Source organism: Pleurodeles waltl, chromosome 5, assembly GCF_031143425.1.
Source record: "Pleurodeles waltl isolate 20211129_DDA chromosome 5, aPleWal1.hap1.20221129, whole genome shotgun sequence".
Taxonomy (NCBI): Eukaryota; Metazoa; Chordata; class Amphibia; order Caudata; family Salamandridae; genus Pleurodeles; species Pleurodeles waltl.
Genome location: NC_090444.1, coordinates 1,812,623,947 through 1,812,912,304, shown reverse-complemented (window position 1 = coordinate 1,812,912,304; position 288,358 = coordinate 1,812,623,947). Strand labels below are relative to the sequence as shown.

Here is a 288,358-nt window from a genome sequence, read left to right as displayed (position 1 = left end):
TGAGCGTCCCCATGGCAACATGGGGACGCGGAAATGACGTATCGGGTTCGCCCGATACAGCGTCTCCTGCTGCTGCCGGCGCCAGGATCGGGGTTGCCCGATCACATACCCCTTCCCAAGGACGGTCCTGTTCGAGGACCGGAGTAGGGCAAGGAAACCTGGATAAGTAATCCGCAGGACCCTGTTGTACTCCAGGGACATGACAAACCTGGAATGAAAAAGGCTGAAGTTTAAGAAACCATCGCAGAATTCTAGAGTTGGAATCCTTATGTGAAGCAAGCCAGGTAAGGGGAGCATGATCAGTATACAGTACAAAAGGTCGACCCAGGAGGTAATATTGCAAGATCTCTACTGCCCATTTAATGGCCAAACACTCTTTCTCAATGGTGGGGTAATGGCACTCCAGGGAAAGCAGCTTTCGGCTGATAAACACAATCGGGTGATCTCTACCATCTGAGTCCGGTTGTGCGAGCACTGCACCAATGCCCACATTAGAAGCATCCGTGTACAGATGAAAAGGTTTAGAGAAATCAGGACATTGCAAAACCGGTTCTGAGGTAAGGGAGGATTTTAACTGATCAAAACTATCTCTTTGACTGTTAGACAAAGGAGCCAATTTGTTGGGGTGTTTTTTGGATAATAGATCTGTAAGGGGGGCCGCCACAGTGGAGTAACCCGGGATAAATCTACGGTAGTATCCCACTAGCCCAAGAAAAGAACGCAAATCTTTCTTCGTTTTTGGGGTTGGTGCGTTTTGAATTGCTTCCACTTTAGTCATTTGCGGTTGTAACGTACCACTGCCTATTTTATAGCCGAGATATGATATGTCAGTCTTCCCTAAGATGCATTTCTTAGGATTAGCCGTCAACCCTGCTTCTGCGAGAGTAGTCAAAATTTGGTGTAGATGGCACAGATGGTCTAGCCAAGTATTGCTAAAGATGACGACATCATCAAGATAAGCGGCAGAGAATGAATGGAAGGGTTTTAACAATCTATCCATCAACCTCTGAAAGGTTGCCGGCGCTCCATGAAGACCAAACAGTAACACGGTGAACTGATATAAACCAGATTGAGTAGAGAAGGCTGTTTTTTCTTTGTCTTCGGGGAAAAGAGGTATCTGCCAATATCCTTTAGTGAGGTCCAAGGTAGACATATACTTAGCTGTTCCTAGCTTCTCGAGAACATCATCCACCCGGGGAATAGGATAAGAGTCAAACACAGAGATTGCATTGAGTTGGCGGAAGTCAATACAAAAACGAACTGTTCCGTCCGGTTTGGGGACCAGAACTACCGGTGAGCACCAGGGACTGACCGAAGGCTCAATTACCCCTAAGTGTATCATCTTTTCTATTTCGTCTTCTATGATATGTTTCCTAGCCTCGGGAATACGATAGGGCCGTAATCGAATAGTCTGTCCTGTTGGTGTTCTTATTCTGTGATAGATCAGGGACGTTCTGCCAGGTGTGTCCGAAAACACCCCTGGGTACTGGGTTAATAGGGCGTATAACTGATCCTTCTGGGACCTTGTCAATGAAGTGTTGACACCGGGCATTTTTGCCTCTTGTTGATTCCCAGAGGGAAACAACTCTATCTCTACTTCCTTAACGGGAGATAAAAGACAACTCATTGCTTCTCTCTCGCTAACCTCCTCTTCTGCTTCCCATTTCTTGAGGAGATTCACATGATAAATTTGTTTTTTTTTGGGGTTGACACTTATCTCGATGAGATAGGTGACAGGGGAGATTGCTCGAATAACCCTATATGGCCCCTGCCATCTGGCTAATAACTTTTGATCAGATGTGGGTCTCATGATCAACACTTGGTCATTAGGAAGGAATGTACGCAGTTTACTTCCCCTATCATAATATTGTTTCTGCGACTCTTGGGCCTTTTCCATATGTTGTCGTACATTCTCCCATAAGTCTTGTAAATGTGATTTGAGCTTCTGAACGTATTCTAACACTGGTCGCCCTTCCTCTTCTTCTTCTTCCTCCCATGTTTCGACAGCCATATCTAAAAGGGAACGGGGTTGCCTCCCGAAAACCAGTTCGAACGGACTATGTCCTGTTGAGGACTGTTCGTGTGTTCGAATGGCATATAACACTAAGGGCCGTTTCTGGTCCCAATCCCTCCCTGTCTCGTCTACTATTTTCTTCAATAGTGTTTTAATAGTCCGATTGTATCGTTCTACGAGTCTGTCTGTCTGGGGATGATAAACTGAAGTTTTAATCTGGTTTATGCCGAGTACTTTGCAGATCTGTTTCATGAGGTTGGACATGAAGGGTGTACCCTGGTCAGTAAGAATCTCTCGGGGAAACCCTGTCCGAGTGAATACCGTTATTATTGCCTGTGCTACTGTTTTAGTCGTCATGCTGGCAAGAGGAATGGCTTCGGGATACCGGGTCGCATAGTCTACTATCACTAGTATATAAGTATGTCCCTTAGTTGAGGGAAGCAAGGGTCCAATTAGATCCATCCCCACCCTACTAAACGGGATCTCGATGATAGGAAGAAGTAGGAGAGGTGCTTTCCGGGGCCGGCCTGGTTCGGTGAGTTGACACCTAGGGCATTGCGAGCAATATTTCCTAATGTGGGCAAAAACTCCTGGCCAGTAGAATCTTCGGAGGAGATATTCCTCGGTTTTGTCCCTGCCAAAATGGCCCCCACCCGGTTGATTGTGGGCTAGGAAAAGTACTTGGGCCCTCATTCTGACCTTGGCGGTCGGCGGAGAGGCGGCGGTCGGACCGCGAACAGACCGGCGGTATTAAAAATGGCATTCTGACCGCGGCGGTCACCGCCGCGACCGACCGCCACTTCCCCACTCCGACAGCCACGGCGGTCATGACCGAGGGGCTGGAGTCTGCGCACTCCGGTCCGGCGGTCGACCCAAGACCGCCAACGGTATCATGACCCTGCTTACCGCCGCGGTTTCTGGCGTTCGGGAACCGCCATGCGAACCATGGCGGTAGGCACTATCGGGGCCAGGGAATTCCTTCCCTGGCACTGATAGGGGTCTCCCCCACCCCCCACTGCCCCCCCGAGTCCTCCCCCCACACCCTCCACCCCCCTGCCACCCCCCAGAGGTGGTACGAACCCCCTCCCCACCCCACCCCGACATGCACATACACGCACCCCGACATGCACACACCCCCAACATGCACATATACACACCCCCTACACACACACATACACAACGGGGACACATACCCGCACACATACATGCCGACATGCGCACCCGCCGAACTACACACATTGCCCATAGGCACAGCAGCACTCCCCGCCCGCATGCACGCACTCACACACCCCCTCTACACACTCACACGCACACCCCCATGCACGCACACATCACACAACACCCCCCCACCCCCTCCCCTCACGGACGATCAACTTACCTTGTGCGTTGGTCCTCCGGGAGGTGACAGGAGCCATGGGGAGGTGACCGCCAACAGAAGACCGCCAACAGAAGACCGCCACACAGAAATGTGGGTCGTAATTCTGTGGGCGGTGTTCTGCTGGCGTGGCGGTGGAGGTTGACCAGTCTCCACTTTCCCGCCGACCGCCAGTGTGGCTGCTGGCGGTTTTCCGGCGGAACGCTCCCAGCGGTCAGAATGCGCACAGCGGCATACCGCCGCGGTCGGCGGTCTTCACCGCGGCGGTAACTCGGCGGTCTCGCGAAAAGACCGCCAAGGTCAGAATGAGGGCCTTGGTCTCTATATGTCTCTGGGACCACTAATTGGAATTTGCGTTCCCCTGCCCTGGTGGTGGTCACCCTATACAAAAGGTTGCGTTGTATAAGGAAATAGGGACCCACCTCGTCAGTTTCTTCCGTTTTTTCTGTTCTCCAAGCATGAGTGAGAGTAAGGTCCTCCCTCTGATGATGGCGGAAACTGATAGGTGCTCTATAATTCTCGGCTATAACTCTTATAGGTTGATGTTGTTCTTTAACCTCTCGAAACTGGGCCTTGCCTTCTCTTTTTTCCCGACGGGAAAGTTTTCTACGGTATGGGGGACAGTCAATTTCGCTATAAGAAAAAGGAGCCTCGGTCCACCATTCGAAGTTCTCCTTTTGGGTACCATTTAGGAGTTGCTGGAAGTGTACGTAGTCTGTGCCCACAATACATTCTTCAATTAGTTGCTCCATAACACCCATGGGAAGAAAGTCTCTATAATTCCCCCACTCTAACTTTACTGTGGAAAGGGGGTATTGTGCCTTATCGCCGTGTATACAGCAAATAGTTACTCTTTGGCAGGTGTTTTCATCCACCGGGTCTATCATATCTTGACGTATGACCGACTGACTGCAACCCGAGTCTATGAGGGCAGAGAGGCGATGACCATTGATTCTTAAAGTCTGTTTAAATTTGGTGTCCCCTTTTCCTGTACATAAGACCCTGCGCCGAGTTACTCCTTTTTCCATAGGTTCCGCCCCCTCTGTTTTCCTGGGACACATGCGAGCTATATGTCCCCACTCTCCACAGTTAAAACATTGGGGTCCGGGTATTGGATGAGCCTCTCCTGGTTTACGTGGAAATGGGTCTTCTACGGGATATCTCTGTGTGGGCCTTGCTGGAGGTGTAATGGGTTTGGGATTGGGCCGGGGTGATATTGATCTTACGTCCGTGGATCTGTGATATGCACAAGCCAGGTCTATAGCCATGTCCGTATCCACATTGGGATGTTGTCTTATCCAGTTTTTTGTACCTGTGGGTAAGGAGTCCAAGTATTGTTCGAGGATGATTGTTTTGGTAACATCCTCTCGGTTAGTTCCTATAGGACCCAGCCATTTGAGCGCCAAGTCCTTAACCCTAAAATAAAAGGTTCGGGGGTCCTCATTTTGTCCCCATTTGACTTTACGGAACCTTACTCTATAATACTCGGTGTCGTGACCCACCCGTTCTAAAATGCTCTTTTTAATGTCTTTATAGGGTGTAGTTCCGTCAGGATTGGCCGCCTGATAAGCTGCCTGTATAAGTCTGGTGAGTAAAGGCGCGATGTATTGTCCCCATCTCTCTTCGGGCCACTGAGCTGAAGAGGCGACCCGCTCAAAGTTAGTAAAGAACGAATCTGGATCTTCCCCTTCCTGATATCGTTGGAGAACTGAACTGGGGACATTAGGGTGCACTTTACTAGCAGCTATGGTCTCAGTTAACTTTTTCATGGCCGTCTCATGAACCAGCTGATTATTTGCCAATATGGTGGCTTGGCTTTTTAGGGCGGACTGTAAAGCTTCCCTATCCTCTTTGGCCTCGCGCTGGTGAGCTTCCCAAACCAGCTGTAAATGACGCTGGCCTTCCGCCAGCTGTTTAATCATGTCCTCTAGGCTAGGTTGTTCACTCATGGTTATACCGTTCCTCAGCCGCCGGTGGGGTACTTATCCCACTTCTGACACCACTGTGGCAGGCTGACCGGTATAAACCAGACGGAGATCTGATAACAGGGTAAGTAAGGGTTTATTTATAGATAGAGTTTTAATACAGTTCAATTTTTATGGCGTAACTAGGTTAAATGTCTCTTCTTTAACTCAGTCGTTCTTCTCTTTCTTTTCCTCCTCGGTCAGAGTGTTCTGGGAACTTGGAGAGGCTCCAGGGAGGTACCGGCAAGAAAACAGAAGAATGCCACGGTAAGTATAAAGGTGTTTTCTGGGGTTTTCTCTATTAAGAGGGAATAGGGAATGGGTAAGTAGGGAGATAGGAAAAGTGTGCGTTCACCCGTGTACTGTTTAAATCCAAACACTGTCTGTGATTCACGTAAGTAACTTAGGGTGCCCGAGAGGTTAGGTTAGTCAGTCTTTAAAAAGGCTGTGCCCTTCCTTTACCCCTTTTCCCTCTCACCCCTCCCCAGTTCCCTTTCCCAGTGGGGTTTTAAGATTTCTTTCCCTTGTCCCTAGGAGGGACCGTACCTTTGTGAGCCACGACCCTCCAGGGTCGTGGCTGGGCTCCTTAGTCCTGATCTCCGGTGTTCCAGGGTCCGTGGTCTTGCTCTCCACCTCTCTGAGGCTGTTCGGTTCGTGCTTTGCTGTCTCCTGATGCTCCGCGGTATCTCCGTCGTCTGTCCTCCTCTCGCCGCCCACACACCTCTCTTCGCCGTGTCTCGGCTCTTTATGGCGTCCCGCGGTCTCGTTGTGCTCGAGCGTTTCCCCGGCAACGGGGAAACGCAGCTGTCTCGGGTTGAGCGTCCCCATGGCAACATGGGGACGCGGAAATGACGTATCGGGTTCGCCCGATACAGTGTCTCCTGCTGCTGCCGGCGCCAGGATCGGGGTTGCCCGATCACATACCCCTTCCCAAGGACGGTCCTGTTCGAGGACCGGAGTAGGGCAAGGAAACCTGGATCAGTAATCCGCAGGACCCTGTTGTACTCCAGGGACATGACAAACCTGGAATGAAAAAGGCTGAAGTTCAAGAAACCATCGCAGAATTCTAGAGTTGGAATCCTTATGTGAAGCAAGCCAGGTAAGGGGAGCATGATCAGTATACAGTACAAAAGGTCGACCCAGGAGGTAATATTGCAAGATCTCTACTGCCCATTTAATGGCCAAACACTCTTTCTCAATGGTGGGGTAATGGCACTCCAGGGAAAGCAGCTTTCAGCTGATAAACACAATCGGGTGATCTCTACCATCTGAGTCCGGTTGTGCGAGCACTGCACCAATGCCCACATTAGAAGCATCCGTGTACAGATGAAAAGGTTTAGAGAAATCAGGACATTGCAAAACCGGTTCTGAGGTAAGGGAGGATTTTAACTGACCAAAACAATGCCAACAGGGAAGATATTCATAGGATTTGGGCGCTCACAGTAAGTCCAATCCAGTAATAGTCCAATAAGTTTATGGTATGGTGCTCATGACAAGAGGATCTCCCTTAATCCTCCCATGTTTCAAGGCAAACACACAGAAAAAGAACAAGGTGTCAGAGCACTCATGATATTCCTAATTAGGAGTTATTGATGTATCCAGTCTTCTTAGTCAATCAATCACCGACTCATGTTCATCTCAGAGTCCAGATTTTATTCTCAATGTCTGGAACTCTCCATAAGTATAGTACAGAACAGCCAACACGTGTTTCATCCCATGAGAAGTTAATCTCTTAAGGACTTCATCAGGGCTGCAAATAGACAAAATAATAGCGTCTACATATGTGGTAACGAGCGTTGGTCAAAACAGAGACCATATCAGCACCCAAAGTGACAATAGTGCAATGTAACAGGGCAAGATATAATGTGACTTTTGTGATGTTCGTAAAAAATTATTAGTGGTTAAGATAAAACAGTATAGACCGACAATTTTTATATATAACCGTTCAAAAGAGGGTGAAATGTACGAATCAGTCATCTGTTATTAAAGCTTTAGTTAACTATTGATTATACATGTCATGTACCATATAGGTTTATATAATAAGAATGTGCACGTCACCAAAAAAAGACAAAATGGAGTGAGACGCCCTATGAGCAAGGCAGAAAAAAGATCCAGGTTTTATGTAGAGATTATAAAACAGAACCCAGAATAGATAGAAAACTAAACTAGAGATTATACAAGCAGAAGTAAATAAAATAAATAAATCAAGGAAAACCTAAACTAATCTGTCGTTATCCCATTAAGGCATCTCATCTGTGACATACCTTAATAAAATTAATTAGTTTAGTAGCGAAATATCCAAACAGGGCCATTGAGCAACCTGTCGAGATCCCAAAAAGAAAAAGGGGGGGAGAACAATCAGTCTTATATAAGGTCCATATCAGGTATAGAGTATAAAATCCAAGCAATTAAGTAAGACAACTCACAAATATACATACACCGACCTTAAGTTCTATGTTGCATCCAAAATAAAGTTGCACCGAGGTAAATTCCATATCAATCTACAAAAAAGAATTATAGACATGAATCTATCATGCTAAGGTAAGCGTCACCGTGTGGATTCTATGTCAAAAAAAGAAAAGAAGAAAAGAAACACAAAAACAAGAAAAAACCCCGATGCCGAACCTCGAACAAACGGAGCCAATCCAGATGTTACAAACCAATACACCACTCACCTTCTGTGATAGAATATCAAACTTATATATGGGGAACCGAAACGGAGTCAAAATGCATCCCGCTACGTCCCAGTCACAATGTGCCGCATCTCGTCTAAACGCCCGAGAAAGCCGTCCCTTTTTAAAAAAGGAATTGTATCCGCGGGAATGATTGGAATGGAAGACGGACTTTAACTAAAAACCATGGGCGCCATATTGTAATGACTAGGACTATCCGTAGAACGTTGATTATACCATATCGGGTACTTAATGTTCTAAAATTCACCCGTTATCAATCGATATGCCACATGAGAGAAGCAAAAACGGTCTATACTGCAAAGTGAAGTGTCCAAATTACGAAATGTCGATTCTTAACAATATGAGTAGCAAGCATACTGCTAATAAGGTAGATATAAAAGAAATACTGGACAAAGGTTTCTTTAACCTTGTTAACTATTCAAAATAGGGGGAAAGAAAAATGGGGGGTCTTAAAACCCAATCATAATAAATATCCCTCATCTTAATAAGGATAATAATAACTATCTATAGTCATAAAATTAGAATAAGCCAAAATCTACAATCAGAAATGGGATGGGAAATAGCAAATGATCGCACTATAACCAAAAAGGAGGATAAGAGTGAAGTACATATTCAAAACATATATACCTATTGATAAGATCTGTAATAACAACACTTTATCTATGAGAAATCATGATATAAATATGTCGGAGAAGGGATAGAAAGAAACATGTGGTCATTAATACAAAAAAGAGAAGGGGATGAAAATAAAATAACATTTACATCACATATAACATGATATGTCTGTTGCAGGGACAGCTCATAAACAGTGACGTAAGGACGTCTTTAAAAGAGAGATAACATAGTAGCCTCATCAGTTGCAATGAGTCAATAATGAAATGCAAATCACATTGAATGCATTTGGACATGCGTAAAGAGCTGAAATTGATAATAGTACCAAGTCTATTATATTGAAACAATGTATACTTCGAATCAACTATACGTACAAATTATACAGCAATATCATTGTATAAAGACCCCGTACGCTGCCTCAGTAACAATCATTGACATGGATACATATCTAATGAAATGACATACGGATACAATCATTATGGAAATCCATAAGTATCACATGAACCTACACTGTATTCCAGCCATGACTGAAGATAAGATGTTAGTCACCTAAGTAGTACTCCATCTCAAAATTGGTGTTCAGGCCATCCTCCACAGCTCTGAGTTTTAAAATCCAATAGCATTCCCTTCTTCTAAGGGCTAACTCCCTGTTACCACCCCGAGGGTCTCTTTCAATGAGATCAAACCCCAAAAATTCAAAACCACATGAGTTGTTACGTTCAGGGCATAGCCGCATGTGATTTACAATGGGATATCTCCCATCATCCTGTCTGAGGGCTCTAAAATGTTCACTTGCTCTAGTTTTTAGTGATCTAATGGTGCTGCCTATATAATACAGGCCACACTTGCATACGATCATATAAATGACAAAATTACTGTCACATGTGATATTGTAGTTAATATTAAATGAAATTCCAGTGGAGCTCATGAAGGAGGAGATGCCAGATTTTGCCCATCTACACATGCCACAGTGTCCACACTTGAAAAAACCCTTATTACGTTTACTAAGCCAATCATTGTGTCTCAGTTTAGTGCGGAAACTGGGGCATAGGATGTTCTTAAGAGTTCTACCCCTCCTAAAAGTAAAAACCGGTGTCCTAGGAATCATTTTCTTAAAGTTAGGGTCAGCTGTAAGAATATTCCAATGTCTATTCATACATTTCTTAAGAAGCATAGCTGGTTTCGTATAGTTAACTATACAACGAATGGTGTCATCTCTAGGTCTAGATTTCTGACATAATGTATCCGATCTCTTCAGACGCATTGCCCGAGTACGGGCGTTATTAATCACGTCTGAAGAATATTCACGTGCCTCAAATCTATTGCTCATATCCTTAATGCATAATTTAAAATCTTCCTCAAGGCTGCAGTTTCGTCTTGCCCTCACCATCTCACCATAAGGTATTGAATTGATCTGGTGGGTCGGATGTGCGCTCTTAGCATGTAAGATAGAGTTACAGGAAGTACTTTTTCTGTAGAGACGACTCTCTATTTTGTTGTCACGGATGAATAGTTCAACATCTAAAAATGCAATTTTAGTCACACTTTGTTCGAAAGTAAATTGTATGTTACAATCATTATTGTTCAGATATTTGATGAAAGCATTCAGTTTTTGTAGGTTACCTGTCCAAATCATCAGGCAATCATCAATATATCTACCCCAATAGAGTATGTCAGTCATCCAATCGCTACCTTCTTTACTCCAGATCTTATTTTGTTCAAAAAGACCCATGAATAGATTCGCATAGGCTGGAGAAAATTTCGACCCCATGGCGACACCTTGTCTCTGGCGAAACCAGTCATTATTAAATAGAAAAACATTGTTGTTCAAAATCAAATCAACCATATTGATTAGCATATTGGTGTGGTCATAGAGTATTGCAGGTCGCCTGTACAGGAAATATCGCAAGGCCTCCATTCCTTGTTCGTGATTAATACTGGTATAAAGAGAGGTGACATCCAATGTAACTAAGATCATACCTGGTTCCCACGTCATGTCGGATAATATACTAAGAATGTGTTTGGTATCCTTGATATATGATGGCAAATTAATTACATATGGTTGTAGGAAAATATCTACATACTCCGAAAGCCTCTCCGTAGGACCTCCTATGCCTGATACAATAGGTCTACCAGGCGGGGATGTGGGATTCTTATGTATTTTCGGTAGAGTGTAAATACAGGGATTCCTGGGTCTATGGACACGAAGGTACAAATATTCCTCTTCCTTCAAAAGAGACTGCTTCAGACACTCTTGTAGGAATTTATTGATTTTATTAGACAGTGAGGGGATGGGATCTGAGATCATCTTCTCATAGCAAACGTTGTCTCCTAATTGTCAGTAAATCTCCTGTTTATAATCTGAGGTGTTCATAATCACAATATTACCCCCTTTGTCCGCCTCCCTTATGGTAATCTCTTCATTTCTGGATAACTGTTTTAAATTAATTCTTTCTGTATGACTAAGATTGTGATGCCAGACATCCAGTCGAGTGGTATTTTGACATTCCAATTTGTTGAAGTCCCGCCAGACTACCTTAAAGAAGGTATCTATACAATTATCACCCACAAGGGTTGGAGTCCAGGTCGATTTATTCCTTAGACCACTAGGTAGTGTCTCTGATGGAATATCTAGATCAGATAAGATTTGTGTTAAGGTAGTTGGATCTTGTTCGTAGTTGGCAATAGACAGTAAGGTGGCCGTGTCCTGAATATCCCTGATGGATAGGGGATGGCCCTCATTAAGAGTATCCATTGAGGTACCGTTTCGTATATAGTCGGGTTGATTTGAGAAATGTTTTTTCAATTTAAGCCGTCTGATAAATTTGAAAAAGTCGATTTTAGTACCCTGAAAATCCCCCGTATTTCCTGGACAAAAACCTAGACCTTTACTTAAAAGAGTCAAATCGTGAGTTGTAAGTTCGAGATCAGAGAGGTTAATGACATTGATAATGTCACTAACCGAGTTACTTATTTCCCCTTGTTCCAAGAGCGTGTTTTCATTCCTTTCTTTAAGTCGGTGTGCTCCGCCTCTCCTACCCCGTCTGGTTTTCCTGGTTCTACCACACGTCGGTTTGTCTCCCACTGTCCCTGTCTTATTCTCCGGACCTCTGCTAAAAAAGAGGGAGTACCCTGTGGTGCTATTGAGTCAAGTCTGGAAGTATTGGAGCAAGCACTACTCTCGCTGTTACTGGTGGATACACTATTCAGTGAGGATGAGGAGCCCGCCTCACAATTTGGCGGGGTTTCAACCCTTTTAATCAAATGATCATATTTGCGTGAGAATGTGAAAATCCTACCATTTTTGTAATCCAATTCATCCCGTCTGAGTTTATGCGCTTTTCTTTGTGCGACCTCATTTTGATGTTGATTTATAATTACATTTAGTATGTTGAAAATTTTGGCCGTGGGTTCTTCCAAATTCATATTTCTAATTTCTGTTTCTAATTCTGAAATTTCCGTTTGGAGTCTGGTGACTTTCCTCTCTGCGTTTTCTATTAAGATATAAATGGTAGGATTTTCACATTCTCACGCAAATATGATCATTTGATTAAAAGGGTTGAAACCCCGCCAAATTGTGAGGCGGGCTCCTCATCCTCACTGAATAGTGTATCCACCAGTAACAGCGAGAGTAGTGCTTGCTCCAATACTTCCAGACTTGACTCAATAGCACCACAGGGTACTCCCTCTTTTTTAGCAGAGGTCCGGAGAATAAGACAGGGACAGTGGGAGACAAACCGACGTGTGGTAGAACCAGGAAAACCAGACGGGGTAGGAGAGGCGGAGCACACCGACTTAAAGAAAGGAATGAAAACACGCTCTTGGAACAAGGGGAAATAAGTAACTCGGTTAGTGACATTATCAATGTCATTAACCTCTCTGATCTCGAACTTACAACTCACGATTTGACTCTTTTAAGTAAAGGTCTAGGTTTTTGTCCAGGAAATACGGGGGATTTTCAGGGTACTAAAATCGACTTTTTCAAATTTATCAGACGGCTTAAATTGAAAAAACATTTCTCAAATCAACCCGACTATATACGAAACGGTACCTCAATGGATACTCTTAATGAGGGCCATCCCCTATCGATCAGGGATATTCAGGACACGGCCACCTTACTGTCTATTGCCAACTACGAACAAGATCCGACTACCTTAACACAAATCTTATCTGATCTAGATATTCCATCAGAGACACTACCTAGTGGTCTAAGGAATAAATCGACCTGGACTCCAACCCTTGTGGGTGATAATTGTATAGATACCTTCTTTAAGGTAGTCTGGCGGGACTTCAACAAATTGGAATGTCAAAATACCACTCGACTGGATGTCTGGCATCACAATCTTAGTCATACAGAAAGAATTAATTTAAAACAGTTATCCAGAAATGAAGAGATTACCATAAGGGAGGCGGACAAAGGGGGTAATATTGTGATTATGAACACCTCAGATTATAAACAGGAGATTTACAGACAATTAGGAGACAACGTTTGCTATGAGAAGATGATCTCAGATCCCATCCCCTCACTGTCTAATAAAATCAATAAATTCCTACAAGAGTGTCTGAAGCAGTCTCTTTTGAAGGAAGAGGAATATTTGTACCTTCGTGTCCATAGACCCAGGAATCCCTGTATTTACACTCTACCGAAAATACATAAGAATCCCACATCCCCGCCTGGTAGACCTATTGTATCAGGCATAGGAGGTCCTACGGAGAGGCTTTCGGAGTATGTAGATATTTTCCTACAACCATATGTAATTAATTTGCCATCATATATCAAGGATACCAAACACATTCTTAGTATATTATCCGACATGACGTGGGAACCAGGTATGATCTTAGTTACATTGGATGTCACCTCTCTTTATACCAGTATTAATCACGAACAAGGAATGGAGGCCTTGCGATATTTCCTGTACAGGCGACCTGCAATACTCTATGACCACACCAATATGCTAATCAATATGGTTGATTTGATTTTGAACAACAATGTTTTTCTATTTAATAATGACTGGTTTCGCCAGAGACAAGGTGTCGCCATGGGGTCGAAATTTTCTCCAGCCTATGCGAATCTATTCATGGGTCTTTTTGAACAAAATAAGATCTGGAGTAAAGAAGGTAGCGATTGGATGACTGACATACTCTATTGGGGTAGATATATTGATGATTGCCTGATGATTTGGACAGGTAACCTACAAAAACTGAATGCTTTCATCAAATATCTGAACAATAATGATTGTAACATACAATTTACTTTCGAACAAAGTGTGACTAAAATTGCATTTTTAGATGTTGAACTATTCATCCGTGACAACAAAATAGAGAGTCGTCTCTACAGAAAAAGTACTTCCTGTAACTCTATCTTACATGCTAAGAGCGCACATCCGACCCACCAGATCAATTCAATACCTTATGGTGAGATGGTGAGGGCAAGACGAAACTGCAGCCTTGAGGAAGATTTTAAATTATGCATTAAGGATATGAGCAATAGATTTGAGGCACGTGAATATTCTTCAGACGTGATTAATAACGCCCGTACTCGGGCAATGCGTCTGAAGAGATCGGATACATTATGTCAGAAATCTAGACCTAGAGATGACACCATTCGTTGTATAGTTAACTATACGAAACCAGCTATGCTTCTTAAGAAATGTATGAATAGACATTGGAATATTCTTACAGCTGACCCTAACTTTAAGAAAATGATTCCTAGGACCCCGGTTTTTACTTTTAGGAGGGGTAGAACTCTTAAGAACATCCTATGCCCCAGTTTCCGCACTAAACTGAGACACAATGATTGGCTTAGTAAACGTAATAAGGGTTTTTTCAAGTGTGGACACTGTGGCATGTGTAGATGGGCAAAATCTGGCATCTCCTCCTTCATGAGCTCCACTGGAATTTCATTTAATATTAACTACAATATCACATGTGACAGTAATTTTGTCATTTATATGATCGTATGCAAGTGTGGCCTGTATTATATAGGCAGCACCATTAGATCACTAAAAACTAGAGCAAGTGAACATTTTAGAGCCCTCAGACAGGATGATGGGAGATATCCCATTGTAAATCACATGCGGCTATGCCCTGAACGTAACAACTCATGTGGTTTTGAATTTTTTGGGTTTGATCTCATTGAAAGAGACCCTCGGGGTGGTAACAGGGAGTTAGCCCTTAGAAGAAGGGAATGCTATTGGATTTTAAAACTCAGAGCTGTGGAGGATGGCCTGAACACCAATTTTGAGATGGAGTACTACTTAGGTGACTAACATCTTATCTTCAATCATGGCTGGAATACAGTGTAGGTTCATGTGATACTTATGGATTTCCATAATGATTGTATCCGTATGTCATTTCATTAGATATGTATCCATGTCAATGATTGTTACTGAGGCAGCGTACGGGGTCTTTATACAATGATATTGCTGTATAATTTGTACGTATAGTTGATTCGAAGTATACATTGTTTCAATATAATAGACTTGGTACTATTATCAATTTCAGCTCTTTACGCATGTCCAAATGCATTCAATGTGATTTGCATTTCATTATTGACTCATTGCAACTGATGAGGCTACTATGTTATCTCTCTTTTAAAGACGTCCTTACGTCACTGTTTATGAGCTGTCCCTGCAACAGACATATCATGTTATATGTGATGTAAATGTTATTTTATTTTCATCCCCTTCTCTTTTTTGTATTAATGACCACATGTTTCTTTCTATCCCTTCTCCGACATATTTATATCATGATTTCTCATAGATAAAGTGTTGTTATTACAGATCTTATCAATAGGTATATATGTTTTGAATATGTACTTCACTCTTATCCTCCTTTTTGGTTATAGTGCGATCATTTGCTATTTCCCATCCCATTTCTGATTGTAGATTTTGGCTTATTCTAATTTTATGACTATAGATAGTTATTATTATCCTTATTAAGATGAGGGATATTTATTATGATTGGGTTTTAAGACCCCCCATTTTTCTTTCCCCCTATTTTGAATAGTTAACAAGGTTAAAGAAACCTTTGTCCAGTATTTCTTTTATATCTACCTTATTAGCAGTATGCTTGCTACTCATATTGTTAAGAATCGACATTTCGTAATTTGGACACTTCACTTTGCAGTATAGACCGTTTTTGCTTCTCTCATGTGGCATATCGATTGATAACGGGTGAATTTTAGAACATTAAGTACCCGATATGGTATAATCAACGTTCTACGGATAGTCCTAGTCATTACAATATGGCGCCCATGGTTTTTAGTTAAAGTCCGTCTTCCATTCCAATCATTCCCGCGGATACAATTCCTTTTTTAAAAAGGGACGGCTTTCTCGGGCGTTTAGACGAGATGCGGCACATTGTGACTGGGACGTAGCGGGATGCATTTTGACTCCGTTTCGGTTCCCCATATATAAGTTTGATATTCTATCACAGAAGGTGAGTGGTGTATTGGTTTGTAACATCTGGATTGGCTCCGTTTGTTCGAGGTTCGGCATCGGGGTTTTTTCTTGTTTTTGTGTTTCTTTTCTTCTTTTCTTTTTTTGACATAGAATCCACACGGTGACGCTTACCTTAGCATGATAGATTCATGTCTATAATTCTTTTTTGTAGATTGATATGGAATTTACCTCGGTGCAACTTTATTTTGGATGCAACATAGAACTTAAGGTTGGTGTATGTATATTTGTGAGTTGTCTTACTTAATTGCTTGGATTTTATACTCTATACCTGATATGGACCTTATATAAGACTGATTGTTCTCCCCCCCTTTTTCTTTTTGGGATCTCGACAGGTTGCTCAATGGCCCTGTTTGGATATTTCGCTACTAAACTAATTAATTTTATTAAGGTATGTCACAGATGAGATGCCTTAATGGGATAACGACAGATTAGTTTAGGTTTTCCTTGATTTATTTATTTTATTTACTTCTGCTTGTATAATCTCTAGTTTAGTTTTCTATCTATTCTGGGTTCTGTTTTATAATCTCTACATAAAACCTGGATCTTTTTTCTGCCTTGCTCATAGGGCGTCTCACTCCATTTTGTCTTTTTTTGGTGACGTGCACATTCTTATTATATAAACCTATATGGTACATGACATGTATAATCAATAGTTAACTAAAGCTTTAATAACAGATGACTGATTCGTACATTTCACCCTCTTTTGAACGGTTATATATAAAAATTGTCGGTCTATACTGTTTTATCTTAACCACTAATAATTTTTTACGAATATCACAAAAGTCACATTATATCTTGCCCTGTTACATTGCACTATTGTCACTTTGGGTGCTGATATGGTCTCTGTTTTGACCAACGCTCGTTACCACATATGTAGACGCTATTATTTTGTCTATTTGCAGCCCTGATGAAGTCCTTAAGAGATTAACTTCTCATGGGATGAAACACGTGTTGGCTGTTCTGTACTATACTTATGGAGAGTTCCAGACATAGAGAATAAAATCTGGACTCTGAGATGAACATGAGTCGGTGATTGATTGACTAAGAAGACTGGATACATCAATAACTCCTAATTAGGAATATCATGAGTGCTCTGACACCTGTTCTTTTTTTGAGGATTTTAACTGATCAAAACTATCTCTTTGACTGTTAGACAAAGGAGCCAATTTGTTGGGGTGTTTTTTGGATAATAGATCTGTAAGGGGGGCCGCCACAGTGGAGTAACCCGGGATAAATCTACGGTAGTATCCCACTAGCCCAAGAAAAGAACGCAAATCTTTCTTCGTTTTTGGGATTGGTGCGTTTTGAATTGCTTCCACTTTAGTCATTTGCGGTTATAACGTACCACTGCCTATTTTATAGCCGAGATATGATATGTCAGTCTTCCCTAAGATGCATTTCTTAGGATTAGCCGTCAACCCTGCTTCTGCGAGAGTAGTCAAAATTTGGTGTAGATGGCACAGATGGTCTAGCCAAGTATTGCTAAAGATGACGACATCATCAAGATAAGCGGCAGAGAATGAATGGAAGGGTTTTAACAATCTATCCATCAACCTCTGAAAGGTTGCCGGCGCTCCATGAAGACCAAACGGTAACACGGTGAACTGATATAAACCAGATTGAGTAGAGAAGGCTGTTTTTTCTTTGTCTTCGGGGAAAAGAGGTATCTGCCAATATCCTTTAGTGAGGTCCAAGGTAGACATAGGAGTAAGCATCTTGGTAAGATAAAATAATAAATAGCTTACTGAGATTCAGATAATGGAGGAGAGAATTGGAACTAAAGTATCATATCTATAGGTACACACATGTGAATATATATATATATATATATATATATATATATATATATATATGTTCCTCAACAGACAAGAAGGAGCGTATCCATTGAAGGGCCTTTCTGCGGAGCCTGGAGCAGAGGGTGAGGTGTGAAACGATGTTGAAGGTGGCCGATAGGTCCAGTAGAATGAGGGCTGTTGTATGGCCACGGTCGAGGACTAAGCGGATGTCATCTGTTTCTCTGTTCTGTGATTGCTCCTGAAGCCTGATTGGGAGGTGCCCAGGATGTTGTCTTCAGTGGGCTTACGGAGCTGAGCGTTGATGGCCTTTTTGATGATCTTGGCTGGGAAAGGCAGTAGAGGGATGGGGCAGTAATTCTTGAGGTCCAGGGGGTCAGCCGTGAGTTTCCTCAAGAGCAGGCGGATCTCACGTGCTCCCAGTCCTCTGGGAAAGTGGCTGTCTATGGAACAGTTGAGGGTGTGTCGGAGCTCGGGTGAGATGGATGTGTTGGCCTTTTTGAATATGCAGTGAGGACAAGGGGCTCCGGAGTGAATCCTGCTCATGACGGTGCGGGTCTCGTCTGTGGTGACGGTGGTCCAGCAGTGTAGGGTCTGCAATGGTTTGTTGGGATGAATCTGAGGGGTTGTGTGGAGGGCTCAGAGGGTCTTGGGATCCAAAACTGTTGAATATGTCTTTGATTTTCTGGTGGAAGAAGTAGGCTAGCCTGTCGCAAAGGTCTTGAGATGGAGGGATGCTTGCTGTTTCTGGTTGGGGGTTGACAAACTCCAGGGCAAAGAGCTCTTTGGTGTTGTGAGCGGTGGAGCTGATGCGGTCCTGCAAGGCAGCTTTCCTGGTGACTCCGATGAGGTGGTATTCCGAGGACTTGCAGTTCCTCCATCTTTTCTCTAGCCGTCTGCGGTGAGGGACAGGGGAGACTTGCTGAGGGTGTTGCAGAGCTGTTCCTCGGCGATCCGGTTCAGTTTTCTGCTTGGGGCTCGGAGTGTGTGGAGGTGGATGGTCGGTGAGGATATGGTGAAATGGATGCAGTGGTAGTTAGTCCAGTGAAGTGTGGAGGTGTTGTGGATGGTGATGTTGATGCTGGTGGAAAATATAGCATTGAGTGTGTGTCCTGCGATGTGTGTTGGCAAGGTGACCAGTTGTTCTAGGCCTATTGTGGCAAGGTTGTCCGGCAGGGAAGCGGGTTGGTATTGTCGCTGCTGTCAATGTGGTAGTTGAGGTCGCCGAGGAGGAAGAAGGTCGAGATGGCGCGAGCGTGAGAAAAATTTATGTTGACAGTGGAGTCGTTAAAGCTGGCCGGGTGGCCTGTCGATGAGGATGCCGTGGAAGGTTGACTTGGGTGTGGCGTGTATCTGGAAGTGGAGGTGCTCCATGAGAGGGGAGTGTTCTTCTGCATTGGTTGTCAAGCGGAGGGAGGATTTGTGTACATTGGCCAGGCCGCCGCCTGGGCGAGAAGGCCGGTCTTTGTGGAGCAGTTTGTAGTCTCTGGGGATGGCGATGGCGATGTCCGGTGCAGATGCTGTGTTTGTCCAAGTTTCAGTGAAGAAGGCGATGTCCGGGCGGGCAGAGTTGTATGACATGTTTGTGGAGGGAGCGAATGTTGAGAAGGATGCAGTTGAGACACTCTGAGTTGATGTTCGATGGTTCCACGGTGTGAGGGTCCAGTGTTCGGTGTAGGGTGAGGGTGTGGAGGCAGTGGAGGCAGGAGAATAGTCTGTGGGTGTCTCTGGGTGATGCAAGACGGCAGGCAATGGATCGTCCTGTGTGCAGTGCGTGGAGGGTATCCAAAACTCAGCTGCAGGCACTCGCAGACACACACACTGTAGGAGGCTGGCCTGGCTTGTAGTGGGTACCAGAGGTACTTACACCTTGTGCCAGGTCCAGTTATCCCTTATTAGTGTAGAAGAGGTGTTTCTAGCAGCTAAGGCTGATAGAAGGTAGCTATGGCAAAGCAGCTTAGGCTGAACTAGGAGACATGTAAAGCTCCTACTATACCACTGGTGTCATATGCACAATATCATAAGAAAACACAATACACAGATATACTAAAAATAAAGGTACTTTATTTTTATGACAATATGCCAAAAGTATCTCAGTGAGTACCCTCAGTATGAGGATGAGAAAATACACAAGATATATGTGCACAAACCAAAATTATGCAAGTAATAGCAAAAGGAAGTAATGCAAGCAATGTAAAGTTAGAGTAGATTGCAATAGGAGCACATAGGTATAGGGGCAACACAAACCATATACTCTAAAAGTGCAATGCGAACCAAGAATGGACCCCAAACCTATGTGAGCTTGTAGAGGGTCGCTGGGACTTTAAGAAAACAGTGAGGGTTAGAAAAATAGCCCACCCCAAGACCCTGTAAGGTACCTACAACCCCCAGAGAGCACAGAAGTCGTGATAGGGGGATTCTGCAAGGAAAACCAACACCAGCAATGCAACAACAGTGGATTTCCGGACCTGAGTACCTGTAAGACAAGGGGACCCAGTCCAAGAGTCGCGACAGTGTCGAGAGTGGGCAGGAGCCCAGGAAATGCCAGCTGAGGGTGCAAGGAAGCTGCCACCGGATGGAAGAAGCTTGGGGCCGTATTAGTACTTTTTGGCGCACAACTGCGCCAACGCAGTTGTGCGTCAAAAAATGTAACGCCGGCTAACGCCATTCCAAAGCACCATGCGGGCGCCTTATTTATGGAATGACGTTAGCCGGCGGAGCTGCCTGGTGTGCGTCCAAAAAAATGACTTACACCAGGCAGCGCCGGCGTAGGGGAAAATGGAGCTTGGGCGCCAAAAAATGGGGCAAGTCAGGCTGAGGCAAAATTTTCGCCTCAACCCGATTTGCGCCATTTTTTTTTACTCCCAACGCCCATTGAAATGACTCCTGTCTTAGCAAAGACAGGAGTCATGCCCCCTTGCCCAGTGGCCATGCCCAGGGGACTTATGTCCCCTGGGCATGGTCATTGGGCATAGTGGCATGTAGGGGGGCACAAATCAGGCCCCCCATGCCACAAAAAAAAAAAAAAATACTTACCTGAACTTACCTTAAGTTCCCTGGGATGGGTCCCTCCATCCTTGGGTGTCCTCCTGGGGTGGGCAAGGGTGGCAGGGGGTGTCCCTGGGGGCATGGGAGAGCACCTCTGGGCTCCTTCCGAGCCCACAGGTCCCTTAACGCCTGCCCTGACCAGGCGTTAAAAAATTACGCTAAAACGGCTGGATGTCATTGTTTTTTTACCCGCCCACTCCCGGGCGTCATTTTTGCCCGGGAGTGTAAATACGGTGCACATGCCTCGGAGTCATTTTTTAGACGGGAACGCCTACCTTGCATATCATTAACGCAAGGTAGGTGTCCACGCTAAAAAATGACGCAAACTCCAAGATCTTTGGCGCTAGACGGGTCTAACGCCAAAGTATAAATATGGAGTTAGTTTTGCGTCGGAATTGCGTAAAAAAAAACGACGCAATTCCGGCGCAAACAGAGTATAAATATGCCCCTTGGTGTTTTGGAAGAACGAAGAAGACTAGGAACTTCCCCTTTGGAGGATGGATGTCCCACGTCGTGAAGAAGCTTGCAGAGGTGTTCCCACGCAGAAAGACTGCAAACAAGACTTGCTAGCTGCAAGGGTCGCGGTTAGGGTTTTTGGATGCTGTTGTGGCCCAGGAGGGACAATGGATGTCGCCACTTGGATGAGGAGACAGAGGGGGCGCCCAGCAAGTGAGGGAGCCCTCACACAAGCAGGCAGCACCCACAGAAGTACCTGAACAGGCACTTGGAAGAAGAGTGAACCGGAGTCCACGCAAAGTCACAAAAGGGAGTCCCACGACGCCGGAGGACAACTCAGAAGGTTGTGCACTGCAGGTTAGAGTGTCGGGGACCCAGGCTTGGCTGTGCAGGAAGGAAATCCTGGAAGAGTGCACAGGAGCCGGAGCAGCTGCAAATCACACGGTACCCAGCAATGCAGTCTAGCGTGGGGAGGCAAGGACTTACCTCCACCAAACTTGGACTGAAGAGTCACTGGACTGTGGGAGTCCTTTGGACAGAGTTGCTGAGTTCCAGGGACTATGCCCGTCGTGCTGAGAGGGGACCCAGAGGACCAGTGATGCAGTCTTTTGTTGCCTGCGGTTGCAGGGGGAAGATTCCGTCGACCCACTGGAGATTTCTTCAGAGCTCCTGGTGCAAGAAGGAGGCAGGCTACCCCCAGAGCATGCACCACCTGGAAACAGTTGAGAAAGCCGGCAGGATGAAGCGATACAAGGTTGCTAGTAGTCGTCTGGCTACTTTGTTGTGGTTTTGCAGGCGTCCCGAGCAGTCAGCGGTCGATCCTTTGGCAGAAGGTGAAGAGGGAGATGCAGAGGATCTCTGGTGAGCTCTTGCATTCGTTATCTGAAGAATTCCCCAAAGCAGAGACCCTAAATAGCCAGAAAAGGAGGTTTGGCTACCTCGGAAGGAGGATTGGCTACTAAGAGAGGTAAGAGCCTATCAGAAGGAGTCTCTGACGTCACCTGCTGGCACTGGCCACTCAGAGCAGTCCAGTGTGCCAGCAACACCTCTGTTTCCAAGATGGCAGAGGTCTGGGGCACACTGGAGGAGCTCTGGGCACCTCCCCTGGGAGGTGCAGGTCAGGGGAGTGGTCACTCCCCATTCCTTTGTCCAGTTTCGCACCAGAGCAGGGCTGGGGGATCCCTGAACCGGTGTAGACTGGCTTATGCAGAGATGGGCAGCATCTGTGCCCATCAAAGCATTTCCAGAGGCTGGGGGAGGCTACTCCTCCCCAGCCTTCACACCTATTTCCAAAGGGAGAGGGTGTTACACCCTCTCTCAGAGGAAATCCTTTGTTCTGCCTTCCTGGGCCAGGGCTGCCTGGACCCCAGGAGGGCAGAAACCTGTCTGAGGGGTTGGCAGCAGCTGCAGTGGAAACCCCGGAAAGGCAGTTTGGCAGTACCCGGGTTCTGTGCTAGAGACCCGGGGGATCATGGAATTGTCTCCCCAATGCCGGAATGGAATTGGGGTGACAATTCCATGATCTTAGACATGTTACATGGCCATGTTCGGAGTTACCATTGTGACGCTATACATAGGTAGTGACCTATGTATAGTACACACGTGTAATGGTGTCCCCGCACTCACAAAGTCTGGGGAATTTGCCCTGAACTATGTGGGGGCACCTTGGCTAGTGCCAGGGCGCCCTCACACTAAGTAACTTTGCACCCAACCTTCACCAGGTGAAGGTTAGACATATAGGTGACTTATAAGTTACTTAAGTGCAGTGGTAAATGGCTGTGAAATAACGTGTACGTGTGTAAGAATTGTCAGATCTCCCTATGGGTGGCAAAAGAAATGCTGCAGCCCATAGGGATCTCCTGGAACCCCAATACCCTGGGTACCTCAGTACCATATACTAGGGAATTATATGGGTGTACCAGTATGCCAATGTGAATTGGTGAAATTGGTCACTTGCCTGTTAGTGACAATTTGGAAAGCAGAGAGAGCATAACCACTGAGGTTCTGGTTAGCAGAGCCTCAGTGAGACAGTTAGTCATCACACAGGGAACACATACAGGGCACATACTTATGAGCACTGGGGGCCTGCCTGGCAGGGTCCCAGTGACACATAGACTAAAACAACATATATACAGTGAAATATGGGGGTAACATGGCAGGCAAGATGGCACTTTCCTACACAACCCCTGCCCCCCCCCCAACGAAGGACAATAAGACTAGCCATGACCTGATGAGTCTTCATTGTCTAAGTGGAAATGTCTGGAGAGTCCATCTGTATTGGAGTGGGTACTCCCAGGTCTATGTTCCACTGTATAGTCCATCCCCTGTAGAGATATGGACCACCTTAACAATTTAGGATTTTCACCTTTCATTTGTTTTAGCCAAAGTAGAGGTTTGTGGTCTGTCTGAACAATGAAGTGAGTGCCAAACAAGTATGGCCTCAACTTCTTCAGTGCCCAGACCACAGCAAAGGCCTCCCTCTCAATGGCAGACCAACGCTTTTCTCTAGGGGTCAACCTTCTGCTGATAAAAGCTACTGGTTGATCCTGGCCCTCAGAATTAAGTTGTGATAAGACTGCCCCTACCCCTAATTCAGATGTATCAGTTTGAACAATGAATTTCTTGGAGTAACATGGGCTTTTTAGGACAGGTGCAGTGCACATGGCCTGTTTGAGCTCCTCAAAAGCTTTCTGACAGCTAGCTGTCCACAATACCCTTTTAGGCATCTTCTTGCTAGTGAGATCATTACGTGGGGCTGCAATGGAGCCATAATTTTTAATGAATCTCCTGTAATACCCAGTGAGGCCTAGGAAGGCTCTCACCTGGGTCTGAGTTGTAGGGGGAACCCAATCCATGATTGTCTGGATTTTTCCCTGAAATGGTGCAATCTGTTCTCCACCTACCAGGTGTCCCAGATAAACCACCTTTCCCTGCCCACTCTGGCACTTTGAAGCCTTGATAGTGAGGCCTGCCTTTTGCAGGGCTTCAAAAACTTTCCACAGGTGGACCAGGTGATCATCCCAGGTAGAGCTAAAGAAAGCTATATCATCTAGATATGCTGCCCTACAAGCCTCCAACCCTTGCAGGACTGTATTCACCAACCTCTGAAAAGTGGCAGGTGCATTTTTCAACCCAAAGGGCATCACTGTAAATTGGTAGTGCCCTCCTATAGTAGAAAATGCAGTTTTAGCTTTAGCATCCTCTGCCACTTTGATCCGCCAATACCCTGCAGTCAAATCAAAGGTGCTTAGATACTTGGCAGATGCCAGTGTATCTATGAGCTGGGTATAGGGTGAGCATCAGTTTTTGTCACCTGGTTGAGACCTCTGTAATCTACGCAAAACCTCATCTCCCTTTTTCCATCTTTTGAGTGAGGCTTTGGTTCAAGCACCACAGGAGAGGCCCATGGGCTTTCAGAATTTTCACCCACTCCTAGATCAAGCATTTTCTGAACTTCTTGCTTTATGCAGTCCCTGACATGGTCAGGCTGCCTATATATTTTACTTTTGACAGGCAAGCTGTCTCCAGTATCAATTGTGTGTTCACACCAAGATCTGGTGCTTGGCATAGTTCAAAAGAGTTCAGAAAACTGTCCAAGGAGATTTATGCAGTTGTCTTTCTGTTCTGCAGTAAGACAGTCTGCCAAAACTACACCTTCCACTAAAGCATCATTTTCAGTGGAAGAGAAGAGATCAGGGAGAGGGTCACTCTCTTCTTCCTGTCCTTCATCTGTTGCCATGAGCAGGGTGAAATCAGCCCTGACATAGTAGGGTTTTAGGCGGTTGACATGGATCACCCTAAGGGGACTCTTGGCAGTGCCTAGGTCAACCAAGTAGGTGACCTCGCCCTTCTTTTCAACAATGAGGTGGGGTCCACTCCATTTGTCTTGGAGTGCTCTTGGGGCCACAGGCTCCAATACCCACACCTTCTGTCCTGGTTGGTACTGAATCAGAACAGCCTTCTGGTCATGCCATTGCTTTTGGAGCTCTTGGCTGGCCTGAAGGTTTTTACTGGCCTTTTTCATGTACTCGGCCATTCTGGATATTAGGCCAAGTACATAGTCCACTATATCCTGTTTGGGAGCTTTTAAAGGTTGTTCCCAACCCTCCTTCACAAGTGTTAGTGGACCTCTTACAGGGTGCCCAAATAGGAGTTCAAAGGGACTGAAGCCCACTCCTTTCTGGGGTACCTCCCTGTAAGCAAAAAGGAGGCAAGGTAACAGGACATCCCATCTCCTCCTGAGTTTTTCAGGGAGTCCTATTATCATTCCTTTGAGAGTTTTATTAAACCTCTCTACCAGTCCATTTGTCTGTGGATGATAAGGTGTGGTGAATTTGCATGTTACACCACATTCCTTCCACTTAGCCTTCAAGTATGCAGACATAAAGTTGCTACCCCTGTCTGCTACAACCTCTTTTGGAAAACCCACCCTGGAAAAGATTCCCAGGAGGGCTTTTGCCACTGCAGGTGCTGTAGTGGTCCTTAGAGGAATTGCTTCAGGATATCTTGTGGCATGGTCCACAACCACCAAGATAAAACTATTGCCTGAAGCAGTAGGAGGGTCAAGGGGGCCAACTATGTCAACCCCTATCCTTTCAAAGGGAACCCCAACCACAGGTAGTGGAATAAGGGGAGCCTTTGGTGTGCCAACAGTCTTGCCACTGGCTTGGCAGGTCACGCAAGACTTACAAAAATCTTTTGTGTCCTCTGACATCCTAGGCCAGTGAAACAGGGGGACAAGCCTTTTCCATGTTTTGATCTGGCCCAAATGCCCAGCCAAGGGAATGTCATGTGCCAGAGTTAGGAGGAACTCTCTGTACTGCAGGGGAATGACCAATCTCCTGGCTGCTCCAGGTTTTGGGTCCCTTGCCTCTGTGTACAAGAGGTTGTCCTCCCAGTAAACTCTATGTGAGTCACTGACATCCCCATTTTGCTGCTTGACAGCTTGCTGTCTGAGACCCTCTAATGTGGGACAGGATTGCTGTGCCACACTCAGCTCTTCCCTGGCAGGCCCCCCTCCACCCAAAAGCTCAGCAGTGTCTGCTGCCAGCTCATCTGGTGAAGGTTCTGCACAGGGAGGAAATTCTTCTTCCTCAGAAGGAGAATCATCTGTAGAGGGAGGGATAGTGGGTAGGGATTTACCCTTGCTACCCCTAGCTTTAGGGAGCACTTGGGCCATTGTTCCAGGATCCAAGTCACCCTGTCCTTTTTTCTTTTTGGCCTGAGCCCTTGTCAAAGCAAAAATATGCCCAGGAATGCCCAGCATTGCTGCATGAGCCTCCGGCTCCACTTTTGCACAAGTTGATGTCTCTAAATCATTTCCTAGGAGACAGTCTACAGGTAAATCTGAAGCAACCACAACTTTCTTTGGACCAGTAACCCCCCCCCCCAGTTGAGATTCACAACAGCCATGGGGTGGCTAAGAGTGTTGTTATGAGCATCTGTCACTTGGTACTGGTGACCAAGAAGGTGTTGTTCAGGGTGTACCAGTTTCTCTATCACCATGGTAACACTGGCACCTGTGTCCCTGTAGGCCTGAACCTCAACACCATTTATTAAGGGAAGTTGCTTGTACTTATCCATATTAAGGGGACAAGCAACCAAGGTGACCAAATCAATGGCACCTTCTGAGACTAACACAGCCTCTGTGGTCTCCCTAACAAGACCAACCCCAACTAAATTACCAAAAGTGAGCCCAGCTACTCCCTTGGATTGGCTATTAGTAGGTTTGCTCCCACCACCACTGCTATTACTAGGGGCACTAGAGTTTGCAGTAGGGGTTGTGGTAGTGGGAGGTTTGGTGTTTTTCTTTGGACAGCTGCCATCAGTTGTCCAATGGCCTTTTACTTTACATAAATAACACAAAGGCTTTTTTACTTGCTTTGAAGAGGATTTGGACCCACCACCCCCACCAGAGGATTTTTGTGGGCCTGATGAAGACTCATTTTTAGATTTGTCCCCACCCTTGTCAGAAGACTTACCATCCTTCTTGCCATCCTTGTCACCCCCTGTATGAACTTTTCTGTTCACTCTTGTTCTGACCCATTTGTCTGCCTTCTTTCCCAATTCTTGGGGAGAGGTCAGATCTGAGTCCACTAGATATTGGTGTAACAAGTCAGACACACAGTTATTCAGAATATGCTCTCTCAGAATAAGATTATACAGGCTTTCATAGTCAGAAACTTTACTGCCATGTAACCACCCCTCCAAGACCTTCACTGAACAGTCAACAAAGTCTATCCAGTCTTGTGAGGACTCTTTTCTGGTGTCTCTGAACTTAATCCTGTATTGTTCAGTGGTTAAGCCAAATCCATCCAAGAGTGCATCCTTCCAGACTGCAAACTTGTTAGCATCACTTTCTCTAACAGTAAGGAGCCTATTTTCCATTGAAAGATAGCCACAATATAGCAGCCCACTGTCTTTGAGGGACCCCCCTGTACCATACAGGCCCTCTCAAGTGCAGCAAACCACTTGTTAATGTCATCCCCCTCCTTGTAAGGGGGAACTATCTTGTGCAGATTCCTGGAATCATGCTCTCGAACAGGATTACTATCAGGAATACTGCTGCTCCTACCATGGGGTCCAAACCCCAATCTCTGTCTCTCCTTCTCCAGGTCTAGGGATTCCCTGTCTAGAGCCAGCTGTTGCTGTTTAAGCTTCAGCCTGGTCTCTTCTACTCTCAACTTTTTGAGTTCCCTTTCTAACATGTTGTCTTCAGGGTGGGTGGGTTGGGAATGCTTGGACACTGAGGATAAATTGGAACCAACAGAGGGAGATCTGTTCCTAACAGCTTGGACTCTAACAACCTGGGCTCCAGGAATAAAAACATCCCTACTATGATGGGAGCTCCTATTACTACCAGCATTGCTCTGAGGTCTGCTGAGGGGCAGATTTGGAATAGAGCCCTCCACACCTCCCTCAGGGGGTTCCCCTGAGTCAGAATGTGAGCTATCTACTAACTTCTCAGTTGAAGTGCCTGCTAGGGACTTATCATTCTCAATGAGCATGTTAAATAGAAATTCTCTTGAAGGGTTCTTTCCTATCACTAAACCTCTATCAATGCAGAGACTCCTTAGGCTCTTGAAGTTTAAATTGTCATAAGTTGTATTGACCATTTTAAGAGCAGTTCCTACATCAGGCATGATAGAAGGTTTAGAGACAGTGAGAAGAGAGAAAAAGTTTCAGTACTTTTTAAAGAACAGAAAAAAAACGTTTTCAAACCTTTTGGAAACTTTTAGAAGTTTAGGAGTACTTTTCAGCACTTAGCAGAAAGTGTAAGTGAAGAAAAGCAAAACTTTTTGTTTAGGTGTACATACACTGAACTTGTTTTGTATATTATTCTCTTATGAAAAGTACACAATGACAAAGTGGTAAGTAGTTACAAGTACTTATCCCACCGCTGCCACCAATGTAGGAGGCTGGCCTGGCTTGTAGTGGGTACCAGAGGTACTTACACCTTGTGCCAGGTCCAGTTATCCCTTATTAGTGTAGAAGAGGTGTTTCTAGCAGCTAAGGCTGATAGAAGGTAGCTATGGCAAAGCAGCTTAGGCTGAACTAGGAGACATGTAAAGCTCCTACTATACCACTGGTGTCATATGCACAATATCATTAGAAAACACAATACACAGATATACTAAAAATAAAGGTACTTTGGGGCATATTTATACTCCGTTTGCGCCGAAATTGCGTTGTTTTTTTTTACGCAATTTCGACGCAAAACTAACTCCATATTTATACTTTGGCGTTAGACGCGTCTAGCGACAAAGTCCATGGAGTTAGTGTCATTTTTTAGCGTGGACACCTACTTTGCGTTAATTATATGCAAGGTAGGCGTTCCCGTCTAAAAAATCGACTCCGAGGCATGTGCGTCGGATTTATACTCCCGGGCAAAAATCACGCCCGGGAGTGGGCGGGTCCAAAAAAATGACGTATGGCCGCTTTTGCGCCGTTTTTTAGCGCCTGCAAAAGGCAGGCGTTAAGGGACCTGTGGGCTCTGAAGGAGCCCAGAGGTGCCCTCCCATGCCCCCAGGGACACCCCCTGTCACCCTTGCCCACCCCAGGAGGACACCCAAGGCTGGAGGGACCCATCCCAGGGACATTAAGGTAAGTTCAGGTAAGTATTTTTTTTTTTTTTTTTTGTGGCATAGGGGGGCCTGATTTGTGCCCCCCTACATGCCACTATGCCCAATGACCATGCCCAGGGGACTGAAGTCCCCTGGGCATGGCCATTGGGCAAGGGGGCATGACTCCTGTCTTTGCTAAGACAGGAGTCATTTCTATGGGGGTTGGGAGTCGTAAAAAATGGCGCAAATCGGGTTGAGGCGAAAAAATTGCCTCAACCTGACTTGCCCCATTTCTTGACGCCCAAGCCCCATATCCCCCTACGCCGGCGCTGCCTGGTGTACGTCGTTTTTTTTAACGCACACCAGACGGCGCCGGCGGCTAACGCCGGCTAACGTCATTCAATAAATACGGCGCCCGCATATGCCAAAAGTATCTCAGTGAGTACCCTCAGTATGAGGATGAGAAATATACACAAGATATATGTACACAAACCAAAATTATGCAAGTAATAGCAAAAGGAAGTAATGCAAGCAATGTAAAGTTAGAGTAGATTGCAATAGGATCACATAGGTATAGGGGCAACACAAACCATATACTCCAAAAGTGGAATGCGAACCACGAATGGACCCCAAACCTATGTGAGCTTGTAGAGGGTCGCTGGGACTGTAAGAAAACAGTGAGGGTTAGAAAAATAGCCCACCCCAAGACCCTGTAAGGTAGGTGTAAAGTGCACCTACAACCCCCAGAGAGCACAGAAGTCGTGATAGGGGGATTCTGCAAGGAAAACCAACACCAGCAATGCAACAACAGTGGATTTCCGGACCTGAGTACCTGTAAGACAAGGGGACCAAGTCCAAGAGTCGCGACAGTTTCGAGAGTGGGCAGGAGCCCAGGAAATGCCAGCTGAGGGTGCAAGGAAGCTGCCACCGATTGGAAGAAGCTTGGTGTTTTGGAAGAACGAAGAGGACTAGGAACTTCCCCTTTGGATGATGGATGTCCCACGTCGTGAAGAAGCTTGCAGAGGTGTTCCCACGCAGAAAGACCGCAAACAAGCCTTGCTAGCTGCAAGGGTGGTGGTTAGGGTTTTTGGATGCTGCTGTGGCCCAGGAGGGACCAGGATGTCGCCACTTGGATGAGGAGACAGAGGGGGCGCCCACCAAGTCAGGGAGCCCTCACAGAAGCAGGCAGCACCCACAGAAGTACCTGAACAGGTACTTGGAAGAAGAGTGAACCGGAGTCCAGGCGAAGTCACAAAAGAGAGTCCCACGACACCGGAGGACAACTCAGAAGGTTGTGCACTGCAGGTTAGAGTGTTGGGGACCCAGGCTTGGCTGTGCATGAAGGAAATCCTGGAAGAGTGCACAGGAGCCGGAGCAGCTGCAAATCACGCGGTACCCAGCAATGCAGTCTAGCGTGGGGAGGCAAGGACTTACCTCCACCAAACTTGGACTGAAGAGTCACTGGACTGTGGGAGTCATTTGGACAGAGTTGCTGAGTTCCAGGGACTACGCCCGTTGTGCTGAGAGGGGACCCAGAGGACCAGTGATGCAGTCTTTTGTTGCCTGCGGTTGCAGGGGGAAGTTTCCGTCGACCCACTGGAGATTTCTTCAGAGCTCCTGGTGCAAGAAGGAGGCAGGCTACCCCCAGAGCATGCACCACCTGGAAACAGTTGAGAAAGCCGGCAGGATGAAGCGATACAAGGTTGCTAGTAGTCGTCTGGCTACTTTGTTGCGGTTTTGCAGGCGTCCCGAGCAGTCAGCGGTCGATCCTTTGGCAGAAGGTGAAGAGGGAGATGCAGAGGATCTCTGGTGAGCTCTTGCATTCGTTATCTGAAGAATTCCCCAAAGCAGAGACCCTAAATAGCCAGAAAAGGAGGTTTGGCTACCTGGGAAGGAGGATTGGCTACTAAGAGAGGTAAGAGCCTATCAGAAGGAGTCTCTGACGTCACCTGCTGGCACTGGCCACTCAGTGCAGTCCAGTGTGTCAGCAACACCTCTGTTGCCAAGATGGCAGAGGTCTGGGGCACACTGGAGGAGCTCTGGGCACCTCCCCTGGGAGGTGCAGGTCAGGGGAGTGGTCACTTCCCTTTCCTTTGTCCAGTTTCGCGCCAGAGCAGGGCTGGCGGATCCCTGAACCGGTGTAGACTGGCTTATGCAGAGATGGGCAGCATCTGTGCCCATCAAAGCATTTCCAGAGGCTGGGGGAGGCTACTCCTCCCCAGCCTTCACACCTATTTCCAAAGGGAGAGGGTGTTACACCCTCTCTCAGAGGAAATCCTTTGTTTTGCCTTCCTGGGCCAGGGCTGCCTGGACCCCAGGAGGGCAGAAACCTGTCTGAGGGGTTGGCAGCAGCAGCAGCTGCAGTGGAAACCCCGGAAAGGCAGATTGGCAGTACCCGGGTTCTGTGCTAGAGACCCGGGGGATCATGGAATTGTCTCCCCAATGCCGGAATGGAATTGGGGTGACAATTCCATGATCTTAGACATGTTACATGGCCATGTTCGGAGTTACCATTGTGACGCTATACATAGGTAGTGACCTCTGTATAGTGCACGTGTGTAATGGTGTCCCTGCACTCACAAAGTCCGGGGAATTTGCCCTGAACGATGTGGGGGCACCTTGGCTAGTGCCAGGGTGCCCTCACACTAAGTAACTTTGCACCCAACCTTCACCAGGTGAAGGTTAGACATATAGGTGACGTATAAGTTACTTAAGTGCAGTGGTAAATGGCTGTGAAATAACGTGGACGTTATTTCACTCAGGCTGCACTGGCATGCCTGTGTAAGAATTGTCAGATCTCCCTATGGGTGGCAAAAGAAATGCTGCAGCCCATACGGATCTCCTGGAACCCCAATACCCTGGGTACCTCAGTACCATATACTAGGGAATTATATGGGTGTACCAGTATGCCAATATGAATTGGTGAAATTGGTCACTAGCCTGTTAGTGACAATTTGGAAAGCAGAGAGATCATAACCACTGAGGTTCTGGTTAGCAGAGCCTCAATGAGACAGTTAGTCATCACACAGGGAACACATACAGGGCACATACTTATGAGCACTGGGGCCCTGCCTGGCAGGGTCCCAGTGACACATAGACTAAAACAACATATATACAGTGAAATATGGGGGTAACATGGCAGGCAAGATGGTACTTTCCTATACACACATTGTGCAAAATTTCTTCACATAAATCAAGTCTGTGAATGTATCGCCAAACCATGTGTTACAGTGCTTTCATATCTTAATAAATAATCAAAACCATCATTTGTCTTTGTGTTTATGTCCGAGTTCCAGAAACCTCACCCATATTTTAAAAACCATAAGTAAGCCACAACAGTTGTCAATAGGTTTGAACGCTGCCATGATCCCTAAAGTGCCAGACAATGCAATGATCTTTATAAAGGGTTGTGTGTAATGTGTGCATTGCCTATTGAACAATAATGTAGTACTCAAAACACACATATGAGCCAAATATGTGTCCGAACATGATAAAATCTGACAAATTTAAATGTCAACGTTATGCTTTAGGCCCAAATGTGATGCTTTTGTATGAAAAGTGACTCCATCTCTGTAATCCTGTTGCTTGAGTAAAAAAATAATGATGCTTTGGGCACGAACGTGACACTTTTGTATGAAAATAGTAGTCATAAACCAAGACAATAGATCAGTGTGAGAGAATTAACTCATCAATGGCAAACTGACTCTTATTACTGTTGACAAATCACCACATTCATGGCATTTGGACACACATGTATGACAAATAGCACGTCTATCACAGAGGACAATACAACTGTATGTGTAGTACAGTAGCAATCAGATCTGAAATCAACTTGTTTGTATACCAAACAATGTCATAGCACGTCTCATACTGTTTGCAAAGTGTATGAGTCAATCAGGACACATACAAAATAGTATATGAATTTGGGGCCCTCATCTGTCATGTCTGTTTACTAATTTCACCCCTGCTTTCTGTGCAGCTGACCAAGGATTATGTCTTCAGCTGTGGGTAATGAATCCTCATAAACACCCCCATACGGAAGCCCAGTGGAGCTTTCATCATGCCATAAGCAGGACCCGGTCCACCATAGAGAAGACTTTCAGAGTCCTCAAGTACCGCTTCAGGAGCCAGGATATCTCTGGAGGCCGATTGCTCTACTCGCCACCAATGGTTTGCAAAATACTACTAGTGTGCTGCATAATGCATAACATTTGTGTATGTACAAATGCCCCGTGGCCCAGTGACAATGAGGAGCATGAAGTTCTGGATGATGAGGATTAGAAAGATGAGGCACAAACTCAAAATGTCCCATCAGTAGTAGCAACACAGCGGAGGAACCATATACTACGCATTTTAGTCACAAATGTGTGAATCAATTTCACAATGTCAGAAAATTAGGACTAAATAAATTGGTGTACCCAGGGAAAAGCAAATATATAAGCACTACCAGTGTGTAAGCAAGTTAACTTCATAGTCACAGTAAACATCTGAACACACATCACATCTGCTAGTAATTGCTACACAGAGGCCCATATTTATACTTTTTCAGCGACGCATTTGCGTCGTATTTTGACGCAAAATTGGCGCAAACTTACAAAATACCATTGTATTTTCTAAATTTGCGCCGATTTTGCGTAAAAAAAACGACGCAAGTACAGCGCTAAAAAAGTATAAATATGGGCCAGAAAACTTATGTAGCTATGCGTGACATATAGCGCTGTACAACATTTGGTACATCTAAAATAGTATGCATGGTAACAACCAGTACCAAATAATCCTCCATTGCCAAACACAATGAACATGGTGTGCTAAAGTAGATAGTGTGTAATTACTGTGCGTGTCTCTTGTACAGCTAGCCATCTGGACAGCCTCATAGGATAGTAGAGTTCACTCATACTATGATGACTGTGAAGTGATCCACAAAGTAAGTGCATGTAAACACAGTCCAACCCCTACAGTCTGCTTATGCAACATACAAATCTGCAACCACATATCATATCCATTAGAAGATCTCATATCGCACATACAAATGCTAAATACTAAACTTTGCTAAGGCAAGAATATTTACCTAGTAACAGTATGCCCACATTTGTCCCACTAGACCACGATGCCAATGGAAACAGCAGTGATATAGGCTACCATGTTTGTGTGTTGCACTCAGATTCAAAACAATGGCTTCACTACCACGAGTACAGCCTTAGTGCCAATGTGAAGACACAAGAGCAAGATTCTAAGGGGCACAGTTAAGAGCCCCTTGTGCCACTTTATTACCACCTTAGCATCATTTTTTTTACGCTAAGGCGGCGCTAAGGTGCCTTGTCCCCACACCATATTTACAAAGTGGCGCAATGCATGCATTGCGCCACTTTGTGACCCCTTGCTCCACGTTATGCCTGCGCCAGGCATAATGTATGCAAGGGGAGCGTTCACCCGTTAGAAGGCCCGAAAAAATGGCGCAGTGAAATTTTAAAGATTTCAGTGCACCATTGGTTCTGTCTTTTTTAACGTCTGCTTAGAGCGGGCGTTAAAATGAAGCACCTATTTAAATCAATAGGCCTCTTTGTACTTTGCTACCCTGGCGTCAAAAGTTTTGACGCTAGTGTAGCAAAGCGCCACAATAGCGTAAAAAAATTTGATGCTATTGTTCTAACTACCGCCATGGTGCGCTGTATCTTAAATATGGTTCACATGTGGTGGCGTTGGGGGAGGTGCAAGAAAAGTGGCGCTGCATTGGATGCAGCACCACTTTCCTTAAATTCGGCCCTAAGTATGAAACACTTGTACATTACAAATCACAAAAAGCAAGGTTCATCCATCCAAGGTGCCAGGCACTGAAGCATCCCAAGATATGTTGTTTTGATGTGGCTGTAAATTCGCAGCTCAACATCATGTCTGAATGCATACCCATCACCCAACTTCAAGTAATCACAAATTATAAACACATATTGTGATAGGTGTCAATGGTAAAGATATATATGATTGGACTACACCTGACTACTTGTGGTTAGACAAGCTGATTTTGTGATCCACAAATTTAAGAGTAAGCCTGTGGGTAAAGAGAAGGAGCTATTGCATTGTGAATGTGTAACAAATATGCTCCAAAACATAAAGCCATGCAGCTGATGCTGTGTGGTAAAAAAGGCTCTCTGGTGACTGTTGGTATGCATGTATCAACATGTCTCATTAATGCCTCCACACATTCATAGCAAATGTAGGGAGCCAGTTTGTCACCTGCATGCCACTTACACTGTAGAGTGGTTGAAACACACAATGTTGGTCACTCTCTGAGTGGGTATACTGCAACCATAAGGCATCCTAGGATAGCAAGTAATACAGCTATGGGCCTAGGTACCCCAGGACAGTGACGCTGGTGTCACACCACTCTCAGCCCTTTTGGTGGCACATGCCTCTCAAAAATATCCATGAGGTCTTGCAAAGTCTTCTATGGAGTAAATAAACACATCTCAAGAGACACACAAGTGTAACTCTGTGTAATGGGTGCATTGCAGGTATCTTGTTGGTGCATTATTGCTGGACAACCCCCATGGATGATTAGGATGACTCATTCAAACATATAGATGCCACCATGGGGCTGTGTAAGAGGCCCATACCTCCACCCAGTCTACTCTCAACTTGCATTACAGTTCTCTCAACATTTTCATGCACATAAACCATTCATGGAACAGTCCTACATGGCCAATGTGAGCAGTAGAATGCAGGACAAACAGAAACAGATGAGCCAAGGTCACATGATTTTCGACATCCTTGTTCAGGCTCTACTGGGGATGTCTGACAAGTTTGGGACTGTGCCAGGACCACGTGAGTCTCATTACCTGTCACAGTGTCAAACTACATGTGTATTGCATGTGAACACCCACTGCAGGTCACGCAAAGGCATGCATTGTGGTCTAGCATTGCACCTTCAGCATGAGTGAGAATCATGTGCCCCACAAATTATGTAAAATTGACTATCCAGGGCACCTTGACATGCTACTCTATCTGAAAATGGCACTTTAAGTGCCATAGTATTCACACTGAGTGCTGTTTGGTATAAGTACAGCAGGTGCACAATGGCCTGTTGCACACACTTTGTGGTCCCCAGAAATGCCTGAAGGTGCTGCACGTGCTTGTGCCTACATTCATACAAAGCTATGGGTAGGGGCATTTATACTGGCTGTGACATCAACAGAGGGTGAACCCTCTTGTGCAGGGGTCCGTGGGCCCATACTAATGTGAATATCACTCTGATTTGGACTATACGCTTTATGTAAGTTGTGCGGCTAGAGGCAAGGTCAATCTCCGGAGGTGCACTGGCAGTGCATCACCTGATGGGAGCCCCTTGGAGGGGGCAACAGAGGTATATGCCCCCATCCATACATCCCCTTCCAGGTGTGTCCAGGTAATCACAGCACTTGCATGCAAGGGAGACTTCAACCCCTCCATACTGCCGGACAGCCTGCTGCCTGCACCTTGGTACACTGCACAGATTGGCCGAAGGCTGCACTGTCTTAGATGTGGGTGAACTGACCCGATGCCAGTGCAAGTTTGCAGCATCCCTAGGGGTATCGCAAGCAATGTAATCAGGTGCCAATACATAGTTGTCACATGAGCCAACTCTTGTAAGGTGTGCCATTGCACTAACAGAAGGATTGCTCCCTATGCATAGTATGATCCCAGTAATGCATGCACTCTCACATATGTACACTAACACACACATTGCACACATGCAAAGACAGGAAGCAGGTAACCCCAACTATTCACAGGCAACACAGCAATCACTGTAACTGTTTACATGCATTGCACATCACACCATACATAATAACACACATTTGCACCATTGCGTAAAAAAAAAAAAAGCATGAACCAAATGCGTGTTTTTCACAGACATCGCGTCAGCCAAAAATGACGCATCCCACCCAACAAATCTGAATTACCGCATGGGGCTTTGTCCGGCCTTGTGTGAAATCCACGCATTAGCTTGAAGCATCAGCTTAAAACGTGACGCACCTACCCAGGAAGTGATGCAATGGATTAGCCACGCTGCAAACCAGGAACTGTGAAGTTACTCTCTTTAACTCACAGTGTATTTGTCTGGGCTTGAGAGAGGGTGTGTTTTGGTGTTGCTGGAGAGAGGAGTGGTGTTTTTGGAGTTTGTTGTGCTGTCTGCTGTCCCTGTAGTGTTCCGAACATGTACATTGTCCTTTGTATTCGATAATTGTATTGTCTGGTACTGTGTTTTGTCGGGTGTACGTCTTTGGGGTATTGTTGTTAGGAGTAGTTGGGGTTAGTTTGGGTTTTTCATTTATTTAGATTGTGTTTGGGGAGGGGCATGTCAGGGAAGGGAAGGGCGCGAACAATGAATGCCCAGGAGTTTGGTGGGTTCCTGTGGTTGATAACCCACTATCTGTCCAACATGGTAGCCATGGGAGGAAGGGTAACCCAGCGGTACAAGACAGTGGCACGGAAGCTAAGGTGGGAGAAGGTCCGCTTCCACATGCAGAGGCTGTTTGAGGTAGAGCAGACAACCTACCAACTCAAGCATCGCTGGGCGGATGTCATTATCCGGGAACGTGATCTTCCTGGATAACGTAGGGATTGAAGTTGGTGAAATTGTTGGTAAGTCCATAAGGCCTATCGTGCTATGGGGAAGAAATTTGATCGGAATAAGGCAACAGGAAAATGAGGCACCTTCCCACGGGGAGCACCAAGAGTTGATAGGTCTACCAAAACCAAGGCTGGATTAGCTGACCAGGGTAGGGCTGAAGGACTGGTCCAAGCACCTCCAGAGGAAGCCACACAGCACAACATGTTCACTAGGCTCCACCACCAGGACTCACTGCCAACTTTGAGCAGGACACGAGAAAGGAGATTTCAGACTTGAAATTTTGAGTTGCAGGCCTGGACCATAAGATGGACAATTTGCTTATTCTGTTCAAAGAGATAAAGCAGGCTGTGCAGAGACCATAACAGCCAATAAGATCCACAGTGATTCTTTATTCCCTTCTCCTTGTACATACTTGTTTTAAGCTTAGGATGTTTTTATAGCTTATTTTAGGTTAGTTATTGTGGTATAGGATAGGTATAGTAGTTTGTAAGTTTTAGTAGGGGTGGGTACATTTTTAGGGGGTTGGATTCTTTTAGGATTTTTAGTGGGTGGGTGGTTCATGTGTTATTTATGTGCTTATAAAAATAAAAAAAAAATAACATCTTCTAAACAAACATAAATATATATTTGTAGATAGTTGATGTATAGATGTAGTTTTTGTTGTCTTTGTCTGAAGATGTGTTTTAAGGGGGTGAAGAGGTTGATGTTTATCATGTGGTGTCACATGTATAGAGTAAGGTAGGTTAAGTTAAGTTAGTTGTACTTAGTATAAGGTAGTGTAGGTTAGGTTAGAATAGTTAGGTTTTGTAGGTTAGGTAGTTTTCATTACATATATTTAAGGTTTAATTAAATGTTGTTGTTTGCTACATACAAGTCTCCGTCATGATTTACTGTGAAGGAGTTAGCATATCTGCTCAGGTAATGTTAGGTACATGCCTTTGTCTTTGCTAGTAGTGTTTGGAAACATGTGTGACTAGGTGATTTCCTCATGGACAGGTACCTGTCAGGGTGGTCACATGCACAATCTACAAACATCATTGAGGAGTGAACAAGACAGTCTGGATGTGAATGGATACACAGCCCAACACAGGTATTCACCTACAGTTGCTCTGTGTAGGTAAGTCATGGGACATGAATTGGTGGGATGTTGTTGTTATAGCATTCTCCCTAATCAAAGGATGTCTAACTCACACGCTGATGCCTGCCCCTTGCACACTCACTTGCATCATTTGCTTGTCACAGCAATGTTGTTTGGTTGGGACGATTCATTGTTAGACCAGCCACCTGTGGTGTGACTTAAATCAGCGTTAACAATGACTGCATGATACGTGTTGCACTTCATGCTTGAGAGCTTCTGTTACTGTTTGCTAGTCAACATACACAACTCCAGCAGATGTTTAGAGCCAGTGGATATCTGGACAGAGTCCATGGGAGGACATAAACTGGGACATGTGTAGGAGAGGAGTGCTTCGGTGAGGAGGATGACCACATTGCCATTAGGGTAGACTGGCCACAATAACAGTCCACAAATGTGTAAGGTCAACAGAGGGAGAATGAAATTGAAGACAGTGCCAGTTGATTTTACAATGACATGTTCTTAAGCACAGGGCAAATGAGAAAGTGTGTATGTGGCACAGAGAAATGCTACTGGGCACTTTTGCAAAGAAAGATGTGCAGTCCACATCTTCTTACTCTGCTGTATAGGGTGCCTCCTGTGACAGGGGTGTTGTAGGTGTCAGAGTAGAGGGAGACACACATATCAGGGGCTGAAGATGTGGATCCCGTGTCATGGCAGCTTTCATTTGTGGCAACACGTAAGGCAGCACAACAGCAAGGAGGATCTGCGGGTTTTGCAACACAGCAGCAATGTCACAGTGGTAGGCACCCATGGTGGCAATGAAGAAGTCCTGGTTCCGTTTCATAGACTCCAAGATGTTTCTGATTGCCCACAGATGGCTGGCAACCTCGCTGGTACCACTATGACAGGCCATTTGCTCATGCCTCTGCCTCATTATTCCAGAGATGTCAGCCAGGGACTGTTGGATGCTACGGAGCAGAGATTAGGTGCCTACTATGGTGGAAGACTTGTCCTTGTTTGGATTTAGGCACCTATGGACTGCCTCTAGGGTGCCTGCCATGGTCTCCAGCCACACTCCACCTGATCTGCTAGCTCCTGCTGGACTCCTACCACAGCCTGTTGAAATGTTAGTTGTGGCTCCTGGGAGTCCAGGGCTCTGGGTGGGGTGGCAGGCGTTGTCTGTTTGATGTTAGGCGGATCATCTGGAGACCCCAAAACACTGTCAAGCCTCCCTGCAACAGGATTTGCTAGAGGGTGGCCGGGCTTATGGTTTGTAGCTTGTCATCCAAATCATCAGGGAAGTCCTGGACAGTCTGCTGGCCAGGATGTGTGAGTTCATCCTCTGCAATGAGATAGAGAAATGTTAATGGTGATCTCTGTTAGATGTTGACATGAGTAACCAGGTTGACATTCAAGGTTCAGATGTAGCACTTTCAGTTCAACAGTGATGTGTAGTAGACTTGTTTGGCATGGGTACTGATGCAAAATTTCACTGTATTTCCATTACAGATGCCAGTATCTCTGCATTGTTCTTGCAAGCGCTATGGCCCGTATTTATACTCCGTTTGCGGCGAATTAGCGTCGTTTTTTTCGACGCAAATTCGGCGCAAAACTAACGCCATATTTATACTTTGGCGTTAGACGCGTCTAGCGCCAAAGTATGGGCAAATAGCGTCATTTTTTTGCGTGAACGCCTTCCTTGCGTTAATGAGATGCAAGGAAGGCGTTCCCCTCTAAAAAAATGACGGCGACGCAAATGCGTCGTATTTATACTCCCGGGCAAAAGTCACGCCCGGGAGGTGGCGGGTCAAAAAACCCCGCATTTGCGCCACTATTTAACGCCTGGGTCAGGGTAGGCGTTAAGGGGCCTGTGGGCTCAAAATGAGCCCACAGGTGCCCTCCCCTGCCCCCAGGGACCCCCCCTGCCACCCCTGCCCACCCCAGGAGGACATCCAAGGATGGAGGGACCCACCCCAGGGACATTCAGGTAAGTTCAGGTAAGTATAATTTTTTATATTTTTTAATTTTTTTTGGGTGGCATAGGGGGGCCTTATTTGTGCCCCCCTACATGCCACTATGCCCAATGACCATGCCCAGGGGACATAAGTCCCCTGGGCATGGCCATTGGGCAAGGGGGCATGACTCCTGTCTTTACTAAGACAGGAGTCATTTAAATAGCGTCTGGGCGGCGAAAATAATGGCGCAAATCGGGTTGAGGCGATTTTTTTGCCTCAACCTGACTTGCCCCATTTTAAGACGCCCTAACGCCATTTTCCCCCTACGCCGGCGCTGCCTGGTCTACGTGGTTTTTTTCCACGCACACCAGGCAGCGCCGGTCTGCTAGCGCAGGCTAACGCCATTCCATAAATACGGCGCCCGCATGGCGCTTCAGAATGGCGTTAGACGGCGCTAAATTTTTTGACGCTAAACTGCGTTAGCGCAGTTTAGCGTCAAAAAGTATAAATATGGGCCTATGTGCCTACTCTGAAGGGATGGGCCCTGTCCTACTGGGTAGATTACGATAACTGACATTCACCTCATTTCATCATGATCAGAGTCGTTTATCTGCATAGTGTCACACTTTATGACCCATTGTATGTGTACATGTCTCCTCTGGTTACCCACTTTTGGGTCCTGGGGCACAAGTTAGTGTCACATAGTGATGCTACCCAGATCATAAATTTATTCTCACATGCCTACAACACATGGATTAGGCATGACAATATCCAATGGTGCTACATGTTGCTTTGTTATTGAAAGCTATGGGTCAGGCATCACACCACGTGGTAGTACTGCTGTAAATAGTGGCAAGTACCTACATATGATTCCCATATCACTAGGCTCACCCACGACTCCTGTCATTTGTGATGGCTTAGTGGTTCTTGGTGTCCCTTGTCGGGTCCCTGTTTGACATCTTCCAAGTTATACATGTGGCACCTTGGGACAATGTTGCATCAGGCTCCCTCTTGGCACGTGCTACATCTTTCCCAGGTCCACATGACATGTAGGTTGCCCCAATGGTAGCCCCAATGGGCTATTTTCTGCCCTCCCTCCCTAGGTGTGATGCAAGTGCGGCACAGTCAGACTCAGCAGTGCATTTGTATTTGTGAGGCTACATTGCAGTACAGATGTCCATTCTCACATCTCCAGTATGCACAGTCTACCCATTTGGACCAAATGGCAGTTTGACTTGCACAGTCAGCACATACAATGCACAGCACTAGCAGTGGCCCACCAGGCCCACACATCATCATTAGTTTGTACACACATGGTTCCATGCATCTCTTGCATCCCCTCCCACACCCAGTCCGATTTATTAGAGAGGAGCTCATGTCGTCCCTTCCATGACAGTGGACACCTGTGTGCTCTCACCCTGCACACCAGTTCATGCAGAGTACTATAGATGTGTCTCTTTGCGAGCCCCTATGTATAGATACTTCCCATGGCCCACACCTGACCCCCTTTCAGATGAGTAGTTTCTCCGGTGACAAGTGTATTCCATTCCAAGGATTTACAAACTAGATTAGTGTGCATGGGCACAAGTGACACCAAGTAGCTACATGGTGCAATGTGGCCTGCATTTTCAGTCGGGATGTGCAGGGTAGCAGTGTGCATGCACAATGTATTGTTCCAGTCCATGGGCCGTATTTATACTTTTTTAGCGCCGCATTTGCGTCATTTTTTTGACGCAAAAACGGCGCACACACTTACAAAATACAACTGTATTTTGTAAGTGTGCGCCGCTTTTGCGTCAAAAAGCGACGCAAATGCGGCGCTAAAAAAGTATAAATATGGGCCCATGTATTTTGATTTGTATTCTGGGAGTTGTAGTTTCAGTGAGTGATGTACATTCTACTGCAAGTGCCAGTATACAAAGAAATGTAAACGTGGACTGATTCTGCACTTCACACATTGAAGGGAGTAGGGTGACAGAGCTGGACTGAGCTGTACAAACTGTGACTGATCAGTGTGAATTACATGCATTTGATGTTTAAACATAGATGGGCCAGCTTACTATCCTTTGGCCTGCAGACAGTGTGATGGAGCGATGGGACATAGCTGGCCGCACCTTACATTACCTAGTTGCCACATTGCCCCTCGGACCTTACCATGTGGTTCTTGTTGTTCATCATAGGTCGCACTGTCCTGTCCCGGGACTCCTGTCACCAACTCTTCATGGATGTCCGCTGCCACCATCTCACCAACTCATCCAATTGCTCCTGGGATGCTAGACTTCCACTATCAGTCTGCAAAGCTGCCTTGAGATTGCTGGACAATTTCTCCTTTGTCCTGCACTTGCAATCAAGCCAGCGCTTTTTACAGTCGATCACTGTCCTCCTGACTTCTGCCACATTGTTGGCCTTGTCCACAATGGACTGCCATATGGTCTCTTCCTCTCTAATGGCAATTGTGAGGTGACAAATAGCGGTTGTTGGTGCTCCGTCACCTCAGTGATCAGGATGTTATTCTGCTCCTCACTAAACGTGCACTTCCTGGTCCTCTGGGAGTCTTTCTGGACATCCAGGCTGGTACTGGGGTTGATGGGGATGTCCTGGGGTCTGTGGTCTCCTCTGTCCTCCATGGCTGCTTCTGGAGTGTGTTTTGTTTTTTGGACCAATTTGGCGTTTTTTAACTATTTGTTTATGCTTTTGGCACTCAAAAGTGATGCTAGGACTGCTTGCATTGACTTATGTGCGCTACTCAGGCTAGTGTCACTTATGCAGCAGTACCGTCAGTTTTCCTTCTGATGCGGCGCACAGGTTAGCATCACTTTTTTTGACGCAGGCAGAAGTCTAACGTCATGGTGTGCCATATTGTAAATGCGGCGCAAGCATCGGGTTAGACTTTGTTGTACCGCAGCATTGAAAATTTTGACGCATTGCTGCATTGCAGCAGCGATGCATAATTTCTTGTAAATGAGGCCCAGAGTTTGTTGCTATGGTGGAGTGCATTCTCCAGGCACACAAAGCCTCTCTCCTGATAGCACAGGCACTCTGCATGGACCGCAACACTTTACCTGCCAGAGATGGATGAGCAGGTTTGGAGTTTCGCTCCCCCCACACTTGCAATCTCAAGCAGGAAGTGAGGTCTCCAGCCTTGCTTCCTGACATTGGTGATGGAAAGTCATCCTATAGTTAACACCGCTAGGTCTGCTATTTGTTGCAAAATGGTAGAGGGATTTGTCAGCAAGTGTGGAATACCTCTCCTCTAGATGGATAGATCTTACATGCTCATGGTCCTACCATGATGTGTGGGTGAATTTTCCCTTTGTTTGGGGTGCAGAGCTTCTTGAAGAGTGGATTGGACCCTATCGTATCCTCAATAAATTCTTGCCTATTGGCAGAGAACGGAGGGATTCCACTGGGATCATTCCAGGGCTGGAAATAATTCCGGAGCAGGTCTGTTTTTAGAGTCTTCCTAAAGGGGGACAGGTTAAGCAATTCTCTGCACTCACTGCCTAGAGAATCCTAAAAGGCACTGCCCTGCACATTGATGGATCTGCCCCAGTACTTATGATGGTTGAATTCAGGCCAGGAGATCCACTGATGCTGCTGGATCTGAGTGATGGGTGGGGGTGTGACTGGGTGAGCTCTCATCAGTGCTTTGGTGGCAAAGAGCTCGAATTTGTATTCTCTCTTCAACTGAGTCAGTGCAGTGATACCAGAATTTCAAGATTTTTTGTTATATGGTTAGATGTATTGCGATCCGGCTGAGTCTAGCAACCTGATTTTGGATTCTGAGCAGTTTCTATTTCTTTTTTTAGTCTCATTAGAACAGCACAATTGAGTTTGTAATTTTTACTCAGCGGTCTCTTTGGAGGAGTAACATCATCACCTGGAAGATAAAGTTCTTGATAAATGTTTTAATCACAGATGGAGGGCAGCTCCTAGCTGAACTTGATTCCTCATTTTTCACTTTTTGTGATTGGGACAGTCTCTAGCAATTCCTTAATGGCTAGATAAGAACAAATAGTATTGTATTCCTGGTTGCATCTCCGAGAAATAAGATTTCTGATTAGGAAGGTTTCGAACAGATGAATTTAGTTTTCATCCAGGCTTTGCTGTTTTCAGAAATCCATTGATCTGTCCACAATTGGCTTGTTCTTTAGCCAGTCAGTGGTGCATCTGCATATCATCCATGTACATTTGGATGGAGCGTGGTTTGGATTATCACCTCTTGCAGTGAAAAGGCTCAGTGACGATGATAAGCCTTTGCAGAATACCTCTGGTACCTCTTTTTATTGAAGGAATGGCCACTCTGGGTTTGCTGGTATCGATTAGAGAGAACAGAGAAGATCCATTCAAGCGCTTATCCTCTCACTCCCAAACATTTCTTCGGTCTATTCAGAAGTAATTTGCGATCTACTGATTTAAAGGCTCCTGACAAGTCCCTTAGTTTCAGGACAAAAGGAGTATTATTATTTAGAGTAGGGAGAAGGTCCTCTTCGGCATCTATTGTGGTAGTCTCCATGTATCTGTGACCACTTAGCAGGTAATGAACTTTAACCAATGCTTATGTTTTCAGAAGCATATTAGGATTTATATCACTAACTGGAGTGCCTCTGGGTCAGCCGTCACTTTCTGATGGTTGCATGCTCTGGGGTACTAGAAACTAAGGCCCATATTTATACTTTTTTAGAGTCGCATTTGCGTCGTTTTTTGACGCAAAATCAGCGCAAACTTACAAAATACAATTGTATTTTGTAATTTTGCGCTGCTTTTGCGTCACAAAATGACGCAAATGCGGCCCTAAAAAAAGTATAAATATGGGCCTAAGGGCATATTTATACCATGTTTGCGCTGAATTCGCGTAATTTTTTTTTAATGCTAATTCAGCGCAAACCTAACTCAATATTTATACTTTGGCACTAGACCCGTCTAGCACAAAGATATGGAGTTAGCTTCATTTTCTGGACGTGAAAACCTACCTTGCGTCAATGAGATGCACGGTAGGCGTTCCCATCCAGAAAATGACTATATGGCCTTAATGCCATATTTATCCCCCGTGCTAAATTCAAGCATGGGGTGATGGGGCCTTAAATAATGGTGCTAAGCTTGCTTAGAGACCATGGAAAGAGCCCACAGGTGCCCTTCTCTGGCCCCAGGGATAACCCTACCCACACCAGAGGGACATCACAGGATGGAGGACCCATCCCAGGTAAGTAAGTGTATATATATATATATATATATATATATATATATATATATATATATATATATATATTATTCCACTCGAGGGCCCTGACTTGGGGCCCCCTGCATAGCGCTGGCCCCAATGGCCATGCCCAGGGGACAAATGTCTTTACTAAGACAGGAGCCATGTCCATGGGGGTTGTGCGCCAGGAAATGGCGTTACACTGCTTAGAGGCATTTTCTTTTCATCAAACAGTGTAGCGCCATAATTTGGCGCACAAGCTCCGGTTTCCCCTACGCCTCCCCCATACAATGATGCTAACAGGGCATTAGTGCTGGCTAGCGCTGTTCCATAAATATGGCGGCCGGCCAGTATCCAGGAATGGCGCTAGCCGGTGCTATACGTTTACACGTAAAACTGCGCTAACGCAGTTTTGCTTGTAAAAGTATAAATATGGCCCTAAGGCCCTCATTTACAAGAATCTGACGCATCGCCATTGATTTGTCAGATTTCTTGAGCTTCCCGCACACCCTCTAACGATACCATGTATGTGCTGTATTTACGATACAGAGCTCCACGGTGCACGATTTCACAGATGTGTCAGAAATTCTGACGCATCTGTTGGCGCTAAACTCATGCATTGCTGGAGTAGCATTGTTAAACTGATGCAGTTTACTCCAGCAATGCGAGGAGTCTCCCATAGGAAAAAGCTGTGAGTCAATTTTACGCCTGCTCTGAGCAGGCAGTAAAATTCGGATGCAGTGAAGTCGCAGAATGACGTGTCGCTTTTCCGGTGGGAAAACCTACCCTGCATACATTATATCTGGTGCATGTATAATGCGATGCACGGATTTACTAACTGACAAATTGGGCAAAATGCGTCAGTTTGTAAATATGGAGCAATAGTGTTGTGCACTGCTAGCGCCACTGCTGAATCCCCCCCAAAAAATGATGCAGTGGTGGCTCAAAGGACTTGTAAATGAGGCCCTAAATTTTGCTTGGGGGAGGATTTTGAGGGTTTCGGGTGTCTGTTAGTAGTTTGATTTCTATGGACTGTGAGACGTGTCCACTGAAAATCCGAATGCTTTGATTCTGTATGCTGCTGGGAGAACTTGGTAAAGCTCTAGGGTTCAATAGTAGAGAGGAAGGTCTTAAGGAGTGAAGGGCTAACCATGGATGATTGCGCCCTAGTATAACGTATATAGCTTCTATGTGTGGGCTTTTGCCTCTTTGGTCCTCTTGCTCCAAAGTTCACCCAAAAGGAAATCAGCTGTAAGACTACAGAAAAAGACTATGAAAGAACTTTACCATTATAACTACTTGAAGCCCTGGGATCGGAAACGCAAGACCTGCACCTAAATCACATTCACTATCATTTTCTTCAGCACAGAGGGTGTGAATGATGGCTTTGGCCACCCACTTTGTTCCTCAGAGATAGCTCCTATATTGCTACATTAATTTAACTTGTAGACCTTCCCTCATCACCCAATCTTCTTCTTGTTACACCTCCCCTGGGCAGGTGTAGCATTTCAACGCATTCCGAGGTTTACCATTGTTCTTAAATCTTGGAATGCACCAAAATCCATGGGTGGATGTTGGGAACACCCACACTCTACCCATGGAACGCCTCCCTGTGCAGAGTAATGCAAGGCAACGATTTGCGCTGCCTTGCGTTACTCCAGATTAATCAAGCCACTCAGGGCCACACAGGGTGGCCTTGCGTGGCTTGATAAACCTGACTGAAATTTTCTGTCACCCTTGCAGCCCCTTGCGTGGCGCAAGGGTGACGCAAAACCATGATAAATATGCCCCTATGAGTTTTAGACTCAGCATTGTTCTCTGTGAAGTGGGTGGGATTCATTTCCACTCAAATAAAGTGCTTCTATGTCGAGCTTTGCGCCATTTTTAATGAATGTGCATATTGAAGAGTGCAACCTTTTGCGCCCGATGTTGTTCTGTTAAATTAAACTCAAACCTAATTTGTGCCGGAGATGTATTTTGAGGCAACCTGAATCAATAGATTTTGCTTTGGGTGTTTTTCAGAAAGGTGCAATATTTCATCAGAAATGCCTTTGTGCTATATGCAATGGTGGGAATAAGCTTAGCTTTTATTATTTTAAAACTGGAGTCAAAGACGAATTCCATGAGGGATTGAAATGCGAAGAGCAGGGAGGCAATTTTTGGTTTTAGTGCATTAATATGGTTCAGATGCCTCCCTTGATCATCTAACCAAACCCCCAAGTAGTTGTATTTGTTGCTTTTGGCCACACCATTTCTCCAAGTACCACACTCCTTGTTTATTTATTTTTCTCCCAAAGATTGATCTTTTTTTTTTTTTAGGTTTACCATCATTTCATTGGCTTTATAATAGCTGTCAAAAGTATCTATTTTTCTCTGTAGCCAGTGGCGTAGCGTGGGTTGTCAGCACCCGGGGCAAGGCAAGTAATTTGCGTGAGTGAGCCAGGCAGGGGCAGAGAGCTGCGAGTGCGAGCGCGCCCCCCCCAGATGTTGCGCCCGCTGCGGCCGGCCCCCCCTGCACCCCCCACGCTACGCCACTGTCTGTAGCTCAACCCCGTTTTGGTTCAGAAGTACCACATCATCGGCATAGAGTACACATGAGATGAACTGAGAGCTTAACTTCGCTGAAGTGAATTAGCTGTGTCCAGCTGATGAATTAGACCCACAATATATAGACTGAAAAGCTTTGGGGCTTGTTTAAAGCTTCACTGAATGGATATTTTTTGTCAAGATCCGTTAGTTATCGCCAAGCTTGCCTTGAACTCTGGTATCTGTTAATCACAATTGGATCGCAGGTAAAAGATTGATCGGAATATGCCAGCCCACCAGCCTTTTCCATAATAGATCTCAATTTACGTGGTCAAAAACTTTGTTGAAATCAACAAAGCAGGAGTATAGTATCTTGCCTTTGTCGATTTGTTTTTCAACTATCGATAATGCAACCAAATCATCTATAGGGCTGGCTAGTGGTTTGAAGCCAGTTTGGTTAAACGGATCAAGTTCTAGTTTCCTGCCAAGATCTTGAGATCTTCCAAGAGCAGGGATGTAAAATATTTTGATTTCACGTCCAACAAAGGTATCAACCAGTAGCTGTCCGGAGAGACCGAGGGTCCTTTTTTGTAGACTGGTTGCAGAATGGAACCACACCATGACTGTGGGGTCGTATTTGTTGCTTGGCAGCATGCGAATGAGCCCTCGAGGGTCTGTGCCCAAAATTCCACGTCGTGCTTATAGGTGGCTGCTGGAATGCTATTTGGTCCTGATGCGCTGTTTGTTCTACTTTTCCTTTTGAATCTGTTAAGCATTATAATATGGGGTAGTGATCATGTCTCCTTGTGGGTAACTTTTGTTATTGAGCTCTGGACGTATCTCCTATTCGAACACGTAATGGCTCTGAATGACTGCTTGAGGCATCATCGTAGAGCAAACTGATGTGCATTACCCAGGCTTAATGGGGCACATTGTTGTCTTGCGCCAGGTAAGTTCTTTTTTTGAGGTGGTTACTGATCAGCCAGAACTCTTTAGTTTTTATTGTGGCAAACATATTAGAGTTCCTTCATGGGTTCGTTTTGCCTCCCACACTTCCAGCAATCCTGGTTATTGCACGAACCCATGGTGCGGATTAGACCTAAAGATATGCTGAAGCTATCCATGGTAAGCTTCTGAGGAAGATGGCCACTTTCGCATCGATTATCAATGTGAACTGAATTGATTTTAATGTAAATAGTTGGAGAAGTAAAAGTGTATTAGAGTATGGCTAACCTTTAGTTCAAACTGTTCGTATGGCACAAGGGCTGATAATCAAGGAACATTCCTTTTTGTTCCATGATTCTTGGATGCAAATGATATCATGTAGTTTCAAGCTGAACATAGGTTCTGGGTCAGAGCGAATCATCTCCATACCTGCGACATCTCAAGTTAGCACGGATACTTGTCTTTTGCTTATCTCATTCCGCATTCGTTGTGGTCTCTTGCTTTACATGAGAGCTGTTTGGGCAGTATGGTGGTGGTGTTCAAAGCCACAGGAGCCGCTGATAGGGTCAGTGCCCCACTCCGTGTTCTCCGCGAGTGTGGGAGTGACTAGAAGACTCCATGCCGCTCACACGCCTGCAGATGCGTCTGGTTTGGGTGAGGAGGGAGCAGTGGTGAGGCTGGCAGTGCAAGGTGCATCCACACTCAACCTGTTAACCTGCTGGCCTGAGGCGGGCACTTTCCTGCTTTTGACACCCGTGTGAGGCCCGCACCTTTGCTTGCACTGCTGCTCATTCTGCTGCATTCACCTCCCTGTCCACGACTTCCATCGGCCCACACCGCCACATAATGAGCCCACCGCCAGGCTGCCTCCGTCAGGCAGCCTGGTGGTGGACAGCACCATTATTTGGCAGGACAGGGCAGGGCAGTGCAGCTGCCACTCGGATAATGATCCCAAATCCCCCAGCCTTTCCCTTGCGGGTATCGAATTTTACTCCAAGATTTCTGGCAACTTTGACCATAGGTGGCGGTGTTGGAGTGGAATTAGGCCACCATGGCTTAGGGTCAAAGGAGTTAGATTTCCCGTGAAGCATAATCTCAGTCTTATCGATTTTGCACTTGAGATGATGGACTTGCATCTACCGCATACCCTGTCTGGCAGTTTTTAAAGTTGAGCTCAGAGCCCAGAGAGTCTTTGTCCAACAATAACATCAATTGATTGTCATTGTCATAAGATGTAACCTCAATGCCAGGTTAGGCGATCAATTTAATAAGAGGGGCGGGGACATATAGATATTGAATAAAGCCGGGCTAAGTGAGGAGCCTTGGGGCATCCCTGAATTGACAGACCTTTCGGGTGAAAAGAAAGAACCTAACATCACAGTTTGTCTGTGGTCAGAGAGGAAGGATTTAATCCAGGCCCAAGCAAAGTGGGAAATATCGCAGTCCTTGACACGTTGCAGCTGTGTGCCGTGTGAGATGGTATCAAATGCCACGGATAAGTCCAGTAGAATCAACACTGCATTTTTTTTCTGCATCTAGCGTCATTTTCAGCATATCTGCTACCTCCAACAGTGCTGTCTCTGTAGAATGTTTTGGACAAAAACCTGATTGTTTAGGATGTAAAATATTCACCTCTCTTACAAGAACGCCATTAGTTATGAATTGACGAGCTTTTCCATGATTTTGCTTAAGCAAAACCCATGGTCTTTCTCGTGCAACCTCAACAAGTTGTTAGACCTGGCACTGTGACACAAATCTCATCAGGTATCACCATGCTACATCCTCTTCCACACATTCCTTCTTACTTTGAAGTTGTTGCAGTCAGTGCATTTCATTTCTTCATTTTTTTAATTTCAGTTTTTGAAAAATTGCTTTCATAGTACCAGGATACATCTTCCCTCCGCTCCACCACTGATAGTACCTCCTCAAACCTGCCCCCAATCCCTCTGTCCTGCTTTTCTCCAATTCATCACCATGCTGCTTCTATTATGATGCTACAGAAAAAAAGAGTACAGCAGATGCTCTTTAAAAAACTCAATTATTTAAAGCTTTTTAGGAATCATTGGATTCTTTAGGGTTTTTTGTTCAGTAACTTTCATTTTTCTCTAATCCCACAATTTGATCCTATGCCCTTTGCAGCTTTGTAAACACTTTATCAAGTTGACAACTTGACTGTTTTTACAATTCATTAGATTACCTATCATTGGGCACATTTCTTCTTATTTTTTGAGGTTTTAGTTTGCAGTTTGCATAATCTCGTAAATAATATGGTATGTCAGAATTATTGTTGTCTTTCATGATTGGTGGAGGCCAAACTTTTATTTCAATTGCTGAGCTGATTCCTTTATGGGAATGTTTATTTAAAGTAATTACTGTATGAGTTGTTGCGGAACTGAGTACGATATAAGAACTTATGATTAGCCTTTTATTTTTTGTATTATAAGAAGCACTTGGATGTGACTGGTTCCCATATCGTAACTTTATATAGGATCAACAATGGGTGAAGTAAAGGATGTCAAAGAGATGCTTAGAGAGAGAGGCCTTCTATGAAAGCAATACAGAAACATTTGTACAGATATTTTATAAGAAAACATATACAATAGAGTACAAAGAATACAACAGGAGCATTTTCGTGATCAACAGGAATTAAAGGGTGCTCGTCTTCATAATTTTCACAACATGAAAGGTAGATCAATGTTTTTCTCCCCGGTGCCGACATAGATGTAGCCATGTTGTTGGGTCATAGGAATATGGTAGAAGGTAAGTCCTATCCAAAGAAGGCTTCTCAACACAAGAACACTGTTTCCTCTCTCAAACTGGAGGCTCCACGAACCTGTAATAGAAACAGATGAGGCATGTGAGACCGATGACACTGTTTTCCTATATTGCATTGGGTGATGTCCAACATGTCACTTTAACAAGGTCTATGTGTGCTTTTAAAATACATATGCTTGTGAATGATGGAGGCTCACGTTCGGTTACACCGTGCAACATCACAAAAACAAAAAACATTGGTCCATATTTATACCTTTTGACGCAAATCAGTGCTAGGGCAGATTTGCGTAAAAAAGTTTACTGCCGGCTAACGCCATTCCAACGTGCCAGCCAGGTGCCTTATTCATGGAATAACATTAGCCGACGCTGCGGCCTGGTTAGCGTCAAAATAAATGACTCTAACCGGGCAGCGGAGGAGTAGGGAAGAATGGGGGTTGTGCGTCAAAGAATGGTGCAAGTCAGGTTGGAGTCAAAAATATTGTCTCTATCCTGACTTGCACCATTTTTTGATGCACAACCCCCATGGAAATGACTCCTGTCTTATCAAAGACAGGAGTCATGCCCCCCTGCCCAATGGCCATGCCCAGGGGACTTCTGTCCCCTGGGCATGGCCATTGGGCACAGTGGTGTGTAGGGGGTTCAAGTTAGGCCTCCCTATGACACTTAAAAAAAAAAAAAATTATGGGGGTCATTCTGACCCTGGCGGGCGGCGGGAGCCGCCCGCCTGGAGGGAACCACCAGAATACCGCTGCGCAGTCAAAAGACCGCCGCGGGTATTCTGGGTTTCCCACTGGGCTGGCGGGCGACCGCCAAAAGGCCGCCCGCCAGCCCAGTGGGAAACACCCCTCCATGAGGATGCCGGCTCCGAATGGAGCCGGCGGAGTGGAGGATGTGCGACGGGTGCAGTGGCACCCGTTGCGTATTTCAGTGTCTGCAAAGCAGACACTGAAATACAAAGTGGGGCCCTCTTACGGGGGCCCCTGCAGTGCCCATGCCATTGGGCCCCACGACACCCCTCACCGCCATCCTGTTCCTGGCGGGCGGAACCGCCAGGAACAGGATGGCGGTGAGGGGGTCCGAATCCCCCATGGCGGCGCAGCAAGCTGCGCCGCCATGGGGGATTCCCAGGGCAGCGGAAAACCGGCGGGACACCGCCGGTTTTCCTGTTCTGACCGCGGCCAAACCGCCGCGGTCAGAATGCCCTGCGGGGCACCGCCAGCCTGTTGGCGGTGCTCCCGCCGACCCCAGCCCCGGCGGTCAAGGTGTTCATTAAGTACGTATCACACCGCAGGTATTGCATAGAATTAATCTACACATTGATGAATGGTGTCCAAGTTGTCACACAGAAACAGACTTATTCTGCCACATGTGGTGGAGATGTTCAGTGGTAGCCAGACACTAGGAGAAGGAGGCCAGGGTTCAGGTTGAAATATCAGGTAGGAAATTGGTGACATCCCCTAAATTATGGCTGTTGGGACAGGTACCATTAAAGAAAAAGAGTAAATTAACTAGTAAATTTGTACAATTGGTGTTGCCGCTAGCAAAAAGAAACATTGGTGTGAGATAGGGATCGAGTATAAGACCAAGAGGAAGTCAACAGCAGTGAAACGTGCATAAATGGAAAACTCAATGAAGGTGATGTTAGAGAGTGCCCTGTACTGTAAAGGTGTGCCTAATATATGGCCTGTGGCGCTCACCATGCTGGATTACACCATCCAATGGGCTGACTCTATGATGAAGTAATTTGTGTTAAGTTGAACTTTTTTTATCTTGATTATGTTAAATAGGAGTTATTGGAGCTCAAGGTAACCCATACAAAACCAGTATGTTACATGAGCTGTTACTGTGGTTAATATGATTGATATAAGGAGTTACAGATGGGCAACGTGATTTACAGGGATGTTGTTTGCCGAGGGATTCTCACTGACATGAAATAGACTGCGAGGGCAAAGCCCAAGTTGTCTATGATGTCACTCACAACTCCAAGGCGACAAACATCCCTGTAATTTACATTTTACCCATCTATAATTTATGTTATCTGTGGTCCCCAAAAACATCTGCAGCTGCATTCAGCTGCTACTCAGGCGCAAAGGAGTACTGGAGGAGCCATACATAACATAGCCCTACTTTACTTGACATCCTTAACTGATTCTCACCCAATAGTCAGCCTTCCTTCCTCTCTGCAGCAGTGCTTCTACTTCCATTAAAAGCAAACAAGCAGCTCTGCACTGACAGACTCTCAGTCAACCCTTTCAGCTTGGGTTGGAGGCCTCTAAAAGGTAGCAACAGTGGGTAACGGGTTTTGTTACCAACTGTTGCTACGTCCCAGAAGTGAGTTACCAGGTTTAAAACGTGGTGTAGAAAACAGAGACATCCTGTGAAAGCCATGCATAACATTTGGAATTATTGATTGCAAAACTGATGTACAGGGCATATTTTTCACAGAGGGGTTTTGAGGAACATAAGATAGACAACAAGAGGGAAGCTTAAGTTGTCTATGATGTCACTCAAAAGCCAGAGTTAAAAGAAATCCCTGTAATTCATTTTTTGCCCATTTATATAATTTGATGGTATGCGTGACCCCCAAAATCATTTGCCCCTACTTTCAACTGTGATGCAGGGCCAGAGGAGTAACAGGAGAGCCACACATAGCAAGGCCTCTCACAGCTGTCCGTAATTAAAAAGAAATACATGGTCTTCTGCCACCCACACCTACCACTCTCTGTGCATTCCCTTCTCTTTCCTGCTTACTAGCACTGTTCTGACAGGCTCTCATAAAGCCAAGCAAAAGCAGCCTGGAATCCGTTTATGATGTAGCACGTTATATTACCTATCGCTGCTGCGCCACAGCAGTGAATTACTGGACTTAAAATCCAGTCATTGACGCTAAAGACTCTCTACAAGAGCCTTGCATAACAAATGCAGACACTGTTGAGACCGCAACGATGTAATAGTCTCCTGGTCAGCATGAAGGGAAGGGGGTTTCTTTTATTGTCTTACTGATAGTAATAATAAATGTCTAAAACGGCTCAGCAAGGAGGACGGTGGATAAAAATGAACAATGGTGATCACAGACTTTTTGGCCCTTACTTACGGGGAATTGGAGCAGGGCAGTGCCGCAAGTCTTCTTGCTGCGCTGCCCTACGCCAATGTGAAAGGGCACTGTATTTATGTAATACAGCACATTCCTGTCCTCCCCCCTGCACTAGCCCACAACTGGCTGCCTAGACCTAAAGGGGGCACCCTTGCACCATAGTGCAAGGGAGTAGCAAGGTGGCAGTAGTATGTGGTATAACTGGGGGGTTCCTACCATGTAATACTAACACATTACCCAAAAGTGGACCTCGGGTTCACACCAGTAAACCTTAGCTCAGTCCTGGTAGAGCAGCAAAGAGCAGTCAGGCTTCTTAGAGGAATATGTGCAAAGCATTTCACAACATCAAAATGGATGATAAGTAATTGACACGACTCGAAAGAAATCCAACACCAACTTAGAAAAATAAAGCAGATTTTTATCTTAAATTAGATCAAACAAACCTTGTATCTTACACACAACTGGAGTTGTGGATTTTTAAAGCATTTAAAAATAGATGCACTTTTAGTTGTCAAACGAATACCACTGAAGTCAATGGGTGCAATCGTTCACTTGTGGGGTGAGTTCAGTGAAACCCACCTGGAGTTCAGATCTGAGGAGCCCCTAGACCACATTTGTATAGAAAGTATCTTTTTACCTTGTCCAGGGAGTCCAGGTGCAGAGGTAGCCTTGCTGTCCTTAGAAAAGACCGGTAACAAGAGTGCTGTCAATCAAAGATGTAGCACTCTGCAAAACCACACTTGGATGTGGCGTTACACTCTACCCATGGAAAGTACGGGCTTTTGGGATCCCAGGACCTGGATTCCACAGCTGGCAGTCCGCCACCATGTCCGGCAGCTCCAGGTGCAGAGGTGGCCCTGTTTTGCCACTTAGTTGAAGTCGCCTTCTTCATGACGAAGGATCTCAGCAGTGGGGTTGTTGCTGACGTCAGGCACAATTGTTGGGAGTTGCTGACATCCGGGGACAGGTCGGTTACCGGGCTGGTGACCACCAAGCCTTGGTAGCAAAAAAAAGTAATGCATGGGTACATTGTTGGCTGGATGTGGACAGGAGTGGTGTAGCGGCTCAAAACTTGGGGTGAGCCTCACTAAAACACCCAGGGTGCAGGTCACGGATTTTCTTTGGGCTCACTCAAGAGGGGCCCAACGGGTTGTACTTCTTGTGACAAAGCACAATGATTCTTCTGCAGGTGACTGGTTCCACCAGTCAGGAGAGTCTGCTTTAGTTTTTGGCGTCCACTGGAGTCCCTCTTGCTGGGAGCAAGAAACTTTTGCCACAGGCACACATCGAACACACAGTTCCAGTATATGGTCTCCTCAGGGCACTGAAGTGCCCTCTCTTTGCACTGGGGCAGAGTCCCAAGTCCTGTTGTTACTGACGGCGTCTTCACTGTGGCTCTTCAAAGTCTGAACTGAGGTTCTGGTGCCAGGGGAGCCCCTTAAATCCTTGTTTAAGGGGCGTTAACAGTGTGATGTACAGTGGCCAATGGGCTACTGGTCCCTGTGGCTAGTCTGCCCCTGAGGAGATGATTTCCTGTGGGAGTACGTCACTTTTCTACCCAGAACCCACTAATGCAGGGTTTGCCAAGACGGATAGACCTTTCCTTGGCTGTAAAGACCTCCTAGCCCACCCTAAAGGTGGGGCTAGCCTCTTGGAGGTGTACGCCTCCTGCATAACTAGTTTTCCCACCTGTCAGCTTGGACAGGGCAGGAAGGGCTTTGTCCTCGAATTGGGGACAAGAGATTACATATCACGGGATGTGGAAGCCTTTGAGGCTCACCGCCTTCTTTTACGTGAACTCTAGCCATCCTGGAGAGCGGAGGTGTTGGAAATGGCCCTTTTTGCAGGGTTATCCCCAAAACGTTTTGCCTTCTTCCTCCTATTTTTTCAGATCTGTTTTGCTGGTTTATTGTCTCTGCGCACTTTACCACTTCGTCATCAGCCCAGAGTTCGATCTGCAATGCATGTGACTTCAAGGGCCCGATGACCCCTGCACAACCTCTGGAACCGACACCTGTGACGCCACCCTCTGGATCTCATCGCGAGGACCACAACGCCCTACATTTCCAAGGTACTGTTTGCGGGTCTTCCTGACACAGTGGCTGACCGACGACCCCACGATCAGCCTGAACCGTTAGATTTGTTGATCACAACTTAATGACAGCCCCAGGTGGAGCTGTCGACTTCAAGGAACGTTTTCTTTAAGTTAATTCTTGCAAAATTCATATCTTTATTACTGTACGTTGGATTTTTCTCATTTTGGTCTTGTTTTACACAGATAAATATTGGCTATTTATCTAAAACCCTGGTTTGGTGTCCTTTTGTAGTGTTTTCACTGTATTACTGTGTGTTATGTGCAAATGCTTTACACAGTGCTTCTGAGATAACCCTGCCTGCTCGTGCCAAGCTACCAAGGTCTGAGCAAGGGTTATCTGAGCTGGGTATCTCCCTTACCCTGATGAGAGTGAGGGTCCCTACTTGGACATGGTGTAACCTGATTGCCAACTACAGACCCCCATTTCTAACAGGAGGTGTGACCTCCTCCCTACCCAGGTCCTTTATCTCCGTCCAGGGGGAAGTGTTAGCACAATCAGCAGGAGGGCAGAGTCTTGTCTTGGTGGCAAATGGCTTGGGGGAGCCTGCCAAGGCAAGTGAAAGCTGGCAACTTGGTGGGCATCCTCTAAGGACACCACCAGGGTACATGCTAGCTAATCCTGGGCATGAGTATCGTGCCCAGGGTTAAAAAGCACAGTGTTTGACACCAAACACTGGGGACATCTGTCAGGACATCATGGAGATGGACATCTGGGGTTTGCCCAGGTGCCAGTCCATGTTACCCTATAGACCGCCAGTCACTTGTGGCAGCATTAGGTTTTAAATGCTATCACAGGGTCATATATGCTTGTGCATATATATCCTCACACAACACAGTGCACCCTGCCTCCTGGGCTATAGGAAGCCTGCCTTAAGGGTGATTGACCTGTACTATGGGCAGTGAAGGGACTCTGCATGCACTTGATGTGAGAAGAGTCAAACTCGAATAGAAAAGTTGCTGGTGCAGGCTGACATGGCAGCTCTGCAAGCTTTGCTTTTAATTGGGCCAAGCAGGGTGGCACAATCAGTGCTGCAGCCCTGGTTACCCCTTTATCGTCCATGCCATGGGTACCACTAGTACCATTTACTAGGGCCTTATAGGGGTGGTAAAGCCCTTGCCTATTGGGTTTACAAATTCACAGTACAATTTAAGGGAAAAAGCACTGTTACTGAGGTCTGATTAGCAGGTCTCAGTTCACTTTCAGATCTAAAACAACAGCATCAGTAGTCTAAATGGGGGCAAAAGTTGAGGGGGCATCTGCAATGAGCTCATTTATTTTTTTTATTTTTTATTTTTACAAAGGGTGTCTGTGTTGCTTGCACCTTCCTGTACAAAAACAATCCAGAGAGGAGTTTTCCTCTTTCCATGTGGGCTGCAGAATGCAGAAATAAAAATATTTCTCTTTGTTACGCCTGCTTTGGGGAGGTGCTGCCCCAAGTTTATGTAAGTAAGTATATCCGGGGCAGCGTCAAAATCTCTGGGTGTTGGGAGGAAAAACCCATCGCAATGTTCATGGTGCGCCTCCGCGATGCAGAATAAGGCAACACATCGACATGGACATGTGCTGCTTTGTCATACCCCATTTCTATGGGACCATTCAAAGCCATGCAAAGTAGCTTTCCCGTAGAGAGATATATATATATATATATATATATATATATATAGTTGAGAGGTTTGTGGTGCCGGAGCATTAAAAAAAACTGATCCTCTGGCTGCGCAAGCCTCTCATAAATATGACCCTTCATGTATATTTGATTCACATGCTGACCTTAGGGAATAGAATTAGTGTGTGTTTACAGGAAAGGTCATGGTGTGTGTACACACACACACACACACACACACACACACACACACACAGACACAGAGACACACACACACACACACGCACCCCCCATGCTGCCTGCTAAGCTTGCCCTAAGTTCTAAGCATCTGCAGAAGCTGCATTTTTAAACTGGGGCTTGTAAGTGGATATTAGTCAGGTTAGTCAAGTGGAGGGAACTAGCAGTGTTATAAGAGCACTCACATTCGTAAATAGCATTAGCAACCTCAAGCAATACAGGGAGTGCAGAATTATTAGGCAAGTTGTATTTTTGAGGATTAATTTTATTATTGAACAACAACCATGTTCTCAATGAACCCAAAAAACTCATTAATATCAAAGCTGAACATATTTGGAAGTAGTTTTTAGTTTGTTTTTAGTTTTAGCTATGTTAGGGGGATATCTGTGTGTGCAGGTGACTATTACTGTGCATAATTATTAGGCAACTTAACAAAAAAAAATATATACCCATTTCAATTATTTATTATTACCAGTGAAACCAATATAACATCTCAACATTCACAAATATACATTTCTGACATTCAAAAAAAAAAAAAAAAAAATCAGTGACCAATATAGCCACCTTTCTTTGCAAGGACACTCAAAAGCCTGCCATCCATGGATTCTGTCAGTGTTTTGATCTGTTCACCATCAACATTGCGTGCAGCAGCAACCACAGCCTCCCAGACACTGTTCAGAGAGGTGTACTGTTTTCCCTCCTTGTAAATCTCACATTTGATGATGGACCACAGGTTCTCAATGGGGTTCAGATCAGGTGAACAAGGAGGCCATGTCATTAGATTTCCTTCTTTTATACCCTTTCTTGCCAGCCACGCTGTGGAGTACTTGGACGCGTGTGATGGAGCATTGTCCTGCATGAAAATCATGTTTTTCTTGAAGGATGCAGACTTCTTCCTGTACCACTGCTTGAAGAAGGTGTCTTCCAGGAACTGGCAGTAGGACTGGGAGTTGAGCTTGACTCCATCCTCAACCCGAAAAGGCCCCACAAGCTCATCTTTGATGATACCAGCCCAAACCAGTACTCCACCTCCACCTTGCTGGCGTCTGAGTCGGACTGGAGCTCTCTGCCCTTTACCAATCCAGCCACGGGCCCATCCATCTGGCCCATCAAGACTCACTCTCATTTCATCAGTCCATAAAACCTTAGAAAAATCAGTCTTGAGATATTTCTTGGCCCAGTCTTGACATTTCAGCTTGTGTGTCTTGTTCAGTGGTGGTCGTCTTTCAGCCTTTCTTACCTTGGCCATGTCTCTGAGTATTGCACACCTTGTGCTTTTGGTCACTCCAGTGATGTTGCAGCTCTGAAATATGGCCAAACTGGTGGCAAGTGGCATCGTGGCAGCTGCACGCTTGACTTTTCTCAGTTCATGGGCAGTTATTTTGCGCCTTGGTTTTTCCACACGCTTCTTGCGACCCTGTTGACTATTTTGAATGAAACGCTTGATTGTTCGATGATCACGCTTCAGAAGCTTTGCAATTTTAGGAGTGCTGCATCCCTCTGCAAGATATCTCACTATTTTTGACTTTTCTGAGCCTGGCAAGTCCTTCTTTTGACCCATTTTGCCAAAGGAAAGGAAGTTGCCTAATAATTATGCACACCTGATATAGGGTGTTGATGTCATTAGACCACACCCCTTCTCATTACAGAGATGCACATCACCTAATATGCTTAATTGGTAGTAGGCTTTCGAGCCTATACAGCTTGGAGTAAGACAACATGCATAAAGAGGATGATGTGGTCAAAATACTCATTTGCCTAATAATTCTGCACTCCCTGTACAATCTGCCAACCTTCTAAACCTCCTCACCCATTTAATGAATTAACCCAATCACTGTTTCTTCCTGAGATCTAGATTATTCTTTGTAAGGCAGCTGTGAAATATTCACCTATATTTTCCATGCTCTGGCAAATGTTATGTGAATTACAACAGTAACATATTGGATCCATTGGCAGTGCTCTAGATTTATGAAATATTTATTAAAATAGTCTGGTTCTGTACTGTTCTTTTCTATTTATAATTATTCTTCATAAGCTTGTATAGACTCTCCAAATTCCTTCCAAAAACATGGTGGGGGTATCAAAGCAGAAGACGTCAGTCTTATTAATGCTCAGAGTTCATTAACATAACATGATGTATCATTATTTGGTTCCAGGTGTCAATACCTGATCAAGTCCAGTATTTTTTCCATTTGAATTGTGACAAGAATAGGCAAAGAATTGGCCTTTTATCAAGGGCATTACCCCCAATGCATACTGTAGATGCCAAGATATATTTCACATAATTAGCAGTACAGAGAGGCTAACATGGCTAAAAGTTAGCGGCATGGAGAAGAGTGGCGTGGAGTGTCGTAGAGTGGCATGGCAAAGAGTGGAGTAGAGTGTTGTAGAGTGGCGCGGCAGAGTGTGTCATGTATTGGAGTGGCTTTGTGTAAAGTTGCGTAGAATGGCATACACTGGAGTGGACTGGTGTAGAGTGCACTGGCATAGACTGCTGCAGAGTAAATTGGTGTAGAGTGCAGTGGCAATAAATGCAGTGGTGTACAATGCAGCATCGAGAGTGGAGTGGCACAGAGCAGTGTGGCGCAGATTAGAAAATAAAGGATGGCCACAGTAGACCAGGAGTCTCTGTGCTTGGATCAGTCCACATCCTGCAAGAGTGGCCAAATAGGTCAATAATGACCACCATTATGACAGATGTGGCCCACAACATGGCAGAGATGGCCACTTGGGAAGGGATCAGATGCTGTGGATGGAAATACACAACACACCAGGTGCGCACGTGCGCACAAACATACACTCTCTCTTTCTCTCTCTTACCCTCTTCCTCTCCTCATTCACTCTTTATCTCTTTCTAGCCTTGGTGTCCTTGATTGTCTCTGCATCTTGATCTGTAGTTTTCTTCTTTTTCTCTGTCACCAGTGTTACCCTTCTTTGCCTCTGCATATTCATCTCTAGCTGTGTTCTCTCACTCTCCCTAGTACTGTCCTTCTCTGCCTCTGCATCTCGATCTCTAGTTGTCTTCTATTTCCCACTTTACAGTGCTATCCTTGCTTCCTTCTGCACCTCTGCATATTTTCCAGGTAGAGAAAAAAAGTTATACATATACACTTGTCCGCTTTTCTTTCCAAGGAGTAAATATAAGGCAGATCTCCACTTTGTATAGATTTGCCTGTACACGTCTGTGGATTTTCGTGGTTGCATTAAAATGTGGTTATCTGTGCAAATGGTAGGACACCCCTGATGCCTTCATTTTTGCCTTTTTCAAACATCTCTGAGGCTTAGCACCTAAATAAATTCTCATCTTGTATTAGGCACCTACACAGGACGCCTCTGCCAGGGGACCATAACTAGGATATTGTTTTACATATTCAGCCCTTTTTCCTCAATTTGTAAATCTCATCAAAAGTGTAAACAGAGAGAGTGTATTAGATTGAAACCCACCCCAAGTCCAAGACAGCGCAAACATGCCATGGAGTAAGAAAAACACTCCTACGGTACCTCTGTGCGCCAGGCAGAAGGCACGTCACCCACCTAAGACATGCAGAAGCACTGGAGGAAGCTCTCCAGCTGCGAAGCCCGACATCCAAGCACCTCACTGAGTAAGACATTACCGCCCAAACTATACAGTGGTCAGAACATAACGCCGTAAACATGTCATCTCAGGATGGTGCGGACTTTGGTCTGCTATCGAAACATGCGGAAGGGAACCCTTCACTTCGAGGCCATACTAATGGCAGACCCTGACTATGAGACTGAAAATAACATAATCTTAGCCGTCCTATATATATATCTGTAGTATCTGGTCCATTCTTGTACATAAACTACTTGCAGGAGATTTACAAAAGGAACCACCCGATGCCAGTCCTAAGCGGAGCCTCACTGGTCAGTCCCAAGTAGTTTCCGCTTCCGACTGGTGCAGGGCCTGTGGCAGTGCCACCTTCTTACAACTGGCGAGCGAAGGTTCTGTCCTGCTTCAGGTCTGGATAGAAAGCAGAAGGCCCTTCCTGTACAGGCAGAGGATCAGAACTTCGGAAACTATTTTTTATCTCGCCAAGGAAGTCAGCCTTCAGCCTGAACTCAGCCAGGCTGGGGTTTGGAGCAGATTTATTTCCACGTGAACTGGCTCTGTGCAACATTTGCAAGCCAGCCTGAATTAAACATGTCGGAGCCGTCCCTTTGTGGTCAGGCTAGACTGCTGAGACTGATAAACTAGCCTGCGAACCTTCGTGCGGAGGAGACAGGAGTGCACTTCACATGATGTCTGGAGGTGGGAAAATCAGGGCTGGAGCGAGGCCAAAGCAGTAACGTAACCAAGGCGAGCATATTAATGGAGACTTTCGAGTCACATTCCAGGGCTAATCCGCCCTCGAGTGCAGGGCTGAAGCATCATCCATTCTCGCACACTGAGAGGACAGCTAAGTACTCCACTCGCCTCTCTCGATTAGCAAATGTGTAGAGGGAAAGCCCATAAAAGACTGAGATATGGGATTCAGCAGACACTTTCCGAGGCTGGACTAGCTTCCTTTCACAGCAGTGGATGCTCAAGTCTTATAACACATGCCAGCGTCCAATAGATTTATGGGATAAAGTAGGCCCAGTCGCACACTACAAAGGATACTGAAAGTCACCAAAGAGATCCACGACTATGCGATGCTGCAGGCCGGGCGCCTTCATCAGTTGACGGAGGCCTGAGGGTATTTTGTATTTATTAATATATAGCCCTGTGGTACCTGTCCTCTTGACCCACTACTTTCAACCTGCCATTCCATACAGCCATTGCCAACCTGACATCCCCTATCACCACTACCAACCCGACATCCCCTTACGCCACAACCAACCCGACATCTCCTATCGCCACAACCAACCCGACATCCCCTATCGCCACAACCAACCCGACATCCCATACGGTCACTGCCAACCCATACCGCCACTGCCAACCCGACATCCCATACAGCCATTACCAACCCGACATCCCATACACCCATTACCAACCCACCATTCCATACAGCCATTGCCAACCTGACATCCCCAATCACCACAACCAACCCGCCATCCCATACCGCCACTGCCAACCCGCCATCCCATACCGCCACTGCCAACCCGCCATCCCATACCGCCACTGCCAACCCGCCATCCCATACCGCCACTGCCAACCCGCCATCCCATACCGCCACTGCCAACCCGCCATCCCATACCGCCACTGCCAACCCGACATCCCATACAGCCACTGCCAACCCGACATCCCATACAGCCACTGCCAACCTGACATCCCATACCGCCACTGCCAACTCGACATCCCATACCACCACTGCCAACTCGACATCCCATACCACCACTGCCAACCCGCCATCCCATACCGCCACTGCCAACCTGACATCCCCTATCACCACAACCAACCTGACATCCCCTATCACAACCAATCTGCCATCCCATTCACCCATTACCAACCCACCATCCCATACAGCCATTGCCAACCTGACATCCCCTTACCAACCTGACATCCCCCATCACCACAACCAACCCGCCATCCCATACAGCCATTGCCAACCTGACACCCCATACCACCACTACCAACCCAACATCCCCTATCACCACTACCAACCCGACATCCCCTATCACCACTACCAACCCGACATCCCATACCACCACTACCAACCCGACATCCCCTTTCGCAACAACCAACCCGACATCCCCTTTCGCAACAACCAACCCGACATCCCCTATCGCCACAACCAACCCGACATCCCCTATCGCCACAACCAACCCGACATCCCATACGGTCACTGCCAACCCATACCGCCACTGCCAACCCGACATCCCATACAGCCATTACCAACCCAACATCCCATACACCCATTACCAACCCACCATTCCATACAGCCATTGCCAACCTGACATCCCCTATCACCACTGCCAACCCGCCATCCCATACTGCCACTGCCAACCCGCCATCCCATACCACCACTGCCAACCCGCCATCCCATACCACCACTGCCAACCCGCCATCCCATCCCACCACTGCCAACCCGCCATCCCATCCCACCACTGCCAACCCGCCATCCCATACAGCCACTGCCAACCCGACATCCCATACAGCCACTGCCAACCCGCCATCCCATACCGCCACTGCCAACCCGCCATCCCATACCGCCACTGCCAACCCGCCATCCCATACCGCCACTGCCAACCTGACATCCCCTATCACCACAACCAACCTGACATCCCCTATCACCACAACCAACCTGACATCCCCTATCACCACAACCAATCTGCCATCCCATTCACCCATTACCAACCCACCATCCCATACAGCCATTGCCAACCTGACATCCCCCATCACCACAACCAACCCGCCATCCCATACAGCCATTGCCAACCCGACATCCCCTATCATCACTACCAACCCGACATCCCCTATCACAACCAACCCGACATCCCCTATCACAACCAACCCGACATCCCCTATTACAACCAACCCGACATCCCCTATCACAACCAACCCGACATCCCCTATCACAACCAACCCGACATCCCCTATCACAACCAACCCGACATCCCCTATCACTGCCAACCTGACGTCCCATACAGCCACTGCCAACCTGACGTCCCATACAGCCACTGCCAACCTGACGTCCCATACAGCCACTGCCAACCTGACGTCCCATACAGCCACTGCCAACCTGACGTCCCCTATCACCACAACCAACCTTCCATCCCATACTGCCACTGCCAACCCGCCATCCCATACCGCCACTGCCAACCCGCCATCCCATCCCACCACTGCCAACCCGACATCCCATCCCACCACTGCCAACCCGACATCCCATACAGCCACTGCCAACCCAACATCCCATACCGCCACTGCCAACCCGCCATCCCATACCGCCACTGCCAACCCGCCATCCCATACCGCCACTGCCAACCTGACATCCCCTATCACCACAACCAACCTGACATTCCCTATCACCACAACCAATCTGCCATCCCATTCACCCATTACCAACCCACCATCCCATACAGCCATTGCCAACCTGACATCCCCTTACCAACCTGACATCCCCCTACCAACCTGACATCCCCCATCACCACAACCAACCCGCCATCCCATACAGCCATTGCCAACCCGACATCCCCTATCATCACTACCAACCCGACATCCCCTATCACAACCAACCCGACATCCCCTATCACAACCAACCCGACATCCCCTATCACCACTACCAACCCGACGTCCCCTATCACCACTGCCAACCCGACGTCCCATACAGCCACTGCCAACCTGACGTCCCATACAGCCACTGCCAACCTGACGTCCCCTATCACCACAACCAACCTTCCATCCCATACAGCCATTGCCAACCTTCCATCCCATACAGCCATTGCCAACCTTCCATCCCATACAGCCATTGCCAACCTTCCATCCCATATCACCACTACCAACCTGACATTCCACCCTGCCACTATGTCATCCTGTTACCAACCTGTCATTCTTATCCAGCTACTACAAACCTGCCATCCCATTACATTACCACCACCCTCCCATCATATCCGGCTACCACCAACCTCCCATCATATCCCGCTACCACCCACCGCCCACCATATCCCGCTACCACCAACAGCCCACCATATCCCGCTACCACCAACAGCCCACCATATCCCGCTACCACCAACCTCCCACCTTATCCCGCTACCACCAACCGCTCACCATATCCCGCTACCACCAACCGCCCACCATATCCCGCTACCACCAACCGCCCACCATATCCCGCTACCGCCCACCATATCCCGCTACCGCCCACCATATCCCGCTACCACCAACCTCCCACCTTATCCTGCTACCACCAACCTCCCACCTTATTCCGCCTACCACCAACCTTCCACCTTATTCCGCTACCACCCACCTCCCACCTTATCCCGCTACCACCCACCTCCCACCATATCCCGCTACCACCCACCGCCCACCATATCCCGCTACCACCCACCGCCCACCATATCCCGCTACCACCAACAGCCCACCATATCCCGCTACCACCAACAGCCCACCATATCCCGCTACCACCAACCTCCCACCTTATCCCGCTACCACCAACCGCTCACCATATCCCGCTACCACCAACCGCCCACCATATCCCGCTACCACCAACCGCCCACCATATCCCGCTACCGCCCACCATATCCCGCTACCGCCCACCATATCCCGCTACCACCAACCTCCCACCTTATCCTGCTACCACCAACCTCCCACCTTATTCCGCCTACCACCAACCTTCCACCTTATTCCGCTACCACCCACCTCCCACCTTATCCCGCTACCACCCACCTCCCACCATATCCCGCTACCACCCACCGCCCACCATATCCCGCTACCACCCACCGCCCACCATATCCCGCTACCACCCACCTCCCACCTTATCCCGCTACCACCAACCTCCCACCTTATCCCGCTACCACCAACCTCCCACCTTATCCCCGCTACCACCCACCTCCCACCTTATCCCCGCTACCACCCACCTCCCACCTTATCCCGCTACCACCCACCTCCCACCTTATCCCGCTACCACCAACCTCCCACCTTATACCGCTACCACCAACCTCCCACCTTATCCCCGCTACCACCAACCTCCCACCTTATCCCCGCTACCACCAACCTCCCATCCTATCCCCGCTACCACCAACCTCCCATCCTATCCCGCTACCACCAACCTCCCACCATATCCCGCTACCACCAACCTCCCATCCTATCCCAACCTCCCACCAACCTCCCATCCTATCCCAACCGCCCACCATATCCCGCTACCACCAACCGCCCACCATATCTCGCTACCACCAACCGCCCACCATATCTCGCTACCACCAACCGCCCACCATATCCCGCTACCACCAACCGCCCACCATATCCCGCTACCACCAACCGCCCACCATATCCCGCTACCACCAACCGCCCACCATATCCCGCTACCACCAACCGCCCACCATATCCCGCTACCACCAACCGCCCACCATATCCCGCTACCACCAACCGCTCACCATATCCCGCTACCACCAACCGCTCACCATATCCCGCTACCACCAACCGCTCACCATATCCCGCTACCACCAACCTCCCATCCTATCCCGCTACCACCAACCTCCCATCCTATCCCGCTACCACCAACCTCCCATCCTATCCCGCTACCACCAACCTCCCATCCTATCCCGCTACCACCAACCTCCCATCCTATCCCGCTACCACCAACCTCCCATCCTATCCCGCTACCACCAACCTCCCATCCTATCCCGCTACCACCAACCTCCCATCCTATCCCGCTACCACCAACCTCCCATCCTATCCCGCTACTACCAATCTGCCATCTTATACCTTCATTACCAACTTGCCATCCATCCCACTACCACCAATCTGCCATCGCATCTCGCCACAACCTACTAGCTAATCCATCCCACTATGACCAACAGGCCATCCCATCTGTTACACTCAACCCACTGTCTGCATGCAGCTACTAACAAATCAGAATCAACTCTGGTAGATATCAAAGAAGACCTCTTGAACTCCCAAAGGCCTGATTCTCTAGAAGCTCTCAGCAGCTTACGACACGGCCAGAAAGTTCTACTAGAGAGGCTCAAGGAACTGGTGCAGCTGATACATGTAGGATCTTCTGCATCAGCCTCCCACCAACTCAGGTGTGGAGTACCATATGTTTCTCCCCTCTTGAGCTCCCTCCCCTCTCTCACTTCAATATCTGTAGGCCCTCCTCAAGCAAATGCTCAGTATAGTCCCAATCTATATTGGCGATATCCAGATTTACATCCGTCTGGAGAATGGCAGGGAAGAGCATGTACTATGTGACTATGGTGTACACCCAAAAGCAGAGTTGGAGTTACCAATGGCAAACTACAGACACCACAGCAGTGCACCCAAAAGTGGAGATGGGATAATTAGAGGCACTGGGCAGAAGGCAGGTTCAAGGAGGAATAGACAGAATGGATGGATCTTCTGGCCCTATTTCCGGACAATAGTAGACCAACAGGAAAGTTATTCTCAATGTTTTCAATTTACCAGGACATATAGTATGGACACTCTGGGAGGAGTTAAAAACAGAACAGGCATCAATCAGAGAAGAGTGGTGGGTGGTTCGGATGGTGAGAGCCCATACTCTCCTAGCACTGGGAGGCAGGAGACTAAGACAAACAAGAACGTGAGGTGAAAACAGTCAATTATTTCAAAACTTTATTCACACACTGACATTTCATCATGAAAACTTGCAACTAATTATTCAGCTTGATGAATTAAAGTATAAATATTTTGCTATTTATGAATAATTGTTATTATGTTGTGCTTGGCTAACGTGCTATCCAAAACTTAAACTTAAAGTCTGAAAACACCACAATGTGTCAAGTCCTTGTAAAGAACTACATGCTTGTCCGTGTATTTGCTAAATATTATGGCTCATGTGTTCTAGGTCACTGACAGACTTAGCAGGTTTTTGAGCTATACAGAAGACTCAATGTATGGAAGTGCGTACCATCACATTATGCTGTAGTCTGAGAGCAGGAAAGCATATTTCTTTACAGAGCGCTACAGAGATCACGGAAGAAAGATCACAGAAGATCACCGCTTTACAGAAAAGCATAGTAAGAGTAAGAAAGCCTTTAATTGTCAAAATATTATAGCAAGGGGGTTCATAGGCAAAAACCTTAAGGTAAACTATGGAAAGACATGGGAAGGGCAGTAAAGAGCCACAATTAGGATCTAGTAATGGAGCAGGGAGCATATTTTACGGAAGGCCATAGTAAGAAAGCAGGACATCACACCACCAGAACATCAGAGCTGCCAAAAAAGCCGCCTTTCAAGCACGCTTCAACACCAGCACTTACAACAGGAAAGAACTCTTTGCCATGGTCAAAGTGTTCACAAACCTCTGGGCAGACACATCATCCCTCCCTCCCAAGACCTCTGCAACGACCTTGCCACCTTCTTTCCATATAAGATCCAGGGCATCTACGAAGGCTTCAGGAACCAAAGCCCGCCAGCACCACTCACCGCCACGGACCTAGCTCCTCACAAGCTACTGAACTCCTGGACCCCCATCACCATAGAGGACAACCAAATACTGATGAACTCCATCCACTCAGAAGCACCCCTGGATCCATGCCCTCACCACAGCCTGGCCAGTGCCACCATAGCACCGGAGCTCTGCTGACCCATCAACCTATCCTTCAAGACTGCCACATTCTCCTCAGACTGGAAACACGCTGAAATCAGCCCGCTACTCAAGAAACCCACTACCATCCCTAGGGAGCTGAAGAACTACAGACCCATCTCTCTGCTCCCTTTCCCAGCCAAGGGCTAACAGAGAAAGTTGTCAACCAGCAACTCTATGAATTCCTCAAGAGACACTGCATCCTAGACCCATCCCAGTCCGGATTCAGAAGCAACCACAGCACTGAAACCGCACTGTTAGCTGCCACCGACGACATCCGCATCATACTGGACCATGCAGGCACTGCCACACGCATCCTCCTCGACCTTTCTGCCACATTTGACACCGTCTCCCACTCCACCCTCTGTGACAGACTGCACAATGCCGGCATCCGAGACAAAGCCCTGAACTGGATCAGGTCATTCCTCACCGGAAGAACACAGAGGGTCAGACTACCACCATTCACGTCAGAACCTAAAGACGCCTGCTCTGGAGAGCCCCAAGGATCCTCACTCAGCCCGACGCTTTTCAACATCTCGCTAAGATCAACAAACAACAGGAGCTAAGCATAGTCTCCTACGCCGACAACACCCAACTAATCCTAGCCCTCTCTGATGATTCTGCTCAAGCCAAGAGGAATTTACAAAACGGGATGAGAGCAGTCGTCGCCTGGATAGAGGCCAGCTGCCTCAAACTTAACTCGTACAAGACAGAGATCCTCGTGATCGGCTCCACCCCTTCTGCCTGGATAGACTCCTGATGGTCCACCGCTCTGGGTAATGCCCCCACCCCCACTGACCATGCGCGCAACCTGGGCATCATCTTGGACACCTCTCTATCGATGACCAGCCAAGTTAACGCCATCTCTTCATCAAGCTTCCACACCCTCTGTCTCCTGCGGAAGATCTTCAAATGGTTTCCCCTGACACGAGGAAGACAGTCACCCACGCACTCATCACCAGCAAACTGGACTACAGCAACAAATTCTATGCTGGCATCACCAAGAAACTTCAATCAAGACTACAAAGAGTCCAAAATGCAGCAGCCAGACTCATCCTGGACATCCCCCGACACAGCTGAATCTCCTCCCACCTCAGAGACCTACACTGGCTCCCAGTCAACAAGCGCATCACTTACAAACTCCTGATCCACACCTTCAAGGCACTGCACAACACAGAACCGGTGTACCTCAATCACCGCCTCACCTTCTACCTACCCAACAGACGTCTCCGTTCATACCAACTCGCTGTTGCAGCCGTCCCCAAGATCCGAAAAAGCACAGCAGGAGGAAGATCCTTCTCCTACCTAGCAGCCCAGACATGGAACACACTACCCTTCAAGCTCCGGCAGACGAATCACTGAAGCAGTTCAGGAAGGACCTCAAGACCTGGCTCTTCGATTGAGCAGCACACCTACATCCAGCGCCTTGTGACCCTATGGTGATTTAGCCACGCTTCACAAATCCATGACTGATTGGTTGATTGATTGATTGATTGATTGAGGAAGACACACACCTTTACACTCTGGCATAGTATGAGAGCAGGAAAGAGCCCCAGTTAGGATCTAGTCTAGCAGGGATGCATAGTACTTTACAGAAAGCTACAGTAAGAAAGCAGGAAGATACACACCTTTACACTAGGGTATAGTATGAGAGCAGGGAAGCACAATACTTCACAGTAGTGGAGAGGGGCACGCAATACTTCAAAATACATTGTAGTATGACAACAGGGAACCAAGCTTGCCTACAGTACAGTATGAGTAGACAGCAGGGAAGCACACCATTACAGTAGGATACTAACAATAAGGTAGACTACGGTATGAGAGGATGGAAGCGCACCGTAGGATAGTAACAGGGGAGACTACAGTAAGAGGATGGAAGCACACCGTTGCAGTAGGATAGTAACAAGGGAGACTACGGTATGAGAGGATGGAAGCCCACCGTTACAGTATGGTAGTAACAACAAGAGAGACTACAGTAAGAGAGGATGGAAGCACACCGTTACAGTAGGATAGTAACAAGGGAGACTACGGTATGAGAGGATGGAAGCCCACCGTTACAGTATGGTAGTAACAACAAGAGAGACTACAGTAAGAGAGGATGGAAGCACACCGTTACAGTAGGATAGTAACAACAAGGGAGACTACGGTAAGAGAGGAAGGAAGCACACCCTTACAGTAGGATAGTAACAACAAGGGAGACTACGGTAAGAGAGGAAGGAAGCACACCTTTACAGAAAGATAGTAATAAGGGAGAGTACAGTAAGAGAGGATGGAAGCACATCTTTACAGTAGGATAGTAACAAGGGAGACTACGGTATGAGAGGATGGAAGCACACCCTTACAGTAGGATAGTAACAACAAGGGAGACTACGGTAAGAGAGGAAGGAAGCACACCTTTACAGAAAGATAGTAATAAGGGAGAGTACAGTAAGAGAGGATGGAAGCACATCTTTACAGTAGGATAGTAACAAGGGAGACTACGGTATGAGAGGATGGAAGCCCACCGTTACAGTAGGATACTAACAATAAGGTAGACTACGGTATGAGAGGATGGAAGCCCACCGTTACAGTAGGATAGTAACAAGATAGACTACGGTATGAGAGGATGGATGCACACCATTACAGTAGGATAGTAACAAGGTAGACTACGGTATGAGAGGATGAAAGCCCACCGTTACAGTAGGATACTAACAATAAGGTAGACTACGGTATGAGAGGAGCGAAGCACACCGTTACAGTATGGTAGTAACAACAAGGGAGACTACGGTATGAGAGGAGCGAAGCACACCGTTACAGTAGGATAGTAACAACAAGGGAGACTACGGTATGAGAGGATGGAAGCCCACCGTTACAGTAGGATACTAACAATAAGGTAGACTACGGTATGAGAGGATGGAAGCCCACCGTTACAGTAGGATACTAACAATAAGGTAGACTACGGTATGAGAGGATGGAAGCACACCGTTACAGTAGGATAGTAACAACAAGGGAGACTACGGTATGAGAGGATGGAAGCACACCGTTACAGTAGGTTAGTAACAACAAGGGAGACTACGGTATGAGAGGAGCGATGCACACCGTTACAGTAGGATAGTAACAACAAGGGAGACTATGGTATGAGAGGATGGAAGCACACCGTTACAGTAGGATAGTAACAACAAGGGAGACTATGGTATGAGAGGATGGAAGCACACCGTTACAGTAGGATAGTAACAACAAGGTAGACTACGGTATGAGAGGATGGAAGCACACCGTTACAGTAGGATAGTAACAACAAGGTAGACTACGGTATGAGAGGATGGAAGCACACCGTTACAGTATGGTAGTAACAACAAGGGAGACTACGGTATGAGAGGATGGAAGCACACCGTTACAGTAGGATAGTAACAACACGAGAGACTACAGTAAGGGGGGATGGAAGCACACCGTTACAGTAAGATAGTAACAACAAAGAAGACAACAGTAGGAGAGCAGGGAAGCACACCTTTACATACAATCATGGTGACAGAGCAGAAAAGTATATTGCATTATAGAAGCATATGGTCGTAGGGCAGGGAAGAACACCCCAGCGAGCTGCTGTAAAAGAGTGCAGACTCAGACTACTGAACACAAGGCTACAGTAACATCAGTGAGATGGATTATTTTACAGGAGACTATAGCAAGACAGCAGGGAGGCTCTATTTTAGCTAAGGCTATGAAGGTGTCAGGGAAGCACATTACAGCAAGCTATAGTAAAAGAGTACAGAGTCAGACTACCGTACAGAAGGCTATAGTAACAGCAGTGAGGCGGATTCTTGCACAGAAGACTATAGTAAGAGAGCCGGGGGCCTCTTTACTTAGCCACGGCTATGAAGGTGTCAGGAAGGCACACTCTAGCAAGTTGTAGTAAAAGAGTACAGACTCAGACTACTGTACACAAGGTTACAGTAACAACAGGAATTTGGATTATTTTACATAAGACTATATTAAGAGAGCAGGGAGGCTCTCTAGCAAGGTTACGAAAGTGGGCAGGGAGCCACACCAAAGTAAGATATGGTAATAGAGTACAGACTCGGACTACCGTACACAAGGCTATAGTAACAGCAGTGAGGCGGATTCTTTTACAGAAGACTATAGTAAGAGAGCCGGGAGGCTCATTACTTAGCCACGGCTATGAAGGTAAGCAGAGAAGCACACTATAGTAAGATATGGTAATAGAGTACCGAGTCAGACTACCGTACACACGGCTAAAGTATCAGCAGTGAGGTGGATTCTTTTACAGAAGACTATAGAAAGACAGCAGGGAGGCTCTATTATACCTAAGGCTATGAAGGTGTCAGGGTAGTACACTATAGCAAGCTACAGTAAGAGAGTACAGACTCAGACTACTGTAGATAAGGTTATAGTAAGCAGTGAGGCTCTATTTTAGCCAAGGCTATGAAGGTGTCAGGGATGCCCTACATTACTGCAAACTCTGTTACAATAGCAGGGAAACAGAAACCTTTTCGGAAGGCTGCAGTAAGACAGCACAGAAGCACACTACTTTATAGGAGGCTATAACAACAGAATGAGAATGCTAACTACTTTACAGTGATCCATAGTAAGAGAGAAAGGAAGCCTATTAACAGTGCACCGTAGTATGAGAACGGAGAAACACAATACTTTACAAATGGCTACGGTAACAGAAATGGGATGCATTATAGAAGAGAGCAGCGAAATGTATGCTTGTGCAACTTACTATAAGATAGCATGGGAGTAAGTTTCTTTAAGAAGGCTGCAGTAAGAGAGCAGCAACCACACTTTTGTACAGCAGAAAATGGCAAGAGGCAGACGATAGCCATATTAAGTCACAAGGTGTTGCCTAATATATAATTTGCTCGGGTTGTTGCTCGCCAGTGTCGCCATGGTGCGTTTAGCCGTGGTTGAGAGCTGGGCCCCAGGATGCCACGCCAGGCGATGAAGGAAGAGACGGACGGCCACCAAAGGTCGCCAGGACTTTTAAACTGATGACGCGGAGCCTCCGAGGTCTCCGACTCCCGGCGATACTGAAATCGATGCACAGGACGCCCTGAACTGGTAGCACCACGGCCGCGTTTGGACCACGAACCGAAACCGGGGGGAGAGGCCTTCTCCCCTCGCCCAAAGAAGCGGAGCTCGCGGCAACAAAGAGAGCCGGGCCCAAGGACACCGCGCCGGGCGATAAAGAAAGGGACGGACGGCAGCCAAAGTAAGTCTGGGCCCCAGGGGGACTCGTGAGGCACGGAGACGGCCTTTACGAGTCTGCGCTACGGGGTAGCCAAGTACAGAGAGGAGGGGAAGATGGGCGGCCATGTTGGAAGGGGGCCCCGCTGATACTTATCCCCCCATATTTCAGAAAGGACATAAGAATAGAATAAAAAAATTCAAAGATTACGAGGCACAGACCACACAGGGGGAATCTGGAAAAATATGGTCCCAGATGGGCCCCCCCTCCCAAGAGGATTAAATAAGTCTCTATTGCCGCTAAAGAAGGGGAACTGAGACCTATACCCCCCCCTACTCGTACTGTGATTACCATAGAGGCGGATCAAAGACTGCAAACCGAGACACTGGTCTTCCCCCAACCTCTCTCCCCCCTCCAAAAACTTTAATAACACAACAGCAGAACACTGCAAAACACAGACATCGTTACTTGGATGCTGGCCTAATCCTGAACTGCACAACACTGAGGAGGGGTGGCGCACTAACACCAGGCTGACTTAAATGGCCCCAACACCAAGCCAAGACAAACAAGGCAAACGTTTCGGAAACTGCCACCTGATGACGCAACACCACCACTGACCAGTACACAAGGTACATGAAATAAGTGGCGACCAGAAAACGCAGGAACGAGGCAGGACGGCAAGACACAAAAATATCTCAATTCCCAACATGGCCACCGCTCGAATTAAGTCTTGAATTAATTGCTACAAAATCATCTACCCTTCTAACCTGACTAAAGCTGCAGCAAAACGTTTCAAGCATAACACCATTGAATGTTTCCCCGATTCCCTTTTTGTCGATCAGTTTTACAATGGTCGGTATGGGGGGCTCAAAAACGATCAAATTTTTTTCACGCACGACATACCCTCTTGGTCTACCAGCTTTTACAATTCCTTTAACGTCACCTCCTCCTCCTCTATCCCTCATGGGAAACAGCTAAAAATTTCCCCCTCTGCGGGTTTTAACGGCTCCCTCACTATCTCACTCTATAACAACGGTGCTGTTATGATCCAAGCCAAAGACACCGTTCTCTCTCTCTTTGACCGCCTCTTCCCTTCCCTACTCCCCTCCCCTGCGACCGGGCTATCCCTTGACTCTCCATCTAGCTCCACCAATTACTCCCTTTCTCCTCCCTTGACCCCCCCCAATCTACAATAGGCTGCACCCTGGGAGGCTCAGGTCGACCCTCTTCTCTCCCCTCGGACCTCCCCTCCCATTCCTCCCCCCTCACAGTATGCCCCTCCCCTCTTCACTTCAGCCCTACCTCTAGCTAACACGCTCCTCGTCCATTCTGCACCGTCCCGGCACTCCATTCTCATCCCCTCCCCCCTATCCCTTCCGGCCACCCCCCTTAGACCACCTCTCCTCCAGCCCTCTCCCCTTGTCTATGTTCCCTACGTTCCCCTTGTTCCCTCCTCCTCTCTGCTTTTCCGCCCACTCCTCCGCTCACTATGTACCCCGATCTCCCCACAAATACATTCCATCTCTCTCCCTCCCCACTCTCCTCCAGCAATGCTGTGCTACCCCCTTCCCTCCCCTGGTAACCCCTTCCCTCCCTCGTACCGAGCAGAATCACTTCCTTTCTTCAACTTCCCTTTCTCCCAATCCCCCCCACTCTGCCTGATACCCGCTCCCTCACAGCCACCTCACTTAGCTACCAGGACCTATCCAACCCCCTCCCCTCCCTTCCTTCCAAACCTCCCTAATCCCTATGACTCCTCACTCTCCTCCCCTCTCCTACCGCCCCACCGCCCCAATCCTATCCTATCGCCCCCTAATTTTGCCCTTAATTCCTATCCTTCTTGCAACGCCAACAACGACAACTCTCCTCTCACCCCTGGCGCACCAACTCCTGCTCTCATCCAAAACCTTTCCCCACCCCTGAACCCTTTACCCCTACTCCCCTCCCGTTTCCCCACCTTTCCCTACCGTACACTGCCTAGTGCACCCCCTCCTGTTTCCATCGAGCCACCCAACATGCTGTGCTCTTCCTTACTCTCTCTGGAAAATAAGCTAGGCTCTCTAATCACCGCCATCTCCCAACTTGAAGCTACCATTTTAGTTTTGAGCTCCAAGATCTCGACTTTTCCACACACCTCAATTCCTTTGGCAAACACTCACCCTTCCACGAGATGCACCTCACCCCCACACCCCAGTATAGCTAAGCATAGCCTGTCGTCTGCAATTCCACACAAGCACTCGAACGCCACCCTTCCTTCACTTCCACTTCCCAGTAACCCTGTTATCTACACTATTCCGACCATCTCCTCACTTCCCAGTAACCCTGTTATCTACACTATTCCGACCATCTCCTCTGTCAGAACCACTCGCCCACCTAAACCCTCCCGAGCGCCCTCATATAAGTACAATATCCCTATCACCCCTCATAGCCCAAGTGCCCCCGTCACCAAAACAGTTGCGTCAGAGCTGCGCTGTTTGCTCCACAACTGCAGATCTGCAATAAAACACAAACTTGAAATCTCCGATACCATCAACTTGCACAATATTGACATGCTCTTCCTCACAGAGACCTGGTTCAACGATACCTCTCACTCTATGTTTGATCTCCTTCTACCCACAGGCTATTCTATACTTAGAAATGACAGAATTGATAAAGTTGGGGGAGGTGTTGCAGTCATCTTTAGAAACTCCCTTCAACTTAAGGCTCTTCCTAACAGCTCCTTCCACACTTTTGAATGCCTATCTCTTGAGCTTCAATTGCACCACCGCTCACCTCTCAGATTCCATGCTATTTACCACCCGCCTGGTAGCAGCCCTTCGTTTATGGAGGAACTCACGGACTGCATCAGCGACCAATACACGCAAAGTGACAATCAGATCTTCGTGGGTGACTTCAATGTCCACTGGGGCTCGCCTCAAGACACCTATGCGAATTTGCTGGCCACCTTCCTCTCTGCAAACGATCTTATCTAACACTGCACAGAAACAACACACTCTAAAGGCTCAATCCTGGACCTTGTTATTTCTAAAGCAGGCTTGCTGACTATCGCTACCCCTATTCATGTAGACTGGTCGGACCACCTCCTCATCCCATTCTCTCTTCACCTATCACACTCTATAACTCTTGGCCAGCCTAAGAGGGCTACTTCCTGGTTCCGTGACACGAAAAATATTGACCTCAGTACCCTCTGTGATTCTGCTTTGCTATCACTTCCAAGGCTAGACCCGGACCTAGATGTTAACGAACTCACCTCCCAATGCCTCACAGTCCTTGCAGTCGAAATCAATAATGTCGCTCCTCTCCAAAGCAAAAAGAAAAGGCCCACTCCCTCAGCACCTTGGTTCAACAAATCCCTCTATGAAGAAAGGAAGTTCCTAAGAGCCCTTGAGAAACAATGGAGACAAGCGCCCTCCACTGAAAATTTGGCCACGCTTCGTTCAGCAAGAACCAAGTACCACAAGCTCATCTTCCTTGGAAAAGCGTCACACTACAAATCCCTCCTTGACTCAGCCAAAAATAGACCCAAAAAACTATTTGACCTCATCAAGAACCCAAGCAGCTCTCCCCCAACCTCCAAATTGGAAGATTCCACAAAGGAAGCAGCGAAATTCGCTGTATTCTTTGACGAAAAGGTAAAATCACTTGTTGATCAGGTCATTCATCCTACCCCTACAGAGGAGCGCAAATCCTTAACCATTTGGCAAAACTTTGACCCCATCTCTGACGATGCTCTCCTTAAATGCATCCTCGATACAAAGCCCTCTAACCATTCTCTTGACCCCATCCCTAGTGCCATTGACTTCTATACTAACTCTCTTTCCTATTGGACCACTTTGGTCAACCTCTCCCTCAGTCAAGGCTCCCTTCCTGTTTCCTTCAAAACTGGACAGGTCACCCCTCTGCTTAAAAAGCCCACCGCTGATGCGAACGACCTCAACAACTACCGTCCCATCACTAACCTACCCTTTCTTGCGAAAATCACAGAAAAATGTGTAGCGAAACAACTTTCTCGCCATATCAAGGATAATAATCTTCTTGACAATTTCCAGTCCGGCTTCATTCAAAACTGCAGCACTGAAACAGCCCTGCTGCTAGTGATTGATGACGCGCTGCGGATACTCGATTCAGGGGAGTCTTGTCTTCTAATTCTTCTTGACCTTTCTGCAGCCTTTGACACTGTCAATCACAACACTCTCCTTAACAATCTTCAACAGAGAATGGGCATGGAGGGCACTGTGCTCAAATGGTTTGCCTCCTTCCTCTCTGATAGATCCCAAATGATCAAAATAGCGAACAGTCTCTCAGCTCCTTTAGCGGTCAGTCAAGGTGTTCCTCAAGGCTCCATACTTGCACCCACACTGTTCAATCTCTATTTAGAACCGTTGGGAAATCTCCTGAGTAAATCCGGGATCCACTATCATCTATATGCGGATGACACTCAGATTTACCTTAAGGTGGCCTCCAATCACGATCTCTCCTTCCTTAGCTCTACTCTCGACTCCATTCAAAACTGGATGTTAACTCATCAACTGATCCTGAATCCCTCCAAAACAGAATTCCTCCTCCTCTCCTCCTCACTTTCTCATCCCCCAGTGCAATCATGGATGGATCAGATCAATCTAATGAACAATAAGCCCATCATTGTCGAGAGCGCAAAATCCCTTGGTGTCATACTCGACAAAAAACTCAATCTACTCTCCCACATCGACTCCATTGCAAAGTCTGCTCGACACCAACTGCGCCTTCTTTGGGGAATTCGTCGCTTCTTCCCGGAGCACGACCTTAAAACCCTGGTCCAATCGCTGGTTCTCTCCAGATTGGACTACTGCAACTCTCTTCTTACTGGCCTTCCCAAATCCCACCTTTCCCCCCTGAAGTCTATTCTCCATTCAGCAGCTCGTTTCATATATGGGGCCAAAAGAAGCGACCACATTACACCCATTTTATCCACCCTCCGTTGGCTTCCCATAGAGGCAAGATCTATCTACAAAACTGCATGTATCACCCACAAAGCCTTGCACTCCTCCTCCCCTCGCTACCTGGTGAATAAACTGAAACTCTCTGGGGGCTCCAGACCATCACGTAATGCAGAAAAGTTATTGCTTGAACCACCCATTTTTAAGAAGGAAAGATCGATGGCCCAATCCTTTTCAGGCAACGCAGTGAGAATCTGGAACTCACTTCCGCCTCAGCTTCGGACCACCACCTCTTCCCAGGCCTTCAAAACTGACCTCAAAGCCCTCCTCCTTCAAAGACACTTCCAAATTTAATTCAAGCCCTCTATTTTCTGAAGGAAGTCCTTCCATTATAGGAAATTCTGTTCTCCATGCCTATAGAAGTGCCTTCCCAGGGTGTTTTTGTGTTTTGAGTGTCTGCCATTTAGTGCAGTTTTATACCTCTACATGTATTTTGTACTCTTTTGTATCATGCACACGGCACCTTTCCTTTTACAACGTATCATTTGCTACCTCTTTTATCTTGTTTGCTTTTGATACATGCACAACGGCCACCACTGCCTCATGTAACGTAACTATTGTTTTAGTGCTTTGAGTGTCTACCATTTATTGCTATTTTTTTTCTTTTTTTTTTTCCTCTACTCGTACTTTATTTGCTCTTGTAACCTGCACACGTCACTTTCTCCTTTCGTATTGCCTCATGTAATGTAATGTTTGCGTTTGTAACGGGCTCACTTGTAATTCCTCTCCTCTTGTATCTTTACTTTGCCTATTGTGAAGCGCTCTGACACCTTCGGGTAAAGTCCGCGCTATATAAAAACGCATTAAATAAAAAATATAAAAAATAAATAAACTTCATCATGGTCGAATACAGGATCATGGAGTTTCTTTCATCTGCTGTGCAGACAGATCATCAGTGTCTTGTTAAATCTCTCTTAAGACCCATTCATCTGTGGAATGGAGAAGGTATGGGTGACCCTAACCTTATTATTTATGTATTATTCATCTGTATTACACTGGCAGGCTGCCAAGGTAGCTTCCCAGCACAAACTGTACAAGGGCAGGACAGATAGTCCCTATTCAAGCCTCAAGCTAGCAAAGTTTATCCCACAGGACATTTAAGTAGTCAGACAGAGAGAAATGGATGTATGTGGTATTTGTATAGTTTGAACCTAGCCAAAAGGCAGTGGAGCGTTGTATTAAAGGCAAGCATACAGGCGATGAACGCTTGCCTAGGAAGCTGTGTTTTGAGAGCGATGTATTGATGTAGTGCTCTTTAAAGGTTGGGTGAACACATAACAGGTCTTCTGTCTTTAGCAGAAGAGACTTATTTCACAATATGAGTAACCAAAGCCCACAACAAGAATCCAACCTTCCAGCTCAGGCGCAAGCCCAGTAAACTGCTAAACCCAGAGCTCCAGGAGTGCTCCAGAACCATCACCTCAGATCCCATTGTGGTACCACTGGTACAGAGGTAAGAACACGTGAACATGGGAATACTACATACATTCCCCTTCTTACAATAAAAGAAGGACACATACCACTAAAAAACAATCCATGACGTACCAAAATCAGCAAACTTAGTAGGTAACCTAATTAAACGGCGACAATTCTTGCTCAAAGGGTATTGGTGAACATGAGAATACTGCAATTGGCCCAAATAAACACAATATAGCAACAAAGGTAAAAGGTCAAAACTAGCAAAAAGCTGCTCTGTAGACTGAAAACATTATAGATTTTATCACAAAAGGTGATACTGAATCAGCTGCAATGTGAAGCTCATAAATTTAAACATGGTACAGGGGTAGTGGAGTAATGTAAGGAAACATAAAAGGCAACTAGCCAGAAAATGAAAATATACGGCTTATAGAAAAGCAACTGAAAGCTATCACTGAGATAGTATTTGGCCATCGAAATAAAGAGCGTGGATGAGCTGGGCATCAGATTTTAAGTCTTCCCTGATCGCTGCACATGCCCGGAGCCATCAACAACACTAGGGGCCATATGTACGAAAGCTTTTTCCCATAGACACAGAATGGGTAAAATCCTTTCGTACATCTGGCCCTAGGTCACCAGTCAACACTGCGCAGTGAGGCCAAAAGCAAGGGAGGAGACAGGAAGTGGAGCAAAAGGGAGCACAGGAAACCGAATGGTCCACTACAAACACACTATAACGACAAAGGTAAAGACAATCAAAAAGCAGGTCTGCAGACTAAAATTAAGTCTGTGATAAGGTGCTCTGTGGCATCTAGGGTGTCCTTAAAAAGGCAGTGGGGAAGCAAGAAGCCTGGGGGCAGGGCCTGTAGAGCTGAGCGTTGCTACCAACTAGATGCAAGAGAATGAGGTCTTGGACAGCAGCCTAAAGTCACAATAGCTTCACTTTTTTCAGTAGAGAGAGCTGGTACCCAGCCATTTTGGTTTTCTTGGTTATGCTTGAGGCACCTGATGTCTGGAGCAGAGGAGACTTTCAAGTAAGGTAGCGTGCTATTGGCATATTTCTAACAATGTTATCAGTGAATATAGTCTCCAGTGGCTGCATACAGACGTTTAAGATAATGAGCAACAAGATGAAACAAGATTAAACCTTAGGGATTCTGCTGATAATAGGGGTCTTTTGGGACTTGGACATGACCAAGCAAATAAACTGTTGTTGATTGAATAGATAAGAGAAGCAGTAAAGAATGTTGCTAGTGAATACAATTTTACATTTCAGAGTGTGGTTGATGGCGGGATGAACAATAATGTCAAAGGTGTCTGAGAAGCCCATCAGCCCATGAGTATGAGAAAGCAGGTGTCCCCTTTATCTTTTTCAAGGAGGGCATCAACTATGATTTGTAATGTAGCTGTATCCATGCTGCAGCATGATCTAATGCAAGACTGGTACTCATGCAGAATAGGCACGGCACTGATGTGATCTTGAAGGTGTGCAGAGACTGCTCTTTCAATGATCTTGTCAATGAGGGGAAGAAAAGTGAGGTTGGCAAGGTCACCTGCTTCTAATGTGGGTTTCTTCAGGAGTGGAAAGATCTGGCTTGTTGTGACAGCTTCTGGGATACAGCCTTCAGTAAAAGAGTAATTAACAATGGAGCAGGGGTGAGAGAACTGTGCGAGACAGGGCTTCAATGAAGGACAACAGTAAGACATCATTTTCACATCAGATGGAATTGAGGGAGTTGAGGAGGCTGGTTTGGTCTGCGAGAAATAGTGGTTTGAAGAATGATCATTACAGGATGCAGCGTAGAGTGGTAGATGTTAAAGTAGAAGCAGGCTTGTTCTTGTCAATGTGCTGTCATATCTAAAAAAACAATTCCCGAAGAGATGGATGGCATTGCCCATTCCTGCAGAATTCTGGATTGGATGGGTCAGGCAGGAGGTTGATGGAGTGCTTGATTGTCATAAGATTTTTCTGCTTCTGTTGACAGCTTCATCAATGTCTCTCGAACAACTTCGGAAGAAAGCGAGCCGTCGCACACACACTCCTGAGTGAGGCACTCAAGCAGGTGATACCGCTACACTCAGGCAACTCCTGCTTTTTTGAACTTGTGACATTGAAACTTGTTTGGCTTCAAGAAAAGCTATGGTGGGATGTACCAGTGACTGGGACACTAAAGGAATGACCTAAGGGCCACTGACAAAAAAGCCTACTTATGCTATTCAAAGTGACCCCGTACCTCTGAGATTATTCTGCGCCTGATGCATTTTTGCCTATTTCCCCTGTAGCAACAGTAGCAACTGTTCTAAAACCCTGTGCCTATGGGCGTATTCCTTTGTGTGGTATTTCATTTTGGTACAATAAACTACGTCTCTTTTATAAAAGATAAGCATGAGATTGCTTTGCCTATTTCCACGGTACTACCTGTGATAAAACACCAAGGCCACGGGTGTATTCCTTTGTGTGGTCTTTTGTTTTAGTATAATGAAGTACTTCCTTCACACACTGTTTGGGAGCCACTGGGCAGACAGCAGCACTGGGATCCAAATGGTATCCTGAGGTCTGCCCTAGCACAGTTCTGCAAATTGGACTGAGTAGATCCTTTCCATACTAACATATTGTCCAGGCCAGTGCTTATCTTAGCTTTATTAAACAGTTCTTTAATCACACAGCATAACATCAAACAACACAGTGCAAAAACAGAATTCAGATAGTTTGATATCTTACGTGAAGTGCTACACCCTTTGGTACTACAAGAAATTTGATTATTTGGGGTGAGTGACTGCCCACCTCAAGGAATAATCACTATCCTTGTCAGAGTGAACGCTTAAAGTCATTAAATTACCTTAAACTCAACCCCTTTGAGCTATGGCACAGGGCTAACAGGATTAGCTTAGGGCAATGTGTAGTGTACCATATTTAAGCAGTACCAAAACAAAAACAGTAATAAAGTCAAAATTCAAGAAAATACAAATCCTCAACCAAATAAAAAAAAAAAAAAGGAATGAAATTTAATAACTAAAATGACAAAAATCCAATTAGGGAACCTAAGATATGAATTTTAAAGTTTTAATAAGAAATGGCACAAAAAAGCATGTGTCAATCAAAGTCACTGTCCATGGTAGACCAGGACCTATGCACAATTTGAGGCTAACCACAATGGAGCACGGGTCAGATACATCAACCTGGTCCTGAGCAAAGTTTACCTTCTATCTTAGTAGTTTAACTCCCAATCCACCAAAGAAGTACGCTTTTAAAGCCCGCCCAGAGCCTCAGGAGAGGATCACAAGGTTATGCAGATCTGTAGAAAGCACTATCACCCAGGAGGATATCCTGGCAGGTGTGAGCCTAGCCAAAACTAGGGCATAGTGGGACTACTTGTAAAGCCAGGTCTCCAGTTACTTGTGGATTTCAAGAAGTGAGAAGGAGGTGCATATGTGTAGTGGCAGGACATTCAACACTTTCCACAATTTGGAAGCGATGTAGGAGAAGGCTCGACAACCAGATTTGTTTTTCCCTATGCATGGGATATGGGGAAGTAGGAGTTCAGCTCATTTGTAGAACTCCTTCAGGTGCTGTGGTATGTGAGTGTGGCATGGGAGGTTGAGAGTAATTGCTGCTGAGTTCAGTCTGCAGCCTTTTAGTGAGTTTTTTTTGTTGATCCCGGCATACAGTGTGTTCTCATGGTCCAGCATGCTTGTGACCAGGGCGTGCATGCTGGTTTTCCAGGTGCTGATTGGGAGCTTTTTGAAAATGATCCTCAGCATCTTCAAAGTATGGACAGCATTGACTTGGGCAGTCATGTTGAGTTTGCTGTTGATGATGATCCAGAGTTTCTTGCCGTGGTGGTAGGGGTGGGTGTTTGTCCTAACTCTTTCGGCCACAAGGTGGAGTCCCTTTGCAATGTTCTTATTCTGAAGATTGCAATTTCGGTTTTGTCGGTGTTCAGCTTTAGACAGTTGTTCTTCATCTAGTGGGTGAATCTAGTCATACTGGCATTAAACCTGATTTGGGCATCAGACATCTTGTCTGTGAGGGAGAGAATGAGTTGCGTTAGGAGAGGAGGCTGATGTTGTGAGAGCGGATGATGCTGGCTTTTAGGGATCATGTATGTATTGAAGTGGGACGGGCATCAAGCAAGAAGTCACTGTACTCCCAATACTCCCAATAAACCAAGAGACAGAATTCTAGTGCAACAAAAGCAGTTTTCTAGAAACCAGACAGTAGATACACAAGAACTCTCATGGATCCTGTTTTCTTCCTTTCAAGTGTGCACCAGGTTTTATACATAAAACCCAGAGACAGATGTCTCATAGGACAAAAACAGGGCTTTCCAGCAACCAGACAGTGGTTACACGAGTACTGACTTGGCACCCCGTTTCCTTCCATTCAAGTGCACCCCAAATGTTATATAAACCCAGCAGACACTTTATGCAGGTTTTAACACTCAAGCGGGATTTCATACTAAAATGTCAACAAGCATGCTCACAGCCCCCATCTTTCTACTGAGCTCAAATGAGTCATCCCTGCTCATTCAGGTTGACTCAGGAAAATGCCAAGTTAACCATGTTAAATGATAGGACCTTTCAGGGCTCCTAAGGCAGTGCTTCCTCTTTGCCTCATGCTCGGTCCTCTGGTGTCCCCCAAGGATCTGCCTTAAGTCCAGTACTATTTAACATCTATGTTCACCCACTGGCTGACCTGGTCGAACAATGCTGCCTTACATTATTTTCGTATGCGGATGATACTCATATAATCTTTGCTTTGTCATTCGCTCAGGACCATAACTCAGAGCCCCTAAACTTATGTCTGGGTCAAGTAGCGGTGTGGATGAACACCAACTCACTCAAACTTAAAGGAGACAAGACTGAAGCATTGGCTCTAAGAAACACCCTGTCCCTCTGGGGCCCACAGCACTGGCCAGACTCTCTGGGCGATATCCCAACTCCGACTCATAAGATTAAAAACCCTTGGTTTTCTTTTGGACTCTAAGCTTTCCATGAAGGCCTCAGGTGGCAAAGGTGGCTGCTACCTGCTTCGCTGCCCTAAAATGGGAAATACTGGATACTATTACCTTCATCCCAAAGAACCATCATATAGGTACTTATTTTTCAGGTACTTATTTTGTCTAGACTTGACAACGGTAATAGATACCTGGGGATAAAGCTTCCATGAGATGCCTGCAGGTGGTTCAGAATTCTGCTGCTAGGTTGAGTTACAGGCTCCTGACAGATACTCTGATCTCTTCCCTCCTCTGCAAGCTTCATTTGCTCATGGTGGAGAAACGTATTCAATTTAAAGCCTTGTACTACGTTTATAAAGCAAGAGTTGGGCTAGCCCCTGTCATCTAATTGAATGGATTACAATACACCAGCCATCTTGCTCCCTACGGTCTAGCAGCCTGTCCCTGTGCACTCTCCCCGGGTTCAAATGGACATGCATAGGAGGGCGGGCCTATACATGTCTTCGGCCCAAGATTTGGAATGCTTTACCAGCACATTTGAGAAGTTATACGTCACTGGCTGCCTTTCGCAAAGATTTAAAGAACTGGGGGCCAGATGTAGCAAGTCGGCAATTTGCGAGTTGCAAATTGCGAGTCCCTGCGACTCGCAATTTGCAAGTCGCAAATTGCTATGCAGTACGGTGTCTCAGACACCAACTGTGACTCGCAATGGGGTCGCAATGACCCACCTCATGAATATTCATGAGGTGGGTCGCAAATTGCGGCCCCATTGCGAGTATAGGCACTCGCTAACATGGAGGCCTGCTGTCGTCAGCAGACCTCCATGTTCGCGACCTGCTTTTCAATAAAGCTGTTTTTTTTTTTTTTTTAAGTGTAGCCCGTTTTCCTAACAGGAAAACGAGCTGCACTTAAAAAAAAACGAAACCTTTAGTTTCGGTTTTTTTTCAGGGCAGGGAGTGATCCCTTGGACCACTCCCTGCCCTGAAAAAATAATTTGGGGTCCAGTCACAAACTGGAAGGGGTCCCATAGGGACCCCTTCCAATTTGCGAGTGGGTTACCATCCACTTGAAGTGGATGGTAACTGCGATGCCATTTGCGACCGCATACGCGGTCGCAAATGGTATTGCATCCCACAGCGACTAGCAAATAGGAAGGGAACACCCCTTCCTATTTGCGAGTCGGAAATGCATATTGCGAGTCGGTAACGACTCGCAATATGCATTTCTGCATGGCAAACCCACGTTTGCGACTCGCAAACGGCGATTTTCGCCGTTTGCAACTCGCAAACGGGTTGCTACATCTGGCCCTGGATGTTTTGAGCCAACTTGTCCTGCTGTACTCTACGTGTTCCTTACAGCACTAGGAAACCCTTCAGTGGGTAGATGTTGAGCTATATAAAAATGTCTTATTAATAATAATAATAATAATTTAAAGGGGGAGCACAGGCACTTTGCTACAAGTTAGCATCAGTAAGGTGCACAGTGTTCGGAAAACCAGCATAATTATAAGGTCCACAAGAGGCAGAATATCTGGGGTGGCCATGCAGAAAAGGTGGGTTTCCTACAGGTATTCTACTAACGAAGTTCCCCGGTACATATATTCGCCACAGAGAAACATCGAGCAAGGTACAGATTCGACACAGAGGCAGTCCACTCAGAACAGATCCAAGGCGAGGGCGCTCACAACAGTTCAGATCCCTTCCACCTCTAATGTTAGTGCGGTTACCTGCACTCTTGTCTCTGACGTGCAAGACGTGCAGGACAGACACCTGCAGTGATCCTGCACTTGTGGCAACGGCTCATGAAATGTAAGGGCTGCACTTTAAACATGGCAGCTAAAAGGTGTCAGCATGGCAGCTCGGTAGTAGGGGCCTCCATGTGCAGACAAGGTGCTGAGAGGCAGGTGAATCCTCAAAGCAGAGCATATCTTCGGCTGCTTCAAGACCGATCGGAGCTCCTCCCTCGACAGTATCGAGGAAGTCCACCTCCAATGCCTGTAGCAGCAGCACCAGGTCCCACGGCAGGCTGCCAGTAGCACACATTGCTTGCCCTTTTAGGAGTCTTGGTAGAATTCTCAACAAGGACTACTCAGGGAGACCAGTGGAACCCTCCACCCATGGGTCACTCCTGGCTACGCTCCCATGTAGTCATTGCTGTCTGTTGTCAGACACCAGACTTCTCTTCCTGGGCCTTCTCTCCTCCTGCTTGGCAAGGCTCACCCTTTCCTCTCTCAGAAGGCAGCAGGCTTTTAGGGTCTAGGCAGATCTTCAGCTCTTCCAGCAGTAAATGCAGCCTTCATGAGACATCCTATAACCTCCGAGAGACAGGCTGTGTCATGCAGACACCAGCCCAGGTCACATAGCAATTTAAAGTCCAAGGTTTTAGAACCAGTTTGAGTTTGTTCTTTTTCAAATGTTATTTTCCGGCTGTTCCTCCACATAGCCTTCATGTAAGGTGATAGCTTTCACTGCAAGTAGCAATGATGCTGGCTCCAAACAGAAGTACAGAAGTATACAAAATGAGGGTGCAATGAGGTGTGAGATATCGCTACCTGGCTGACAGTAATCAGGGACAGAGAAAAGGACAAGTCTTGTCTGTTCTCTCCTTAAACAACAGAAACTGCAGTGACACCCCTCACCCCTACCACATGTCAAATAGCAAAGCTCAGAAAGAAGTAAGTAGTGGCCCTTTGCTAACAAGGCCCTCATTGATTTAGATGGGTTCCCTGACCACTTTTTTTCACTTCAGTGTCTGTTCTCCACACTCTCTGATCTCCACTCTCCAGCCACAGGCAGGTGATGCAGTTAATAAACTTCCATTGTCTGTGCAAGCTGTATCCATCGTCCATCTTGAACCACACTAAAGTGGGGGCCATCCCAAAACACCCGACTGGTCCGAGTGCTCAAACGCTCATAACACACAGAGGCCCTCATTCTGACCTTGGCAGGCGGCGGAGGCCGCCCGCCAAAGTCCCGCCGTCAGGTTACCGTTCCGCGGTCGAAAGACCGCGGCGGTAATTCTGACTTTCCCACTGGGCTGGCGGGCGGTCGCCTTCAGACCGCCAGCCAGCCCAGCGGGAAAGAGGCTTCCACGATGAAGCCGGCTCGGAATCGAGCCGGCGGAGTGGAAGCTGTGCGACGGGTGCAGTTGCACCCGTCGCGTATTTCACTGTCTGCGCAGCAGACAGTGAAATACATGTAGGGGCCCTCTTACGGGGGCCCCTGCAATGCCCATGCCAGTGGCATGGGCACTGCAGGGGCCCCCAGGGGCCCCGCGACCCCCCCTACCGCCATCCGGATCTCGGCGGTCCGACCGCCGGGATCTGGATGGCGGTAGGGGGGGTCGGAATCCCCGCGGCGGTGCAGCAAGCTGCGCCGCCGCGGAGGATTCAATGGGGCCGCGGTACACTGGCGGGACCCCGCCAGTGGTGCCGGTCCGACCGCGGCTTTACCGCCGCGGTCGGAATCCCCATTGGAGCACCGCCGGCCTGTCGGCGGTGCTCCCGCGGTCCTCCGCCCTGGCGGTCAAAGACCGCCAGGGTCAGAATGACCACCAGAGTCCTACTGCCATGCTTGCACATGGAATGTCAACGCAAGGTTCTAGGGTTCACATAACAGCTGGATTTTACGTGAGATGGGTCACCCCCACTTTTGGTGACTTACCCAGGAAATGGACAGTATTCCTATACCCACTACGGCAGCATGCTTGTGGCACCCCTCAGTCATAAAATAGATATGGACCTCGCATTACAAGCGACAGGCGAGGGCTTCTGCACACATGCTAGATTAGTGTGATTCCATAGCCAGCAAAAACTTTAGGATACCAGTTTCACATTAAGTCGTGCACTCACAGCAGGGGAACACACATTTGCCTTGAAGGGGACGTTCCTTCCCCAGCAAGTTCTCTTTTATATGAGGTAAGCACTTGATTGGACATCCATTATTGCATGCTATTTAGTAACTGTTGAGTTCTAAGTTTCTACCTCTCACCCTACCTCCCTGAGAAACACTGGACTGCTTGCCCTGCTATCCCGAGTATCAAGTGCTGAAAGTACTAGGTCAGGGCCCCGGACAAAAGTGGTAGAAGGCCTCAACTAGCATGGTTGTGGCCCAATAACTCCTGCTTGCCTTGTGCCCAAAGAACTGACTCTTGCAGGCTAGCTAGAAGAGTCTGCAGTTTCATTTTTTGGTTATTTTTTTACATCCAATATATATCACATTGCAGTAGTTTAGCCGTAGGTTTTTTGTTGTTGTGGATAAAGGTGGCGGACTGCCCAGATTTGGTCGCTATTTGATTTCTAGTCTGTTCTTCCAAAACATCTGTCATCTGTCTGTATTCCATCCAAACAAAGGAAATGTTCTTGCATCCGGTGGTACACATAGGCATGGCAATTTGTGATTTTATTACAGTTGCCCTGTGACTTATCCAATGAAATGTGCATCTAGGAGTTATCAGCACATATTTCAAAGTGTACCACATGTTGTTCTGCGACGTCGAGCAATTCCACAACTGATAATGATCATCATCCATACATAAATTTTTCCTTTGTAATGGATGCTGCCTATGATTTTTCAGTCCTTCTTTTGAGACTGCATATTGATGGTGATCATGATAGAGGTAGGTTGTGTTCTACATCTGTTTGTATCTCCGTTTTTTACCACTTTGCTTGGAACAGGCAGCTTGCAGATGGAATGGTGTATTGTCCAGTTCTTTGGGTCTGCAACTGGTGCTTTCAGCTGGAGTGATAGTAGTTTGGGCTTGCTTCAGTGGTTTAAGGGTAGGAGTGATGTCAAACATATGTGAGGACTTGGACGAGAGTTGTGATGATATATGTCATGCAGGCCACAGTGCAATAGTTTAAAGACGTTTGACTTTGGTCTTTAGCACTAGAATCAGGAACTCATCGACTTTCAAATGTTGAATATTGTGAGCAACATTTGTAGAGTGGGTGGGGAATGGACGGGAACAGTATTGGCACTGTGTTAAACCTAATGTCTGCCTGCATTTTTGAGATGTTAGCTTCATGAAATAACATGAGGCCACTTCAATGTTTGGGCAAGACTCAGGGAGTGTATTTATTTAAGACTTCTGAATTTGTCAGTTCTGGGGAAGCGTCATAAACAGCTGACTCTATCTCATGGATATTTTGGTGGAATGGAGGGGGACATTTCTCTTGGGACTCCAGATGATGAAGTCCAATGTTAATGTTTCTGGGTTTGCCAAATGAATGGGGTTACTGCAAATCCAGACTGTCTTAGATGCGCCTGGTATGGGAGTTAATCAGGAGGTAAGAGAAGAGTGGGCAGAGATGAATAGAGTCCAAGTGGAATCTATAAGTCCATTTGCAAGATGGTAAAGTCTTGGTGTGAAGCCATAAGACTTATAGTACACAGGCACTCAGTCCAGGGGATGATACTGACTATTCTCTGGCACTTGACCAGACAGCACTGTACAAACTTGTACATTTGTTATGGCTGTGTGCCAGGAGAAGGGATGAACTGGAAAATGGCAGAGTCACCTAGCCAAAGATTACTCTAAAGAGCTGGGTCTCAGCTCCATGCAGAATGTGGACAGGGCATTCCAGAGTGAGGAGCCCAGTACATGGATGGAGCTGCCTCCATACCAGGGGGCATATTTACAAGCCCCGTGGCCCAGGGAAGGGCAGCAAATGACCTTTCTGCGCTGCCCTGTGCCACAAAGAAAGGGTAGAATTGCAACGTATTTACAAGATACAGTGAATTTCTGTCCTTTACCCCTGCACTGGCATACATATTGCTGCCTAGCGCCAACACAAGCATCCTTGCACCATGGTGCAAGGGTGTCTGCATTGCCAGCAGGATGGTTTTTGTGCAGAATGGGACGCCTTGCTGCGCAGAAACAATCCAGAGAGGCATTTCTTCTTTCCATGTGTGCTGCAAAATGCAGCACACAACGAGTAGGAACAAAGATATTTCTCCTCGTTGAACCTGCCTTGGGGAGGTGTACAGTTTTGATGCATTCCCAGGTTTACAGCTTCTTGTAAATCGACCATGGTACCCATCCTTGATACAGTGTAAGGCACTACAGGCTTGCGCTGCGTTTTCCTACACCATGTCTACAAGGCCATGAAAAGCCATGAAAGTGGCTTTGCGGGGCCTTGTAGATATGGGTCTGCTCTATGTGCCGCCGGTGCATCACAAAAAGTGACACACCGGCGGCGCACGGGGCTTGTAAATAGGGCCCCAAGTGTGCTTGTTGGTGTCACAGTGGTGTGAAGCAAAATGTGAATCCCATGTTGTATAGATATGCGAAGGGCTTGGGTAGAAGAGGGCGCCATGGAAGTGTGGGAGCAGTGATTTAGGGTTCCAGATACTCAGGTTGCGTTCCTGGTGCACCTGCATGCTGTGTATCTGCGTGGCTTCACTGATCAAAAGCAACAAGCACTGGCTGTGCCAAAGCCTGCTTACAATTGTAAGTGACCAGTGTCCTCCAGAGACTGGGGAAAGTTCTGGCCAGATGCTGGAGCCGCTGTTTCTTGCTGACATGCACACTCTGTTCTCAATTAAGGGCCTTTTAAAGATGCAGCTCATTAGATTTCCTTGGTCAAGCCCCAAGCCTCCCCAGCACTGAGCTGCCCATTGTTTGCAGAGGTCTCCTAAAAACCTCCGAGCCCTCGTCCGTCTCAGTTTTCGCAAGGAGTGGCGGCTGGAGCCTCTGCTTGCAGCGAAATTGCATGATCCAGAGGAGGGGAGGGAGTGAAAAATGTTCTCGAGTGCCAGATCTGTATCCAAAGCAGGATTTTCCCAGGCCCTCCCCCACAACCCATCTGGCCTCCCCTCTCTCAACATGGAGCCAAAACATGAACTGTTTTCAGAAGAGACAAATATTAATTCACTTAATCTTTGGCAAACAGGATGGAGAAGAAAATATTATGGTTTCTGTACGAGCTGCTGGATATGACATTATTTTAGGTGGGTGTGCTTTCATGTGCCTGTCTTCTTGCTCTGATTTAAAGAGTGCTTCTATATAATTTACCTTCCCTTCTCCGGCGTCGTGCTTCCTGCACCTCTCCCTTACTCCTGTGCAAGTGTGTCCTCACCTCCATCTTCGGTTAAAACTGTGAGCACAGCCCCACCCTTCCATTAATTTTCTGCAGTGATGGAGTGTGATTATTAGGATCTTTCTGGCCTCCTTCCCTGCCCCTTTCTAAGGCCGGCACTCCATGTTTTCTGTATCCTTCTATGGCTTTGCTTATAGCACTGCTCTTCAGATATATTGATATTTTGCTGGTGTCATTTAAAATGATCCCTTGTTTCTTGTGACCTTACTTTCTCTGGTGTAAAGGAGCGTGCTTCCCTCCAACCTTCCATTCACTGGTGTAAAGGAGCGTGCTTCCCTCCAACCTTCCATTCACTGGTGTAAAGGATCGTGCTTCCCTCTAACCTTCCATTCACTGGTGTAGGCAGTGTGCGTACCTCCAACCTTCCATTCACTGGTGTAAAGGAGTCTGCTTCCCTCCAACCTTCCATTCACTGGTGTAAAGGAGCGTGCTTCCCTCTAACCTTCCATTCACTGGTGTAGGCAGTGTGCGTACCTCCAACCTTCCATTCACTGGTGTAAAGGAGTCTGCTTCCCTCCAACCTTCCATTCACTGGTGTAAAGGAGTCTGCTTCCCTCCAACCTTCCATTCACTGGTGTAAAGGAGCGTGCTTCCCTCCAACCTTCCATTCACTGGTGTAAAGGAGTGTGCTTCCCTCCAACCTTCCATTCAGTGGTGTAAACCAGTGTGCTTCCCTCTAACCTTCCATTCACTGGTGTAGGCAGTGTGCTTCCCTCCAACCTTCCATTCACGTGTGTAAAGGAGTGTGCTTCCCTCCAACCTTCCATTCACTGGTGTAAAGCAGTGTGCTTCCCTCCAACCTTCCATTCACTGGTGTAAAGGAGTCTGCTTCCCTCCAACCTTCCATTCACTGGTGTAAAGGAGTCTGCTTCCCTCCAACCTTCCATTCACTGGTGTAAAGGAGCGTGCTTCCCTCCAACCTTCCATTCACTGGTGTAAAGGAGTGTGCTTCCCTCCAACCTTCCATTCAGTGGTGTAAACCAGTGTGCTTCCCTCTAACCTTCCATTCACTGGTGTAGGCAGTGTGCTTCCCTCCAACCTTCCATTCACGTGTGTAAAGGAGCGTGCTTCCCTCCAACCTTCCATTCACTGGTGTAAAGCAGTGTGCTTCCCTCCAACCTTCCATTCACTGGTGTAAAGGAGCGTGCTTCCCTCCAACCTTCCATTCACTGGTGTAAAGCAGTGTGCTTCCCTCCAACCTTCCATTCACTGGTGTAATGTAGTGTGCTTCCCTCCAACCTTCCATTCAGTGGTGTAAACCAGTGTGCTTCCCTCTAACCTTCCATTCACTGGTGTAGGCAGTGTGCTTCCCTCCAACCTTCCATTCACTGGTGTAAAGGAGTGGGCTTCCCTCCAACCTTCCATTCACTGGTGTAAAGCAGTGTACTTCCCTCCAACCTTCCATTCACTGGTGTAAAGCAGTGTGCTTCCCTCCAACCTTCCATTCACTGGTGTAATGTAGTGTGCTTCCCTCCAACCTTCCATTCAGTGGTGTAAACCAGTGTGCTTCCCTCTAACCTTCCATTCACTGGTGTAGGCAGTGTGCTTCCCTCCAACCTTCCATTCACTGGTGTAAAGGAGTGGGCTTCCCTCCAACCTTCCATTCACTGGTGTAAAGCAGTGTACTTCCCTCCAACCTTCCATTCACTGGTGTAAAGCAGTGTGCTTCCCTCCAACCTGCCATTCACTGGTGTAAAGGAGTGTGCTTCCCTCCAACCTTCCATTCACTGGTGTAAAGGAGTGTGCTTCCCTCCAACCTTCCATTCACTGGTGTAAACCAGTGTGCTTCCCTCTAACCTTCCATTCACTGGTGTAGGCAGTGTGCGTACCTCCAACCTTCCATTTACTGTTGTAAAGGAGTCTGCTTCCTTCCAACCTTCCATTCACTGGGGTAAAGGAGTCTGCTTCCCTCCAACCTTCAATTCACTGGTATAAAGCAGTGTGCTTCCCTCCAACCTTCCATTCATTGATGTAAAAGAGCGTGCTTCCCTCCAACCTTCCATTCACTGGTGTAAAGGAGTCTACTTCCCTCCAACCTTCCGTTCACTGGTGTAAAGGAGTCTACTTCCCTCCAATCTTCCGTTCACTGGTGTAATGTAGTGTGCTTCCCTCCAACCTTCCATTCACTGGTGTAAAGGAGTCTGCTTCCCTCCAACCTTCCGTTCACTGGTGTAATGTAGTGTGCTTCCCTCCAACCTTCCGTTCACTGGTGTAATGTAGTCTGCTTCCCTCCAACCTTCCATTCACTGGTGTAAAGGAGTGTGCTTCCCTCCAACCTTCAATTCACTGGTGTAGGCAGTGTGCTTCCCTCCAACCTTCCATTTACTGGTGTAAAGGAGTGTGCTTCCCTCCAACCTTCCATTCACTTGTGTAAAGTATTGTGCTTCCCTCCAACCTTCCATTCACTGGTGTAGGCAGTGTGCTTCCCTCCAACCTTCCATTTACTGGTGTAAAGGAGTGTGCTTCCCTCCAACCTTCCATTCACTTGTGTAAAGTATTGTGCTTCCCTCCAACCTTCCATTCACTGGTGTAAAGGAGTGTGCTTCCCTCCAACCTTCCATTCACTGGTGTAAAGGAGTGTGCTTCCCTCCAACCTTCCATTCACTGGTGTAAAGGAGTCTGCTTCCCTCCAACCTTCCATTCACTGGTGTAAAGGAGTGTGCTTCCCTCCAACCTTCCATTCACTGGTGTAAAGGAGTGTGCTTCTCTGCAAACTTTTGTTCTCTGATATGAAGTGGTCTACTTCCCTCCAACCTTCCATTCACTGGGGTAAAGGAGCGTGCTTCCCTCCAACCTTCCTGTCACAGGTGTAAAGAAGCATGCTTCCCTCCAACCTTCCATTCACTGGTGTAAAGGAGTCTGCTTCCCTCCAACCTTCAATTCACTGGTGTAGGCAGTGTGCTTCCCTCCAACCTTCCATTCACGTGTGTAAAGGAGTGTGCTTCCCTCCAACCTTCCATTCACTGGTGTAAAGCAGTGTGCTTCCCTCCAACCTTCCATTCACTGGTGTAAAGGAGTCTGCTTCCCTCCAACCTTCCATTCACTGGTGTAAAGGAGTCTGCTTCCCTCCAACCTTCCATTCACTGGTGTAAAGGAGCGTGCTTCCCTCCAACCTTCCATTCACTGGTGTAAAGGAGTGTGCTTCCCTCCAACCTTCCATTCAGTGGTGTAAACCAGTGTGCTTCCCTCTAACCTTCCATTCACTGGTGTAGGCAGTGTGCTTCCCTCCAACCTTCCATTCACGTGTGTAAAGGAGCGTGCTTCCCTCCAACCTTCCATTCACTGGTGTAAAGCAGTGTGCTTCCCTCCAACCTTCCATTCACTGGTGTAAAGGAGCGTGCTTCCCTCCAACCTTCCATTCACTGGTGTAAAGCAGTGTGCTTCCCTCCAACCTTCCATTCACTGGTGTAATGTAGTGTGCTTCCCTCCAACCTTCCATTCAGTGGTGTAAACCAGTGTGCTTCCCTCTAACCTTCCATTCACTGGTGTAGGCAGTGTGCTTCCCTCCAACCTTCCATTCACTGGTGTAAAGGAGTGGGCTTCCCTCCAACCTTCCATTCACTGGTGTAAAGCAGTGTACTTCCCTCCAACCTTCCATTCACTGGTGTAAAGCAGTGTGCTTCCCTCCAACCTTCCATTCACTGGTGTAATGTAGTGTGCTTCCCTCCAACCTTCCATTCAGTGGTGTAAACCAGTGTGCTTCCCTCTAACCTTCCATTCACTGGTGTAGGCAGTGTGCTTCCATCCAACCTTCCATTCACTGGTGTAAAGGAGTGGGCTTCCCTCCAACCTTCCATTCACTGGTGTAAAGCAGTGTACTTCCCTCCAACCTTCCATTCACTGGTGTAAAGCAGTGTGCTTCCCTCCAACCTGCCATTCACTGGTGTAAAGGAGTGTGCTTCCCTCCAACCTTCCATTCACTGGTGTAAAGGAGTGTGCTTCCCTCCAACCTTCCATTCACTGGTGTAAACCAGTGTGCTTCCCTCTAACCTTCCATTCACTGGTGTAGGCAGTGTGCGTACCTCCAACCTTCCATTTACTGTTGTAAAGGAGTCTGCTTCCTTCCAACCTTCCATTCACTGGGGTAAAGGAGTCTGCTTCCCTCCAACCTTCAATTCACTGGTATAAAGCAGTGTGCTTCCCTCCAACCTTCCATTCATTGATGTAAAAGAGCGTGCTTCCCTCCAACCTTCCATTCACTGGTGTAAAGGAGTCTACTTCCCTCCAACCTTCCGTTCACTGGTGTAAAGGAGTCTACTTTCCTCCAATCTTCCGTTCACTGGTGTAATGTAGTGTGCTTCCCTCCAACCTTCCATTCACTGGTGTAAAGGAGTCTGCTTCCCTCCAACCTTCCGTTCACTGGTGTAATGTAGTGTGCTTCCCTCCAACCTTCCGTTCACTGGTGTAATGTAGTCTGCTTCCCTCCAACCTTCCATTCACTGGTGTAAAGGAGTGTGCTTCCCTCCAACCTTCAATTCACTGGTGTAGGCAGTGTGCTTCCCTCCAACCTTCCATTTACTGGTGTAAAGGAGTGTGCTTCCCTCCAACCTTCCATTCACTTGTGTAAAGTATTGTGCTTCCCTCCAACCTTCCATTCACTGGTGTAGGCAGTGTGCTTCCCTCCAACCTTCCATTTACTGGTGTAAAGGAGTGTGCTTCCCTCCAACCTTCCATTCACTTGTGTAAAGTATTGTGCTTCCCTCCAACCTTCCATTCACTGGTGTAAAGGAGTGTGCTTCCCTCCAACCTTCCATTCACTGGTGTAAAGGAGTGTGCTTCCCTCCAACCTTCCATTCACTGGTGTAAAGGAGTCTGCTTCCCTCCAACCTTCCATTCACTGGTGTAAAGGAGTGTGCTTCCCTCCAACCTTCCATTCACTGGTGTAAAGGAGTGTGCTTCTCTGCAAACTTTTGTTCTCTGATATGAAGTGGTCTACTTCCCTCCAACCTTCCATTCACTGGGGTAAAGGAGCGTGCTTCCCTCCAACCTTCCTGTCACAGGTGTAAAGAAGCATGCTTCCCTCCAACCTTCCATTCACTGGTGTAAAGGAGTCTGCTTCCCTCCAACCTTCAATTCACTGGTGTAGGCAGTGTGCTTCCCTCCAACCTTCCATTTACTGGTGTAAAGGAGTGTGCTTCCCTCCAACCTTCCATTCACTTGTGTAAAGTATTGTGCTTCCCTCCAACCTTCCATTCACTGGTGTAAAGGAGTCTGCTTCCTTCCAACCTTCCATTCACTGGTGTAAAGCAGTGTGCTTCCCTCCAACCTTCCATTCACTGGTGTAAAGGAGTGTGCTTCCCTCCAACCTTCCATTCACTGGTGTAAAGGAGTGTGCTTCCCTCCAACCTTCCATTCACTGGTGTAAAGGAGTCTGCTTCCCTCCAACCTTCCATTCACTGGTGTAAAGGAGTGTGCTTCTCTGCAAACTTTTGTTCTCTGATATGAAGTGGTCTACTTCCCTCCAACCTTCCTGTCACAGGTGTAAAGAAGCATGCTTCCTTCCAACCTTCCATTCATTGGTGTAAAGGTGTGTGATTCCCTCCAACCTTCTGTTTGCTGGTGTAAAGGAGTGTGCTTCCCTCTAACCTTCCATTCACTGGGGTAAAGGAGCGTGCTTCCCTCCAACCTTCCCGTCACAGGTGTAAAGAAGCGTGCTTCCCTCCAACCTTCCATTCATTGGTGTAAAGGTGTGTGATTCCCTCCAACCTTCTGTTTGCTGGTGTAAAGGAGTGTGCTTCCCTACATACTTTAATTCTTTGATATGAAGGAGCCTGGTTTCCTATGCACTTCCATTCACTGGTGTAAAGGGCTGTGCTTCCCTTTCTTGCTCTAGTATAAAGTAATGGTCTTGCCTATAACCACCCATTTTTTTACAACCTTGTATTCTTTGTGTAAAGAGTGTGCATCCATGCATCCTATTACCCAGGGGTGTAATGGAGTGTTCTTCCCTACAACCTTCCATTCTCTGGTGCAAAGGAGTTTGTACTCCAACAACCTTCCAATCTCTGATATAAAGGAGTGAGTGACCTTTCCTACAACCTCCCATTCCCTATAACCTTCCATTCTCTTTTGTTGTCACGCCATTACAGCAAGTCCCAGTCCCAACTACCATTCTAGAGTGTGTGCCATAAGTGGACGAGACGCCTTTCTTTCTCCGCATGGTGGGTTGTCGCATTTCCCTTTACTATTTGACTGCCAGTGTCAGTGAGGTTCTTCCTTGCGGCATTCTTTTCTGAGGGGCCTTCTTGTAGACAATGCATACTACGGCATGGGCTTGCTTGGACTTCTCCTTCCCAGGACTCCTTAGTGAGATCGCTGGAGAAGGTAATCTGTCTCAACCAAAGATGGTTGTTGCCCTACTGAGAGTCTCTTCCAAATCAATATGGAGACAACACAACATCCTGTTTCCTTACCTATAAAATGAGGTGACATTTTCTACTTTTTGTGTCGGAACGCTTCAAGTAGTTCTTCGTCTGGTTCTATTCTCCTGGATTGCTCCTAAACCTTTGCCTGTTTCCTTCCCCTTATTCCTTCTGCACTCCAGTAGTCTTCTACTCCCCGCCTTTTCCTTTTCTTGTTCAAGATGGTGACTCCAGCTTTCATCCAAAGAGCTTATCTCCAGCTCACCTCTTTGCCTTTTCTGGGGTCATCATTTCACATTTCCGAAGCCATTGTGGACTGTTTTTGGTGTTTATTTTTCCTCCTATGGCCTCCTTCAGGAAGCTACGAGCTTTCTTGGCGCTTTCCTGTTTCAGTGGCATTGTGGCTACTGAAAGAGGTCGCTCTTATCTCAGGCAAACTAAGTCTGTGAATACTAGGCGGTTGAGACAGAGAAGCAGCGTAAGAAACCAAACCAGGCATCAAGACTATGACAGTTGTAAAAGGGATGCTTTCCATCAAACTTTCATTCGCAGATATAAAGAAGTGCTCTTACCTACAACCTTCCCTTCTTTACATCCTACAATGTTTTGGTGTAAGAGTGTGTGTTTCCATGCATCCTAATATTCTGGGGTGTAAAGGAGAGTCTTTCCGAACAACCATCCACTCTCTCATGTAAAGGAGTGTTTGCTCAGACAACCTCCCATGGTATGATATAAAAGAGTGTCCATTCCTACACCCTCCGATTCCCTATAACTTTTCATTCTCTGTTGTAAAGGAGTGTGCACTCTTACAAAGTTTCATTTGCTTATATAAAGGAATAGTCTTGCCTATAACGTCCTATTTGCTTCAAATTCCCATTTTCTGGTTTAAACGAGTGTAGTTCCATGTTGTTGTATAAAGGAGTTTGTGCTCTGATAAAATTCGATTCTCTGTTTTAACGAAGTGTCCATTCTTACAAGATTCCCTATAATCTTCCAATGTATGGTGCAAAAGAGTGTGCTTCCTACAAACCTTCATTAGCGAGGAGTGGTCTGGCCTACAACCTCCCATTCTCTGCAACCTTCGATTCTATGGTATGAGGAGTGCGATTCTACCCGTCTTTTCATTCTGAGGCCTAAAGAAGTGTCCTTCCTTATCACCTTCCATTTTCTGGTGTAAAGGAGTGCATGCTCCGATGACCTTCCATTGCCTGATATAAATGAGTGTCCTTTCTTGCAATTTCCCATTCTCTAACAACCTCCCTTTTTTACAACCTCCCTTACATTATCTGGTTGAATGAAGTGTGGTTCCATACATTATTTTGTTCTGGGATGTAAATGAGTTTTTCAAAGCCCCCCTATTGTTACCAGTTATTTAACATATACACAGAATGTGCTTTGGCTCTACCCAGCTGAGTGATACCCTTTCACCTCAAGTTGTTGGCTGTTTGGTGTATCATTCCACCTTCTAGGAAGAGATTCCATTGGAATGCATGAGGGACTTTATTACAATTGAGAAGCATACTTGATGATCACACTAGTTGTCAAACACAATACCATATCTCTTTATCCATTCTACACAGAAAGCAATCTTTTTGCTGCTTTTTCCCACCACTAGCAAAAGCAATAGGGCTGAAGTTCACATGAGACACAACGGGCCCGATTCACAGAGGTAAACCTAGACCAAAGGTCTTACTTTACTAGTAGTAAAGTTAGACTTTTAGTCTAAGTTTAGACCAAAAGTATTTTCAAGGCTGTGTGGCATTTTGCTGCCTGCTGCGTCAACAGTGGAAGAACCTCACAAACATCGCACAATGTGGTCAACCCGTTAGAAGCAGCAAGGCCTTAGCTGACATACGCTAATGTATGTGGGAAAGCTTCATGAAGTAAAGATAAAACATACTACCACTGCCTGGTCCCATAATGGCTACTATGAGGACGGAAACATATAACATATACTCCAATGTATGTGGAAAAGCTTCATGAAGTAAAATTGAACATACTGCCACTGCCTGCTCTCATCATGGCTACTATGAGGATGGAAACATCTAATATATACTATGTGGACAGGCTTCATGAAGTAAAAATAAACATACAGCCACTGCCTGGTCCCGTCGTGGCTACCATGAGGCCGGGAACAACGAACATATAGCGCCAGTGATATTAGGAAGTGGCATAGACTCATCATGTAATACCTAACTTAACACACCAGGAATGACACCAGTATTCTTTGTCAAATACATTTGTATTAGATCTTACGTATTTACGACTGTATTTAGAAAAAAAAAACATAAAATATCGAGCTTTGCGACTCACTGCTGAAGTTTCATCATTTGTGGCTCTTACTGCTATTCTAAGTCATTCCCACATGTACTCGCATGCCTACGTTTTAAAGCGCTTCCCCTCCATCCTGCAGCTATCACCTCCCCCCGCCCGCCGGCATGTGCTGGACACGGGGCGAGCAGTGCTGGTGTCCGCTTTACAAATGGCGCGAAGGGGGCTGTGGTTTCTTTGGTCCTGAAAAAAGTAATCCGGAGACGGAGCAGCCGGGGTGAGGGAAGACGTTCCTGGCAGCTAAATGGGGCTTTTCGGAGAAATGATGTTTATGGGGGCGCGAGCGGGCTACTGCCTCTTATAAATGAGCGAGGAGGGGGCCGGGGTCAGGCGTCTGTGCAGCGTTTCACAGCCCGGGGCCTGGGACCGGAGGAGCCCCTCGGGGAGCCGCCCCCCATCTATCTCTGCGCCCCGATAGCAGCTCGCCTTCTTCCTGCCCCGCCGCGCTCAGGCCGTAAATACCTCAGCAGGCCGGGCCCGAGAGGGCTGCAGACAGGGGCGATAGGGGGATTAATGGCCCCGGGGGAGCGCGGCAAGGGGGTTAATTGGCGGTATCAGCCTCTGCCAGATAAGGCAGCGGTCCATGTCCCTCCCACGCACTCTCCCCCACCCCGAGCCGGGGGCACGACCGGCCCCGCACGCTTCTGCATTCACCCAGCGACCCTGGGGGCGCCAGCCTGCAGCTGCCCAGGAGGGCATGCTACCACCCTGCAGAGCTCTAGCCAGGCAGCCCCGCCACCCCGTGCCGCCAACAAAGTAAGAAGCCAAGGGGCCTTCTAAGACAAGCGTTGGCAAAGCCAGTAGGTCTCACCTGTGCAAGAGCTGTGGGCTTTGCCAATGTGTTGTAGCCGTGTTGTTCACCACCTGCTTGCTGTCAGCATGGCTAAATGTTGGTGGCGTAGTGGAGAGTGGAGTGGAGTGTCATAGAGAGCAATGGCGAAGAGTGGAGTAGAGTGCTGTACAGTGGAGGGCCAGAGAGTGTATTGGAGTGGCAGTGTGGAGTGGTGTATAGTGACATACACTGGAGTGGCACAGAGTAGAGTGGACTGGTGTAGAGTACATTGGTGTAGAGTGTTCCAGATTATAGTGGCACAGAGTGCAGTGACACTGAATTCAGCAGCGTGCAATGCAGCATGGTAGAATGCAGTGACGTAGATTACAGTTGTGCATAGTAGAGTGCAGTGGTGCACAGAGGAGAGGCGCAGAGTGGAGTGCACAGAGTAGAGTGCCACAGAGTGCAGAGGTGCAGAGTGGAGTGGCGTAGAGTTGAGTGATGCAAAGGGCAGTGCCACAGAGTAGAGTTGCATACAGTGCAGTGGTGTAGAGTTCAGAGTAGAGTCAAGTGGCATAGAATGCAGTGGCGTAGAGTATTGCAGAGTAGCATAGCATAGAGTGGTGCAGAGTAGAGTATAGTGCTGTAGAGAGCAGTGGCGTAGATTGGAGTAGTCCAGAGAAGATTGGCGTAGAGTACAGCAGCAGACAATGCAGTGTTGCAGAGTAGAGTATCAGAGTGCAGTTGTGTAAAGTGGGGTAGAGTGGTGTAGAGTACAGGGATGCAGAGTACAGTGCACTGACGTAGAGTGCAGCCGTTAAGAGTAGAGTGGCAGAAAATGGAGGGGGCAGAGTGGAGTAGAGTGGCGTAGAGTGCAGTGGCAGAGTAGATTTTTTTCAGAGTATGGTGAAGTGCAGTATAGTGGAGAGGTGCAGGGTGGAGTGCAGTTGCATAGAGTGGCACAGAATGTAATGTAGTAAAGTGGTGTAAAGTGCAGTGGCATAGAGTGCAGTGGTAAGAGTAGAGTGGCATACAGTGAATTGGTGTAGAGTGCAGGGGCACAGAGTTGACTATTACAGAGTAAAGTGCATTGGTGTACAGTGTATTGGCATAAAGTGCAGTGGCAAAGAGTGTAGTGTTGCAGCGTGGAGTTATGCAAGGTGGACTGGTGTGGCCTAGACTAGAGTGGTGTACAGTGCAGTGCAAAGAGTGCATTGGCCTAGAGTAGGCGGTACAGAAAGTAGAGAGACGTAGCATGAAGTTGTGTAGAGTGCAGTGGCGTGGAGTGGTGAAGAGTGCAGTGGCATAGTGCAGAGTAGAGTGCAGTGGAGTAGGGTGGCGTAGAGTGGAATATTCATAGAGTGAAAATTACATCATCTAGTTTAATGATTCATTTTGACCATATTAAAGTATTTTTTTCCAACACACTTCAGAAATAAGTAAAAATGTGCTTAATTTGTGTGTTCATAATTCTGATATATTCTGAAATACACAGTTCATTTAACCTTTATCATGTGCTAGCAAAAAAAACTCTTTCCTGCTTCCAGTATGCAGCAAGATTGTCTCATAAATTTTCTCACTTTGAAGTCAGAGAAAGAAAAGTAAATAAGCATCCTTGGAAGACAATGTCTGACATTTGACCTCGGTCTTTGAATGCACAGCAAATATGATGAGATAAGAACAAGATTTTACAGGCCTTTTAACAGAAAGCGAGTTAATGGAAGGATACAGAAAACACGGTTTAGGCAATGGGAGGGACAATCTGAACCTGGAGAGCCTCAAGCAAATAAAGCCAGCAAATGAAAAGACAAAGGGGGTGATTCTGACCCCGGCGGGCCAGGGTCGGCGGGAGCACCGCCAACAGGTTGGCGGTGCCCCGCAGGGCATTCTGACCGCGGCGGTTCAGCCGCGGTCAGAAGAGGAAAACCGGCGGTCTCCCAATGGCATGGGCACTGCAGGGCCCCCCGTAAGCGGGCCCCACTTTGAATTTCGCGACGGGTGCAACTGCACCCGTCGCACCTTCCCACTCCGCACCTTCCCACTCCGCCGGCTCAATTCTGAGCCGGCGTCCTCGTGGGAAGGGTTTTTGCAGTGGGCTGGCGGGCGGCCTTTTGGCGGTCGCCCGCCAGCCCAGTGCAAAAGCCAAAATACCCTCAGCGCTCTTGCGACCGCGGAGCGGTATTTTGGAGGGGGGAAGTCTGGCGGGCGGCCTCCGCCGCCCGCCAGACTTAGAATGACACCCAAAGTGTGAGCTACAAACCAAAAAGCCAATGGTAATCAATGAGCGGAATGCATTCCTAGGTCAACTTTCTGAAAGTCCCCAAGAAGTATTTAGCAAACCAGACAGCTGCTCTAAAAAGGAAACTTCAAAAATCTGGTGGTTGGGGCCGGGCAAGGACCTGTGTCACTACAGGGGAAATTGTATTTTGCCATTCGCTCCTTTAGCAATGGGGGCATATTTTTAATTTGCCTGGAAGTTTGGAACCCCCTGCTGATCCAGCAACGCAGAGAGCTACCTTGTATAACTTTTCTGTATATTCGGCACAGGTTGGGTGTCCAGAACCGTCAAGGTCTTGAGAGGGGCACGCTACTGTATAGCGCTCACTGCTATCCCACTGACGTCAAGGCACTGGCTCAGCGAGCTGTGGCTGGATGGAAACGAAATACAGAGAAGAATCCGACACCACAAGACCCATCACCATACACGAAGGAGATACATCCTCAAAGCTAAACTGCCATCTGTGGAGCTAAGGGGTGCGGGCCCTAACTGCACCAATCTCGCAACCCGACCTCCACTTCTCCACATGGTATTATCCTGAGCACATATCTGTTTTCACTGTTTCTCCCAGGGCCTCAGTTCCCATACATGGCAACAGTGAGAGTTAATTGAAACGCACTGCATTCAGGTATGAACATAATTCCATCATTAACTGCATACCCAGTGACCAGCGGCAGAGCAGCTGCAGGCAGGGGGCACTACCCTGTGAACCGGGTTTCTGCTCAGGTGTGTGCAAGGGCTTTGTCCATGTGGCTCACAGCCTGCCTGCTGATCTTTGCTGTACTATACCAGATCCCAATGTACAGGACCAGGGTCAGTACTCCGGACAGACGGGGAGCCAGTGAAGTGGCCTGATGTGCTGGTCGTGGCATGGTGAGGGGGCACACTCCTTCTACGGTCCACTCACCGGGAACCCCTGGGCGAGTCCTTCACATCCGGCGCACTCCCCGCGTCACTTTATACTCCGGTGAAGGGGTGTGTGGGGGTGTGTATGCACGGGCGTAGGAAGTGTGGGGGACGCGGGGGATGTATCCCCCCCAGATTTTGGAGGGTGGGGGACACAGGGGACAAAGGTGGGGGGGACAAGGGGACACAATCATTTCCCCTCTCACATCTATTATTCAGAGGGCCATTAGCGCACAAAAGCGCTACTTATAATAGCCCTGTACCGACCATCCTCCAATCTGATGGGAACAGAATGAAGGTGAGTCAGGAGGCCCCCCCCGCGCCCTCTGCCCTTTTGTTTGTCCTGTTCACAGCTGTGGGCATTGACGGTGCTCATAAGAACAAAGGGCATGAGGAGGAGAAGAGTTTTGGATGATTACTGTCTGAATCACCTGCCGCCTGTAGTATTAGAGATTTTCATTCTCAGGGTAATATAACAAAGAACTTGGCAAAGAAGCTGAAATATGAAAAGACATCTTTATTAAACTCAAATGAGTGAGACTACGTCTCCCAGAAGCTGACCTATAGCAACTGAAAGAGGCAGTCTCCAGAAATGGTCTTAGCTCAGGCCTTTTATATCATTTATTATGCCCTAGGCATGCAAGGGGCTGTACCAGTCACATTCCTAAACAAATGAGAAAAGCTAGAGAGGCAACATGTGAGTAGCCTTTGGGGTTTTAACAGGATTACAGTTGACCATTCACATATTTTCACTACAAAGAAATAGCAGGTTTATGATGACAAGCCCATATTCCAGTTTGTCCAGCCCTCAATCAATTACCCGGCAAGGCTTAGTACTTTCATCAGATATCGACGGACCCCCAATATAAACGGGCACCTCCTCCTTGTAAAGCAAGTCATAAAGAAAGAAACAGAGACAGGTGTGTGTAAGATTAGGCATGGTTTGTGTGTGATGAAAGGTTTATGATGTGTTGTGCCTTGATACTAATCTCATTCGGCCACTGGGAAAGAAACTGGCCGAACAGGTTTGGCTTCAGGCAGTGGAGTCAGCTTGCCCAGGTCACAGAGGAGTCAGCAAAGGTGTACGTGTCCTTCAGACTCGTTTTCAGCATTAGACATTGGCCTATGTGAGGGCAATCACAAAATGGCTGTCGTTTAAAATGGGATCAATATGCAGTATCATATACAAGGTCATTCCATTGATGAAAAACACTCGTACATATCGTATTTGCCATTTGCGGCTCTCTGATACTAAAATCGGCATGATAGGGCCATGCCTCCAGTGTGGTTCCGAAATTTAAAGTACCACACGCCTTGAAGAAGAGCTGCAAGACAATGAGGAAGATCGAAAGAGGAAACAGAGTCCCACTCAGCCTGACACCTGCAGGCTAGAAAGGAGATTCTGTGAAACACAATATTTGTATTTGCCTAAGATCACACCAGTTGGTGATACAGTGAAGCCGAGATTGAGCCCAGATTTGACCTTTTCACACAATAATTTAGCTATTAGAAGGGTATATTTTTCTAACATTTATGTTTATTGTTTTGTTTTCTAGGTAATGAAGTGCTTGATTACAGTGTGGCTAACAGGGAGAAGCCATTTTTCATTTTGGGCCGTTATGCCTAGCGTTATTATTTATGTTGTTGTTATCGTTACATACTTCAGTATATTGAAGTATACTATCTTTTCTCTATCTTTTCTTCACTGTACTCTGAAACAATCTACCCTATGCCACTGCACCCTACACCACTTTTCTCCACTCTGTGCTACTCTACGCCACTGCAATCTATGCTGTACCACTCCACTCTACTCTGCAGCACTCTACACTACGCCACTGCAATCTATGCTATTCTACTCTAACCATTGTACACTACAACTCTGCACTCTGCCAGTGCATTCTTCACCACTTTACTCAAAACCAATGCACTCTATGCCACTGGACTCTATGCCAATCTGTTCTGCACCACAGCACTCTATTCCACTGTGCCCAATGCCACTGTACTCTGCGCCACAGCACTCTATGCCACTGCACTCTATGCCACTCTACAATACACCACTGTACTCTGCGACCCTCTAATCTGCAACATTGCACTCTCTGCCACTGAACTCCACGCCACTCTACTCTGCACCACTACACTCAATGCCACTGTACTCTGTCCGACTGCACTCTCTTCTGTATCACTGCACTCTAATCTACTCTACACCACTCCACTGTAGGGCACTTCACTCTACTTTGAAATCATCTCCTCTATGCCACAGTAATCTACGCAACTCTACTCTATGCTAGGCCAGTCTAATCTACCCTGCACCACTCCAATGTACCCTGCGCCACTCCAATCTGCTCTGCACCGCTCTATGCTACTGCACTCTACACCACTATGCTCCACTCTGCAACAATCTACTCTTCACCACTATACTGTACTCTGCAGCAATCCACTCTATGCCACGGCACTCTATGCAACTCTATTCTACTCTGCACCACTGTACTCTAAGCCACTCTTCTCTACTCTGCATCACTCTACACTCTACATCACTGCACTCTACACCAATACATTCTATGCCACTCTACTCTATAGCACTGCCCTTAATGACACTCTAATCTGCAACACAGCACTCTGCCACTGAACTATACTCCTCTCTACTCTGCACCACGTCACGCCACTCTGCACCTCTCAACTATATGCCACTCTACTGAACTCCTCTACACCAATGTACTATATGCCACTACACTCTATGCCACTCTACTCTGCATCACTGCACTCCACCACTGCACTCTACACCAGTCTACTCTACCTTGCACCACTCCACTCTACCATCACTCTATGACACAGCACTCTGAACCACTGCAATCCATGCTGTGCTACTCCACTCTGCTCCCCTCTACTCTTCACCACTCTACGCTACTGCACTGTACGCTAAACCAGTGCAGTCTTCGCCAATGCACGCTACACCACTTTACTCAAGACCAATGCACTCTATACCACTACACTCTACACCAATCTACTTTGCACCACTGTACTCTATGCCACTTCACTCTAGACCACCCAACTCCACTCTATGACACTTCACTCTGACATTACACTCCATGATACTAGACTCTGACACTCTATTCCATTAAACTCTAACACTTTCTCCACTCTGTAACTCCCTACACAACTCCCTATACGCCACTCTATTTCACTTTACTCCACTCTATGCCACTCCACACCACTCTATGCCACTTCAATCCACAATACTCTACTCAACGCCACTGCACAACCCTCTATGCCACTCCACTATACAACAATGTACTATGCTCAACAACACTCTACCCAACTTGCTCTATGCCACTTCACATTACTTTACTTCACTCTACTCCAGTTCACTCTTCTTTATAGCTTTCCACCTTACGACACTCTGCCACTCCACTCTATGACACTCTATTACACTGTGACACTACTCCACTCCACTACTACTTTATGGCATTGGCGCTTGATTAGAGATTCAGATCTCCATTGATTGCCTTCTCACTCCTATGAGACGTGAGTCAAATTTATCTTCGCCGTTTTGGTTACAAGAACTCTGTAACCCTTTTAACTCAAGCTTAACGAAGGCTTAGGATGATCCGGATACTTATCTAGGGGATCAAAATATCGTCGGCCAAAGTACCTTGACTTGAATTTGTGATATTGTACATAAGTTGGCATAAGCATAGGTACTATGAGCTAATGACTTCTTGATTCACTATTTGAGTCATTCATGTAAAGGTCGGTGTATAAAAGCTTGTAAATCATTATTGTGGATGCTAACCTTGTAGGAAAGTAGCCTCTTTCTAGCTTGGTTACCCCCACATTTGCCCTGTTTGTCAGTGTGTTTGATTGGGTCTACTGGGATCCTGCTAATCAGGACCCCAGTAGTTATGCTCTCTCCCTTCAATTATGGTTGTTGCATACTGGTAACCCAGTATTTCACCCAAAATTGGCATACTGGTGCCCCTTATAAGTCCCTAGTATATTGTACTTAGGTACCCAGGGCATTGGGGTTCCAGGAGATCCCTATGGGCTGCAGCATTTCTTTTGCCACCCATAGGGAGCCCATGCAAATGCTTCTGCAGGACTGCCATTTCAGCCTCCGTGAAAAGGTGCATGCACTAGCAGAGGGGCCCCCACAACCTCCAGGACCATTTTCCCAGACTTCATGAGTGCGGGGATGCCATTTTACATGTGTACTTGAAATAGGTCACTACCTATTCCCAGCTACATAATGGTAACTCCGAACATAGGTATGTTTGGTATCAAACATGTTGGAATCATACCCCAAGGCTTTTGCAAGCATTGGTTGTATGATTTCATGCACTCTTGGGGCTCCTTAGAGGACCCCCAGTATTGCCATTCCAGCCTTCTGAGGTTTTCCAGGCAGCCCCAGCTGCTGCCACCTCTCAGACATGTTTCTGCCCTCCTGTTGCTTGAGAAGCTTAAGTCCAGGAAGGCAGAACAAAGGATTTCCTTTGGGAGAGGGGTGTTACACCCTCTCCCTTTGGAAATAGGTGTTACAGGCTTGGGAGGGGTAGCTTCCTTCCCCAGGCCATTGGAAATGCTTTGAAGGGCGCATTTGGTGGCCTCCTTACATAATCCAGTCTACACTGGTTCAGGTACCCCCAGTCCCTGCTCTGGCACGAAACTGGACAAAGGAAAGGGAAGTGACCACTCACCTGTCCATCACCACCCCAGGCAAAACTCCAGAGGTCCCTGGGTTTTGCCATCTTGGATTCCAAGTTGGCAGCGAACCCTGGGAGCATCTGAGTGGCCAGTGCCAGCAGGTGGTGTTAGAGCCGCCCCTGATAGGTGCTTACCTGTTTAGCTGACCAATCCCCCTTTCAGGGCTATTTAGGGTCTCTCCTTTGGGAGGTTCTTCAGATTCGGATTGCAAGACTCCAACATAAATCTTCTGCATCCTTTACTTTACCTTCTCACTGAAGAAACTGCATCTGGACCCTCCAGGAACTCTACAAACTGCAATAACGAAGCAAAGACGACTTCTGCAACATTGTATCTTCAGCTCTTGCCAGCAAATGCAACTGTTTCCCGGTCGTGCATCCTCAGAGGATAGCCTGTCTTCAGCCTGCACCAGAAGAATGAACGAATCTCTCTTGAAGTGAAGTAGTCACTCCCTTGCTTCAGCAGGCACCTCTCTGCAATGACGAGCATCTGCGTGGGTCCCCTCTCCTGTCGAGTTGCATGGATCCTACATCACGGGTGGTGGACTGAAGTGGTCCCGATGGTCCTGACGTCCTACTGTCCAACTTTGGTGGAGGTAAGAGCTTGCCTTCACACGCAAGACAGTACCCCTGTGCACGACATGTTTTTCAGTTGCCAAGGCTTGTTGGCATCCTTCTATGAAATTCTTTGTGCACAATGTAGTTCCGGCCCCCAGCACTCCTTCCTGCGATGCACAGCTTCCTGAGTGGTTCTCTGGCGGCGTGTTTTCTAACTGTTTTTATTGCTATTGCTGCATACTAGTGTATATAATTGGTGAATTACTTGCCACCTAACGGAGTATAGTCTCTATGCTATTTTTGGCATTTGTGTCACTAAAATAAAGTACCTTTATTTTTGTAACACTGAGTATTTTCTTTCATGTGTGTGAGTACAGTTTGACTACAGTGGTATTGCATGAGCTTTGCATGTCTCCTAGATAAGCCTTGGCTACAGCTACCCCTAGAGACCCTGGCTTCTCAACACTGCCTACATTTCACTAATAAGGGATAACTGGACCTGGTATATGGTGTAAGTACCATAGGTACCCACTACAAACCAGGCCAGCCTCCTCCATACCACTGTACTATATAGGTTACTTTTTACATTTTTCTTGAAAATGGTGACATTGGGTCACCAGATAATTTGTCTAATGCCCGAATACCAGTCTTTCTCGATTTCCCCTGTTGATGTTTTCCCACTACATTTGATCTTTTATATTTTGATTGAATAAATGCATGAAACATTCCATTTGCATACTACTTTAATATAATTGTTTATGGGAGTGGTGTTGCATTTTATTCAAGGGACCTCTGTTCCTTTAAAGTTAGTTTACTGCTCCATTCTAGGACACTCTACTTACTCCATGACACTACGCCACACCAGTCGATGACAAAGATTTTCCTTTATGCCATTAACTTTGAGCCATGCTGAATAGTAGTCTCGCTAGTGTACAGCATTGCTAAAACACATTGGCAAAGGCAATAGAACTTGCATAGGCGAGACCTATTGGCTTTGCCAATGCTTGTTTATAAGGTATGAACTTCAAGGTGACTTGCAATATCCTTATGTACGCAGGGGGTATTTTACCCCATATAATACATGGTCACACCACCAACTTTCCCACAAACCACTTAAAACCTTAGTGCATAGCTTCTGTCATTCCAAGCTATTAAAGTAGAGCAGAAGAAAGAAAAGCAACGTTCCATTTTTTGCTTTAAACAGCTGCATTAATTATGCTCTGTGACCTGATCTACCTTTTACCTTGACTGCTAGCTCTGGCAGAAGGCACTGTAATGTCAGAACTCGACTGTAATAACCCTATCATAGTCATTTTCTGATGTCTTTTCTTTATAATCAGTGAATGTCTTTTCTTTATACGCAGTGACTTGGTGCATCACAAACAGCCGTTTCTAAAGAAATTAGTGACTGCAGTTTATAAAGAGATTAGAGAATCCATGTTTAAATAGCCTGTAACTCCAAGAGCTTCTTCAGTTGAAATGCTTCTAGTTATGACTGAAGTGGAGCTGAGCTTCCCAAGATCACACACAGGAACAGAAGTGTTATTAGAACTCCGGTTTCCGAGCACAGTTTACAACTGTTGTACCTAATCGCTTTTGCTATCTCCAGTTCAGTTCCAATTGGCATGAGGCGAAGAGCATGGTGGGTGTGGGGCGCAAAGGGTATGTTCTTCCTTTTTACCCTCCTACCTTTATTTGCTTGGTGCATGAAGATGCAAGGTTAATCAACATGTTATTTTCACATTTGAGCTAATTACTTTGTGAATGTAAATAACAATAAAAGATACTTTCAGACTGTGAAAACATGCCTTCCTTTCTCCCTATTTCACTTCCAATATATATGATTGTGTATATTTATCGGAGCCTGCAGTTTGTAAACAACGAGCGATTTGTATAGGGTTGATTGAAACTCCCCAAGGCTGTCCCTGTCCCCCCCAGAAATGTATTGTCTCCTACGCCCCTGTGTGTATGGAGGGGAGGATGGGGGGCTAGAAGTGCAGGTACAGTTCCAGGTGCTGCCCCTCTTTTTCCCTCCGCCAGACATCGTGGGTGCAGCGGTCAGCAGGCCTCATGGAGCGGATGAAGCGCGTGTCAGGATGCGAGTGTAGGGCTACCGAGGGTGGGATGCAAAGTCCCTGCCCGAGTCGTGATGCCAGCCAGGGCACCTGAGCTGTAATCACTTCCAGACTCATACCAATGATCCTTCGCGCACTATTTCTAGGTGTAGGCCTCACCTCCTGCCACTGGAAACTACAGGAGTCAGGGTATGTACTCCAGCCTCATACTACTGCTCCTTCCGCGCACTGGCTCTCGCCGCCTACCGGTGGGAAGTGCAGGTGCCATGGTGTGTACTCCAGACTCATATTACTGCTCCTGCCTTAGCACTAGGCCTCTCCTCCTGCCAGTAGAAAGTCCAAGGACCACAGTATGTACTCCATATCTGTACCACTGCTCCTGCATCAGGAGCAGGCCTCGTCGCCTGCTGGTGGAAAGTAAAGGAACCAGGGTATGTACTCCAGACTCTTACCGCTGCTCCTGCCTCGCACCAGGCCTCGCCTCCTGCCGGTAGAAAGTTCAGGAACCAGGGTATGTACACCGTACTCTTACCGCTGCTCCTGCCTCGCACTAGGCCTCGCCTCCTACCAGTAGAAAGTAGAGGAGTCAAGGTATGTACTGTACTCCAGATTCATACGACTGCTCCTGCCTCAGTATTAAGGCTTGTCGCTTGCCAGGGTAAGTTACAGAGCCCATAACACTCTTATGTTAAAAACATCCTAAAGAGAGGAAAACATAGATACCTTAGGGTTGCACTGAAATATCTGCCATTTAAAATGCACTGAGGTTGCGTGCATGTGTGAGCCTTTTGCGTCTTTGAGTAATGCTTGATCTAGTGTTTCTGAGGTAAGGCCATTCAAGTCCATAGAGAGAAAACTTTCTTGGAAAGTGAGGTGGGTTTTCAAGGCAGAACTCTATGGGAGGCATTTGAAGGACGACAACCTCCAATGGAGATCAGGTGAGCAGTATGGAGTCTAACAAGGACAGTGAACAGGCGCTCCTAAGAGGACAGCAGTAAAGAGTAGCTCTCACGCCATCTCTCGGCATTAGGAGGGCTTGGAAATGTCACCTTCACAGCCCCACTCTTCACCAACCATCTGGGTCTCAGGGACTGGTAGGAAACCAGATCAGTGCCCTAGCTGTTCTTATTCCCTTCAGTGTCATTCTTTTGGTGATTTAGTGATGGGCGCCATATTGGGGTAAGTGCCACTCTGTGGCGGTGAGTGAGCGTTCTAGCAGTTGTTACTCTGAAGCTAGTGTCAGCCTGCACTGTATCACTGTGGCAGCACGACTGCACCGGTTATTGTTGAAAACGTGTAATTGCTGACACTTGTTTCTCTAATGTGAAACTCTCTCGTTAACATTTTAATTCCTGCTAAACGAACTGTTAATTGCCTTATTTTCGCTTGTTTCCAGTTTAGATGCTGAGACCTGTGGGGCTGTTTTTTCCCGGTTGGGAAGTTCACCCTCCATGTAGATCATCCTCTGGATTCCATGGCCACTGACTTTAAACAATCCTTAGAATCCTTTGGACCAAAACAACTAGGCATGGGACCACACACACCGGGTGTCACGCACTGGATTTAATTTTGTTATTTTTTCCAGCTAAAAAAACGCAGGCATTTCTTCTCTAGCGTGGTCAGATTGCTATCTCATCCAGTTTACCGTTCCAACTGCTATAGGCATTAATCTGATACTCGAACTAGCCATTCCCCCATCCGCCGCTTGCCCACCTTAAAGGCAGACACTGCAACAGAGCCTTTAAATGCTCACGCCAGTACTCAGGGAAGTGCCACGCTGAATGCACTCTCCGCCTGCTTGAATGAGACCTTAAAGAATGCAGTCTCAGCAACAACAACAAAAAACAATATTCCAACCGAGCCCCAAAACCTCAAAAACTCTGGTTCTCAGATGCCCGATGGAAAATAAACCTCCATAAAAGACATGCTAAACGTCGTTGGAAAATGTCCTATTTTACTGCTACAAAAGCTGCGTACCTGTCTCATCATATGCAATATACGGCAGCAATCAGGCAGGGCACTGTAGGAAAGTACCATCTTGCCTGGCATGTTACCCCCATTTTTCACTGTATATATGTTGTTTTAGTTGTATGTGTCACTGGGACCCTGGTAACCCAGGGCCCCAGTGCTCATAAGTGTGCCTGAATGTGTTACCTGTGTAGTGACTAACTGTCTCACTGAGGCTCTGCTAATCAGAACCTCAGGGGTTATGCTCTCTCATTTCTTTCCAAATTGTCACTAACAGGCTAGTGACCATTTTTACCAATTTACATTGGCTTACTGGAACACCCTTATAATTCCCTAGTATATGGTACTGAGGTACCCAGGGTATTGGGGTTCCAGGAGATCCCTATGGGCTGCAGCATTTCTTTTGCCACCCATAGGGAGCTCTGACAATTCTTACACAGGCCTGCCACTGCAGCCTGAGTGAAATAACGTCCACGTTATTTCACAGCCATTTTACACTGCACTTAAGTAACTTATAAGTCACCTATATGTCTAACCTTTACCTGGTAAAGGTTAGGTGCAAAGTTACTTAGTGTGAGGGCACCCTGGCACTAGCCAAGGTGCCCCCACATTGTTCAGAGCCAATTCCCTGAACTTTGTGAGTGCGGGGACACCATTACACGCGTGCACTACATATAGGTCACTACCTATATGTAGCTTCACAATTGTAACTCCGAATATGGCCATGTAACATGTCTATGATCATGGAATTGCCCCCTCTATGCCATCCTGGCATAGTTGGCACAATCCCATGATCCCAGTGGTCTGTAGCACAGACCCTGGTACTGCCAAACTGCCCTTCCTGGGGTTTCATGCAGCTGCTGCTGCTGCCAACCCCTCAGACAGGCATCTGCCCTCCTGGGGTCCAGCCAGGCCTGGCCCAGGATGGCAGAACAAAGAACTTCCTCTGAGAGAGGGTGTGACACCCTCTCCCTTTGGAAAATGGTGGGAAGGCAGGGGAGGAGTAGCCTCCCCCAGCCTCTGGAAATGCTTTCTTGGGCACAGATGTGCCCAATTCTGCATAAGCCAGTCTACACCGGTTCAGGGACCCCTTAGCCCCTGCTCTGGCGCGAAACTGGACAAAGGAAAGGGGAGTGACCACTCCCCTGACCTGCACCTCCCCTGGGAGGTGTCCAGAGCTCCTCCAGTGTGCTCCAGACCTCTGCCATCTTGGAAACAGAGGTGCTGCTGGCACACTGGACTGCTCTGAGTGGCCAGTGCCACCAGGTGACGTCAGAGACTCCTTGTGATAGGCTCCTTCAGGTGTTGCTAGCCTATCCTCTCTCCTAGGTAGCCAAACCCTCTTTTCTGGCTATTTAGGGTCTCTGTCTCTGGGGAAACTTTAGATAACGAATGCAAGAGCTCATCCGAGTTCCTCTGCATCTCTCTCTTCACCTTCTGATAAGGAATCGACTGCTGACCGCGCTGGAAGCCTGCAAACCTGCAACATAGTAGCAAAGACGACTACTGCAACTCTGTAACGCTGATCCTGCCGCCTTCTCTACTGTTTTCCTGCTTGTGCATGCTGTGGGGGTAGCCTGCCTCCTCTCTGCACCAGAAGCTCCGAAGAAATCTCCTGTGGGTCGACGGAATCTTCCCCCTGCAACCGCAGGCACCAAATAGCTGCATTACCGGTCCCTTGGGTCTCCTCTCAGCACGACGAGTGAGGTCCCTCGAATCCAGCGACTCTGTCCAAGTGACCCCCACAGTCCAGTGACTCTTCAGTCCAAGTTTGGTGGAGGTAAGTCCTTGCCTCACCTCGCTGGGCTGCATTGCTGGGAACCGCGACTTTGCAGCTACCCCGGCCCCTGTGCACTTCCGGCGGAAATCCTTTGTGCACGGCCAAGCCTGGGTCCACGGCACTCTAACCTGCATTGCACGACTTTCTAAGTTGGTCTCCGGCGACGTGGGGCTCCTTTGTGCAACTTCGGCGAGCACCGTTTCACGCATCCTCGTAGTGCCTGTTTCTGGCACTTCTCCGGGTGCAACCTGCTTCAGTGAGGGCTCTTTGTCTTGCTCGACGTCCCCTCTCGCTTCAGGTCCAATTTGCGACCTCCTGGTCCCTCCTGGGCCCCAGCAGCGTCCAAAAACGCCAAACGCACGATTTGCGACTAGCAAGGCTTGTTGGCGTCCTTTCAGCGGGAAAACACTTCTGCACGACTCTCCAAGGCGAGAGGGATCCGTCCACCAAAGGGGAAGTCTCTAGCCCTTTTCGTTCCTGCAGAAACCTCAGCTTCTTCTGTCCAGTAGAAGCTTCTTTGCACCCGCAGCTGGCATTTCCTGGGCATCTGCCCATCTCCGACTTGCTTGTGACTTTTGGACTTGGTCCCCTTGTTCCACAGGTACCCTAGATTGGAAATCCACAGTTGTTGCATTGCTGGTTTGTGTCTTTCCTGCATTATTCCTCTAACACGACTTCTTTGTCCTTAGGGGAACTTTAGTGCACTTTGCACTCACTTTTCAGGGTCTTGGGGAGGGTTATTTTTCTAACTCTCACTATTTTCTAATAGTCCCAGCGACCCTCTACAAGGCCACATAGGTTTGGGGTCCATTCGTGGTTCGCATTCCACTTTTGGAGTATATGGTTTGTGTTGCCCCTATCCCTATGTTTCCCCATTGCATCCTATTGTAACTATACATTGTTTGCACTGTTTTCTAAGACTATACTGCATATTTTTGCTATTGTGTATATATATCTTGTGTATATTTCCTATCCTCTCACTGAGGGTACACTCTAAGATACTTTGGCATATTGTCATAAAAATAAAGTACCTTTATTTTTAGTATAACTGTGTATTGTGTTTTCTTATGATATTGTGCATATGACACTAAGTGGTACTGTAGTAGCTTCACACGTCTCCTAGTTCAGCCTAAGCTGCTCTGCTAAGCTACCATTATCTATCAGCCTAAGCTGCTAGACACCCTATACACTAATAAGGGATAACTGTGCCTGGTGCAAGGTGCAAGTACCCCTTGGTACTCACTACAAGCCAGTCCAGCCTCCTACATTGGTGGCAGCGGTGGGATAAGTGCTTGAGACTACTTACCACTCTTGTCATTGTACTTTTCATAAGAGAAAAATATACAAAACAAGGTCAGTGTATATACACATAGCCAAAAAGTTTTGCATTTCCTCTTTTCACTCTTTTCTAAGTGCTGAAAAGTACTTCTAAACTTTCAAAAAGTTCTTAAAAGTTTTAAAAGTTTTTTTTCTGTCTTTCTAAAAAGTTCTGAAAACTGTTTTTCTCTTTTTCTATCACTTTAACTCTCTCTAAAAATGTCTGGCACAGGCCAAAATGTTGATCTGTCCAAACTTGCATATGACAACCTTAGCTGGAAAAGAGCGAGGAGTCTCTGTATAGAGAGAGGTTTGAGTGTAGGGAAGAATCCTTCCTTGGAACTGTTACTTAACATGCTTAGAGAACAGGATAAGGCTATAGGTGCCTCATCTGTTGAAAAAGTACCTAATAGTTCTCAATCTGATTCAGGGACTCCCCCAGGAAAAGATTCAGGAAAGAAACTTCCTAGCCTGCCCATTACTAGACAATCTAGCATAGTTGGTAATGATGATGAGCCACACCATATAAATAGTGTTGTCTCACATCATAGCAAAAGCATTTATTCTCACCATACTGGTAGTAATGTTTCTGTAAACCAAGCTGTTAGGGTGGCTTCTGTAAGGGACAGGTCTCCTTCTGTTCATTCCCATCATAGCTCTGTTTCTAGAAATGTCCCTCCCACCAACCCTGATGACAGAATGTTAGAGAGGGAACTCAATAAGTTGAGGGTGGAACAAACCAGACTGAAGCTCAAAAAGCAACAGCTGGATTTGGATAGACAGTCTTTTGAATTAGAGAAGGAAAGACAGAAGTTGGGTTTAGATACCCATGGTGGCAGCAGCAGTATTCCCCATAGTCATCCTGCAAAAGAGCATGATTCCAGGAATCTGCACAAGATAGTTCCCCCTTATAAGGAGGGGGATGACATTAACAAGTGGTTTGCTGCACTTGAGAGGGCCTGTGTTGTACAGGATGTCCCTCAAAGGCAGTGGGCTGCTATCCTATGGCTATCATTTAGTGGAAAAGGTAGGGATAGGCTCCTTACTGTGAAAGAAAATGATGCCAATAATTTCCAAGTTCTTAAGAATGCACTTCTGGATGGTTATGGCTTAACCACTGAACAGTACAGGATAAAGTTCAGAGAGACCAAAAAGGAGTCTTCACAAGACTGGGTTGATTTCATTGACCATTCAGTGAAGGCCTTGGAGGGGTGGTTACATGGCAGTAAAGTTACTGATTATGACAGTCTGTATAACTTGATCCTGAGAGAGCATATTCTTAATAATTGTGTGTCTGATTTGTTGCACCAGTACTTGGTGGACTCTGATCTGACCTCTCCCCAAGAATTGGGAAAGAAGGCAGACAAATGGGTCAGAACAAGGGTGAACAGAAAAGTTCATACAGGGCGTGACAAAGATGGCAACAAAAAGAAGGATGGTAAGTCTTCTGACAAGGGTGGGGACAAATCTAAAAATGAGTCTTCATCAGGCCCACAAAAACACTCTGGTGGGGGTGGTGGGCCCAAATCCTCTTTTAATCAGAACAAGGAAAAGAAACCATGGTGCTATTTATGTAAAAAAAAAGGCCATTGGACAACAGATCCCAGTTGTCCAAAGAAAGGCACCACTGCTCCTACCACTACAACCCCTACTGCTACACCTAGTGTCCCTACTAATAGCAGTGGTGGTGGGAGCAAACCTACTAATAGCCAATCCAAGGGAGTAGCTGGGCTCACTTTTGGTAACTTAGTTGGGGTTGGTCTGATTAGGGAGACCACAGAGGCTACTTTAGTCTCTGAAGGGGCTATTGATTTAGCCACTTTGGTTGCTTGCCCCCATAACTTGGAGAAGTACAAGCAACTAACCCTAATAAATGGTGTTGAGGTCCAGGCCTACAGGGACACAGGTGCCAGTGTCACAATGGTGATTGAGAAACTGGTGCACCCTGAACAACACATACTTGGACACCAGTACCAAGTAACCGATGCTCACAACATAACACAAAGCCACCCCATGGCTGTTGTAAATCTCAACTGGGGGGGGGGGTAACTGGTCCAAAGAAAGTTGTGGTAGCTTCAGATTTACCTGTAGACTGTCTATTAGGGAATGATTTGGAGACATCAGCTTGGTCAGATGTGGAGTTGGAGGCCCATGCAGCAATGCTGGGCATCCCAGGGCATATTTTTGCTTTGACAAGGGCTCAGGCCAAAAAGCAAAAAGGACAGGGAAGCTTGGATCCTGGAACAATGGACCAAGTGCTCCCTAAAGCTAGGGCTAGTAGAAGCAAACCACTTCCTACTATCCCTCCCTCTACAGTGGATTCAACTTCTGAGGAAGAAGAATTCCCTCCCTGTGCAGAACCTACACCAGAGGAGCTGGAAGCAGACACTGCTGAGCTTTTGGGTGAAGGGGGGCCTGCCAGAGAGGAGCTGAGTGTGGCACAGCAAACCTGTCCCACATTAGAGGGTCTCAGACAGCAAGCTGTCAAACAGGCTAATGGGGATGTCAGTGACTCTCACAGAGTTTACTGGGAGGACAACCTCTTGTACACTGAGCATAGGGATCCTAAACCTGGAGCTGCCAGGAGATTAGTGATTCCTCAGGAGTACAGAAAGTTCCTCCTAACACTGGCACATGACATTCCCTTAGCTGGGCATCTAGGACAAATGAAAACTTGGGACAGGCTTGTTCCCCTGTTTCATTGGCCTAGGATGTCTGAGGACACAAAGGAATTTTGTAAGTCCTGTGAAACCTGTCAAGCCAGTGGCAAGACAGGTGGCACCCCAAAGGCACCCCTTATCCCACTGCCTGTGGTTGGGGTTCCCTTTGAAAGGGTAGGGGTTGACATAGTTGGCCCCCTTGACCCTCCTACTGCTTCAGGCAATAGGTTTATCTTGGTGGTAGTGGACCATGCCACAAGATATCCTGAAGCAATTCCTTTAAGGACCACTACAGCTCCTGCAGTGGCAAAGGCCCTCCTGGGAATATTTTCCAGGGTGGGCTTCCCAAAGGAAGTAGTATCAGACAGAGGAAGCAATTTCATGTCTGCATACTTAAAGGCCATGTGGAAGGAGTGTGGTGTAACGTACAAGTTCACAACACCCTATCATCCACAAACAAATGGACTGGTGGAGAGATTTAATAAAACTCTCAAAGGCATGATTATGGGTCTCCCTGAAAAACTCCGCAGGAGATGGGATATCCTTCTACCATGCCTCCTTTTTGCCTACAGGGAGGTACCCCAGAAAGGAGTGGGCTTCAGCCCCTTTGAACTTCTTTTTGGACACCCTGTTAGGGGTCCACTCACACTTGTAAAGGAGGGTTGGGAACAACCTTTAAAAGCTCCTAAGCAGGATATTGTGGATTATGTACTTGGCCTCAGATCAAGGATGGCTGAGTACATGAAAAAGGCCAGTAAAAACCTTCAGGCCAGCCAAGAGCTCCAGAAGCAATGGCATGATCAGAAGGCTGTTTTGGTTCAGTACCAACCAGGGCAGAAAGTGTGGGTCTTGGAGCCTGTGGCCCCAAGAGCACTCCAAGATAAATGGAGTGGACCCCACACAATTGTTGAAAAGAAGGGTGAAGTCACCTACTTGGTTGACTTAGGCACTGCCAGGAGTCCCCTTAGGGTGCTCCATGTCAACCGCCTGAAACCCTACTATGACAGGGCTGATCTCACCCTGCTCATGGCAACTGATGAGGGACAGGAAGAAGACAGTGATCCTCTACCTGATCTCTTCTCTTCCACAGAACAAGATGCTCTTGTGGAAGGTGTAGTTTTGGCAGATTGTCTTACTGCTGAGCAGAAAGACCATTGCATAAATCTCCTAGGACAATTTTCAGAACTCTTCTCTACTGTGCCAGGCACCACTTCTTGGTGTGAGCACACTATAGAAACTGGAGACAGTTTACCTGTCAACAGTAAGATCTATAGGCAGCCTGACCATGTCAGGGACTGCATAAAGCAAGAAGTTCAGAAAATGTTGGAACTAGGAGTGGTTGAGCACTCTGACAGTCCATGGGCTTCTCCTGTGGTACTGGTACCAAAACCCAATTCTAAAGATGGAAAGAAGGAAATGCGGTTTTGTGTAGACTATAGAGGTCTCAACTTGGTAACCAAAACTGATGCTCACCCTATACCCAGGGCAGATGAGCTTATAGATGCACTGGCATCTGCCAAGTATCTAAGCACTTTTGATTTGACTGCAGGGTATTGGCAGATCAAATTATCAGAAGATGCTAAACCTAAGACTGCATTTTCTACCATTGGAGGACATTACCAGTTTACTGTAATGCCTTTTGGTTTGAAAAATGCACCTGCCACTTTTCAGAGGTTGGTGAACACAGTCCTGCAAGGGCTGGAAGCTTTCAGTGCAGCATATTTGGACGATATAGCTGTCTTTAGCTCCAGCTGGGATGATCACCTGGTCCACCTATGGAAAGTTTTGGAGGCCCTGCAAAAGGCAGGCCTCACTATCAAGGCTTCAAAGTGCCAGATAGGGCAGGGTAAGGTGGTTTATCTGGGACACCTTGTTGGTGGGGAACAGATTGCACCACTTCAGGGGAAAATCCAAACAATTATTGATTGGGTTCCCCCTACCACTCAGACTCAGGTGAGAGCCTTCCTAGGCCTCACTGGGTATTACAGGAGGTTCATTAAGAACTATGGCTCCATTGCAGCCCCTCTTAATGACCTCACATCCAAGAAAATGCCTAAAAAGGTATTATGGACAGCAAACTGTCAGAAAGCTTTTGAGGAGCTGAAGCAGGCCATGTGCTCTGCACCTGTCCTGAAAAGCCCTTGTTACTCTAAAAAATTCTATGTCCAAACTGATGCATCTGAATTAGGAGTAGGGGCAGTCCTATCACAACTTAATTCTGAGGGCCAGGATCAACCTGTTGCTTTTATTAGTAGGAGGTTGACCCCTAGAGAAAAGCGTTGGTCTGCCATTGAGAGGGAGGCCTTTGCTGTGGTCTGGGCTCTGAAGAAGTTGAGGCCATACCTGTTTGGCACTCACTTCATTGTTCAGACAGACCACAAACCTCTACTTTGGCTAAAACAAATGAAAGGTGAAAACCCTAAATTGTTGAGGTGGTCCATATCCCTACAGGGAATGGACTATACAGTGGAACATAGACCTGGGAGTAGCCACTCCAATGCAGATGGACTCTCCAGATATTTCCACTTAGACAATGAAGACTCATCAGGTCATGGCTAGTCTTATTGTCCTTCGTTTGGGGGGGGGGGGTTGTGTAGGAAAGTACCATCTTGCCTGGCATGTTACCCCCATTTTTCACTGTATATATATGTTGTTTTAGTTGTATGTGTCACTGGGACCCTGGTAACCCAGGGCCCCAGTGCTCATAAGTGTGCCTGAATGTGTTACCTGTGTAGTGACTAACTGTCTCACTGAGGCTCTGCTAATCAGAACCTCAGGGGTTATGCTCTCTCATTTCTTTCCAAATTGTCACTAACAGGCTAGTGACCATTTTTACCAATTTACATTGGCTTACTGGAACACCCTTAGAATTCCCTAGTATATGGTACTGAGGTACCCAGGGTATTGGGGTTCCAGGAGATCCCTATGGGCTGCAGCATTTCTTTTGCCACCCATAGGGAGCTCTGACAATTCTTACACAGGCCTGCCACTGCAGCCTGAGTGAAATAACGTCAACGTTATTTCACAGCCATTTTACACTGCACTTAAGTAACTTATAAGTCACCTATATGTCTAACCTTTACCTGGTAAAGGTTAGGTGCAACGTTACTTAGTGTGAGGGCACCCTGGCAATAGCCAAGGTGCCCCCACATTGTTCAGAGCCAATTCCCTGAACTTTGTGAGTGCGGGGACACCATTACACGTGTGCACTACATATAGGTCACTACCTATATGTAGCTTCACAATGGTAACTCCGAATATGTCCATGTAACATGTCTATGATCATGGAATTGCCCCCTCTATGCCATCCTGGCACAGTTGGCACAATCCCATGATCCCAGTGGTCTGTAGCACAGACCCTGGTACTGCCAAACTGCCCTTCCTGGGGTTTCACTGCAGCTGCTGCTGCTGCTAACCCCTCAGACAGGCATCTGCCCTCCTGGGGTCCAGCCAGGCCTGGCCCAGGATGGCAGAACAAAGAACTTCCTCTGAGAGAGGGTGTGACACCCTCTCCCTTTGGAAAATGGTGTGAAGGCAGGGGAGGAGTAGCCTCCCCCAGCCTCTGGAAATGCTTTCTTGGGCACAGATGTGCCCAATTCTGCATAAGCCAGTCTACACCGGTTCAGGGACCCCTTAGCCCCTGCTCTGGCGCGAAACTGGACAAAGGAAAGGGGAGTGACCACTCCCCTGACCTGCACCTCCCCTGGGAGGTGTCCAGAGCTCCTCCAGTGTGCTCCAGACCTCTGCCATCTTGGAAACAGAGGTGCTGCTGGCACACTGGACTGCTCTGAGTGGCCAGTGCCACCAGGTGACGTCAGAGACTCCTTGTGATAGGCTCCTTCAGGTGTTGCTAGCCTATCCTCTCTCCTAGGTAGCCAAACCCTCTTTTCTGGCTATTTAGGGTCTCTGTCTCTGGGGAAACTTTAGATAACGAATGCAAGAGCTCATCCGAGTTCCTCTGCATCTCTCTCTTCACCTTCTGATAAGGAATCGACTGCTGACCGCGCTGGAAGCCTGCAAACCTGCAACATAGTAGCAAAGACGACTACTGCAACTCTGTAACGCTGATCCTGCCGCCTTCTCTACTGTTTTCCTGCTTGTGCATGCTGTGGGGGTAGCCTGCCTCCTCTCTGCACCAGAAGCTCCGAAGAAATCTCCTGTGGGTCGACGGAATCTTCCCCCTGCAACCGCAGGCACCAAATAGCTGCATTACCGGTCTCTTGGGTCTCCTCTCAGCACGACGAGTGAGGTCCCTCGAATCCAGCGACTCTGTCCAAGTGACCCCCACAGTCCAGTGACTCTTCAGTCCAAGTTTGGTGGAGGTAAGTCCTTGCCTCACCTCGCTGGGCTGCATTGCTGGGAACCGCGACTTTGCAGCTACCCCGGCCCCTGTGCACTTCCGGCGGAAATCCTTTGTGCACGGCCAAGCCTGGGTCCACGGCACTCTAACCTGCATTGCACGACTTTCTAAGTTGGTCTCCGGCGACGTGGGGCTCCTTTGTGCAACTTCGGCGAGCACCGTTTCACGCATCCTCGTAGTGCCTGTTTCTGGCACTTCTCCGGGTGCAACCTGCTTCAGTGAGGGCTCTTTGTCTTGCTCGACGTCCCCTCTCGCTTCAGGTCCAATTTGCGACCTCCTGGTCCCTCCTGGGCCCCAGCAGCGTCCAAAAACGCCAAACGCACGATTTGCGACTAGCAAGGCTTGTTGGCGTCCTTTCAGCGGGAAAACACTTCTGCACGACTCTCCAAGGCGAGAGGGATCCGTCCACCAAAGGGGAAGTCTCTAGCCCTTTTCGTTCCTGCAGAAACCTCAGCTTCTTCTGTCCAGTAGAAGCTTCTTTGCACCCGCAGCTGGCATTTCCTGGGCATCTGCCCATCTCCGACTTGCTTGTGACTTTTGGACTTGGTCCCCTTGTTCCACAGGTACCCTAGATTGGAAATCCACAGTTGTTGCATTGCTGGTTTGTGTCTTTCCTGCATTATTCCTCTAACACGACTTCTTTGTCCTTAGGGGAACTTTAGTGCACTTTGCACTCACTTTTCAGGGTCTTGGGGAGGGTTATTTTTCTAACTCTCACTATTTTCTAATAGTCCCAGCGACCCTCTACAAGGCCACATAGGTTTGGGGTCCATTCGTGGTTCGCATTCCACTTTTGGAGTATATGGTTTGTGTTGCCCCTATCCCTATGTTTCCCCATTGCATCCTATTGTAACTATACATTGTTTGCACTGTTTTCTAAGACTATACTGCATATTTTTGCTATTGTGTATATATATCTTGTGTATATTTCCTATCCTCTCACTGAGGGTACACTCTAAGATACTTTGGCATATTGTCATAAAAATAAAGTACCTTTATTTTTAGTATAACTGTGTATTGTGTTTTCTTATGATATTGTGCATATGACACTAAGTGGTACTGTAGTAGCTTCACACGTCTCCTAGTTCAGCCTAAGCTGCTCTGCTAAGCTACCATTATCTATCAGCCTAAGCTGCTAGACACCCTATACACTAATAAGGGATAACTGGGCCTGGTGCAAGGTGCAAGTACCCCTTGGTACTCACTACAAGCCAGTCCAGCCTCCTACAGGCACAGAGGGCTTTCTTATTAGTAAAATAATTGTAGAGCCACACTAACACATCACAACAAACCTCTCTCACAATCTCTACCTTCCCGAAGCCTGTCTCCCTAACTCTAGACCACAATCGCGAATGCTTTGTAACAGCCTAGTTTCTTACTCAGTCACTAAAGAGAAAACCATATATGATAGTATTACATTTCTTCAACCACTGCATGTCTCGGGTACTGCAGCACCAACAGCCCCTGGAGGAGCCATGTGCAACCGAATGAAACTCTGGAGCTTCTCAATAAAGCTAAACGAGGATCCCCTTCCAACTCATGTCCGATGGAGGGCTTCTGCAAACTGGCACCTGGTTATCTAAGTAGTACCATGACGATCATGTTCAGCGGTTGTCCAGCAACATGCGTCGTACCGATTGGGTGGAAAGCTCTGGTGGTGCCTCCTCTTCAGGAAAAACAGATAACCTAATTCCAAACAATAACATCAACTATTGTCCAATCATGCTAAAAGCAGCCCTTACTAAAGCACTACCATTTTTTGTGGCTGGCCAGCGCTCTATGTTTCTGAAACAATCTAATTCTCTCAATGTTTAGCATCTCGGTTTTCTCCAAGTTGGGGACCAAAGGCCATATGTACAACTCACTTTTGTGGTAAGAAACATCCTGATTTCCAACTGTAAAACTGTTTTTACACATCTGAATCACAAATTGCGATTCAGTAATTCGTTAGCGAATTGCATTTGTGTTTGTGATTCGTAATTTCAAAAGGACCCTGTTGAGTGCGTCCCTTCCAAATACATAATTGCAGCAGTATGTATGAATGTTTCGTGACCGAATTACAGTAGCAAAACATTCCATTTTTACTGACACTTCAAAGGAGGTGGTAAACATTCACAAATGGGAAGTGGTAGCACAGGGATCCCATCCCCTTTGTGAATGTTGAATCAAATATTTTTTAAGAGAAGGCAGTGGTCCCATGGCCCACAGCATACTCTTAAACAAGCATTTGCAGCAATGCAATGGGTCTCGCATTTGCTCGAATTAGAGTTATTAGCGTTGTAAACTCCCAACTGGAATTTTCTTGCCACATAAATTGAAAAATAAAAGTAAAACTGTTGATATAAGTGAGCCGATTCACAGCACCACGGCCGCCATGAGCACCAGTGCAAAGAAGAGACACAAAAAGAAAAAGACGTTCACTCGCAGTCAAACTTATCGGCAAAAGTGCAATGGAACAGGGGCGATGGCCAAGGCAGTAACAAAACCTCACCAAAGAGGGACAAACGTAAACCATTTACCAATGTCATCAAGGGATTTTTAAAGGGCAAGCCTACGAACGAGTGGTAATGATGAGTATGAGGTGAGCGTTGTTAAAAGCTCAGATGCATACTAACACGTCCGAAAAGTAGTGACTGTGCACTGCTATGCTCGACCGAAAAATGAAGCTTTAAAAAGTTTAATTTTCTTTTCAGGCCGAGCGTGCAAGCACTTTGACCTGTTGTAAGTACTGTGAACCATGCCCATCACTTTCACTCTTTCGTGGGCTTGCATTTCCAAAATCCTTTGTTATCACTGGTAAATGATTTACGTTTGTCCCTCCCTGGAGAGGTTTCATTCGCGCCTTGCAGACTGACCCTGTTACATGGATAATTGCGCGATTGCCGATATTTTTGACTGTGAGCAAACTTCTTTTTCCTTTTGTGCCTCTCTTTCGCACCCATGACGGCCACTGCGCTTTGAATCTGCTCGCTTATGTCAACTAATGTTTTACTTTTCATTTTCAATTTATGTGGCACGAAAAGTCCAGTTAAGAATTTACAATGCCAATAGCTCTAACTAGAGCAAATGCGAGACCCATTGCATTGCAAATGCTTGTTTTTAAATTCATCCCATTTTCCTTTAAGTAAAATGGGCTGCGTTTTGAGAAAAAAAGTCTGCTTTATTAAAAAGCAATAACAGACACGGTGGTCTGATGACCTTAGCTGCCACTATCCCTGTGATAGCAAATTGTGACCAGCCTCATTAATATTCATGGCCTCGGTCTATTTCCAAACCCATAAGGAATTGCTATTTTGGAAATATTTTTTTGTGCATAGGAATTGTGATTTGATTTCCAAATTGCGATTCGGTAAGAATCACAATTAGGAAATCACATCTCCTATGTACATCTGCTTGATTCTGGATGAAGGGAATACCACAGCCATAATCCTGTTAGGTCTCTCAGCTGCCTTTGTTATGGCGGTCCATGCTATTTTAGACAGCCACTTGGCCAAGACTGCGTTACAGGTGACATCTCTACCCTGTTCACACCGGACAAGACTGCCATTAAATAAGGAGTTCCTTAGAACTATTTTGTGTCTGATACTCTTCAGCATTTATGTGCGTCCCAACTCACAGCTCATTAGGGCTTCAGGATTCAGAGCTCTGTCTTCTGCTGACAAAACCCAGATCATCATTAGACCAGACAACAAACCACTGCCATCCGCACAAAGACTGAAGAATTATCTGGTTGCAGTACATTTGATGGGCCACAACTTTCTAAAACTTAATGCTGGGAAACTGAACTCCTGCTTCTGAACGATATCCCTGTGGGATGACATGGGCCTACACCCGGTGCAGCATCTAAAGCCAACGTTATGTGGGTGACTTAATGGATCAAGGCTCTTCTCTAAACATGCACATCAATGCAAGGGTTTTCCCAGTGCTCCTTGGCACTGCACTAATTAAGGGAGAATCTTATTTCCTGCCTATGGACAAACATCCTGCCATCATGTCTTTCTAGGCTGAACAACTGCAATGGCCTATATCTGGGACTATCCTGTTATCTTCTTAGCAAAATGCAGCATATCTGGAACCTAGCAATGCAAATCCATAGTAAATTAAAGAAATTCACCTGTGTCAAGTCTGTCAGGACCGTCACTAGCTACCAGTTGAGTAAACAGTCCAAGTTAAGGCCCCTTGCTTAACCCACAAGATGGATCATGGATTAGAAAAATCAGAATTAAAGTTTACCCTAGTGCCCTGCATTTCCAGCCACACCTTGAGATCTTCACGTCTTCTGCTCAGTGTGTCTCAGGTAAGAAATCTCATTAGGTGGACGCTCTTTTCGTTACTGTATGTTGAAACTTTGGACTACTGCTGTTCAAGATTGAAAAAAACTGGATAACCATCCAGCCTTCACGGAAGCACTGAAATCACACTTAGGGGGTTATTACAACTTTGGAGGAGGTGTTAATCCGTCCCAAATGTGACGGATATACCACCAGCCGTATCACGAGTTCCATAGGATATAATGGACTCGTAATATGGCTGGTGGTATAGCCGTCACTTTACCGTCACTTTTGGGACGGATTAACACCTCCTCCAAAGTTGTAATAACCCCCTTAATCTGTTAACTGGATTTCTTAAAATAGTTTGTTGTTCCTCTGTTGGTTGTTAGCACCAAGAAACTCAAGTGGTGGCAGCGCACTTAAAAATAAAATCATAAATCATAAAGGCACTTAATCCCAGCACTCTTTTCCACTCCGCGGGGCACTAAGGAAAGTCACCGTGAAATTCAACACGTTCTCTGTCAGGCATGACTAGCAAATCTGGCCCTGGAAATTCTTTAATTATTTGCAGTTTGTTCTTTTCAGGGTCGAGTCTGCGTTGCATGCGCTTGCGCATGAGCTTGCGCATGCGTTTTGCTTGCGAGATGCTTTAGAAGTTAGAAAAGGGCTTGGAGCCCTGTTCACGTCACATCAGTTGTCTTTCATTGGTTCGTGGGCTTGCCTTTTGAAATCTGCTTGCTTTCAATAGTTGAAGGCACGCATACGTCATGCCTTTTCCGGTAGTTAGCCCTTCTCGAGCGCAGAGACCAAGGGCCAGATGTAGCAAAAAGAAAATTTGCGAGTTGCAAATTGCGAGTCCATGCGACTCGCAATTTGCAACTCGCAAATTGGTATGCAGTACGGTGTCTCAGACACCGTCTGCGAGTCGCTATGGGGTCACAATGACCCACCTCATTAATATTAATGAGGTGGGTCGCAAATTGCGGCCCCATAGCGAGTCTAGGCACTCGCAAACATGGAGGCCTGCTGTCGTCAGCAGACCTCCATGTTCGTGACTGCTTTCTCAATAAAGCAGTTTTTTTTTTTTAAGTGTAGCCCGTTTTCCCTTAAGGAAAACAAGCTGCACTTAAAAAAAAAACGAAACCTTTAGTTTCGGTATTTTTTCAGGGCAGGTAGTGGTCCCTTGGACCACTACCTGCCCTGAAAAAATAGTATTGGGTCCATTCGCAAAGGGGAAGGGGTCCCATGGGGACCCCTTCCAATTTGCGAGTGGGTTACCATCCACTTGAAGTGGATGGTAAATGCGACACCCTTTGCGACCGCATATGCGGTCGCAAATGGTATTGCATGCCACTCCGAATCGCAAATAGGAAGGGAACACCCCTTCCTATTTGCGATTCTGAAATGCATATTGCGAGTCGGTCCCGACTCGCAATATGCATTTCTGCATAGCAAAGAGGCATTTGCGCCTCGCAAACGGCGATTTTCGCCGTTTGCGACGCGCAAATCCTTTGCTACATCTGGCCCCGAGTACTGAAAACATGCGAGGCTCGCTCTTTCCCATCCAGTTTTGTGGACTACTTTTTATCTTTTGTTCCCAGCGCGATCTCGCTTGGCAGAAGTCGAGCGCTTTGCATAACATCGACCTTGTTACATAGTAAATTGCACTTTTGTCGGTTACATAGATAATTGGACTTATGCCGATAGGTTTCATTACTAGTGAACTATAGCAGCGCGATTGCTCTGTTTTTTTTTCTTTCAATGTGGAAAGAAAAATCCGGTTAGGAGTTTACAACTGCTAATAGCTGTAATTCAGTGCTTAATTTGTAAATAAAAAGGTGCCAGTGCTCAAAGCCCTCCTCTTAAACACGAGGCTGCTGTAATTAAATCTGCCAGCACTGAATACTGAGGCAGCGTAATCCTGAAGCCATCTCGGGCCTCTTTAATCTATTTAGCCCCTGCCCCTTCAGGTTATCCTGAAGCTTTCTACTTTTTCCCCTTATGACGCTTTTTCGTTTTTCCTTCTTCCGTCTTTCCTGTATGTGTCTTTTGCTCGCAGAAAATGCTTGAGGTAGAAGAATAAGCCCCGGCCCTCAAAAATAAGTGCCGGTGCTCTGCACCGGAAACAACAAGCACAAATTAAGCACTGCAGTAATTCGGAGAAATGCGAAACCCTAGTGCATTGCAAAAGCTTGTTTATGTTATGCTTTTGTCCACATAAATGCAATGTAGGAGTACAAATCCCAAAGTAAAATAAAAAAATGCAGGGTTCGGTGAGGTGCTGGTGCTTGACAGGGAACAATTCGAACCTTCAACTGAAAACTTACAGATAATAAAGCTGCATCCCCACACTTGGATATACTTGCCCAGTGTTGCAGTTTTCGAGGCTTCTACTAGCCCAATTATGGTCATCCTACTTTCTAAATGTTGTTTCTGCCTCCTCCCTAATAAAGGAGTGATGCTGCGCACAAAGCTTGTGCGCGAGGTCCTGGGTGAATAAACGCGCGTGAGCCAGGCCGCCTGGGGACAGCAGTCCAGGGCACAGCCCCCGGCCGCGCCATCTTAGGCCGGGAGAAGGCTGCCCCCACCTGGGGCGCAGAGCAGGGTGACCCGGACTCAAGGGAGGGGCAGGAACCCCCCGAAACTACAGATTGCGGGAGCCGTGTTCTTGGCAGCCCTGCTTTCAGAGCCCTGAACCGCAAGGGCTCCCTCCTGCTCGATGGCATGGGTGCCATGTGACTTCAGGGGTGCACTTACACCAGCAGCTCATAAATCCGGTCCCCTGTCACTGGGGGTACAGCGCTGGAGATCTGCGGTCCAGGCCCCCCCTCTCACTGGGGGTACAGCGCTGGAGATCTGCGGTCCAGGCCCCCCCTGTCACTGGGGGTACAGCGCTGGAGATCTGCGGTCCAGGCCCCCCCTGTCACTGGGGGTACAGCGCTGGAGATCTGCGGTCCAGGCCCCCCCTGTCACTGGGGGTACAGCGCTGGAGATCTGCGGTCCAGGCACCCCCCGTCACTGGGGGTACAGCGCTGGAGATCTGCGGTCCAGGCCCCCCCTCTCACTGGGGGTACAGCGCTGGAGATCTGCGGTCCAGGCACCCCCCGTCACTGGGGGTACAGCGCTGGAGATCTGCGGTCCAGGCCCCCCCTGTCACTGGGGGTACAGCGCTGGAGATCTGCGGTCCAGGCCCCCCCTGTCACTGGGGGTACAGCGCTGGAGATCTGCGGTCCAGGCACCCCCCGTCACTGGGGGTACAGCGCTGGAGATCTGCGGTCCAGGCCCCCCCTGTCACTGGGGGTACAGCGCTGGAGATCTGCGGTCCAGGCACCCCCCGTCACTGGGGGTACAGCGCTGGAGATCTGCGGTCCAGGCACCCCCTGTCACTGGGGGTACAGCGCTGGAGATCTGCGGTCCAGGCCCCCCCCGTCACTGGGGGTACAGCGCTGGAGATCTGCGGTCCAAGCCCCAGGGAGGCGCAAATACACCAGGATCAGAGGAGGCCTTCTGTTGCAGCTAACCGCAAACCGGCCGGGTGCACTGAGGTGGCTGGGAGTCACTGCACCCCGATGGGGGTTGCTCACAGGAGGCTGATGCTTGGTCGCTGGCTGGGGGGCACACCCAGTCAGGCACAGAGATCGCACCTGACAGGAAAGAGGGGGCCCTGCCCTCTGCCTGTCACCGGCCATTCATACTGTATAGCGCCACTGGTTGGCTGCTGCGGGTGCTCTCGGGTCCATGCAGCATCATGCAGTCTGCACAAGGGCTAGGCTTGACTTTTTAAGCACTTCACATGGGCAGCACTTTACTGCAACATGTCCAGACTTTAAAAGCAGTAGGAAGGCAATGATGGATTGGAAGTCTGTCTTTGAAAAACAAAAGGCTTTTCTAAACATCGTGCCCGCACAGCAACTCTACAGTGCCTTCAGGGCAGTGCTAAATTTGTTAAAAAAATAAAATTAAAAAAAAGGTGCGAGGACCCTCGTCACAAACTTACACCACATATTACCACTGTCAGCGCTGCCAATGACGCAACTCCTAACCATCACACTGCTACAAGTGTGCCAGTCCATACTGTTCGAGGGCCCCAAACCTATAGGAATGGCCTGGGTGGCAAGTATTAGTTGTTTACAATGTATATTGCATTAGTAAACAGCTATTGTTCTGCTCATCTTTGAATTACAAAAAACTGTGCCACCATGTGACAGCTGTCAAGTGCCTGTGCCGAGCACCGGAAATCACCAGCCCAAATTAAGCAGTGCTTCAGAGGAGCCAGAGTGGCTTCAAATATCCTGCACTGTGTTTGGCTAGGGCGGCAGAGAGGCGGATAGCCCACCAAGGGCCCAGCGCGTCATGGGGCACCGAAAAGTGCCCTGGCATTCATCATCCAGGTAGAACGGTGCTACATAAAATTGTGAAATAACAATAAAATAATAGACGCTGTCAGCAGGAAGTTAATAATAATCTTTTATATAACACACGCTACGAGTTGCCTCCTGTTTAAGCTCCAATAACAGGTTTCAATTATTATTTAACTTGATGGTACTCATTTTTTCGTTTTCAGAAGAATGAAAGACGGAGCGTGCCAAAATGTGACTGTGCTCTTCAGCTTTACCAGCCAAGGGGGGAGGGGGTCCCTCTCAAACTTTGAAGCTTTCATTTTGGCCCATCTCACCCGTGCAGTGGGAGTGTGCAGCACCGAGGGAGTGTGCAGCACCGGGGGAGTGAGCAGCACCGGGGGAGTGTGCAGCACCGGGGGGAGTGTGCAGCACCGGGGGGAGTGTGCAGCACCGGGGGGAGTGTGCAGCACCGGGGGGAGTGTGCAGCACCGGGGGGAGTGTGCAGCACCGGGGGGAGTGTGCAGCACCGGGGGAGTGTGCCCTTATGTGACGAGCCACTGCAGACGACCTGGTGCGGTCTCACTTTCTGCATCAGGAGAGGGCAGAGTTTCCATCTATTTAGTGTCTGATCAGGTGGTGCTTAGAATGATCCTCAATAGCTTTGCTGTGGTGGGAGACCAGGGCAGAGGGAACGAGCTTAAAACACGGTTTACAATTATTTGGGGTGGGTCTGTGGGTGGTGAATGAAGCAGGTCCTATCATTACAACCGAGTGAACTTGTAAACCTGCAATTTACACTGTTTACTCCAGCAGACACATCTACCCACTCAGTTACCTTACCAGAACGGGGGTCCGGATTCAATACCAGGCTGAAATGTGGGAGGCACATTCATGTTAAGAGGGGCTGAGTTCAATAACCCAATTACAAAGGAGTAAATCTAACACTCACACCCTTTTATGTCGGTCATTCAAAGCTTTCAGAGGGAGATCACAGTCTGGAGTGGAGTGAAAAGCCAGGGCACCCCCTGGCCTGTTCATCACTTTACATTAGCACACCTTTTACACATTCCACCACTGAAGTACCGTGTAGTTCTTCTGTGATGTAACTGTTTCTCTTCGTTCTTCCTCTTGAAAACGAATTCAGACATCAATATAGCTCATTGCACATTGAGATAGCGACACTTGTTTCGTCCACACTTCTGTGGACTTTTTCAAGGCTCCTTAAGTACAATAATCTTCGTCAAGAAAGCAACGTAAACAATTCGCTGAAGACCGATATGGTGTAGTCCTTAGACCATTAACAAATTAATGATGGTAACCCCCTATATTCACAAAGATAGTGGTCCATCACTAACAACTTTTCTTTGATATAAAGAAAATCTGGAAACACAGCAAGAATCCCCAGAGATGAATGCACATTGGTGATCTATAGGCACCTACAGAATGCAGTGAACTCTCAGGTTACTATATAAAGCATTGATCTTTACACTTCTCCTTATTTTAAGAGTACTCTGGGTGAGTTGGTGAGTGTACCGAGATACCACTGCACAGTACGCTTCAGAACAGAGGTGCTTCACCAGATCCCTCTGTGTGTGCTACTACTGGGATATCGCGATACAACTGTGTGGAGCTCTGTGGGTGTCCGGGCAGCGGTCTGTAGATTGCTCAGTACTTCAGTACGAGTATAATAGAGGGTAGCACTCATCAGACTAGAGGTGCACTGTGAGAGCCCCGTGGATGTCCAAAGCTAGCTTTGGAAGAGCTCGCTTGCTTTCTCAGTACCAGGACTTGATGACCAGGGGTGTCCAGGAGGGGTGATGCAGCGAAAGGCTAAGCATGATGATGGGGAGTCCTCCGGCAGCTCCCTATTAGGACCATGGGCCAGAAGTCCTGCACCTCAGTGTTACGAGCTGAGCAGTAATTGTGCTCCCTCGGTGGCTTTTACCACTTCTTACCAACAGATAGTAGGGAGCTCATTTAGAGATTGGCCTTAGAGTGAAAACGGCCACATGTTATTCTTGTATCCGTTTTTTGCTTGTCTTCCAGTTAGGAGCTGAGCACCAGTTCCAGTCGCTCGTTTAGCATTTTATCACCCCCACCCTACCCCTTCCCCCACTATAAACTGGAGGTAAAACCAAGTGCTTAACATTTGGAATACAGAAAAGAAGCAAACATGTTTTGAGCCAGTTATGCCCCATTCTTAGAGCCGGAGGCTACGATGGGGCATAAACGCAGCAAGACCCTGGTGTAAATGTTATTTGCGAGAACATTTTTAAAGCATTGATTCCAGATCTCTAAATGAGGTCTCATGTGTCTGCTAGCACTGTACTATTAATTAACCTCCTCTACACCATCCACACCCTCCAACCCTCACACAAACACCCGCTCAAGAGCAATATGAAACGTATTCACCCAGCAGCAGCCTCGCATCCATCAGAATAGACAATGGTGACCTTTGCTTGCTCCGCCAGGAGACACACCGAAGGACGACTTGAAAACATCCCACAAGACCACCTACGTGTAGATTGTCTTAGCACAAAGTCTTGGCTCAACTCCCCTTCAATGAACTCAGCCTGGAAAGCCAAGCACTCGCACACCACCTACACACTCACAAAGCCAGAGGCAGCCTCAGCATCATCCACAAACCACCCAGAAACTCACCACACTCTCTGTGCCCAGCTCCACCACAATCCCCTGGCTAAGTACTCTTCGTCACAGAAGCGTGTCTCACCTCCCCAGAGCCCCACTCTTCAATGATCTCAACCTACACAGCCAAACACTCACACCCAAGGACACACTAACAAAACTAGAGGCAGCCTCAGCATCATCCACAAACCACCCAGGCACTCACCACACTCTCTGTGCCCAGCTCCACCACAATCCCCTGGCTAAGTACTCTTCGTCATAGAGCCGTGTCTCACCTCCCCAGAGCCCCACTCTTCAATGATCTCAACGTACACAGCCAAGCACTCACACCCAAGGACACACTAACAAAACTAGAGGCAGCCTCAGCATCATCCACAAACCACCCAGAAACTCACCACACTCTCTGTGCCCAGCTCCACCACAATCCCCTGGCTCATTACTCTTCGTCATAGAGCCGTGTCTCACCTCCCCAGAGCCCCACTCTTCAATGATCTCAACGTACACAGCCAAGCACTCACACACCACCTACACACTCACAAAGCCAGAGGCAGCCTCAGCATCATCCACAAACCACCCAGAAACTCACCACACTCTCTGTGCCCAGCTCCACCACAATCCCCTGGCTCATTACTCTTCGTCATAGAGCCGTGTCTCACCTCCCCAGAGCCCCACTCTTCAATGATCTCAACGTACACAGCCAAGCACTCACACCCAAGGACACACTAACAAAACCAGAGGCAGCCTCACCATCATCCACAAACCACCCTGTAACTCACCACACTCTCTGTGCCCAGCTCCACCACAATCCCCTGGCTCATTACTCTTCGTCATAGAGCCGTGTCTCACCTCCCCAGAGCCCCACTCTTCAATGATCTCAACCTACACAGCCAAACACTCACACATAAGGACACACTAACAAAACTAGAGGCAGCCTCAGCATCATCCACAAACCACCCAGGCACTCACCACACTCTCTGTGCCCAGCTCCACCACAATCCCCTGGCTCATTACTCTTCGTCATAGAGCCGTGTCTCACCTCCCCAGAGCCCCACTCTTCAATGATCTCAACGTACACAGCCAAGCACTCACACCCAAGGACACACTAACAAAACTAGAGGCAGCCTCAGCATCATCCACAAACCACCCAGAAACTCACCACACTCTCTGTGCCCAGCTCCACCACAATCCCCTGGCTCATTACTCTTCGTCATAGAGCTGTGTCTCACCTCCCCAGAGCCCCACTCTTCAATGATCTCAACGTACACAGCCAAGCACTCACACCCAAGGACACACTAACAAAACTAGAGGCAGCCTCAGCATCATCCACAAACCACCCAGAAACTCACCACACTCAAGGAGCCCACTTCCATTGCAATTCAGTGGCTAAAAACTCTCCGTAAGAGAGGTATGGTTCACTATCCCTGAACTCCACTCTTTAATAAACTCAACCAAGAATTCACACACCAACTACACATTAAAAAAACCAGAGGCAGCCTCATCATCATCCACAAACCACCCTGTAACTCACCACACTCTGTACCCAGCTCCACAGCAATCTCCTGGCTAAACACTCTTTGTCAAAGAGGTGTGGCTCACCGCCTCTGAGCCCTGCTCTTCAATGAACTCAATCTAATCATCCAAGCACTCACACATCAACTACACACTCACAAAACTAGAGGCAGCCTCAGCATCATCCACAAACCACCCAGGCACTCACCACACTCTCTGTTCCCAGCTCCACCACAATCCCCTGGCTCATTACTCTTCGTCATAGAGCCGTGTCTCACCTCCCCAGAGCCCCACTCTTCAATGATCTCAACGTACACAGCCAAGCACTCACACCCAAGGACACACTAACAAAACCAGAGGCAGACTCACCATCATCCAAAAACCACTCCGTAACTCACCGCACTCAAGGAGCCCAGTTCCATTGCAATTCATTGGCTAAAAACTCTCCGTCATAGAGGCATGGTTCGCTATCCCTGAACTCCACTCTTAAATAAACTCAACCAAGAATTCACACACCAACTACACACTAACAAGACCAGCGGCAGCCTCACCATCATCCACAGACCACAATGTAACTCACAACACTCTCTGTGCCCAGGTTCACTGCAATCCCCTGGCTAAATACTCTTCGTCATAGAGGCATGGCTAACCGTCCCCTAACCAATGCTCTTCAATGAGCTCAACCTACACAGCCAAGCACTCACACACCAAGTACACACTCACAAAACCAGAGGCAGCCTCACCATCATCCACAAACCACCCTGTAACTCACCACACTCAAGGAGCCCACTTCCATTGCAATTCAGTGGCTAAAAACTCTCCGTAAGAGAGGTATGGTTCACTATCCCTGAACTCCACTCTTTAATAAACTCAACCAAGAATTCACACACCAACTACACATTAAAAAAACCAGAGGCAGCCTCACCATCATCCACAAACCACCCTGTAACTCGCCACACTCTGTACCCAGCTCCACAGCAATCTCCTGGCTAAACACTCTTTGTCACAGAGGTGTGGCTCACCGCCCCCGAGTCCTGCTCATCAATGAACTAAATCTAGTCATCCAAGCACTCACACATCAACTACACACTCACAAAACCAGAGGCAGCCCCACAATCATCCACAAACCACCCTAGAACTCACCACACTCCCTGTGCCCAGGTTTACTGCAATCCCCTGGATAAAAACTCTTTGTCACAGAGGCATGGCTAACCGTCCCCTAAGCAATGCTCTTCAATGAGCTCAACGCGCACTCAGAGACCAACTACACACTCACAAAAGCAGAGGCGGCCGTATCATTAGGCACAAACCTCCCTGTAACTGCTACACACTCTCTGTGTCCAACTTCACAGCAGTTCCCTGGCTAAAACCCCTCCACCACAGATCCCTGAACGTATATATCTAGTCACTATCACTAACCCCTAAGGATTTACTTATGTCATGATCTAGTACTTAGCGTAGCCCAGGACGGAGTCTGAGCTTTGCGCGTGGTAATGCACTGTGGATTGGTAGGTAGTCAGTAATCACCGATGCAGCAACAAAGAGATCGGTGTTTAAGTATGCACAGTTGGGAACCAAAGAGGGGAAGTAGGCGTCAACGGTCTTGTGTTGTGATCATAGGAAATAGATGACATGAAGTGCTCAGGAGAGAATATTGAGATGGTATCAGAGGGATTGATAGAGTTTCACAGAAACAATAGTCAGACACAGGCATGCAGACAGACAGAAGCATAGTATCTGAGTAGGAAAGAGAAACATTCTCCTATTGTGTAGGGTAGGTAAGAAACACGATATGCTTGGAAGGTGACAATGGAGTTGCAGTATGAGATGTCAAGGGCAGTAGAACCTAGGAAGTGTTTGAGGCCAGGAGAGTGTCAGACGTTAGCCTGGGTGTTTCTTTTCTTTTTAACCCCAGAGGCTTCCACCCTCTCCACACAAGAGGACAGGTTCATGATAAAGTTCCCCATGCCCTGCACCAAGGAAACAGGATGTACTGCCTCCAGCCGTGGGAAGCAAAGGTTAGCGCAACAGGCAGATGCAATAGGCAGTAAACAATATTCACGCCCACTACGAGCACTCAGGTACTCAGTTCCCTTCCAACAAGCGCACCTGCCCCAGTGCCAGACTCGTTGGTGATGCAGCCGGGGCCTCTGTGGAAGAGTCGAAAAGGCTTGTGTGGCCAGGTGCCACAAGTAGTGAGTGAGTTTACTGAGGCTACAAAGGGGTAGAATTGCACCTAGGTCCCTAACCCAGGTCGCTGAGCAGCGGAGGAGGGACGGAAGTCCAGACAAGTTCTACTGAAGGGATAAGTACTGGATCAGTTGCTGGCAGCTGTTGAGGGGGTCAAAAAAGAAAGAGATGTGGTTTAAGCAAGATAGGTCTTTCCCCTGGGGGTTCAAGACTGCGCAGGGACAGAACATTTAGGGTAATAGCAAATGTGTGACGGAGCCATGATCTGTAATATATCCATAACACAGTCCGACTGTCTAAGATGCCCTGATGCGTGGTCAGTCCGCACAGGCTGAGGTTTGCAGCTGTGCAATGCCACATGTATCCTCCCCGGAGGCAGTGAAAAGCAGAATAGTAAGGGATGGAACATGCAGTGGGGAAAAAACAGCGGTCTCTGGGTTCTTAGCACTAGTGGGAGCAGGTGAATGGAGTTGTGTGACGACATTTGTGGGGCAGCCCTTGGGTGACCTGGGCTGAGGCAAAAGTGGCAGATACTGGAACAGCAGCTGCCTATGCTTCATGATCACAAGCTGGAGATGAAAGCCACCTCTTGGCAGCAGTGTCTTCACAGAATAACCTGTCCCTAGAGAAGACTGTCAGGGGAAAAACACAGTCCTAGGGAATAGCAGGGTTTCCATCCAAGTGTTGTTTGAATATTGCATATAGCCTCTTCCTCCTCCCAGAACATGATTGCGACCACCTAATTTGAAGACGTGGTTCCCTGATCTGCAAGCGCTCAGTGAAGTGCTCAGGTCCACTTGACTCTAGAGACTAATCCAGAGGAGCCACTCCTCTCTCTCTCCCCTCCATTCCCAGGTGAGGTTGGCACGTCCTACCTCCTTCATGAAGGCACGTCCTTTTCTAGAGACATAGCCCATCCAGTGAACTCTACTATAGATGAGTGTGCGGTGGATATCTGTGTATTGGGACCGAAATACTGGATCTAATAAATCCATCTCAAGATAGTGGGGGAAACTGAGCCTCTCCCCTGCCTTGGGGAAACGGAATCCTAAGTCCCTGATCTGGGCATGCCTCAAACAGTCTTCGTGGACAAAGGCAGTCCATAGATGGCACAGTTACACACGATTCCCGCATAATTAGCAATCCTTGCATTGTGGACTAGAGTGGTTGGATTGCTAATTGCTGCACCTCTTACAATAAATCATGGAGCTGGTCCATCTGAGTGGGAAACCTAATTAGGGTCAGCCAGGCTACAGAAAACATTAAGGACATAGAAGCTATCAGAAAGCAGACATAAATCAATACTAATCAGAGTAAAGACCTTACTCAGGACGAAATTCCGTGCTCAGACCCTTTTAAAGGATTTAGTCTAAGGAATGTTGGAGTTTGTGACTCGGTGAACCACTTAGGAGAAAAGCAGGTCAAGTATGGAGATACTGGCGCGAGAGCGTAGGAGTCTGGTGGTGATCCCCCAAGGACGGCACGGCTACATATGCGGCAGTCAGGAATAATCAAAGATTGGGCAGGGGTTGCAAGGCCCACTCACATACTGAGGGTTCAAAAGTGAAGATGGTTTAAGAGCAAGTGCGCCCACGTTCATCTGTTTTACAGCAGCTAAAGGAGTGGAAGCATGTGCATTGTTTGGACCCTACCAGGAATGGTGGCCTTATGACTTCAGATAAACCTGCATCATCAAGCACCATGTATTTGTAGCTGTCTTGCGCATGAACAAGGCAGAAGACCTGTATAAGTTCAGGCTCTAAAGCACATTATATCCATCTACAAACCTCATACACTGCTTATTCACAACTTTAATTAGGCGGTCATTTCTTTATTTATTTGAAGTGATCAAGCACTTTTTGTCAGTGATAATACAAAAACCTTACTGTGTAGATATTAGTAGAACAAATAATAGTATGAATTGACAAAGAGCTAAGCAACAGGATATGAAAAGAAAGTAGAATGTGAACATTTAGCGTGTCAAAAAAAGCACTAGAAGAAGAATTTGCTAACCTTTTAAAACAATCAATAAAGACCCAGACCCTAAGCTATTGCCTGGTTAAGAAAAAGAAAAAAGGCCTGAAGACTGAAGAATAATTTGAAGACGGAAAAGGTAATTTATTGAAAGGCCAACAGAACCCGCTAGTGACTAAATGAAACGCTTGCAGCATTTATTTTGTCCCGAAACATGTAGTTCATTGCTGAAACACTCATGTCTCCCTTCTACATAAAGACAATACATGATATTTCAGTTAGTTAAACAAATACGAGTTATCTAATTCAAGCTTTGGTGGTCACAATAGATAATAATTTATGCAATACAATGGTTACCATACAGTGGGTTTGGCATTATCACGGAAACATCCGTCCGCCAAATTCCCGACGGGGAGGTCACCGCGGTGCTTGTCACCTCCCCGTCGGCACCATTACAACTTTCCCACTGGGATGAGCAGCGGAAACCAAGGTGGGGGGCAGCCCAGTGGGAAAGGTGCAGCAGCATTGCCGCCGGCTCATAACGGAGCCTGCGGCAAAGCTGCCCCTCGCAAGGGGCACCAGCACCCTTGAAATGTGCACTGTCTGCAGGGCAGAGGGTTCCCTGCACCGCCCATGCCATGGGTATGGGCACTGCAGGAGCCCCGTGTAGCCCCCTGCACCGGTTCTTTACCAGCCTTTTCATGGCGGCTGGGGGAGAACAAGGTTGTAATCAGCAGGGCCGCGCTGAGTTCAGAGCCACCCCGGCTGGTTACAACCTGCACACAGTCAGCCCGTCGGGATTTAGGATCCTGGCAGGGAAGGCGGTAGGTTGGCGGGTCTGCCTGCCAACCTTATAATGTGGTGGTTGGACTACCGCAGTGGTCTGACCACCAGCACGGGTCTGGCGGTCCTAGGACCGACAGACTCATAATCAGGTCCTAACTCTGTATTCTAAAGGGTCTTAACAAAATGCACTGCTACAAAAAATGCTTCAAGTATGGGAAAGACAGGCCCTACTTGGCAACACGACCAGGTCTCACTGTGGACATGGGGGTCTCTACTGGTGATGGGTCTCTGTTTAATCACAAATGTGTTGACCTTCACAACTTTATGGCCAATAACAGGAATAGTGGATACAGAGACTGGTTAGTAAATGACAAAAACACTCCTAACTACTTTATAACATATCAGAAAGCTCTTAGGAAATGTACGAGCCAAACCGTTCAACAACAAACGAGAGCAGCTGAAAAGCAGAAACAACAGTAACATTTTTGGAATATATGAATGGCCCACCATGCAACTATGACTGAGACACCATAAATTAACAGAGCATTCTAGAATATAGTAACTTAAAAAGGAGAAAAATAACAATACTAAAAGTTTTTGGCATATATGATTGCATTACTAAATGATTACAATAGAAAATACCATGGGTTAATCATTTATCAGTAAAAAGAAATGATGCATTTAATATAACAACTTAAAAACTGTGTATTGGCTCTTTTATGACTATGCTGAGAGAATTTTAAAGATTGGACCGTAAGAAAAATAAATATTTTGGTTTCCGCTCCAATCCTTAAAAAATATTATATCTTTAGTGAGGGAAGGAAACTTAGGCAACTTGTTTTATTAGTTTCAAGTTATGAAAAATATTTCACAGGACATGAAAACAAAAATATTTGATGCAATAAAAAGGATGAAATGTTGTATAAGATTCTCGGCAGAAACTATTTTTCACTGGTAGTTCTCCTTAAATATGATGCTGGAGTTCAGAGGGTGAATGAACATTACAGATGCCTTTAAATGTTGTGTTTATCTTGTCTCATTTGCTGTTCAGACAAAAGGCAAATATCAGAATATGGGGCACATTACGAGTGTGGCAGTCAAAGGACCGTCAAACTCACGGTGTCGGTCGGACCACTGCACTCCTGTCGGTCCGACGGCCACACTACAACCCTGGCAGATGGACCCACCAGGGGACCGCCGTCCCCGCTGGACAGCGCTTGGAGTTGTACTCAGCCATGGCGGCACTGAAATTAGTGCTGCCGTGCTGATTACAACTCTGCTATTCGGAAACTAGGGTATACTTTTATTTCTCTGACTGCAAAGTGAAAGGATTGTTGTAAAAGTCACCTTGTTGAAAATCCTGGTGGGGTAGAGGAAAGGAAAGGTTGTAGCATGTCAGTTTTTCTAGCACACAGCAACATTTCAACATTGGGAAATTATCTATACACAAAGTTCAAATTACATCAGCAATTAGGAAAGCACAAATAAAGCACTTTTCTGAAGTGTGATGGAAGAAATGGTTTTAGTAATATCAAAACAAATCAAGACACTCTACTTGGGGATGTGCAAATGATAAATATTCACTGAAACCCGATTTCCACACAATACCGTTTTTGTGCTATATAGTGTTACCAGTAAAACTATATGTCTATACAAAGTTCGTGGCCATTTCAACAGAAAATGTGCTGTAAATGAGACTGCTAACACAGCAGTGCTCATAATGCACCACCAGCTACATTCCACACCCCTACCCTTCTTTTGCTGATTGGGCGTGGCACGTTTGCTAAATTTGTCTTTTCTTATGATGCTTGGATTTTTCGCAGTCCGCAAGACTTCAGTGATATAACATTAATGGCACCACCTCCACTCTAAAAACCTTTCCAGCACCACCGTGTGTAGTAGTATGTATTGAAACAGACCTTCTAGAGTGTAATTCACTAAAGTTAAACCCACATCTATGGCAGTCGGATTACAGCCCAAACAGACTCAGATGTATTCCAAGCAAGCCACCCTCTAACAAATAACACTAGGAGGTGAGGAGTATTTATATATAAACATATATTTATATACTTCCACTTGGGACAATTGTCAGGTGTGTGTGATTTCCTGAGGTAGTGCCTGTTTCCCTATTCTTCTCAATTAGTAGTTCTACATTGCATAGGTGGCGGTTTCAGCTTATGTTATTTAGAACTAAATTTGTCAGAAATACAATTAAAATTTAGTAAAGTTATTAATAGTAATTTTGCGGTCATAGTCTGAGTATGTGTCCTTGTGTAAGGGAGTTGGGGACATGCAAACCTACTACTTGGTGGAAATTCCTGCCCTTTATTGGTGAAATGCAATTAGGAGGAGATTTACGTCCATACATAAACGTAAATCTATGTGCACAGAAACCTCTACATTTATCTTTGTGAATTCTCCCTTTGTTTTCTTCATGGCCACTGAAGACAGCACCGCCCTGCTGATTACAACCTTGATCTCTGCCAGCCTTTTCATGGCGGTACCACAGCCATGAAAAGGCTGATGGAGAACAAATGCAGGGGGCGACAGGGGGCCCGTGCCCAGCACTCTTGCTGTGCAGACAGTGTGCATTTCAAGAGTGCTGAGCACCCATGCCGCACCTTTCCCACCTTGGTTCTTGCCTGTCAGGAATGTCGTAATAGGGCCAGTGGGGAGACCGCCACCTCAATGGCGGTCTCCTCACCCCGGGTCTGTCGGTACTGTAGCTTTGGCAGAATGCCATATAAGCCTTACTTGGCCAAGAACATAAATATGGGATGGACATCTCAAGACAAAGTTTGTCACATGTAATTAATGAACAAATGGCATTCTGACAAAAATATGAGGCCTGAACAAAGGGATATAGTAGTTTACCTCCTCCACGGCGTTTCCCTCACAAAGGGCCACATTACGAGTGTGTCGATCTTTAGACCGCCACATTACAACCCTGGCGGTCGGGCCGCCAGGGAATCGCCAGCTCCGCCAGGATCACAGATCCTGGTGGTCTGGAGAGTGGTGGAGGTCCTAATCTGCTAGGGCAGCGCTGGCCTGGGGATTACGACCTTGTTCTCCGCCAGCCGTTTCATAGCGGTAGCACCAGCACGAAAAGGCTGACGGAGAACGGGTGCAGGGGGGCAGGAGGTGGGGGCGAGGGGAGGGATGGGGGAGCTACACTATCCATGCACTTGGCATGGGCAGTGCACGGGCCCCCTGGCCAGCACCATCGCAATGTTCACTATCTGCTTTGTAGACAGTGACCATTGCGAGGGTGCTGGTGCACCCAGCAGGTTACAGCATTGCCGCCAGTTCGATTACGAGCCAGAGACAATGCTGTACCCTGTTTCCCGCTAGGCCAGTGGGAGGAACCTCCAGCTGACCTAGTGGGAAACTCTTAATAACTCTGGCGGGGAGGTTGCGGCGTAGGCGGCGGCCACCCTGTCAAGAGTTTGTAGGCCGGGCTTTCACGTCCGCAAACTCAAAATAGGGCTCTTAATAAGTATCCCGTTCCTTGTTGAATAGTGAGCTCTGTGCCATGAACAAACCATGATAATGATTACATTTAGCAGAGGATATGATTTCCTTTCAAAACCCTCAAAACAAAACACAACTACAGCCAGAAGAATATGGTGTGAACACTGACTGGATGTCAACTGATTATAAGAGGATGTAGTTGCACATGGAAACATTTAACAAATTATGTTATTTTAAGGTTGCTTATCATTGCTGCTATGATTTGTTTCCTATAAAGTTATATATAAACATTAACGTCTCACCACAAAAATACTCATTTTTGGACCCGCTACATGTGAAGGGAGTAGGTTCTCTCACCTTTTGGAACATCATGTTCCAGCGATTCTAGGAAGTCAATGGATGGCTCAAGGTCTGCTTTCTCCAGCAGGGATCTCTTCTTGGGCTCTAACGCATCAGTGAAGTGGAAGTAGGAGCTTAGCTTCTTTGCTTCAGATACAGTTAGACCTAGAAGTATGGGAGGGTCAAGGTCATTATCAAAGAAACAAATTACAGAACAGTAGTAAGAAGAGGCATCACTAAAATGAAGCCTTGAAACCCAGTGGCCCAAGCAGGACACTAAAATTAACAAGCACAGGAAATGCCAGTCAATGTTGACCTTCCTACCCTAGCAAATGTGGAAATAGATATGCCTGATTTACAAACGATTGTTTTAGTTGGATGGAAGGGCAGTTCTGTTGCTGGTAACATAAGTGTCCTTCCACTTAGCTAAATATCCCATCAAAAGACTACAACATGCAAGCCTCTAGAAACACCTCAGAGTAGAAGAAAAGTGAGTATTCCAAATGGTCATATTTTAGAATGAGACAACGCCTTTGATAAATATATTTACTATAATTAATAAAAATAAATTATGAATAAAGACTGGAATTTTGCAACATGGCTTCTCTCTGCAGGTATATTGCTGCTGTTTTAAGTGTAGCCAGTGCTCACCTATTCATCCCAACAGCAATCCTATACCTTTCTGCACATGATCACTTTGCAGATTCCCCACCTAAAACACTTTGAACGGAACTCCCGCTGGTTCTGCGGAGCGGACACTGATGCAATCTGTGACCCAGCACACAGGACATGAATGGCTGACTCTATTTTAAATTAGGTGTTAATGTAAATTGATCTGAATTAGAGAGAAAGTGTTATGTCTTCTGACTAAATTTCGTCTTATGTATAGCTCTAGGAGGAAGAAAATTTAACTGGTGATTCTACTCCACAGTTAGTATTTCCTCCATAGGTTTCACTATTTCCATTGCCACACTACTTTGTTAAATCACATTGCTTACTTCATCTGCTTGAGTGTCTAGACATGGAGGATCAGGAGGTGGGTTTAAAGGGTGCAAGCAACAGTGAACTTGGTTTATATACAGTTCCACTAAAAACTGCTGGGTGCTGGACATTTAGGCCCTCATTATGACATAGGCGGTCTTTTTCCAAGACCGCCGATGCCACGGGTGCTAACATACCGCCAGTGCTGGTGGTATGTTTGGCACCACATTATGACATTTCTGCTGGGCCAGCGGACGGACACTGCGTTTCCGCCGCTGGCCCCAGCGGAAATGTCACCACAACATTGAAGCCGGCTTGTAATGGAGCCGGCGGCAATGTTGAGGTGCGTCAGGTGCAGCGGCACCCGTCGCGCATTCCACTGCCCGTAATTCAGGCAGTGGAATGTGCGATGGGCCTGTGCATGGGCACTGCAGGGGCCCCCAAGGACCTCCTGAATCTCCCATACCGCCAGCCTTTCCATGGCGGTGTTTACCGCCCCAGAAAGGCTGGCAGATGGGGATTCGTAATCCCAAGGGCAGCCTGGCAGTATCAGCAGTATTACCGTCGCAACTCTGCCACGGTCATAATGTGGCAGCAAGTACCGCCAGCCTGTTGGCGGTACTACCGCCACATTATCGCCTCCCGCTGGGGTTGTAATGACCCCCTTAGTATTTAAAACACTTACACTATCATTCCAAAAAAACTGAATTGTCAGGTGGTAGACTTGTCCTAGCATAAATCAATTACTGACGCCATTACTACCACTTGACATTTCACTCCCAGGTGATTTTAAAATCTTGTTCTAGGTTTTTGAAGTCAGAGTGAGTAATAATGTGCATAATTAGTATTTCTGCATCCAAATTCCACACATTTCCCTTATTCTAACCGGTTTCATCTGCTCAAATTCCTCTAGCCCATATCTAATGGAATTTGTGCAGAGAAACACAAGAGGATGTGAAATGACCTGACAACTTGTAATCTGGATGTGGGTTTTGCAGTAGAAAGGCTCATGCTCACCTTTAAAGGGTCTCCCTTAATCCTGATGAAGCCAAGTGTTTGGTTGTGAAATGTTGCAAATACAAACTTTTGTTAGCTTTATTAACATATGAATTCCTTATTTCCTTCAGAGAAAAACCGTTTATGTTATGCTCTGCTAACATCTTATGGCCAACGTAGATGATTAATTTAGCACACAGTGATTTTGCAAAGCTTCAACCATTGTGGTCTAAAAGGGGGAAGGGTATAATATACATGTAAAAATGTGGTAACAACACACCTCCAAGGAGGAGCGAGTCAACAGAGTAATAGAAGGGCATAAAGAAGCATAAGCAAATACAGTGGTAGAAACAAAAAAGCGTGAGTGTAGAATTAAATCAGGGGCATGTTCTGTTGATTACCTCATATAGCAAAACAAAATGAGATGATCACACTAGTGTACCTATTTAAGAAAATAATAAAATAGCTCACAATTGGAATACAAGTTTATAAAAAGGTGATAAATGTTGAGAAATTAAGCTATAAATGATGAAATGGTCATGACAACATTTTGCTCCCTGTCATCGCCACAAGATCACTACTATTCATCCTGAATTATATATTATATTTCTATTTATACTTGTATTTATATTCTCTACATATTTGTATATACATGATAAAAGTTGTTTGCTTGCTGCCATTATCATAGTCTTATCTCTTAACAATACAATGTATTATTGGTTGGTGAATGTAGATAGGTTGTCTGTATTGGGTACGTAGTTTTACCAACCTAAATATAAGAAGGGTATATCCTTAAAATCATTGACAGGATGTCAATGGTATTTAATACCGAAGTCACAATATTGTGGGTACTATTAAAATGACTTTTTGAATATAGGTGATAAGGCAATAGAATACATTTTTTAAATATCTATTAATTTAATATTGTGGTTTTTAATATGATTTGAAGATTTTTGTTGTTAATAATGATGAATTGATTTGATTTGTTTTGTTTCCTAAATGTAATTTCATGGTTTCCTTTTAAGGTATCTTATTTTTTTGTAGGTTTATATGTTTAATGAAATTTGTAACTATAATGTTTTGGAGTCGTTGGGTTTTGGAGGGGATTGGAGTGGGTAGTGCTTCAAATTAATGTTTTAAATGCTTTGTATATACTATAAATATTTAATTATTTTTTATAATTTTAATTAGGTTTAAAATATATATAGTTTACATTTAATATAATTTATGTTTCAGGGTGTTGGGTTTTATAAGTGTCTTGGGAGAGGAGTCTTTTAAAAACATTTTTTTAAAATTTTCCGAAGTTAATTACATTTGTAATTTTATATTTACATTTTTCTAATTACTAATGAAAAATATATTGTTTATGTTGTTTATGTTCTGGTTGTTGGAGATTTTAAGGGGTTTGAGCAGGTAGTGTTTTCAAATAAATACATATATTGTATGGCAAATATTTTTGATTTTTTGTTTAAAAAATTAAAAAAATATTTTTGATATTTCTAAAAACTTTGTATCTATGAAATAAAGTTCAGATTTAAATAAATCTATTTTGAAAAAAATAACATTTTTTATTTTATTTACCTTTTCTAAATTTGAAATTAAAACCAGAATATTGTGGTTTTATAAATGCATGTCAGATATTACATTTTACAATTATTAATATATATATATTACTTTTGAAATTTTATTTTGAATTAACTTTATTTTGGTATTTTTTTACTTTAATCCATGCTGCCCTCAGAGTTGAGCACTTTGCGCAGTACAGATTAGTTTGGAGTGGAAACAGTGCTATTTTTGTATCCATATTTTTGTTATCTAAATTATATGCGTAGAGTTCATGATATTTTGGTAGTCAATATCTTTACCTCAATATTTTGGTAGGTTGGTATTTTTAGTGTCAATAAATCTGGACTATAACCCAGATAACTCCTAGAAAACTGAATCTTGCAATGGCGGACTTTTGAGGCTGAGGCATTCCAGGAAACCGTAGGGAAGCCATGAGAGACTACTTCACGCAGAACCAGGGCACAGCATCTAGCGTGATAGCTGAATAGGAAGCGTTCAGAATAGTAGTCAGGGGTCATTGTATTAACATTGTGTTAATGTTAGTTAAAGTTGCAGGGCTTGTGCTTACATAACCATTTTCATTTTGTGTTATATGCCAAGCATATTCGTTACAGCGTCCGGTAACTGTGCAATCCAAACTACGCCACCCGCCAGTACAATGACCTTTACATGAAGATTTGCATTCTACATCATCGATGTAGAATGGCCCAGTAAATTATAACCACATAAATGTAGCCGCCTACCAATGTAGGTATGTTCCCTAGTACACCAGCAACCAGGGCATATACTATCTAAATGCAGTAGGTGCAACCAGGAGATAAATCCTTCCTCAGGATATATCCCTATTGGAACAGCAGACCAAGCCTCTATTTGAATGAGTGCAATAACAAAGTGTGCATGCAATGCAAAGGGAACCTGCCCATGTTATCCTATGTTCATTTATTCATAAAGCACACAAAAGAATAGCTTCTTGGCACTAAGGGAACACATAACAACAAAAAACCTGCAGGAAGGTATACTGAGAATTTATAAGGCTATGACTTCAGTAACCGCATAAAATGCAACACTCCTCTGACCTCCAAATACATCACTACTCTGACCGCCTGGTCCGTGTCTGCTCGCTCTCTTTTGCACAACTCCACCTGCTGCCTCTGCTGTGTTCGAGCCGGCCTGACTCAGTTTGAGGCTCACCTCCACCTGCAGTTCCCGCCTGCACCCCATCCCTGGTGGCCTACTGGCCTTCTGTGTGTAAGCAGCTTGCTGTCACCTTTACTTTTGCTTATTTTCTGTCCTGTTTATTTTTCTTTTATCTATAATTTTTCTTTTTCTTTCTTGTCTCTTTCTCTCTCCTTTCAGCCTTTCACTCTCCCCGCGCTCCATTTCCCTGCTGCTGCTGCCACTGCAGCCCCATACTCCCTCCCTCCCTATGAAGTGCTTTACCACCCTCCCACCTCCCAGCTGACCGGACCCTCTCGCCTCACTCCACTTTTTAATGGCGGCCACTGCACACTGAGAGTGCGGCTCCACTGACCTCCTGGTCAGCGTCTGCTTGCTCTCCTCTTCGCAGCTAAACCAGTTGCTGCTGCTTCGGCTGCGTTCAAACTGAGAGCCTGACTAACTCTCACTTCGAGGCCCAACTCCACCTGCAAGCTCTAGCCTGTGCCTCATCACTGGTGGCCTAGTAGCCATCTGTGTGTAAGTATCTTGCTGTCACCTTTACTTTTGCTTATTTTCTGTCATCTTTATTTTTCTTTTTTTCTATCAATTTTCTTTCTCGTCTATTTCTCCTTTCACCCTTTCACTCTCCTCTGTTTCCCTGCGGCTGCTGCCCATGTGGCCCGGCCCCTCTCTGCAAAGCGCTTTCCGCCCTCCCGCCTCCCAGCTGCCTGGACCCTCCGACCTCCTTCCCCTTCTTAAAGGCAAGCCCGTCTGCACCCATCCACGCCCAGTGGCACAAACCCTGGTCCTCTGACCTTCCATCGCTACAATGTGGAAACCCACCACGTGCTGAACACAGGACGTTCCACCACCTGCCATTTCACATCACCCAGAGAAAAACCATGAACCGTTCTCCTGCCTCCACTGCCACTGCACCCTTCTCGCCCAGGTGGTGGTCTTGCTATCGTACCCAAATCCACCCTCCGCCTGACAACCAACATGGAAAAACACTCCCCCCTCATGGAGCACCTCCATTTCCAGATCTGCGCCACACCTAAGTCTACCTTCTGCGGCACCTTCATCTAAAGGCCACCCAGCCCCCACCCAGCCTTCAGCATCTCCATTGTCAACATCATTTCTCCCCAAGCACTCACCACCACTATCTACTTCCTCCTCAGCGACCTCAACTACCACATCGTCAACTACGACGACATCAACACCACTTCCCTGCTCAGAAACCATGCCACAATAGGGCTAAAGCAGCTGGTCACCTCACCAACACACATCGCTGGGCACACTCTCGACGCCATCTTTTCCACCAGCAACAACATCACCATCGACATCACCTCCACACTTCACTGGACTGACCACCACTGCATTTCATTTCACCACACCGACCATCCACCTCTGCACACTCCGAGCCCCAAGCAAAAAATTGAACCAGATCATGGAGGAAGAGCTCACCAACACCCTCAGCAAGTCTCTTCCACCCCTCATACCAGACGCCAACATCTCAGCATTGAACTTCCACTAGTGATCTCCGAATGCACCAACACCCTAGCACCTCTCCGAAAGACCTCAGCTAAATACCACCTCAAGAAGGCCAGCTGGTTCTCCCCCACACTCCAGCACTCCAGGCGCACAAAGAGTTTAGCAAACCCCAATCGGAAATGGCAAACATCCCTCCATCTCAAGACTTCTGCGACAGATTAGCCAACTTCTTCCACCAAAAAATCTAAGACATATATGACAGCTTTGGACCCCAAGACCCTCCGAGCCCTCCAACAACCCCCCAGCTCTCACCCTCCGAACCGTCACAGATCCTGCACCGCTGGACCACCCTCACCATGGCCGAGACCAGCTCCATCATGAGCAGCATCCACTCCGGAGCCCCTACCGACCCCTGTCCTCACCACATTTTCAACACCTCCATCGCACCAAAGCTCCACCACACCCTCACCTGTTCCATAGGTACAGCTACCTTCCCCGAGGACTGGAAACATGCTGAGATCTGCCCGGTTCTAAATCAACCCCCTGCCGACCTCCCTGGACCACAACAACTACCACCCCACCTCTCTACTGCCTTTCCCAGCCAAGGTCAACAAAAAGGCCATCAACACACAGCTCTGTAAGCACATCGAGGATAACAACATCCTGTACCTCTTCCAATCAGGTTTCAGGAACAACCACATCATGAAGTCCGCCCTCCTCGCCGCCACAGATGATATCTGCTCGCTCCTCGACCACGGCCATACAAAAGCCCTCATCCTACTGGACCTATCGGCCACCTTTGACACAGTTTCTCCTCCACACCCTCTGCTCCAGACTCCACGCAGTTGGCATCCACGGAAGGGCCCTACAATGGATACGCTCTTTCCTGTCTGGCAGAATACAGAGAGTCAGACTCACGCCTAACCTGTCAGAACCTATGGAGAACAGCTGCGGAGTTCCACAGGGCTCCCCCCTGAGCCCCATTCTCTTCAGCATCTACATGGTCCCGCTCGCATCCATCATCAGGAACCACGGGCTGAACATAGTCTCCTATGCCGATGACACCAGCTGATCATGTCACTGACCGAAAACCCCACAACTTCCAAGAAGAATTTCCACAACGGGAATGAAACCGTCACTACCTGGTTGAAGGACAGCTGCCTCAAGCTAACTCTGACAAGACTAAGAGCCTCATCCTGGGACCCTCCACATCAGCCCGGGACGACTCTTGGTGGCCCGCCACCATCAGCACCCCCACCACCACCCCAACAAACCACATATGCAACCTCGTTCCATCCTGGAAACATCGCTCACTATGACCCGCCAAGTCAACTCAGTCGCACCCTCCTGTTTTCACATAGTCCGACTTGTCTGGAAGATCTACAAAGGGATCCCAAAGGACTGCTGCAGAACCGTAACCCATTCCCTGATTACCAGCAGAATCGACTATGGCAATGCCCTCTATGCCGGCACCACCAAAAAGAACCTGAAGTAATTACAGCACATCCAAAACACCTCCGCCAGACTCATCTTGGACGTTCCCCACTGCAAACACATCACCAATCACATAAGAGAACTCCACTGGCTTCCAGTCGAGAAAATAATCAACTTCAAACTCATCGTCCACTCATACAAGGCCCTCCACGACCTAGGACCCACCTACCTTAGCCTCAACTCCTACTCCCCCACCAGACCTCTCTGCTCCACTCAACAGGCACTAGCCACCATAACCCGCATATGGAAGACCTCGGCTGGAGGAAGATTTTTCGCCTATCACAGCAAAGAGCTGGAACATCTTGCCCCTGCACTTCAGGCAGTCACCATCGTTACCTCAATTCAGGAAGGACCTTAAAACCTGGCTCTTCAACTGAAGCACAGAGGGCAAACCCCCTCAGCGCCTTGAGACCCTTATGGGTAAGTAGTTGCGCTCTATAAATCCTGATTTGATTTGACACATATGGCGAGGCAAAAAGGTTCAGAAGTAAACAATTCCGTTTTTTAGCTGCATTATTGAAAAGGCCTGGCCTCCAATGGAGAGCGTTCTTGCTCTAAGAGTTTTTAATATGAAACAGCAGACCTTAAGGAGAGTAGGACTTTTGGAGGCGACTATGGAGGCGAAAAAGGCAGGTTTTTCAGGAATGCTTTTTGGACAATAGTCTAGGCTTTGAAAATAACTCTGGAGTGGATAGGTAACCGGTGAAGGAATCTAAGCACAAGAGTAATATATGCTCTTTTTATCCCTGTTGCAATATGAGCCTCAACGTTTTACACAAATTGCAGGCAATGAAGATTTTCAGGGGTTGCCAGTTATATGGATTAGCATACTACAATCTTGGCTGGATGAGAGCATTTGTCACAGTAGTACCTCAAGTGGAATCAATGACTCAAAGGATCTTTTTGAGAATTTGCAGTTGGGAGAAACATGTGTGGGCAGGTGTGGGAAATTATTGTGGCCCCTAGAAACTGTGAGTTGTACAGCAGCACCACTAGGTTGCATACCATTTTGGAGAGTGTGGAAGCCGAGTCCATGACATCTGGATACTAAAATCAACAGATCAAGATTATAGTCAATCAATACAAACCTGAATGGGCGCCCAGCAAAAACGTGACAAGGGCTTGTCGAAACAAGCTTCTCCAGATTTGAAAACCTTCAGTGGGCATTGAGGGGGGCAGGGCAGTAACCCCTCTAGAGAGCTGGCCACTAAAATAACAGGTTCTACTGTTGCTGACAGTGTAACTGGATTAAGGAGCACAAATGTCAGGCACAAAGACAGTGAAGCGAGCGAGGAACGAGGAAGTCATGGCTGTGCCAAATTTGTTTCACTGTTCACTTAAGGCAGGAGTGTAATTTTTTTTTACAAGTGTGATTTACAGCGCTAAACCTGAGATATAGAAGTGACCATGCCCAAAGCTGCCTAGACTCCTAGTTTGTAGCATATGCCTCAGTGTGGATGTTGTGCCCTCCACCACTACTATAGATTAGCCAGGTGAAAGACTATCCTTCATCTTTCATGGTTGTTGGTTTAGGTTGATGGTGAAGATATCCATATGCCTGTAGGTGCTATGTATTCCATGCTGGGTCAACCTGCTTTTAAGAGACTGAAAGGGCTGAGAAGGAAGGGCTTGTTATGACAAGTATGCGGTCAATTTTCGGTCCAGTAAAATATCTCTACTAGCAGTGAGATATATGTTGAACTAATTCACATTAATCGCCAGTACATTTTGTAAGCTCCCTCATTACCTGGGAAACTCCGGTTCACTTGGATATGGCCAAGTGGGGTCTTGATGTATGCTCCTCGAGGAACAACTGCTGCTTCTCTCTCGATTAGGGCTATAGTACCAACAAGACGGGTTTCCTCCTTGATTGGGATCTTAAAAGAAAAAGAAATAATGGCAGTATGTTAAATTATAATGACTTTAAATGCCTTTACATGATTGTACTCCTTTCATACTATATATTTATTATTCAACATGTACTCTGTTTCTTATTTCTTTGTATTTAACTACATTACTATTTCATTTTCCAATTTTCATACTACTTTCATTGCACTATTTTTCTATTCTATTCTTAAATAATTAATTCACATTTGTTCTTTCTTTGCTTCACTTAAGCTTTTACCATCATAGCTGCTTTAGAAATTTTTGTGCTTTTCTAATTTCAATAAAATAAATGTTTGCTCACAAATACTTATGACTACCACACTTAGGTCCTCATTATGAATTGCCACTTACTTCAGATGGGGCTGGTAACAGTAGTTACCAACTCTATTAGAATTACAAAATCCTCAGGAATACCACAGATCACTTTACTTTCCCTTGTAGACTTCACTCCTGGTGAAAGTGAAAGCGTGGGAGAAAATGAAGAATTATCAGGGGAATTGGTCCTGGAATTACAGATACCTTTGGTAATTTCACATTGTTTGGTGGACTGTAAAGTATCTACTTGTAATAGGCTGCATTTTCCACACCCACAACGTTACAGGTATCCCTGGTAGTGGCAACTCCAGGAGTGGGATAATACCATCCCATTTCTCAGGACCCTTGTAATGAGGGCCTTAATGTAATACCTAAATTATCTACCCTGTTACAGAAATGCCTTGATTCATAGTCAACATGTCTTCTTTTCCTACTTCAATTCATCTACTACTCATTTTCATAAGTTATGTAATTACTTTTATACTTTAAGTAATTTTCTTTTGTTCTTTTTACTTTCACACTAACTTAGATTAGCTTCAACCTGCTCCTTGTTAAACCTTATTTATGTTCCTGCTTTAATTATCCAAGTTACTTTTCATGCTCAAAAACTAAAAAAAAAAAACTTAGTTGCCTACTTTACTTCAATACTTAATATCATAATTTCTAACTCAAGTTCATACATAACATATAGAGAATTTAATTTACTTCATTTCCTATTCACTTTCTTTCATGTTTCAGGGCTCACTTACTCAAGCAGATTCTACAGCCTCAGACGGGGACCATTTCGCCTATCAGGCCTATTCTCCTATCATTTAAAGCATTTTTGCTTAAATTGTATATTTGCTACTTGACAAATAAAATCCCGCATTGGATAAAGCTGGCAGGACATGTGTATTCTAAAGCTTTTCTAAGCATGCCTTAGATAAGCAGACAGTCGAGACAGACTGAAAATGAGAGCAATGTATTCTTGAAGGATCCAGGGAAATCTAAGACACCAGAGGAACAAGCATTTGCAATGCAATCGGTCTCGCATTTGCTCCAGTTAGCTATTGACGTTGTAAATTCCTAACTGGGCTTTTCTAGCCATATAAACTGAAAATGAAAAGTATAACATTAGTTGACAGAAGCGAGCTGATTTAAAGCGCCATGGCCACTGTGAGTGCAAAGAAGAGACATAAAAGGAAAAAGAAGTTCGCTCAGTCAAACATATCGGCAATCATGCAATTATCCATGTAACATAACAAAACCTCCGCAAGGAGGGACAAATGTAAAGCATTTTCCAATTATAACAAAGGATTTTTGAAAGGCAAGCCTACAAACGAGTGAAAGTTATGGGCGTGCGGTGGGCGTGGTTAAAAGCCCACAATACTAACAACAGGTCAAAGCGCTTGCGTGCGCAACCTAAAAATGAAATGATAGGTCAGGTATGGATATAATCTGCAGTGGGCAAAGGCCCTATGGCTGAAACAAAAAGTAAGACTCTAGTTCTCGCAGTTCTGGAGATAGCGGGGAAGTCATGGGGAGAAAGAGCAAGATGTGTCCATCTTAGAAATTTGCAGAGGTTTATCACCATCATCTTTTTCTAGCAAAGGATCATCTCACCAATTTCTGACTGTCACAAGTATCACGTTTTAAAATTAAAAACTAAGCACAGGAGTAGGATATAACATTGTATTTTATTATTGTATGATAATTAGGGCTCCTGGGATTTATGGTATTTATATTTTGACATTTCCTTTTTTATTTATCCATATTTATTTTTTGATTATTTTATCTGTATATATCCATATTATTTTGGGTTTTGTGAAAAAAAAATAGGCTGAAACTAGTATATCTCCAACTTTATTTAACCAATAAATGTACACCGATACGTGAACACTGGACAGGCTTCATTGACATAAATGCTCATTAACCCCCAGGGTGCCTCAGGCGAGCTGGTCTCGTCCTGGCACATGGTTCCCATGTGCCCGGGACGAAACCAGCTCGTCCTGCACCCGGCCCACGGGAGGAGCGCTAGCGTTCCCCGTGTGCCTCTCTCACACACCCCCTCCCCCCAGTCGGGGATGGAAGGGGAATAGCTTCCCCTTCCACCCCCGACCCCTCCCCACCCCCCAGTGACGTTTGATGACGTCAGCGCACAAATTGCACGCTGACCTCATCAGAGGTCACCTCCGATCGCGCTGGAAGCATGCCCGGAAGGGAAATGCAAAAGCATTTATTTTCCGACCGGGAGGTGGGGCGGGGGAGGCATGAAAGGAAAGGAAAGACCTTTTTTTATTTTTTATATTTCAATAAGGGCAAGGGCCGCTCCCCAGGGGGCCAAATCATTTTTTACCCCTAGACACCAGGGATCATTTCTTTTTTTTTTTTTTTTTTTTTTTTTATGTTTGGGGAACGACCCCTTAGGCAAGGGTCACTCCCCGGGGGACCAAGTTATTTTTAGGCCATTTCTTCCCCCATTGGGGCGAAAACCCCTAGACACCAGGGATAATATATATATATATATATATATATATATATATATATATATATATTTTTTTTTTAATATGTGGGGAGCGACCCCTTAGGCAAGCGCCGCTCCCCCTGGGGCCAAATTATTATTAGGCCATTTCTGCCCCCCCCATCCTCCCCTGGGGACAGATCGGTCTAATATAATTAGGCCGATCTGCCCCCGGGGGGACAGAACCCACTAGACACCAAGATTTTTTTTAATTACGCATAAGGGGAAGCAGGGGGGGGGGGGGGGCAAAATATTTTTAGGCCATTTCTGCCCCCCCCTGGAGGCAGATCGGCCTAATATAATTAGGCCGATCTTTCCCGGGGTGGGGGGCAGAAAACCCCAGACACCAGGGATATATATTTTTTTTTATTTACTTTATGTTTTTATGTATGGGGAGTGGCCCCTTAGGCAAGGGTCGATCCCCTGGGGGGCAAATTGTATTTAGGCCATTTCTGCCCCCCATGGGGGCAGATCGGCCTATTTTTGTTAATCCAATCTGCCCCCAAGGGGGCAGAAGCCACTAGACACCAGGGATTGGTGTGTGTGTTTATGTGTGTGTTTTGTTTGGGGGGGCAGCCCCTTGGGCAAGGGTCGCTCCCCATGGGGGCACATTACTGTTGGCTATATCTACCCCCCTTGGGGGCAGATCGGCCTATTTTTGGAAGGGGGGGCAGAAAGCCCACCAGAGAAGATAATTTTTTTCAAAATAAGAGGGTGGGGGTATGGCCACACCTCCCCCCCCCAAATAAATGGGGCCAAAGTTGTTCTGCCCACCAGTGGCCAGATGGGGCAATTGCTCCCGATCCACACCGGGGGGGATGGGGGGGGGGGACAGAAAGTCTACTAGATGCCAGGGAATAAAAAAAAAAAAAAAAAAAAATAGTGGGGTGTTGGCTACCAACCAGTATGGGCCTGGTTAAGCCCCCACCCCAACTGAAGGGGGTAACAGTCTTTCAGCTCTCCCCCGCACACTAAAACAACTTATCCCATGGCAAGCAAGAGGACATTTGATTATTTTGGGTTTTGGTTTTACATTTGGGCCATGAGAGCTTGGTAGCTCTCAATATCATCCCACTTGGAATGGTGAGGGCTGCCCTTTTTTGACTTTGGGACACTGTCATGTAGAAAAATCCACAAGACCTATACCCATCTGAAAACTAAACATCTGGTTGATTCCAAGGTGGTGTGCTTCACATGCCCCCGCACCATTTTCTTACCCACAATGCCCTGCAAACCTCCAACTTTGCTGGAAATCACACATTTTTCCCATATTTTTGTATGGAACCTTCTGGAATCTGCAGGAATCCACAAAATTCCTACCACCCAACATTGTCTCATCTATACTGATAAATATTCTGCTGCACTTGTCAGCCTAAAAATGTTTTTTTTTTCAAACTGCCCTTTTGGACCCGCTTTGGTTCCCCCTCAACTTCAGCATGTTTTTGGCTCTTCCCTGTCACAGGCACTTGGCCCACCTACACAAGTGAGGTATCATTTTAACCGGGAGACTGAGGGGGAACGTTGGGTGGTAGGAAATTTGTCCCGGTGCAATGCTGCCACACAGAACTGTGGGAAAAATGTGATTTTTTAGCTACATTTGAGGTTTGCTGAGGATTCTGGGTAAGAAAACATTGGGGGATCCACACAAGTCACACCTCCCTGGACTCCCTCGGGTGTCTAGTTTTCAGAAATGTCTGGGTTTGGTAGGTTTCCCTAGATGGCTGCTGAGCCCAGGACCAAAGCTCAGCCCCCCCCCCCAACCAACCCCTCCTGCAAAAACAGGTAGTTTGTATTTGATAATTTTGATGTGTCCAGATAGTGTTTTGGGGCATTTCCTGTCGCAGGCGCTAGGCCTACCCACCCAAGTGAGGTACAATTTATATTGGGGGACTTGGGAGAACGCCGGGTGGAAAGAACTTTGTGGCTCCTCTCAGATTCCAGAACTTTCTGTCACCGAAATGTGAGGAAAAAGTGCTTTTTGGACCAAATTTTGAGGTTTGCAAAGGATTCTGGGTAACAGAACCTGGTAAGAGCCCCACAAGTCACCCCATCTTGGATTCCCCTAAGTGTCTAGTTTTAATAAATGCGCAGGTTTGCTAGGTTTCCCTAGGTGCCAGCTGAGCTAGAGGCCAAAATCCACAGTTAGGCACTTTGCAAAAAACAGCTCTGTTTTCTATGGGAAAATGTGATGTGTTCACGTTGTGTTTTGGGGCATTTCCTGTTGCGGGCGCTAGGCCTACCCACACAAGTGAGGTACCATTTTTATTGGGAGACTTGGGGGAACGCTGGGTGGAAGGAAATTTGTGGCTCCTCTCACATTCCAAAACTTTCTGTCACCGAAATGTGAGGAAAAAGTGTTTTGTTTGGCCACATTTTGACGTTTGCAAAGGATTCTGGGTAACAGAACTTGGTGAGAGCCCCACAAGTCACCCCATCTTGGATTGCCCTAGGTGTCTAGTTTTCAAAAATGCACAGGTTTGGTAGGTTTCCCTAGGTGCCGGCTGAGCTAGAGGCCAAAATCTACAGCTAGGCACTTTCCAAAAAACACGTCAGTTTTCAATGTAAAAATGTGATGTGTCCATGTTGCATTTCCTGTCGCCAGCATTAGGCCTACCCACACAAGTGAGGTACCATTTTTATCGGGAGACTTGGGGGAACACAGTAGCAAAACAAGTGTTATTACCCTTTGTCTTTCTCTACATTTTTTCCTTCCAAATGTAAGGCAGTGTGTAAAAAAGACGTCTATTTGAGAAATACCCTGTAATTCACATGCTAGTATGGGCACCCGGGAATTCAGAGATGCTTCTCAACACCTTATCTTGTGCCCATTTTGGAAATACAAAGGTTTTCTTGATACGTATTTTTCACTCTTTATATTTCGGCAAATGAATTGCTGTATACCCGGTACAGAATGAAAACCCATTGGAAGGTGCTGCTCATTTATTGGCTCTGGGTACCTAGGGTTCTTGATGAACCTACAAGCCCTGTATATCCCCACAACCAGAAGAGTCCAGCAGATGTAACGGTATATTGGATTAAAAAATCTGACATCGCAGGAAAAAGTTACAGAGTAAATCGTGGAGAAAAATGGCTGTTTTTTTCACCTCAATTTCAATATTCCTTTATTTCCGCTGTTATTTTCTGTAGGAAACACTTGTAGGATCTACACAAATGACCCCTTGCTGAATTCAGAATTTTGTCTACTTTTCAGAAATGTTTAGCTTTCTGGGATCCAGCATTGGTTTCTCACCCATTTCGGTCAAAACTGGAAGGAGGCTGAAAGCGCAAAAAAATAGTAAAAATGGGGTAGGTCCCAGTAAAATGTCAAAATTGTGATGAAAAATTGGATTGTCTAATTCAAGTCTGCCTGTTCCTGAAAGCTGTGAAGATGGTAATTTTACCACCGCAAACCCTTTGTTGATGCCATTTTCAGTGGAAAAAACACGAGCCTTCCTCTGCAGCCCTTTTTCCCAATTTGTTTGTTGTTGAAAAAAAACTAAATTTTCGCTGTATTTTGGCTAATTTCTTGGTCTCCTTCAGGGGAACTGTAGGAAAGTACCATCTTGCCTGGCATGTTACCCCCATATTTCACTGTATATATGTTGTTTTAGTTGTATGTGTCACTGGGACCCTGCCAGCCAGGGCCCCAGTGCTCATAAGTGTGCCCTGTATGTGTTTCCTGTGTTATGACTAACTGTCTCACCGAGGCTCTGCTAATCAGAACCTCAGTGGTTATGCTCTCTCATTTCTTTCCAAATTGTCACTAACAGGCTAGTGACCAATTTTACCAATTTACATTGGCATACTGGAACACCCTTATAATTCCCTAGTATATGGTACTGAGGTACCCAGGGTATTGGGGTTCCAGGAGATCTCTATGGGCTGCAGCAATTCTTTTGCCACCCATAGGGACTCTGACAATTCTTACACAGGCCTGCCACTGCAGCCTGAGTGAAATACCGTCCACGTTATTTCACAGCCATTTACCACTGCACTTAAGTAACTTATAAGTCACCTATATGTCTAACCTTTACCTGGTAAAGGTTGGGTGCTAAGTTACTTAGTGTGTGGGCACCCTGGCACTAGCCAAGGTGCCCCCACATTGTTCAGGGCAAATTCCCCGGACTTTGTGAGTGCGGGGACACCATTACACGTGTGCACTATACATAGGTCACTACCTATGTATAGCTTCACAATGGTAACTCCGAACATGGCCATGTAACATGTCTAAGATCATGGAATTGCCCCCCCCAATGCCATCCTGGCATTGGTGAGACAATCCCATGATCCCCCGGGTCTCTAGCACAGACCCGGGTACTGCCAAACTGCCTTTCCCGGGGTTTCACTGCAGCTGCTGCTGCTGCCAACCCCTCAGACAGGTTTCTGCCCTCCTGGGGTCCAGCCAGGCTTGGCCCAGGAAGGCAGAACAAAGGACTTCCTCAGAGAGAGGGTGTTACACCCTCTCCCTTTGGAAAAAGGTGTCAGGGCTGGGGAGGAGTAGCCTCCCCCAGCCTCTGGAAATGCTTTGATGGGCACAGATGGTGCCCATCTCTGCATAAGCCAGTCTACACCGGTTCAGGGATCCCCCAGCCCTGCTCTGGCGCGAAACTGGACAAAGGAAAGGGGAGTGACCACTCCCCTAACCTGCACCTCCCCTGGGAGATGCCCAGAGCTCCTCCAGTGTGCTCCAGACCTCTGCCATCTTGGAAACAGAGGTGCTGCTGGCACACTGGACTGCTCTGAGTGGCATGGCCAGCAGGTGACGTCAGAGACTCCTTCTGATAGGCTCCTTCAGGTGTTGCTAGCCTATCCTCTCTCCTAGGTAGCCAAACCTCCTTTTCTGGCTATTTAGGGTCTCTGCTTTGGGGAATTCTTTAGATAACGAATGCAAGAGCTCATCAGAGTTCCTCTGCATCTCTCTCTTCACCTTCTGCCAAGGAGTCGACTGCTGACCGCGCTGGAAGCCTGCAAAACTGCAACAAAGTAGTAAAGACGACTACTGCGACCTTGTAACGCTGATCCTGCTGCCTTCTCGACTGTTTTCCTGGTGGTGCATGCTGTGGGGGTAGTCTGCCTCCTCTCTGCACTAGAAGCTCCGAAGAAATCTCCCGTGGGTCGACGGAATCTTCCCCCTGCAACCGCAGGCACCAAAGAACTGCATCACCGGTCCTCTGGGTCCCCTCTCAGCACGACGAGCGTGGTCCCTGGAACTCAGCAACTCTGTCCAAGTGACTCCCACAGTCCAGTGACTCTTCAGTCCAAGTTTGGTGGAGGTAAGTCCTTGCCTCCCCACGCCAGACTGCATTGCTGGGTACCGCATGATTTGCAGCTGCTCCGGCTCCTGTGCACTCTTCCAGGATTTCCTTTGTGCACAGCCAAGCCTGGGTCCCCGACACTCTAACCTGCAGTGCACGACCTCCTGAGTTGTCTTCCGGTGTCGTGGGACCTTCTTTTGTGACTTCGGGTGAGCTCCGGTTCACTCCACTTCGTAGTGCCTGTTCCGGCACTTCTGCGGGTGCTGCCTGCTTCTGAGTGGGCTCTTTGTCTTGCTGGACGCCCCCTATGTCTCCTCACGCAATTGGCAACACCCTGGTCCCTCCTGGGCCACAGCAGCATCCAAAAACGCTAACCGCGACCCTTGCAGCTAGCAAGGCTTGTTTGTGGTCTTTCTGCACGAAAACACCTTTGCAAGCTTCTTCACGACGTGGGACATCCATCCTCCAAAGGGGAAGTTTCTAGCCCTCTTCGTTCTTGCAGAATCCACAGCTTCTACCATCCGGTGGCAGCTTCTTTACACCCACAGCTGGCATTTCCTGGGCATCTGCCCACTCCCGACTTGATCGTGACTTTTGGACTTGGTCCCCTTGTTCCACAGGTACTCTCGTCTGGAAATCCATCGTTGTTGCATTGCTGGTGTTGGTCTTTCTTGCAGAATTCCCCTATCACGACTTCTGTGCTCTCTGGGGAACTTAGGCGCACTTTGCACCCACTTTTCAGGGTCTTGGGGTGGGCTATTTTTCTAACCCTCACTGTTTTCTTACAGTCCCAGCGACCCTCTACGAGCTCGCATAGGTTTGGGGTCCATTCGTGGTTCGCATTCCACTTCTAGAGTATATGGTTTTTGTTGCCCCTATCCCTATGTGCTCCCATTGCATTCTATTGTGACTATACATTGTTTGCACTGTTTTCTATTGCTATTACTGCATATTTTGGTATTGTGTACATATATCTTGTGTATATTTGCTATCCTCATACTGAGGGTACTCACTGAGATACTTGGGCATATTGTCATAAAAATAAAGTACCTTTATTTTTAGTATATCTGTGTATTGTGTTTTCTTATGATGTTGTGCATATGACACCAGTGGTATAGTGGGAGCTTTGCATGTCTCCTAGTTCAGCCTAAGCTGCTCTGCTAAGCTACCATTTTCTATCAGCCTAAGCTGCTAGACACCTCTTCTACACTAATAAGGGATAATTGGACCTGGTGCAGAGTGTAAGTACCCCTTGGTACCACTACAAACCAGGCCAGCCTTCCACAGGAACCCACAAAGTCTGGTTACCTCTAGAATCCTTAGGATGCTGGAAAAAAAAGGACGCAAATTTGGCGTGGGTAGCTTATGTGGACAAAAGGTTATGAGGGCCTAAGTACGAACTGCCCCAAACAGCCAAAAAATGGCTTGGCACCTGAGGGGAGAAAAGGCCTGGCAGGGAAGGGGTTAATGATCAATTAATACATTTATATGAAAATGTAAATTTTTGTATCAGCCTTGTACGCACCTACAGCTGCTCAAGCTTCAATAAGAAACTTTCTCTCTTTTTTTTGACTCCTTTGTCTATCAATCTGCGCAGCTATTGGTCTGGAAGTCAGGACTGTCAGCATTTAGAATCTCTAAAAAAAAATCAATTAAAAAATAAATACAGACAGTAAAATAGATAACTTTCTTTCTGTATTTACCTGTAGAAATCACCGGTCGCTGCACTTAGGTGAGTATAAGGATGAGTGAGCGATACAGTCCTAGAGCTTTATATTCAACAACTGAATTATTCTATCAGTTCAAAAAGTGTATGTTATGGCGGTAGCTTGCATGGAAAGTGTTTTGGTATCTGCCATGATGAGTAGAGGATTGCACTTCGCATGATGTTGTGATCCTTAAAATGAGTTTATGCTTGGAGTGGACTGAAGCCTAGAGAGCGAAAGATGCATGTGTCTGCTTACTTGTCATAATCAGGCGTAGGCTCTGGTTCATGGTGAGAATGATACAAAAGTATTTGAGGTTTGTAGTTTCCTTACGGCCGATACAATTTGTTTGTTTGATTCTGTATCATTAGTGTGGGAACAGCCGGGTCTTTATTTCCTGCCTGAACTAACATGCACAATAAAGCTGAATTGAAGGCCAAGCTGACTAGTCTTCCATGCTTAATTAGAGCACTAAACACTCAGTCAATTTCTGAGCGCCAGTATCAAGAAGCCCCAATTTCCAAGTTTTATAGTCAAGGAACTATTACCGGTTATTTGTGGAACTGAAACATTATCTTGGAATGTGGCAAATGTTCTGAATTCTCAGTGAATGTAAGATATGTATTTGTTATTACTCAGCCCTCTATACTGTGTGAGAGGTGGTCGATTCATCCATCTACCTGCCTTACATGTGGGCAAAACAGGATCTAGTTCCCTCTTCTCTCTGGTCTGTTCCTTTTTAGGTCTTACCTACACAGCACATGCACTGTACTCAGAGACATATTGTTTACAGTTCAGTGGGCTTACAACCCGCCCACAGCATACCATTAGATTTTTTCGTTGTCACTCATTTGCAAACTTTTCATTCCTTTCTTGTGTTGGCCTCTCTCTGGAGCATGAACCAAATACATGTGTTCTTCCTCATCTTTTTTCTTCCTAGTCGTTTTGCAACAGACTTTTTTAAAAATGTTTGTGTGTGACTCAGTATTATTCCTGGACGAGCAGTGTGCTTTCCTACTTATAGCGCAGGCATATGGCTTCTTATTTATATTGCTTTCACTCCATCTGCTGTCTCTTTTGACGTTTTAGTTACTTACAAGCATAACTGTACTAGTCTACACCACTCTGCTCCATGGTACTCCACTTTACACCACTCCAATCTACACCGCTCTACTCCACTCTACTCATGCCACTCTACAATACTGTACAGCACTGTACTCTGGGCCACTCTACTCTACACCGCTCTATGCATTGCCACTCTACTCCACACCACACCACTCAATGCCACTCTACTCCACACCACTCCACTCCATCCTACGCCACTCCACTCCACAAAATGCCACTCCACTTCTCTCTAGCCCACTCTATACTAGCCCACTCCAATCTATGCCACTCCACACAATGCCATTCTACACCACTCTATGCCAATCCACTCTATGCCATTCCACACCATCACACTCTTTACCACTCTACTCTACGCCACTCTGCTCTATGGCACTCCACTGTATGCCACTATACCCCACTCAACTCTACGCCACTCTACTCTGCGACACTCCATTCCACCCAATGCCACTCTGCAACACTCCACGCCACTGTGCTCTATTCCATTATGCACAACTCCACAGCACTCTGCTCTACGCTACTCTATGCCACTTCATTCCACTCTGTGCCACTCTACGCCACCCTACTCTACTCTATGCTTCTCTACTCTATGCACTCCATATAGTGCCACTGTATGCCACTCCACTGTATGCCAATCCACTCCATGCCACTCCACTTCACTCTATGCCCCTCTACTTTATGCCACTCTACTCGATGGCACTCCACACCACTTTACTCCATGCCAATCCACCCTACTCTATGCCACTCCATACTAATCCATTCTACGCTACTCTAACCTATGCCACTCTACATCACTCCACTCAATGCCACTTCACACTATGCTACTCTATTTTACGCCACTCCATGCCACTCTACACAACTCCACACCACTCTACTCTACTTCACTCCACCCCTCCACTCTATGTCACTCCATGCCACTCTACTTTCCACTACTCCACGCTACTCAATGCCACTCCACACAATATCACTCTTCGCCACTCTACTCCATGCCACTCTACTCCATGCCACACAATGCCACTCTACACCACTCTACTTTATACCACTCCACTCAATACCTTTCCACTCTACACCACTCTACTCCACAACACACTGTGCCACCCCACTGTATACCAATCTACTCTACGCCACTCCACTCCACACAATTCCAGTCTACAGCACTCTATGCCACTCTACTCTGCTCCACCCCACTCTACTCGACGCCAGTCCATTCTAGTGCCGCTCCACTCTTTGGCAATCCATGCCACTCCACACCATGCCACTCCACTCCACGCCACTCAACTAGCTTTTAGCCATGCTGAACAGCAGCCACGCTGCGGTACAAATTGGCTAAAAGACACTGGCAAAGCCAATAGCTTTCACATAGGCAAGACCTATTGGCTTTGCCAATGCTTGTTTCCTAGTGGGGACAGGTATCGTGGACCTCCTCACATCTGGTTTCACAACAAAACAAGCCCTATAGCTCATCAATAAAGGCCATAATCCCTACTAATGTACTCATGGTGAGTTGCGTTATATCATCCTGAGTGGTAGCTCTGCTGAAATAATGCAAAACAAAATTATAAGTGTTTCAGGGCCGGTAATTATAGGTTCTGAAAATTCCAGACTCGATAATTCTGGGCCCAGAGACATCGGGCTCCCCAGAAGCTGCCGGGACTGATGCTGCAGGCAACAGCATCACTCCAGGATACACTTGCGGGTGACTGTGAGTTTTACCAATACACATAACATTGCCCAGCCTCTGGAGCAGTCGGGGACTGATACAAGTGTGCCTTGAATCACTGGCCCCCACCCCAGATCCCCCCACCAGCAGTTCCACATACACTCTCCGACTACTCACAGCAGAAGGAACATATGCATATTTTTCACGGCAGTTGTGAAAAACTGCACAGTAAATCACCTGGAAAAACCAAGCGTGAGCAGTTATTCCCCATTTCGGGGGAAATCCTCGTAATGACAGAACTCTGCGGGGAGTTACTTGCCGGTAAAGTTAATTCTGACCTTTTACAAAGTCTGCCTTCTCCTACTGAAGGCTTCAGTATTGAACTGTGGGTGAGGGTGTTTACAGCCATTCACACTTGATTTGCAACTGGTATTAATGGTTATCTGAAGCTGGCTTGGGCCTTCAGGTTGTGCTTTGGTCTTCAAAGCATAAAATACACATCCACACAATTGCTCCCAGTCCTCATCTGTTGTAGGTGGAAAACAGGATCTTTTGATCTTCTGAGAGCAAATCATTTTGATTGACTTTTGGACACTTCCAGATCCTTTCAAGACACTGTGGTCCTGGCAGATCTCAGCACAAACAACCTTCCATCTAGATCAGCACTCATTATAAGGTCACAGGCACTTGGCACATCAAAGAGCAAGAGAATGTTATGTGTCATGTTGATCAGCACCTGGGGTATTCCCAACATGGCTGTGTCCTGTGCTCATAGAGCTAGGAGACGGCTCCAAAGCATTTGGACATAAATACATTACCACTAAGCATCTGATAGAGGAGTAAATTATGCTATTTGAAATGCTGTATTCTTTTTCAGGTTTGCTATGCATAACTGCAAAATTATTACAGGATTATCAGACTGTTTAGGTCTTGTGACTGTAATCCACAAACTAAATCAGAAGAGTTTTAATTGTTGAACAGGGTGTAAGTTGAGATTCTCTTTATTCGTCCTGGGGTTCTTTGGTTAATGGTCTAACCAGCGCTGTTTATTTCCCTACCAAGAAACTACGCACAGCCTCAGGAAAAACGTTTGGTATTGTGCCCCCCTTCGATCTACATGTATAGGCACAAAGTTTGGATCAGGCTATCACAGCTGCTGAGGACTAGAATCCTGGTGTAACTGAGGAGCTGCTTTGTGCTTCCAGCAATGATGTCATGGGCACTACTCATGCTGAAAAGAGGTACACATTCTTGGTGGTGCACATAAGTTCAGAGATATGCAGCTAAAAGGGCATGACACATTCAAATCTAGAAGCTGGAGTCTGCATAATGCAAGTGGGTAAGGGGTGAGAGGCAAGAGTGCTTGGTGCCTCAAGCAGGACTTCTAGTGTTCAAGAGTAATGTGTTGTCCTCAAGTCAGACGTGTCTTGCGTCTCCACCGCCTGGGTTTCCAGAGAAGTATAATATTTCGTGAGACTTGTTCTCGACTTAGTCAACAGGAGAGTTCTCTCAATGACTACAACAGCTTCTCCACTGTCCCCTTAAGCATCTGAAACCGGTCTTGCATAAAGATGCAAAACAATTCATCTAATCTCGATCAAAAATCAAAGGAACATTGTAGACACATCACAATTTCCGAGTTTTCAGACTGGAATCAACAATGAATTGAGTAAAGCAACTGGCTGTTCTGATTATCACTTAAGTGAATCTTTAGAGACAATTCTAAAAGTATTATTGTTATCAATGTGACTTTCAATATATTGATGTGTTTTGACATAGTTCTGACTGGCCAAGATATGTGCACTGTGTGCCACAGAGATGGACTTATATCTGGCCCCTATGATGTCACACCACTGAAAGCCACTTAAAGTCTTGATGTATTTTTCTTTATGTTTAGATTTAAGTGCAATGCTCTTCGAATTAAAGAATACTGAGAACAATGTAACACCTGGAGGAAGCTGGCTCTTTATATACTACACCAAAATGAGGTATAGTGTGCACAGAGCCCAGTGGATCCCCAAAGTCTTAACAGAGGCTAAAGTAAATAACAGTAATGCTCTCTTTTGTGTAGTGTGGTCGAGCAGTTAGGCTTATCAGAGGGTAGTGCACAGCATTTGTTGTACACACACTGTCAAGAAATGAGGCACACACTCAATGACTAACTCCAGGCCAATGTTTTTATATAGCAAAAATATATTTTGTTACTTTGGGCCAGATGTATCAAAGGTTTTTACCCATTCTATGTCTATGGGAACATGTGTTCATACATATGGCCCTTTATTACTAGAACCAAAAGATCTTTGCTGCACGTAAGTACAGTTGTAAGTAGCTATCAAGCATAAGTATCAAACGTACTTTGTTTAGGTTTTTGTAGGTAAAACAGTTTACAAGTAAATAACACTGTTCAATTTCAAAAGCTGACACAGTGCAATTTCTCATAGGAACCAATGCAGTCCTAGGGGAGGAAAAGAGCTAGCTCAGTTTACAGGTAAGTACTCGACTCACGATCCTGGTCTTCGGGGTTAGTTGACCCCAAAAGTGAAGTGCACCTCCAGCAACACAGGGCCAGCCGGGTGCAGAGGTCAAAGTTGGTGTCGGGTTTTCAATGGAATCCTTTGAGGAGTGGGGGCACTCAGAAAAGATCTGCTTGCAGGTAAGTACCCGTAACTTCAGGGCACAGAACTGGGGGGTTTAGGTGAGTACCGGGGGGGGGGGGCACAGGTCAGCACCAAACACACACCCTCAGCTTCACAGAGGTGCCTGGTGCATAGTGAAAACAGCGTAGGGCACCCAATGCTTTTCAATAGGGGATCCCAAGGGGGTCACAAAGATTCTGCAGGCTGGGTCCAGGAGGTCGACTGCAGAAAACCAAAGGCTGGACAAGGAGGAGAGGTGCCCACTGGGCCGTCGGTTGGTTTCTCCAAGGCCAGGGGGCTGCGGATGCAGGGGTACCTCTGAGTGTCAGGAACTTTCGTTAGATCCAGTCAGGGGTGTCCTCTGGATTTAGGCTGCAGGTGTCGTTGTGTTAGCCAGGAGGGGTCAACCCAGGGTGGACCCTGAGTTGGAATCGCCTGGGGACCTTCTCTGGTCTGGTGAGCCACCTGGACACGGGCAGTCAGCGTTGAGTGTAGAGTGGACAGGGCTAGCTGACCCGGGGCAGTTATGAAGTCCTTCTTGGAAGTTCCTTGGGTGGACAGGGCCAGTGTCCTCAGGTGTTCTTGGTCCTCTGGTGGGCAGGCAGTCCTCTGGGGGTTTGTAGAGTTTGCTGGTCCTGCAGGATGCCTCGCCTTTTTGTAGCAGGAGTCTTGTCTTTGAAGCTGCAGACAGGCCGATATGGCTTGGGCCAAGTCAATTGCCACCTGGAGTCTTCACTGCTGGGATCAGCTCTTCAGTCCTTCTTTCTTCTTCTTGAGGTCACCAGGAATCTGAGGAGGAAGGTTCAGGGGTGCCCCTAAATGCTAGATTTAGGGGCGTTACAGGGCCCAGAGGGCAGTAGCCAATGGCTACTGCCCCTGAGAGTGGCTACACCCTTCCTGTGCCCACTCCCTCTGGGGAGGCGGGCAAATTCCTAACTCTATTGGCTACTTTCCTCGATAGCAAGATGGAGGATTGTGCAAGAAGGGGGTCACTTCAGCTCTGGACACCCTGCGGATGGTCCCAGCTGAAGTGGTCACTCCTTGTTTTTCCTAATTTTCCTTCCGGACCGGCTGCCAAAAGGGGGGCTTGTACTGGGGATGGGGGGGGGGTAAAGCATCTCCACTAGCAGGAGTGCCCTGGGGCACTGTAACAGGAGGCCTGAGCCTTTGAGGCTCACCACCAGGTGTTACAGTTCCTGCAGGGGTAGGAGTGAAGCACCTCCACCCAGAGCAGGCTTTGTTCCTGACCCCAGAGAGCACAAAGGCTCTCACCCCATGGGGTCAGAAACGTGTCTGCTAGTGACAGTGTCGAGTAGGCTCTCATTATTCTAATGAGACTACTAGATTTGAGCGGCAGAATCACCTGTGGTGTGGGAGACTGAGTCTAACCCAGTGCAGATGACACCTGTCGCCCCAATCTGGGTTTTGCTCCGGCTAACTAGCAGTGCCTCATCTTTACCCAAGAGCAGGGATGATTGAGCAGCCGAGCGCATGACACAATTGATTCCTCAAGGAAATCGTGGTCACTCAGATCTCACCCGTTTCTCTCAGTTACACTGGTCTCACATATACAATGACAAACAAAGGCAGTGTATGTTTCAATAAGGTTCTAATGAAGCAACTTCATCTTAGATAATAAAGCATGTACTGCAATAACCAAGACGATAAAGCATGACAGGATTAAAATTGTGACAAGGAGAGTAAAGCATAGAAATAACGCTACCATGTTGTCACTAAAGTCAATAGACTAATTCCTACCTTGGCTATGCTAGGGCACAGCATGTTAAGCTCTAGTTCTGCCCTTCAGGTTCCCCTAGGAAGACATCATCCACCATACCTGAGCAAAGGCCTGAAGCCTGTATAAGCAGCTGTAGCGAAGCGTTCAGCAATCAGCATACAGTCATGGTCATCTGGCTGGAATCTCCCTCTAACGTGTATGGGACAGGGAATTGTTTTTATAATAAAACAGCTGATGTTCCGAGAAAACGTCCCTATGTAAGGATGTGTATATTTCTATGAATACCAGAGACAAACCATTACCACGTTTTACCGGCAAACTATCTCTGAGAGAAGCACAGAGTGAACAAGAATGTCTTGTTTAAGAACGTAGTGCTGGCCTAAGCAAAGAACAGCTATATAGAGAGAAATAAAACAAGACCACTAATGTGGCTATTGTTAAAATAATAAACAAAGCTGAATAAAATATATCTAGGTTAAAGTGCACAGCAGCAGGCCTAGTGCATGGAGCTATAGCTAAAATGGCTACAGAACAGCAGGCTGGCACAGACCAGTCAGTCCTACACTAGAGGATTTGGTATAATACAGGGGACATCTCTAGGATGCCCTCTGGGAGCATTTTAAAATAAATCCAACAGTGGCATCAGTGTGGGTTTATTGTGCTGAGAAGTTTGATACCCAACTTTCCAGTCTTCAGTGAGGCCATCATGGTGCAGTGGAGTTCGTAATGACAAACTCCCAGCCAAAGTACTTAATATGGCCACACTGCACTTACAATGTCTAAGAATGGACTTAGACACTGTAGGGGCATATTGCTCATGCAGCTATTCCCTCACCTGTGGTATAGTGCACCCTACCTTAGGGCTGTAAGGCCTGCTAGAGGGGTGACTTTCCTATGCCACAGGACGTGATTGGTAGGCATGGCACCCAGAGAGGGATGCCATGTTGACGTTGCATTTTTTTTCCCCACCAGCACACACATGCTGCAATGGCAGTGTGCATGTGTTTGGCAGGAGTGGGGGGTGGTCCCTTAGGGTGGCATAATAGATGCTGCAGCCCTTAGGGAGCCTCTCTGGCATCAGAGCCCTTGGTACCACTGGTACCTATAACAAGGGACTTAGCTGTGTGCCAGTGCTGTGCCAATTGTGGAAACAATGGTACAGTTTTAGGGAAAGAACACAGTTGCTGGGTCCTGGTTAGCAGGATCCCAGCATATACTCAATCAAGTTAGTATCAAATATAAGGCAACAAGTGTGGGGGGTGTATTGCAACAAGGGGCCAGTTTCCTACAATACCCACATAAATACATATTTTGATAAAGCATGTAGCATAGACTGGCCTTAAGCTATTAAATGCTTGGTTTTCGCTCTACACTGAGTAAATATTGTAGTGGAGGAGGCAGGGCACCAACGAGTATTTTCGCACAGTATAATCTCCTTGCAAATTTACCACGATTTTTTTGATTACTTCAAAATGAACTTCACAAGCAAGACCTGTTCTTGATTTTAAAAACTGGTATTTTACCAACAGATTTTGCAACCTCTTATAATAATCTCTACTGTATGGGTCTTGTAATTGAATTTTCCTCTGAAAGCACAACAGTGGTTATAATTGTACCTCTTAAAACCTCAAACACTCCTTGTGGAAATGAGGACCACAGGGCTAGTTATGTTGCCTATCTGTATCAGATAAGGACAGAGTGCACAACCTGTGGCAGCAAATCAGGAGTGAGAGTAGTGCATGAAATGATGAGGTCAGCATGGATAGTGCTTCATAAAAACATTACAAGCAGTGTGCTGCCCCTCGGTGTTTTTAGCAGACCACTACAATGCAAACTTTGCCCAGAAGGGGAATGGGCTTTCTGTGACTCCTACCCATACAGCATCTAGGCTGAGGGCTGGTCTGCAGTCAGAATATGAAGCAGTATCCATCCCGGACAATGAGTAGGGCATTTTCCCTATTGGTGACCCCCATGTTTCACCCATATACTGTTCTAATTTCATGATCTTTTGCACAGTTTCTACTGCCTACTTTGTGACAATACAGTCTTTAGGAATGGGGGAGGCATTAGCCACCTCAAGGGAAGCCATGCAAGTAGTGCAGATTGGGGCTAGTACTCGCCTATATGATGGGGCTTGGAATCATCCACAGATCTCCCTTCCATTACAGGGAATTCCAAAGGAGTGCACCCTCCCCGTAGAGACGTACTCTCACTCTCCCTCGCTTCCAGACTCTCACTCATTATCAGAACATTCTGGCTCAGACAGACATTGGACACTTCCATCTACCCACCTGGCTAACGTCCCACTCCCACCAAGTGCCGAACACGGCCATTGTAGAGCATCCATTGTTAGGAGATCAGTCAGCTATCCCACCACCACTAGAGGGTGGACAGCACTGCTGTTTAAGCAGTCAAGTCCCTAGCACTATCATACATATCAGAACCCTTAGTCACTGTATCAGTCTGCTCAGTCACTCTATAGGAAGGGACCCCAAAAAATTAATTGTGTGTGACATTAATCAAGAGGGTGTCTTTCTGACTGAAATCCAAAAACTGCAGACAATAGTAAAGTTAATAAGAATTCTCCAGCTTTGTGGCCATCATAAATGCACATGCTTGTTAGAAGACCTCTCTTGTGCCAATGAAGATCCAAAGAGTACTCTTAACCTTTTAGAGCATTTATGAGTCAGAGAGGCCGGACAAGACCACCACAGAAGTGAGGTTAGATTTTAAAATTGCGATGAAATCAGTAGTGTTAGAAGAACAGCATCTGAAAATTCAAGTTCAAACCAGACTAGAATTAGAGTAAAGAAAACTCATAGAGAACTGAAAGCTAAGATGAGTAGTGGCTATCACAGATTCAGGCACATGTCAGGCTGTTGCAGCAGCTGGTGGACAATCCTGCTGAGATGTATTTCTAAAGGTAAGAGGTTCAGATGAATGCATTTGACATGGCAACAATGATGGCGCTGGCTTATTACTTGGTTCAAAGTGATCCCTAAGTCACAGGTAGGCTCCTTACTGTTGGGTTTTTGTGTGACCCTTCTTAGACACAGTGTATTGTTTATTTTTGCATGCCTCTGTGTTTGTCTGTCTTGGAGCTAAAACACAGGTATGTAAACCACTAAGAATGGGTTAAGACAAAACCCACAGCTACAGAAAGACTTTAGATTCCATGTTTATCACCAATAGCGGCCTATAAGCACATTATCAATTTAGAATGATTTGTATTATCACCACTGACATTTTATAACTAACGGATAAACTACATCACATGTTATGCAGAAAGGGCTGTTTTTTTGTTCTCACATATTGAGGCAAGAAAATGACCTTATTAAGATTTGTAGGTGATTAAGAGCGGTCTTCCTGTTAGATGTGCACTAGTAGAAGTTAGAACTACAGGTCTTCAAATGTAATGGAGGTCGTCAATATATGTTAATGTTAAGGTCAGGTAATCTCGTATATTTATAGTAATTGCAGGTAACTTCTTTTGCTTGAAGAAAGCGGTATCACTTAGTATTATATGATTGGTAGAACAGATGGATTACAGATTTGTTCACTATGCTTAGGTCAGGCAACTTGAGAAAGCACTACAATCATCTCCAGAACCGTGGTACTAGGTATGTATTTAGTATCTAGAATAGAATGCATCAAAACAACATATTGCCAGCTAATCATGAGTGATGAATGTTTTTGCTTACAATTGTGACACAGACGTTTTTGCTCAGACTGCTGCTTTTACAATACATATTTCTAGATGACTTTGGAGTTTTTGAGCAATGGATTTATGAGGCTTTACAATACTGAAATGAAAGGAGGACTGTTTTATTAAGATTACGAGGAAAATATTTTGAGATTAGTTTAATTTTAAATAAATCCAAATATTTTAGCAAGTTGTCACTATAATCTTCTGACCTACCAATGCTCAGGTGTGTATTTTTGTACCTGCTATCACTGCTTGCATTGTACCAGTTGTGATATCACATACCGCCAAATGGGCATGGACAGGACACCTTTCCCTCTGCTTCCATACCTAGCACCTAAACCCCAATGAAGGCAAGAAGTTATCCTCCAAGAAGTGATCTCTAACAAGACTCTTAGGCCATCCACATTACACAGGCTCTTACTTTGAATTGCATGGGGTAAACGTGTACCACAGGCTCGCGATCGGAAAAGGTGAGTACAAGAGCAGACAAGGTGAATTTCTAACTTACTGTGATTTCTTCTGTGTAGGCTGCATCACCTTCTCCCACCATCTTCTTCTCAGTGTACTCATATTCATGAGAGGGATCACCAACAAAGCGCCCCTTCACGTGGGAGCACTGCTCAATGATCTCATCAGTAGCTGGAGGTAGAAGGCTCCAGTCGATGCAGTTCAAACTAAAAGGAATGTAGAATCCAGAAAAAAACATTACAAGAGATCCCTGTGCCCTGCTGAACTCATGTATACAGACAAAACAACCCATGTGCACATTTTACATCCATGTATTACTACTATTTCTAGGCAACTAAAACAGAAGTGTTGCTGGTAATCAGGTGGGGGAGGCAAAGAGAGGGCTCATGTCTGAACTCTTCATCTGTTGAAATTATTTTTGTACGTTTAGGTTTCCACCAACCCTTTTAGAAGACCGCACTATGAACTCTCCTCCAAAGGTTACATTATCTGCAGAATTTCTCCAATCACATCACCTTCACATCTAGATATCTCTTCCTCGCCTGTAGAATTCTACTCATGCTTATGCCTCAGTTATAATTGGCCTGCTAAGACCACGGAGAGCCTCATTCATCACTAGATGCCCATCTTTTGCATTTTCAAAGTTCCAACATATGTAACTCTTCACCTCTACAGCATCCCCTTGCCTCACACCTCGATAGGTCCACACTCACCTGTAATGGATCTCAATGAGCCCCCTTATGCTAACACAGTGTGAAGAGACTATTCCCTTCATACACAGAGAGGCCCATACCCTCTAACTAGTGTTTGATTAAACATTATGCAATATACATGTGTGACTTGAGGTGGCCAGAGAAAGTGGGGATTGTCTCCCGGGTACCCTTCCTACACATATTTATTTAATCAATCAGGATTTATAAAGGGCGTCAAATCACCTGTGAGGGTCTCAAGGCAATGGCGATGCTAGCCTCCATTTGAACAGTAGAGTGTCCACCTCCATCAGCCTGTAGGTTACCCTCAACATCCCTCATCTCCAGAAGATCCAATTCAAGGTATTCAACTCATACACAGAAAGTCTTCTCTAATTAGTAGATGGTGTCCTCACACATAAAGGCTATTTTAATAATATTTTTAAAGGTGCCCATCCTTTTCTTTCAACTGCAGATGGGTCCCTTCCATACTTTCACCTGTGGAGGGTCTTTCTCTCTCTCTCCTACTTAGCACTGTAGACTCCCCAGCCACACCTGTGGAGGTCCACTTACTTATTCACCTCTAGATTGTTGGCTCATCTGTAGTTCCCTCCCTCTTCCTCCTAAGGTTTAGAACTCTCCCCAACCCACTCAGCTGGAGAAACCCCCTCATCATTAGAGGATTCTATTTGACCTATAAATATGTCTGAAACGCAGCAGTCAATGTGACTGATGTAAGAAGGTTACTTTAGGCTAGTGCTGGTACTTGCTACCTGCGCAGAAATGGAGACCCTCCGTTTGGTAGTGGAATGGGTGAGTGAACAGTTTTAACCTTTGTGGGTCAAAGACTATAGTGTTTCTCGGACTACCCAGTCTGCCAAATGTACTTCTGCATAGAATTTGATACAAAAGTGACAAAACAGGGAATTCTATGGGATGCTAAAACAACCATGAAATCCTAAAGGGGATCCTTCATAAAAGTGGCTTTCTTTAACCTATGTCCAGAGCCATTTCTACAAAGGCAGTTGCCAGTGGTGTTACCTTGTTTTAGGGAAGGAGGGAAGCGCCTTTTGCAAACTCATTGAACAGGATGATAGCTACTATTTGGTGGATGAAAAAGAAGTATTTTGCCTAAAGAAGCGCTATGCTTTGAGATGGAAATCAAAGTGCAGAATATGATCCCATTCCTACCAAGAAAAGGTCGTACTGTCTTATCAAGAACAGGGCAGGCCATCAGATCAAAACAAGTACTTACCGGTGATTCAAAAAATGTCTTTGGGAGAACAAAAATAGAAGGAGATGTTTCCTTCTGCAAAGCCTGAACTGGTTGTAATTTCAGTTCAAGATCCTATGCCTTATAAAAATGGTATGTTCACATTTGAAGGCAAAGCCCATCTCTCTTGTGTCTCTGAAGTTTGTGCTTCACTGCCTCACTGGCGGCCGTCTCAGGGCAGCACCTCGGGCATGTGCTGCACTTGTTCAAGCAGGGCGCTTCGCAGTGGTGTTGTCAGAGTGCCACCTAAATCAGATTATATTCTAGGCCGCAGATGTGTGTTGTGGTAATAATGTAAGCCCAATAGCAGTGATATGCTGACAGTTGCATCTGAAAAGCTATCCCCGCTTCTCACCCACTAGGCTTTTTAACATGTGATTGTCTACAGAAAAAAAGAAGAAAGCCAAGAACTACATTTTAGTTTGCATTTGACAACTCTGTACTTTGGCATAGGGTACCTTCATCTGTTTTCGTTTTTATTTTCAACCAACGGCGTGTTGCATTGTGGGGCTTGTAGTTTTACTTTTAGAAGTTTCGCCATGGACTGAAAACCCCAGCATACACAGTGCTATTGGCTTAAATGCCAGAATTGACCACTTGTGAACTATCTTTTTTTTTCCCAATTTTAAAAAGTCAACTACTCAATTTAAAAACTGTTTGTTTGTGAGGGTACCCTCGGTGGCCCAAATCCTGCATTGGCAATGTGAATCATTTTGTCTTCTGTGTACTGGAAAGTTTTATACTGAGCATCACAACACAGCCCAATAAAGAGACAACATGGATAGGACAAATAAGTTAAGGACAGGTGACAGTAGCAGAAGAAACGTAATATGATTCCCTCACACATACAGGACAGGTATGACATAGATAACTAACACATTGGAGAGTGAGTGAGAGGAGTTAAATGACTTGTATGATTTCCTAAGACAAGCATGAAGTTCAAAACTCCTGGAAGAAAAAGCCAAATATCTTATGGAATTAACAAATATTCATGTACTGATGTAGAATGATGAAGCTCACCTACCTACTGTGCTAAGCTTCATCAGTGGGTTCCATATCTTGCACTGGGAAGCATTCAAGAGTGGTACTGTTCGCTGGTTGTACCATCTCCTAGTGATTGGTTCCCTAGTTTTGGTAAGGTTATGTCACTAATGTCTCCATTTGTGAAACAATCAGATCTTTATTAAAATTGTACGTGTGTGAGCTAAATATGTTGTTTACTGGTGTCTCCCCACAACAAGATTAAAAACAGGTGGTATTAGCGACAGACAATACCTCTATTTTATATCTGCATGTTTTGGTGCTTAATTATTGACCCTGGGGGTCAGGAGTCTTCCCCAGGATTACAGGCATTTCATATCAAATATTGTGAAATAGTCCCTGATTCCTAGTGCACGTTCAGCAGCTTCAGAAGGAAGGAGGGGGGAGTGATAGGGTAAATTTCCCAAAGTCCAGTCCTTGAATAGGTTCTTTTACATGTTATTTGCGAGGCTCTCTGCATGTGCATCATGTTTCACTGGGCAAGTCACTGTAATCATAGCCTGTGCTATGAAAAAAGGACATGTCCACTCTGCCAAGCCACACTTGAAGATGAGTAGGTGTGAGACGTGGGAGTGGATATCCTTTGAGACCGCGAACCACGCTTCCAGCACCAAAACATCTCCTGCTACGTTACTAACACAAATAGGGCAGTGGTAGTAGGACAGTGACAGCAGAGTCCTATAGTCCTATAAGTCTCTGCAGCCTCGTCTGAGTTGCACCATGTCTGGAAAGGCTGTGGTGTGGAGGCTGAGGGCAACAGCTCTTAGCTCATCCTGGACCTCATGCTCTCCTGAAAATTTCCTACTGAAAATGTTGCTGACTGACACTATTTATAGCTGAGGCAGAACCTAGTACAAGCAAACGTGTTTTTCTTTAGCATCTTGGATTATATCACTGCACTGAGTGGCCTGTATTACAACCATCACAGTTTTATTAATGAATCTAGAAATGAGTCAGTTGTTTTGTATCTCCTGTATAAGCCTTCATTTTTGCAGATGCAGCAACATTATGGTCTGTTAAACCAACCTGAGGAGAGATTGTTGTACAGTGTGCATCCAGAACTATGTTATTTGAAAGTGTTCTCAGATGTGATGATTGTGGACAGGGTCAGCTTTAGCACTGGTCGCATCCATTATGGCAATCTTTGTTGGTGCCCCAAAGACCCCCTTCTCCACAGACTCCCTCACTACCACCCTCCAAGGGTGCCATTCATCTATCCATGGTTCCTCTCACACACTTATTTTATTTCTTTTGTAGCCCTACTTATACCAATATATGGTGTTAGAACACTTTATGTCACACACATATTAAAATGGGACAATAAATCATACAAGTGTGTAAATTAATGTATAGGAAAATTTCATAAGACAATGAGGACTACAAAGTGTAGGAGTCATGCCATCCACCTTGGTAGGCAGTATATTTTAAGAGTGCTGGAGATGCACAAACTCAGATTTAAAACGTAACACAGCGGTTTCCATTACTAATTTGAATGTATTTCTAGCCAAACTAACCCTTTTTTAGCAATGATAGGCTGGGAGAAAAAAACATAAGGTTCTAAACCTATGCCTTGCAGTTTGAATACAGCTCTTTGATGTCAGTTCATAGCTTACTGTGCTGTATTAGAAGGATTGAAACCTACAAACTGCGAGTAACAAAAGGATCTATGTGGCAAAAGCAGTAACCCACTAAACTATCTATATAAACCACAATTATGTTATCTGCAGGTTAAATGTGTTTTGCGGCAATCACATTAACCCTCTGTGCTACTATATGATGTTATATTAAAAATGCTAGACAAAACTCTGATCTCTCCAGCAGGTAAATTAATCACCAGTCATCTTTACATTTTTATTACCGCTTGAAATTTGCTTAGCACACAGAACTGTCTAGAAAGTGCTTTTAATCCTTTAAGATATATCAAAATGCAGTGCCATTCAGATTGCACTGGTTGCACCGCCCTTAACTGGCCCTGATCATGGAAAATGAGGCACAGGGAACAAAGTAATCACCTGGCGTCACAAAGTTTTGTCCAGCTTGGAAGCTAGGATTAAATCAAGGTTTAATTCCATAATTCTGATCCTGTATAGATATCACATTCTTCCCTCTTCTGCCCTGATAATAATTTTATCAGCGACCCAAGGGGCAAGTCAGTTGTCTTGTGCCACCTATAAGATACCTTCATTGTTGTTGCAGATGAAGCACTATTATGGGCCATTAAACCATATAAGATTATGTACAGTACACATCCTGAACTGGATTATACCAAGGTGCTCTCAAATGTGATGATCACAGAAAACGAGGCAAATGGATGAAAAGTACTTTCCAAGGGCCACACAGTTTGGGCAAGCTGGGAAGCTGTGACTGAAAACCAGTGCCTCTGGGTGAGGGCCCTGCAACTAGGCTTTTCCCTGGGTCCAGCATAAAATCGTACTGCCTTGCTTATGTTACGGAAGTTCATTCAAAATATAATTTGTATTTTTATAAGGTGGGGCAACAGCATTGGAAACACCCCTCTTCACAGAACACCTTCAACTTGGTCAGAAACAGTGCAAGCTTCCCAGCTTCAGAAGACAGGTACAGCTTAGGTAGCATCAGCTGAACGAAGCCTTTCCCTTCACAGGACTGGTTGGGCAGCAGCGGTGCAAGCTTTACTTCCTCACAGAACCAGGGCTGCATGGCAACAGCAAAACAAGCTTCCCACTCTCCAGATAGCAATATGTGTACTCTTCCATTTCCCACAGCATTTACATTTCATCTCTCACAGGATATGTACAGTAGGATACAGACAGACCACTGGAGTGGTTGCTTAAGTCACTTAGAGGAACGTATAGGTGAACAACTGAGTTATGTAAGTTTTGACAACATTCTCCCTTAGTTGATATTCCAGGTCATCATCCTGAAAGCCCTGCTGCTGTCTGTTGGAGACATGTTTGTATTAGTTCTTGGGTGTTCCACGGATTGAGGAGTAGACGCCACCTAATAGGTCATTGTTGTTTGGAGCAGCCGCACTGCAACGCAAATAACTATGCTCTAGACAGACACACAAGTGGCAACCTCTTTAAACAGGTTTTGAATGCAGGTGCACAGGTGCTGTGCAATGCCAGGTTCAGTGCCGCACCAATTCACAATATTGGGCAGGGACTTTGCCCTTTCACCTTTGGAGGTCTCGCTCCTCTTCCTCAGTAGTGTTTCAATTGGTCACATGTTGGAACCCTTCATCACTCTTTCTTTTTCCATTCATGTGCTCTAATTAAAGGTGCCATCTACCGCTTACCTAGACAGAACCCCTGGCCTTGAGAGATTACGCCTAGCAATAACAGATGAGTGCCTTCACCCGTAGAGAGATAACCAGTGCCCTCTCATCTGTGGAGTTAACAGGTGAGTGCCTTCACCTGTAGAGAGATACCCTGCACTCTCTCACCTCTGAAGTTAACAGGTGAGTGTGTTCACCTGTAGAGAGATACCCAGCGCCCTCTCACCTGTGAAGTTAACCAGTGAGTGCCTTCACCTATAGAGCGATAACCCGTATCCTCTCTCCTGTGGCTTTAACAGGTGAGTGCCTTCACCTGTAGAGAGATTCCCAGCGCCCTCTCACCTGTGGAGTTAACCGGTGAGTGCCTTTACCCGTAGAGAGATAACCTGTGCCCTCTCACCTGTGGAGTTAACAGGTGAGTGCCTTCATCTGTAGAGAGATACCCAGGGCCCTCTCACCTGTGGAGCTGACAGGTGAGTACCTTCACACGTAGAGATTACCTGTGCCCTCTCACCTGTGGAGTTAACAGGTGAGTGCCTTCACCTGTAGAGAGATACCCAGCGCCCTCTCACCTGTGGAGTGAACAGGTGAGTGCCTTCATCTGTAGAGAGATACCCAGGGCCCTCTCACCCGTGGAGCTGACAGGTGAGTGTCTTGACACGTAGAGATAACCAGTGCCCTCTCACCTGTGGAGTTAACAGGTGAGTGCCTCACCTGTAGAGAGATACCCAGCGCCCTCTCACCTGCGGAGTCTCCCTTGGCATACTGAAGCCCTCAGTCGCCCTTGCAGCGCTCCTCTCCACGTCCTAACACGTACAGACCGTCTTCCCTCCGCCACAACACACACCCCTCACCTGCAGGGCACCCCGATGGATCCCAGCTTCGTCACCATGTAAATGCCCCACGGCCCTGTGACCCACCTCGTCCCGCGGGCGTCCCCCGGCTCACCTGTAGAGTGTCTTGAGACCCCGCAGCTGCTCCGGCTCCTCCTCGGGCCCCGGTTCCTCTTCCCCCCTTGCTATGAAGTAGTCCCCGCGCAGGCCCAGGATGCGGCCCCACAGCAGCACCCGGCGGTAGCGGTAATCCCTCTGCAGGAGCAGCAGCGAGGAGCGCAGTGCGGCGCGCTGCTCCAGGCTCAGCACATGCCCGCACCCCGACACCAGCTCCAGGGACGCGTGCAGGCCCTGCGCCTCCATCCTCGGGTCTGTGGCGTCCTGAGCCGCCGCCGTCACCAGGGGCAACCGGCGCCGTGGCAACCGCCCCAGCCGCCACCCGTGATTTGTCAGTGGTTCCCGTTCCAAGGTGGCCGATGTCAATTGTTAAAGGAAGCTGCCGTCACTTCAACCGTCCCGTTTCAAAATGCCTCCCAAAGCCCGCTTAAGGACTTCACCACTGCGGCCATCTTGTATTGGGGAACATTTAGCGAAATCTCGGCTTTTACAATGGGACTTCTACATACAATCCAACAGAACAGGTTCAAGCGGGAGACTCCCTATTTATGAAACCTAAAATGGCCTTATTTTAGCTGTCTCCCCCCTAGAAATTGCTTCTGTTTCAATATATGTGAACGGAAAGTCAACGGAAAAAACTAATTCTCCCGATTTTTTCCAAAATCTCCCCTTTACACTTTTAAAATGTTGGCATGTACGCATCTATGTGTGTCGGAAAGAAGACTTAAGTGACAATCATCACTTGAAAGAGATCCTGCAGGTTTTAAGTGAAGGTAGTTTTAAACCGGGGATAACAAAAAAAAAACATTTGTAGCTTAAGAAGAGCCTTAATAACTATAACAATGGTCAGTGGCCTCCATGTTATAAGGAGAATATAAAGCAAAATATTTTATTGCGTTTGACAACTTGTTTTGGGGTATGGATGTGTGCAGCCCTGCCAAGTGCGGGGCATCCGGTGTTAGACTAACGCATTTTAGTGCTTGTGTCCGTTTCAGTGCACTACCCTGGTCAAAGAGGATTACTTTAGAAGCCATCCTATAGTAATTGGATGATCATCCAACTACTTCAGAAGTCATTTTCATGTCATCAGACATCATCGAGCTCTGGAAGTCATCAGCAACCTTTAGAAACTAGGCTTGATGATTTGAAGATGACTTGAAAATTACTTCTTGATTACTTCACAAGGTGTGATTTTTCCTGAGGACTTGAGGATCATTTGAAAATGACTTTCTAATTACTTCAGAAAAGAAGATTGTTACTGATGATTTGAGGATGAGTACCTGATTACACAAGTTTGGTTATGTAGGGAAATAAGAATGTCAATGGACTACATCAAGAGTCTTTACATTGAGGTAAGTAGTAGTACATTTACACTGCAGTTTGTTCAACAGGAGTGCCTTTATTTTGCATCTGTTTAAAAAATGATTTCCATAGGTCACAGAATGTGCAGAATAATTTGTCTTTTGTTGCCACATAATTTAGTCAACCTCGCCAAGTTTGCTTTTCAAATATAGTATTATTTCACTAGCTCTAATAATAACTACTATATGTGGCTGTTATAATAAAAGAATACACAGTTCCATAATATTACGTGTGGCTGTTATAATAAAAGAACATAATTCCATCATCATCGCCCGCATCTCCAGACCATCATCAACAGCTCGTTTGCTTCTGCCACCTTCCCCGAGAGCTGGAAACACGCAGAAGTCAACGCCCTACTGAAGAAACATACGGCGGACACCAGCGACCTGAAGAACTTCCGCCCCATCTCGCTCCTCCCCTTCCCTGCCAAAGTCATAGAGAAGACCGTCAACAAGCAACTTACCAACTTCCTTGAAGACAACAACCTACTCGACCCCTCTCAGTCCGGATTCTGAGCCAATCACAGCACAGAAACCGCCCTCATCTCAGTCACAGACGACATCAGAACTCTGATGGACAACGGAGAAACAGTCGCCCTCATCCTCCTCGACCTCTCGGCTGCCTTCGACACCGTCTGCCACCGAACCCTAATATCCCACCTCCGCTCCACCGGTATCCAAGGACAAGCCCTGGACTGGATCACCTCTTTCCTCTCCAACCGCTCCCAAAGAGTCTACCTCCCACCGTTCCGCTCAGACCCCACCGAGATCATCTGCGGCGTCCCACAAGGCTCCTCGCTCAGCCCGACTCTCTTCAATGTCTACATGAGCCCCCTCGCCGACATCGTACGCAAACACAACATCAACATCACCTCCTACGCCGACGACACTCAGCTGATACTCTCCCTCACCAAGGACCCCACCAGCGCCAAGACCAACCTGCAAGATGGATTGAAAGACGTCGCAGAATGGATGAAACTCAACCGTCTGAAACTGAACTCAGACAAAACGGAAGTCCTCATCCTCGGAAACACCCCGTCCGCCTGGGACGACTCCTGGTGGCCCACGGCCCTTGGCACCGCACCTACCCCCTCAGACCACGCACGCAACCTCGGATTCATCCTGGACCCACTTCTCACCATGACCAAACAAGTCAATGCCGTATCATCTTCCTGCTTCCTCACCCTCCGCATGCTCCGAAAGATCTTCCGTTGGATCCCCGCCAACACCAGAAAGACTGTGACCCACGCCCTCGTCACGAGCCGCCTGGACTACGGAAACACCCTATACGCAGGAACCACCGCTAAACTCCAGAAACGTCTGCAGCGAATACAAAACGCCTCAGCCCGCCTCATCCTCGACATACCCCGCAGCAGCCACATCTCCGCCCACCTGAGACACCTACACTGGCTTCCCGTCAACAAAAGGATCACCTTCCGGCTCCTCACCCACGCACACAAAGCCCTCCACAACAAGGGACCCGAATACCTCAACCGTCGCCTCAGTTTCTACATGCCCACCCGTCAACTTCGCTCCGCCAACCTTGCACTCGCCGCCGTCCCTCGCATCCGCCGCACCACGGCAGGTGGGAAATCCTTCTCCTACCTGGCGGCCAAGACATGGAATTCCCTCCCCACCAACCTCAGGACCACCCAGGATCACCTCGCATTCCGGAAGCAACTCAAGACCTGGCTCTTTGAGCAGCAGTATCCCCCTCCCCCTAGCGCCTTGAGACCCTCACGGGTGAGTAGCGCGCTTTATAAATGTTTTTGATTTGAAGATTTGATTTGATTCCAAGTGAAGCTTTGAAACAACTTCGAGGTTAGAGTGCCAACACCTGCTCAACATCCCGAGATTCTTAACCTCCATGTACTTAAAAAAAATGTGCAACTTCTGGCTCACGTGTAACGTATCTCATTGTCGCGTAGAGCATTCTGATGCCTTAGGGACACGTTTGCACTTAAGTATGTGTGCATCTGTAGATAGCAATGCATTCTATTAGTAAGGAAACTAGTTGTCATTGCCAATGCTTGATGGCCGCCAAGTTAATGAATTGCACTGTGAATTCGCTGTAGTCCCTTTTCTGTTTCTTCCACCCGAATGTTTCTTTTCCAATGGAACGGAAGCGGAAGTACAATTACAGTGTGCCCGATGGCGAAGGAAAGGCTAAAGAGTTGCTGTTGCTCCGGGCAGTGCGTGGATTCAGTGCTGTGCTTACTAGAAAGGGGACATTTTGTTCCATTTCAGTCGGTATTTCTTTTGGAGACGTGTGCACCGGGGGAGAGGTGGAAAGTGAGGCAGGATTTGATTTCGTGCCTCTCGTCGCCCTTTTGAGTTGTGTGTGTGATGCGCTTTGTTTGAAAGGCGGGAGACTGGCTTTTAAATGGAGCCCAAAAATGTATTGCCTGGTCATTTGGCGCGAAAGTGTGTTGGTACTTAAGTGTTGAGGAATAGTTGTGTATATATATATTTTTTTTAATGTGGTTTTGTAATGTCTAGTAGTTCCTACTCCAGTTCGAAGGAGTGCTGTTGGAAGAGTAGCGAACGCAACTCACGCAGATTGCATCGGCACAATATTTGTGTGGAAATAATGAAAACACACTTTGCCAGTCCCGTTTTTAATTGGAAACTGCAAGGTAAAGTCCCAGTGGGAAAGTGATGTTTTTCTCCGGTTGTTCTGTGCCATTGTTGCTCTGTAATTCCCCCTGCATTATTTGAAAGAGTAGGTGAATGCAGGAGTGAGCCTCTGTTGTGATGTTGAACAATTGTGTGTTTTTGTAGCGTGCGTATCGGACTCCAAAATACACGGGCTTTCTTGAATGTGGGGCTTTGTTTAGGACCCTGCGCTCAGACTATTTAAAGAGGCACTGCCCTTAAGTGGTGGAAGTTAATCCAGCAAATTGAGGGAAGACAGTTGCTGGGGCTGGAAAGAGGTGGCTTGGCTCTTAGAACTCATGCACAAGCCGAGCCTTGAAAGTGTTGTGAATGTAAATCATGCAGCAAATATCATATAATATGATACCATGTCTTTAAAAACTTAAACATGCGAAAGCGTTTTACATTGAAATGTCAGTTTTTATGACTACATTGATAGGTACCGTACCGAGAAACATTACTGCCTCATGTCTTTTGACAGTCCTCTTAGGGTAAACATGTCAACAGACTTAGGCGGTCATTCCAACCGCGCCGCACGCCATGCGGTTACCGCCGAATGACCGCACCGCGGTCAAAAGACCGCGGCAGCCATTCTGGCTTTCCCGCTGGGCCGGCTGGCGACCGCCAAAAGGCCGCCCACCGGCCCAGCGGGAAAGCCCAAGCAACGATGAAGCCGGCTCCGAATGGAGCCGGCGGAGTTGCTGGTGTGCGACGGGTGCAGTGGCACCCGTCGTGATTTTCAGTGTCTGCTTTGCAGACACTGAAAATCATTATGGGGCCCTGTGAGGGGGCCCCACGACACCCGTTCCCGCCATCCTGTTCCTGGCGGTATTTACCGCCAGGACCAGGATGGCGGGAAGGGGGTCGGAATCCCCATAGCGGTGCTGCAAGCAGCGCCGCCATGGCGGATTCCTTGGGCCAGGGGTAAACCGGAGGGAAACCGCTGGTTGCCCTTTTCTGACCGCGGCGGTAATGGCCCTGGAAGCACCGCCAGCCTGTTGGCGGTGCTTCCGCGGTCCCCGGCCCTGGCGGTCATGGACCGCCAGGGTCGGAATGACCCCGTTAGTTCTCTATCTGTGACCTAGATTTTTTTTCTGCATAGAGTAACGTTATACTTAATTAAACGAAACATTGCTTTTTTTACAGCAACTATCTTCAAGTCAGGTATTTGAAGGTGCCCTTTCTCATGTATGATAATTAACAAAAAGAAGACTAAAAAATCAGAAATACTTATTTGCCTGGGATCACACAGTTTGATCAAGCCAGGAAGCCCAGATTGATCCCCTTTTCCTGATTTCACCTGGACAACCCAGCCACAAATATGGAAGTATTTTTTCCCATCAAAATTAATGCCTTGCTTTTAACTGTTGCACATGTGATTAACACCCATATGACGGTCAGAAATTACATTTTTCTCACTGTATTATATAGCGTAAAGCAAACCTTTCCCAAGATCACTAGAAATCTATGTATTTACCTCACTGAGTCATTTTCCTGATGTCAGAAAAGAAGGTGGTCTGACAGAATGGAACACACTGTCAGGAGAGCCTAACGAGTGTGACAGTATGGCAGGACAGACAATGGGAGGGGATTTCAACAGACAAAGACAGGTATGTATAGTTTGAGTATATGGTTCTTGATTGGAGAGTATTGTATTGAAGGGCTGGTGGGACAGCGTGGCAGTTTAATAGAAGTGGACAGGGAATGAGTGACACTGGATAGATGTGGGATAACTGTTAATAGAATGTAGCTGGGATGGGTCACAGTAGAAGTAAAATGTAGATAAAAGAAGGAATAAGTTGACATTGCTTGGTGGGAGAAGATTTCATTAAATAGGAGACAATTTTTAATTAATGGCTTAAGCACAAGGAGCAGTCGGGGATGGCCACTTGTTCGGAGCGGGTAATAGGTGCAAACAGTGTGTTATAGGTAATGGTTGACTGGTGTGAAAGGAGACGTGACAGATAGGAAATGCAGTGCAGAGGTGACAGGAAAGGTCATGGTAGGCATGGTTGAGAATAGGGATAGGTGGGAGTAGTGGATGTTGGGCAGATGAATATGGAGTTGGATGACATAGAACAGTTACAAAACGGGATGGCTTATAGGAGGGGACAAAGGCATTTAAAATGGAAGTGGATTTGGTGCCATGACAGGATCACAGAATGGTAAAGGGGGTGAAGGAGGGTATTGTCCTGAATGAAGGGAAACAGTGTTGGGTGCCAGGAAAAGGACAGACGAGGTAAAGCTGGAGTGAGAGATGTGGAATGTGAAGTATTGGTGGCAGCAAAGAGAAGTAATTGATGATGGGATGGCTAAAAAGGAGTGGCAAAAGGGCAGAAAGATGTACTCTACGCCACTCTATGCCAATGCACTCTACTTTAATGAGCAACTTTGTATGCTTCACCACTGCACTGTACACCACTCCAGACTCTAGGCCACTCCACACGACTCAACCATACACCAGTGCACTCTATGCCACTCCACTCTATCACAATAACTCTTCTCTAAATCACTGCACTCTACCCAATGTCCCCTTACTCCACTTTACTCAAAACCAATGCACTCTATGCCAGCTACTCTGCACCATTGCACTCTTCACCACTATACACTAGCGTCTACTCTGACATCATTTTGCTATACACCACTCTATTCTACTCTGCAGCACTGTACTGTAGGCTACTTCTCTCTACACTACTTTACTCTGCAATACTCTACTGTACGCCAATGCCCTCTTCATCATTGCACTCTAAGACACAACTCTGCATGACTGCAGTCTCCGTCACTGAACTCTACACCACTGCATGCTCTACTCTACTCTGAATTACTGAACTGTACACCACTGCTCTCTACAGAACTCTACTCTGCAACACTCTATGCCAATACACTCTACACCACTGCACTCTGAGACTCTGCTCTTCAAGACTGCACTTTCCACAGCACTCTGCACCACTCATCTCTACACCAATGCATTATCTGCTATTACTCTAGGCTACTCTTCATTACTGCACTCCATGCCACTGCACACTGTGACTCTACATCACTACACTTTGTGCCACTCATCTGTACACATCTACACCTTGCCCTGCACCACTCCACCCTGCACCACTTCACTCTACTCTGAAACAATTTACTCTATGCCACTACACTCTACACCATTAGACTCCACCCTGTGCCACTCTACTCTATTGTAGTCTAGCTGTGCTACTCCACTACTCTGCACCACTGCACTCTATGCCAATGCACTCGACACCACTGCACTCTATGCCAACTACTCTGCACAACTAGACTGCACACCACTATACTCAAGTCTACTCAGCAACACTATGCCACTGCATGCTACTCCACTCTATACATTTCATTCTCCACCACTCAGTTCTACTCTGCACCACTGTACTGCAGGCTACTGTTCTCAACATCACTCTACTCTGCAACGCTACATTATGCCAATTCACACTACACCACTACACTGTAAGACACTACTCTGCAAGACTGCACTCTGCACCTCTGAGCTTTACATCACTGCACTATACACCACTCTATTCTACTCTGCACCACTGAACTGTACACCATTGCTCTCTACAGCACTTTACTCTGCAACACTCCACAACAATACACTCTACACCACTCCTCTTTGTGACTCTATACTCTATGCCACTCTAGTCTACTCTTCACCAATGTACTCTACGCCACTCATCTCTACACTTCTGCACTCTGTCCTGCACCGCTCCACTTTACCCTGCACCACTTCACTCTACTGAAAAAAATCTACTCCATGTCACTGCACTCAACCCCACCACCACTGTACTCTATTGCAGTCTACAGTGTTCCACTCCACTGTGCACCACTCAACGCCAATGAACTCTACACCACTTTACTCCAAACCAAGGCACTCTATCACACTGCACTCTAAGCCAGTTTACTCTGCTCAGCTGTATTTTATGCCACTTCACTCTAAGCCACTCTACTCCATTAAACTCTACTCCACTCTGTGCCAATCTGACACTACAACACTCTAAGCAACTCCCTCTATGCCAGTCCGTGCCACTGTACTCCACGCTGTACTGTGACACACCACTCCACTATGTCACTCTGCGTGACTCTAGCACTCCACTTTACAACAGCCCAGTCCATGCCTCTCTGCCACTCCACAACAATCTTTTCTGATCTACACCACTCTACTCTACACCACTCCAGAACTCTCTGCCACTCCACTTTAGGCGACTCTACTCCACTTTGCAACACTCCACTCTGACACTCTACTCCATTCTAACACTCAGTATATGCCACTCTGTGACACTACTCCACTCTAAGCAACTCCCTCTATGCCACTCATGCCACTTTACTGTACACTATAACATACTACTTCACTCCACTATTTGACTCTACACCACTTCAGTCCATGCCACTCTATGCCACTCCACTCTCTGACAATCTACTCCATTCTACACCACTCTACTTTGCTCTATACCACTCCACAACACTCTACTCTACACTACTCAAATCTATGACCCTCTACTCCACTCTGCCCTTCCACTCTATGAGACACTACTCACTCCACAACACTATGCCTTTCCAAACTACGACACTCCACTCTACTCTGCACCACCCCAAGCCACAACTCTCTAAAGCACTCCATAACACCCCACTGTACTTTATGACTCTCCACACCGCTCTTATTTACACCACTGACTTTTAGCCATGCTGAACAGCTGCCATACTGGTGTACAACATGGCTAAAACACATTGGCAAAGCCAATAGCTGTCACAGAGGCGAGGCCTATTGGCTTTGCAAATGCTTGTGTTCTTTAGCACTCCATAGAAAGCATGTGTTTTCTTGCTCCCTTCCTCGCTTACTGCTCTTCACCTGATGTACCACTGTTCATCGGGTGCTGCATGTTGCCCCTCTTCCACCACCCACAACTTGTCCATTGCTTGCTTCCCAGCTGTTTGTTTTTGCTTTTTATTTGTTCCCCTGCCTCACGCTCCTCTGTTGCTACCCTTTCTACTACCGATTGACCCTATGCATTTACTACTCCCTCCACCCTCTTTCATTGCTCTCTTCCTGTCACAATCCTTAAAAAATGTTTTGTTTTTTTAATGGCTCGGCAGCTCTCATTTTCTTGCTTGCTCTCTCTGTTTTCAACAGCTTTTTGTGCACATTTTAAAATCTGTACTTTATTGTTTTTATTTCTGTGCATTCCAAGTTGAGTCCCCATCTTGCACCTGTAAATGAAACAATAATTAAAACGGTGGCTGTTTCATGCAGTATGGGTGTGCATGCATGGTGAGGCAAGCACATGTGCGTCATCCTTCTTGGCCACTACAGTGTCATGTGTCCACATTGCATTGGCACCCTCTTTTTCAGACTTCTTTATTTTTGCCAGTACTGCAGACCATCAGCAAAAAAAACACTGGCAAGCCATTTAGTCGAAAATGTGAGACCTATTTCCTTTTCCAATGCTTGTTTTTGTAGTAGTAATCTGCTCAGCCAACAAATTAATAAAACTGTGGATTTCTTTACTTCCTGAATGTCAAACAAGGTTTACCCATTATTACTTAAGATCATTCTAAAATAATACATAACCATACTGAAATTGCCATGAAGTAATGCAGCCAGAACCAACTGTAGAGTAATACATTCTCAACGTGAAATCAACACTGACTAATACAGTCCCATTCTAAAGATATCATGGGATCATCCTTGAGTAATAGAGGCCCGTTCTGCGGTCATCTCAAGATCATTCTGTAATATTACGGCCCATCATGAAGTACTCATAGGATCATCCTGGAGTAATACAATCTAATCCTGAAATCATCATGGGATCATCCCACAGTAGTAAATGATCGTCACATGTTTTCCACTGAAGTAATCAGGAACCCATCCTGGAGTGATACAGCTTAATCCAGAAATCATCATGGGATCATTCTGTAGTAGTAAAAGATCATCACCTGTTTTCCAGTTAAGTAATCAGGAAGCCATCCTGGAGTAGTTTCTTTGATGACTCTAGAGTCATCTCATTTAAATATTTCGCCCTATACACGTACTTCAGGATGGTTTGGGATGACTTCCCCAGATAATTGCAGGAATAGCACAGCTGAAGTCATCAGATGACTCCAGGATGATCTTCCTTCTTGACTTGGGTAGTCACACATAGAATCTCCCCTGGGACCACTCAATTACGAGGCACTCGAAGCTGCTTTTCAGAAAAAAATCCAGCACGCTTCATAACTTTGCTTACCCACGCACTGCCTGCTGCCTCCTGCGGGCTTTGAGAACTGTCTCATACTCACTCCTGGGCTGAGAGAGGTGTGAGCACCAGTTTGTGACAATTGTTAAAAGGTCGGGGCTTCTTCCGATCAGTTCAGCCCAGCTCAGTCTGAGTGGACCATATGGTCTGCGGCAGTGGTGGGTCAGGTGAACACAATCAAAAGGTGGTGAAGGTTCTCAGGATGGCACTGTCTGCAGCCCTTGCGTAGATCCAGCGGGGCCTTCTCGTCTTCCAACAGGCACCTGCTCCACTGGTGACCATGCATCGAACCAGACTGAGGCAACAGCTTTATTTTTAACTTGCTGTACTGCCACATAAGAGGCACTGCCCACACACAACCCTCACAGTGCTCTGGGCTGTGCAGAATGTCATGCTGGCAGGGTGCTATTTCCCTGCATGTCAAGTCCTACCAGCTCCCTTGGAAGCCCCCCAGACATAATTTCAGCTACTCGAGTGGGGCCAAGTGACATACGTGTAAATGTGTATAATAGAAACTAAAGTAAACAACTACTGCCACATAGTCATGTATGTGTGTCCAGTACCAGCAGTGGAGGTGGAGCAGCTAACATTTTAAAAAGCATCTATCAACAGAATCCATTCAGCCGCAGAAGGACTCCTGTCTCCCTGGAATAAGAAATAAGCCTGAAAGAGTCAGGCACAGAGCCACCATGTGCAACTATGCCTGAAGCAGCAAACAGGCAGCTAGGCACAGAGCAGAGCTGCTCTTGCCTGTCAGGACTGCCCGGAGCGGTCAGTGTAGAGCCTCAAGGCCATTCCTAGTTGAAGTCCAAGAGCAGCGCTGCATAGCTGATTTGAAGACGACCCAGGGAACCTGGCACTGCCTGGTTACTAAAGGTAAGTCCAGCAGAGGGGCATGGGGGGACTAGATTACAATTCAAGGGGATCACACACATTCTATGGCTTGCCTCCTGTCGAGTCACATGCCATGATGAAAGGCAGTGTCTGGGCTGCTTTACTGAGGTGAAGGAGGTTGTTACCTGCAGGCAGATTATGGGAAGAAGCTAGAGCAGTGGGGGGGCATCAGTACCTGTGACAGACCCAAGCAATTATTAGTGTGCAGCAGGCGCAGTGAAAGAGATGCTTGTAGTGCACCTATGCAGACATACCTTGTAAAGCTGACACACCATCTCACCTTGATTTGAAGTAAACACACTTATAAGGATGCAGCAAATGGTTGTGATAGGTGCATAGCACTTCTGCAGCATTTTAAAGGCTAACCCAGTTTGGTAAGTGCCACGGAGCTTGTTACTTTTGCTGTGGGTAGTAGTTGTGTTAATCATCTCAGAAAGTGGCAGTAGATTAATGACCTTCCATGTTAGGGGTTTTGCAGCATGTGTTTCTAGATCGTTTTAGAGATTCTCATTGGTCAAAAGGGTGTAAGTTCTGATATTTATGTCTTTCAGAACACTTATTGCTTGGTTATATTTGCAAGTAAGTGTCATACATTTGGTCGTTGAATGTCAATCATAAGTATACTAAAACCATGAAATGTCACACATTAGCAATCTGAAAACGTGGCAGCTATGTGGGTGCAAACACCCCGGCAGCAGTATTTACACTCATTACATCACGTTGACTGCTATGTTGCAGCCCTATCTCAAGATAACCTTTTTAGAGATTATAGCTAAACGTGGCTTATAAGTCTCCTGGTTTCTCGTTCTTTTTATTTTTGCATACAAATCAGACAGAAAACACTGTTTTTCCTTATCTGTATTACACTTTAGCATTAAAAATGCAGATATAAGATCTCCATTGAGGATTTTCTCCATCCAGTGAATCATGACTTCCAGGCCAATATTTGTTGATAGTGACAGAGAGAGTTAAAAGATGTTAGCCAAACCTTTGTGTCCTGAAAGATGTGTGATTGTCCATATTTATAATGTTTAATAGCATAAATATATCGCAGGAAACAAAGTCTCATGATCTTTCACGTGTCAGTGCCAAAACAGGAAACGACCATGTGGCCCTCCAGTAAAGAGTACATCACCAAGGTGTTGGCATGCAGTGAGGTGGTATCCTAAACTGACCCAACTATCAGATAGACAGACAGATAGACACAGGCGTCTCTTTCCACACAGGTTATATCAGACCTCGAGCTTGATCTCTCCTGTATCTAGTTGTGTATTTGTGTCTCATGGCCATGAAGGGTGGTTCATCCAGCCAGCTTTGTACCTTCAGGATCAATACGGTCTCCATCTTCAGTGACATTGTCATTATTAGTTTGTGCTTTAAAAAGTAATGAGAAGGTAGAAAAAAGGTAAAGGAAGAAAGTAGACAGTAGAATAAGTTATAGAAATAAGAGAAAAGGTGGGGGGCTTAGAATGGATAGGAAGGGAGAAGATGGAAGAACAGAGTAGAAAAGTGGCAATACAAATAGGGGGAGAAAGGCGGTGGAAATCAAGGCTGATAGTGATAGAATTGATACTGGAGAGAGGATTGTAGATTGTAAAAAGCGAGGGAGGCAAATGAGGTGTGCAAGAGAAAGAAACAGAAGAAGGAGGGTGAAAGGAAGAAGATGCAAGTCCGTAGCGATGGAAGGAGCAGAGACCAATAGAAGGAGAGAATGGAAGAAAAGAGATGCGGAAAGAAAGGAGAAGGATTTGAGAGTCTGGGAGAGAAGCGAGTAGGAGAGAGAGAAGCCAAATGAACATCCTACATCGCAGGGTATCAATAATGCACACACTAACGACTGCTCCCCATCTGGTTTCCAATTAACCTTTAAGTGCTCCGCTGACACTTGCAATCTATAAACGCTTATTGCACTGTAAGATGTCTGCCTAGCTGCTAGGGATCCTAAAAAATGTAACACTACAGTGACAACGGAAACCACAGGATTGATACCCTGTTCTATACACCAGACAACTCAGACTGAACAGTAGGCCTTGATGTCACCCCAAGCCCATGTTGATTATAAATCCCAACCTTTATATTAGGTTACCACCTCCTGAACCTGACTCACTAACAGTTCCTTCTCATAGCCAAAGAAAATTGTGTTGTCCAAATGGACTACTGTAGGAAAGTACCATCTTGCCTGGCATGTTACCCCCATTTTCACTGTATGTATGTTTGTTTTTGCCTATGTGTCACTGGGATCCTGCCAGGCAGGACCCCAGTGCTCATAATGTATGCCCTGAATGTGTTCCCTGTGTGGTGCCTTATTGTATCACTGAGGCTCTGCTAACCAGAACCTCAGTGTTCATGCTTTCTCTCTGCTTTTAAAATTGTCACTGCAGGCTAGTGACTAATTTTACCAATTCTCATTGGCACACTGAAACACCCTTATAATGCCCTTGTATATGGTACCTAGGTATCCAGGGTATTGGGATTCCAGGAGATCCCTATGGGCTGCAGCATTTATTTTGCCACCCATAGGGAGCTCAGACAATTCTTACACAGGGCTGCCACTGAAGCCTGAGTGAAATAACGTCCACGGTATTTCACAGCCATTTTCACTGCACATAAGTAACTTATAAGTCACCTATATGTCTAACCCTCACTTGGTGAAGGTTAGGTGCCAAGTTACTTAGTGTGTGGGCACCCTGGCACTAGCCAAGGTGCCCCCACATTGTTCAGGGCAAATTCCCCAGACTTTGTGAGTGCGGGCACACCGTTACATGCGTGCACTACATATAGGTCACTACCTATATGTAGCGTCACAATGGTAACTCCGAACAAGGCCATGTAACATGTCTAGGATCATGGAATTGTCACCCCAATACCATTCCGGTATTGGGGGGACAATTCCATGCATCCCCGGGTCTCTAGCACTGAACCAAGGTACTGCCAAACTGCCTTTCCGGGGTCTCCACTGTAGCTGCTGCCAACCCCTCAGACAGGTTTCTGCCCCCCTGGGGCCTGGGCAGCCTGGTCCCAGGAAGGCAGAACAAAAGATTTCCTCTGAGAGAGGGTGTTACACCCTCTCCCTTTGGAAATAGGTGTGAAGGACTGGGGAGGAGTAGCCTCCCCCAGCCTCTGGAAATGCTTTGATGGGCACAGATGGTGCCCATCTCTGCATAAGCCAGTCTACACCGGTTCAGGGATCCCCCAGCCCTGCTCTGGCGCAAAACTGGACAAAGGAAAGGGGAGTGACCACTCCCCTGACCAGCACCTCCCAGAGGAGGTGCCCAGAGCTTCTCCAGTGTGTCCCAGACCTCTGTCATCTTGGATTCAGAGGTGTTGGGGCACAATGGACAGCTCTGAGTGGCCAGTGCCAGCAGGTGACGTCAGAGACCCCTCCTGATAGGTGCTTACCTCTTTCAGTAGCCAAGCCTCCTTTCTCAGTAATCAAACCTCCTTTTTTGGCTATTTCGGGTCTCTCCTCTGGGTTATTCCTCAGATAACGAATGCAAGAGCTCACCAGAGTTCCTCTGCACTTCCCTCTTTGACTTCTGCCAAGGATCGGCTGCTGACTGCTCCAGGACACCTGCAAAACTGCAACAAAGTAGCAAGACGACTACCAGCAACATTGTAGCGCCTCATCCTGCCGGCTTTCTCGACTGTTTCCTGGTGGTGCATGCTCTGAGGGCTGTCTGCCTTCACACTGCACTGGAAGCCAAGAAGAAATCTCCCGTGGGTCGACGGAATCTTCCCCCTGCCAACGCAGGCACCAAACTTCTGCATCACCGGTCCTCTGGGTCCCCTCTCATCCTGACAAGCATGGTCCCTGGAACACAGGAGCTGGGTCCAAGTGTCTCCCACAGTCCAGTGGCCCTTCTGTCCAAATTTGGTGGAGGTAAGTCCTTGCCTCCCCACGCAAGACAGCAAACCTGTGTACTGCGTGATTTGCAGATGCTCCGGCTTCTGTGCACTTTTCCAGGACTTCCTTTGTGCACAGCCTAGCCTGGGTCCCCAGCACTCTGTCCTGCATTGCCCAACTCGCTGAGTTGGACTCCGACGTCGTGGGACCCTCCTTTGTGACTCTGAGTCGACTGCTGTCCTCAGATCTTCTAAGGGCCTGTTCCTGTACTTCTGCGGGTGCTGTCTGCTTCTGCAGGGGCTCTCTGAGTTGCTGAGCGGCCCCTCTGTCTCCTTCTCCGAGGGGCGACATCCTGGTCCGCAGCAGCACCCAAAATCCTCAACTGCGACTCTTGCAGCTAGCAAGGCTTGTTTGCGGTATCTCTGCGTGGAAATACACCTGCATCCTCCAGCACGCTGAGGGACATCTTCTGACTGAAGGAGAAGTTCCTGGCACCTTCTGTTGTTGCAGAATCTTTGGCTTCTTCCACCCGGAGGCAGCCCTTTTTCACCTTCATCCGGGGTTTATTGGGCTCCTGCCCCCCCTGGACACTTGTGTGACTCTTGGACTTGGTCCCCTTCTTTTACAGGTCCTCAGGTCCAGGAATCCGTCTTCAGTGCTTTGGTAGCAGTTGTGGTTCTTGCAGAATCCCCTATCACCACTATACTGTCTTTCTGGGGTAGTAGGGTAACTTTACCCCTACTTTTCAGGGTCTTGGGGTGGGGTATTTTGGACACCCTTACTGTTTTCTCACAGTCCCAGTGACCCTTTACAATCTCCCATAGGCCTGGGGTCCATTTGTGATTCGCATTCTACTTTTGGAGTATATGGTTTGTGTTGTCCCTAGGCCTATGTCTACCTATTACATCCTATTGTGATTCTACATTGTTTGCACTACTTTTCTTACTGTTACTTACCTGTTTTGGGTTTGTGTACATATAATTTGTGTATATTACTTACCTCCTAAGTGAGGGTATCCTCTGAGATACTTTTGGCATATTGTCACTAAAATAAAGTACCTTTATTTTTAGTAACTCTGAGTATTGTGTTTTCTTATGATATTGTGCTATATGATATAAGTGGTATAGTAGGAGCTTTGCATGTCTCCTAGTTCAGCCTAAGCTGCTTTGCCATAGCTACCTCTAAACTAAAAACTTCACACTTGTATAGCGCATTACACACCCGTTAGGGTCTCAAGGTGCTGTATGCATACCGCTGTGGAACCCATCCTGACTTTTCCCTGTGAGGCACCCACTCCTGGACAGCCCCAGGGTGAAGCCAGGCATCCAAGTGCTGTGTGGGCCGTTGTGGAGATTAAGCAAGCTATTGCCCAGAGTTACAGAGTGGGACCCATTAATTAGATGAGGCACCAAGGCGAGAATTATCTGGTCCAAGGGAATTGAGCCCAAGACCCGCTGAGGTGGGAATTGAACCCTGGTCCTGAGCCAGATCTCTGCATCAGGGTCTGCCGCTCTAACCATTGTGCCACACTTCTCCACCTAGCAGCCTAAGCTGCTAGAAACACCTCTCTTCTACTAATAAGGGATAACTGGACCTGGCACAAGGTGTAAGTACCACAAGGTACCCACTATAAGCCAGGCCAGCCTCCTACAACTACTATCCTCAACCCTCGGGATCTGAGGTCCTCTGACACCTGTTTTAACAGCTTGGTGAAACACCAAGGGGCGGAGAAGAGGCCAAAAGGAAGGGATCTGAATTCGTACATCTGCTCTTGGCAAAGGAATGAACTGGAGATATTGTCTGTGACTTGAAAAATGGGCACTGTCAAGCTGGCATCCTTAAATCTAAACACATCATCCAGTTCCATAGACAAATTACCATTTCCATTTTGAAATGGGGATAATATACAAACAGATTGAGGTCCTTCAAATTTATCACTGGCCTGAACCTGTTGGTTTTCTTCTGCACCAAAAAATATTGCTGATAAAACCCTAGGGATCCATGTGGCAACATTCTATTGACCCCTTTGACAGATGCTCTTGAGCCTCCACTGTTATCTCTACTCTCTCACCCCTTTGGAGAATCTTATTGGAACAGGAAGACTATCCTGAAATGGAGGAGCATAGAAAACTATCTGAAACCCCTGTACTGTTTGTCGGACCCAAGGATCTTTGGAAATATGCTCCCATTCTTGTGCACAAAGCACCAAATTGCTCCCAACTTTCTCAAGAGGAGAAGCAAGCCCACTTACCTTGAACTCCTCCTCCCCTTGTTTGTCCATCATAGAAGCTAAAGCGTCCCAGGATGCTTGTTTCTGGCCCAGTGAGGACCTGGCTTGGCAGTTCGGGCTGGACTGTTCCCATGAGGAACAGGATCAAGACTGATTTGCATATGGCTGGGTCCAAACTGGGGTGGCTTGGTGAGCAAAAAAACGATGGATTAAACCCAGATCTGTGACTGGGGGTGAGTGTTTGCATTGTCAGCACTCCGTCCATCATCCTTTTGTGTTGCATCCACTCCTTCTCCTTTGGTGCCTGGAATATCTAAGTTGGCGGGAATAGGAGGGTCTAATGAAACCTGACCAGAACGCAAAGCAACCTCTGTAGCCGCCTGCCCTGTCTGACCAAATATCCTCATCAAAGAGTACTGAACTTTATCCAAAGATGAGAAAGCTTGTGCATAATGCCAGGGTCTTTTATACATTTCTCTCCAAAGAGAGATTCCTGCACAATTAGAGTCATCTCTGGTCCAGCTAACTCCTCCAACTTAGGATCTATTGTCAACAAAGGTCCCTTTCTCCTCTCATAGGAGAGGCCAACATTTGTGTGACACAGGAAACAGATCCCCTTTGGGTCCCCATATATTTTGCTCAGTCTGCTGTACACAAAGCTCTAGCCAAAGTCCCCAGTGTGTCCAATAATTTGTCTTTGTAAAAAGACAAAGCTCTATGTACCCCTTTTCTGGGACTCTGCTCCCCTCTTCTTAGGAAGGTTACAATTGTTGAATTAAGCACCATTTTGTCCACAGTAGTATACATGGAACAATCGACCCCCATCTCAGCTCTAGTGGCCCTATTCATAGAACTTTTAACTCTAAACTTAATTTAATCATCTACAAATGGCGGAGGGAACAACTCCACAGAATGTGGGTGCTGCAGTAAACCTGGGATGAACATCAGATTGCCCTCAGCATCCAATATTCCTGTTTGTGTCTTATCCTTTTTGTTACATTCAGTCCATGATCATCATCAAAAAATGTGTTATCAAAACAGAAATCATCAATACATGGATCATTCATGTCTCCAAATGGTCCCTTATTTTGACAACCACTTATGCTCATAAAAGAGTCATACCATATAAACATTAGTGGTATCCCCCTGCAGAATTAAACCACCACCAAACTCACCAGGACATGCTTCAGGCATGGTCCCAAAACTCAATGTGGAGACATTGCATTTTCCCCAACCAAATCTGTCAATTTTGGTGATGTTGGTAGCAGTAGTGTTTGGGCCCGGGCTCTGCTGCCACCAAGGAAAATCTACTTAGCTAGTGGATTCGGGTGATGTGACTTGCCTGGAGGCCACAATATTTTCATGCATTTTACTGTCATTTCTGTGAGCGAAACTTCTGCAATTTGCGGGGATCCACAAAATTCCTACCACTCAGCGTTCCCACACTTCTCCGAACGCTCATTTCCAGTCAAGTCAGAAGGCAACCACCTCCTGTCCCAAACAACAGTGCCTCTAAGGGCGAATTCAGAAAAGTGAACAAATCTGAAGTCTTCAAGACGTCAGCTGTCACATCTCCCCTTTCTGGATACAAGTGATCAATTCCTCACTGACCAAGGCAAATCCCTGACTGCCTGACGACAGGGCAGATTACCCCATTTAAACAATTTCTATCCATTGACTAAGCTCCCATTCCTGGCAAAAGTATTTAAAAGCTGCATTTCAGCCCAGTCCAGACAAGTTATTGAAGACAACGACTTGTTACACAACTTCCAATCAGGTTTCAGGGTCTGTTGCAGCACAGAAACAGCTACTCTAAAGATCATGAACAATACTCTTCTTTTACTGGGTAATGGTGACTCTTTCCTACTCATATTCCTCAACTTATCTACAGCATTCAAACTAAGCAGACACAACATCCTATAAAATACTCTAATGGTGAGAACGGGAATTAACAGCACTGTCTTTAGGTGATTTTTCTCTTCCATAAACTGTTGTGACGACCTCTAGGACCCGGATTGGTCACCCGTGTTTTAGGTTAGTTTCACAGTTTGTATTTTATTCACATTTTACTCATGTTAGTAAGGCTGGTTTTTGGCAATGAATTTACATATTTTTATCAGCTTGCTTTTGTTCAAGGAAAGCAAGTAACTTGATGCTCGTTTAGTTAGCCTTTGCATGACATATAATCAGTACTTTCTGTCCAAGGCGAAGGAACGCGGTACACGATATGCTAGTCTGTGCTGCCCATTGCGGAGACAGCTTCTATCACCTAGATAAAGCCTTGCGTCTGAGCTGTACTTCCAACATGGTATGGTTTATTATATAAACGGTGCACTGACCCAGGGAGAGCAGAGGGCATTCCGGCCATAAGTATCCTGGGACGCATGATGTGTGACATGCAGCTCGGCTGGTGCTGATCCACCAGCTTCCCGAGAGGATTACCATCTACACTCTTCAGGTGTAGGGCTGGGGCTTAGATTGGGCCAAGCAGAGGAGTACAACCACTATGCTCTCAGCATGGACATTGGGTTAGGTAGGAACATCTAGCACACCTAGAACCACATACATCATGATTGGATTGCTTATCTTTTTCACCATGTTCATAATGCTGATTACTTTGCTTTGTTTTATCTGCCTAATTATCGCAGCTCTCTGTTTATATGCCAGATTTTGATTGTGTGAATAAATTCATTGAAAACTTTTATTGTACCTTTTTACTCACCTTGGCATACATGAGTAACAACACAAGAGGGGTAAGATCTGTTCCCATGGCTTCCCTGGTGTGTCGGAGTGTCATGTTCAGGTTGCCATAATCAACTTTTACCCAGGTGGGTTTGGAGGTGTGGGTGAGGCACTGGATAGAATGTCTCCCACACTTTGTCATTCTGCAATCCTAAACACGCAGACTGATTACCAAAGTAGGAACCACGTAACAAAACAACGGATCCCAACAAAGTTCTGACTCAATTCGTCCAAGGGTTCTCCTTTAATCTGTAGAGGAAGCCCCTGAACATAATCTTAAATCATTCAAATCTCACCTGCCATCTTTATGCCAATGACACTCCGCTATACTTAAAAACCCAAACCAAGCTGATATCAGTGTGAAGGCAGCTCGATCACATTACTTCAATTCTCACCACTCTTCACTGGCTCCCAGTCAAAGCAGTGTACACCTTCAAGATAGCTGCATTACCCACTGTGGTACCCAACAAAAATACCCAGCTCAAAAACTCTCCCTGCGCAGTTCTGACTCTGCTTCGCGACCCTCCAAGGTTTAAGAAACAAATAACAACTCCTGTTTCTTCTTTAAATGTGCAGCCAGTATATGAACTTCAATACCTCTGTAGACATGCACCAATTCCCCTTTCATCACCTTCAAGAAAAGGGTAAAATCCCTAATAATTAAATAATATCTGCTTATTTAATCTCCCTATTCCATGTGTCTTGTAAATAGACTCTGATTTGGTCACCACCAAGGATGGGATAAGATAAGGCTTGCTGAAATTTTCTTTAATATTTTTATTTACTGTAAGTGTACTGTAGAGCGCCCAAACATTGCCCGGGTCTTGTACGCGCTTTATAAAACTGCTAAGAAATAAATTACTGAATATATGTTCGGGGCATGAGTTCTAAGGAAAATAGTAGGGGGACTAGTTATCATATAGAATTCACAAATAATGATAAAGGCAATGAGGTCACAAGAAGTAATGCTATTCCCTTATAATAATCTTTACTTAAAAGGCCAAATACCTATTTTACAGAAACCCCAACATAATGTAATCACGAAGAAATACTGATAGAACATTTTTCTTATTGCTTTTCATAAATCACATGTATTTTTCTACAAAGCAAAGGTGCATAGATGTGTAACGTATTAATCACATTTTTAAACTGTTTCTAGTGAATAAACAATATGTGCTGGGTGTGTGTTTTTTAAATATTGACATTGTTAAACCCTTCGCTGCCAGGCCTTTTCTCCCTCCTGTGCCAAGCCTTTTTTTGGCTATATGGGGCAGTTTGTGCTTAGGCCCTCATAACTTTTTGTCCACATAAGCTACCCAAGCCAAATTTGTGTCTTTTTTTTTCACAATATCCTAGGGATCTAGAGGTACCCAGAGTTTGTGGGTTCCCCTCGAGGCGACCAAGAAATTAGCCAAAATACAGCTAAAATTTAGTGTAAAAAACAAAATGGGAAAAAAGGGCTGCAGAAGAAAGTTTGTGTTTTTTTCCCCTGAAAATGGCATCAACAAAGGGTTTGCGGTGCTAAAATCACCATCTTCCCAGCTTGCAGGAACAGGCAGACTTGAATCAGAAAACCACATTTTGCAACACAACTTTGGCATTTTAACTGGGACATACCCCATTTTTACTATCTTTTGTGATTTCAGCCTCTTCCCAGTTAGTAACAGAAATGAGTGTGAAACCAATGCTGGATCCCAGACAGCTAAACATTTCTGAAAAGTAGACAAAATTGTTAATTCAGCAAGGGGTCATTTGTGAAGATCCTTCAAGGTTTTCCTACAGAAAGTAACAGCTAAAATTAAAAAAATATTGAAATTGAGGTAAAAAAAAAGAGCCATTTCTGTTCACGTTTTCTTCAATAACTTTTTCCAGTTATGGCAGATTTTTGAAAGCTGTCATGTCTGCTGGACTCTTCTGGTTGCGGGCATATATAGGGCTTGTAGGTTCATCAAGAACCGTAGGTATCCAGAGCCAATAAAGGAGCTACACCTTTCAATGGGTTTTCATTATATACCGGACAGCAATTCCTTTGGTGAAATACAAAGAGGGAAAAATAAGTATCAAGGAAAGATTTGTATTTCCAAAATGTGCACAAGATAAAGTGTTGAGAAGCAGTGGTTATTTGCACATCTCTAAATTCAGGGGTCACCATACTAGCATGTGAATTACAGGGCATTTCTCAAATAGTCGTCTTTTTTACACACTGTCTTACATTTGGAATGAAAAAATGTAGAGAAAGACAAGGGGCAATAACATTTGTTCTTCTATTCTATGTTCCCCCAAGTCTCCAGATAAAAATGGTACCTCACTTGCATGGGTAGGCCTAATGCCTGCGACAGGAAACGCAACATAAACAAATCACATTTTTACATTCAAATCTGATGTGTTTTTTTAAAAGTGCCTAGCTATGGATTTTGGCCTCTAGCTCAGCCGTCACCTAGGGAAATCTACCAAACCTGTGCATTTTTTAAAACTAGACACCTAGGGCAATCCAGGATGGGGTGACTTGTGGGGCTCTCACCAGGTTCTGTTACCCAGAATCCTTTGCAAATCTCAAAATTTAGCCAAAAAAACACTTTTTCCTCGCATTTTGATGATAGAAAGTTCTGGAATCTGAGAGTAGCCACAAATTTCCTTCCACCCAGCATTCCCCCAAGTCTCCCGATAAAAATGGTACCTCACTTGTGGGGGTAGGCATAGTGCCCGCGACAGGAAATGCCCAAAACACAACATGGACACATCACATTTTCCCAAAGAAAACTGACCTTTTTTTTGCAAAGTGCCTAGCTGTGGATTTTGGCCTCAAGCTCATCCGCCCCCGGGAAAACCTAGCAAACCTGGACATTTCTGAAAACTAGACACCCGAGGGAGTCCAGGGAGGTGTGACTTGCATGGCTCCCCCAGTGTTTTCTTACCCAGAATCCTCAGCAAACCTCAAATTTAGCTAAAAAATCAAATTTTCCCACATTTCTGTGTGGGATCAACGCACCAGCACAAATTTTCTATCATCCGACGTTCCCCCCCAGTCCCAGTGAGAGGGAAGAGCCAAAAACGTGTCGAAATTGAGGGGGAACCAAAGCGGGTCCAAAAGGGCAGTTAAAAAAAAAGTATTTAGGCTGACAAGAGGGGCAGAATTTTTATCGGTATAGATGCGACAATGCTGGGTGGTAGGAATTTTGTGGATTCCTGCAGATTCCGGAAGGTTCCATCACAAAAATGTGGGGAAAATGTGTGATTTCAAGCAAAGTTGGAGCTTTGCAGGGCATTGTGGGTAGGAAAATGGTGCGGGTGCATGTGCAGCACACCACCCTGGACTCACCCAGATGTTTAGTTTTCAGATGTGTCTAGGTCTCGTAGATTTTTCTACATGGCAGTGTCCCAAAGTCCAAAAAGTGCAGCCCTCACCATTCCAAGTCGGACTATTTTGAGAGTTAGACAAGCTCTCATGGCCCAAATGTAAAACCAAAACCCAAAATAATCAAATGTCCTCTTGCTTGCCGTTGGGATGAGATCTTTTAGTGTGCGGGGGAGAGCTGAAAGACTGCTGCCCCCTTCAGTTGGGGTGGGGGCATAACCATGCCCATACTGGTTGGTTGCCACCACCCCACTATTTTTTATTTATTTTTATTCCCTGGCATGTAGTAGGCTTTCTGCCTCCCCCCTCTCGGGGAGTGGATTGAGGGTAATTGCCCCATCTGCCCACCGGTGGGCAGAACAACTTTGTTACCATTTATTTGGGGTGGGGGTATGGCCATACCCCGCCCTCTTTTTTTGAAAATAATTCTTCCCTGGTCTCTGGTGGACTTTCTGCTCCCCTTGGGGTCAGAAGGGCCTTACAAAAATAGACCAATCTGCCCCCAAGGGGGGCAGAAATGGCCAACAGTTATATGCCCCCATGGGGAGCGACCCTTGCCCAAGGGGCTGCCTCCCCAAACAAAACACACACACACCCACCAATCCCTGGTGCCTAAGTGGTTTCTGCCCCGGGGGCAGATCGGCCTAATAGAAATAGGCCGATCCACCCCCAAGAGGGGCAGAAATGGCCTAAAATAAATTTGCCCCTCAGGGGAGCGACCCTTGCCTAAGGGGTCACTCCACATCTGTAAAAGAAAAAAAAAAGAATCCCTGGTGTCTAGTGGTTTCTGCCCCCCTTGTGGACAGATCAGCCTAATTAAAATGGGCTGATCTGCCCCCCAAGGGGGGTATAGGGTCATGGTTAAACCCGTAACTGTGACCAGAGAGCACTAGGACATTGAGGACAATAAGATATCCTACGAGGGCCGAGCGCCAGAAAAGGAAAGAGAGGGGACAGAAAACAAAAAGGAAGAGACTGGGAGCGGATGCATGCAAAGGAGTAAGAAAATAAACCAAGATAACCCTACATTGTGTGCCGTGATTTTCTTCTGCTACACGTCAACTGGCGACAAAGGTAAAAACAAAACATATGCAAAGCCAGGAGCCCACCTCGGGTGCATCTGCACGCAGAGCGGTCTGCAGCATGTCACCATCGCTACCATAGCATGAAATAGTGAGCCCACCCTGATCGCGCTGAGGATGCTCCATATTCCAGGAGCCCACCCCAGCTACCTCCACTCGTCGCATTACAGCACTGCCCAACAGGAGGTAAGATGCCCGAATTCACAGCTTCTGCAGAATTCAATGCAAATCTCGTGGTAAATCTCCCAAGATTAACCCCTTCTGTGCCGCGGACGTAGTGGTTACGTCCTGCGACACAGTGCTGCTGTGCCGAGGACGTAACCACTACGTCCTCGGCACACAGCCCAGAGGGAGCGCTCTCGCTCCCTCTGTGTGCTTCCCCCCACCCCCCCAAAGTCAGGGATGGAAGGGGAAGCCCTTCCCCTCCCACCCCCGTCCCCCCCAACCCCCCTGTGACGTCAGCGCGCTGTCTAGTCACAGGGTCTCCCCCATCGCGCTGGAAGCAGAGCTTTTGCATTTCTCTTTCAATCCCATGGGGGAGGCCCCGAGAGGCTTCAAAGGGAAGGAAATGTATTTCCTTCCCTTTGAAGTCTCTCACAGGGTTTCAAAAGCCGGATTGCTTGCAATCCGGCTTTTGAAACCCCACTAGACACCAGGGATTTTTTTTTTTTGGAATGAAACTGTCAAATGGGAGCGACCCCTTGGGCAAGGGTCGCTCCCAGAGGGGCATTTTTTTCGGAAGGCCTTTTCTGCCCCCCCTGGGGGCAGATTGGCCTATTATTAGGCCGATCTGCCCCCAGGGGGGGGCAGAAACCTCTAGGCACCAGGGAGCTTTATTTTTTATTTTATTTTGTATTTTTTTTGTGATGTTTTCTTTTTTTTTTAGGTGGGGAGCGACCCCTTAGGCAAGGGTCGCTCCCCTAGGGGGCAATATATATTTAGGCCATTTCTGCCCCCCTTGGGGGCAGATTGGCCTATTTTGATGAGGCCAATCTGCCCCCAAGGGGGGCAGAAACCATTAGACACCAGGGAGTTTTTTTTTTTCCGCGAATTTCACGTAACAGGAGCGACCCCTTGGGCAAGGGTCACTCCCAGGGGGGGCATTTTTTTGGGAAGGCCTTTTCTGCCCCCCCTGGGGGCAGATCGGTCTATTATTAGGCCGATCTGCCCCCAGGGGGGGCAGAAACCTCTAGGCACCAGGGATCATTTCTTTTTGTTATGTTTTCTTTTTTTTTTAGGTGGGGAGCGACCCCTTAGGCAAGGGTCGCTCCCCTAGGGGGCAAATTATATTTAGGCCATTTCTGCCCCCCTTGGGGGCAGATTGGCCTATTTTGATGAGGCCAATCTGCCCCCAAGGGGGGCAGAAACCATTAGACGCCAGGGAGTTGTTTTTTTTGCGTGAATTTCACGCAAGGGGAGCGACCCCTTAGGCAAGGGTCGCTCTCCGGGGGGGGGGGGGGATTATTTTAGGCCATTTCTGCCCCCCTGGGGGGTAGATCAGCCTATTTTGATTCGGCTGATCTGCCCCCAAGGGGGGCAGAAACCACTAGGCACCAGGGATTTTTTTGTTTTTTTGTTTTACAGATGGGGAGCGACCCCTTGGACAAGGGTCGCTCCCCTGGAGGGGCAAAATGTATTTAGGCCATTTCTGCCCGCTTTGGGGGCAGATCGTTTGATTTTAGGTCAAGGGGGGCAGAAACCACTAGGCACCAGGGATCTTTTTTTTGCGCCGTCACGCAAGGGGAGCAACCTTGTAGGCAAGGGTCGCTCCCTGGGGGGGGGGGGAGGTAGGCGGGGCTAAATTATTTTAGGCCATCTCTGCCCCCCCTGGGGGCAGATCGGCCTATTGGTATTACGCCGATCTACCCCCAGGGGGGGCAGAAACCTCTAGGCGCCAGGGCAATTTTTTTTTTGTGTTTTTGTTTTTGTTTGTTTGGTTTTTATTTTAGAGATGGGGAGCGACCCATCAGGCAAGGGTCGCTACCCTGGGGGGCAAATTGTATTTAGACCATTTCTGCCCCCCTTGGGGGCAGATTGGTCGATTTTAGGTCAATCTGCCCCCAGGGGGCAGAAACCACTAGGCAACGGGGGATTTGGTTTTTGGCGCCAATGTCACGCAGGGGGAGCGACCCCGTAGGCAAGGGTCGCTCCCGGGGGGGGTGGGGGTTCGGGGGGCAAATTTATTTTAGGCCATTTCTGCCCCCCCCTGGGGGCAGATCGGCCTATTATTAGGCCGATCTGCCCCCAGGGGGGGCAGAAACCTGTAGGCTCCAGGGCGAAACATTTTTTTGTGTTTTTTTTTTTTGTTTGTTTGTTTTTTTAGAGATGGGGAGCGACCCATCAGGCAAGGGTCGCTCCCCTGGGGGCAAACTGTATTTAGAGCATTTCTGCCCCCCTTGGGGGCAGATTGGTCGATTTTAGGTCAATCTGCCCCCAAGGGGGCAGAAACCACTAGGCACCGGGGATTTGTTTTTTGGGGCCAATGTCACGCAGGGGGAGCGACCCCGTAGGCGAGGGTCGCTCCTGGTGGGGGGGGTGGGGGTTGGGGATGCAAATTCATTTTAGGCCATTTCTGCCCCCCTGGTGGCAGATCGGCCTATTATTAGGCTGATCTGCCCCCAGGGGGGGCAGAAACCTGTAGGCGCCAGGGCAAAAAGAAAATTTGTGTTTTTTTTTTTTGTTTGTTTGTTTTTTTAGAGATGGGGAGCGACTCATCAGACAAGGGTCGCTCCCCTGGGGGGCAAACTGTATTTAGACCATTTCTGCCCCCCTTGGGGGCAGATTGGTCGATTTTAGGTCAATTTGCCCCAAGGGGGCAGAAACCACTAGGCACCGGGGATTTGTTTTTTGGCGCCAATGTCACACAGGGGGAGCGACCCCGTAGGCGAGGGTCGCTCCTGGTGGGGGGGTGTGGGTTGGGGATGCAAATTTATTTTAGGCCATTTCTGCCCCCCCCTGGGGGCAGATCGGCCTATTATTAGGCCGATCTGCCACCAGGTGGGGGCAGAAACCTCTAGGCGCCAGGGCAAATTTATTTTGTGTGTTTTTTTTTTTGTATGTTTGTTTTTTTAGAGATGGGGAGCGACCCATCAGGCAAGGGTCGCTCCCCTGGGGGCAAACTGTATTTAGAGCATTTCTGCCCCCCCTTGGGGGCAGATTGGTCGATTTTAGGTCAATCTGCCCCCAAGGGGGCAGAAACCACTAGGCACCGGGGATTTGTTTTTTGGCGCCAATGTCACGCAGGGGGAGCGACCCTGTAGGCGAGGGTCGCTCCTGGTGGGGGGGGGGTGGGGGTTGGGGATGCAAATTCATTTTAGGCCATTTCTGCCCCCCTGGTGGCAGATCGGCCTATTATTAGGCTGATCTGCCCCCAGGGGGGGCAGAAACCTGTAGGCGCCAGGGCAAAAAGAAAATTAGTGTTTTTTTTTTTGTTTGTTTGTTTTTTTAGAGATGGGGAGCGACTCATCAGACAAGGGTCGCTCCCCTGGGGGGCAAACTGTATTTAGACCATTTCTGCCCCCCTTGGGGGCAGATTGGTCGATTTTAGGTCAATTTGCCCCAAGGGGGCAGAAACCACTAGGCACCGGGGATTTGTTTTTTGGCGCCAATGTCACACAGGGGGAGCGACCCCGTAGGCGAGGGTCGCTCCTGGTGGGGGTGTGTGGGTTGGGGATGCAAATTTATTTTAGGCCATTTCTGCCCCCCCCTGGGGGCAGATCGGCCTATTATTAGGCCGATCTGCCACCAGGTGGGGGCAGAAACCTCTAGGCGCCAGGGCAAATTTATTTTGTGTGGTTTTTTTTTTGTATGTTTATTTTTTTAGAGATGGGGAGCGACCCATCAGGCAAGGGTCGCTCCCCTGGGGGGCAAACTGTATTTAGACCATTTCTGCCCCCCTTGGGGGCAGATTGGTCGATTTTAGGTCAATCTGCCCCAAGGGGGCAGAAACCACTAGGCACCGGGGATTTGTTTTTTGGCACCAATGTCACACAGGGGGAGCGACCCCGTAGGCAAGGGTCGCTCCTGGGCAGGGGGCGTTTGGGGGGGTGGGGGGGTCAAATTTATTTTAGGGCATTTCCCCCCCCCCCTGGGGCCGGCTGAGCTAGAGGCCAAAATCCACAGGTAGGCACTTTGCAAAAAACACCTCTGTTTTCTGTGAAAAAATATGTTGTGTCCACGTTGTGTTTTGGGCCATTTCCTTTCGTGGGCGCTAGGCCTACCCACACAAGTGAGGTACCATTTTTATGGAGAGACTTAGGGGAACGCTGGGTGGAAGGAAATTTGTGGCTCCTCTCAGATTCCAGAACTTTCTGCCACAGAAATGTGAGGAACATGTGTTTTGTTAGCCAAATTTTGAGGTTTGCAAAGGATTCTGGGTAACAGAACCTGGTCCGAGCCACACAAGTCACCCCATCTTGGATTCCCCTAGGTCTCTAGTTTTCAGAAATGCACAGGTTTGGTAGGTTTCCCTAGGTGGCGGCTGAGCTACAGGCCAAAATCTACAGGTAGGCACTTTGCTAAAAACAGGTCTGTTTTCTGTGATGTGTCCACGTTGTGTTTTGGGGCATATCCTGTCGCGGGCGCTAGGCCTACCCACACAAGTGAGGTATCATTTTTATCGGGAGATGTGGGGGAACCCTGGGTGGAAGGAAATTTGTGGCTCCTCTCAGATTCCAGAACTTTCTGCCACAGAAATGTGAGGAACATGTGTTTTTTTAGCCAAATTGTGAGGTTTGCAAAGGATTCTGGGTAACAGAACCTGGTCCGAGCCACACAAGTCACCCCATCTTGGATTCCCCTAGGTCTCTAGTTTTCAGAAATGCACAGGTTTGGTAGGTTTCCCTAGGTGGCGGCTGAGCTACAGGCCAAAATCTACAGGTAGGCACTTTGCAAAAAACACCTCTGTTTTCCTTCCAAAATTTGGCTGTGTCCACGTTGCGCTTTGGGGCGTTTCCTGTCGCGGGCGCTAGACCTACCCACACAAGTGAGGTATCATTTTTAACGGGAGACGTGGGGGAACGCTGGGTGGAAGGAAATTTGTGGCTCCTCTCAGATTCGAGAACTTTCTGCCACAGAAATGTGAGGAACATGTGTTTTTTTAGCCAAATTTTGAGGTTTGCAAAGGATTCTGGGTAACAGAACCTGGTCCGAGCCACACAAGTCACCCCATCTTGGATTCCCCTAGGTCTCTAGTTTTCAGAAATGCACAGGTTTGGTAGGCTTCCCTAGGTGGCGGCTGAGCTACAGGCCAAAATCTACAGGTAGGCACTTTGCAAAAAACACCTCTGTTTTCCTTCAAAAATTTGGCTGTGTCCACGTTGCGCTTTGGGGCGTTTCCTGTCGCGGGCGCTAGGCCTACCCACACAAGTGAGGTATCATTTTTATCGGGAGACGTGGGGGAACGCTGGGTGGAAGAAAATTTGTGGCTCCTCTCAGATTCCAGAACTTTCTGCCACAGAAATGTGAGGAACATGTGTTTTTTTAGCCAAATTTTGAGGTTTGCAAAGGATTCTGGGTAACAGAACCTGGTCCGAGCCACACAAGTCACCCCATCTTGGATTCCCCTAGGTCTCTAGTTTTCAGAAATGCACAGGTTTGGTAGGTTTCCCTAGGTGGCGGCTGAGCTACAGGGCAAAATCTACAGGTAGGCACTTTGCAAAAAACACCTCTGTTTTCCTTCCAAAATTTGGCTGTGTCCACGTTGCGCTTTGGGGCGTTTCCTGTCGCGGGCGCAAGGCCTACCCACACAAGTGAGGTATCATTTTTATCGGGAGACGTGGGGGAACGCTGGGTGGAAGGAAATTTGTGGCTCCTCTCAGATTCCAGAACTTTCTGCCACAGAAATGTGAGGAACATGTGTTTTTTTAGCCAGATTTTAAAGGTTTGCAAAGGATTCTGGGTAACAGAACCTGGTCCGAGCCACACAAGTCACCCCATCTTGGATTCCCCTAGGTCTCTAGTTTTCAGAAATGCACAGGTTTGGTAGGTTTCCCTAGGTGGCGGCTGAGCTACAGGCCAAAATCTACAGGTAGGCACTTTGCAAAAAACACCTCTGTTTTCCTTCAAAAATTTGGCTGTGTCCACGTTGCGCTTTGGGGCGTTTCCTGTCGCGGGCGCTAGGCCTACCCACACAAGTGAGGTATCATTTTTATCGGGAGACGTGGGGGAACGCTGGGTGGAAGGAAATTTGTGGCTCCTCTCAGATTCCAGAACTTTCTGCCACAGAAATGTGAGGAACATGTGTTTTTGTAGCCAAATTTTGAGGTTTGCAAAGGATTCTGGGTAACAGAACCTGGTCCGAGCCACACAAGTCACCCCATCTTGGATTCCCCTAGGTCTCAGGTTTTCAGAAATGCACAGGTTTGGTAGGTTTCCCTAGGTGGCGGCTGAGCTACAGGCCAAAATCTACAGGTAGGCACTTTGCAAAAAACACCTCTGTTTTCCTTCCAAAATTTGGCTGTGTCCACGTTGAGCTTTGGGGCGTTTCCTGTCGCGGGCGCTAGGCCTACCCACACAAGTGAGGTATCATTTTTATCGGGAGACGTGGGGGAACGCCGGGTGGAAGGAAATTTGTGGCTCCCCTCAGATTCCAGAACTTTCTGCCACAGAAATATGAGGAACATGTGTTTTTTTAGCCAAATTTTGAGGTTTGCAAAGGATTCTGGGTAACAGAACCTGGTCCGAGCCACACAAGTCACCCCATCTTGGATTCCCCTAGGTCTCTAGTTTTCAGAAATGCACAGGTTTGGTAGGTTTCCCTAGGTGGCGGCTGAGCTACAGGCCAAAATCTACAGGTAGGCACTTTGCAAAAAACACCTCTGTTTTCCTTCAAAAATTTGGCTGTGTCCACGTTGCGCTTTAGGGCGTTTCCTGTCGCGGGCGCTAGGCCTACCCACACAAGTGAGGTATCATTTTTATCGGGAGTCGTGGGGGAACGCTGGGTGGAAGGAAATTTGTGGCTCCTCTCAGATTCCAGAACTTTCTGCCACAGAAATGTGAGGAACATGTGTTTTTTTAGCCAAATTTTGAGGTTTGCAAAGGATTCTGGGTAACAGAACCTGGTCCGAGCCACACAAGTCACCCCATCTTGGATTCCCCTAGGTCTCTAGTTTTCAGAAATGCACAGGTTTGGTAGGTTTCCCTAGGTGGCGGCTGAGCTACAGGCCAAAATCTACAGGTAGGCACTTTGCAAAAAACACCTCTGTTTTCCTTCAAAAATTTGGCTGTGTCCACGTTGCGCTTTGGGGCGTTTCCTGTCGCGGGCGCTAGGCCTACCCACACAAGTGAGGTATCATTTTTATCGGGAGACATGGGGGAACGCTGGGTGGAAGGAAATTTGTGGCTCCTCTCAGATTCCAGAACTTTCTGCCACAGAAATGTGAGGAACATGTGTTTTTTTTAGCCAAATTTTGAGGTTTGCAAAGGATTCTGGGTAACAGAACCTGGTCCGAGCCACACAAGTCACCCCATCTTGGATTCCCCTAGGTCTCTAGTTTTCAGAAATGCACAGGTTTGGTAGGTTTCCCTAGGTGGCGGCTGAGCTACAGGCCAAAATCTACAGGTAGGCACTTTGCAAAAAACACCTCTGTTTTCCTTCAAAAATGTGGCTGTGTCCACGTTGCGCTTTGGGGCGTTTCCTGTCGCGGGCGCTAGGCCTACCCACACAAGTGAGGTATCATTTTTATCGGGAGACGTGGGGGAACGCTGGGTGGAAGGAAATTTGTGGCTCCTCTCAGATTCCAGAACTTTCTGCCACAGAAATGTGAGGAACATGTGTTTTTTTAGCCAAATTTTGAGGTTTGCAAAGGATTCTGGGTAACAGAACCTGGTCCGAGCCACACAAGTCACCCCATCTTGGATTCCCCTAGGTCTCTAGTTTTCAGAAATGCACAGGTTTGGTAGGTTTCCCTAGGTGGCGGCTGAGCTACAGGGCAAAATCTACAGGTAGGCAATTTGCAAAAAACACCTCTGTTTTCCTTCCAAAATTTGGCTGTGTCCACGTTGCGCTTTGGGGCGTTTCCTGTCGCGGGCGCAAGGCCTACCCCCACAAGTGAGGTATCATTTTTATCGGGAGACGTGGGGGAACGCTGGGTGGAAGGAAATTTGTGGCTCCTCTCAGATTCCAGAACTTTCTGCCACAGAAATGTGAGGAACATGTGTTTTTTTAGCCAGATTTTGAGGTTTGCAAAGGATTCTGGGTAACAGAACCTGGTCCGAGCCACACAAGTCACCCCATCTTGGATTCCCCTAGGTCTCTAGTTTTCAGAAATGCACAGGTTTGGTAGGTTTCCCTAGGTGGCGGCTGAGCTACAGGCCAAAATCTACAGGTAGGCACTTTGCAAAAAACACCTCTGTTTTCCTTCAAAAATTTGGCTGTGTCCACGTTGCGCTTTGGGGCGTTTCCTGTCGCGGGCGCTAGGCCTACCCACACAAGTGAGGTATCATTTTTATCGGGAGACGTGGGGGAACGCTGGGTGGAAGGAAATTTGTGGCTCCTCTCAGATTCCAGAACTTTCTGCCACAGAAATGTGAGGAACATGTGTTTTTGTAGCCAAATTTTGAGGTTTGCAAAGGATTCTGGGTAACAGAACCTGGTCCGAGCCACACAAGTCACCCCATCTTGGATTCCCCTAGGTCTCTAGTTTTCAGAAATGCACAGGTTTGGTAGGTTTCCCTAGGTGGCGGCTGAGCTACAGGCCAAAATCTACAGGTAGGCACTTTGCAAAAAACACCTCTGTTTTCCTTCCAAAATTTGGCTGTGTCCATGTTGCGCTTTGGGGCGTTTCCTGTCGCGGGCGCTAGGCCTACCCACACAAGTGAGGTATCATTTTTATCGGGAGACGTGGGGGAACGCCGGGTGGAAGGAAATTTGTGGCTCCCCTCAGATTCCAGAACTTTCTGCCACAGAAATGTGAGGAACATGTGTTTTTTTAGCCAAATTTTGAGGTTTGCAAAGGATTCTGGGTAACAGAACCTGGTCCGAGCCACACAAGTCACCCCATCTTGGATTCCCCTAGGTCTCTAGTTTTCAGAAATGCACAGGTTTGGTAGGTTTCCCTAGGTGGCGGCTGAGATACAGGCCAAAATCTACAGGTAGGCACTTTGCAAAAAACACCTCTGTTTTCCTTCCAAAATGTGGCTGTGTCCACGTTGCGCTTTGGGGCGTTTCCTGTCGCGGGCGCTAGGCCTACCCACACAAGTGAGGTATCATTTTTATCGGGAGACGTGGGGGAACGCCGGGTGGAAGGAAATTTGTGGCTCCCCTCAGATTCCAGAACTTTCTGCCACAGAAATGTGAGGAACATGTGTTTTTTTAGCCAAATTTTGAGGTTTGCAAAGGATTCTGGGTAACAGAACCTGGTCCGAGCCACACAAGTCACCCCATCTTGGATTCCCCTAGGTCTCTAGTTTTCAGAAATGCACAGGTTTGGTAGGTTTCCCTAGGTGGCGGCTGAGCTACAGGCCAAAATCTACAGGTAGGCACTTTGCAAAAAACACCTCTGTTTTCCTTCAAAAATTTGGCTGTGTCCACGTTGCGCTTTGGGGCGTTTCCTGTCGCGGGCGCTAGGCCTACCCACACAAGTGAGGTATCATTTTTATCGTGAGTCGTGGGGGAACGCTGGGTGGAAGGAAATTTGTGGCTCCACTCAGATTCCAGAACTTTCTGCCACAGAAATGTGAGGAACATGTGTTTTTTTAGCCAAATTTTGAGGTTTGCAAAGGATTCTGGGTAACAGAACCTGGTCCGAGCCACACAAGTCACCCCATCTTGGATTCCCCTAGGTCTCTAGTTTTCAGAAATGCACAGGTTTGGTAGGTTTCCCTAGGTGGCGGCTGAGCTACAGGCCAAAATCTACAGGTAGGCACTTTGCAAAAAACACCTCTGTTTTCCTTCAAAAATTTGGCTGTGTCCACGTTGCGCTTTGGGGCGTTTCCTGTCGCGGGCGCTAGGCCTACCCACACAAGTGAGCTATCATTTTTATCGGGAGACATGGGGGAACGCTGGGTGGAAGGAAATTTGTGGCTCCTCTCAGATTCCAGAACTTTCTGCCACAGAAATGTGAGAAACATGTGTTTTTTTTTTTAGCCAAATTTTGAGGTTTGCAAAGGATTCTGGGTAACAGAACCTGGTCCGAGCCACACAAGTCACCCCATCTTGGATTCCCCTAGGTCTCTAGTTTTCAGAAATGCACAGGTTTGGTAGGTTTCCCTAGGTGGCGGCTGAGCTACAGGCCAAAATCTACAGGTAGGCACTTTGCAAAAAGCACCTCTGTTTTCCTTCAAAAATTTGGCTGTGTCCACGTTGCGCTTTGGGGCGTTTCCTGTCGCGGGCGCTAGGCCTACCCACACAAGTGAGGTATCATTTTTATCGGGAGACGTGGGGGAACGCTGGGTGGAAGGAAATTTGTGGCTCCTCTCAGATTCCAGAACTTTCTGCCACAGAAATGTGAGGAACACGTGTTTTTTTAGCCAAATTTCGAGGTTTGCAAAGGATTCTGGGTAACAGAACCTGGTCCGAGCCACACAAGTCACCCCATCTTGGATTCCCCTAGGTCTCTAGTTTTCAGAAATGCACAGGTTTGGTAGGTTTCCCTAGGTGGCGGCTGAGCTACAGGGCAAAATCTACAGGTAGGCACTTTGCAAAAAACACCTCTGTTTTCCTTCCAAAATTTAGCTGTGTCCACGTTGCGCTTTGGGGCGTTTCCTGTCGCGGGCGCAAGGCCTACCCACACAAGTGAGGTATCATTTTTATCGGGAGACGTGGGGGAACGCTGGGTGGAAGGAAATTTGTGGCTCCTCTCGGATTCCAGAACTTTCTGCCACAGAAATGTGAGGAACATGTGTTTTTTTAGCCAGATTTTGAGGTTTGCAAAGGATTCTGGGTAACAGAACCTGGTCCGAGCCACACAAGTCACCCCATCTTGGATTCCCCTAGGTCTCTAGTTTTCAGAAATGCACAGGTTTGGTAGGTTTCCCTAGGTGGCGGCTGAGCTACAGGCCAAAATCTACAGGTAGGCACTTTGCAAAAAACACCTCTGTTTTCCTTCAAAAATTTGGCTGTGTCCACGTTGCGCTTTGGGGCGTTTCCTGTCGCGGGCGCTAGGCCTACCCACACAAGTGAGGTATCATTTTTATCGGGAGACGTGGGGGAACGCTGGGTGGAAGGAAATTTGTGGCTCCTCTCAGATTCCAGAACTTTCTGCCACAGAAATGTGAGGAACATGTGTTTTTGTAGCCAAATTTTGAGGTTTGCAAAGGATTCTGGGTAACAGAACCTGGTCCGAGCTACACAAGTCACCCCATCTTGGATTCCCCTAGGTCTCTAGTTTTCAGAAATGCACAGGTTTGGTAGGTTTCCCTAGGTGGCGGCTGAGCTACAGGCCAAAATCTACAGGTAGGCACTTTGCAAAAAAAAACTCTGTTTTCCTTCCAAAATTTGGCTGTGTCCACGTTGCGCTTTGGGGCGTTTCCTGTCGCGGGCGCTAGGCCTACCCACACAAGTGAGGTATCATTTTTATCGGGAGACATGGGGGAACGCTGGGTGGAAGGAAATTTGTGGCTCCTCTCAGATTCCAGAACTTTCTGCCACAGAAATGTGAGGAACATGTGTTTTTTTTAGCCAAATTTTGAGGTTTGCAAAGGATTCTGGGTAACAGAACCTGGTCCGAGCCACACAAGTCACCCCATCTTGGATTCCCCTAGGTCTCTAGTTTTCAGAAATGCACAGGTTTGGTAGGTTTCCCTAGGTGGCGGCTGAGCTACAGGCCAAAATCTACAGGTAGGAACTTTGCAAAAAACACCTCTGTTTTCCTTCAAAAATTTGGCTGTGTCCACGTTGCACTTTGGGGCGTTTCCTGTCGCGGGCGCTAGGCCTACCCACACAAGTGAGGTATCATTTTTATCGGGAGACGTGGGGGAACGCCGGGTGGAAGGAAATTTGTGGCTCCCCTCAGATTCCAGAACTTTCTGCCACAGAAATGTGAGGAACATGTGTTTTTTTAGCCAAATTGTGAGGTTTGCAAAGGATTCTGGGTAACAGAACCTGGTTCGAGCCACACAAGTCACCCCATCTTGGATTCCCCTAGGTCTCTAGTTTTCAGAAATGCACAGGTTTGGTAGGTTTCCCTAGGTGGCGGCTGAGCTACAGGCCAAAATCTACAGGTAGGCACTTTGCAAAAAACACCTCTGTTTTCCTTCCAAAATTTGGCTGTGTCCACATTGCGCTTTGGGGCGTTTCCTGTCGCGGGCGCTAGGTCTACCCACACAAGTGAGGTATCATTTTTATCGGGAGACGTGGGGGAACGCCGGGTGGAAGGAAATTTGTGGCTCCCCTCAGATTCCAGAACTTTCTGCCACAGAAATGTGAGGAACATGTGTTTTTTTGCCAAATTTAGAGGTTTGCAAAGGATTCTGGGTAACAGAACCTGGTCCGAGCCACACAAGTCACCCCATCTTGGATTCCCCTAGGTCTCTAGTTTTCAGAAATGCACAGGTTTGGTAGGTTTCCCTAGGTGGCGGCTGAGCTACAGGCCAAAATCTACAGGTAGGCACTTTGCAAAAAACACCTCTGTTTTCCTTCAAAAATTTGGCTGTGTCCACGTTGCGCTTTGGGGCGTTTCCTGTCGCGGGCGCTAGGCCTACCCACACAAGTGAGGTATCATTTTTATCGGGAGACGTGGGGGAACGCTGGGTGGAAGGAAATTTGTGGCTCCTCTCAGATTCCAGAACTTTCTGCCACAGAAATGTGAGGAACATGTGTTTTTGTAGCCAAATTTTGAGGTTTGCAAAGGATTCTGGGTAACAGAACCTGGTCCGAGCCACACAAGTCACCCCATCTTGGATTCCCCTAGGTCTCTAGTTTTCAGAAATGCACAGGTTTGGTAGGTTTCCCTAGGTGGCGGCTGAGCTACAGGCCAAAATCTACAGGTAGGCACTTTGCAAAAAACACCTCTGTTTTCCTTCCAAAATTTGGCTGTGTCCACGTTGCGCTTTGGGGCGTTTCCTGTCGCGGGCGCTAGGCCTACCCACACAAGTGAGGTATCATTTTTATCGGGAGACGTGGGGGAACGCCGGGTGGAAGGAAATTTGTGGCTCCCCTCAGATTCCAGAACTTTCTGCCACAGAAATGTGAGGAACATGTTTTTTTTGCCAAATTTTGAGGTTTGCAAAGGATTCTGGGTAACAGAACCTGGTCCGAGCCACACAAGTCACCCCATCTTGGATTCCCCTAGGTCTCTAGTTTTCAGAAATGCACAGGTTTGGTAGGTTTCCCTAGGTGGCGGCTGAGCTACAGGCCAAAATCTACAGGTAGGCTTTTTGCAAAAAACACCTCTGTTTTCCTTCAAAAATGTGGCTGTGTCCACGTTGCGCTTTAGGGCGTTTCCTGTCGCGGGCGCTAGGCCTACCCACACAAGTGAGGTATCATTTTTATCGGGAGCCGTGGGGGAACGCTGGGTGGAAGGAAATTTGTGGCTCCTCTCAGATTCCAGAACTTTCTGCCACAGAAATGTGAGGAACATGTGTTTTTTTAGCCAAATTTTGAGGTTTGCAAAGGATTCTGGGTAACAGAACCTGGTCCGAGCCACACAAGTCACCCCATCTTGGATTCCCCTAGGTCTCTAGTTTTCAGAAATGCACAGGTTTGGTAGGTTTCCCTAGGTGGCGGCTGAGCTACAGGCCAAAATCTACAGGTAGGCACTTTGCAAAAAACACCTCTGTTTTCCTTCAAAAATTTGGCTGTGTCCACGTTGCGCTTTGGGGCGTTTCCTGTCGCGGGCGCTAGGCCTACCCACACAAGTGAGGTATCATTTTTATCGGGAGACGTGGGGGAACGCTGGGTGGAAGGAAATTTGTGGCTCCTCTCAGATTCCAGAACTTTCTGCCACAGAAATGTGAGGAACATGTGTTTTTTTAGCCAAATTTTGAGGTTTGCAAAGGATTCTGGGTAACAGAACCTGGTCCGAGCCACACAAGTCACCCCATCTTGGATTCCCCTAGGTCTCTAGTTTTCAGAAATGCACAGGTTTGGTAGGTTTCCCTAGGTGGCGGCTGAGCTACAGGGCAAAATCTACAGGTAGGCAATTTGCAAAAAACACCTCTGTTTTCCTTCCAAAATTTGGCTGTGTCCACGTTGCGCTTTGGGGCGTTTCCTGTCGCGGGCGCAAGGCCTACCCCCACAAGTGAGGTATCATTTTTATCGGGAGACGTGGGGGAACGCTGGGTGGAAGGAAATTTGTGGCTCCTCTCAGATTCCAGAACTTTCTGCCACAGAAATGTGAGGAACATGTGTTTTTTTAGCCAGATTTTGAGGTTTGCAAAGGATTCTGGGTAACAGAACCTGGTCCGAGCCACACAAGTCACCCCATCTTGGATTCCCCTAGGTCTCTAGTTTTCAGAAATGCACAGGTTTGGTAGGTTTCCCTAGGTGGCGGCTGAGCTACAGGGCAAAATCTACAGGTAGGCAATTTGCAAAAAACACCTCTGTTTTCCTTCCAAAATTTGGCTGTGTCCACGTTGCGCTTTGGGGCGTTTCCTGTCGCGGGCGCAAGGCCTACCCCCACAAGTGAGGTATCATTTTTATCGGGAGACGTGGGGGAACGCTGGGTGGAAGGAAATTTGTGGCTCCTCTCAGATTCCAGAACTTTCTGCCACAGAAATGTGAGGAACATGTGTTTTTTTAGCCAGATTTTGAGGTTTGCAAAGGATTCTGGGTAACAGAACCTGGTCCGAGCCACACAAGTCACCCCATCTTGGATTCCCCTAGGTCTCTAGTTTTCAGAAATGCACAGGTTTGGTAGGTTTCCCTAGGTGGCGGCTGAGCTACAGGCCAAAATCTACAGGTAGGCACTTTGCAAAAAACACCTCTGTTTTCCTTCCAAAATTTGGCTGTGTCCACGTTGCGCTTTGGGGCGTTTCCTGTCGCGGGCGCTAGGCCTACCCCCACAAGTGAGGTATCATTTTTATCGGGAGACGTGGGGGAACGCCGGGTGGAAGGAAATTTGTGGCTCCCCTCAGATTCCAGAACTTTCTGCCACAGAAATATGAGGAACATGTGTTTTTTTAGCCAAATTTTGAGGTTTGCAAAGGATTCTGGGTAACAGAACCTGGTCCGAGCCACACAAGTCACCCCATCTTGGATTCCCCTAGGTCTCTAGTTTTCAGAAATGCACAGGTTTGGTAGGTTTCCCTAGGTGGCGGCTGAGCTACAGGGCAAAATCTACAGGTAGGCAATTTGCAAAAAACACCTCTGTTTTCCTTCCAAAATTTGGCTGTGTCCACGTTGCGCTTTGGGGCGTTTCCTGTCGCGGGCGCAAGGCCTACCCCCACAAGTGAGGTATCATTTTTATCGGGAGACGTGGGGGAATGCTGGGTGGAAGGAAATTTGTGGCTCCTCTCAGATTCCAGAACTTTCTGCCACAGAAATGTGAGGAACATGTGTTTTTTTAGCCAGATTTTGAGGTTTGCAAAGGATTCTGGGTAACAGAACCTGGTCCGAGCCACACAAGTCACCCCATCTTGGATTCCCCTAGGTCTCTAGTTTTCAGAAATGCACAGGTTTGGTAGGTTTCCCTAGGTGGCGGCTGAGCTACAGGCCAAAATCTACAGGTAGGCACTTTGCAAAAAACACCTCTGTTTTCCTTCCAAAATTTGGCTGTGTCCACGTTGCGCTTTGGGGCGTTTCCTGTCGCGGGCGCTAGGCCTACCCCCACAAGTGAGGTATCATTTTTATCGGGAGACGTGGGGGAACGCCGGGTGGAAGGAAATTTGTGGCTCCCCTCAGATTCCAGAACTTTCTGCCACAGAAATATGAGGAACATGTGTTTTTTTAGCCAAATTTTGAGGTTTGCAAAGGATTCTGGGTAACAGAACCTGGTCCGAGCCACACAAGTCACCCCATCTTGGATTCCCCTAGGTCTCTAGTTTTCAGAAATGCACAGGTTTGGTAGGTTTCCCTAGGTGGCGGCTGAGCTACAGGCCAAAATCTACAGGTAGGAACTTTGCAAAAAACACCTGTGTTTTCCTTCAAAAATTTGGCTGTGTCCACGTTGCGCTTTGGGGCGTTTCCTGTCGCGGGCGCTAGGCCTACCCACACAAGTGAGGTATCATTTTTATCGGGAGACGTGGGGGAACGCCGGGTGGAAGGAAATTTGTGGCTCCCCTCAGATTCCAGAACTTTCTGCCACAGAAATGTGAGGAACATGTGTTTTTTTGCCAAATTTAGAGGTTTGCAAAGGATTCTGGGTAACAGAACCTGGTCCGAGCCACACAAGTCACCCCATCTTGGATTCCCCTAGGTCTCTAGTTTTCAGAAATGCACAGGTTTGGTAGGTTTCCCTAGGTGGCGGCTGAGCTACAGGCCAAAATCTACAGGTAGGCACTTTGCAAAAAACACCTCTGTTTTCCTTCAAAAATTTGGCTGTGTCCACGTTGCGCTTTGGGGCGTTTCCTGTCGCGGGCGCTAGGCCTACCCACACAAGTGAGGTATCATTTTTATCGGGAGACGTGGGGGAACGCTGGGTGGAAGGAAATTTGTGGCTCCTCTCAGATTCCAGAACTTTCTGCCACAGAAATGTGAGGAACATGTGTTTTTGTAGCCAAATTTTGAGGTTTGCAAAGGATTCTGGGTAACAGAACCTGGTCCGAGCCACACAAGTCACCCCATCTTGGATTCCCCTAGGTCTCTAGTTTTCAGAAATGCACAGGTTTGGTAGGTTTCCCTAGGTGGCGGCTGAGCTACAGGCCAAAATCTACAGGTAGGCACTTTGCAAAAAACACCTCTGTTTTCCTTCCAAAATTTGGCTGTGTCCACGTTGCGCTTTGGGGCGTTTCCTGTCGCGGGCGCTAGGCCTACCCACACAAGTGAGGTATCATTTTTATCGGGAGACGTGGGGGAACGCCGGGTGGAAGGAAATTTGTGGCTCCCCTCAGATTCCAGAACTTTCTGCCACAGAAATGTGAGGAACATGTGTTTTTTTTTGCCAAATTTTGAGGTTTGCAAAGGATTCTGGGTAACAGAACCTGGTCCGAGCCACACAAGTCACCCCATCTTGGATTCCCCTAGGTCTCTAGTTTTCAGAAATGCACAGGTTTGGTAGGTTTCCCTAGGTGGCGGCTGAGCTACAGGCCAAAATCTACAGGTAGGCTTTTTGCAAAAAACACCTCTGTTTTCCTTCAAAAATGTGGCTGTGTCCACGTTGCGCTTTAGGGCGTTTCCTGTCGCGGGCGCTAGGCCTACCCACACAAGTGAGGTATCATTTTTATCGGGAGCCGTGGGGGAACGCTGGGTGGAAGGAAATTTGTGGCTCCTCTCAGATTCCAGAACTTTCTGCCACAGAAATGTGAGGAACATGTGTTTTTTTAGCCAAATTTTGAGGTTTGCAAAGGATTCTGGGTAACAGAACCTGGTCCGAGCCACACAAGTCACCCCATCTTGGATTCCCCTAGGTCTCTAGTTTTCAGAAATGCACAGGTTTGGTAGGTTTCCCTAGGTGGCGGCTGAGCTACAGGCCAAAATCTACAGGTAGGCACTTTGCAAAAAACACCTCTGTTTTCCTTCAAAAATTTGGCTGTGTCCACGTTGCGCTTTGGGGCGTTTCCTGTCGCGGGCGCTAGGCCTACCCACACAAGTGAGGTATCATTTTTATCGGGAGACGTGGGGGAACGCTGGGTGGAAGGAAATTTGTGGCTCCTCTCAGATTCCAGAACTTTCTGCCACAGAAATGTGAGGAACATGTGTTTTTTTAGCCAAATTTTGAGGTTTGCAAAGGATTCTGGGTAACAGAACCTGGTCCGAGCCACACAAGTCACCCCATCTTGGATTCCCCTAGGTCTCTAGTTTTCAGAAATGCACAGGTTTGGTAGGTTTCCCTAGGTGGCGGCTGAGCTACAGGGCAAAATCTACAGGTAGGCAATTTGCAAAAAACACCTCTGTTTTCCTTCCAAAATTTGGCTGTGTCCACGTTGCGCTTTGGGGCGTTTCCTGTCGCGGGCGCAAGGCCTACCCCCACAAGTGAGGTATCATTTTTATCGGGAGACGTGGGGGAACGCTGGGTGGAAGGAAATTTGTGGCTCCTCTCAGATTCCAGAACTTTCTGCCACAGAAATGTGAGGAACATGTGTTTTTTTAGCCAGATTTTGAGGTTTGCAAAGGATTCTGGGTAACAGAACCTGGTCCGAGCCACACAAGTCACCCCATCTTGGATTCCCCTAGGTCTCTAGTTTTCAGAAATGCACAGGTTTGGTAGGTTTCCCTAGGTGGCGGCTGAGCTACAGGCCAAAATCTACAGGTAGGCACTTTGCAAAAAACACCTCTGTTTTCCTTCCAAAATTTGGCTGTGTCCACGTTGCGCTTTGGGGCGTTTCCTGTCGCGGGCGCTAGGCCTACCCCCACAAGTGAGGTATCATTTTTATCGGGAGACGTGGGGGAACGCCGGGTGGAAGGAAATTTGTGGCTCCCCTCAGATTCCAGAACTTTCTGCCACAGAAATATGAGGAACATGTGTTTTTTTAGCCAAATTTTGAGGTTTGCAAAGGATTCTGGGTAACAGAACCTGGTCCGAGCCACACAAGTCACCCCATCTTGGATTCCCCTAGGTCTCTAGTTTTCAGAAATGCACAGGTTTGGTAGGTTTCCCTAGGTGGCGGCTGAGCTACAGGCCAAAATCTACAGGTAGGCACTTTGCAAAAAACACCTCTGTTTTCCTTCAAAAATTTGGCTGTGTCCACGTTGCGCTTTGGGGCGTTTCCTGTCGCGGGCGCTAGGCCTACCCACACAAGTGAGCTATCATTTTTATCGGGAGACATGGGGGAACGCTGGGTGGAAGGAAATTTGTGGCTCCTCTCAGATTCCAGAACTTTCTGCCACAGAAATGTGAGAAACATGTGTTTTTTTTTTAGCCAAATTTTGAGGTTTGCAAAGGATTCTGGGTAACAGAACCTGGTCCGAGCCACACAAGTCACCCCATCTTGGATTCCCCTAGGTCTCTAGTTTTCAGAAATGCACAGGTTTGGTAGGTTTCCCTAGGTGGCGGCTGAGCTACAGGCCAAAATCTACAGGTAGGCACTTTGCAAAAAGCACCTCTGTTTTCCTTCAAAAATTTGGCTGTGTCCACGTTGCGCTTTGGGGCGTTTCCTGTCGCGGGCGCTAGGCCTACCCACACAAGTGAGGTATCATTTTTATCGGGAGACGTGGGGGAACGCTGGGTGGAAGGAAATTTGTGGCTCCTCTCAGATTCCAGAACTTTCTGCCACAGAAATATGAGGAACATGTGTTTTTTTAGCCAAATTGTGAGGTTTGCAAAGGATTCTGGGTAACAGAACCTGGTTCGAGCCACACAAGTCACCCCATCTTGGATTCCCCTAGGTCTCTAGTTTTCAGAAATGCACAGGTTTGGTAGGTTTCCCTAGGTGGCGGCTGAGCTACAGGCCAAAATCTACAGGTAGGCACTTTGCAAAAAACACCTCTGTTTTCCTTCCAAAATTTGGCTGTGTCCACATTGCGCTTTGGGGCGTTTCCTGTCGCGGGCGCTAGGTCTACCCACTCAAGTGAGGTATAATTTTTATCGGGAGACGTGGGGGAACGCCGGGTGGAAGGAAATTTGTGGCTCCCCTCAGATTCCAGAACTTTCTGCCACAGAAATGTGAGGAACATGTGTTTTTTTGCCAAATTTAGAGGTTTGCAAAGGATTCTGGGTAACAGAACCTGGTCCGAGCCACACAAGTCACCCCATCTTGGATTCCCCTAGGTCTCTAGTTTTCAGAAATGCACAGGTTTGGTAGGTTTCCCTAGGTGGCGGCTGAGCTACAGGCCAAAATCTACAGGTAGGCACTTTGCAAAAAACACCTCTGTTTTCCTTCAAAAATTTGGCTGTGTCCACGTTGCGCTTTGGGGCGTTTCCTGTCGCGGGCGCTAGGCCTACCCACACAAGTGAGGTATCATTTTTATCGGGAGACGTGGGGGAACGCTGGGTGGAAGGAAATTTGTGGCTCCTCTCAGATTCCAGAACTTTCTGCCACAGAAATGTGAGGAACATGTGTTTTTGTAGCCAAATTTTGAGGTTTGCAAAGGATTCTGGGTAACAGAACCTGGTCCGAGCCACACAAGTCACCCCATCTTGGATTCCCCTAGGTCTCTAGTTTTCAGAAATGCACAGGTTTGGTAGGTTTCCCTAGGTGGCGGCTGAGCTACAGGCCAAAATCTACAGGTAGGCACTTTGCAAAAAACACCTCTGTTTTCCTTCCAAAATTTGGCTGTGTCCACGTTGCGCTTTGGGGCGTTTCCTGTCGCGGGCGCTAGGCCTACCCACACAAGTGAGGTATCATTTTTATCGGGAGACGTGGGGGAACGCCGGGTGGAAGGAAATTTGTGGCTCCCCTCAGATTCCAGAACTTTCTGCCACAGAAATGTGAGGAACATGTGTTTTTTTAGCCAAATTTTGAGGTTTGCAAAGGATTCTGGGTAACAGAACCTGGTCCGAGCCACACAAGTCACCCCATCTTGGATTCCCCTAGGTCTCTAGTTTTCAGAAATGCACAGGTTTGGTAGGTTTCCCTAGGTGGCGGCTGAGCTACAGGCCAAAATCTACAGGTAGGCACTTTGCAAAAAACACCTCTGTTTTCCTTCCAAAATTTGGCTGTGTCCACGTTGCGCTTTGGGGCGTTTCCTGTCGCGGGCGCTAGGCCTACCCACACAAGTGAGGTATCATTTTTATCGGGAGACGTGGGGGAACGCCGGGTGGAAGGAAATTTGTGGCTCCCCTCAGATTCCAGAACTTTCTGCCACAGAAATGTGAGGAACATGTGTTTTTTTAGCCAAATTTTGAGGTTTGCAAAGGATTCTGGGTAACAGAACCTGGTCCGAGCCACACAAGTCACCCCATCTTGGATTCCCCTAGGTCTCTAGTTTTCAGAAATGCACAGGTTTGGTAGGTTTCCCTAGGTGGCGGCTGAGCTACAGGCCAAAATATACAGGTAGGCACTTTGCAAAAAACACCTCTGTTTTCCTTCAAAAATTTGGCTGTGTCCACGTTGCGCTTTGGGGCGTTTCCTGTCGCGGGCGCTAGGCCTACCCACACAAGTGAGGTATCATTTTTATCGGGAGTCGTGGGGGAACGCTGGGTAGAAGGAAATTTGTGGCTCCTCTCAGATTCCAGAACTTTCTGCCACAGAAATGTGAGGAACATGTGTTTTTTTAGCCAAATTTTGAGGTTTGCAAAGGATTCTGGGTAACAGAACCTGGTCCGAGCCACACAAGTCACCCCATCTTGGATTCCCCTAGGTCTCTAGTTTTCAGAAATGCACAGGTTTGGTAGGTTTCCCTAGGTGGCGGCTGAGCTACAGGCCAAAATCTACAGGTAGGCACTTTGCAAAAAACACCTCTGTTTTCCTTCAAAAATTTGGCTGTGTCCACGTTGCGCTTTGGGGCGTTTCCTGTCGCGGGCGCTAGGCCTACCCACACAAGTGAGCTATCATTTTTATCGGGAGACATGGGGGAACACTGGGTGGAAGGAAATTTGTGGCTCCTCTCAGATTCCAGAACTTTCTGCCACAGAAATGTGAGGAACATGTGGTTTTTTTTTAGCCAAATTTTGAGGTTTGCAAAGGATTCTGGGTAACAGAACCTGGTCCGAGCCACACAAGTCACCCCATCTTGGATTCCCCTAGGTCTCTAGTTTTCAGAAATGCACAGTTTTGGTAGGTTTCCCTAGGTGGCGGCTGAGCTACAGGCCAAAATCTACAGGTAGGCACTTTGCAAAAAACAACTCTGTTTTCCTTCAAAAATTTGGCTGTGTCCACGTTGCGCTTTGGGGCGTTTCCTGTCGCGGGCGCTAGGCCTACCCACACAAGTGAGGTATCATTTTTATCGGGAGACATGGGGGAACGCTGGGTGGAAGGAAATTTGTGGCTCCTCTCAGATTCCAGAACTTTCTGCCACAGAAATGTGAGGAACATGTGTTTTTTTTAGCCAAATTTTGAGGTTTGCAAAGGATTCTGGGTAACAGAACCTGGTCCGAGCCACACAAGTCACCCCATCTTGGATTCCCCTAGGTCTCTAGTTTTCAGAAATGCACAGGTTTGGTAGGTTTCCCTAGGTGGCGGCTGAGCTACAGGCCAAAATCTACAGGTAGGAACTTTGCAAAAAACACCTCTGTTTTCCTTAAAAAATTTGGCTGTGTCCACGTTGCGCTTTGGGGCGTTTCCTGTCGCGGGCGCTAGGCCTACCCACACAAGTGAGGTATTATTTTTATCGGGAGACGTGGGGGAACGCCGGGTGGAAGGAAATTTGTGGCTCCCCTCAGATTCCAGAACTTTCTGCCACAGAAATGTGAGGAACATGTGTTTTTTTAGCCAAATTGTGAGGTTTGCAAAGGATTCTGGGTAACAGAACCTGGTTCGAGCCACACAAGTCACCCCATCTTGGATTCCCCTAGGTCTCTAGTTTTCAGAAATGCACAGGTTTGGTAGGTTTCCCTAGGTGGCGGCTGAGCTACAGGCCAAAATCTACAGGTAGGCACTTTGCAAAAAACACCTCTGTTTTCCTTCCAAAATTTGGCTGTGTCCACATTGTGCTTTGGGGCGTTTCCTGTCGCGGGCGCTAGGTCTACCCACACAAGTGAGGTATCATTTTTATCGGGAGACGTGGGGGAACGCCAGGTGGAAGGAAATTTGTGGCTCCCCTCAGATTCCAGAACTTTCTGCCACAGAAATGTGAGGAACGTGTGTTTTTTTGCCAAATTTAGAGGTTTGCAAAGGATTCTGGGTAACAGAACCTGGTCCGAGCCACACAAGTCACCCCATCTTGGATTCCCCTAGGTCTCTAGTTTTCAGAAATGCACAGGTTTGGTAGGTTTCCCTAGGTGGCGGCTGAGCTACAGGCCAAAATCTACAGGTAGGCACTTTGCAAAAAACACGTCTGTTTTCCTTCAAAAATTTGGCTGTGTCCACGTTGCGCTTTGGGGCGTTTCCTGTCGCGGGCGCTAGGCCTACCCACACAAGTGAGGTATCATTTTTATCGGGAGACGTGGGGGAACGCTGGGTGGAAGGACATTTGTGGCTCCTCTCAGATTCCAGAACTTTCTGCCACAGAAATGTGAGGAACATGTGTTTTTTTAGCCAAATTTTGAGGTTTGCAAAGGATTCTGGGTAACAGAACCTGGTCCGAGCCACACAAGTCACCCCATCTTGGATTCCCCTAGGTCTCTAGTTTTCAGAAATGCACAGGTTTGGTAGGTTTCCCTAGGTGTCGACTGAGCTACAGGCCAAAATCTACAGGTAGGCACTTTGCAAAAAACACCTCTGTTTTCCTTCAAAAATTTGGCTGTGTCCACGTTGCGCTTTGGGGCGTTTCCTGTTGCGGGCGCTAGGCCTACCCACACAAGTGAGGTATCATTTTTATTGGGAGACGTGGGGGAACGCTGGGTGGAAGGAATTTTGTGGCTCCTCTCAGATTCCAGAACTTTCTGCCACAGAAATGTGAGGAACATGTGTTTTTTTAGCCAAATTGTGAGGTTTGCAAAGGATTCTGGGTAACAGAACCTGGTCCGAGCCACACAAGACACCCCATCCTGGATTCCCCTAGGTCTCTAGTTTTCAGAAATGCACAGGTTTGGTAGGTTTCCCTAGGTGGCGGCTGAGCTACAGGCCAAAACCTACAGGTAGGCACTTTGCAAAAAACACCTCTGTTTTTCTTCCAAAATTTGGCTGTGTCCACGTTGCGCTTTGGGGCGTTTCCTGTCGCGGGCACTAGGCCTACCCACACAAGTGAGGTATCATTTTTATCGGGAGACGTGGGGGAACGCTGGGTGGAAGGAAATTTGTGGCTCCCCTCAGATTCCAGAACTTTCTGCCACAGAAATGTGAGGAACATGTGTTTTTTTGCCAAATTTTGAGGTTTGCAAAGGATTCTGGGTAACAGAACCTGGTCCGAGCCACACAAGTCACCCCATATTGGATTCCCCTAGGTCTCTAGTTTTCAGAAATGCACAGGTTTGGTAGGTTTCCCTAGGTGGCGGCTGAGCTACAGGCCAAAATCTACAGGTAGGCACTTTGCAAAAAACACCTCTGTTTTCCTTCAAAAATTTGGCTGTGTCCACGTTGCGCTTTGGGGCGTTTCCTGTCACGGGCGCTAGGCCTACCCACACAAGTGAGGTATCATTTTTATCGGGAGACGTGGGGGAACGCTGGGTGGAAGGAAATTTGTGGCTCCTCTCAGATTCCAGAACTTTCTGCCACAGAAATGTGAGGAACATGTGTTTTTTTAGCCAAATTTTGAGGTTTGCAAAGGATTCTGGGTAACAGAACCTGGTCCGAGCCACACAAGTCACCCCATCTTGGATTCCCCTAGGTCTCTAGTTTTCAGAAATGCACAGGTTTGGTAGGTTTCCCTAGGTGGCGGCTGAGCTACAGGCCAAAATCTACAGGTAGGCACTTTGCAAAAAACACCTCTGTTTTCCTTCAAAAATTTGGCTGTGTCCACGTTGCGCTTTGGGGCGTTTCCTGTCGCGGGCGCTAGGCCTACCCACACAAGTGAGGTATCATTTTTATTGGGAGACGTGGGGGAACGCTGGGTGGAAGGAATTTTGTGGCTCCCCTCAGATTCCAGAACTTTCTGCCACAGAAATGTGAGGAACATGTGTTTTTTTAGCCAAATTGTGAGGTTTGCAAAGGATTCTGGGTAACAGAACCTGGTTCGAGCCACACAAGTCACCCCATCTTGGATTCCCCTAGGTCTCTAGTTTTCAGAAATGCACAGGTTTGGTAGGTTTCCCTAGGTGGCGGCTGAGCTACAGGCCAAAACCTACAGGTAGGCACTTTGCAAAAAACACCTCTGTTTTTCTTCCAAAATTTGGCTGTGTCCACGTTGCGCTTTGGGGCGTTTCCTGTCTTGGGCACTAGGCCTACCCACACAAGTGAGGTATCATTTTTATCGGGAGACGTGGGGGAACGCTGGGTGGAAGGAATTTTGTGGCTCCTCTCAGATTCCAGAACTTTCTGCCACAGAAATGTGAGGAACATGTGTTTTTTTAGCCAAATTTTGAGGTTTGCAAAGGATTCTGGGTAACAGAACCTGGTCCGAGCCACACAAGTCACCCCATATTGGATTCCCCTAGGTCTCTAGTTTTCAGAAATGCACAGGTTTGGTAGGTTTCCCTAGGTGGCGGCTGAGCTACAGGCCAAAATCTACAGGTAGGCACTTTGCAAAAAACACCTCTGTTTTCCTTCCAAAATTTGGCTGTGTCCACGTTGCGCTTTGGGGCGTCTCCTGTCACGGGCGCTAGGCCTACCCACACAAGTGAGGTATCATTTTTATCGGGAGACGTGGGGGAACGCCGGGTGGAAGGAAATTTGTGGCTCCCCTCAGATTCCAGATCTTTCTGCCACAGAAATGTGAGGAACATGTGTTTTTTTAGCCAAATTTTGAGGTTTGCAAAGGATTCTGGGTAACAGAACCTGGTCCGAGCCACACAAGTCACCCCATCTTGGATTCCCCTAGGTCTCTAGTTTTCAGAAATGCACAGGTTTGGTAGGTTTCCCTAGGTGGCGGCTGAGCTACAGGCCAAAATCTACAGGTAGGCACTTTGCAAAAAACACCTCTGTTTTCCTTCCAAAATGTGGCTGTGTCCACGTTGCGCTTTGGGGAGTTTCCTGTCGCGGGCGCTAGGCCTACCCACACAAGTGAGGTATCATTTTTATCGGGAGACGTGGGGTAACGCCGGGTGGAAGGAAATTTGTGGCTCCCCTCAGATTCCAGAACTTTCTGCCACAGAAATGTGAGGAACATGTGTTTTTTTAGCCAAATTTTGAGGTTTGCAAAGGATTCTGGGTAACAGAACCTGGTCCGAGCCACACAAGTCACCCCATCTTGGATTCCCCTAGGTCTCTAGTTTTCAGAAATGCACAGGTTTGGTAGGTTTCCCTAGGTGGCGGCTGAGCTACAGGCCAAAATCTACAGGTAGGCACTTTGCAAAAAACACCTCTGTTTTCCTTCAAAAATTTGGCTGTGTCCACGTTGCGCTTTGGGGCGTTTCCTGTCGCGGGCGCTAGGCCTACCCACACAAGTGAGGTATCATTTTTATCGGGAGTCGTGGGGGAACGCTGGGTGGAAGGAAATTTGTGGCTCCTCTCAGATTCCAGAACTTTCTGCCACAGAAATGTGAGGAACATGTGTTTTTTTAGCCAAATTTTGAGGTTTGCAAAGGATTCTGGGTAACAGAACCTGGTCCGAGCCACACAAGTCACCACATCTTGGATTCCCCTAGGTCTCTAGTTTTCAGAAATGCACAGGTTTGGTAGGTTTCCCTAGGTGGCGGCTGAGCTACAGGCCAAAATCTACAGGTAGGCACTTTGCAAAAAACACCTCTGTTTTCCTTCAAAAATTTGGCTGTGTCCACGTTGCGCTTTGGGGCGTTTCCTGTCGCGGGCGCTAGGCCTACCCACACAAGTGAGCTATCATTTTTATCGGGAGACATGGGGGAACGCTGGGTGGAAGGAAATTTGTGGCTCCTCTCAGATTCCAGAACTTTCTGCCACAGAAATGTGAGAAACATGTGTTTTTTTTTTAGCCAAATTTTGAGGTTTGCAAAGGATTCTGGGTAACAGAACCTGGTCCGAGCCACACAAGTCACCCCATCTTGGATTCCCCTAGGTCTCTAGTTTTCAGAAATGCACAGGTTTGGTAGGTTTCCCTAGGTGGCGGCTGAGCTACAGGCCAAAATCTACAGGTAGGCACTTTGCAAAAAGCACCTCTGTTTTCCTTCAAAAATTTGGCTGTGTCCACGTTGCGCTTTGGGGCGTTTCCTGTCGCGGGCACTAGGCCTACCCACACAAGTGAGGTATCATTTTTATCGGGAGACGTGGGGGAACGCTGGGTGGAAGGAATTTTGTGGCTCCTCTGAGATTCCAGAACTTTCTGCCACAGAAATGTGAGGAACATGTGTTTTTTTAGCCAAATTTTGAGGTTTGCAAAGGATTCTGGGTAACAGAACCTGGTCCGAGCCACACAAGTCACCCCATATTGGATTCCCCTAGGTCTCTAGTTTTCAGAAATGCACAGGTTTGGTAGGTTTCCCTAGGTGGCGGCTGAGCTACAGGCCAAAATCTACAGGTAGGAACTTTGCAAAAAACACCTGTGTTTTCCTTCAAAAATTTGGCTGTGTCCACGTTGCGCTTTGGGGCGTTTCCTGTTGCGGGCGCTAGGCCTACCCACACAAGTGAGGTATCATTTTTATCGGGAGACGTGGGGGAACGCCGGGTGGAAGGAAATTTGTGGCTCCCCTCAGATTCCAGAACTTTCTGCCACAGAAATGTGAGGAACATGTGTTTTTTTAGCCAAATTGTGAGGTTTGCAAAGGATTCTGGGTAACAGAACCTGGTTCGAGCCACACAAGTCACCCCATCTTGGATTCCCCTAGGTCTCTAGTTTTCAGAAATGCACAGGTTTGGTAGGTTTCCCTAGGTGGCGGCTGAGCTACAGGCCAAAATCTACAGGTAGGCACTTTGCAAAAAACACCTCTGTTTTCCTTCCAAAATTTGGCTGTGTCCACATTGCGCTTTGGGGCGTTTCCTGTCGCGGGCGCTAGGTCTACCCACACAAGTGAGGTATCATTTTTATCGGGAGACGTGGGGGAACGCCGGGTGGAAGGAAATTTGTGGCTCCCCTCAGATTCCAGAACTTTCTGCCACAGAAATGTGAGGAACGTGTGTTTTTTTGCCAAATTTAGAGGTTTGCAAAGGATTCTGGGTAACAGAACCTGGTCCGAGCCACACAAGTCACCCCATCTTGGATTCCCCTAGGTCTCTAGTTTTCAGAAATGCACAGGTTTGGTAGGTTTCCCTAGGTGGCGGCTGAGCTACAGGCCAAAATCTACAGGTAGGCACTTTGCAAAAAACACCTCTGTTTTCCTTCAAAAATTTGGCTGTGTCCACGTTGCGCTTTGGGGCGTTTCCTGTCACGGGCGCTAGGCCTACCCACACAAGTGAGGTATCATTTTTATCGGGAGACGTGGGGGAACGCTGGGTGGAAGGAATTTTGTGGCTCCTCTCAGATTCCAGAACTTTCTGCCACAGAAATGTGAGGAACATGTTTTTTTTAGCCAAATTTTGAGGTTTGCAAAGGATTCTGGGTAACAGAACCTGGTCCGAGCCACACAAGTCACCCCATCTTGGATTCCCCTAGGTCTCTAGTTTTCAGAAATGCACAGGTTTGGTAGGTTTCCCTAGGTGGCGGCTGAGCTACAGGCCAAAATCTACAGGTAGGCACTTTGCAAAAAACACCTCTGTTTTCCTTCAAAAATTTGGCTGTGTCCACGTTGCGCTTTGGGGCGTTTCCTGTCGCGGGCGCTAGGCCTACCCACACAAGTGAGGTATCATTTTTATTGGGAGACGTGGGGGAACGCTGGGTGGAAGGAATTTTGTGGCTCCCCTCAGATTCCAGAACTTTCTGCCACAGAAATGTGAGGAACATGTGTTTTTTTAGCCAAATTGTGAGGTTTGCAAAGGATTCTGGGTAACAGAACCTGGTTCGAGCCACACAAGTCACTCCATCTTGGATTCCCCTAGGTCTCTAGTTTTCAGAAATGCACAGGTTTGGTAGGTTTCCCTAGGTGGCGGCTGAGCTACAGGCCAAAACCTACAGGTAGGCACTTTGCAAAAAACACCTCTGTTTTTCTTCCAAAATTTGGCTGTGTCCACGTTGCGCTTTGGGGCGTTTCCTGTCGCGGGCACGAGGCCTACCCACACAAGTGAGGTATCATTTTTATCGGGAGACGTGGGGGAACGCTGGGTGGAAGGAATTTTGTGGCTCCTCTCAGATTCCAGAACTTTCTGCCACAGAAATGTGAGGAACATGTGTTTTTTTAGCCAAATTTTGAGGTTTGCAAAGGATTCTGGGTAACAGAACCTGGTCCGAGCCACACAAGTCACCCCATATTGGATTCCCCTAGGTCTCTAGTTTTCAGAAATGCACAGGTTTGGTAGGTTTCCCTAGGTGGCGGCTGAGCTACAGGCCAAAATCTACAGGTAGGCACTTTGCAAAAAACACCTCTGTTTTCCTTCCAAAATTTGGCTGTGTCCACGTTGCGCTTTGGGGCGTTTCCTGTCACGGGCGCTAGGCCTACCCACACAAGTGAGGTATCATTTTTATCGGGAGACGTGGGGGAACGCTGGGTGGAAGGAATTTTGTGGCTCCTCTCAGATTCCAGAACTTTCTGCCACAGAAATGTGAGGAACATGTGTTTTTTTAGCCAACTTTTGAGGTTTGCAAAGGATTCTGGGTAACAGAACCTGGTCCGAGCCACACAAGTCACCCCATCTTGGATTCCCCTAGGTCTCTAGTTTTCAGAAATGCACAGGTTTGGTAGGTTTCCCTAGGTGGCGGCTGAGCTACAGGCCAAAATCTACAGGTAGGCACTTTGCAAAAAACACCTCTGTTTTCCTTCCAAAATTTGGCTGTGTCCATGTTGCGCTTTGGGGCGTTTCCTGTCGCGGGCGCTAGGCCTACCCACACAAGTGAGGTATCATTTTTATCGGGAGACGTGGGGGAACGCCGGGTGGAAGGAAATTTGTGGCTCCCCTCAGATTCCAGATCTTTCTGCCACAGAAATGTGAGGAACATGTGTTTTTTTAGCCAAATTTTGAGGTTTGCAAAGGATTCTGGGTAACAGAACCTGGTCCGAGCCACACAAGTCACCCCATCTTGGATTCCCCTAGGTCTCTAGTTTTCAGAAATGCACAGGTTTGGTAGGTTTCCCTAGGTGGCGGCTGAGCTACAGGCCAAAATCTACAGGTAGGCACTTTGCAAAAAACACCTCTGTTTTCCTTCCAAAATGTGGCTGTGTCCACGTTGCGCTTTGGGGCGTTTCCTGTCGCGGGCGCTAGGCCTACCCACACAAGTGAGGTATCATTTTTATCGGGAGACGTGGGGGAACGCCGGGTGGAAGGAAATTTGTGGCTCCCCTCAGATTCCAGAACTTTCTGCCACAGAAATGTGAGGAACATGTGTTTTTTTAGCCAAATTTTGAGGTTTGCAAAGGATTCTGGGTAACAGAACCTGGTCCGAGCCACACAAGTCACCCCATCTTGGATTCCCCTAGGTCTCTAGTTTTCAGAAATGCACAGGTTTGGTAGGTTTCCCTAGGTGGCGGCTGAGCTACAGGCCAAAATCTACAGGTAGGCACTTTGCAAAAAACACCTCTGTTTTCCTTCAAAAATTTGGCTGTGTCCACGTTGCGCTTTGGGGCGTTTCCTGTCGCGGGCGCTAGGCCTACCCACACAAGTGAGCTATCATTTTTATCGGGAGACATGGGGGAACGCTGGGTGGAAGGAAATTTGTGGCTCCTCTCAGATTCCAGAACTTTCTGCCACAGAAATGTGAGAAACATGTGTTTTTTTTTTAGCCAAATTTTGAGGTTTGCAAAGGATTCTGGGTAACAGAACCTGGTCCGAGCCACACAAGTCACCCCATCTTGGATTCCCCTAGGTCTCTAGTTTTCAGAAATGCACAGGTTTGGTAGGTTTCCCTAGGTGGCGGCTGAGCTGCAGGCCAAAATCTACAGGTAGGCACTTTGCAAAAAGCACCTCTGTTTTCCTTCAAAAATTTGGCTGTGTCCACGTTGCGCTTTGGGGCGTTTCCTGTCGCGGGCGCTAGGCCTACCCACACAAGTGAGGTATCATTTTTATTGGGAGACGTGGGGGAACGCTGGGTGGAAGGAATTTTGTGGCTCCTCTGAGATTCCAGAACTTTCTGCCACAGAAATGTGAGAAACATGTGTTTTTTTAGCCAAATTTTGAGGTTTGCAAAGGATTCTGGGTAACAGAACCTGGTCCGAGCCACACAAGTCACCCCATATTGGATTCCCCTAGGTCTCTAGTTTTCAGAAATGCACAGGTTTGGTAGGTTTCCCTAGGTGGCGGCTGAGCTACAGGCCAAAATCTACAGGTAGGAACTTTGCAAAAAACACCTGTGTTTTCCTTCAAAAATTTGGCTGTGTCCACGTTGCGCTTTGGGGCGTTTCCTGTCGCGGGCGCTAGGCCTACCCACACAAGTGAGGTATCATTTTTATCGGGAGACGTGGGGGAACGCCGGGTGGAAGGAAATTTGTGGCTCCCCTCAGATTCCAGAACTTTCTGCCACAGAAATGTGAGGAACATGTGTTTTTTTAGCCAAATTGTGAGGTTTGCAAAGGATTCTGGGTAACAGAACCTGGTTCGAGCCACACAAGTCACTCCATCTTGGATTCCCCTAGGTCTCTAGTTTTCAGAAATGCACAGGTTTGGTAGGTTTCCCTAGGTGGCGGCTGAGCTACAGGCCAAAATCTACAGGTAGGCACTTTGCAAAAAACACCTCTGTTTTCCTTCCAAAATTTGGCTGTGTCCACATTGCGCTTTGGGGCGTTTCCTGTCGCGGGCGCTAGGTCTACCCACACAAGTGAGGTATCATTTTTATCGGGAGACGTGGGGGAACGCCGGGTGGAAGGAAATTTGTGGCTCCCCTCAGATTCCAGAACTTTCTGCCACAGAAATGTGAGGAACATGTGTTTTTTTGCCAAATTTTGAGGTTTGCAAAGGATTCTGGGTAACAGAACCTGGTCCGAGCCACACAAGTCACCCCATCTTGGATTCCCCTAGGTCTCTAGTTTTCAGAAATGCACAGGTTTGGTAGGTTTCCCTAGGTGGCGGCTGAGCTACAGGCCAAAATCTACAGGTAGGCACTTTGCAAAAAACACCTCTGTTTTCCTTCAAAAATTTGGCTGTGTCCACGTTGCGCTTTGGGGCGTTTCCTGTCGCGGGCGCTAGGCCTACCCACACAAGTGAGGTATCATTTTTATCGGGAGACGTGGGGGAACGCTGGGTGGAAGGAAATTTGTGGCTCCTCTCAGATTCCAGAACTTTCTGCCACAGAAATGTGAGGAACATGTGTTTTTTTAGCCAAATTTTGAGGTTTGCAAAGGATTCTGGGTAACAGAACCTGGTCCGAGCCACACAAGTCACCCCATCTTGGATTCCCCTAGGTCTCTAGTTTTCAGAAATGCACAGGTTTGGTAGGTTTCCCTAGGTGTCGACTGAGCTACAGGCCAAAATATACAGGTAGGCACTTTGCAAAAAACACCTCTCTTTTCCTTCCAAAATTTGGCTGTGTCCACGTTGCGCTTTGGGGCGTTTCCTGTCGCGGGCGCTAGGCCTACCCACACAAGTGAGGTATCATTTTTATTGGGAGACGTGGGGGAACGCTGGGTGGAAGGAATTTTGTGGCTCCTCTCAGATTCCAGAACTTTCTGCCACAGAAATGTGAGGAACATGTGTTTTTTTAGCCAAATTTTGAGGTTTGCAAAGGATTCTGGGTAACAGAACCTGGTCCGAGCCACACAAGACACCCCATCCTGGATTCCCCTAGGTCTCTAGTTTTCAGAAATGCACAGGTTTGGTAGGTTTCCCTAGGTGGCGGCTGAGCTACAGGCCAAAACCTACAGGTAGGTACTTTGCAAAAAACACCTCTGTTTTTCTTCCAAAATTTGGCTGTGTCCACGTTGCGCTTTGGGGCGTTTCCTGTCGCGGGCACTAGGCCTACCCACACAAGTGAGGTATCATTTTTATCGGGAGACGTGGGGGAACGCTGGGTGGAAGGAATTTTGTGGCTCCTCTCAGATTCCAGAACTTTCTGCCACAGAAATGTGAGGAACATGTGTTTTTTTAGCCAAATTTTGAGGTTTGCAAAGGATTCTGGGTAACAGAACCTGGTCCGAGCCACACAAGTCACCCCATCTTGGATTCCCCTAGGTCTCTAGTTTTCAGAAATGCACAGGTTTGGTAGGTTTCCCTAGGTGGCGGCTGAGCTACAGGCCAAAATCTACAGGTAGGCACTTTGCAAAAAACACCTCTGTTTTCCTTCAAAAATTTGGCTGTGTCCACGTTGCGCTTTGGGACGTTTCCTGTCGCGGGCGCTAGGCCTACCCACACAAGTGAGGTATCATTTTTATTGGGAGACGTGGGGGAACGCTGGGTGGAAGGAATTTTGTGGCTCCCCTCAGATTCCAGAACTTTCTGCCACAGAAATGTGAGGAACATGTGTTTTTTTAGCCAAATTGTGAGGTTTGCAAAGGATTCTGGGTAACAGAACCTGGTTCGAGCCACACAAGTCACCCCATCTTGGATTCCCCTAGGTCTCTAGTTTTCAGAAATGCACAGGTTTGGTAGGTTTCCCTAGGTGGCGGCTGAGCTACAGGCCAAAACCTACAGGTAGGCACTTTGCAAAAAACACCTCTGTTTTTCTTCCAAAATTTGGCTGTGTCCACGTTGCGCTTTGGGGCGTTTCCTGTCGCGGGCACTAGGCCTACCCACACAAGTGAGGTATCATTTTTATCGGGAGACGTGGGGGAACGCTGGGTGGAAGGAATTTTGTGGCTCCTCTCAGATTCCAGAACTTTCTGCCACAGAAATGTGAGGAACATGTGTTTTTTTAGCCAAATTTTGAGGTTTGCAAAGGATTCTGGGTAACAGAACCTGGTCCGAGCCACACAAGTCACCCCATATTGGATTCCCCTAGGTCTCTAGTTTTCAGAAATGCACAGGTTTGGTAGGTTTCCCTAGGTGGCGGCTGAGCTACAGGCCAAAATCTACAGGTAGGCACTTTGCAAAAAACACCTCTGTTTTCCTTCCAAAATTTGGCTGTGTCCACATTGCGCTTTGGGGCGTTTCCTGTCGCGGGCGCTAGGTCTACCCACACAAGTGAGGTATCATTTTTATCGGGAGACGTGGGGGAACGCCGGGTGGAAGGAAATTTGTGGCTCCCCTCAGATTCCAGAACTTTCTGCCACAGAAATGTGAGGAACATGTGTTTTTTTGCCAAATTTTGAGGTTTGCAAAGGATTCTGGGTAACAGAACCTGGTCCGAGCCACACAAGTCACCCCATCTTGGATTCCCCTAGGTCTCTAGTTTTCAGAAATGCACAGGTTTGGTAGGTTTCCCTAGGTGGCGGCTGAGCTACAGGCCAAAATCTACAGGTAGGCACTTTGCAAAAAACACCTCTGTTCTCCTTCAAAAATTTGGCTGTGTCCACGTTGCGCTTTGGGGCGTTTCCTGTCGCGGGCGCTAGGCCTACCCACACAAGTGAGGTATCATTTTTATCGGGAGACGTGGGGGAACGCTGGGTGGAAGGACATTTGTGGCTCCTCTCAGATTCCAGAACTTTCTGCCACAGAAATGTGAGGAACATGTGTTTTTTTAGCCAAATTTTGAGGTTTGCAAAGGATTCTGGGTAACAGAACCTGGTCCGAGCCACACAAGTCACCCCATCTTGGATTCCCCTAGGTCTCTAGTTTTCAGAAATGCACAGGTTTGGTAGGTTTCCCTAGGTGTCGACTGAGCTACAGGCCAAAATCTACAGGTAGGCACTTTGCAAAAAACACCTCTCTTTTCCTTCCAAAATTTGGCTGTGTCCACGTTGCGCTTTGGGGCGTTTCCTGTCGCGGGCGCTAGGCCTACCCACACAAGTGAGGTATCATTTTTATTGGGAGACGTGGGGGAACGCTGGGTGGAAGGAATTTTGTGGCTCCTCTCAGATTCCAGAACTTTCTGCCACAGAAATGTGAGGAACATGTGTTTTTTTAGCCAAATTTTGAGGTTTGCAAAGGATTCTGGGTAACAGAACCTGGTCCGAGCCACACAAGACACCCCATCCTGGATTCCCCTAGGTCTCTAGTTTTCAGAAATGCACAGGTTTGGTAGGTTTCCCTAGGTGGCGGCTGAGCTACAGGCCAAAACCTACAGGTAGGCACTTTGCAAAAAACACCTCTGTTTTTCTTCCAAAATTTGGCTGTGTCCACGTTGCGCTTTGGGGCGTTTCCTGTCGCGGGCACTAGGCCTACCCACACAAGTGAGGTATCATTTTTATCGGGAGACGTGGGGGAACGCTGGGTGGAAGGAATTTTGTGGCTCCTCTCAGATTCCAGAACTTTCTGCCACAGAAATGTGAGGAACATGTGTTTTTTTAGCCAAATTTTGAGGTTTGCAAAGGATTCTGGGTAACAGAACCTGGTCCGAGCCACACAAGTCACCCCATATTGGATTCCCCTAGGTCTCTAGTTTTCAGAAATGCACAGGTTTGGTAGGTTTCCCTAGGTGGCGGCTGAGCTACAGGCCAAAATCTCCAGGTAGGAACTTTGCAAAAAACACCTGTGTTTTCCTTCAAAAATTTGGCTGTGTCCACGTTGCGCTTTGGGGCGTTTCCTGTCGCGGGCGCTAGGCCTACCCACACAAGTGAGGTATCATTTTTATCGGGAGACGTGGGGGAACGCCGGGTGGAAGGAAATTTGTGGCTCCCCTCAGATTCCAGAACTTTCTGCCACAGAAATGTGAGGAACATGTGTTTTTTTGCCAAATTTTGAGGTTTGCAAAGGATTCTGGGTAACAGAACCTGGTCCGAGCCACACAAGTCACCCCATCTTGGATTCCCCTAGGTCTCTAGTTTTCAGAAATGCACAGGTTTGGTAGGTTTCCCTAGGTGGCGGCTGAGCTACAGGCCAAAATCTACAGGTAGGCACTTTGCAAAAAACACCTCTGTTTTCCTTCAAAAATTTGGCTGTGTCCACGTTGCGCTTTGGGGCGTTTCCTGTCGCGGGCGCTAGGCCTACCCACACAAGTGAGGTATCATTTTTATCGGGAGACGTGGGGGAACGCTGGGTGGAAGGAAATTTGTGGCTCCTCTCAGATTCCAGAACTTTCTGCCACAGAAATGTGAGGAACATGTGTTTTTTTAGCCAAATTTTGAGGTTTGCAAAGGATTCTGGGTAACAGAACCTGGTCCGAGCCACACAAGTCACCCCATCTTGGATTCCCCTAGGTCTCTAGTTTTCAGAAATGCACAGGTTTGGTAGGTTTCCCTAGGTGTCGACTGAGCTACAGGCCAAAATCTACAGGTAGGCACTTTGCAAAAAACACCTCTCTTTTCCTTCCAAAATTTGGCTGTGTCCACGTTGCGCTTTGGGGCGTTTCCTGTCGCGGGCGCTAGGCCTACCCACACAAGTGAGGTATCATTTTTATTGGGAGACGTGGGGGAACGCTGGGTGGAAGGAATTTTGTGGCTCCTCTCAGATTCCAGAACTTTCTGCCACAGAAATGTGAGGAACATGTGTTTTTTTAGCCAAATTTTGAGGTTTGCAAAGGATTCTGGGTAACAGAACCTGGTCCGAGCCACCCAAGACACCCCATCCTGGATTCCCCTAGGTCTCTAGTTTTCAGAAATGCACAGGTTTGGTAGGTTTCCCTAGGTGGCGGCTGAGCTACAGGCCAAAACCTACAGGTAGGCACTTTGCAAAAAACACCTCTGTTTTCCTTCCAAAATTTGGCTGTGTCCACATTGCGCTTTGGGGCGTTTCCTGTCGCGGGCGCTAGGTCTACCCACACAAGTGAGGTATCATTTTTATCGGGAGACGTGGGGGAACGCCGGGTGGAAGGAAATTTGTGGCTCCCCTCAGATTCCAGAACTTTCTGCCACAGAAATGTGAGGAACATGTGTTTTTTTGCCAAATTTTGAGGTTTGCAAAGGATTCTGGGTAACAGAACCTGGTCCGAGCCACACAAGTCACCCCATCTTGGATTCCCCTAGGTCTCTAGTTTTCAGAAATGCACAGGTTTGGTAGGTTTCCCTAGGTGGCGGCTGAGCTACAGGCCAAAATCTACAGGTAGGCACTTTGCAAAAAACACCTCTGTTTTCCTTCAAAAATTTGGCTGTGTCCACGTTGCGCTTTGGGGCGTTTCCTGTCGCGGGCGCTAGGCCTACCCACACAAGTGAGGTATCATTTTTATCGGGAGACGTGGGGGAACGCTGGGTGGAAGGAAATTTGTGGCTCCTCTCAGATTCCAGAACTTTCTGCCACAGAAATGTGAGGAACATGTGTTTTTTTAGCCAAATTTTGAGGTTTGCAAAGGATTCTGGGTAACAGAACCTGGTCCGAGCCACACAAGTCACCCCATCTTGGATTCCCCTAGGTCTCTAGTTTTCAGAAATGCACAGGTTTGGTAGGTTTCCCTAGGTGTCGACTGAGCTACAGGCCAAAATCTACAGGTAGGCACTTTGCAAAAAACACCTCTCTTTTCCTTCCAAAATTTGGCTGTGTCCACGTTGCGCTTTGGGGCGTTTCCTGTCGCGGGCGCTAGGCCTACCCACACAAGTGAGGTATCATTTTTATTGGGAGACGTGGGGGAACGCTGGGTGGAAGGAATTTTGTGGCTCCTCTCAGATTCCAGAACTTTCTGCCACAGAAATGTGAGGAACATGTGTTTTTTTTAGCCAAATTTTGAGGTTTGCAAAGGATTCTGGGTAACAGAACCTGGTCCGAGCCACCCAAGACACCCCATCCTGGATTCCCCTAGGTCTCTAGTTTTCAGAAATGCACAGGTTTGGTAGGTTTCCCTAGGTGGCGGCTGAGCTACAGGCCAAAACCTACAGGTAGGCACTTTGCAAAAAACACCTCTTTTTTTCTTCCAAAATTTGGCTGTGTCCACGTTGCGCTTTGGGGCGTTTCCTGTCGCGGGCACTAGGCCTACCCACACAAGTGAGGTATCATTTTTATCGGGAGACGTGGGGGAACGCTGGGTGGAAGGAAATTTGTGGCTCCTCTCAGATTCCAGAACTTTCTGCCACAGAAATGTGAGGAACATGTGTTTTTTTAGCCAAATTTTGAGGTTTGCAAAGGATTCTGGGTAACAGAACCTGGTCCGAGCCACACAAGTCACCCCATATTGGATTCCCCTAGGTCTCTAGTTTTCAGAAATGCACAGGTTTGGTAGGTTTCCCTAGGTGGCGGCTGAGCTACAGGCCAAAATCTACAGGTAGGCACTTTGCAAAAAACACCTCTGTTTTCCTTCCCAAATTTGGGTGTGTCCACGTTGCGCTTTGGGGCGTTTCCTGTCACGGGCGCTAGGCCTACCCACACAAGTGAGGTATCATTTTTATCGGGAGACGTGGGGGAACGCTGGGTGGAAGGAATTTTGTGGCTCCTCTCAGATTCCAGAACTTTCTGCCACAGAAATGTGAGGAACATGTGTTTTTTTTAGCCAACTTTTGAGGTTTGCAAAGGATTCTGGGTAACAGAACCTGGTCCGAGCCACACAAGTCACCCCATCTTGGATTCCCCTAGGTCTCTAGTTTTCAGAAATGCACAGGTTTGGTAGGTTTCCCTAGGTGGCGGCTGAGCTACAGGCCAAAATCTACAGGTAGGCACTTTGCAAAAAACACCTCTGTTTTCCTTCAAAAATTTGGCTGTGTCCACGTTGCGCTTTGGGGCGTTTCCTGTCACGGGCGCTAGGCCTACCCACACAAGTGAGGTATCATTTTTATCGGGAGACGTGGGGGAACGCTGGGTGGAAGGAATTTTGTGGCTCCCCTCAGATTCCAGAACTTTCTGCCACACAAATGTGAGGAACATGTGTTTTTTTAGCCAAATTGTGAGGTTTGCAAAGGATTCTGGGTAACAGAACCTGGTTCGAGCCACACAAGTCACCCCATCTTGGATTCCCCTAGGTCTCTAGTTTTCAGAAATGCACAGGTTTGGTAGGTTTCCCTAGGTGGCGGCTGAGCTACAGGCCAAAACCTACAGGTAGGCACTTTGCAAAAAACACCTCTGTTTTTCTTCCAAAATTTGGCTGTGTCCACGTTGCGCTTTGGGGCGTTTCCTGTCGCGGGCACTAGGCCTACCCACACAAGTGAGGTATCATTTTTATCGGGAGACGTGGGGGAACGCTGGGTGGAAGGAATTTTGTGGCTCCTCTCAGATTCCAGAACTTTCTGCCACAGAAATGTGAGGAACATGTGTTTTTTTAGCCAAATTTTGAGGTTTGCAAAGGATTCTGGGTAACAGAACCTGGTCCGATCCACACAAGTCACCCCATATTGGATTCCCCTAGGTCTCTAGTTTTCAGAAATGCACAGGTTTGGTAGGTTTCCCTAGGTGGCGGCTGAGCTACAGGCCAAAATCTACAGGTAGGCACTTTGGAAAAAACACCTCTGTTTTCCTTCCAAAATTTGGCTGTGTCCACGTTGCGCTTTGGGGCGTTTCCTGTCACGGGCGCTAGGCCTACCCACACAAGTGAGGTATCATTTTTATCGGGAGACGTGGGGGAACGCTGGGTGGAAGGAATTTTGTGGCTCCTCTCAGATTCCAGAACTTTCTGCCACAGAAATGTGAGGAACATGTGTTTTTTTAGCCAAATTTTGAGGTTTGCAAAGGATTCTGGGTAACAGAACCTGGTCCGAGCCACACAAGTCACCCCATATTGGATTCCCCTAGGTCTCTAGTTTTCAGAAATGCACAGGTTTGGTAGGTTTCCCTAGGTGGCGGCTGAGCTACAGGCCAAAATCTACAGGTAGGAACTTTGCAAAAAACACCTGTGTTTTCCTTCAAAAATTTGGCTGTGTCCACGTTGCGCTTTGGGGCGTTTCCTGTCGCGGGCGCTAGGCCTACCCACACAAGTGAGGTATCATTTTTATCGGGAGACGTGGGGGAACGCCGGGTGGAAGGAAATTTGTGGCTCCCCTCAGATTCCAGAACTTTCTGCCACAGAAATGTGAGGAACATGTGTTTTTTTAGCCAAATTGTGAGGTTTGCAAAGGATTCTGGGTAACAGAACCTGGTTCGAGCCACACAAGTCACCCCATCTTGGATTCCCCTAGGTCTCTAGTTTTCAGAAATGCACAGGTTTGGTAGGTTTCCCTAGGTGGCGGCTGAGCTACAGGCCAAAATCTACAGGTAGGCACTTTGCAAAAAACACCTCTGTTTTCCTTCCAAAATTTGGCTGTGTCCACATTGCGCTTTGGGGCGTTTCCTGTCGCGGGCGCTAGGTCTACCCACACAAGTGAGGTATCATTTTTATCGGGAGACGTGGGGGAACGCCGGGTGGAAGGAAATTTGTGGCTCCCCTCAGATTCCAGAACTTTCTGCCACAGAAATGTGAGGAACATGTGTTTTTTTTGCCAAATTTTGAGGTTTGCAAAGGATTCTGGGTAACAGAACCTGGTCCGAGCCACACAAGTCACCCCATCTTGGATTCCCCTAGGTCTCTAGTTTTCAGAAATGCACAGGTTTGGTAGGTTTCCCTAGGTGGCGGCTGAGCTACAGGCCAAAATCTACAGGTAGGCACTTTGCAAAAAACACCTCTGTTTTCCTTCAAAAATTTGGCTGTGTCCACGTTGCGCTTTGGGGCGTTTCCTGTCGCGGGCGCTAGGCCTACCCACACAAGTGAGGTATCATTTTTATCGGGAGACGTGGGGGAACGCTGGGTGGAAGGAAATTTGTGGCTCCTCTCAGATTCCAGAACTTTCTGCCACAGAAATGTGAGGAACATGTGTTTTTTTAGCCAAATTTTGAGGTTTGCAAAGGATTCTGGGTAACAGAACCTGGTCCGAGCCACACAAGTCACCCCATCTTGGATTCCCCTAGGTCTCTAGTTTTCAGAAATGCACAGGTTTGGTAGGTTTCCCTAGGTGTCGACTGAGCTACAGGCCAAAATCTACAGGTAGGCACTTTGCAAAAAACACCTCTCTTTTCCTTCCAAAATTTGGCTGTGTCCACGTTGCGCTTTGGGGCGTTTCCTGTCGCGGGCGCTAGGCCTACCCACACAAGTGAGGTATCATTTTTATTGGGAGACGTGGGGGAACGCTGGGTGGAAGGAATTTTGTGGCTCCTCTCAGATTCCAGAACTTTCTGCCACAGAAATGTGAGGAACATGTGTTTTTTTAGCCAAATTTTGAGGTTTGCAAAGGATTCTGGGTAACAGAACCTGGTCCGAGCCACACAAGACACCCCATCCTGGATTCCCCTAGGTCTCTAGTTTTCAGAAATGCACAGGTTTGGTAGGTTTCCCTAGGTGGCGGCTGAGCTACAGGCCAAAACCTACAGGTAGGCACTTTGCAAAAAACACCTCTTTTTTTCTTCCAAAATTTGGCTGTGTCCACGTTGCGCTTTGGGGCGTTTCCTGTCGCGGGCACTAGGCCTACCCACACAAGTGAGGTATCATTTTTATCGGGAGACGTGGGGGAACGCTGGGTGGAAGGAAATTTGTGGCTCCTCTCAGATTCCAGAACTTTCTGCCACAGAAATGTGAGGAACATGTGTTTTTTTAGCCAAATTTTGAGGTTTGCAAAGGATTCTGGGTAACAGAACCTGGTCCGAGCCACACAAGTCACCCCATATTGGATTCCCCTAGGTCTCTAGTTTTCAGAAATGCACAGGTTTGGTAGGTTTCCCTAGGTGGCGGCTGAGCTACAGGCCAAAATCTACAGGTAGGCACTTTGCAAAAAACACCTCTGTTTTCCTTCCCAAATTTGGGTGTGTCCACGTTGCGCTTTGGGGCGTTTCCTGTCACGGGCGCTAGGCCTACCCACACAAGTGAGGTATCATTTTTATCGGGAGACGTGGGGGAACGCTGGGTGGAAGGAATTTTGTGGCTCCTCTCAGATTCCAGAACTTTCTGCCACAGAAATGTGAGGAACATGTGTTTTTTTAGCCAACTTTTGAGGTTTGCAAAGGATTCTGGGTAACAGAACCTGGTCCGAGCCACACAAGTCACCCCATCTTGGATTCCCCTAGGTCTCTAGTTTTCAGAAATGCACAGGTTTGGTAGGTTTCCCTAGGTGGCGGCTGAGCTACAGGCCAAAATCTACAGGTAGGCACTTTGCAAAAAACACCTCTGTTTTCCTTCAAAAATTTGGCTGTGTCCACGTTGCGCTTTGGGGCGTTTCCTGTCACGGGCGCTAGGCCTACCCACACAAGTGAGGTATCATTTTTATCGGGAGACGTGGGGGAACGCTGGGTGGAAGGAATTTTGTGGCTCCCCTCAGATTCCAGAACTTTCTGCCACACAAATGTGAGGAACATGTGTTTTTTTAGCCAAATTGTGAGGTTTGCAAAGGATTCTGGGTAACAGAACCTGGTTCGAGCCACACAAGTCACCCCATCTTGGATTCCCCTAGGTCTCTAGTTTTCAGAAATGCACAGGTTTGGTAGGTTTCCCTAGGTGGCGGCTGAGCTACAGGCCAAAACCTACAGGTAGGCACTTTGCAAAAAACACCTCTGTTTTTCTTCCAAAATTTGGCTGTGTCCACGTTGCGCTTTGGGGCGTTTCCTGTCGCGGGCACTAGGCCTACCCACACAAGTGAGGTATCATTTTTATCGGGAGACGTGGGGGAACGCTGGGTGGAAGGAATTTTGTGGCTCCTCTCAGATTCCAGAACTTTCTGCCACAGAAATGTGAGGAACATGTGTTTTTTTAGCCAAATTTTGAGGTTTGCAAAGGATTCTGGGTAACAGAACCTGGTCCGATCCACACAAGTCACCCCATATTGGATTCCCCTAGGTCTCTAGTTTTCAGAAATGCACAGGTTTGGTAGGTTTCCCTAGGTGGCGGCTGAGCTACAGGCCAAAATCTACAGGTAGGCACTTTGGAAAAAACACCTCTGTTTTCCTTCCAAAATTTGGCTGTGTCCACGTTGCGCTTTGGGGCGTTTCCTGTCACGGGCGCTAGGCCTACCCACACAAGTGAGGTATCATTTTTATCGGGAGACGTGGGGGAACGCTGGGTGGAAGGAATTTTGTGGCTCCTCTCAGATTCCAGAACTTTCTGCCACAGAAATGTGAGGAACATGTGTTTTTTTAGCCAACTTTTGAGGTTTGCAAAGGATTCTGGGTAACAGAACCTGGTCCGAGCCACACAAGTCACCCCATCTTGGATTCCCCTAGGTCTCTAGTTTTCAGAAATGCACAGGTTTGGTAGGTTTCCCTAGGTGGCGGCTGAGCTACAGGCCAAAATCTACAGGTAGGAACTTTGCAAAAAACACCTCTGTTTTCCTTCAAAAATTTGGCTGTGTCCACGTTGCGCTTTGGGGCGTTTCCTGTCGCGGGCGCTAGGCCTACCCACACAAGTGAGGTATCATTTTTATCGGGAGACGTGGGGGAACGCCGGGTGGAAGGAAATTTGTGGCTCCCCTCAGATTCCAGAACTTTCTGCCACAGAAATGTGAGGAACATGTGTTTTTTTAGCCAAATTGTGAGGTTTGCAAAGGATTCTGGGTAACAGAACCTGGTTCGAGCCACACAAGTCACCCCATCTTGGATTCCCCTAGGTCTCTAGTTTTCAGAAATGCACAGGTTTGGTACGTTTCCCTAGGTGGCGGCTGAGCTACAGGCCAAAATCTACAGGTAGGCACTTTGCAAAAAACACCTCTGTTTTCCTTCCAAAATTTGGCTGTGTCCACATTGCGCTTTGGGGCGTTTCCTGTCGCGGGCGCTAGGTCTACCCACACAAGTGAGGTATCATTTTTATCGGGAGACGTGGGGGAACGCCGGGTGGAAGGAAATTTGTGGCTCCCCTCAGATTCCAGAACTTTCTGCCACAGAAATGTGAGGAACATGTGTTTTTTTGCCAAATTTTGAGGTTTGCAAAGGATTCTGGGTAACAGAACCTGGTCCGAGCCACACAAGTCACCCCATCTTGGATTCTCCTAGGTCTCTAGTTTTCAGAAATGCACAGGTTTGGTAGGTTTCCCTAGGTGGCGGCTGAGCTACAGGCCAAAATCTACAGGTAGGCACTTTGCAAAAAACACCTCTGTTTTCCTTCAAAAATTTGGCTGTGTCCACGTTGCGCTTTGGGGCGTTTCCTGTCGCGGGCGCTAGGCCTACCCACACAAGTGAGGTATCATTTTTATCGGGAGACGTGGGGGAACGCTGGGTGGAAGGAAATTTGTGGCTCCTCTCAGATTCCAGAACTTTCTGCCACAGAAATGTGAGGAACATGTGTTTTTTTAGCCAAATTTTGAGGTTTGCAAAGGATTCTGGGTAACAGAACCTGGTCCGAGCCACACAAGTCACCCCATCTTGGATTCCCCTAGGTCTCTAGTTTTCAGAAATGCACAGGTTTGGTAGGTTTCCCTAGGTGTCGACTGAGCTACAGGCCAAAATCTACAGGTAGGCACTTTGCAAAAAACAACTCTCTTTTCCTTCCAAAATTTGGCTGTGTCCACGTTGCGCTTTGGGGCGTTTCCTGTCGCGGGCGCTAGGCCTACCCACACAAGTGAGGTATCATTTTTATTGGGAGACGTGGGGGAACGCTGGGTGGAAGGAATTTTGTGGCTCCTCTCAGATTCCAGAACTTTCTGCCACAGAAATGTGAGGAACATGTGTTTTTTTTAGCCAAATTTTGAGGTTTGCAAAGGATTCTGGGTAACAGAACCTGGTCCGAGCCACACAAGACACCCCATCCTGGATTCCCCTAGGTCTCTAGTTTTCAGAAATGCACAGGTTTGGTAGGTTTCCCTAGGTGGCGGCTGAGCTACAGGCCAAAACCTACAGGTAGGCACTTTGCAAAAAACACCTCTGTTTTTCTTCCAAAATTTGGCTGTGTCCACGTTGCGCTTTGGGGCGTTTCCTGTCGCGGGCACTAGGCCTACCCACACAAGTGAGGTATCATTTTTATCGGGAGACGTGGGGGAACGCTGGGTGGAAGGAATTTTGTGGCTCCTCTCAGATTCCAGAACTTTCTGCCACAGAAATGTGAGGAACATGTGTTTTTTTAGCCAAATTTTGAGGTTTGCAAAGGATTCTGGGTAACAGAACCTGGTCCGAGCCACACAAGTCACCCCATCTTGGATTCCCCTAGGTCTCTAGTTTTCAGAAATGCACGGGTTTGGTAGGTTTCCCTAGGTGGCGGCTGAGCTACAGGCCAAAATCTACAGGTAGGCACTTTGCAAAAAACACCTCTGTTTTCCTTCCAAAATTTGGCTGTGTCCACGTTGCGCTTTGGGGCGTTTCCTGTCACGGGCGCTAGGCCTACCCACACAAGTGAGGTATCATTTTTATCGGGAGACGTGGGGGAACGCTGGGTGGAAGGAATTTTGTGGCTCCTCTCAGATTCCAGAACTTTCTGCCACAGAAATGTGAGGAACATGTGTTTTTTTAGCCAACTTTTGAGGTTTGCAAAGGATTCTGGGTAACAGAACCTGGTCCGAGCCACACAAGTCACCCCATCTTGGATTCCCCTAGGTCTCTAGTTTTCAGAAATGCACAGGTTTGGTAGGTTTCCCTAGGTGGCGGCTGAGCTACAGGCCAAAATCTACAGGTAGGCACTTTGCAAAAAACACCTCTGTTTTCCTTCAAAAATTTGGCTGTGTCCACGTTGCGCTTTGGGGCGTTTCCTGTCGCGGGCGCTAGGCCTACCCACACAAGTGAGGTATCATTTTTATCGGGAGACGTGGGGGAACGCTGGGTGGAAGGAAATTTGTGGCTCCTCTCAGATTCCAGAACTTTCTGCCACAGAAATGTGAGGAACATGTGTTTTTTTTAGCCAAATTTTGAGGTTTGCAAAGGATTCTGGGTAACAGAACCTGGTCCGAGCCACACAAGTCACCCCATCTTGGATTCCCCTAGGTCTCTAGTTTTCAGAAATGCACAGGTTTGGTAGGTTTCCCTAGGTGGCGACTGAGCTACAGGCCAAAATCTACAGGTAGGCACTTTGCAAAAAACACCTCTCTTTTCCTTCCAAAATTTGGCTGTGTCCACGTTGCGCTTTGGGGCATTTCCTGTCGCGGGCGCTAGGCCTACCCACACAAGTGAGGTATCATTTTTATCGGGAGACGTGGGGGAACGCTGGGTGGAAGGAATTTTGTGGCTCCTCTCAGATTCCAGAACTTTCTGCCACAGAAATGTGAGGAACATGTGTTTTTTTAGCCAAATTTTGAGGTTTGCAAAGGATTCTGGGTAACAGAACCTGGTCCGAGCCACACAAGTCACCCCATCCTGGATTCCCCTAGGTCTCTAGTTTTCAGAAATGCACAGGTTTGGTAGGTTTCCCTAGGTGGCGGCTGAGCTACAGGCCAAAATCTACAGGTAGGAACTTTGCAAAAAACACCTCTGTTTTCCTTCAAAAATTTGGCTGTGTCCACGTTGCGCTTTGGGGCGTTTCCTGTCGCGGGCGCTAGGCCTACCCACACAAGTGAGGTATCATTTTTATCGGGAGACGTGGGGGAACGCCGGGTGGAAGGAAATTTGTGGCTCCCCTCAGATTCCAGAACTTTCTGCCACAGAAATGTGAGGAACATGTGTTTTTTTAGCCAAATTGTGAGGTTTGCAAAGGATTCTGGGTAACCGAACCTGGTTCGAGCCACACAAGTCACCCCATCTTGGATTCCCCTAGGTCTCTAGTTTTCAGAAATGCACAGGTTTGGTAGGTTTCCCTAGGTGGCGGCTGAGCTACAGGCCAAAATCTACAGGTAGGCACTTTGCAAAAAACACCTCTGTTTTCCTTCCAAAATTTGGCTGTGTCCACATTGCGCTTTGGGGCGTTTCCTGTCGCGGGCGCTAGGTCTACCCACACAAGTGAGGTATCATTTTTATCGGGAGACGTGGGGGAACGCCGGGTGGAAGGAAATTTGTGGCTCCCCTCAGATTCCAGAACTTTCTGCCACAGAAATGTGAGGAACATGTGTTTTTTTGCCAAATTTTGAGGTTTGCAAAGGATTCTGGGTAACAGAACCTGGTCCGAGCCACACAAGTCACCCCATCTTGGATTCCCCTAGGTCTCTAGTTTTCAGAAATGCACAGGTTTGGTAGGTTTCCCTAGGTGGCGGCTGAGCTACAGGCCAAAATCTACAGGTAGGCACTTTGCAAAAAACACCTCTGTTTTCCTTCAAAAATTTGGCTGTGTCCACGTTGCGCTTTGGGGCGTTTCCTGTCGCGGGCGCTAGGCCTACCCACACAAGTGAGGTATCATTTTTATCGGGAGACGTGGGGGAACGCTGGGTGGAAGGAAATTTGTGGCTCCTCTCAGATTCCAGAACTTTCTGCCACAGAAATGTGAGGAACATGTGTTTTTTTTAGCCAAATTTTGAGGTTTGCAAAGGATTCTGGGTAACAGAACCTGGTCCGAGCCACACAAGTCACCCCATCTTGGATTCCCCTAGGTCTCTAGTTTTCAGAAATGCACAGGTTTGGTAGGTTTCCCTAGGTGGCGACTGAGCTACAGGCCAAAATCTACAGGTAGGCACTTTGCAAAAAACACCTCTCTTTTCCTTCCAAAATTTGGCTGTGTCCACGTTGCGCTTTGGGGCATTTCCTGTCGCGGGCGCTAGGCCTACCCACACAAGTGAGGTATCATTTTTATCGGGAGACGTGGGGGAACGCTGGGTGGAAGGAATTTTGTGGCTCCTCTCAGATTCCAGAACTTTCTGCCACAGAAATGTGAGGAACATGTGTTTTTTTAGCCAAATTTTGAGGTTTGCAAAGGATTCTGGGTAACAGAACCTGGTCCGAGCCACACAAGTCACCCCATCCTGGATTCCCCTAGGTCTCTAGTTTTCAGAAATGCACAGGTTTGGTAGGTTTCCCTAGGTGGCGGCTGAGCTACAGGCCAAAATCTACAGGTAGGAACTTTGCAAAAAACACCTCTGTTTTCCTTCAAAAATTTGGCTGTGTCCACGTTGCGCTTTGGGGCGTTTCCTGTCGCGGGCGCTAGGCCTACCCACACAAGTGAGGTATCATTTTTATCGGGAGACGTGGGGGAACGCCGGGTGGAAGGAAATTTGTGGCTCCCCTCAGATTCCAGAACTTTCTGCCACAGAAATGTGAGGAACATGTGTTTTTTTAGCCAAATTGTGAGGTTTGCAAAGGATTCTGGGTAACCGAACCTGGTTCGAGCCACACAAGTCACCCCATCTTGGATTCCCCTAGGTCTCTAGTTTTCAGAAATGCACAGGTTTGGTAGGTTTCCCTAGGTGGCGGCTGAGCTACAGGCCAAAATCTACAGGTAGGCACTTTGCAAAAAACACCTCTGTTTTCCTTCCAAAATTTGGCTGTGTCCACATTGCGCTTTGGGGCGTTTCCTGTCGCGGGCGCTAGGTCTACCCACACAAGTGAGGTATCATTTTTATCGGGAGACGTGGGGGAACGCCGGGTGGAAGGAAATTTGTGGCTCCCCTCAGATTCCAGAACTTTCTGCCACAGAAATGTGAGGAACATGTGTTTTTTTGCCAAATTTTGAGGTTTGCAAAGGATTCTGGGTAACAGAACCTGGTCCGAGCCACACAAGTCACCCCATCTTGGATTCCCCTAGGTCTCTAGTTTTCAGAAATGCACAGGTTTGGTAGGTTTCCCTAGGTGGCGGCTGAGCTACAGGCCAAAATCTACAGGTAGGCACTTTGCAAAAAACACCTCTGTTTTCCTTCAAAAATTTGGCTGTGTCCACGTTGCGCTTTGGGGCGTTTCCTGTCGCGGGCGCTAGGCCTACCCACACAAGTGAGGTATAATTTTTATTGGGAGACGTGGGGGAACGCTGGGTGGAAGGAAATTTGTGGCTCCTCTCAGATTCCAGAACTTTCTGTCACAGAAATGTGAGGAACATGTGTTTTTTTAGCCAAATTTTGAGGTTTGCAAAGGATTCTGGGTAACAGAACCTGGTCCGAGCCACACAAGTCACCCCATCTTGGATTCCCCTAGGTCTCTAGTTTTCAGAAATGCACAGGTTTGGTAGGTTTCCCTAGGTGGCGGCTGAGCTACAGGCCAAAATCTACAGGTAGGAACTTTGCAAAAAACACCTCTGTTTTCCTTCAAAAATTTGGCTGTGTCCACGTTGCGCTTTGGGGCGTTTCCTGTCGCGGGCGCTAGGCCTACCCACACAAGTGAGGTATCATTTTTATCGGGAGACGTGGGGGAACGCCGGGTGGAAGGAAATTTGTGGCTCCCCTCAGATTCCAGAACTTTCTGCCACAGAAATGTGAGGAACATGTGTTTTTTTAGCCAAATTGTGAGGTTTGCAAAGGATTCTGGGTAACAGAACCTGGTTCGAGCCACACAAGTCACCCCATCTTGGATTCCCCTAGGTCTCTAGTTTTCAGAAATGCACAGGTTTGGTAGGTTTCCCTAGGTGGCGGCTGAGCTACAGGCCAAAATCTACAGGTAGGCACTTTGCAAAAAACACCTCTGTTTTCCTTCCAAAATTTGGCTGTGTCCACATTGCGCTTTGGGGCGTTTCCTGTCGCGGGCGCTAGGTCTACCCACACAAGTGAGGTATCATTTTTATCGGGAGACGTGGGGGAACGCCGGGTGGAAGGAAATTTGTGGCTCCCCTCAGATTCCAGAACTTTCTGCCACAGAAATGTGAGGAACATGTGTTTTTTTGCCAAATTTTGAGGTTTGCAAAGGATTCTGGGTAACAGAACCTGGTCCGAGCCACACAAGTCACCCCATCTTGGATTCCCCTAGGTCTCTAGTTTTCAGAAATGCACAGGTTTGGTAGGTTTCCCTAGGTGGCGGCTGAGCTACAGGCCAAAATCTACAGGTAGGCACTTTGCAAAAAACACCTCTGTTTTCCTTCAAAAATTTGGCTGTGTCCACGTTGCGCTTTGGGGCGTTTCCTGTCGCGGGCGCTAGGCCTACCCACACAAGTGAGGTATAATTTTTATCGGGAGACGTGGGGGAACGCTGGGTGGAAGGAAATTTGTGGCTCCTCTCAGATTCCAGAACTTTCTGCCACAGAAATGTGAGGAACATGTGTTTTTTTAGCCAAATTTTGAGGTTTGCAAAGGATTCTGGGTAACAGAACCTGGTCCGAGCCACACAAGTCACCCCATCTTGGATTCCCCTAGGTCTCTAGTTTTCAGAAATGCACAGGTTTGGTAGGTTTCCCTAGGTGGCGGCTGAGCTACAGGCCAAAATCTACAGGTAGGCACTTTGCAAAAAACACCTCTGTTTTCCTTCAAAAATTTGGCTGTGTCCACGTTGCGCTTTGGGGCGTTTCCTGTCGCGGGCGCTAGGCCTACCCACACAAGTGAGGTATAATTTTTATCGGGAGACGTGGGGGAACGCTGGGTGGAAGGAAATTTGTGGCTCCTCTCAGATTCCAGAACTTTCTGCCACAGAAATGTGAGGAACATGTGTTTTTTTAGCCAAATTTTGAGGTTTGCAAAGGATTCTGGGTAACAGAACCTGGTCCGAGCCACACAAGTCACCCCATCTTGGATTCCCCTAGGTCTCTAGTTTTCAGAAATGCACAGGTTTGGTAGGTTTCCCTAGGTGTCGACTGAGCTACAGGCCAAAATCTACAGGTAGGCACTTTGCAAAAAACACCTCTCTTTTCCTTCCAAAATTTGGCTGTGTCCACGTTGCGCTTTGGGGCGTTTCCTGTCGCGGGCGCTAGGCCTACCCACACAAGTGAGGTATCATTTTTATTGGGAGACGTGGGGGAACGCTGGGTGGAAGGAATTTTGTGGCTCCTCTCAGATTCCAGAACTTTCTGCCACAGAAATGTGAGGAACATGTGTTTTTTTAGCCAAATTTTGAGGTTTGCAAAGGATTCTGGGTAACAGAACCTGGTCCGAGCCACACAAGTCACCCCATCTTGGATTCCCCTAGGTCTCTAGTTTTCAGAAATGCACAGGTTTGGTAGGTTTCCCTAGGTGGCGGCTGAGCTACAGGCCAAAATCTACAGGTAGGCACTTTGCAAAAAACACCTCTGTTTTCCTTCCAAAATTTGGCTGTGTCCACGTTGCGCTTTGGGGCGTTTCCTGTCACGGGCGCTAGGCCTACCCACACAAGTGAGGTATCATTTTTATCGGGAGACGTGGGGGAACGCTGGGTGGAAGGAATTTTGTGGCTCCTCTCAGATTCCAGAACTTTCTGCCACAGAAATGTGAGGAACATGTGTTTTTTTAGCCAACTTTTGAGGTTTGCAAAGGATTCTGGGTAACAGAACCTGGTCCGAGCCACACAAGTCACCCCATCTTGGATTCCCCTAGGTCTCTAGTTTTCAGAAATGCACAGGTTTGGTAGGTTTCCCTAGGTGGCGGCTGAGCTACAGGCCAAAATCTACAGGTAGGCACTTTGCAAAAAACACCTCTGTTTTCCTTCAAAAATTTGGCTGTGTCCACGTTGCGCTTTGGGGCGTTTCCTGTCGCGGGCGCTAGGCCTACCCACACAAGTGAGGTATCATTTTTATCGGGAGACGTGGGGGAACGCTGGGTGGAAGGAAATTTGTGGCTCCTCTCAGATTCCAGAACTTTCTGCCACAGAAATGTGAGGAACATGTGTTTTTTTTAGCCAAATTTTGAGGTTTGCAAAGGATTCTGGGTAACAGAACCTGGTCCGAGCCACACAAGTCACCCCATCTTGGATTCCCCTAGGTCTCTAGTTTTCAGAAATGCACAGGTTTGGTAGGTTTCCCTAGGTGGCGGCTGAGCTACAGGCCAAAATCTACAGGTAGGCACTTTGCAAAAAACACCTCTGTTTTCCTTCCAAAATTTGGCTGTGTCCACGTTGCGCTTTGGGGCGTTTCCTGTCACGGGCGCTAGGCCTACCCACACAAGTGAGGTATCATTTTTATCGGGAGACGTGGGGGAACGCTGGGTGGAAGGAATTTTGTGGCTCCTCTCAGATTCCAGAACTTTCTGCCACAGAAATGTGAGGAACATGTGTTTTTTTAGCCAACTTTTGAGGTTTGCAAAGGATTCTGGGTAACAGAACCTGGTCCGAGCCACACAAGTCACCCCATCTTGGATTCCCCTAGGTCTCTAGTTTTCAGAAATGCACAGGTTTGGTAGGTTTCCCTAGGTGGCGGCTGAGCTACAGGCCAAAATCTACAGGTAGGCACTTTGCAAAAAACACCTCTGTTTTCCTTCAAAAATTTGGCTGTGTCCACGTTGCGCTTTGGGGCGTTTCCTGTCGCGGGCGCTAGGCCTACCCACACAAGTGAGGTATCATTTTTATCGGGAGACGTGGGGGAACGCTGGGTGGAAGGAAATTTGTGGCTCCTCTCAGATTCCAGAACTTTATGCCACAGAAATGTGAGGAACATGTGTTTTTTTTAGCCAAATTTTGAGGTTTGCAAAGGATTCTGGGTAACAGAACCTGGTCCGAGCCACACAAGTCACCCCATCTTGGATTCCCCTAGGTCTCTAGTTTTCAGAAATGCACAGGTTTGGTAGGTTTCCCTAGGTGGCGACTGAGCTACAGGCCAAAATCTACAGGTAGGCACTTTGCAAAAAACACCTCTCTTTTCCTTCCAAAATTTGGCTGTGTCCACGTTGCGCTTTGGGGCGTTTCCTGTCGCGGGCGCTAGGCCTACCCACACAAGTGAGGTATCATTTTTATCGGGAGACGTGGGGGAACGCTGGGTGGAAGGAATTTTGTGGCTCCTCTCAGATTCCAGAACTTTCTGCCACAGAAATGTGAGGAACATGTGTTTTTTTAGCCAAATTTTGAGGTTTGCAAAGGATTCTGGGTAACAGAACCTGGTCCGAGCCACACAAGTCACCCCATCCTGGATTCCCCTAGGTCTCTAGTTTTCAGAAATGCACAGGTTTGGTAGGTTTCCCTAGGTGGCGGCTGAGCTACAGGCCAGAACCTACAGGTAGGCACTTTGCAAAAAACACCTCTGTTTTTCTTCCAAAATTTGGCTGTGTCCACGTTGCGCTTTGGGGCGTTTCCTGTCGCGGGCACTAGGCCTACCCACACAAGTGAGGTATCATTTTTATCGGGAGACGTGGGGGAACGCTGGGTGGAAGGAATTTTGTGGCTCCTCCCAGATTCCAGAACTTTCTGCCACAGAAATGTGAGGAACATGTGTTTTTTTAGCCAACTTTTGAGGTTTGCAAAGGATTCTGGGTAACAGAACCTGGTCCGAGCCACACAAGTCACCCCATCTTGGATTCCCCTAGGTCTCTAGTTTTCAGAAATGCACAGGTTTGGTAGGTTTCCCTAGGTGGCGGCTGAGCTACAGGCCAAAATCTACAGGTAGGCACTTTGCAAAAAACACCTCTGTTTTCCTTCAAAAATTTGGCTGTGTCCACGTTGCGCTTTGGGGCGTTTCCTGTCGCGGGCGCTAGGCCTACCCACACAAGTGAGGTATCATTTTTATCGGGAGACGTGGGGGAACGCTGGGTGGAAGGAAATTTGTGGCTCCTCTCAGATTCCAGAACTTTCTGCCACAGAAATGTGAGGAACATGTGTTTTTTTAGCCAAATTTTGAGGTTTGCAAAGGATTCTGGGTAACAGAACCTGGTGCGAGCCACACAAGTCACCCCATCTTGGATTCCCCTAGGTCTCTAGTTTTCAGAAATGCACAGGTTTGGTAGGTTTCCTGTGACCGGGTCAGCCCGATCGTAGGCAAGGCACCAGCAGGACAAGAGTTGTTTGTGCGTTCCCATGTTGCCATGGGAACGTTTTCACGGCGAGGCCGGCATTCGGAGGTTGCCTCGACAACCTCCGATGACGAGGGCACAGCGGATTGGCCAGCGGGAGGTCAAAGACCAGGGATTCCCCAGGAGGAGGGGGAAGCGGCGAACGAGGAGGGAGGAGCGGCGATCGAGAACGGAGGAGCTGCGAAGGAGGACGGAGGAGCGACGAGCGAGGAGAAAGGCGGCGGCAACGGTCGGAGAGGACAGCCACACAATCCGGAAGACAACCCCGAGGACGGAGGGCGGCCCCGCTGTCCGGGAACTTGTGGAGACGACGCCAGGGGAACCGGAGTGGTACCGGAGCCCGAGGGGACCAGACCAGACGACAGCGGGACCAGAGACCAACGAGGGGACCACCATAGAGCCAGCCACGGCCCCGGAGGGTCGTGGCTCTGGAAGGTACGGTCCTTGTGGACAAACAGAGGGGCACCTTAAAGGGAAACGAGCTGGGGAAGGGAGGGAGGCAGGGTGAGGGGAGGACAGGGAGGGAGTCAGAGGGCACCAAAAGGGGCACGTAACAAGCACGACCAAAAGTAAGCACGTTTAGGATATAAGGAAACAGAGACACAGCCCACCGTCCTCACTGGCACACCCCCTTCCCGAACCCATTCCCCAGTATTGCAGCTAAGTAAAGGACGTATGTAACGGCCTTCATTCCACTCACCATCGGTATTTATCCTTTTTTCCCCTGTATGCAACCCGGGATCCCATGAGGAAGATTTCAAGCGCCACCTAAAAGGAGAAGAGGGAGAGAAACACGTTAGGAAAACGAAGTTCACCCAATGAAGAAATAATCTTTAAACCACTGTACAGAATCCTATACATCATTTATTAAAAATAACAAATAAATACTTACCTGAATAACCCAAGCTGCCTCTACTGAGTGTCTGTACTGTTGGGACTGCTACAGTGGTGTCAGAAGTGGGATTAAACCTCTCTTCGTGGCAGTCCAAACAGTATACACAATGAGCGAAAGTCCGTCCTTAGAGACCATGGTCAAGCAGCTAGCGGAGGGGCAAAGACATTTACAGCTGGTCTGGGAAGCCCAACAGCGGGAAGCTAAAGAGGATCGGGAGGCCCTACAATCTGCTCTGAAGAGTCAGGCGACCATACTGGCTAATAATCAGCTAGTCCATGAAAGCGCAATGAAAAAACTAACTGAGACTATTGCCGCTAGTAAGGTACATCCGAACGTACCTAGTTCGGTACTACAGAAATATCAGGAGGGAGAGGATCCAGAGTCCTTTTTTACCAATTTTGAAAGAGTGGCTTCCTCCGCCCTGTGGCCGGAAGATAAGTGGGGACAGTACGTTGCTCCCTTGCTCACAGGTATCCTACAATCAGCGTATCAAGCCGCCAACCCGGGTGGTGACACCCCTTATCAAGACATAAAAACTAGTATACTGGAAAGGGTGGGCCATGATGCAGAATATTACCGAGTTAAATTTCGTAAAATCAAATGGGGAGTCAATGAAGATCCTAGAACCTTTTATTTTTGAGTAAAAGATTTGGCATTGAAGTGGTTAGGCCATGTAGGAAATAGTCGGGAGGAGGTTCTCAAGACCATCATACTAGAACAATACCTAGACGGTCTGCCACCGTCTACAAAACACTGGATCAGGCAACACCCAAAAGTGGACACTGAGACGGCCATTGATCTCGCCTGTGCTTTTCACCGGTCTACTGATGTTAGGAACCCTCCGACACGAAACATCCTTAAACCGATCCTTCCGAACCCAAAGACCTTGGTAAAAAGTCCACCCGACCACCTAGTACCACGAAGATTTCCGGAAGGCCCACCTACAATGGGACCCCAATGTTATAATTGTGGCGAATGGGGACACATTGCACGTATGTGTCCGCAAAAACAGGATACCGGGGAACCAATGGAGATAGGAATGACAAGGAGGAGGGTACTATGTACAGGAAAGGGTGCTCTCAAATTTAAACTAATGATAACCGTTAACGGGAAAAGGGTGTATGCCCTGGTTGATTCTGGTTGTAGCCAATCGGTGATTAGAAAAGACTTGACACAGGACGACACAGAAGAGAAAGAATGGGTAACCATATGTTGTATACACAGAGACAAGGTCCAGTATCCTATAAAGGTGCTCCCAATCGTGTGGGGACCCTATCAGGATTTCCTACCCGTAGGAATAATGCCCCAATTAATCGAGGAGTGTATCATTGGGACAGACTATATCCACTTCCAAGAGTTGTTGGATCACGTTAGAGATAACAAGGTAGTCAAAGATTGGTGGAGAGAGGCTCCTTTTGCAGAGAGTTGTATTGAGTGTCCAGCTGATCGTAGAAGATTGTCACGAAAGGAAAAACGACATGAGAGGGAGGAATATCGGAAGACTGCAGGTGAAAAATCGTGCGGAGAAATAGTGGCAGAACTTCAAGAAGCTCCTAGTAGTTTTAGCTAACAGCAGAGAGAGGACCCCTCCCTTACCCACGCTTGGAGGTCAGCCGTATCAGAAGAGACTGAGGAGGTGGGTCCATACTTTGTAGTACAAAAAAACGTATTGTATCGAGTAACTACCACACGGTTGGGTATACGTAAACACCAACTTCTAGTACCTACCGATTATCGCGATCATGTTCTTGCACTAGCACATAGTCACCCAGGGGGAGGACACTTGGGGAGAGAAAAAACCGAAGAGTATTTGCTCAGAAAATTTTACTGGCCTGGGGTATACGCCCATATACGAAGGTATTGCGCCCAATGTCCCCGATGTCAGTTAACCGAACCTGGTAGGCCTAGGAAGGCACCTCTTTTACCCCTTCCCATTATAGATATTCCCTTTAAAAGAGTAGGGATGGACTTGGTCGGGCCCTTAATTCCTTCATCAAAAGGACACACCTACATCCTGGTCATTGTGGACTACGCCACCCGATACCCAGAGGCTATTCCCCTGACGAGTATGACGACCAAAACAGTTGCCCAAGCCATGATTAATATCTTTGCTCGACTTGGGTTTCCCCATGAAATTCTTACAGACCAGGGTACCCCTTTTATGTCCACCCTAATGAAACAAGTGTGCAAAACGTTGGGGATAGCTCAGATCAGAACATCCGTTTACCATCCTCAAACAGACGGACTGGTAGAACGATATAACCGAACCATTAAAACGTTACTTAGAAAGATTATCAAGGAGACAGGGAAAGATTGGGATCAAAAGCTCCCACTGGTTCTGTACGCCCTACGAACCCACGAACAAGCATCCACAGGGCATAGCCCATTTGAGTTGGTGTTTGGACGCCAACCTCGCTCCCTACTAAACATGGCGGTAGAAGCCTGGGAGGCTGAGGCGGAGGAAGGGGGGACTCCATTATTAGAATATGCTAAAAAATTGAGAAAACACCTACACAGCTTATGGGCTGACGTGCATGCAAACATGGAAGAGGCCCAACGAACTCAGAAACTCCAATATGACAAAGGAAGCAAACTACGGGTTTTCCAACCCGAAGACCCGGTCCTAATAATGAGGCCCACCTCCGAACACAAACTCCTCTCCAAATGGCAAGGGCCATATCGCATTATCAAAGCAGTTTCCCCCGTCACCTACCTTATTGAAATATCCTCCCATCCGAGAAAAACACAAATATACCATGTAAACTTGCTAAAAAAATGGGAAACACCCGAACAGCCTAACCAAACCATAGAAATGGGTCACTTCATGTGTCCCAACAAGACACTAGATATCGAGTTCTACCCCACCACCCCATCCCCAGAGGTTATTTTACCCTCGGTGAACGATAATTTATCTGAAGGGCAAAAACAACAAGCACATACAATATTGAAACAGTGGCAACCGCTGTTTTCAGAGAAGCCAGGAAAAACTTCCCTAATCTACCACAACATACGAATAAATCCCGGTACAATCACTAGAGAGCGTCCATATCGCATTCCAGAAGCTAGAAAACAAATAATTGAGGAAGAAATCAAAAAGATGTTATTCTTAGGAGTCATCGAACCCTCCAATAGTCCCTGGTGTTTACCGGTAGTTCTAGTACCAAAACCTGACGGTAGTGTCCGGTTTTGTATCGATTTCCGCAAACTTAACACAAGCTCCCTCTTTGACACTTACCCCATCCCGCGAGTAGACGACGTTCTCGAAAAACTAGGAAGAGCAAAATACATGTCCACTATCGACTTAACCAAAGGATATTGGCAGATTCCCCTAGCCGCTCAGGATAAGGAGAAAACAGCCTTTTCCACCCAATCAGGGTTGTATCAGTTCACTGTACTGCCTTTTGGGCTTCACGGGGCACCCGCAACCTTTCAGAGGTTGATGGATAGGATTTTAAAACCCTTTCCTACATTCTCTGCCGCATACCTAGACGATGTAGTCGTTTTTAGCGAATCATGGGAAGAACATTTGGTACACCTACAGAAGATATTCCACGCCCTCAAATCAGCCGGCTTAACAGCCAATCCCAAGAAGTGTATCGTAGGTAAGACAGACATCTCATACCTGGGTTATCGGATTAATCAGGGTACCCTACAACCTCAAAACCCAAAAGTGGAGGCTATCTTGCATGCCCCTCTTCCACACACTAAAAAGGATTTACGTTCATTTTTAGGATTAGTGGGCTATTATCGACGTTTCATTGCGCATTATTCCTCCATAGCAGCCCCCCTTACGGACCTCCTCGCTAAACACCATCCCAATCGGCTTTTGCCTTTTTCGGAGACGCAGAATGCGAGTTTTGAACAACTAAGGGACTCCTTAACCTCCAACCCCATCCTACGCTGCCCGGATTTTACAAAACCCTTCCACCTTTACACCGATGCCTCGGATGTTGGGCTTGGAGGGGTTCTAACGCAACCTGATGCGGAAGGGCTTGACCACCCCGTAGTCTACATCAGCAGGAAATTATTTCCTCGGGAGCGTAATTACCCGATTATTGAGAGGGACTGTTTGGCTATCAAATGGGCCATAGACTGTCTACAATACTACCTCCTGGGCCGACCTTTTATTTTATTCACGGATCACGCTCCCCTTACGTGGTTAGCTGCACATAAGGACTCGAACTCCAGGATACTCCGCTGGTTCCTTGAACTCCAACCCTTCTCTTTTCAGGTGCGCCACGTGCCCGGATCTCGCCAGGCCCCCGCGGATTATCTGTCTCGCTTTCCCCTGTCTACCACTGTCCTAGAGCAGGACAGTCCTTGGGGAAGGGTGTGTGACCGGGTCAGCCCGATCGTAGGCAAGGCACCAGCAGGACAAGAGTTGTTTGTGCGTTCCCATGTTGCCATGGGAACGCTTTCACGGCGAGGCCGGCATTCGGAGGTTGCCTCGACAACCTCCGATGACGAGGGCACAGCGGATTGGCCAGCGGGAGGTCAAAGACCAGGGATTCCCCAGGAGGAGGGGGAAGCGGCGAACGAGGAGGGAGGAGCGGCGATCGAGAACGGAGGAGCGGCGAAGGAGGACGGAGGAGCGACGAGCGAGGAGAAAGGCGGCGGCAACGGTCGGAGAGGACAGCCACACAATCCGGAAGACAACCCCGAGGACGGAGGGCGGCCCCGCTGTCCGGGAACTTGTCGAGACGACGCCAGGGGAACCGGAGTGGTACCGGAGCCCGAGGGGACCAGACCAGACGACAGCGGGACCAGAGACCAACGAGGGGACCACCATAGAGCCAGCCACGGCCCCGGAGGGTCGTGGCTCTGGAAGGTACGGTCCTTGTGGACAAACAGAAGGGCACCTTAAAGGGAAACGAGCTGGGGAAGGGAGGGAGGCAGGGTGAGGGGAGGACTGGGAGGGAGTCAGAGGGCACCAAAAGGGGCACGTAACAAGCACGACCAAAAGTAAGCACGTTTAGGAAATAAGGAAACAGAGACACAGCCCACCGTCCTCACTGGCACACCCCCTTCCCGAACCCATTCCCCAGTATTGCAGCTAAGTAAAGGACGTATGTAACGGCCTTCATTCCACTCACCATCGGTATTTATCCTTTTTTCCCCTGTATGCAACCCGGGATCCCATGAGGAAGATTTCAAGCGCCACCTAAAAGGAGAAGAGGGAGAGAAACACGTTAGGAAAACGACGTTCACCCAATGAAGAAATAATCTTTAAACCACTGTACAGAATCCTATACATCATTTATTCGAAATAACAAATAAATACTTACCTGAATAACCCAAGCTGCCTCTACTGAGTGTCTGTACTGTTGGGACTGCTACATTTCCCTAGGTGGCGGCTGAGCTACAGGCCAAAATCTACAGGTAGGCACTTTGCAAAAAACACCTCTGTTTTCCTTCAAAAATTTGGCTGTGTCCACGTTGCGCTTTGGGGCGTTTCCTGTCGCGGGCGCTAGGCCTACCCACACAAGTGAGGTATCATTTTTATCGGGAGACGTGGAGGAACGCTGGGTGGAAGGAAATTTGTGGCTCCTCTCAGATTCCAGAACTTTCTGCCACAGAAATGTGATGAACATGTGTTTTTTTAGCCAAATTTTGAGGTTTGCAAAGGATTTTGGGTAACAGAACCTGGTCCGAGCCACACAAGTCACCCCATCTTGGATTCCCCTAGGTCTTTAGTTTTCAGAAATGCACAGGTTTGGTAGGTTTCCCTACGTGGCGGCTGAACTACAGGCCAAAATCTACAGGTAGGCACTTTGCAAAAAAACCTCTGTTTTCCTTCAAAAATTTGGCTGTGTCCACGTTGCGCTTTGGGGCGTTTCCTGTCGCGGGCGCTAGGCCTACCCACACAAGTGAGGTATCATTTTTATCGGGAGACGTAGGGGAACGCTGGGTGGAAGGAAATTTGTGGCTCCTCTCAGATTCCAGAACTTTCTGCCACAGAAATGTGAGGAACATGTGTTTTTTTAGCCAACTTTTGAGATTTGCAAAGGATTCTGGGTAACAGAACCTGGTCCGAGCCACACAAGTCACCCCATCTTGGATTCCCCTAGGTCTCTAGTTTTCAGAAATGCACAGGTTTGGTAGGTTTCCCTAGGTGGCGGCTGAGCTACAGGCCAAAATCTACAGGTAGGCACTTTGCAAAAAACACCTCTGTTTTCCTTCAAAAATTTGGCTGTGTCCACGTTGCGCTTTGGGGCGTTTCCTGTCGCGGGCGCTAGGCCTACCCACACAAGTGAGGTATCATTTTTATCGGGAGACGTGGGGGAACGCTGGGTGGAAGGAAATTTGTGGCTCCTCTCAGATTCCAGAACTTTCTGCCACAGAAATGTGAGGAACATGTGTTTTTTTAGCCAAATTTTGAGGTTTGCAAAGGATTCTGGGTAACAGAACCTGGTCCGAGCCACACAAGTCACCCCATCTTGGATTCCCCTAGGTCTCTAGTTTTCAGAAATGCACAGGTTTGGTAGGTTTCCCTAGGTGGCGGCTGAGCTACAGGCCAAAATCTACAGGTAGGCACTTTGCAAAAAACACCTCTGTTTTCCTTCAAAAATTTGGCTGTGTCCACGTTGCGCTTTGGGGCGTTTCCTGTCGCGGGCGCTAGGCCTACCCACACAAGTGAGGTATCATTTTTATCGGGAGACGTGGGGGAATGCTGGGTGGAAGGAATTTTGTGGCTCCTCTCAGATTCCAGAACTTTCTGCCACAGAAATGTGAGGAACATGTGTTTTTTTAGCCAAATTTTGAGGTTTGCAAAGGATTCTGGGTAACAGAACCTGGTCCGAGCCACACAAGTCACCCTATCTTGGATTCCCCTAGGTCTCTAGTTTTCAGAAATGCACAGGTTTGGTAGGTTTCCCTAGGTGGCGGCTGAGCTACAGGCCAAAATCTACAGGTAGGCACTTTGCAAAAAACACCTCTGTTTTCCTTCAAAAATGTGGCTGTGTCCACGTTGCGCTTTGGGGCGTTTCCTGTCGCGGGCGCTAGGCCTACCCACACAAGTGAGGTATCATTTTTATCGGGAGACGTGGGGGAACGCTGGGTGGAAGGAAATTTGTGGCTCCTCTCAGATTCCAGAACTTTCTGCCACAGAAATGTGAGGAACATGTGTTTTTTCAGCCACATTTTGAGGTTTGCAAAGGATTCTGGGTAACAGAACCTGGTCCGAGCCACACAAGTCACCCCATCTTAGATTCCCCTAGGTCTCTAGTTTTCAGAAATGCACAGGTTTGGTAGGTTTCCCTAGGTGGCGGCTGAGCTACAGGCCAAAATCTACAGGTAGGCACTTTGCAAAAAACACCTCTGTTTTCCTTCAAAAATTTGGCTGTGTCCACGTTGCGCTTTGGGGCGTTTCCTGTCGCGGGCGCTAGGCCTACCCACACAAGTGAGGTATCATTTTTATCGGGAGACGTGGGGGAATGCTGAGTGGAAGGAATTTTGTGGCTCCTCTCAGATTCCAGAACTTTCTGCCACAGAAATGTGAGGAACATGTGTTTTTTTAGCCAAATTTTGAGGTTTGCAAAGGATTCTGGGTAACAGAACCTGGTCCGAGCCACACAAGTCACCCCATCTTGGATTCCCCTAGGTCTCTAGTTTTCAGAAATGCACAGGTTTGGTAGGTTTCCCTAGGTGGCGGCTGAGCTACAGGCCAAAATCCACAGGTAGGCACTTTGCAAAAAACACCTCTGTTTTCCTTCAAAAATTTGGCTGTGTCCACGTTGCGCTTTGGGGCGTTTCCTATCGCGGGCGCTAGGCCTACCCACACAAGTGAGGTATCATTTTTATCGGGAGACGTGGGGGAACGCTGGGTGGAAGGAAATTTGTGGCTCCTCTCAGATTCCAGAACTTTCTGCCACAGAAATGTGAAGAATATGTGTTTTTTTAGCCAAATTTTGAGGTTTGCAAAGGATTCTGGGTAACAGAACCTGGTCCGAGCCACACAAGTCACCCCATCTTGGATTCCCCTAGGTCTCTAGTTTTCAGAAATGCACAGGTTTGGTAGGTTTCCCTAGGTGGCGGCTGAGCTACAGGCCAAAATCTACAGGTAGGCACTTTGCAAAAAACACCTCTGTTTTCCTTCAAAAATTTGGCTGTGTCCACGTTGCACTTTGGAGCGTTTCCTGTCGCGGGCGCTATGCCTACCCACACAAGTGAGGTATCATTTTTATCGGGAGACGTGGGGGAACCCTGGGTGGAAGGAAATTTGTGGCTCCTCTCAGATTCCAGAACTTTCTGCCACAGAAATGTGAGGAACATGTTTTTTTTAGCCAAATTTTGAGGTTTGCAAAGGATTCTGGGTAACAGAACCTGGTCCGAGCCACACAAGTCACCCCATCTTGGATTCCCCTAGGTCTCTAGTTTTCAGAAATGCACAGGTTTGGTAGGTTTCCCTAGGTGGCGGCTGAGCTACAGGCCAAAATCTACAGGTAGGCACTTTGCAAAAAACACCTCTGTTTTCCTTCAAAAATTTGGCTGTGTCCACGTTGCACTTTGGAGCGTTTCCTGTCGCGGGCGCTAGGCCTACCCACACAAGTGAGGTATCATTTTTATCGGGAGACGTGGGGGAACCCTGGGTGGAAGGAAATTTGTGGCTCCTCTCAGATTCCAGAACTTTCTGCCACAGAAATGTGAGGAACATGTTTTTTTTAGCCACATTTTGAGGTTTGCAAAGGATTCTGGGTAACAGAACCTGGTCCGAGCCACACAAGTCACCCCATCTTGGATTCCCCTAGGTCTCTAGTTTTCAGAAATGCACAGGTTTGGTAGGCTTCCCTAGGTGGCGGCTGAGCTACAGGCCAAAATCCACAGGTAGGCACTTTGCAAAAAACACCTCTGTTTTCCTTCAAAAATTTGGCTGTGTCCACGTTGCGCTTTGGGGCGTTTCCTATCGCGGGCGCTAGGCCTACCCACACAAGTGAGGTATCATTTTTATCGGGAGACGTGGGGGAACGCTGGGTGGAAGGAAATTTGTGGCTCCTCTCAGATTCCAGAACTTTCTGCCACAGAAATGTGAAGAATATGTGTTTTTTTAGCCAAATTTTGAGGTTTGCAAAGGATTCTGGGTAACAGAACCTGGTCCGAGCCACACAAGTCACCCCATCTTGGATTCCCCTAGGTCTCTAGTTTTCAGAAATGCACAGGTTTGGTAGGTTTCCCTAGGTGGCGGCTGAGCTACAGGCCAAAATCTACAGGTAGGCACTTTGCAAAAAACACCTCTGTTTTCCTTCAAAAATTTGGCTGTGTCCACGTTGCACTTTGGAGCGTTTCCTGTCGCGGGCGCTATGCCTACCCACACAAGTGAGGTATCATTTTTATCGGGAGACGTGGGGGAACCCTGGGTGGAAGGAAATTTGTGGCTCCTCTCAGATTCCAGAACTTTCTGCCACAGAAATGTGAGGAACATGTTTTTTTTAGCCAAATTTTGAGGTTTGCAAAGGATTCTGGGTAACAGAACCTGGTCCGAGCCACACAAGTCACCCCATCTTGGATTCCCCTAGGTCTCTAGTTTTCAGAAATGCACAGGTTTGGTAGGTTTCCCTAGGTGGCGGCTGAGCTACAGGCCAAAATCTACAGGTAGGCACTTTGCAAAAAACACCTCTGTTTTCCTTCAAAAATTTGGCTGTGTCCACGTTGCACTTTGGAGCGTTTCCTGTCGCGGGCGCTAGGCCTACCCACACAAGTGAGGTATCATTTTTATCGGGAGACGTGGGGGAACCCTGGGTGGAAGGAAATTTGTGGCTCCTCTCAGATTCCAGAACTTTCTGCCACAGAAATGTGAGGAACATGTTTTTTTTAGCCACATTTTGAGGTTTGCAAAGGATTCTGGGTAACAGAACCTGGTCCGAGCCACACAAGTCACCCCATCTTGGATTCCCCTAGGTCTCTAGTTTTCAGAAATGCACAGGTTTGGTAGGTTTCCCTAGGTGGCGGCTGAGCTACAGGCCAAAATCTACAGGTAGGCACTTTGCAAAAAACACCTCTGTTTTCCTTCAAAAATTTGGCGGTGTCCACGTTGCGCTTTGGGGCGTTTCCTGTTGCGGGCGCTAGGCCTACCCACACAAGTGAGGTATCATTTTTATCGGGAGACGTGGGGGAACGCTGGGTGGAAGGAAATTTGTGGCTCCTCTCAGATTCCAGAACTTTCTGCCACAGAAATGTGAGGAACATGTGTTTTTTTAGCCAACTTTTGAGGTTTGCAAAGGATTCTGGGTAACATAACCTGGTCCGAGCCACACAAGTCACCCCATCTTGGATTCCCCTAGGTCTCTAGTTTTCAGAAATGCACAGGTTTGGTAGGTTTCCCTAGGTGGCGGCTGAGCTACAGGCCAAAATCTACAGGTAGGCACTTTGCAAAAAACACCTCTGTTTTCCTTAAAAAATGTGGCTGTGTCCATGTTGCGCTTTGGGGCGTTTCCTGACGCGGGCGCTAGGCCTACCCACACAAGTGAGGTATCATTTTTATCGGGAGACGTGGGGGAACGCTGGGTGGAAGGAAATTTGTGGCTCCTCTCAGATTCCAGAACTTTCTGCCACAGAAATGTGAGGAACTTTTGAGGTTTGCAAAGGATTCTGGGTAACAGAACCTGGTCCGAGCCACACAAGTCACCCCATCTTGGATTCCCCTAGGTCTCTAGTTTTCAGAAATGCACAGGTTTGGTAGGTTTCCCTAGGTGGCGGCTGAGCTACAGGCCAAAATCTACAGGTAGGCACTTTGCAAAAAACACCTCTGTTTTCCTTCAAAAATTTGGCTGTGTCCACGTTGCGCTTTGGGGCGTTTCCTGTCGCGGGCGCTAGGCCTACCCACACAAGTGAGGTATCATTTTTATCGGGAGACGTGGGGGAACGCTGGGTGGAAGGAAATTTGTGGCTCCTCTCAGATTCCAGAACTTTCTGCCACAGAAATGTGAGGAACATGTGTTTTTTTAGCCAAATTTTGAGGTTTGCAAAGGATTCTGGGTAACAGAACCTGGTCCGAGCCACACAAGTCACCCCATCTTGGATTCCCCTAGGTCTCTAGTTTTCAGAAATGCACAGGTTTGGTAGGTTTCCCTAGGTGGCGGCTGAGCTACAGGCCAAAATCTACAGGTAGGCACTTTGCAAAAAACACCTCTGTTTTCCTTCCAAAATTTGGCTGTGTCCACGTTGCGCTTTGGGGCGTTTCCTGTCGCGGGCGCTAGGCCTACCCACACAAGTGAGGTACCATTTTTATCGGGAGACGTAGGGGAACGCTGGGTGGAAGGAAATTTGTGGCTCCTCTCAGATTCCAGAACTTTCTGCCACAGAAATGTGAGGAACATGTGTTTTTTTAGCCAACTTTTGAGGTTTGCAAAGGATTCTGGGTAACAGAACCTGGTCCGAGCCACACAAGTCACCCCATCTTGGATTCCCCTACGTCTCTAGTTTTCAGAAATGCACAGGTTTGGTAGGTTTCCCTAGGTGGCGGCTGAGCTACAGGCCAAAATGTACAGGTAGGCACTTTGCAAAAAACACCTCTGTTTTCCTTCAAAAATTTGGCTGTGTCCACGTTGCGCTTTGGGGCGTTTCCTGTCGCGGGCGCTAGACCTACCCACACAAGTGAGGTATCATTTTTATCGGGAGACGTGGGGGAACGCTGGGTGGAAGGAAATTTGTGGCTCCTCTCAGATTCCAGAACTTTCTGCCACAGAAATGTGAGGAACATGTGTTTTTTTAGCCAAATTTTGAGGTTGCAAAGGATTCTGGGTAACAGAACCTGGTCCGAGCCACACAAGTCACCCCATCTTGGATTCCCCTAGGTCTCTAGTTTTCAGAAATGCACAGGTTTGGTAGGTTTCCCTAGGTGGCGGCTGAGCTACAGGCCAAAATCTACAGGTAGGCACTTTGCAAAAAACACCTCTGTTTTCCTTCAAAAATGTGGCTGTGTCCACGTTGCGCTTTGGGGCGTTTCCTGTCGCGGGCGCTAGGCCTACCCACACAAGTGAGGTATCATTTTTATCGGGAGACGTTGGGGAACGCTGGGTGGAAGGAAATTTGTGGCTCCTCTCAGATTCCAGAACTTTCTGCCACAGAAATGTGAGGAACATGTGTTTTTTCAGCCACATTTTGAGGTTTGCAAAGGATTCTGGGTAACAGAACCTGGTCCGAGCCACACAAGTCACCCCATCTTAGATTCCCCTAGGTCTCTAGTTTTCAGAAATGCACAGGTTTGGTAGGTTTCCCTAGGTGGCGGCTGAGCTACAGGCCAAAATCTACAGGTAGGCACTTTGCAAAAAACACCTCTGTTTTCCTTCAAAAATTTGGCTGTGTCCACGTTGCGCTTTGGGGCGTTTCCTGTCGCGGGCGCTAGGCCTACCCACACAAGTGAGGTATCATTTTTATCGGGAGACGTGGGGGAATGCTGAGTGGAAGGAATTTTGTGGCTCCTCTCAGATTCCAGAACTTTCTGCCACAGAAATGTGAGGAACATGTGTTTTTTTAGCCAAATTTTGAGGTTTGCAAAGGATTCTGGGTAACAGAACCTGGTCCGAGCCACACAAGTCACCCCATCTTGGATTCCCCTAGGTCTCTAGTTTTCAGAAATGCACAGGTTTGGTAGGTTTCCCTAGGTGGCGGCTGAGCTACAGGCCAAAATCCACAGGTAGGCACTTTGCAAAAAACACCTCTGTTTTCCTTCAAAAATTTGGCTGTGTCCACGTTGCGCTTTGGGGCGTTTCCTATCGCGGGCGCTAGGCCTACCCACACAAGTGAGGTATCATTTTTATCGGGAGACGTGGGGGAACGCTGGGTGGAAGGAAATTTGTGGCTCCTCTCAGATTCCAGAACTTTCTGCCACAGAAATGTGAAGAATATGTGTTTTTTTAGCCAAATTTTGAGGTTTGCAAAGGATTCTGGGTAACAGAACCTGGTCCGAGCCACACAAGTCACCCCATCTTGGATTCCCCTAGGTCTCTAGTTTTCAGAAATGCACAGGTTTGGTAGGTTTCCCTAGGTGGCGGCTGAGCTACAGGCCAAAATCTACAGGTAGGCACTTTGCAAAAAACACCTCTGTTTTCCTTCAAAAATTTGGCTGTGTCCACGTTGCACTTTGGAGCGTTTCCTGTCGCGGGCGCTATGCCTACCCACACAAGTGAGGTATCATTTTTATCGGGAGACGTGGGGGAACCCTGGGTGGAAGGAAATTTGTGGCTCCTCTCAGATTCCAGAACTTTCTGCCACAGAAATGTGAGGAACATGTTTTTTTTAGCCAAATTTTGAGGTTTGCAAAGGATTCTGGGTAACAGAACCTGGTCCGAGCCACACAAGTCACCCCATCTTGGATTCCCCTAGGTCTCTAGTTTTCAGAAATGCACAGGTTTGGTAGGTTTCCCTAGGTGGCGGCTGAGCTACAGGCCAAAATCTACAGGTAGGCACTTTGCAAAAAACACCTCTGTTTTCCTTCAAAAATTTGGCTGTGTCCACGTTGCACTTTGGAGCGTTTCCTGTCGCGGGCGCTATGCCTACCCACACAAGTGAGGTATCATTTTTATCGGGAGACGTGGGGGAACCCTGGGTGGAAGGAAATTTGTGGCTCCTCTCAGATTCCAGAACTTTCTGCCACAGAAATGTGAGGAACATGTTTTTTTTAGCCAAATTTTGAGGTTTGCAAAGGATTCTGGGTAACAGAACCTGGTCCGAGCCACACAAGTCACCCCATCTTGGATTCCCCTAGGTCTCTAGTTTTCAGAAATGCACAGGTTTGGTAGGTTTCCCTAGGTGGCGGCTGAGCTACAGGCCAAAATCTACAGGTAGGCACTTTGCAAAAAACACCTCTGTTTTCCTTCAAAAATTTGGCTGTGTCCACGTTGCACTTTGGAGCGTTTCCTGTCGCGGGCGCTAGGCCTACCCACACAAGTGAGGTATCATTTTTATCGGGAGACGTGGGGGAACCCTGGGTGGAAGGAAATTTGTGGCTCCTCTCAGATTCCAGAACTTTCTGCCACAGAAATGTGAGGAACATGTTTTTTTTAGCCAAATTTTGAGGTTTGCAAAGGATTCTGGGTAACAGAACCTGGTCCGAGCCACACAAGTCACCCCATCTTGGATTCCCCTAGGTCTCTAGTTTTCAGAAATGCACAGGTTTGGTAGGTTTCCCTAGGTGGCGGCTGAGCTACAGGCCAAAATCTACAGGTAGGCACTTTGCAAAAAACACCTCTGTTTTCCTTCAAAAATTTGGCGGTGTCCACGTTGCGCTTTGGGGCGTTTCCTGTTGCGGGCGCTAGGCCTACCCACACAAGTGAGGTATCATTTTTATCGGGAGACGTGGGGGAACGCTGGGTGGAAGGAAATTTATGGCTCCTCTCAGATTCCAGAACTTTCTGCCACAGAAATGTGAGGAACATGTGTTTTTTTAGCCAACTTTTGAGGTTTGCAAAGGATTCTGGGTAACATAACCTGGTCCGAGCCACACAAGTCACCCCATCTTGGATTCCCCTAGGTCTCTAGTTTTCAGAAATGCACAGGTTTGGTAGGTTTCCCTAGGTGGCGGCTGAGCTACAGGCCAAAATCTACAGGTAGGCACTTTGCAAAAAACACCTCTGTTTTCCTTAAAAAATGTGGCTGTGTCCATGTTGCGCTTTGGGGCGTTTCCTGACGCGGGCGCTAGGCCTACCCACACAAGTGAGGTATCATTTTTATCGGGAGACGTGGGGGAACGCTGGGTGGAAGGAAATTTGTGGCTCCTCTCAGATTCCAGAACTTTCTGCCACAGAAATGTGAGGAACTTTTGAGGTTTGCAAAGGATTCTGGGTAACAGAACCTGGTCCGAGCCACACAAGTCACCCCATCTTGGATTCCCCTAGGTCTCTAGTTTTCAGAAATGCACAGGTTTGGTAGGTTTCCCTAGGTGGCGGCTGAGCTACAGGCCAAAATCTACAGGTAGGCACTTTGCAAAAAACACCTCTGTTTTCCTTCAAAAATTTGGCTGTGTCCACGTTGCGCTTTGGGGCGTTTCCTGTCGCGGGCGCTAGGCCTACCCACACAAGTGAGGTATCATTTTTATCGGGAGACGTGGGGGAACGCTGGGTGGAAGGAAATTTGTGGCTCCTCTCAGATTCCAGAACTTTCTGCCACAGAAATGTGAGGAACATGTGTTTTTTTAGCCAAATTTTGAGGTTTGCAAAGGATTCTGGGTAACAGAACCTGGTCCGAGCCACACAAGTCACCCCATCTTGGATTCCCCTAGGTCTCTAGTTTTCAGAAATGCACAGGTTTGGTAGGTTTCCCTAGGTGGCGGCTGAGCTACAGGCCAAAATCTACAGGTAGGCACTTTGCAAAAAACACCTCTGTTTTCCTTCAAAAATTTGGCTGTGTCCACGTTGCGCTTTGGGGCGTTTCCTGTCGCGGGCGCTAGGCCTACCCACACAAGTGAGGTATCATTTTTATCGGGAGACGTGGGGGAATGCTTGGTGGAAGGAATTTTGTGGCTCCTCTCAGATTCCAGAACTTTCTGCCACAGAAATGTGAGGAACATGTGTTTTTTTAGCCAAATTTTGAGGTTTGCAAAGGATTCTGGGTAACAGAACCTGGTCCGAGCCACACAAGTCACCCTATCTTGGATTCCCCTAGGTCTCTAGTTTTCAGAAATGCACAGGTTTGGTAGGTTTCCCTAGGTGGCGGCTGAGCTACAGGCCAAAATCTACAGGTAGGCACTTTGCAAAAAACACCTCTGTTTTCCTTAAAAAATTTGGCTGTGTCCACGTTGCGCTTTGGGGCGTTTTCTGTCGCGGGCGCTAGGCCTACCCACACAAGTGAGGTATCATTTTTATCGGGAGACGTGGGGGAACGCTGGGTGGAAGGAATTTTGTGGCTCCTCTCAGATTCCAGAACTTTCTGCCACAGAAATGTGAGGAACATGTGTTTTTTTAGCCAAATTTTGAGGTTTGCAAAGGATTCTGGGTAACAGAACCTGGTCCGAGCCACACAAGTCACCCCATCTTGGATTCCCCTAGGTCTCTAGTTTTCAGAAATGCACAGGTTTGGTAGGTTTCCCTAGGTGGCGGCTGAGCTACAGGCCAAAATCCACAGGTAGGCACTTTGCAAAAAACACCTCTGTTTTCCTTCAAAAATTTGGCTGTGTCCACGTTGCGCTTTGGGGCGTTTCCTATCGCGGGCGCTAGGCCTACCCACACAAGTGAGGTATCATTTTTATCGGGAGACGTGGGGGAACGCTGGGTGGAAGGAAATTTGTGGCTCCTCTCAGATTCCAGAACTTTCTGCCACAGAAATGTGAAGAATGTGTGTTTTTTTAAGCCAAATTTTGAGGTTTGCAAAGGATTCTGGGTAACAGAACCTGGTCCGAGCCACACAAGTCACCCCATCTTGGATTCCCCTAGGTCTCTAGTTTTCAGAAATGCACAGGTTTGGTAGGTTTCCCTAGGTGGCGGCTGAGCTACAGGCCAAAATCTACAGGTAGGCACTTTGCAAAAAACACCTCTGTTTTCCTTCAAAAATTTGGCTGTGTCCACGTTGCACTTTGGAGCGTTTCCTGTCGCGGGCGCTTGGCCTACCCAAACAAGTGAGGTATCATTTTTATCGGGAGACGTGGGGGAACGCTGGGTGGAAGGAAATTTGTGGCTCCTCTCAGATTCTAGAACTTTCTGCCACAGAAATGTGATGAACATGTGTTTTTTTAGTCAAATTTTGAGGTTTGCAAAGGATTTTGGGTAACAGAACCTGGTCCGAGCCACACAAGTCACCCCATCTTGGATTCCCCTAGGTCTTTAGTTTTCAGAAATGCACAGGTTTGGTAGGTTTCCCTAGGTGGCGGCTGAGCTACAGGCCAAAATCTACAGGTAGGCACTTTGCAAAAAACACCTCTGTTTTCCTTCCAAAATTTGGCTGTGTCCACGTTGCGCTTTGGGGCGTTTCCTGTCGCGGGCGCTAGGCCTACCCACACAAGTGAGGTACCATTTTTATCGGGAGACGTAGGGGAACGCTGGGTGGAAGGAAATTTGTGGCTCCTCTCAGATTCCAGAACTTTCTGCCACAGAAATGTGAGGAACATGTGTTTTTTTAGCCAACTTTTGAGGTTTGCAAAGGATTCTGGGTAACAGAACCTGGTCCGAGCCACACAAGTCACCCCATCTTGGATTCCCCTACGTCTCTAGTTTTCAGAAATGCACAGGTTTGGTAGGTTTCCCTAGGTGGCGGCTGAGCTACAGGCCAAAATGTACAGGTAGGCACTTTGCAAAAAACACCTCTGTTTTCCTTCAAAAATTTGGCTGTGTCCACGTTGCGCTTTGGGGCGTTTCCTGTCGCGGGCGCTAGACCTACCCACACAAGTGAGGTATCATTTTTATCGGGAGACGTGGGGGAACGCTGGGTGGAAGGAAATTTGTGGCTCCTCTCAGATTCCAGAACTTTCTGCCACAGAAATGTGAGGAACATGTGTTTTTTTAGCCAAATTTTGAGGTTTGCAAAGGATTCTGGGTAACAGAACCTGGTCCGAGCCACACAAGTCACCCCATCTTGGATTCCCCTAGGTCTCTAGTTTTCAGAAATGCACAGGTTTGGTAGGTTTCCCTAGGTGGCGGCTGAGCTACAGGCCAAAATCTACAGGTAGGCACTTTGCAAAAAACACCTCTGTTTTCCTTCAAAAATGTGGCTGTGTCCACGTTGCGCTTTGGGGCGTTTCCTGTCGCGGGCGCTAGGCCTACCCACACAAGTGAGGTATCATTTTTATCGGGAGACGTGGGGGAACGCTGGGTGGAAGGAAATTTGTGGCTCCTCTCAGATTCCAGAACTTTCTGCCACAGAAATGTGAGGAACATGTGTTTTTTCAGCCACATTTTGAGGTTTGCAAAGGATTCTGGGTAACAGAACCTGGTCCGAGCCACACAAGTCACCCCATCTTAGATTCCCCTAGGTCTCTAGTTTTCAGAAATGCACAGGTTTGGTAGGTTTCCCTAGGTGGCGGCTGAGCTACAGGCCAAAATCTACAGGTAGGCACTTTGCAAAAAACACCTCTGTTTTCCTTCAAAAATTTGGCTGTGTCCACGTTGCGCTTTGGGGCGTTTCCTGTCGCGGGCGCTAGGCCTACCCACACAAGTGAGGTATCATTTTTATCGGGAGACGTGGGGGAATGCTGAGTGGAAGGAATTTTGTGGCTCCTCTCAGATTCCAGAACTTTCTGCCACAGAAATGTGAGGAACATGTGTTTTTTTAGCCAAATTTTGAGGTTTGCAAAGGATTCTGGGTAACAGAACCTGGTCCGAGCCACACAAGTCACCCCATCTTGGATTCCCCTAGGTCTCTAGTTTTCAGAAATGCACAGGTTTGGTAGGTTTCCCTAGGTGGCGGCTGAGCTACAGGCCAAAATCCACAGGTAGGCACTTTGCAAAAAACACCTCTGTTTTCCTTCAAAAATTTGGCTGTGTCCACGTTGCGCTTTGGGGCGTTTCCTATCGCGGGCGCTAGGCCTACCCACACAAGTGAGGTATCATTTTTATCGGGAGACGTGGGGGAACGCTGGGTGGAAGGAAATTTGTGGCTCCTCTCAGATTCCAGAACTTTCTGCCACAGAAATGTGAAGAATATGTGTTTTTTTAGCCAAATTTTGAGGTTTGCAAAGGATTCTGGGTAACAGAACCTGGTCCGAGCCACACAAGTCACCCCATCTTGGATTCCCCTAGGTCTCTAGTTTTCAGAAATGCACAGGTTTGGTAGGTTTCCCTAGGTGGCGGCTGAGCTACAGGCCAAAATCTACAGGTAGGCACTTTGCAAAAAACACCTCTGTTTTCCTTCAAAAATTTGGCTGTGTCCACGTTGCACTTTGGAGCGTTTCCTGTCGCGGGCGCTAGGCCTACCCACACAAGTGAGGTATCATTTTTATCGGGAGACGTGGGGGAACCCTGGGTGGAAGGAAATTTGTGGCTCCTCTCAGATTCCAGAACTTTCTGCCACAGAAATGTGAGGAACATGTTTTTTTTAGCCAAATTTTGAGGTTTGCAAAGGATTCTGGGTAACAGAACCTGGTCCGAGCCACACAAGTCACCCCATCTTGGATTCCCCTAGGTCTCTAGTTTTCAGAAATGCACAGGTTTGGTAGGTTTCCCTAGGTGGCGGCTGAGCTACAGGCCAAAATCTACAGGTAGGCACTTTGCAAAAAACACCTCTGTTTTCCTTCAAAAATTTGGCTGTGTCCACGTTGCACTTTGGAGCGTTTCCTGTCGCGGGCGCTAGGCCTACCCACACAAGTGAGGTATCATTTTTATCGGGAGACGTGGGGGAACCCTGGGTGGAAGGAAATTTGTGGCTCCTCTCAGATTCCAGAACTTTCTGCCACAGAAATGTGAGGAACATGTTTTTTTTAGCCAAATTTTGAGGTTTGCAAAGGATTCTGGGTAACAGAACCTGGTCCGAGCCACACAAGTCACCCCATCTTGGATTCCCCTAGGTCTCTAGTTTTCAGAAATGCACAGGTTTGGTAGGTTTCCCTAGGTGGCGGCTGAGCTACAGGCCAAAATCTACAGGTAGGCACTTTGCAAAAAACACCTCTGTTTTCCTTCAAAAATTTGGCGGTGTCCACGTTGCGCTTTGGGGCGTTTCCTGTTGCGGGCGCTAGGCCTACCCACACAAGTGAGGTATCATTTTTATCGGGAGACGTGGGGGAACGCTGGGTGGAAGGAAATTTGTGGCTCCTCTCAGATTCCAGAACTTTCTGCCACAGAAATGTGAGGAACATGTGTTTTTTTAGCCAACTTTTGAGGTTTGCAAAGGATTCTGGGTAACATAACCTGGTCCGAGCCACACAAGTCACCCCATCTTGGATTCCCCTAGGTCTCTAGTTTTCAGAAATGCACAGGTTTGGTAGGTTTCCCTAGGTGGCGGCTGAGCTACAGGCCAAAATCTACAGGTAGGCACTTTGCAAAAAACACCTCTGTTTTCCTTAAAAAATGTGGCTGTGTCCATGTTGCGCTTTGGGGCGTTTCCTGACGCGGGCGCTAGGCCTACCCACACAAGTGAGGTATCATTTTTATCGGGAGACGTGGGGGAACGCTGGGTGGAAGGAAATTTGTGGCTCCTCTCAGATTCCAGAACTTTCTGCCACAGAAATGTGAGGAACATGTGTTTTTTTAGCCAAATTTTGAGGTTTGCAAAGGATTCTGGGTAACAGAACCTGGTCCGAGCCATACAAGTCACCCCATCTTTTATTCCCCTAGGTCTCTAGTTTTCAGAAATGCACAGGTTTGGTAGGTTTCCCTAGGTGGCGGCTGAGCTACAGGCCAAAATCTACAGGTAGGCACTTTGCAAAAAACACCTCTGTTTTCCTTCAAAAATTTGGCTGTGTCCACGTTGCGCTTTGGGGCGTTTCCTGTCGCGGGCGCTAGGCCTACCCACACAAGTGAGGTATCATTTTTATCGGGAGACGTGGGGGAACGCTGGGTGAAAGGAAATTTGTGGCTCCTCTCAGATTCCAGAACTTTCTGCCACAGAAATGTGAGGAACATGTGTTTTTTTAGCCAAATTTTGAGGTTTGCAAAGGATTCTGGGTAACAGAACCTGGTCCGAGCCACACAAGTCACCCCATCTTGGATTCCCCTAGGTCTCTAGTTTTCAGAAATGCACAGGTTTGGTAGGTTTCCCTAGGTGGCGGCTGAGCTACAGGCCAAAATCTACAGGTAGGCACTTTGCAAAAAACACCTCTGTTTTCCTTAAAAAATTTGGCTGCGTCCATGTTGCGCTTTGGGGCGTTTCCTGACGCGGGCGCTAGGCCTACCCACACAAGTGAGGTATCATTTTTATCGGGAGACGTGGGGGAACGCTGGGTGGAAGGAAATTTGTGGCTCCTCTCAGATTCCAGAACTTTCTGCCACAGAAATGTGAGGAACATGTGTTTTTTTAGCCAAATTTTGAGGTTTGCAAAGGATTCTGGGTAACAGAACCTGGTCCGAGCCATCCAAGTCACCCCATCTTTTATTCCCCTAGGTCTCTAGTTTTCAGAAATGCACAGGTTTGGTAGGTTTCCCTAGGTGGCGGCTGAGCTACAGGCCAAAATCTACAGGTAGGCACTTTGCAAAAAACACCTCTGTTTTCCTTCAAAAATTTGGCTGTGTCCACGTTGCGCTTTGGGGCGTTTCCTGTCGCGGGCGCTAGGCCTACCCACACAAGTGAGGTATCATTTTTATCGGGAGACGTGGGGGAACGCTGGGTGAAGGGAAATTTGTGGCTCCTCTCAGATTCCAGAACTTTCTGCCACAGAAATGTGAGGAACATGTGTTTTTTTAGCCAAATTTTGAGGTTTGCAAAGGATTCTGGGTAACAGAACCTGGTCCGAGCCACACAAGTCACCCCATCTTGGATTCCCCTAGGTCTCTAGTTTTCAGAAATGCACAGGTTTGGTAGGTTTCCCTAGGTGGCGGCTGAGCTACAGGCCAAAATCTACAGGTAGGCACTTTGCAAAAAACACCTCTGTTTTCCTTCAAAAATTTGGCTGTGTCCACGTTGCGCTTTGGGGCGTTTCCTGTCGCGGGCGCTAGGCCTACCCACACAAGTGAGGTATCATTTTTATCGGGAGACGTGGGGGAACGCTGGGTGGAAGGAAATTTGTGGCTCCTCTCAGATTCCAGAACTTTCTGCCACAGAAATGTGAGGAACATGTGTTTTTGTAGCCAAATTTTGAGGTTTGCAAAGGATTCTGGGTAACAGAACCTGGTCCGAGCCACACAAGTCACCCCATCTTGGATTCCCCTAGGTCTCTAGTTTTCAGAAATGCACAGGTTTGGTAGGTTTCCCTAGGTGGCGGCTGAGCTACAGGCCAAAATCTACAGGTAGGCACTTTGCAAAAAACACCGCTGTTTTCCTTCAAAAATTTGGCTGTGTCCACGTTGCGCTTTGGGGCGTTTCCTGTCGCGGGCGCTAGGCCTACCCACACAAGTGAGGTATCATTTTTATCGGGAGACGTGGGGGAACGCCGGGTGGAAGGAAATTTGTGGCTCCCCTCAGATTCCAGAACTTTCTGCCACAGAAATGTGAGGAACATGTGTTTTTTTGCCAAATTTTGAGGTTTGCAAAGGATTCTGGGTAACAGAACCTGGTCCGAGCCACACAAGTCACCCCATCTTGGATTCCCCTAGGTCTCTAGTTTTCAGAAATGCACAGGTTTGGTAGGTTTCCCTAGGTGGCGGCTGAGCTACAGGCCAAAATCTACAGGTAGGCACTTTGCAAAAAACACCTCTGTTTTCCTTCAAAAATTTGGCTGTGTCCACGTTGCGCTTTGGGGCGTTTCCTGTCGCGGGCGCTAGGCCTACCCACACAAGTGAGGTATCATTTTTATCGGGAGACGTGGGGGAACGCTGGGTGGAAGGAAATTTGTGGCTCCTCTCAGATTCCAGAACTTTCTGCCACAGAAATGTGAGGAACATGTGTTTTTTTAGCTAAATTTTGAGGTTTGCAAAGGATTCTGGGTAACAGAACCTGGTCCGAGCCACACAAGTCACCCCATCCTGGATTCCCCTAGGTCTCTAGTTTTCAGAAATGCACAGGTTTGGTAGGTTTCCCTAGGTGGCGACTGAGCTACAGGCCAAAATCTACAGGCAGGCACTTTGCAAAAAACACCTCTCTTTTCCTTCCAAAATTTGGCTGTGTCCACGTTGCGCTTTGGGGCGTTTCCTGTCGCGGGCGCTAGGCAAGTCACCCCATCCTGGATTCCCCTAGGTCTCTAGTTTTCAGAAATGCACAGGTTTGTTAGGTTTCCCTAGGTGGCGGCTGAGCTACAGGCCAAAATCTACAGGTAGGCACTTTGCAAAAAACACCTCTGTTTTTCTTCCAAAATTTGGCTGTGTCCACGTTGCGCTTTGGGGCGTTTCCTGTCGCGGGCACTAGGCCTACCCACACAAGTGAGGTATCATTTTTATCGGGAGACGTGGGGGAACGCTGGGTGGAAGGAATTTTGTGGCTCCTCTCAGATTCCAGAACTTTCTGCCACAGAAATGTGAGGAACATGTGTTTTTTTAGCCAAATTTTGAGGTTTGCAAAGGATTCTGGGTAACAGAACCTGGTCTGAGCCACACAAGTCACCCCATATTGGATTCCCCTAGGTCTCTAGTTTTCAGAAATGCACAGGTTTGGTAGGTTTCCCTAGGTGGCGGCTGAGCTACAGGCCAAAATCTACAGGTAGGCACTTTGCAAAAAACACCTCTGTTTTCCTTCCAAAATTTGGCTGTGTCCACGTTGCGCTTTGGGGCGTTTCCTGTCGCGGGCGCTAGGCCTACCCACACAAGTGAGGTATCATTTTTATCGGGAGACGTGGGGGAACGCTGGGTGGAAGGAATTTTGTGGCTCCTCTCAGATTCCAGAACTTTCTGCCACAGAAATGTGAGGAACATGTGTTTTTTTAGCCAACTTTTGAGGTTTGCAAAGGATTCTGGGTAACAGAACCTGGTCCGAGCCACACAAGTCACCCCATCTTGGATTCCCCTAGGTCTCTAGTTTTCAGAAATGCACAGGTTTGGTAGGTTTCCCTAGGTGGCGGCTGAGCTACAGGCCAAAATCTACAGGACGGCACTTTGCAAAAAACACCTCTGTTTTCCTTCAAAAATTTGGCTGTGTCCACGTTGCGCTTTGGGGCGTTTCCTGTCGCGGGCACTAGGCCTACCAACACAAGTGAGGTATCATTTTTATCGGGAGACGTGGGGGAACGCTGGGTGGAAGGAATTTTGTGGCTCCTCTCAGATTCCAGAACTTTCTGCCACAGAAATGTGAGGAACATGTGTTTTTTTAGCCAAATTTTGAGGTTTGCAAAGGATTCTGGGTAACAGAACCTGGTCCGAGCCACACAAGTCACCCCATCTTGGATTCCCCTAGGTCTCTAGTTTTCAGAAATGCACAGGTTTGGTAGGTTTCCCTAGGTGGCGGCTGAGCTACAGGCCAAAATCTACAGGTAGGCACTTTGCAAAAAACACCTCTGTTTTCCTTCCAAAATTTGGCTGTGTCCACGTTGCGCTTTGG

The 288,358-nt window shown here is 47.2% G+C and overlaps 1 protein-coding gene across 1 annotated transcript; it reads right to left on the bottom strand.

Annotated features, from left to right (window-relative positions):
• Positions 1–52,194: 52,194 nt before the first annotated feature.
• Positions 52,195–186,310, bottom strand: RSPH9 (radial spoke head component 9). The gene is made up of 5 exons (XM_069236302.1): positions 185,901–186,310; positions 178,734–178,899; positions 157,448–157,577; positions 148,033–148,179; positions 52,195–52,623 (listed from the first exon to the last, which is right to left on the bottom strand). The coding sequence occupies exons 1-5, from the start codon at positions 186,146–186,148 to the stop codon at positions 52,463–52,465; spliced, it is 852 nt and encodes a 283-aa protein (XP_069092403.1). The 5' UTR covers positions 186,149–186,310; the 3' UTR covers positions 52,195–52,462.
• Between the last annotated feature and the right edge of the window lie 102,048 nt (positions 186,311–288,358).

Coding starts and splice junctions, on each gene's coding strand:
- RSPH9 (XM_069236302.1), bottom strand. CDS start 186,148: ATGGAGGCGCAGGGCCTGCACGCGTCCCTGGAGCTGGTGTCGGGGTGC. Junction 157,578..178,733: donor CCTACACAGAAGAAATCACA/GTAAGTTAGAAA, acceptor TTTTCTTTTAAG/ATCCCAATCAAGGAGGAAAC. Junction 148,180..157,447: donor AGTGAACCGGAGTTTCCCAG/GTAATGAGGGAG, acceptor CCATACTTCTAG/GTCTAACTGTATCTGAAGCA.